General features: G+C 38.4%; 3 protein-coding genes and 2 long non-coding RNA genes across 19 annotated transcripts; 1 reads left to right on the top strand and 4 right to left on the bottom strand.

The window, feature by feature from the left end:
* The first annotated feature begins 22,620 nt into the window (after window positions 1–22,620).
* LOC101798654 (interleukin-6 receptor subunit beta) lies at window positions 22,621–59,115 on the top strand. 2 transcript variants are annotated; one of them, XM_038171196.2, is made up of 16 exons: window positions 22,621–22,962; window positions 25,453–25,500; window positions 25,780–25,830; window positions 32,996–33,107; window positions 38,171–38,337; window positions 39,467–39,606; window positions 40,427–40,568; window positions 40,724–40,806; window positions 43,628–43,838; window positions 45,899–46,057; window positions 47,107–47,229; window positions 47,924–48,076; window positions 49,117–49,260; window positions 51,708–51,804; window positions 54,017–54,080; window positions 57,995–59,115. In XM_038171196.2, exons 1-16 carry the CDS (start codon window positions 22,833–22,835, stop codon window positions 58,478–58,480), a joined length of 2,310 nt encoding a protein of 769 aa, XP_038027124.1. In that variant the 5' UTR covers window positions 22,621–22,832; the 3' UTR covers window positions 58,481–59,115. The 2 variants fall into 2 exon arrangements, with proteins under 2 accessions (XP_038027124.1, XP_071887546.1); XM_072031445.1 differs by lacking the exon at window positions 22,621–22,962 and adding an exon at window positions 24,422–25,059.
* A 13,359-nt stretch (window positions 59,116–72,474) lies between these two features.
* SREK1 (splicing regulatory glutamic acid and lysine rich protein 1) lies at window positions 72,475–111,608 on the bottom strand. Of its 3 annotated transcripts, none has more exons than XM_027447137.3 (12): window positions 111,342–111,608; window positions 102,026–102,159; window positions 94,378–94,493; window positions 91,542–91,706; window positions 90,254–90,432; window positions 89,512–89,642; window positions 87,929–88,043; window positions 85,423–85,542; window positions 81,833–82,354; window positions 79,530–79,625; window positions 78,634–78,766; window positions 72,475–76,780 (listed from the first exon to the last, which is right to left on the bottom strand). In XM_027447137.3, exons 1-12 carry the CDS (start codon window positions 111,500–111,502, stop codon window positions 76,628–76,630), a joined length of 2,025 nt encoding a protein of 674 aa, XP_027302938.2. In that variant the 5' UTR covers window positions 111,503–111,608; the 3' UTR covers window positions 72,475–76,627. The 3 variants fall into 3 exon arrangements, with proteins under 3 accessions (XP_027302938.2, XP_071887768.1, XP_038025744.1); XM_072031667.1 differs by lacking the exon at window positions 111,342–111,608 and adding an exon at window positions 94,783–94,906 and having other exon boundaries at window positions 102,026–102,162; XM_038169816.2 differs by lacking the exon at window positions 111,342–111,608 and adding an exon at window positions 94,783–99,349.
* A 3,370-nt stretch (window positions 111,609–114,978) lies between these two features.
* Window positions 114,979–118,906, bottom strand: LOC140000825 (uncharacterized). The gene is made up of 3 exons (XR_011806049.1): window positions 118,597–118,906; window positions 118,294–118,360; window positions 114,979–115,428 (listed from the first exon to the last, which is right to left on the bottom strand). It is a non-coding gene; the product is annotated as an uncharacterized lncRNA (long non-coding RNA).
* Window positions 118,907–132,963: 14,057 nt separating this feature from the next.
* ERBIN (erbb2 interacting protein) lies at window positions 132,964–253,927 on the bottom strand. 12 transcript variants are annotated; one of them, XM_038169987.2, is made up of 29 exons: window positions 253,702–253,756; window positions 253,156–253,238; window positions 231,074–231,190; window positions 211,779–211,835; window positions 201,439–201,636; window positions 198,089–198,206; window positions 184,142–184,220; window positions 183,292–183,381; window positions 174,484–174,540; window positions 167,457–167,520; window positions 165,496–165,570; window positions 164,072–164,216; window positions 163,573–163,645; window positions 162,479–162,608; window positions 162,002–162,117; window positions 160,767–160,836; window positions 160,186–160,285; window positions 158,047–158,168; window positions 156,905–157,075; window positions 155,980–156,162; window positions 153,162–153,276; window positions 151,250–151,433; window positions 148,903–150,427; window positions 142,403–142,546; window positions 141,496–141,627; window positions 139,606–139,815; window positions 138,513–138,605; window positions 137,786–137,860; window positions 132,964–135,608 (listed from the first exon to the last, which is right to left on the bottom strand). In XM_038169987.2, exons 5-29 carry the CDS (start codon window positions 201,625–201,627, stop codon window positions 135,501–135,503), a joined length of 4,368 nt encoding a protein of 1,455 aa, XP_038025915.1. In that variant the 5' UTR covers window positions 201,628–201,636; window positions 211,779–211,835; window positions 231,074–231,190; window positions 253,156–253,238; window positions 253,702–253,756; the 3' UTR covers window positions 132,964–135,500. The 12 variants fall into 12 exon arrangements, with proteins under 12 accessions (XP_038025915.1, XP_071887872.1, XP_038025916.1 ...); XM_072031771.1 differs by having other exon boundaries at window positions 156,911–157,075; XM_038169988.2 differs by lacking the exon at window positions 253,702–253,756 and adding an exon at window positions 253,637–253,699.
* Window positions 253,928–258,846: 4,919 nt separating this feature from the next.
* Window positions 258,847–270,613, bottom strand: LOC110352868 (uncharacterized). Its single transcript, XR_002402555.4, has 3 exons — window positions 270,458–270,613; window positions 262,216–262,464; window positions 258,847–260,404 (listed from the first exon to the last, which is right to left on the bottom strand). It is a non-coding gene; the product is annotated as an uncharacterized lncRNA (long non-coding RNA).
* Between the last annotated feature and the right edge of the window lie 17,745 nt (window positions 270,614–288,358).

The following is a 288,358-nucleotide window of genomic DNA, read 5'->3' as shown; positions in this document are numbered from 1 at the left end:
AATAAAAGGCAATCAGGTCTCCATACCTCGACACAAAGATACACATTGTGCATTTCCCGTTCAGCTTCAGAAAGCTAGGAGACCAATAGACATGATACCCTAACACACAGCTTTGAGAGTGCACTCAGCCTTCCCTGAAGTTGAGATTTAAAGAGATAAATGGCTCAAATCAGGCTACAGAGACATTTCAAAAATCTTGGCTCTTTTAAGGCAAGATTCTGTACTTGCCTCTGTAACAATTGCTACAGAATTCTATTAGTTTTGCAGTTCTCCTTATGCTGATTTATAAGTATCCTATGAAAGGAGTCAGAGCAAAGACTTTTGACTCTGGCATGTACTTGTATAGCAAAGCAATGCACTTAGACCTGCTTGTGTAGCCGGGGTTTCCTTCCCTCATGTGCTGCATGGGGAACCTGAGGGGTAACACTGTCTATCTCCCTGCTTCACAGCCATAACTGTGTTTCCTTGGCAGAAGCTGCTGAATCTAACCCTAGTCCGGTCTGGACAGGGTCACTGACCTGCATAACATGGTTGTGTAAAATACAGGCACATTAGATTCCAAATCCACTGGCCACCCCATGCTAAAAATAAATACAACTCCAGCTTTAAACATACAGCCTTTGGTACAGGAAGCCTGTGACAGGGATGACCCAAGGAGAAATGTAAGCTTTAAAAGGAACTAGGAACAGCGTTGCAAAAGGTGGGATGGGAAAGCATGGTGGTGCAGCAAGCTCATAATGGCACAATTAGCCCAGGAGCTGATCTCTCAGCTGGAAGCTGTTTAGCTGTTACCCGAGCACTCGTGGTCACTTCATGTTCCCTTGCAGCTGGATCCGGGGAACTCTCACAGCAGCAACCATTGCTGTGGCTCCATAAAGGTTTTTAGAAAAGTTGCTTCTGTCTCCCTGCAACCCTGCTGCTGCTCACTGCTGGTTATCGTGCTCCTGCGAGGGTACCCTGACCTGCCAGTCCCTACTGGCTGCACGCTGGCCTGTGTGGTCAGGCTGCTGGGTGTCTGTTCTGAACAAGAGTAAAGCTGTACAAATGTCATTATTAACCATTAGCTGGTGTAACTGAGAGATACAAAGTATGCCTCAATTCAGGATAGCTGAAGTGTTGCTCTTAGAGCTGGTAAATGAATTGATGATTCCTCACTGTGTAAACTTGGACTGAGGGGAAGAATGATTTCACAGTTTTAAAAGGCTCTTTAAGTAGCAGTGTTCTGAACAAGCCTGCACCACAGTACAACTCAGAGTGCAGTCTTATCTAAATCAGTTTTATAACAGATAATTCAGGTTCTCGTAGCAGAGAGCTCAGTGAAGGATATAAACCTACCTATGAAATCAGAGCAGCACTTGGATGATTATTAATATTGCTAGCACTTCTCGAACTCATTAGTTTAAAGCTGTCTTGGGTACATCTGTGCTGTAATGCAGTCACAGAAGCAATTACAGACCTTGCATCAGCTGTGTGCAACCTGTCTGGTCTTGTGATGAGTGGATATGTGGTGTCTAAATCCTAAATCTCTGCCTTGCTAGATTACAGGCAGATCAGGATTTTAGATTCCCTAAACAGTTGTGTAACTTTACACATGTTCATGCCTCTACTAAGGACTACAGTACTCTGTAGACAAGCTTTTGGTGCTTAGTATTGAGCACCAAGTTTAAAGTTACTGTGACAAAACAGGGCTTCCAAAATTCATGAGCTGTCTCTGCATTGCTCAGCACTTGCAAACAAGATACCAATTTAATGAGATTTCCCCCATGTCCTGGTGCTTGACGACATCAGTCCTCAGATTGCTTCTAGCTCAGCAGGAAATGCAGTCCCAAAGACTTTTCATAACTCAATACCAAATGGAGGACATGGCAACATCTTCCTCTGTCCATGGTCTTCTGCCTTAGGAGTATGAAGGTCACTCACCCAATGTCACTATGACAATCCACTCTTCCTCCTTTCCTTACTTTCTGAAATTTAGTTTCTTCCTGTGCATGTTTCTCTGGGTTGAGTTGCAAAATGTGATTGTGACTAGTAGGGTCCTTTGCTCCTCCTAAGGACTTTTCTGAGGTTGCAGTCCTACCATATGTTGTATTCCTAGTTTACACGGACTCTCTGGGGATTGCAACATTTTCAAGGCTGTCACAGTATTTTATACATCAAATGTGATAAACTGTATTCACTGTACATTTGTTTATTAATCTTGCAATTCCTTGGTCACCTCCACCTATTGCTACAGAGCGTCCATGACATTAATAATACAGAAGACAGGTTTAGTAGTAGACGTACTAAGTCCTCCCCAGCCAGCTTGTGTCAGCATTAGCAGTTCTTGCTGCCCTGTAATGCATATGCTTAAACTCCTTTGTTCACATCGTGCTGCTGTGCTGCAGTTTCCTCCCCATTGGGCTGTCCTTCCCTATTCTCTGAAGGCTACACTTTCATCTTTCTTTAATGCAAAGCAGGTCATTACCTTGAAAAGGCTTGTAGGTCACTTGAATACATTGTGCAACTGACCATATGTGGGTAAAGGACACCAGCAAATTATAGTCCTAGGGTTAAAAAAAATAGTGCGTTGAGACTATGCTACACTGCCTAAAACAATATGGTTTAGTTTAAGGTATATGGATATGGTTTAGCAGTATGGCATCATGCACAACTAAGAGTTATTTTTGTCCAAAGATAATGTCCCTTCTTCTTCCATTCTGGAGATAGTCCACACCATGTGTTCTGCTGGGAGGGCGTATCTTCCAAAATTGTAAGATAATGAGAATTTGAATACTTCAACACTGTTCTGCAAAAATCACCATTCACAGAAGTTCTGATGCACAAACCCATCACAGTTCATGGGCACTTTGTGCAGGTATTTGCCTTCTATGCTAATTCAAACAGAAAACAGGGTTTTGAACAGGAAGGTTGGAGCTACTGACTGTTTTCCTCTTAGCCAAAGAAGGTCAGATAGTCAACTGCCTGGTGAGTTACCTCTTTTAAAGGGCATTTACAGCTATCAGTAAATTGAGAATGCCATTGCAAACATCTCATGATACTTGCCTGGTAATGCAAAACACAGCAGCAGCAAATCTTGTCAAGAACATGGAAATCAGCAGCTTGGAAAAGAAGTGTAGAACTGCAGTCGGTGCATTTGACAAAGCAACACAGGCCTAAAAGCTCCTGCACCAATGCAGCAAATGTTACTTCAGTTTCACATTGGAAATTACCAGTATGGGTGAAGCACGGAGGAGCCCACACCAAAGACTAGACTCTACCATGAAGAGAGTTGAACAAATCGTAATTGAGAGCAGAAACAATCACTATCTTATGACCACTTTTGTAAAAAGTAAATATTGTAAGGGGATAAAAACAAGGGTATGTTGATTCACAGGCGCACAGGGATAACATTTGCAATGAAAGGCCATTTTTTAAACAGACCTAGGAGAGACTTGTCTACTCTTTTGTTAAAAACAGATCAAAACTATCTTTTTATAAAATGTATCCTTGAAAATATATATATATGTGCTTGGTACAATAGGTTAGTCTTTTTTTTTTTTTTTTTTTCAGCACTGAGTCACATACAAGCTATTCTACCTCCTTGATATGAGATTTCCTACTTCAACCCATTTTCAAAATTAACTAACATAACAAGTTCCAGGATAACTGCCAGATCACAAGATATTTTTACTTTTTTTTTTTTTTTGCAGCTGAAGACTAACACATAATAATACACGCAGAGTCACACCAACTCACATTGAAGAGCCCTGGAAAATAGGCTCTTCCAGACAGAAATGTTAGCATATTGCAGCTCTCAGTATCTCATAACTTGCATTGTGATTCTAAGTGGGAAATCCCCCATGGCTCTCTGAAAGTACATATAATGAATTCAACACATTATTTATGTAAAACTCTATCCTGTTGAATATTCTGCTCTTAGAAGACACAGCTTTCAAAATTAGATTTGCCAATAAAACTCCTTTCCTTCATTGATAATCAGCAGAGTATCCCAGTCATTCCCTTCAATTTATTCATGACAATGGTGGAGAAGGAGAAGTCTACTAAGGAGTAATCTCTGCTCCACAGGATCACTCAGGGAAATCCATTCAAGGGAAAGAAAGAAAAAAACATGCCAAGTGTACATAAATTAGAGATAGAACTAATACTACTTACACTTGAGAATGTGCTAAACAGAACAATCATCATTTGAGAGTTAAAGTATGGCTGGTAGCAAAGAACGGTGAGGCCTGGGAAATCTCTGAGTGTCACAAAAATTATTGGCAGTGCTAAAGCACAGTTTTCATTTCATCTTGCTGACCTAGAGTCTGAAACAGAACAAACCCCCTGTGATGAGACCAAATACTATACCATCATGCTGGCAGGGACTCATATAGTGACCTCTCTTCCTTCTCCAGGATGGCAGATATTATTCTAGTTTCATAAAGCAAATATTGTGGAGTTTTCCAACTTTTTTATCTTTCAGGGGACATGCATGTAGAAGTTTTCTAGATTAATTCAGCAGAAGTAGCCAGGAATTGTTCAATACAGTTGTATACACTGCTACAGAGCTTTTCTGTTGCCTTGCCAAACTGTTCCTGTGCAGTCAAAGCTGCGACTGCATCCACTTCAGGTACTAAAATCAACTGAGCAGTGGTTGCACAGACCTCAGCTTTGGACTATTGATAAAATCCCTATGCATGTATTATTGTCAAGGATACCTCAGCTTGCACTTAACGTAAACAGTCTGCTTACAGAGGCCCCTTTTAATGATTCAGTAATGGACTTTAATTGCAGAATTAATTCCATACCTATTCTACAAAGCATTTTAACAGGCACTGAAATTCTACTGACTTCAGAAGGACCCAAGCATCTGCTCACATGTCTCTGAACTGTGACCAGCCCTCCCATTTCTGCTCATGCCACATCCACAGACCTTGGCTTGGAGCGGTCAGCGGTGTGAAACCTCCAAAGGCAGAGCGTGGCGTGGCAATGGGAGCAAGCCCCACCACTAGCACTGTCTACCTGGAAAATCTAACTGGTGAGCTACCACCAGGTCAGAGTTTCAGGAGCATGTCTCCCTGGAAGGGCTCAGAAGGGCTGTTTTTTTTTGCCAAGGTGTTGGGTGCAGTATCATACTTCCAGCAACTTCAGCACTCACGCTTCCTGACATAAGCAGTGCAGAAGACAGCATCAGCAGTTCTGGAGCACTCATTTGCTTGTATAATTATTTAATTAGAATTTGCATGTGGTTAGATTTCAGGTTTATTAACTTTAACAAAAACTGGAAATCTTCTACCGGGTGGCAATTAAGATTTAGTGATTGATGCCTACCTGCTACATACTTGGTGATATTTTTCTATGTGTCACTGTACTAATATTTTAGTGGTTTCTTGTTATAAATTGCTTTGTTGCCAAGTATCCCATGAAAGATATAAGCCACAGCAGACCAAAGATATATTTTTGGATTTCCAAAATGGTCTGTGAGTAATGTGTAATATCATTCATTTATTTAGATGGCACTGCAGGGTTTGTCAAAGTTACGAGTTTCAAAGAGAAAAGTGGCCTTCCAGCATTGTTTGTACTGCAAGGAATAATCATGGAATTTACAGAATACAGAGCAGTTAGACAGCAAGTTCTTCATCTGATTAATCTGACTCAAATTAATATATTGGATTTTTAACCATAGTTCTCTGACTGGATGAGAGTCAGAAAAAAAAAAATATGACCCCAAAGGATTAAGATGAAGACACTTTTTTGTCTTCAGCAAAAGAAAGCAAAATGTTCTGTACCATGAGATATGCATTAGTCTCAGCATCACTCAGGTAACCAGCACCCGGTGCACACAAGGGACTTACTCATTCCCTGTCTCAGCTATTATTTCTGAGCAAGCTGTTGATTTAATACTACACGAAGAAGGCAAGACTAATATTCAGTAACTGTGATGCAAATTAGCTGGCAGTCTATCTCTTGCTTTATTCCAGTAGTTGTCAATATCCTGGTTGCATTTCGAAGCTGGGTTTTCAGTCCATTTGCTTGTGTTAACTGTATCAGCTGGCAGGAACAAACAAAGCTGATCCATTCAAATCATTCTGGCAGGGTACTGTCTTGACAGGGTTTTTTACAACGTGCATTTTGTACGATAATGTTATATACTAAACACAACTGCCAATAGCAGCCATCTCTGTAGGCTCATTTACTTGTTTGTAGCACTTTTTTTTTTTTTTTTTTTTAATCTATTCTTGCTAAGGTCTGGGTGCTCACTGACTTGCAAACGTGTAATATGATACTGAAGTCGCTGCATTCACAGAAATAACCCACAAGGAACAAGATAATGAAAACAGAGACATCTCTAGCACAAGTTCCAAAATCTGTTTGTAAAGGAGAGAGAGTCCCTGAGTGCAGGAACACAGGTGCTTCCTCAAGATCACATCACTTTGAGCTCTGTAATGCCCTGTGTCTCACAGCCCTGTCACCTGCTGCCCCTCTGCAGCAAACCAGATGATGCAGAGCTGTGTGCCTTGGTTAGCAAAGCCTCTGGAACATACAGGTCCCCAACCCCAGGTAGTTCACTGTTTTTCAACAGAGACTGCTGGTAAGCATGGTGAAGAATGGATTCCTGAGTTCTGTCAGAATCTGATCAAAATTTGTGCAATTAAACACGTGAAGTGATTGTGGTTTTGTTGCTACTGTTCTTTCACTTGCCTTTCCTTTACAGTTACACATACATGTATATTTCTCATCTATCAAATGAAGCACGAGATAGTCTATGAGTGCTGCTGGGTTTCCACAGAAATTTCTGCTGCCTTCGTTCTGCTTCAGAGCAAGGCAGGTGCAGAGAGTCAGCTCTTTCACAGGTGCACAGAAGTCACCCTGCCCCTCCTGCACTCTGTTTGCAATGCAAAACGTTGCTTAGGTGTACGTGGATTTCCTCTCTTAGAATAAATGAGGATCCTGCTCATCTCTTATCCAGCCTTGGAATTTGTAGGGTGTAGGCATGTGGCAGTCTGACAGAGCAGGCTTCTCAGGTGGATGTGTCGCTTGTCAGGAATGGAGTGCTGAGGCAGAGGTGTCTGCTGTGGAACAGAAAAATAATATGTGAGCTACTAAAGGAATCGATGTTGATAGGGAATATAAACGGGGAATAGTTCACACACACACAGAGAAAGAAGCGTCAGTCTGAGGCAGCTCATCTGGTCACTGGGATGTGCTTTCTGCTCTAACATCAAAGGCAAGGGTTTATCATATGGTCTGCTCATGAAGGGCAGTCGCCTGTATGAATGATACAGCAGTGGGAGGTGGCATTGGGCTCTGAGGGCAACTTCAAAAGGAGCAAAGATGTTTTGTGGGTTCGTTGTTGTTGTTTTCAGTAAAAGAGACTGCTTAAAACAGAAAAAAGGCTGAGCTTCCTGCCAGAGAAAGAACACTCTAACAACCCAGTGATATTTAGAGGAACAAAGACTCCTGTTGGTAAATATGTGCTTCTTCAGTTTTGGCATGAAGCGTGTTGAGGCCTGGGACCAGGAGTGGGTGCACAGCCTGGCCTGGCCCAGCAGAGTAGGGTGGGCAGTGGCAGAGCCAGCAGGGAGAGTGGTCCTGGAGGAAACACACCACCTGCCTGCCCACAGCACAGCACCAGCCTCCTGCAGCTGATTTACTTCTGTGCGTGGAAGCTTTCACTGAATGCCACCTGACAGGCATATGCATCATTTCAAACAAACAAACAAAAATCCATCTTAAAGATCCCACAGCCAAGCTGCAGTCTGAAAACCAGCAGTGCCCTACAAAGTATCACACAATTTATCATTTTCTTTTATGAAAAAAACAGAAACAAAACCAAAAACAAATTAACACTATGTACACATTTTCCCATGCAGCAGGCATGTGATGGAGCCTACTGGCAGGCATAGTAAATGGTGAGATCTCTCCTGCAATTAAGGTATTTGCTGTGGTTCAGCTCACCACTGAATATTCAAAAGTAGCCTCCCTATTTTCCACTGAAACATAAAATTGCAGGACAAAGGTCCTTTCAAAATTAATCATCCATCGAGAAAAAAAAATAAAATCATGTTGAAATCAAGTAAAAGTGCACTTAACAGTGTCTATAGGAAAGGTTAAGTTACAGGGAATTGTACAAAATAAAATGATCTTGTTGGCTCAGTACTTTTGCATGCGAAACAGCATGGTACCAACACTGTGGAGAAGGAATAATGCAGATTGGTTCCATAAATTTCAGTTCCACATGGGTCCTTATATTCTGGTCAGCTTCATAGTGTCCAAGAAGCCTCAGAGTTGTTCCATTAGGCAACATCAACTCTCTGCTCTTGTTCTCCCACTCTGCCTCCAGAGTCACATGGTCTTTGTTGCAAATGACAGGGGAATATACAGATTCTTATTAAAAATAAATACAAATAAGTAACCAAATAGCAAAGATGGTAAACACACCATATTGCTTGGTTACTACTTCTTGTAGTTTTTATTTTGCCAGTATAAAGCTAGCATTACCATAAGCAACATTATTAATTAAAAAATTCTCTTTCTTTTCTTTTTCTCAGATTCTGGAGAATACATAAACTTGTGATTCTGTTTTTTTTTTTTTTTTTTTTGGAATGGTATTATTTAGGTGAAGACAGAAATCTGCAATATAAACATATTTTCCAATGTCATGTCAGTAGGTAAAGTGTTTCACATTAAAGATTTATCTCTCATCTGACAGCCATACTTTCAGTCATGCTGATCTCTTTATCTTCTTTTCTCTTTTTCTTTTCGTTTCTTTTTTTTTTTTTCTTTTTCTTTTTTCCTTTTTCTTTTTTCTTTTTTTGGTGAAATTCCATTTCTTAAAATAACAGCCGTCTTTGTGAGATGACTAGGTTATCATTACCTCAGTAATCTCACTTTGAGATTTCAGACTATTCATTTTACCACCAATTCTAATCTGTCCTTTGATATTCTTCTTTTCTTCTGTTCAAACAGGCTTCTGATTGCCCTGGCTCATCACTGAGGGGGCTAACACTGAAGACAAAATGAGCTGACATCCCACAATGTCATTCAGCAAACCTCGTGCTCCTCTTTAGGTACTGTCGAGGAGGTTAGGACACGGTCATAACATCTCCCTGTTAAATTCTTTTAGCCATTATCCTTATATTAGTTTTAATCTTTGCATCAAAACATAGCAGTTTTGACATAAAAAGGGAAGTTGTCTTTTTATATCTCTGACCTTTGTGCACCTCTATTGTTTGGAAACAGAAGAGAATGCCTTTTTGCTTCCCTATTTGTTGCTGCTGGTTGACACCTTTATAGTGTAAAATGTTCTTCTCAGCTCATGGTTTACTCTTTCTATTTTAACAGCTGATTATATGTTTCATAGCTGTGCCTTTGATTTCATTGTTTCTTTGTAATTTGGCTTAATAAGAAGTATTGTAGTTTCACAAACACTTAATGAACCTATAGGAGTGCTACTCAAAAATGTGTTTTCTATTTTTTCCAGTCTGTTTTCAAAAACCTTGTTGATAGCAACATATGTGCAGGAGCTTCTTTCTAGCTTTAAAGAAAACTTCACATTATAGAAGTGTTGCTTACTGGGAACATGGTATGCTTGCTCTTCACTCCTTAAACCATGCAAGAGAGAGAGAGAAAGTAATCCAGTGCATATTTAAGCAATATCAGCTTCTTTGTGAAAAGCTTTTGTCCCAGTCAGGACTCAGCCTCAGCAGGGGCTTATGTTCAAAGAGATGATGCATGTTGCACACAAAAAATATTCCATACTAGTATTGCTATCTTATGGTGAACACTCTTTTCTGTCTTGCTGTAACTCCCTTTGCCTTTGTAACTTCTTCAGAGACTTTCAACAGCGTATGAAAGGTCAGACACAACAAAAACAAGCACTGACTTTATCTCCGCTGCCACATTTATTGATCTTTTTAATAGGCCAAAATAACAAATCTGCTTGGCAACACCACATTTTCAGTTGCAGAATTCAGAGTCTCTTGCCATGTAACTGAGAGCCGTCCCAATGCCAGACAGCAGCGGCACGACCCAGGTGCAGCTGCTCACTGCAGCAGCGAGTTCTCCTGTTCTGTGCTTGAGGGTGTCATGAACACACAGTAGCCACTGGTGGATGTACTTGTCTGCTTCTCTAGCTCATCCTACAAGCACTTTGCAAACATTCATTTGTTACACCTAGGCTTACTTGTTTGGGTTATCCTTGCCTAAGGCAACCGGTTAAAATAAAGGGAGAACCATGACACATCAGCACAAAGGAAAGAACATATTGCACAGCATATAGGTAATAAACTTGGTTGCAGTGTAGGCTGTTTCTGGGCTTGGAATTAATTTGTCTGTTTTATTTTATGTAAGATGTTTGAAACCCTTTTCTTCCCCTCTTACGATACTGTGCTTTCATTTACATTTTATTATTATTATTATTATTATTATTATTTATTTATTTATTTATTTATTTTTAATGCATAGTACTTATTTTTTGTATTGCAGGATTCAGTTTTACCAGCCTTTCCTATCAGATGAATCCATTCTAGGTGCAGAGAATCTCACTTCTCTCTGTGCTCTCGTGTCACGCTGGCCTACACAGCTAACTAGCACACCATTGTTAGCGTCTCTGTTGGTGAGGCACTTCCACATCACTCCTAACATGGACCTTTGTTTTGTAGCATACTTCAGCTCAAACCACCAAAGGAACATAAAGAAAAAAAAAAAAAAAAAAGCCACAGCAAAAAAAAGCTGTTATTTATTATTATTACTATAATAAAACAGAACAAAGTGTATCTGAAAAAACAGAGTATGAATACATCCTTTGCAGGTGGAATCAAAGAAATGGTTTTTCACTTTTTTTTTTTTTTTTTTTAATTTTTCAGTTATAGGCTTTAAACTCAGAACCTATTTTCATGAATTCAGTAATCATAGTTTCTATGGAAAATCCATAATGCCTCTTCAGAGTAGGCAGCAGGTAAAAGTGAGTGTCACAACTCAAGTCATTTGACTGGAAGCTCAGTGGGACAGAACTTTCCTCCTTGCCTAACTGAAGAGTATTGGCAATGCTTATGGGCACTGTGCAAATATTAACAAATCAGCTGAGAATTTCTGAGCTGGCTGGAAAATGAAGAACAATGCAAATAAGCAGCAGGGGAGGTGAAAAATGCATGCAAATCAACCTATACTTTCTGTTCCATAGGTCCCAAGCCTCATTACCTTTGAAACTTTTGCTTGTGCTTAAACAGCACTCCAGTTTCTTTCTCAAACATGGAAGCGGGGTCTGCTACCCACAATTTAATGAGCCTCAAGGAGATCAAAAGAACCAAGCGAGACAGATTCCAATTGTCATCTTAAAATAAATTATTTCTGTATTTGTTTATTTATAATTCTTTATCTTCTTTACCTTATAATTATTTTTACTCCATTTTTTTACATGTATTTTGGGGGATGTCTAGGAGAGGACAGCATTTTTCTAGCTTGAGAGATGAGAAAAAGCACTAATGTGTCCTTTATGATCAAAGTAGTATTATATTTATCACATATTGCTTTTCATCTTCAGTATGCTCTGCAAACATGCATGTATTAAACCTTAAAACATTCTTGTGAAGTATATAAGATAAGGTCATCTTCATTTTCTATGTGGAAAAAAGCTGTCAGAGAGAATTTTACTGCTCTGTGCATGAGAAGAATACACCATAGATCAGAATCAATGACAGTTTGTCTGGGTATGGAAGAGAAGTCCAAGTAATGGTATATAATCAGAGCAATTAGAGGCTTTTTTCTTCTCTCATTCCCTGTCAGTGAAAATTTTAATTCTAAAATTTGGGGTGGTAGGGAGATTTTTTTTTCCTTAGGGGAAAAGAGGTTAAATTAATATAAAATAAATTCATATTGGGGGACAAAAAGTAATAATACTAAAAGGAGATTACACATGGCAAAGGAAAAATTCAAATGATATTCCTATCATGTGACAAGAACGAAACTTGAGCAGGTAGTCTCAGCTCAGTTTCCTTGCATGCATTATGAAACAGTCATTACTAATAGGCACGAGTGCTACTTTTTGTTCTGCAGAGCCTCTATTCTTTCAGTGGAATGAAAGGTTATTCAGTATTCAGTTTGTCTTTTCCTTATCCAACAGACATTTCCAACCCTTCTTTGGTGCGAAACATTCAAGTACAGAAATACAAATATCTTCGAGGGTTTCCCCAGCAACACTGTCCTCAACACTGCCAGAGGCATCAGGGTCCTCAGCCAGAGCCCAGCATGAATAGGTGCTGCAAATACTTCTGTCACTTGAGTCTCTTGGCAGATGTTAAAGGCAGAGGTAGCCACATACTCTGTGGCTATCTCCCTACTATGGTGCAGAAGAGCTTGGTGGCACAACCCTCTGTCTTAACCTCCAGGTATGTACCATTGCATCCTTCTTTTCTCAGGAAAGAAGAAGTGACTGGGGAGGGGAGGAATCAGAGATCTTTTAAGATGTTGTCAGAAGACTTCTGATACACTTCTCCAAAACAGATCAGCCACCGTACCCCAAACCTTCCTCTCAGTGACCTCCCACACCCCCCAAAAGAGAAGATGACTCAGCCTGAGACAGAAACCTCATTTAGAAAGAAACGGTCCATATGGTGTTTGTTCTACAAATTATAGAGGTTATACAAAGCTTACCTTGAGGCCAGATTACCAGCCTCAGTCCTAGCACTTGTATATGGGCTGAATATGTATGTACAAAAATATTCTTACTACAAGTACAGTCGGGGCAGTTTCTGCTTGGGTCTGTGTGAGATGACAGGGAGAGTTACACACAGTGCAGCTTCACAGAGCAAACACAGCAGGAAAGCCACATGTGAAACGCCAGCTCCTCTCAAGTGCAAATGTGTGATTTAATGGCTTCTACAGACCATGGTTATTCCAACCATGTAAATAAAATAAGCCTTTTCCATTAAAATTAGAGTGAAAGGTTTGTGTGTGCTACTTGAAAGCCAGAGATATTTCCTAAAACAAGCTCAAATGTTGGTCATTGAGAAAAGCCATAGCTATGAACCGGTTCTGTGTATGGAGTATTCACGGTGCTAGCACTTTCATATACATCCCGAGACCAGAATTGACAATCCCTGGCATTTAGTGACACCCAGTGGTGTTTTCTTGAGAAGACAAGCCACATTCGGTCTTTCTGAAATGCTGGACAGTTTTGTTAAACGAGTGGCTGCTCTGAACGCTCTAGGGAAGATTTCCTCTCTGCTTCCCTGCTGCTTTCTGAATCGGACGGGAAGGTAGGAGAGTCCGTAAGGATTGCCAAAAACACCACACACACCCTATAAATGAGAGAACAGTTTCATAAAATACAGGAATGGGAGAAAAACCCTCTCTCTTCATATCAGACCCATATGTCTGGGAATGAATTTCAGCATGCTCAGAAATCACAACAGAGAGAAATGTGATGCGTTGCTCTATGGGCTGGAATAAGACCTACATCATGCAGGACCGCAGTCAAATATTTCATGTCTGTAGGAATACACAACAGGAACTTTATGGGGTTGTGGTTGTTATAACTTTTATAATGCTCTTTTGGTATTTCTGACTTACACATTCTGGTTGTGTGTTTTTTGTTTGGTTGGTTGGTTGGTTTGGTTTTGACTTAACTTTTCTAAGTCCTTTACCAAACTTGACAAGATCCTGGCATCCAGTTTGTGTGTAATTCATACTAAAAATACCTGTCTAAGGCATTACCTGTCTAACCATGAGACCTTTTCCTGCAGATGTCAGGTAATGAGTACAAAATCCCCCCCTGCCCTGTCACGCCAGGAGCTGGGTGGGAAGCAGGACTCCCGTGGGCCTGGCCACCAGTGGGCTCTGTGCCAGTGCTCCCCAAACAGACAGCAACCACAGACTGATTCCTAACCCTAAAACTGCCAAGAGGCTTCCAAGAAAGTCTCAGAGGAGGAAGTCACAGGTTTCTTCTAGGGTTTGGCAAAGAAGGATTGTAGACTTTGCTTCATCTGGGTCATGCCATCATCCCTGGGCAGCATGCCTCTGCCTGTGGTGCCCATGGGTTGGACTGCTCCAAAGCATCTGCTTCTGAGTTTGAAATATCTGAAGTCCTATGCAGGTTGAATTCCTGCAGGCATACGTAGCAGATCCTGAATTTTCAAGCTTAGTCTCCATAAAGCCCTTTATTTGACATCTGGAGAATGGGACAAAGTTTTAGAAGTCTTAAAACTGTGATTGTACAGCTGCCTACCTAAGAACTATCTTTAAGAAGCCAGACTTGAAAATGTCACCATAACTTTTATGTTTGATTGTGGTCAAAGTAAAAAACTCTGTTGTCTGCAGAACTCCAGTTCAGGCTTGTTAGGTTTTTAATCTTCACAGTGGTTTTGATTTTTTTCTGTTATTTAAATTTGATATCTACATGTCTGGGAAATTAGCTAATTCACTTGTAATAGCTTTTACGAGCAGTTCATTTATGTAATTTATTTCATTACTGTTACACAAAATACACCACAAGTAGATTTAGACAAAGAAATGGATGAGGAAGTTTTCTGAAAGTATGTTTTCTCTGAAAAATATTGATGAACAATAACATTTTGTGGAACCACACCAACTTTGACTAATCTTGCTTTGGAAGGTAGTAAAGAACGACAGAAGCACAGAAATCAAGAGCATCCAAAAGCTGATGAGGAGGGCATTCTGCTGGGTTCCAAATGACCCGCTTGTCTCTGTTTCTTGACTGTTGTCTTTTAGAGTGCCAGGACAATAAAAATCCACTGTGCTGGAGCATTCTTTCATTGTAAGTTTTTCATAAGAATTTTCAAATGCTATTCACCTTGTCTTGATTACAAATAATTATAAAAAGAGAGAGAGAGAGGGAATGTTTCTGTGAACATAAAATAAATCCTGTTCACCTCTACCTAAAGAGCAAATGTTCTTTTGTTTCAGGAAGTATGCATTAGAAAAGAATTTTGTTTTATTCTATTTCAATACATGATTTTCTAATAGTTGCTACAGAAAGAGAAGCTTAATTTTGCCTTTTCCTATCAAAAGAATGACTATTCTCAAGAAGCTTAACCTACTTTGCTTGCCCATAACTGATAGCATTATGCGGTTATAAGGGTTACACAAACAAGACTTTCACAGATAATTTTCGGTCAGCAGATTGTGTTAAATGTAACTTGATAATTCTAAACAATGCTGATTCCCACTGCAGTGGAAATCAAGTGTCTTTATTTACTAACAGCAGTTGAAATCATGTACCTTTATTGTGCAGTACTCTGAAAAGGCATTCTTAAACAATTTTCTGTTTTGTCAGTAATTTAGAAATGGCCCAGTAGATTTTGCCCTGTTACCATAAGTTAATAAAAAATAAGAAATTTCTTGGAATGATTTGGAAATTTGAAGCTACTCTGAACTTCAGCCCTAGTACCCTGCAAAAATACTTTTTCAAAGACAACACTGAGTTCATAGATCCCCTGAAGAGGTATCACAAGCATCAAATTGTACTTCAGTTTTAAGTTTTGCTATTTAAAGCATTCAAGGTGACGTGAGAGAACATATTTCTGAGTCTGACTTTTGATCTCTGAAGATAAACTTCCTTGAGGTGAGCAGATTAACTAGTACAGGATGCACATTAATTGCTTCTGTCCTGCACTGTAATTTTCACTTTTTGAATTACTTTTAATGAAAAAAAGAAAAACCCTTTCATTTAAATAAGTTGTAAGAATGTAACGTAAAGAAGTGTGACCTTTCTTGGATTTTTCCCTCCATTAATTGCTTCTTTTCTTGTGCAAAACTTATTCAGTACCATGAGTGAGAACTTGATCATACATAGATGTACAAAGCCTACACAACACTACTTAGAAACTTATCAAAGTTTCAGATCTGTGATGTGTGTCTTATTTTTTTTCTTACTCTTCATGGTTCAGAAACTCAGTTTAGCAAAAAAGCATTACTGGATTTGTGTCACAGTGCAACACTGCCAAGTTTAAACTGTCTTCACGTAACTCACAGTTGGGTTTTATATGGAAAACTGTTGAAGGGAGACAACAGGATGAGGACTTCTTCCCACTCAAGGAGAGACCACTGCAAAAGGGCTTACAGCCACATGTTTATTTCATCTTTGGCCTGTGAGCAACAGCCCCAGCTCTACAACTGTCCTCTGTGTGGTGCTTGGAGCAAAGCTTTTTAGACCAGCTGACAATGCTCCATTCCATTCATCATGCCTTACACAGGACCGTGCTTGAATCATATTCAGTTTGAATGTTAGTAATTGCCTACTCAGAGGAAAATTCTACTTTGATTCCTGCTAAAGAAGGGTAGGAGGGACAGTAGAAAACAGTGAAGCCATCAAGAGCTGGTATGAAATGTTAGATATAAGTTAGATTCTTCCTTTCACTACCTACCCATGCTAATGATTAAGAGATACTGTTAAAGACTATTCCATCTAGTAAAATTATTGAATTGTGAATGCATCTTGTGCTATGCTTTTGTGATGCCACTTCTGGTATTGTGTAACAAAATTAAAGAAATCCAGACCCTCTTCATTGAGCAATAGAATGTTTACATTAAAGGATGCTTCATATCCCTTTTATTTTATAAAGAGTCTGTTGTATATTGCACCCCCCTGAACTATCATGAAACATGGTGTGAAGAGCTATTGCCAAAGTCACTCAAAAGACATAAACAATGCAGTGTCTCCTAAGAGTGTATTCCCCTCTAATCAATATTGGAAAGGAAGAAAGAAAAGTGATTTGTAACATTCCTTTATAATCCTGCCTCCAAATTATTCCAAAATGGAAAACAAACTAGAAACTCAGAAGTTGTTTTTTTGTTTTTGTTTTTGTTTTTGTTTTTTTTTTTCCCAGTGATCTCTCAGAGACACACAGTTCAGGAATAGCTTTCTGTAAAGAGTAATGGGAATATGAAACAATCAATTTTAAGTTGGAGCCTTACCAATTTACAAACAGGCTGAAAATGAACACCTTCAACAGGAGTGAAGCTGATGACTCAGAAGTTCCCTTACTTCATTTAAAAACCTGAGGCAGAAGGGATAAAAAAGGAAAAAAAAAAATGTTCTCAGTTTGTTGTAGTGCTGTTTCTTTCTGTAAGGGAGAACTTCACTTGGTTTCACTTCTAGAAAGCTGAATTTATGGCTGAGCATGGACTTAGTTCTCCAACCTCTTTTAAAGCTGAAGTGATGTTCACAGAAAATTGGGTTGAACAAGCCAGGCTATAGCTTTTGTCTTTTAATAGTAAAGAAACATAGCTTTGAAAAAACATCTCCAGCTTTCCTCCCTTCAGAGTTGATCTGTCTCACTCCCATGGCAGGAAAAGCTCCCTCACTGGGTGAGGCAGGACACTGCAAGGCTGTTCACAGGACCCAGCACTAACTGTTGGTCAGAGACCACTTTACCTGGCTATCAGGCAAGCTCCCCTGTTTGTCCAGCTCCTGCTTTTGTGAAAACTGGGCGGTATGTATAGATATCAGATTACATTCACATCCTCTTATAACCACATAGCCAAAAGGAAACCTCTAAAACAAATATATCTTCAGTGTGATTGTTTCTTGCCCTTGAACCACTGCAAAGTATTTTATCCCAAAGTGGTAGCGCTTGCTTTGTCTGTATACACAGCCACACATGATTGTGAACTAGATCCTTTATTTCCTGCATTATTTTACAGGGAATAAATAAAAATAAATTATTTTCTGTGCTTAAACCTCATGTTTTATATCCATCTTCCTCTGAGCATTCAGAAAGAACTGAAAGACCTATTAAGCTGGACAAGCAGTCCAGCTTTCCTCTTAGCTCTTGCCTCACCAGTAGTCCTGTTCTTTGGCTAAAAAAAAGTATGATGAAGCATTTTCTCTTGACTGCAGTTCCACCTTATCTTGCAGTGACTCTTTCTGTAACCTTGAAGGCCTGTCTTTCACATATCTTGCATCTAGCTGAGCAATGGAGTCTACATATTGACTAGAGATATTATTTTGTTGCCAAGAACCTATATTTGAGGAGGAAACTGAGCACTAAATCATTCGTTATGTAAATGAGAAAAAGCCACAAAGATTAGATCCAAACTTCCCCGATTTCAGGGTTGCTTATATCCTCTGCAGTTCAGGTTTACTCTTTGGCATGTCATTTCACTCTTATTATGATTCCTTTTTTCCTGTCCTGCTCTCTCCACATCCTTCCCCTCTGTTTATGAAAAAAGGAGCTTGCAATTATGACAATTACACAGAGTTTCACTGCTTCATGCAGACACTTTCACCTCATGTCCCCTGTTACATTGTTTTAAGGCTATTGCTCAGAACTTAATAAGTTAACCCAACAACATTTGACAGATCTAAATCCATGTTGTTTTGTTGTTGTTGTTGTTTTTCTTCAGAAAGCAGAAGACATTAAATTTAGATTTTTCAGTATAAACTTTTTTAATGGGAGGGAGCTAAGGAGGTTCTGTTTTCTTCAAAATGGGATGTCTGCATGGAACAGATGGAACAGTTTGGCATTGCTTTATTGTAAAGAAAAAGAAGTACTTTGGTAACTTTGCTTGAAATATTTCTTCTTTTTTTTTTTTTTTTTTCAAAGATATCACCAGGTGTTTTGTTTTGTTTTGTTTTAACCAAAATGAACTTTATATGCATTGGTTACATAGCAGGGCCATGCCTGCACCAGTTTGTTAACATGCCCTCTGTGAATGTGCCATGGAAGTGCATCGTGCATCCACCAGCATCCAAATCAGCCTCCTTACTGTGCTGGGATGTCATCAAACTGAGAAAACATGCCCGTTCAAACCCAGATTGCCACATGCCATGACTGACCACTGAACCACACTTAACCAACGCAGAAATGAAAGCATGTTCCTCTGTGGTCATCATGAAGAAACTTCACCATGACAACTCCCCAAGCCAAAGGGACATAGAGACAAAAACAGCCCAAGCAAGCATTATTCTTCAGTACTATTTAATTAGTAGCAAAATCGCAGAGAATCAGACTGCACAGGGACAGGATAATGAGATAATTGGGGAAATAAAATATTTGTCATGTAATAGAAGACTAGGAAAATAAGAGTTGTATGACCTAGGAAAACTCAGGCTGATAATCAGTGTGAGGGAGGAAAGAAAATATTTAGAGTGAAGTTGGCAGAAAAACTTACAAATATAACCCAGGCAGAAAGAAATATGATGCTGGAAGCTAGAAGGAAGTCTCACCAAGGATTTCTAAATGCAGGAACAGCTTCCAGTATGAATGGTGAGGACCAAAAACCCCACTATTTTTAAGATGGAGCTATTTCAGTTCATGACACAGACTGCAAGAGTTGGTTACCTGTGATAGCAGGGCTCTAAACTCAGACAGCCACAAAACCCCTGGTACTCCTGTATTAAAGGCAGCCAAACTAAACTGGGAGCTAAGATGGATTGTTAACATTCATGCTCTGTCTAAGAAAGCCAAGAAATACTGTTTACAGCTGTGTGAGAAATAGAAGTTTACAGCATTTATGGGCAGACAGACTTTAATCCTGAAGGGGCCATAATCAGGGCTGTGTGAGTAATCCACTGGAGGTCAAATCAAAACAAAAGTTGCAAAAATATTTGGTTCAGATCTATATCCTTACCCTGGCATGCAATAAGTTTGGATTTCTCAGTTGTCAGAAGAGTACCCTAACCACTAGGCTGGCTGGATATTTTGGGTAGGGGCATGATGGTCTCTCTTGCTCTAAAATGGTGCTCCAAGTTTATGGTTTAAGATACTAGAACGGGATATGACTCACCATACACCATCCTTGCTTAAAGGATTTTTCTGAATTAACAATGACATAAAGCAGAATGATCTCGATGGGGAGATTCAATACAGGCCATGCCAGGATGTCATAAAGCATGGTAGTTAGTCTCATATGCAAAGCCCTTGTGCAGTAAGTTCTACCAATTGTATCTTCTGAGCAATTGTTCCAGTTGATAAGCTCTGGAAGATGTGCAGGATAATTAAAATCATGACACTGTTACTCCAGTTTGACAAATCTAGCCCCTCCCCGGCTTTCTGTTCTATACAAAGGTGGCAAAGACCAACAAGTGAATTATTTTAAGGTAACCAAAGTAACATTTAATAAAGCTAATTAAATGATCTCTCAAAAATATTTCCCCTGGGGAAATTGAATAATAATGGGAAGGGAAAATAAAATGGTCAAAAACAATAAAGCCACAAGTGAGTATGTAAACAGTTCTTGATGACTCGATTAATTGTAATTACTATGTTTAAATCACTTTGTTCCAAAACAGAAAAGACACTTGAAAAGATTCGGACTAAGAAAAGGTAATGACTTTTCAGCTCAAAGGCTATTCTAATGCTGGATAGTATTCTAAAAGAAATATTACTACAGATAAAAGTTTGTGAAAATGTTTGTTTCACAAACCTTAAAAGGGATTGTGAAAATGTTACACTAGCAGCACAAACACACGCACTGTTATTGAAGTGGGAAAGGCAGGAGAATATACAAGGAGTGCAGAATAGCATGTAATAAGTTCAGCCACTGCCCTCTACTGAGTTACTTCCTAGTCCTTGCTTAGGATTTCCCCAAACTTATGCTTTCTGCAGTAGTTGTGTTTCACAGAGAAAATGTTTCTCTGCCCAGGAGCAAGACTGGGGTGGGGTGGGGGGGGAGAGGATTACAAACATGAATCAGATTGTTATATCTCCTCCCACTTATCCCAAGGATGAAAAAAACAAAGACTTTTAAAAATAAAAGTCATTTTAAAAAATCTTTGCTGAATTTTACTCCCACAAGTGTGCATTGGGAGACTGTAGACAAACTTCTGTCAAAGCCTTTTTGTTGCCACACCACATATCCCAAAATAGTTCCCTCTAGCAGATGCAGGCCTATTGGATCTGCCGAGCAGGATGGCAAAGAAGGCTTGCCATTTTCATTGGGTAGAAAAGGTACTAAGTTTCCTTCAGTAAAGACTTACATGTGATGGAGAAAGCTAAGAATGATCCTTAATTCTTCTTGCTACACAAGAAATCATAATGAATGCAAATCTCAGAAGACTTCTAGACATGCAAAAGAACTTCTTCACGGTGAGGGTGACGGAGCACTGGGACAGGCTGCCCAGGGAGGTTGTGGAGTCTCCTTCTCTGGAGATATTCAAGGCCTGTCTGGACGCCTACCTGGGCAGCCTGCTCTGAGGAACCTGCTTTGGCAGGGGGGTTGGACCCGATGATCTTTCAAGGTCACTTCCAACCCCTACAGTTCTGTGATTCTGTGATTCTGTGATATTGTCCGAACAGTCAGAGGCTACAACATAGTTGTACAACTCGTGTTGTGGTTGTACAACTCGTGTTGTGGCTGAGTGCCACACAGCCACTTGCTCACTCCTCTGTCCTGACCCCCAAGGGATGGGGAAGGGAATTAGAAAGGCAAAATTTAGAAAACTTGTGGGTTGAGGTAAAGATAGTGGAAAGGCAGTGGAAAAGTATGGGAAAGTGAGGAGAGGTGAGGAGCAGAGAGGAAAGACGAAGTGAATGATGCACAATGCAATTGCTCAGCACCATGCCCAGGCAGTCCCAAAGCAGCAGCAATACCCCACAGGCAACACCCCCAATTTTTATTGTTGAGCATGATGCTGTATGACATGGGACATCCCTTTGGCTAGCCTGAGCCAGCTGTCCTGGCTGTGTCCTCTCCCAGCTCCTGGTGCAGCCCCAGCCTCCTCACTGGCAGGTGGAGAAGCAGCAGGTTCATCCCTGAAGTTATGTTAGCATTGCTCAGCAACAATCCAACCATCGGTGCATTATCAACAATATTTTCATGACATATCCAAAACACAGCACCGTATGATCTCCTGTGAAGATAATTAACTCTGTCCCAACCAAACCAGGACAGTAAGAGATGCTTAAAAGTTATCTAGACAGACAAAGATCTTGTTTCCGATTCAAAAGGCAATCCTTAAGACTCTGCTTATATACACAGCTCAGATGATTTCTGTCTGTTGAATGCAGTGTTCATAGCACAGGTCTGAAATGTGCCAGGGAAGACATCCTCCAGTTATCCCAGAAACAAACCAGTAGCACTAACTGCGATGATGTTGCAAAAAGAAGTCGCCTGTCTCATCAGGTCATACTGCCTCAATTCTTATAAACATTTTATCTAACATAACAGGACGAACTCTGCATTCAGACTTAGGGAGATCTAACATCACAGCACTAAGAGTGGTGAGACCCCGGACCTGCTCTTGCACAAGCAGAATTTGGTCCACGCTTGTTTTAACAAAATCAATTTAGTTTCCTCCTTTATCTTCTCTTCCAAATAAACTTCACCCAAATATACAAATTGCTGGTTCTTGTGCACTCTGCATTGACTGCCTAGTTTATTTAGCAATATCAGTGTTTCATCTGTATTTACATTTTTTATACCTCCAAGGAAGACCTCTTTTGAAGGTATATCAGCTAATGTGTTGGGGTGAATATTGTTATTTTCATTAAGAGAAGGCAGAACTGTTTGAAAAATTAGCTGTTTCACAGTGCAACTTGAACTCACACAGCATGAAACAGTGTGTTGTGGGAACCTTTCCTATCACAGCAAATTTCACCCAGGGGGTGTGGCTGAAGACTGGGTGGGATTTTTTTCAAAGACCATATCAAAACTGCTTTTTGAATTCAGATACTGATGTATTTCTCTGGCAAAAAGCACTGCAACAACCAGTCAAATATTTTGCAGACTTGCAGGTTTGCTTATCGGATACAGAGTTATTCAAGAAGTTACTTGTGAAAAATAGTGTAGCTCTATTTTAGATCCAGAGGAAAGATATGGGACTTCAGCATGCAGAAATAGGCCAAAAATGAACTTGTATTTGTTACAATATTGAATTTGTTGCAGTATGCATGAAACAGAGCAACTGTAGTCAACCGAAACTAAACTTTTTATTGGAGAACAGAAAGCTAATTTACAGCAAAAATACACATACTCAACCAGATGAAAATGAAGACCTCAACAGCTTGTACTTCAGAGAAGGTAAGACTCAATACAAATGAAATATTCCTTTGCTGGTGCAATATTTCTGCAGCCTACATTCTGCTTCAGCTGCCTGCTGGATTCTGAGTGTGCTTGAATGGGGTCGCCCATCCCATATAACCTAAGCTGGTTTAGGATGTATTTAGAACTCCGAACAAGCAAGATTTCAGACCCCTTCTTTTTCATTAGGATCCATAGGCACTGGTTGCAAAAATGTACTCACAGGCTCACAGCCTGCCCCATTCTCCCTTTGATGTGCAAGGGTAGAAGAGAGTTTCACAGGTATAAAGCAGGATGAGGAGGCCAGCAGCGTGTTCCTGACTGTGCTTCCGTGTCTTGGGAAATTCTTTTTCCTTTGAAGTGTAACAGTTAACAGCTGAAGTTGGACAGAGTGCAGGGAAGGATTCTGTGGGGTTTTCTATTAATTCACATGATGTAATCCAGGCTAAATGGGAGAAGTTAAGATTGCTTTCAGGGGAGACCAAGAGCCTGCGTTGTCTTTTACAGCAGAACTTAAATAAGCAAATGACAAGTGAGGAAAAGCACTGAGAGAAATCCAGTACCACATCTAGGGTAAGGTATAAGTCTAGGTCTGAGAAGCCATTTAAGCCACAAATGGAACAAAGTTGGTGTTCTCTTCTAGTCCTTGCTGCACTTTTGAGCATATCACAGGAGACAGTGTAATTTATCCTGGTCTGAATAACAGGAAAATTTAGGGTATTTACAATTCTTAGACAAGTCCATGGCAGTAAAGGAGCTGAAATATTAAGCACATGAAAAAGTGTTCCTGTGCAAAGTTTACCTTAAAAGTAATAGTTCAGCTTTTGTTTTACATTAAAAGGTCACTATGGCAACTGGATACCTGATCTTTAATCAAAAATAGGTTCTTATTCCTATGACAAATTACAGTTTTTGAGATTCTTTCATCTATTTTGATTGACAATGTATTTTCTATACTTCTTACAGTTGATTTTTTTTTCTTTAAGTGGAAGTAACATCCACACTGAGACCTAGAGATCCAGAAACACTCACATGGACTTGCTTTATTGCATTTCTTTCCCTACAGTATGTTCTTCCCTAATTCTATGCATGCTGAACTAAGTTTCCTGCTGTTTCACTGACTTACATGGTTTTCATCTGGGATAGGTTACTTCAAATGTGATTATCCTGATCACTTCAAATCAAGGTACATAGTTCAAGTCGCATTCTCTATCTCTTGACCTCTAGTTTGCTCTGAGTCTGTAACTCTGCAAAGCCCTATCAAAACCTTCTTCACGTATGACTTGCATTTACATCTTTTTCACTTTTTCCTTACTGTTCATAAATTATTACTATCCTCTCTCTGTTCTTTCTGAGAAGTGTTGTCAAGGCTGATATTTGGATCAGTCAGATAAGAAGGGCTTTGACCCTGCATGCACAAACTGTATCTGCCACCCCTCAACATTTTCAAACTTACTCCCAAGCCCAAGCAACCTAATTACCAGGAAATCCCCTGTAACACCCAGCAGAATTCCATTTCTATTTTATGAATGTGCCCTTCAAAAATCTGATAAGATATAGCTTATATCTGATAAGATATAAGATATGCATTAGTCACATGCTCCCACTGTAGACTAGACTCATGCCTATAATTCTCTCTTTAAGATGATTCATTTTAAAAAATTTTAAATTTTTTGTTGCTATTTAATACTCAACCTGAAATATGCCATAGTGGCCAAGATAAGTTAATAATTTGCCTATCACCAGGTAGGTTTGAATCCAGACTCTGCTTGCAGCTATCTGAGTACAGAAGGGAAATTTCCCACAGTAGTGAAATTTTCTGAAAATTTCCCTTTACTGATTTAGCAGCAAGAGCTATTGTGCTTCTGGAGTGCCCAGAGTTATATGTTCTCTGATCAGACTTCATGGATGTGGACCTGACTTATAGCTATAGTGACTTTTGTCTACATTAGGGCTCCCCATTTTGCTACCAACAATGCAGATACAGCACCTCTGCAGTGGTGAATTTATTTTAAATGGAAAAAGAAGGCAGAAAGAGAAGACAGGAAGGGTCTGCTGCTGCTATTATTTCTACAGTGTCTAATCATACATTTTAGAGTAAGTCAAATACTTTGCCTTGCTTTTCTGCACATTGACATTTAGCATAGATTTTCAAAGAAGCTTAAGCTTAACCGGGTTTACATTGCTGATATCTTAGACACCTTTAACAATCTCATTGTGATATCTTAGACACCTTTAACAATCTCATTATGACTTGTACACACCAAGAGGGAAAGCTTCTGTTTTTCATATAGGTGAAATTAGAATTTCCTAAATATATTTAATAACTTGGAGCCCAAATGTCCATCACGTTGTCATTTACAAGTGGGTTAGATGTATCCAGCCAGCAAAAGTGTAGGTAGTGGAATGGATAGGAAAACTGAAGAGGCTGTATGAAAAATAGACTAAAGATAGTGTAACATTGGTGATAATCATTATGCTTCTTTTCAGAGAAGATGAAGAACTCTCTGCTTGCAGCTATCTTTTTACTTGCAACAGGTGAGTTTTCGTTTGATGCATGACATGACGTTTGATGCTACTCTTTATTAATACTAAAAATTCTTAACACTATTCAAAGGCAAGGATATATGACCAAAGTCATGACTGAATTAAGTTTGGGTAGGAGAAACTGCACTCAGCAACAGTTTATTTATTTTATTATGTATTTTATTTTATTTTATTTTATTTTATTTTATTTTATTTTATTTTATTTTATTTTATTTTATTTTATTTTATTTTATTTTACTTCAGTTAAATGCATTCTTTTTTATTCCCTAGATTCCTGTAACTGCTTAAACTTGGATTTTCCATTGTGCAAGCAGCTTCCAGGTGGGTAAATATAATTCACATAATATCTAGTTAATTGTAAAAATGAACAGTCAGATTTCCTGGCAACATTTTAGATTTCAGCTAGAAATCTGCCAGCTGAAGTGATTTGGATTTTAAATATTGACATAGAGTTGTTTGGCTGAAATCCAGCATGTAGAAACTGTGAATTTCTAACCCTTTCCTAAGGCCCAGATACTTATTACAGGGCTGCAGGCGCAGGGTCTGTCTCTATTTCTTGTTTCTAGGGGCCTCCTAGTGGCCTAATCAAATGACAATAGAATATGTGATGTTTATATTGACAAAAGTTTATGGTTTAGATTTAACTAATACATTGCAGTTAATGGTAAAAAAAGAGAAGCCAAACACTTACCAATAGATATCAATTTCACAGCAGCTGGTGGTCATGCTGGATTTATTGTAGGCAGAAAAAATCCTACATGCTAGGATTTTTGTGGCTTGGAGCCACAGCAGGGAAGACAGTCTTTTAGTACATAGTGGCACTGGATGAGACAACACCAATATGACTGCATTTTTCTGAAATTAGCCATGCACAATTACCTAGATCTTGCTATTACTCTATTGGACTAAAGCATTACTGAGAATACCAGAAAAAATGTGAAGAAAAACAATGCATACAGAAGTGCAAAAATTGAGCCTTGTTTGTTTTAAAGAGGAAACTGGATTGTGACTTTTTGGTACAGGGGAAATTTTTCCTTTGTTTGCACATCTCAGAGTGCAGTCTTGGCACAGGGCTAATATTCTAAGGTGCAGAAGAACTAATAATACATACGTTCTTTTAAAGGAAGCAGTACAGTAAAACCAAAATGGAATGGGATAAAAACAGTATGCACATGTGTACCTACAAATATAGGAAAAGTGGACAAGTGAAAAAAACATGGGTAACATAACATGTTCAGCTGAAGAACGTGATATAGGACTTTACAGGACTTTATGGGACTTTATAGGACTTTTTTAGTATATCAGCCAGGGCAGTGAGGGTGGAGTATGTTAATACACTGTTTCCACACATAGAAGCTACTATTTTTGCCTTGTGTGTTTTTAAACTGTCTCATAGAGAAAGACAATTTATAAAGAAAGACTGTTTTTTTTGTTGTTGTTGTTTTTTTGGTAAGACCAAGAGCATGAAGAACAATACAAGTCCCTATGCTTCTGTAAGGAGAAACAGGTCTGCAGCACTGTGGTCACCACGTGGGTCTCAGTTAACAGAAATGGTTTGGGGAAGAAGTTAATAGGAATTCATCAGAAGGGGGAAATAATTCCATTTGATTTCACCTCTCCAGAACTGTTATTTCACAGTTTCGGGAGCAGTATGTTACAAACATACTGATGTGAAGTGTTACAGCAGTTCCAAAAAGGTGTTTTTTTTGTTTGTTTTTTTGTTTGTTTGTTTGTTTGTTTTGTTTTGTTTTGTTTTGTTTTTTTTGTTTTGTTTTTTTTTTTCTAGTTCTTAATTTAAAAGAAAAGAAGAATTACCAAGTCAATGAAAGGCTCAATGTAGAGTAAAAGAGAAGAATAATGTGAGAGCAGTTGCTACTTTCTCCAGTTCTTAGAGCACCATATCAAGAGTGCAGGTGGCCAAAGTTTGGTTTGGTGATTGAACTAGGAAAGCAAAGAACTAAGTAATTATTCACATTTGCTGTAGAAACAAGGAAGATCTGATCTCTACCTTCCCAAAAGGAAGCTGCACACACCTAGACTGATGCAGCAGACTTTCATTAGAAATGCATATTTGTTTTGGTAGGACAAAGAAGGTGTCATGGGTTGGAGGTTATAAGTCTGAGCCATAGTGACACGCTTTTGGTCCAAACCAACTGTTAATTTAACTATACAGCTGCCATCCAAGTGGTGATAGACATACCAAGGACACTGTAATTCAGGTTATAGGAAGAAATCAGTCTGAATGAGGAAAAGAGGAGGACTGCTCTTTTACTGCATAATTTCACAAGGGTGTTCTGGGGAAACAAGCAGGAGGAGCTGGAAATGGTGCAATTAGAAAAATATGACCTGACTGCTATAACTGAAACGTGGTGGGATAGATCACATAACTGGAACACTGGAATAGAGGGGGCTCTCTTCTTCTCAGAAGAGGTAGGCAGGGAAGGAGGGGTTGGGGTGTTGCCCTTTATGTTAGGTAAGGGATTGATTGTGAAGAGATGCCTCTGAGAAACAGCCATGGATAGGTTGAGAGTTTGTGGGCAAAAGTTAAGGACCACACCAAAAGAAAGTACAGCTTGTGGATGGTGTCTACTACAGACTGTCTGGTTAAGGAGAACCTGTGGATGAGGTTCTAGTAGCTTCAGCTACTAGATGCATCATGTTTACACTCACCCTGATGGGAGACTTCAACCACTTGGATGTCTGCTGGGGAAGCAGCACAGCAGGCTGTGAGCAATCCTGAACCCTCACAGAGTGCACTGAAAACAAATTCCTCATCCAGGTACTAGATGAACCAACCAGAGAAGCATTACTGAACCTGCTGCTCACCAATGCAGACAAACTATTTAAAGAAGTTAAGATTGGAGGCAGGCAGGGATGTAGTGACCATGCCCTGGTCAGGTTTGTGATCTCGAGAAATATGGGCCTAGCAAAGAGCAAAGTCAGGACCCTGAATTTCCAAGTGAACTTCCAGCTTTTTACAGGCCTAGTGGATGAGATCCCCTGGAACACCATCTGTAGGGACAAAGGAGCTGAACAGAGCTGGCATCTCTTTAAGGATGTTTTTCTTAGAGTATAAGATCTCTCCCTGTCTAAGAAAGCAAGCAGGAAGGGCAGAAAACTGGGATCCCATTTTTAAAAAGGGTAGAAAGGAAGACCTGGGGAACTACAGAGTCTCTACTCTGTGCCTGGGAAAATCATGGAACAGATCCTCCTAGAAGCAATGTCAGGGCATATGCAGGACAAGGAGGTGATCTGAGAAAGCCAGCATGGCTCACCAAAGGTAAATTGTGCCTGACCAATCTTGTGGCCTTCTGTGGTAGAGTGACTATATCAGTTGACAAGGGAAGACCGACCGATGTCAGGTACCTGGACTTCTGCAAGCCCTTTGACCTGGTCCTATGTGACAACCTGATCTCTATATTGGAGAGAGGTGGATTTGAAGGGTAGACCATTCAGTGGAAAGGAATTGTCTTGAAAGTCACACTCAGAGTGTGGTGGTCAATGGCTCTATGTCCAAGTGGAGCATGGTGAAGAGTGGAGTCCCTCAGGAGTCTGTCCTGAGACTGGTACTGTTTAAGATCTTTATCAACAACATGGACAGTGGGATTGAGTGCACCCTCAGCAAGTTTGCAGATGACACCAAGTTGTATGGTGCAGCTGACAACATCAGAAGGAAGGGATGCCATCCAAAAGGACCTGGACAAGCTGGAGAAATGTGCCCATGTAAACCACATGAGGTTCAACAAGTGCAAATTCAAGGTGCTGCACCTGGTTTGGGGCAATCCCAGACATGAGCACAGATTGGGAGAACTCATTGAAAGCAGCCCTGCAGAGAAGGATCTGGGGATTTTGGTGGACAAAAAGCTCAACATGAGCCAGTAGTGCACATCTGCAGCCCAGAAGGCCAACTGCATCCTGCATTTTCAGAGGATTGTGCTTAGTGGTGCAGAGTCTAGTTGGAGGCCTGTAGCTAGCGGTGTCCCTCTGGGGTCAGTACTGGCTCCAGTGTTGTTCACTTTATTCATCAACAACCTGGATGGTGGAACAGAGTGCACCCTCACAAGTTTGATGACACAAAGCTGGGAGGAGTGGCTGATACCCCAGAGGGCTGTGCTGCCATTCAGAGGGACCTCGACAGTCTGGAGGGTAGAACCAAGAGGAACCTTATGTAATTCAACATGGGCAAGTGCAGGGTCCTGCACCTAGGGAGGAATAACCCTAAGCACCAGCACAGGCTGGGGGCTGACCTGCTGGAGAGCAGCTCTGCAGAGAGGGACCTGGGAGTCCTGGTGGACAGCAGGCTGACCATGAGCCAGCATTGTGCCCTTGGGGCTAAGAAGGCCAATGGTATCCTGGGCTGCATTCAAAACAGTGTTGCCAGCAGGTCAAGGGAGGTGATCCTCCCCCTTTCCTCAGCCCTGGTGAGACCACACCTGGAGTGCTGTGTCCAGCTCTGGGCTGCCCAGCACAAGAAGGACATGGAGCTACTGGAGTGAGTCCACAGGAGGGCTACGAAGATGATGAGAGGACTGGAGCAGCTGTTGTATGAGGACAGGCTGAGAGAGCTGGGTCTGTTTAGCCTGGAAAAGAGAAGACTGAGGGGAGACCTCATTAATGTGTATAAATATCTGAGGGGAGGGTGCCAAGAGGATGGAAGCAGTCTCTTTTCAGTTGTGCCCAGCGACAGGACGAGAGGCAACAGGTACAAACTGAAGGACAGGAGGTTCCAGCTGAATATGAGAGGGCATTTCTGTACTGTGAGAGTGACAGAGCACTGGCACAGGTTGCCCAGAGAGGTTGTAGAGTCTCCTTCTCTGGAGATACTCAAAACCTGCCTGGATGCCATCCTGCACAATGTGCTCTAGGTGATTCTGCTTGGCAGAGGCACTGGATTAGATGATCTTCAGAGGTCCCTTCCAACCTTGGTCATTCTGTGATTCTGTGGTCTTGGGCTACATCAACAGATGAGTGGCCAGCAGGTTGAGGGAGGTGATTCTGCACTTCTGCTCTTGTGAGGTCCCACTTGGAGTGCTGTATCCAGGTCTGGGGCCCCCAGCACAAGAAAGATGTGGATCTGTTAGAGTGGGTCCAGAGGAGGGCCACAAGGATGATTTCTCTCCTATGAGAAAGGCTGAGAGAGTTGGGACTCTGTCAGCCTGAAGAAGAGAAGGTCTGGAGTGACTTCATAGCAGTTTTAAAATACTTAAAGGGGGCTTATAAAAAAGGTGGAAAGCAAATTTTGTTTGCGCAGACAATGACAGGATAAAGGGGAACAGTTTTAAACTACAAGAGGAGAGAGTTAGATTAGATGTTAGGAGGAAATTCTTCACTCTGAGGGTGGTGAGGCCCTGGCACAGGCTGCCCAGAGAAGCTGTGGATGCCCCATCCCTGGAAGTGCTCAAGGCCAGGCTGGATGGGGCTTTGGGCAACCTGGTCTGGTGGGAAGTGTCCCTGCCCATGGTAGGGGCTTGTAACCAGATGGTCTTTAAGATCCCTTCCAACCCAACTAATTTTATGATTCTATGAACCTGGGTAAATCTCTGAACCACAACCATCCTGTATTACCAACTCCAAAGAGACACATATTTACTTATCAAATAGCGAACCTTTATTGTTGAAGTAATAGGTCTACTGGTATCTTATTAAATCTCTTAGATATAAGGAAAACGTAGTTCTACTTATTAGGAAAAAAAAAAAAATCATTATAATGTTAAATATCCTGTACATTTTGAGATCCTTATCTACTTTTCTGAAGAGAAGAAAAAACAACACATTTTATTTCTGTATCTTTTTAAAAAAGTGTGGGTGGTAATTTGAGACACAAGGGCTGATTCTTCTGAACTAGTAGTTCAGATGGTAAGAGACAAAGCAAAAGGAGAAGAGTCAGATTTTATGATTAAAGTTTCTGACAAGAGATTTCTGAAATACTGAAATTAGCTTTACCACCAGAAACTAAAAGATGAGATCCTTTAAGAACATCATCAGCTGTTAATTTCTCTTTGGGTCAAAAAAAAAAAAAAAAAAGTCCAAAAATTAAACCCAAGTTGCTTTGTATATAAATGCATGCTTCTGCTTTGTAATGTGATCTTTCTGAATCTGGTAGTATACGATACTCTGTTCTCCAGCAATTATTCTGAACTCTGGATCTCCAGATAGAGATGACTGATAGTTTTAGAGTAATTCTGGAGTCTAGTCAATCTGTGCTGTTGTTGATAATTACTCCTGTGCTATGGTGATATAATGCTTTGCAAGAAACTCCCCAGTAATTCTTTCAGTTTGGAAACTGTGGAAATATCACATTTGCCCTCAGTAATAATCACCAAAAGGAAGCCACTCTCGCCCCCTGACTCCTTAAAATTAATTATGCAAGATGTTTCACAGGGATGTGTGAGACCTACAAGATCCTCTGTTCTGGCCTATGCTTTCCAAAATGTCTGCAAAATCCTGTTCAGCTGTCAATAATCTGCTCCAAGCAAAATTGTTGCCAGCTCCACTTTGTAATTCTGCTGAAGAACTGTGCCTCCCCTCCATGCAAGTCCAATGCTCTGTGTTCTGCAAGATTTCCAAGCCATAGTGACTCCTCTGGGGGATGTGTTTTGCACCATGGGTCTGGAGTGAACCACCAGAAGCCACTGCCTTGCACATATTCCAGCAAACACTTGAGCGGTGGCACACAGCTGCTACTCTGAGCATTTGCAGAGACAGTGAGAACACAAAAGGCACTAACTGCCAGATCAGGAAGGTGTGAAACCAGAGCAGAGCAGAGATGGGAGATAAAAATCTAAGGTCTGTTAGCAGAAAGGTGCTAACAGTTTTGTCATCTGCTATAGGGAAATTAACTTGCAATAACTTTCCTCAAAGTTAGTAAAACAAATTGTCTGCAGCTGGAAGTGCTTCCTTGTACATGTATGCATGGAATTAGTTCTGCCAGAGAGTGCTTCCAGTAGTGTAAAGTATATATTCCAGTCAGAATTGAAAACAACAACAACAACCACAACAAACAGTTTAACCAGTTTAAGCTTTAAATAAGTGCAGAGGCAAACTGCAAGCAAGATGTCAGTGTTGTAGGAGAGAAACACAGTTCAAAGGTGTAAAAACACCGAAGCCACAAGAAAAACCATGGCAAGCATTTCAGTACTACATTATTTGGTATGTAACAGCTGGTAAAGGGAATGCAAAACATTGGTACAATTCTCTATTTTTATTGTCATGTGGGAAAACTAGTTTTTCCTTGGAAACAGTGCAACTCATAATGTTTAATCTCTCTAAACGCTTCTGTCCCTTGTTCTGAACATTAGTGAGCTGCTTGCCTTGAGAATAAACATGACATAAAGGATCACACTGCTGGTACTTATTTCATTTCACAAAGAATATAACGGGTTTTATTATTTTTTTTTCTTTTGATTCTCCTAGCCATCTTGTACTTTTTGATGGTAAATAGTTGCTTGGATGAGTGTTTTCCAATCCGCATGTTTTCATTTTGCAGACTGGGACAATGAATTGATGTGCTACAAAGAAATAAGTGAGGATCTAACCTGTACCTGGTTGCCACCACCCAGTGCTCCAAATACTGTTAATTACACCTTATTCTTAAAATGGTAAGTCTAAAAGTCAGAAAATGAAAAGCTCTTATCACTGTTTGGCATTACTCTTACCTGCCTGAGATTTGTTCTGATGCATTTCACAGAATCACAGAATCATCTAGGTTGCAAGAGACCTCCTAGATCACCGAGTCCAACCTCTAACCAGTCCTCCACTAAACCATGTCACTAAGCTCTACATCTAAATGTCTTTTAAAGACTTCCAGGGATGGTGACCCCACCACTTCCCTGGGCAGCCCATTCCAATGCCTCACAACCCTTTCAGTAAAGAAGTTCTTCCTAACATCTAACCTAAAACTCCCCTGGCACAACTTTAGCCCATTCCCCCTCGTCCTGTCACCAGGCACGTGGGAAAACAGACCAATCCCCACCTCGCTACAGCCTCCTTTAAGCTACCTGTAGAGAGCAATAAGGTTGCCCCTGAGTCTCCTTTTCTCCAGGCTGAACAATCCCAGCTCCCTCAGCTGCTCCTCATAGGACTTGCTCTCCACACCCCTCACCAGCTTGGTCGCCCTTCTCTGGACTCTCTAGAGTACCTCCATGTCCTTCTTGTAGCAAGGGGCCCAAAACTGAACAGAGTACTCGAGGTGCAGCCTCACCAGAGCCGAGTACAGGGGGACGATCGCCTCCCTAGCCCTGCTGGCCACACTGCTTCTTATGCAAGCCAGGATGCTGTTGGCCTTCTTGGCCACCTGAGCACACTGCTGGCTCATATTCAGCTGACTGTCCACCATCACTCCCAGGTCCTTCTCTGCCTGGCAGCTCTCCAACCACTCATCTCCCAGCCTGTAGTTCTGCTTGGGGTTATTGTGCCCCAGGTGCAGGACCCGGCACTTGGCCTTGTTGAACTTCATGCAGTTGACCTCAGCCCATCGGTGCAGCCTATCCAGATCCTCCTGCAGAGCCTTCCTACCCTCAAGCAAATCGACACACGCACCTAACTTGATGTCATCTGCAAACTTACTGAGGGTGCACTCGATCCCCTCATCCAGATCATTGAAAAAGATATTAAAGAGAACTGACCCCAGTACCAAGCCCTAGGAGACGCCACTAGTGACTGGCCTCCAACTGGATTTGACTCCATTCCATTTTAAGTTGTTATATAATACTGGTCAAAATCTTTCCTCACACCTCATATTGATTTGGTAAGAGCTGCACTTTCCAAACTGTGAGGAGGTTGACATTGGCAAGCAGACACGGTGCCAAGTAGAAGCTTAGATTAGTTTAATTGTCAATGCAGAAAGAGCTAGAACCTCGGCTTGAACGGAAAATATATACAGAAAAATCTGAAATAGGTGCATAGATTCAGCAATTGCTCTGTCCGATCTGAGGAAGAGTGATTTACCACTTCCTAATTTCATGAAAGGTGACTGGCAAAGCTACTCCGAATCAGACTGGGAGGACCTCTGTAGCAACTGTGCTTACCTGTCTCTTTCACCGATTCACTGAATTTTGGTCAAGACTAGACCCTTATCTTCCCTCCCTGTATTAAAGAAAAGATAACAGGGCAACTTTGTAAGTCAGTAGCTCTGTTGCAGAGAAATGAAACAAGCTCTGAATACTAGTAATTTTCTTCACTGTCCACTGAAAACAGGTCTTGCAAGAACCCTCTTCCCACCCAGTAAATCATATTTATCTGAGAAGCAATTATTTCTTCTTTCTATAGTTTGCTTGTCATTAGACATCTTTTCATGCTTCCAACATGTCTGCTTGGAAAACTATTTCCACAGATCACATTAATTGTTTCTATTTTTGTCTATTGATTTGCACTGAATACACTAAAACACACATTGTACGTTATATATTATGTTAAGCCACATATCGAATGAGATATTGATGATTTTGAAGTATTTTACTGCAATTTTGAATTATCAAGTTTAATAGCTGGAATTAACTTGTAGGTGTTAATCTCATAATATGGGTATCTTCAGTTTTCATGCTCTGTTTTTTGAGGAAGTTAAAACAAAAAACTCATGTTAAATGTAGACAGGCAGATTAAATCAACATCTGCGCTGTGCTTTTTTAAAAAGAACAAAGCAGGTTGCTGTCTCAGTACCTTCACGACAAAAGGGATTTTCCTCATTTTATATTTACATATTTGGGATCTCCCACGAGATTAAGGGCATGTTTAGAAAGAGAACTGAGATCAGAAGGCACAATCTGTGCCATGAGGCCATGTTGTGGGGTGCACAGGTTACAATACTGTATGCTGTTGGCAAATTCTGATACTTATAGCTGATTATGTTACCACATAACACACTGCTCTTTGCTCTTTGCATTTAAAAAAAAAAAAAAAAAAAAAAAAAAAAAAAAAAGAGGGCTGTGGTTCTGAGCATCTCATCAAGCTAAGAATATGTCACTAAGCTGGCATATTCCCCAGGGTGATCTGCATACTGCAGACTAGCAAGGCAGCCACCTCAGTGCATGATTACTCTCCCTGGCTCCATCAATACTTTCCCACTGGAGGCAGCAGCAGGTGCCAACTTGCAATAAGCACCAAACCTCACTGAATTTGCTGCCTCATCTCCTGTGTCTTCCAGGAGCACTGATTCCTTGGAAGAGGAGAAGCACCTGTGAAACAGCTCTCCTTCTATGGAGATGCTATCAGCCAAAGCGTTTGTAATGTCATTGCTCTTAAGTCTCCAGCCAAACTCAAACTGTGCTGTTCCTAAGCTGCAGAGTTGATGTTATGAGTGAAGAACTGGCAGTAAAATAGTGAAAGAGAAGGTGGACAAGAAGAGAAACAACTGCCTCACAGAGTCAGAGATTTTCCCAAGCCAGAGCCAGGACTTGAACCTCATTCACCTAGGCTACTAGGCTCCAGCCTAGTAATCTTAAAGAAAAGCTTCCTTTCTCCCTGTTCTTTGGGCTAGAAGGAAAACAAAAAGCAATTGAAAGGATTTTTTGCTTGCCTGGAAGAGGACATCACCCCACTCCACAAATAGCATTAGTCTGACACTGATTTTTTTCTTTATCCTTGCTCGTTATGATTTAATTGTCAGGAAAAAAGGATCAAAGAAAAACTCCCACACAGATGTTCAAACCAAGCACTCAGGATCATAGTTTGATATATTAATGCCTGATTCACAACCAGGCTGGAGCAGAAGATGGAGGAACCTTCAAGGTTTTTTTTGTTTTGTTTTGTTTTGTTTCTTTTTTCTTCTTTTTTATCCAGTTATTTAATATTCTATTATGATCAGCACACTTAACACTTGAAATATGTAGCTAGGTAATTAATATACCTACCCATTTCTTTTTAAGAACATTGAATTGGAACAGCGTCAGCCTGGAAAAATCTGTTTTGTGTGTGTCAGAGAGTAAATTATAGAGGGGGCCTGTGTGGGAAAGCCTGGACAGAACAGAAACAGCCTGCCATTTAAGTCCTTTTCATGAAGGAAACATGACTGAGTGGTGAGGAAACACCAAAGTAAAGTTAAATCTTTCTCCTTGAAGTGTTTATTCATTACCCCTATCCCTGCTGTTCTTTACATATTCTTTACATTCATATACTAGCTCCAAACCCTCCACTAGCCAAGAGAACTTTTTTGTTGTAATTGGTAACATGTAGGGCATTGGCAGAACCTCAGTTTTCACTACAGTTCACCGGAAAAGTCCAAAATCTCAGCTGGTTTCAGCCAGTCCAGATAGCAAGAGGTTTCCTCTCTAAAGAAATTACAAGGACAGTGTATATTGACATAGGACTGGCTCTAACACATGCTCTTCTCCCTGCTGTTCACTGCCCTAGATGATCCTCCTTTGAGCAGTAATGTTGGACAAGATGATATCCAGAGGCCCAATACGACCTCAGCTGTTTTGTGAGTCTGTGAACTGTGGACTCCTATCTGCATTAAATGGTTTTGGCCTAAATAGTGTAAAGTGCATAAATGGCTCCAAATAGTTCTAGACAGTCAACATACCTTATGGCCACTGAATTTGTTTAAATTTATAACAGAGAATTGGCCAGCTATTGGATTTGCGTGAGAATCAAGGTGGCATAAAGTATCTCTCTGTTAAATAGTCTGAAGCACATAGTAATTATGGAAGTCATTTATATAAAAAAAAGCTTTACTGCACAGTCACCATGAGTTGGAGGCACTTTGTATCTTGCAAATATATTCTGTGCCTGGTAGACTTACCCTGTTAACTTACTTTTATTGTTGCATCTTCAGCCATTGCACAAGGCTGTGGAGGGGAAAGACTTGAAGACTTATTTGAAAAAAATGGAGGTATTTTCTGCTGCTAACTAATGCAGTATAATAAGGAATTTGTAAACAAAGTCAAAGGACAAGGGAGATAGAAACTTTGCTTTAGTATTGTTCTTGAAAGAGCATTCTTGAAGGCAAGTAACTGAGGATGAGAGGAGTGCCTGTTTAGGCACCTCCCATGTAGATACGGCAGTACCTACAGGAGTACAGAATACTAATGTAAAATCTGAGGAATAGGGTGTTTGTCTAGGAGGCCCAACTTTTAGTAACCTTCAAGCAGAGAAATCCCCTTCCTGGATGATGTTGGAACTACAAACACACAGAAGCACCAGCAACCAGCAACCACTAACTGTGGGTGAAAACAATGAAATTTCTCAGACTTCCTGGGCCATTTTCATACTTAGGTATACTTAGGAGAAATCTACAGGTATGAGGACTGAGGTGGCATAGATTTAATTTCTTTGTCTTGTTCCTGCAAAGCATCAGACTTCAGTCAGAAGACAGGCATGACACCATAATACACCACATTTTTCATACCTTTGTAGTAATTTAGATTCATTCAAGGAATTTATGTATGTCCATTGTAGGTGGCAAGTAGATTTTATGAAGTAATCTCTAACCTAAAGTTATACCTACTAAATGCTATTTACATTCAATTTGAAGTACAAGAAGGCCATACCGATTTTGTCTTGTATCACTCTGCATTATGAATGTAAAGAATTTAACATTTTTCCACCACACAACACAGATTTACAAGTTTAATTTAGCTAGAATTACTGGGGTACTGGAATTACATTTGCTGTTTCAAGCTGTTCAGAAGAGTTTGGTCTTCATTCTGATTCCTTTTTTGTGAAGGGAAAGAATCCAGAAACTTTTCAAAAGAAATACGTCATCACCTTCCATCACAATAGAACGAAAAAATCTCTTCATGCAACGCTCTGCATCTATTTGGATAGCGGTGAATTATGCCCATGACAGCTGTGTGAAAGGGAAGAACATCTCATTAACACCAAGCAAAGCAGGTACAACATCTTCATGATTTATGTTACTTCAACATCCAGCTGAAACAGTGGTAGTATTTTCTTCAAAATTACTCTCAGGATCGTAACTCCTGATATACACATGTTCTTTTCACTAATTGAGTGTTGCAGTTTGGCTTCTTTGGATGAAATCTTCATTGAAGTCAATTGCAGAAGTCTTTTTTTTTTTTTTTTTAGTGGGAGCAGGACTTTAAAACATTTGCTAGACTATAAAATACTTATATCCCCAAAAATATATACTGCGAATATCTTTGTGTACCATACTTTACCAGCTTCCTCTGCTCTCTGGTGGTTTTCCTAATTTCTTTATGGGCATGAAAAGGGCAGGCTGACTCAGTAGCAGGCATTTAAGGAATTCTTGCTATAGAGCATTAAAGTTTTAAGAAATGTTTTCAAGTTTCCACTATTTTCTCATGCTAGTTGCCTATTACACAGTGCTTGATGCATGTATGGAAATACATACGTAGGATGTATGGAAAAAGAAATCCTGTGAACTATGCAGTTTAGATATTTGTTCACAGGTTCTCTAGAGTATCAAATCACTGAGATAACTTCAAGATCTTCCCAAAGCCCCACCTTCTCAGAGTAATTATATTCCAAGTAAAACAATACTTCTCACCACTGACAGGCACTACCAGTACAACTAAATTATCACTATGACCTCCTTGGGAGACTTCTGGACACCTTGCTTCTATTGGAGGAGAAACAAAATGTATTTACATTTAAAATTATATAGCTAAACACAGTTGCTGAAATTGGAAGCCATTAAGTTCTGTAAACTTTTCTACAGAACATAGTTTTAGGAACTATTGACATTTTGATTTTGCCATTCAGACTCACTCAGAAGAGCACCTGTTTAGAAACAGGGTCTTCCTGGTATCAGGAGAAGCATTCACAAAAGAATTGCAAGAAGAACAATCCTGTTTTGTTGACACCATAAAGATTTAGTAATAATTTATTTCCAGTCTTTTTAAAGCCTTGCACTGTTCAGTATTCTGAGCCAAGTCTTATATTTTATTTTCAGTGAAACACACCAACACACCTGACACATAATTACCAAAGCCTTCCTGCTTCTCTTGTATTGATAACATCTGCATATTTCCTATTTTAGGGAAGTGCTTGACACCATCTAACATAAATGCTCATCAGATCACAAACCAACTGAAAATAAAATGGGACATGCCTGCAACTCCTACACAGTATGAACTGAGATACAGAGAGGCACTCACAGAAACCACTCAGTGGACGCTGGTAAGTATTTCCAGATGCCAATTACTTGAGAACATGAGGTGCCTTACCATCAGCTCAGCAGTACATAGCACATATGGCAGGATGTAAACAGGATGTTACTGAAGAGCATTGAAATATAGATAGCGAGAAAGCATTACATTCAGTTTGAAGGCAAATCTCACAAAGATCTCTTAGTTTTGTTCTGACAGATCCAGAGCTGTATGAGAGAGACAAATTAATAGTTTTATAGAGAAAATAAATAAATAAATAAAATAAAAGGAAGAAAAAGAAAGAACACTGTGTTAGCTGGTAAATTAACCAGACAATAAGACACAACCATCAACAGTGTCTTCAACAGCTGAGGATCTACAGAAGATATTAGAAATGAGATAAAATCCCAAGTCCTGGTTACACATCAAGTGATGGGCCATATTACTTTCTACGCTGGTATCATTAAATTTTCAGAATTATTAGAGACCAGACAACTGTGATATTGTTCTTCAGAATGCCAGCAAGTATCAAAGTTAAGTAACTGATAATTTTTCAGCACATATGCCTAACCCATTAAAAAAAAAAATATTTAGACCTACACTACTGCTTACATGTCCTGGCTGAACAGAGTTAGATCATGAAGAAGAAAACATAATCTTGAAAGAATGAACAGAAATTGGCTAAGATATATAGTAATTCTTCTTTTATGATGGGGACTGCTACTTCTGCAATCAGAATAATGGTCCTTGACTGAGTAAACAGTTACTATAAGACTATGCTTTATTATGTTTATAAGACTATGTCTTATGTTTTATCGCTGCCACATACATTAAACATCATTTATTTTTAGGTGCCCATAGAAAGCAATACTGTCAACATCACTGTTTCGAATTTAAATGCTACAGCTTCATACATTGTTCAGCTCAGATGCATAGCCAAGGATGGTCTTCACTGTGTTTGCATTTGGAGTAGAGAGATTTTGGTCCCTCACAGTAAGTGAAAGATGGTTTCATGTAAATAAGCATGAGTGTAAAAGCCCTTTCCAATTTTATATCATAGGAAATAGCTTTGTCAGATACTATTGAAAATATGAAGATCAAACTGATTTATATGAGTGCATGTCTCCCTATTTTCCTATGTTTACCAGAGCTCATGAGCAAGCCAAGAATATCATATAATGCAACTACAGAAATCTCTCCAGGCAGAAGAAGTGTTCGTCTTAAGTGGGAGGTAATGTTCTCTTGAGTATGGGTCCCTTCTGTTATATCCATGCTATTCATTCATTACTTTATAGGAAGAAAATTGTCTTTCTTATTTTATTGAGGCTACAGTGTATGAAGAAAAAGCATTGAATATTGAATTTGTGCTTCAAGATTCACTGAATTTGTGTGGTTCTGTGCCAGGTGCTAGAAACTAGCAAGCAAAAACTACACCAATTTATAAACTATTTATTTTTTACTTAAAATTATTAAAACAGCAATTTCTAGGCTCAAGTAATTGACAAGAATTAATGTCCTTTCCAGCTAACATTGAGAATTGGTGTGCCTCAGGCTTGTTTTAGAATTAAGCTTTTCTTGAATGATCCTTGTACGACTTAACATGTTCAAGCGATGTACATTGTGTTTGACATGTTCCTAAGGAACAGTCATATTCTCAATAGACACCAAAACTTTTCAGAAAAGCACTTAGTAAGTCTACTAATTTGCTAATTCAGAAGTGCAAATACATTATAATAAGGAGAGAAAAGTTGTTCTGGCTTACAAGAACATCTTTCATGTTTCCCCTAATGATATGTAAAATTGACTTTGCAAGTGAGAGGCTTCCCTCCTTCTGTAGCAGGTGTCATTACCAGCAGACTGACTACAGTCAATTGAACCAGCTGAAATTGTCTTGGTAAGAAATGGATAATTGACAGTCTTGAATTCACATTTAAGGGGGACATAGGCAATTTTGTTGAGCAAGGTGTACCTGCAGGTTTTCACATGGAAACTAAGGCTATGTAGATGCTGAGAGAAGGAACTTCTACAAACTCCCAGAAACTTGCCATAGGGAATGTCTAAAGCAGAAAAGACAGAGACTGGCAGAGTTTTGATATATCAAGAAAATCCGGAAAGTTTTGTAATTACCCCATGTGGTTTTTGTAAGGGAAAGAAAAAAAAAATAGCAGAGGAAGTAGACACCTACGCTTCTGATTGGGATGAGATATCCCTTCTTTTCCTTTATCTCCTGAGAAGAAGGTAAAACTGCAAAGTAGATGATTCATTTTGAGATAAAGAAGTGGATTGTACGTGCCAATTTAAATGTTAAGACAAGAAAGCATTCTCCACTAAAGAGCTTTGAGTAAAAAATGTGTACATTAAATACAAAATCAAGGCTAGCACCTTCTTTCAGGAAATCTCTCCCACTAATCTAGTATACTAAATAAGATTAAAGTCCACATGGCTTCAGCAAACATTGAAGAAGCACAGAAAAGGAGTATACTCAAAAATTACAATGGTAAATGGAGAAGAAAAAAAAAATCTTCTGCCTTACTTGTTTAAGCCATTTTGAAATAAAAAAAAAAAAGAGACAAAACAGCTTTAAAATTGTAGAGGCTAGCTCCTCTGTTCTTGTTAAAGTTCCATGTGTAAGCTCTACAAAGTTTAGACCAAAAGACACAAGATAGATGGCTTCAGCTCTGAACATCCAAGCAGGCATTACATATTGCTTTCTTCAATGGAAATAGTATGAGATCTCCTGCTGCACCTCACAGTGCTTGCCTTTTCCAGTCTCATGTTGTTAATTTCAGAAAGTTAAGTTCTGCTTGATTCTTCTTGTGTAATAGACCTCATATGCAACATATTCTAGGAATCATTTCTCCTACACACAAATATTTTCCACTTTCAAAGTCTGGTGACAGAACCATAATGCTATTCCCCTAGCAGCTTCGCCAGAACTTCAGATAAGGATAGTGGTTCGTCCCTCCAAATGCTGGGATAAACTTCTTTCATTTCCATTTTAAGAACTTCCACCTTTAGCAGAAATCCCTCTCAGCATGTATGTCTTTGCATTTTATATTTGTTGACCATCTATGTTAGTTCAAATTTATCCAATTATTTCACTAATATAACTTGACCTCCTAGTTTAGTGTTCTCTTTACACTATTAATTCACTGCCAAGGTGACTAAGAAATAATAGACACACTGGATATCAGATGCAATTTTTGCACAGTTCCCAGACTTCCTTGTATTTCATTCAGTTTCTATCTAGACTGCAGTGGTTTGAATTTCTGTCCACTCTTTTTCTGGTCTGTCATGAAGATTAATACAATAAAATAATAAGTGAACCATTACCACCTAAAAATTTGTATCAATAGCTATATAACGTATTCCAAGGTTGTAGTGTAATTATCAGCATTTATCCTCAAAGCAACTGGATATCTAACAAAGTCTAGTAGATGAACATTCCCAGAGGCATAAACTTCAATTCAACACCTCTCATTAACTTTCAAATTCCTAATTATGAGGGGTATGTGTTCCAGTGAAATGTAGAGAATATTACGGCTGCTTCACTGCTGCTATGACTAGTTGGATGCACGTAACTAAGATCCCAGTTAAGCAAAACACTTAAAACTGTGCTTAAATCCTCTCAAGTTAAGAATACTCTTAATATTAAGAAAATACTTTGCTTAATTGATTACTGAGAACCTAATTGAAATATTATCATTTTATCCCCATTATTACATCTGATGTTTTGTTTATACAATTCCATTGCTCTTGATTTTCCATACAGGACATAACTTCTATAAGATCATAGAATCATAGAATATTGGAGTTGGAAAGGACCCACAAGGATCATCGAGTCCAACTCCTGGGTACCCAAAGGACCACCCATAAATAAATAAATAAATAAATAAATAAATCAGACCATGTATCTGAAAGTGTTGTCCAAACCCTTCTTGAACTCCAGCATGCTTGGTGCCATGACCACATCCCTGGGGAGGCTGTTCCAGTGCCCAACCACCCTCTCAGCAGAAGACGTTACCCTGAAATAATCTTTTTCCTCTTTCTAGGTAATGCAAAGTGAGAACATCCTTGGATACTACATTGATGTTGAAAGAATACCCAACAATTGTAAGGACTCACGAAATCACACCATTTTAAAGGGCAGAGATGTTCTTCTAAATCTCTCTATGGCTTATTATAGGGTTAATATTTCTGCCTATAACAATGAAGGAGAATCTCCACAGACCATCTACATTGTCCCAGATTCCTCTGCAACAGGTACTAACTTTAACATTTACTCAAAAAATTGGTGGAGAAGTTATATGATTTTGATATAAATTAACTAACAGACCAAGCAATTTAACATTCCTGTTAACATCACCAAGCAATCTATTATTCCTTGTATTTAACATAACTTGAAGGTATACTAAGTAAGTTGGTGGTCGACACTAAATTAGGAGGAGCTGTTGACTCCATCAAGGGCAGAGAGGCCTTGCAGAGATATCTTGGCAAATTAAAGGCCTAGGCAATCATCAACCACATGAAGTTTAACGAGAGCAAGCGCTGCACCTGGGACAAAGCAAACCTTGCTATACATACAGACTGGGGGACTGGAGGATGGAGAAAGGGATCTGGGGGTTCTGGTTGACAGCTAGTTGAATATCAGCCAGCAGCGTGCCCTGGCAGCCAAAAGGGCCTGACATACCCTAGAGTGCATCAGGCACAGCACTGCTAGCTGGTCGGGGGAAGAGATTGTCCTGCTCTGCTCTGCACTGGTGTGGCCTCACCTCAAACACTGTGTGCAGCTTTGGGCACCACAATATAAGAAGTGTCCAAAGGAGAGTGACCAGGATGGTGAAGGGTCTAGAGGGGAAGAGGTCGCTTGGTTTGCTCAGCCCCGAGCAGAGCAGGCTGAGGGGAGGCCTCATGGCGGCCTGCAGCTCCCTCACAAGGGGAGCGGAGGGGCAGGCGCTGAGCTCTGCTCTCTGGGGACAGCGACAGGACCCGAGGGAACGGCATGGAGCTGGGACAGGGGAGGGTCAGGCTGGAGGTTAGGGAAAGGGTCTGCACCCAGAGGGTGGTCGGGCACTGGGACAAGCTCCCCAGGGCAGTGGGCACAGCACTGAGCCTCATTGAGTTCAAGGAGTATTTGGACAACGCTCTCAGACACATGGTCTGATTCTGGGGTGGTCTTGTGTGGAGTCCCCCTGATCCTTGTGGGTCCTTGTGGTGATCCCTTGTGATCCTTGTGGGTCCCCCTTCCAACTCGGGGTATTCTATGATTCTATGACTCCTTATTTTTATTTTATTTTTTTTTTTAAAAGCTACAGAATGCATTGGTGAACAAGGGTGCAAGCACCAGATATCTGCCAACAATTAGTTTTTTAGATTTTCTAACACAAATTCCTCATTACATTCTCCTTTGCCCTGCAAATGCATAACAATTCATTTTGGTCCTTACATTTGACAGCATCTCTTTCTTCTGATGTAACACATACTCTCACCTCAAGCCATCTTTCATCTGACAGCTACCTGTTTACTAAATTGCTGCCTGTTCTTCATGGCTCTCTCCTAGTATCTGTTCTAGATTTTATTTTACTTACAGGCAGGTTCTCTATACCTATGATGAATTACTGGGAAGATACTTGCATGAACTCTGCTCTCAGGATAAATTCCTTCTCTGCGTGCACAATTTTTTCTCGGCTAGTAAAGATATTTTCTTTAATTCTGCTCATTGGTTTTCAGATAGGAGATAAAATGGAAAATTTTGTCTGTCTGCCATAACATTCACCTCTTACACTACCTGACAAGTTGTTTCTTTTCCCCATTAGTTTCACTCAGAAGGTGTTCCCTGGTTTTATAATCTGTCTTAGAAAACTGCAGAACTTTTAAAGCATTTTGAATTTTCTGGAAGAATATGAAATATAAAATTACATAGTTACAATATATAATTTGCCCCTTCTCCTCTGCCAGGTATAAGTAGCCTCGCATTTGCTCTATATGTAGTTGTTAATAGCAGTCCTCAGGAGGCTGTTTAGCAACGTCAGGCTGCTTCTTCTTGAGCCGTGGAACAACCATTTCCACACATACAATTGTATGAAATTAAAGGTCACGAACATCAATTAACACTGGTGTTCCCAGAGACCACTGCAAAGTATTAGCTGCTAAATTTTCTTTATTGACATAAAAGTGTAGACTATTATATGCCGGTCATCCTCACAATAGCTACTTAATGAAGAGTCTTGAAATGACTCAGAGCAAAAGACAGAAAGAGTGAAAGGGGGGAGGGACAGACTGCTTTTCTATTCATTCAACTCTAATGGTACATTTGTTCACAGACTTGCCTGGCCAAATCAATGTTAAACCTCAGGGAACTGATGCAGTTGTCACCTGGACTCCAGAATACAGTCCAAAATGTTTTGTGGTTGACTGGGGTACTTGTAAAGAGGATATGCGCATGAAAATAGTAACTACACCTGCTGGAAATTTCACACTAGGTAATGGCACCAACCACATCTCCTAATGGAGGCACCATTTCATTTACTGGTTATTTCTGGCTGGGGAGGGAAGAATTTTCATCCTGTTTTTAAGAACAAACGGAGGATCCAGGTAAGCATGCCTTGTGTCTTTGTCCAGCACTGAGGCAACTTCTATTTTTACAAAACAACAAAGTGGAGGAAATCCTGAAGAAATGTAGCTAAGCTGCTGTTGTTGGTAAGAGGTCTCTCCTTCCCCAAATTTCAGGCAGACCTGTACACTACCTGCTGGATAACACTGTGGTATGAGAACAAAAAAAGCTTCCCTAGCCCCTTGGTAAACTTAGCTTCAAATACAAATTGCTCTGTTACAGACTTTCCCCTCTATTGTTTTTCTTCCCCATAACTGTACTTGTCAGAGCACAAATTCTCAACTCCAGTACTCTGGTTACCGAATCGGGCATGAAGATCTGCAGGCAGAGGTCAGTTTAAAGGATAGTCATTCAAAATCTTTATTAAAATCACGTAGTTGACTAATGCAAAGACCATTCAGAACTGTCTTTTATGTACAGCAGAGAACATTTAACTACAATTTCATGTTAATAAATGTAATGTTTTCCTTGGTCCTCCTGCAACATTTGCACCATGTTACATATAGTTGTTTTGCCTGCTTTTAAATATGCTAGTTTTTTTTGGGGGGGCGGGGGAGGAGGAGGAATATCTGCCCTTGAACTAAGGATTCTACAGCCATTTCAGTTTCATACCTTTCATTCAGCAGCTTAAGCCTTCCAGAGCTGGATTATAGGTAAGTATGTCATCTTTTAAAAGCAAAACAGTGTTACATCTTGTTCTGCTTTTGAAATAGTTTTAATAAAGGGTTTAGAGGAAATGAGAAATGATGCATATACTTTGTGCTTGGTGTAATGCACTGTAAATTTAAACTATGCTTTGAGGCTCAGAAAGTAAGAGCTGTATAGAAAAGCTACAAACTTGTTGACCTTCTTCCCTCCTTTTTTTTTTTCATTTATAACTTTTCAGTAAAACCTGATATATGTTTATTTGTTTTCCAGATAATTTGAAGCCACATAAGTTGTACAAAATAATGGTACATGCATCTGATGTTTGTCAGTGTGAAAATTTCACAAGACATGAAAAGACTTTTGGAGTGACCCACTTTTACTCAGTTGAAGGAGGTATTCCTCCCTTTTATATAACCTCATCCCTTGTATTTCTTTTTATTTTCTATCTGCAGAAAAAAAAGAAAAAAAAAAAAGTCCTACACAATGTTTCTTTTCCAGGTGACTTAACAGCATTCTCCAGTTAGCACTGCCTTTGGTCCTAAGCGGCGATTCAATTGCAGTGAATGACCTGCATGCTGTTTCTTACTGACAGGTCCATAGAAATGATATTATTACACATGACATTACCAGAATAACTGAAAGAGGGTCCCTGAGTTACTGCTCCTTGTAACTCAAGTTTAACAGTGGCAAAAGTCAGATTTTCCAATTCAAATTCAATGATGTCTTCTATTGCAACGTGAAATGAATACAGCTGTGACTGCTGGAGTAAAAGTGTTTGTAATGAGTCAGGCATATTTTCTACCTACATGGGTATTGCTTAACCACAGAATAACAGATTGGCTTGGGTTGGAAGGAACCTTAAAGATCATTTAGTTCCAACCCCCCTGCCATGGGCAGGGATGCCACAAGAGGTTGAGATGAGGTAGTTTTACTCTATGGGATTTCTCTTTTCTCCTCCAACCTTGATGTAATATTTATGACAATTAGAATCAGCCAAGCATCTCTCCAGGCAGCAGCTAGGTTTCAGTCTTGTATGTCTACTGCATAACTAGTAATGCAGAACTTAAATTATTTTCTGAATTTTAAGTTCCTAGGGCAGGCCCCACTAATGTGACAATACTTAATATCACAAAGCATTCTGCACTTGTGAAGTGGACTGAAATAGCTGCTGAAGACTGTTTGGGTTTTCTCCAGGGATACAGAATCAGCTACACAGATTCATCAGGGAAAAAGTGGCTGGGTAAGTGTCCATTGCTCAGAACAAGGGAGTAAATCGGAGTCATGCACGACAAAAAAAAGTTTCATACAGAGACATTACATTCATACAGTATTGCACTGTGATTCTGCCATGTTGAAGGTATTCTACTGCACTGGTTGGTTAAATAATTCTAACTAGATGAAAACACACTGCACCATCTGGAAAGAAAGGCTGAGGCCTAAAAAGCAGATAAAGCAGAATACATGGCCATTTTTCTAAACTAAAGTAATAGCATCACAGAATCACAGAATCACAGAATCTCTAGGTTGGAAGAGACCTCAAGATCATCGAGTCCAACCTCTAACCTAACACTAACAGTCCCCACTAAACCATATCCCTAAGTTCTACATCTAAACGTCTTTTGAAGACTTCCAGGGATGGTGACTCCACCACCTCCCTGGGCAGCCCGTTCCAGTGCCTAACAACCCTTTCAATAAAGAAATTCTTCCTAACATCTAACCTAAAACTCCCCTGGCGTAACTTTAGCCCATTCCCCCTCGTCCTGTCATCGATATTGACCAAGGTGAATAACTACTGATTACAGTAGTGAGAGTAAAGCAAAGGTCTAGTCTTGCAAATCTTGTTCAGTCATTGTTTACAGGCAGTTCAGATGCTTTTCTCTTTCCATGGTCAAAGACAGGAATTAACACACACATTATTCCCTTACTGCTATGAAAACCTGTCCTTATTTCAACTGTTACAGCCAGGAGTATTCATGAAAACCACTGTTCAGCAAATCAGGCCTATTGCCTATTATACACAGTCTACTGCACATATCACCAAGACATCCTGGTGTGTTAGAAAATCAAGCTTTTTATACCTGGAATCAAAATGCATGCAAGTATGTTGGAGAATAATAACCTCTTATAATAATCCAAAGAAAACCTGCATAGAGTGGCCTCCTCCTGATATGGATCAGGGCATAAAAATTTTGCCTTTTCCCCTGTCAGCTGCATTGTTACAGACTCAGCAAACAGAGATCACCTAACTGCCTCACACCCTAACTCCTACTGTGTTTTCAGCTGCTAGTGTCAACTCTTCTACCACAAGTTACCGTCTGACTGGACTTAAGGAAAAGACCATCTACCGTGTGCAGATTTCGGGATTCACTAATGCTGGAGAAGGACTGCCAACTCTTTCACAACCTTTCAGTACTCTAAAATACGGTACTGTAGAAGCCCTATGCTACTGTGTTGCCCATCATCAATCTTGGCTTTATACACCATTACATAAATAACTATTTGCTTCGCCTTCTCTTTTCCCTGCTTTTCAAGGAGTAACAAAAGTGCTCATGCACAGGATCTCTTACCCAATCCTTACTTTACTGATAGCAAATGCAAAATTGTTCCTCTCTTACAGTTATCTATATATTATTTAACTCTTATATTTCTTTACCTAACACACAAAGAAGACTTAGCTACAGTTTCTCATCTCTGAAACATTTTCTGCCCTTTTTTATGTTAGCTATTCACAGAACTTCATTTACTGCTTACTCCAATCACAGACTTCACCAGTTTAAATAGTCTGTCTGTGACTAGTTAAGTTCAGTAGTCTTTGTTCTCGGCAAAATCCTGAGCAATTGCATAGAGCTGATTTCCAGTTAGCCCTCTGAGCCATTAACAATAAAAAAGTCCCTCTTTCAATTGTTCCTACTATGGGTGACACTTGATAAGATCTTTTTTTTTTTTTTTTTTTCTTCTAATAACTAAAGTACTTCTTTACTTTTACCAGGCCTGGTAACAACAGGCCTGTGAGTCTAACATCAGTCCCTGGTAAAATTATGGAGAAGATTATTCTGGGAGTTATTGAAACACACCTGGGGGACAATGCAGTCATAGGTCACAGCCAACATGGGTTCACAAGGGGTAGGTCCTGCTTAACAAATTTAATTGCCTTTTATGATAAGATCAACCATCTATTTATCAAGGGAAACAAGATGATGTGATCTTTTTAGATGTCAGTAAAGCTTTCGATACAGTTTCTCATAGGATACTACTGGACAAGATGTCCAGCATACAGCTAGATAAAAACATCATACAGTCGGTGAACAACTGGCTTAGAGGGTTGTGGTAAATGGGGTTACATGAGGCTGTCAGCTAGTCACCAGGTGGGGTCCCCCAAGACTATCATTTAGGACTTGTTCTTTTCAGTGTTTTCATAAATAATTTGGATTGTAGGACTAGAAGGTGTTTTGAGTAACTTTGGTGTTAGCTAAAACATAGACTCTCAAATATTTTTAACACATTAACAATTAGACAATATAACACTGATGTAGACTCTTTTTAATTTTGACCATAGCTTCACTCAAGTGAAGCTTTCTACAAGAAAAACCCAAAACAATAATAAAAGTGCAGGCTAAAATAATACCTGTCACAGGAAGAGTACTTTGAGGTATTCACAGATTCTTATGGTTTCTTACCATTACAGCAATTTTGTATTTATATCCCCTTCATTTAATACAAACAACTGAAGAGTCAAAAGTGCAATGAAGAAAGAAACAGGGAAGAAATTAAAAACCTGCTTTGAAATCAGCATTTTTTTCTCCACATAAATCCTTTCTCCTGACAACACAATAAATCAAAGTGTTTCCCTTGGAGCGTATCTGCAGTATTTCTGTTCCATCCATGCTATTGAACATGTGTTAAGATAAGACTTTCAGAGTTAATGTAATATTTTTAAAATGTAAGTAATTACAATGAATTTAAATATTACACTCACTATTTCCACTTCTCCCCAGTATTTCACAGGTTACTTAATCTCAGGTTTCTTGGTCATAAAAGTCTTTTTCATCAACAAAGCAATTTGTAACTTTTCAAATACCTTTTTAAGCAAACTTAAGTAGCTGTTCAATTTTAAAAGAGAACTTTTTTACTGGAGAGTATATGGGAAAAGAAATAGCAAGCAGTCACTTTGCAAACATGGTTTATCAGCAACACAGCCATGCACTGGCCACGCTTTCCTGATGTTATTTTGAAACTTTTGTCTTGGGGTGGCTGGTGGAGAGATCTATAACATGAGCAGATCTGTTAACATGAGCAATAGTGGATGCAGGTACATAGTGAAGCCTGAAAAATGGCTGACTGAGGATAAAATTACTTTAATATTCCAAATGGGTGAAGCATGTCATCTACTAAATAAATATATGTTACTATTAGCATGACCAGGTGGAGTTTGACCACCAGAAAAAAAAATATATATAATAAAAAAAAAAATCCTGACACGTTAAATGTAAATTTCAATTAAATCATTTCCTACCAAGTCAGACCTGCAGCGGAGGCCTGACCTGTTAAACAAGCCAGAGTTCACTTACATGGGAAGTAGGTATGCTTCTTTTACTATACAGTGTTTATTTTTGAATTGTGTATTTAAGAGCTTGGCATGTATCAAGATCTCTTAAAAATAAAAAAAAAATAAAATAAAAAAAAATTGGAAGCCTCGGTACGAGAAATCCCATATTTTGTTTAAACTAAATTTCAGTTACAGAAATACCAGAACATGAGTTAAATTTCACATATGTTTGGCCTATTTCTCTAGTGAAGGCAATAAAGCATCTTCATACTTGATACCATAAGTTTGATTCCATCTTTCTTTTCTTTCTTTTCTTTCCCATCAGATAAAGGAGAATTTGAAGGTTTTATGATTGGCATTTTCTTCAGCATGGTGTTTGTTTTAGTTTTTGCACATGTGATTTGTTCTCTGGTGTTTAAAAGGTAAGAATTGAATATTGAATAATGCTATTAGCAGTACCTCACTTTTACTTAACTCTAAGTTTCATAACACTGGCCTTTCTTTGTCAGTGCAAGCCACTCAATTAAAAAGCCCCAGACAAAAAGGCCACTCTACTCATTTACACAATGAGAGTATTTACAAACCAGTAACAAGCTGATTAAAATACTTTGTCAAAAACCTATGATCTTTTACTTTTGATAGAGTTACCTGACTACTTCCTGTCTCAAACATTCTTGAAAAGAGCATGGATCATTTCTCCCAGTAGAAAATAGGCTATGTATAAGGAAATAAAAAGAGTACATTTAATTATTCTACTCTTTCATTCCTAAATGATGATCGTGCATTTTCTATTGAAATACAAAGGTGAATTCCACCAGCATACTGAAACCAATGTTGCCATCTGAACATTTCCCTGCAAGCCCATTCAGATGTTAGCTGTACAAATTATACATATAACCCATAATGGGAAGGAGAAATCAATGGATGAGTAGGAAGAGGAGAGAGCAACAAGGGCACCTACAGGATATGGACAAGGGAAGATGTCCTCTTACCTCAAATTAGTATGAGGTGCTGGTGCAATATTACATGTATGCACTAACACTGAAAGAAAAATGTCTTACATAGTAATTGGTTTTAATGCTCATTTACTCATAAGCTTATTTGCATACAACCATTCATATTACTATTATGATATCCTAGAATGCCACTTGCCTTTTTTCTCCCTTTAAAAAGCACCAGCCTCAGATGCTGAATTTGAAGCTGTTAAGAAGGGACTAACCAGCTACACAAAAACTCTCTTCATAGGATCAGAGAAGAAATCAGATAAATCTGATCAGATAAATCTACTGCATCAGACTTCACAGCAAGCTTCACCTCAACAAAGACGTAGTACCTGACCTCTAATAAAGTCTAGATTTGACTCTAAGACTAGACAACACTGAAGTCAGCACAGAGGCAGGGTGATGGCCTAGATAACCTTGTGCAGTTTCTCACAGATGTGTTGATTTTTTTTTTATTTTTTTTTTTTTTTTTTTTTTTTTTGTATGGATATGAGTCATTTCCCACAGGTCCCTTGGTGCAGCTCTGACAGCAGCTGCTGGCAGGGAGAAGCTCAGCTGGAAAATGCTGAGTAATGCTCTCCAGCAACCCAGGGTGGCAGGAGTGATGGGCACACATGGGCAGGAGTGATGTGCCCATCAGGACACACATTGTGGCCTGTCCTCTCCGAAAGGGACAGGGAGGACAAAGCCCCTCACCTCAGCCTGATCAGTGCTGAAAGAGCCAGCTGGGCCTTGCCCCAGCCCCTGCCATGGCTGCCCAGCATCACTGCTTTCCAGACATTCACAAGCAGCCCTTGCTTCATGCCTTTGGTGTGGAAGATGAAAGGCAGCTTCTTCTCACCCAAGCTCTCAGCAGCAGCCCCAGGGCCTCCTCTGCATGTACCCCAATGGTGGTGACAGCCATAGGATGCTGAAGAGCCTCGTGGCATGCTGCAAGTTTTGCTCTTTCTGACCCCCTGAGTTCAAGGAAGGAGCTGGAAAGTCCAACCCTCTGACCAGAGGGCTGCAGACAAGCAGCCAGATGAAACCAATATGAATGGCTCCACTCTGAACCCTGCTATGCTTTACAACCCCCAACCTGGGAGGATGAAGCTCTGAAACAAACGTGTATTTTGATTTTACAGCAGGTTGTTGAGGATTATCCCTTCATCTACAGCTGTGGCAGAAACAGTTTGGTAGAGTTATGTTTATGCTTGCATCAGATGAAATGGTGAGACTGTAATCTGTCCCAGAAAGAGCTCAACTCAGACCATGAAGGAAGAGCAGGAGCCACATTGCTGTCCCCATCCCAGCATGCAGGTCCCAGGGACAGCCTCCTCCAAAACAGCATGAAAGCTAGAAATCTGTATTTTTGTTTGTTTTGTTTTTGCTTTGTTGTGTTGTGTTTTTTTTTTTTGTTGTTGTTGTTTGTTTGTTGGGTGGTGTTTACTTCACTAATTCAGCAGTTCAATACAGACTAACAAGCTTGGCCTTCGTTTCTTAATTGGCAGTGTGGTTAATAATCATTGTAGAACATCTTTTTTGATGGTCATGAAAATACCAATAAAATGTAGGTAGGAATGACAGTTAATTTAAATGTATAGGAAATATAAATCAATTAACCTGACAGTAAACTTAAAATATTTATTTGCAGGTTGAAAATATCATGCTGGCCCAGTGTACCGAATCCAAGAAATAGCAGTGCAATACAAGACATGGCAAGTACTATTCCGATGATGTGAAAAAATGCACAAGGGAGATCTTTCTGACTTATTAATCACCAACACTAGTGTTTTGTTTTGTTTTGTTTTGTTTTCACACTACAGCCTAATAAATGTCTAATTGCAACAATTGGGAAACAAGGGTAACATTAGAAATACAGGACACTGGGGAGTTGTTCAGACAGAGACTTTTAGTAGAGCATACTTAAAGGCATAGTTGTTAAAAGAATAAGAAAAAGTTGAATTGGGGGAGTGGTAATGTAAAGGGAATTGTTCAGTTCTCATATTCAGTCACTTTTCAACAATTGGAACTGATAATTGAACACATTACTCAAAGTAGAGAATAAGTAATACATTGTGGCCTAATGTATAAGGTATTTTCTGGAATCCAGTCTTCACCCTTCAGTCTCTACGTGCTTCTGGAGCAATCCAGGGCTTTGGCTTGTCAGCTGGTAGCTGTCTGAGGAGGCATCTGTTAGTCAAGAGGCACCATAGTTCAGTAGCATGTTCAAACCTTACCCTACCCAATGATTTCCCATGTGTTTCAGTAAAGCTACCTGAATTTACTGAAAGGGTTGTTAGGCACTGGAACGGGCTGCCCAGGGAGGTGGTGGAGTCACCATCCCTGGAAGTCTTCAAAAGACGTTTAGATGTAGAACTTAGGGATATGGTTTAGTGGGGACTGTTAGTGTTAGGTTAGAGGTTGGACTCGATGATCTTGAGGTCTCTTCCAACCTAGAAATTCTGTGATTCTGTGATTCTGTGAATTTCAGGACTAACAAAGAGCCTGGAAGTTAGCTAGAAACCATGTTAATCATTTTTGCCTATTAGTGACCTTCCTTCCACCTTCCTCTGTTTGCCTCCTTCTTTTGAATAAGAAGTGCTTCTGCTCCAGTTTTAGGACATCTCAGTTTATCTTCCAAGTGTCAGGCTGCCAACCATCGTGTCTTTAGAACAGGAACCTGTGCTGCTTTCCTTTTAATATATTTTTGACTTTCCTGGCAGACCTGAACTTAGTTTCACACTTCTAGATCTAGTTTCTCAAGAAAACAATGTGAGCTTTAGCAAAGCAGAGGTCTATCTATTTAGGACAAAAGTGTAGCAGAAAAAAGCTAGCCTCCATAAATGACCAAGTGAAATACACATTTCTCCGTGGATCCTGACAAGTTGAGGTAGAAATGCATCAATTCCTTGTTCTCAAGCATTAAACTGATAACAGGAAACATATGCCATTGTCAAGCTGAGCTGAAGTCAGGATCCGGAGAGTTCAATGTTACATATTCAGATAGGAAAAGGCAAGAGCACAATTTAAGACCAGACCAGAAGCTGGAAGGTATCTACAGCCAGACACAGTCCAAATATAGGACACCAGAATGGAACCATTAGCTAGGAAATTTAAGAAGGTGCTGACAGGCAGCTGGTAATCAAAAGGTTAGTTGCAGATCAGCATTGCTTTTTTCCTTTGTATAACAAACAAACAAAAAATCTGAAATCTGTCCTTTCTTGTTTTTCACATTTAATTACGTAGGAACAGTCTGTTTTCTAGTAGGAGCTGCAAACACTCTTGTACACATTAGTGAGACTGCAGGCATGGTGAGGGCATAGTGCTGTGTTGTAACGGGTAAAGAGAAGTAGATGAAAGGGGCCTCAGTTGTAATTTGAGGACATGAGCCCAAGGCAGCAGGAGTCAAGAAGATTTCTGTAAGCATGCAAAGGTTGGCACAGAATATGCTTTGGTATTGTAACTACTCAGGATATCAGAGGTGGGAACAGAACCTTGTCCTGCTTTGTCAGCCCGTGTTGGTCCTGGGAGATGGAAAGTCTATCAGTGATGCTTTTTCTTCTTACCCATGATTATAAAAGACAAAAGCTCACACAGAGCTTACTTTAGATTTGTTAGGTATAGCATTAGGGATGCTGTTCATAATGAACATGATAGTGCAGGTACATATCACACGGGTCTTTATTCAAAACAAGACAAATGCTGACTGTGCAGAGGGGGTCTGCTCATCCCATTACAAGTGCCATTTAGAAAAAAATACTGATATTTTATTCAGGATTGCTGAGACTTCAAAGAACAGCGCACTCATTTTCCAGGTCAGAACAGAAATTATAGGAAAAAAGTAAATAAAAAATACATCCCTATTTATATCTTGCAAAAGAACTGTAAGAGTTTAAACAAGTTTAGGGCAACTGAGGAGTTAAAAGCAGAGGCTAGTATGTATGTCACAGAACATACCATCCTGGCCATAATTTTTAAAATATTACAGCAAAGGTGGGGAAGCCCAGAAAAACAATCGAAGTGGAAAATAAAGATGCTTGGCATTGCAAATGGTTCTCCATTTAACGATCCAGAATTTGCAAAAGCTTGTAACCCAGGGTATACTTAGATCGCAGCATGGCATTAAGATAAGTAACAAACTGTATGCTGAGGTTTACATCAAAAGTTGTTTTGGCTGCTGTTCAAGCTGCTGCCTTTTTGTAGTAGCACATTGGTAAAACTTTTTGAAAGCTGTGTCTCAGAACAGTACATCCTGAAACCTACATTTTATCAGCGCTGCATTTTCTCCCTAGTATACAGAAAAGCAAGAAAAACTTTGCATAATTATTAATAATAGAATTACAGAATGTCTTGGGTTGGAAGGGACCCCAGCGATCATCTAGCTCCACCTCCCCTGCCATAGACAGGGACACAACCCACTAGGTTGCTCAGGGTCTCCTCTAACCTTGTCTTAAACACCTCCGGGGATGGGGCATCCACAACCTCTCTGGGCAACCTGTTTCAGTGCCTCACCACTCTCTGAGTAAAAAATTTCTTCCTAACCTCTAATCTAAATCTCCCTTCTTTTAGTTTAAAACCATTCCTCCTTGTCTTGTCATTATCTACCCAAGGAAAGAGATCTTCTCCATCCTTTATATAATAGCCCTTTAAGTATTGAAAGGCTGCAGTGAGGTCATCCCAGAGCCTTCTCTTCTGTAGTCTGGAGCCTCAGCTCTCTCAGCCTTTTTTCATAGGAGAGGTGCTCCAGTCTTCTGACCAACTTCATGTCCCTCTTCTGGACTTGCTCTAACAGCCCCATGTCCTTCTTGTGCTGGGGGCCCCAGCCCTGGATGCAGCACTGCAGGTGGGGCCTCACAAGGGCAGAGCAGAGGGGGACAATCCCCTACCTCCACCTGCTGGCCACTCCTCTGTTGGTGCAGCCCAGGATGCAGTTGGCTTCTGGGCTACAAGCTCATACTCTCGACTCATGCCAAGCTTTTCATTCACCAGAACCCCCAAGTCCTTCTCTGCAGGGCTGCTCTCAATGAGCTCTTCTCCTAGTCTGTATTCACATCAGGGGTTACCCTGGTCCAGGTGCAGCACCCTGCGTTTAGACTTGTTGAACCTCATTAGGTTCATGTGAGCTCACTTCTCAAGCCCGTCCAGGTCCTTTTGGATGGCATCCCTTCCTTCTGGTGTGTTAACTGCACCACTCAGCTTGGTGTCATCTGCAAACTTGCTGAGGGTGCACTCTATCCCACTGTCCATGTTGTTGATGAAGATATTAAACAGTACTGGTCCAAGGACAGACCCCTGAGGTACCCCTGAGGTATACCACTTGCCACCGGTCTCCATTTGGACATAGATCCATTGATCACCACTCTCTGGGTGTGACCTTCAGGCCAATTCCTTGTCCACCCATTGAATATATATCTCTCCAATTTAGAGACCAGGTTTAGGGAAATAAATATTCTCACTCATGTTTATAAAACCAATGTAGATGAGTTAAAACGTATCAGTTAGCCATATTATATAGGCAAGACCAGGCTATCTCTTAGCTTTATTCTTCTGATATTTATTTCAGTGAATAGCCAATTGCACTTTGCTATGGTAATTTATTAAAATTATACTTTCTCCTTTTGCCTTGCAGACGAATTGGAAACCCATTTCAAAGTCACTGCTTCAGGCCATGACAGACAATGATACTACCAGCCTTTATGTCATAGAGCATGAGGCAAAAGTTCCCTTGAAGTTAGAGCACTTTACGGATGGTGTAGAAGTCAGGAAGTGTGACACCTGTCAGTCAAAAGAGTCTACCAATAACATAGACATAAATATAAGACACAAAGAAATCCCTGAAAAAACGGTAACAAGTGAAAAAGAAGGAATCATTTCCATTACGGTACCACTCTTGAGTGACTACACCAGCATGGAGTTCAGCCAGAAAGCCCTGATGAGTCTAACAGTGAAGCTGCCTGCAAGAGTTGCTCATCCTAACCTGGAAATGGAACTAAGGAGTAAGCCAGCACGAACTGAGCATCAGGTTTTGTTTGCTCCCCAGGACTACCTCAAACAAAGCCAGGTAGTATTTTTGCCATCTGTACCAACTTTGATGGGACAAGTCAACTTGAACTGACTTGTCAATTTGCATACTTTTCCTTATCAAAAATTAAATTTCCAAGACCTCTGATCGTTGAATGGAGGCATTAGGACAGTGAGCTTGTGACAATGGTTATGTTCTACTTAATGAGCTCCTTGGTGAAATAGATGGACTATATAATTAGATTAGCTGTTTCACCATGGTCATTCTGGGCAACTCCTACTGTCTTAACACAGGCAAAATTTTCAGGGAACTGTATGAAGAACCTTCTAGTAAGGTGCATTTCCTTGCTAACTCCTTCAGTGCACTGAAGAAGCCATTTCAAGTCTTGTGGCCTAAAAACAGTGTTGTTCCAGTCTTCAGAAGAGTTCACTAATTAGTGTGACCAGTACAAGGTCTGATTTTAAAGGCTGCTTAGCTCTTTAGTAAAAATTCTACCAAAAGTGCCCACCATGACAAAGAGGCTCTCCAGCTGGTCAAAGCTGGCTGAACAAAATTGTGAGAAGCATTGAATTTAGGAATGGGAAGCGATGCTTTTCCACCTATTTAAAGCACTTGATCTTAGATGAATAGTGCTGTGTAAGTGAAGATGATAACAAGCTTAATCATTATTACTGGAGTTCTACTTGCATTAAATTAAGGATATTTCTTCCTATAAAGACAGAAATACATTTCTGTTCTCTTGTGAGATGTAGCTGCAGATAAAATTTCACCTTGTATGCAGTAATGAAATCTGTAGAATAGACTTTGAGAGCTGTATATGTAGTTCAGTTAGTCTTCCACGACAGTTTGCATAGAGAAGGTGTCATTGAAATATAGGGACTATAAGGGTCTCCTCTTTCTGATCTATATCTGACTGCATCACATATCTGTGCAACAGAATGGGTCTGAACTGGTTTTCCAGCTTTTCCATTTCATGGTTCTCAGCCATTAATGGTTTGCAGTTATTGTAGAAGACCCAGTTTATTACTGTCTACTCTAGTTTATGAAACGTAATTGAGATTTAATGGAAAAAAAAAAATGAGTTTATTTTATGGAGAAAACAGTTGATCAGCTCTACACTAACCATCGGATGTTCCTGAGACATGTATCTTTTAAAATTCTCTCATTATAAAAGTGAAGGATGGTTCTCATTCACTCAAATGTTTCAAGACATATTAGGCATTATTAATTCTAGATTAATCATGTTTGCCAAAAGATCAGAGAAATTACAAATCCCCCACTTGACTAGTTCAATGAGGCCCACGGGATTTTTTTTTAATTCACAGTTTTTACCAACCTGTACTTGACTGTGAGTTTTGCATCACTCTTTCTTAGCACATAAAATGCATTGTTATGTCATAAAGCAATGTACCTGTTACCACCCACCCTTATTACTTCTTCTTATTCAAAGAATGGATAACAGCAACACTCCCCAGACCATCACAAAAGTTTAAATAATCATCTTTTAAATGTCTTTCATCATTTTTTTAATGTTGATCAGATGTCTTTGCCTCATTTGAATTTAGGAGAATTCATTTGATCCTGCTTTTAGCAAGGTAGTTGGTACTTGTGATTTCTAGTAGAGGGGCTGAAATGAATAACTATTATGGACAATAAATTCCCCCAGTCATGCACGATTATTATCATGTAGCCACCTGAATGCAGTCTAAATTGCCTGTTTCCCAAACCTAAGAAATTTCCATGTCCCTTACCAATAATGTTTCTTTCATTTCTGGTCAGAACTACTTATTTTCCTGGTGCAGTTAATACCATCAATAATTCACTCGCCCCTGTAAATGTTGAATTCATTCCTTCTTACTTTGTACCTACTAAAACAGCACATATTATTATATAATGTAGAAAGTATAAGGTAAGCAAATAGAATCAAACTAATGACTTGTGAACACTTTCAGTGAATAAAGTGGCATTTATATATGAAACTCAAAAGACAGTCTGGGCTTTTGACCCACTGAGTATTGTCTTAATGATATTAACTATTGACTGACATCTTGCTAAAGAAAATGCATTTATCAGGGTAGGAGAATTTCATTAGAAGTACACATGGACCTATTTGCTTGTAATATAAGTGAAGGGTATATTTTAATCTCAGTTATAAAGCTCACAGTATATGTAATTCTTTATTGATCTCAGAGCAACACCACATCCGATACTTATATTATGGATGCAAATCATATATTTGGAAGAATGGAAGATACATGAAAAATCCTGGTATGGAGATTAGTTATAAACAAATAACTTCATCATGAAATATCCTTTGAGAACAAAGAATTAATCTTGTATGTGGAGAGAAATCAAAGACTATACTTGCTATTCTCATCCAGTCAAAAGGGACACAGACTTGGAGACACAGAGTGTTAAGGTCTTAAAACTAGGGGCAGCTAGTTTAAAAATGTGTGTGTGTGTATTGACTGCAGAAGGCTGCCTCTACTAGTAGTTGTGCAAGATTTTTCATTTTATTGGGTGTACTACTGTCAAGTGTTTTCAGTCATGTTTTCAGCTTCGGTATCGTCAACTGCATTAAGAGGGAAATTAAAACTAGAGAGGATCATAAATCCCAAGGCATTTGAATATTTCCTTTTTTTAGGCAGCATATAGTAATAACTCCAGATGACCACTGTTAGCATTAGTGACAATTTAGACTTTATGAAAGTTTAGACACTTGACTGTAGGCCTGGAGATACATTAAGCGTAGTGATTCATAGCATAGGGTAATATACTGCAGGGTTACAGTGTTTTAGCATTTCATATTCACAGAGAAATTAATGTAATATTCAGTCTCTAATATAGCCTGTATATTAACCTTCCTCTACTGAGCAGTAGAGGAGGGTTAAAAAAAAAATCCAGCATCATAGTATAGGACAATAAAAAAGAATGAGGTAAAATAGTTGAGCGCTGAAGGTATGTGATCTCACTATATTCATATAACAAAGGGTAACATCTGACTGTGTGTCACCATTTGAATAGGCAGGATATGCACCAAGTCTAGATAAGGTCTATAGCTAAATAATCACCTTAATTGCCAGCAGAATAGCGCATGATGCCAGAGAAAGAACAAGGCAAAGGTGCAAAACCTGTTCCGTGGCAGAATAGCTTCCATACCTACATTCCTGAAAATAGAAAGTGTATCTAGTAAGATGCAGTCAAAAATTAGGTAGGTAACCCAGAAAAAGAGATTGTGGATGCACATTGCTGAGCCAGCTGTGACATCAAAAAAGTACAGTCATGGTAGTGATTAAAGTAGCACCAGCAAAGAGCAAAGAGCAAAAGTTAGTAAATATATGCTTTTTGTTTAATTGTTTGTTTGTTTTTCTGGTAACAAGATTAGATCTTTTTTTTTTTTTTTTTTTTTTTTTTTTTTTTCTGGCATACTCTTATATAGTATGGACAAAGCAATGTATTTTTCCACACTTTTTTATGCTTAAGGTGAGACTACAGTACAGTAATTAGACAGCACTGAAAATTATTACAGTGCTTCAGATAGATGTATAGCTACTTGGCTTGGAACAGTAGGTTACAGAGCCTTTTTCCTTCTGTATTAACTATCAAATAGAATAAAAGAACACAAGAATATCTATAAATTCCCTGAAAACCTAAGCTCTTATGAGTACTTTGACAACCTTAAAAGCCACCTTATAGCACAATGGCATCTGCACTTGAACATAGTCCTTCTGAAAGCAGAGAGTACAGGAGAAGCCTAACAATCCAAGTCAACCCCAGATTGTAACAAAATTGTTACAAAAACTGTAAAATAATGAACCATTTAATTAAAGCCCTTTACTTACAAGATAACTTGTCTCAGAGTTTCCTGATTTGTGTTGCAGGCTCTTGATCTGCTTTTTTTTCCCTCTCTCTCCATCTTTGTTTTCTTGAAGAGCTGTGTTTCTGCTGCCTGGATTATGTTAACTGTGTTTTAGTTAAGGTGTTGATCAGCGCTGTATGAAAGGGGGTTATAAAACTCTGGACTGTTTGCATCCGTCACTTTGGAACATGGCTTACAGAAGATTGCTACAGAGACAAATTACTCAGTGCTTATTGGGAGAATAGTTTCATCCTTGTATGTATTTTATTCCTACAACAGAAGCATCAGTTTGACTGAAAGAACAGAAAACAACATGCTGTGCTAGAAACTGTAATTCATATCACCTTTCATATTTCACATTTCATATCACCTCACAGAAGGAAACTAACCAAAGAAGTTATCTGGATTTGTTGAAGTAGTAGAGATGGGCATGGCAAAAATGTTGACTACCACAGCAGTAGACAGCACAAGCCAGGGAACTTGTAATGACACAGGTTTGGGTCTTTACTGAAGATACTGGAGTCTAGTTAGGCTGGAGGACATTAGACCCACTATTTTACCTGAAGAATTGTAGGCTGCAGCTTGTTTTTGATAGATGGTAGAACGGAAATGGATAGCAGAACACTAAAGCTCTTGTAAGTATTACACGACCTTTCCCAAACACTAACTGCTACTGTTGAACTTCACTCACAATGAACATTTTAGAACTTGAAAAGCTTTGAGGAGAAATCTAAGATTATGAATAACTGAGAAGACACCAAAAATGGGGGATCTGCCACACTTTAGAAATCTCCTGTTTTTCTGGACACGTGTTGACTGCCAACAATTACACTTTTATGGGCAACTGCCAAAGGAAGCAAACCACCAATAGCTCAACCAGCTGTCTTGTGAGACTACAGCTGTGCTAGAAACAGTGCCTGGAAACACTCCATGTCTCTCAAACCTGAGTCTGTTTTTGGTAGAGTGTGGGGCCAAGTTAGCCAATATTCTCCTAAAATATTTCCAGTTGTCCATCTGAAAGCTAGCAGAAGAAAGATTGTTTCCACCAGACAATTTGCATGCAGTCACCCTTCTGGGAGGATAAGAGGATTAAGAAATAAAGACACATGCAGTTCTATGCTGTCTCTGGGGTGTGCAAACACCAGTTCTATTAATTGGAAGATGATGAGCTGAAAGCATCCAGATTTAGTCTAAGAACAGACTCAGTCATCTCAAGTAAACAGTGTAACAAATAGGCCTCAACTGGAAAGAGACATATGAGAACTTGTTTGGTTTGGTTTGTAACAGTTGCTAGCATACTGTATGTAGAAATTCGTAGAATTCGAGATGATACTCAAAAAGTTACTGTGATAGCTCGAAAGGGGGTGTTGTAGCATTGGATTTTATACTGCAGTGAAGCATAGCATAACTTCTTGAAGATGTTCTTCCTATGCTATTATAATTCTATTTTTTGAACTTTCAGTACAGACTGGTTTCAACATATCTGTTTCACCACTGTAATTCCCCCAACAAAACTTAAGGAGCATGAATCTTTCTTGGACATTTCTCTCTCAGGACTTAGAACCAGCATATGTTTGCAGCAACAAATGGTAGCGTTGTCAAAATAAGGTATTGCTACAGCCAAACCCTGACTGCAATTTGCAAAGCCTTGATATGCACAGAATCATATTAAAAGATTAAGGTTCCTGTTTATTAATTCAAAGTATTATGATGGAAAGGGCGTATTCTCAACAGTAGCCCAGTTATCTGAAAGGAATTCCAGAAAGCTCGCAGTGGTCCATTGTGTTCAAAGTTCAAATCACAGTAGTAAAGCCAAGATTTTTTGAAAAAAATCAAATCAGCTTCCTGCCCAGGCAGCCCTGTAATGGTAGGGTCTCATTGCAAACTACTTGTATTCCTCTGTCTCACATCGCAGCTAATCTACTTCCATGAATGCAGTCCTCGTCAACCAGTAAGTATAGCCATTAATCCTCCATGATTTACACATCTGATCTTTTACTCTTATTTCAAACTTGTCTCAATTCACAGTTCCTAATACACAAATCACACTTTGTCCTATTTCCTAGGGAAAAAAAAAAAAAAAAAATGGAGAGAAATTAACCTCCTCGTAATACAAAAAGGAATGAGGAGGCTGAATCATACACAGTTCTCCAAAGGGAAGAAACAACAACAAATAAAAATAAAGCAAACAAAAATCTCTTCCTCCACACAAGCATTAATAAGGCTTCCAATCCACTAAGCAAAAAGCATCAGCAACAGCTTAGGTGGTATATATAATAATAACGTTGCTATAGCCAGAGATGACTGATCACAGAGGGGTCCAGGAAGAAGGCCGGACACTCCTCAAGAAGGAAGTCTGAAATGTGCAGGATCAGGCTGTCCCTGTGTGCCATAAGATGGGCTGGTGGGGAAGAAGAGGCTGAACAGGGAACATTTGCTGAGTGTCTGGGAGAAAAAGAGAGTTTATATCTGGTGGAAGAAGGGACAGGCAACTCAGGGAGAGTACAAGGAAGGTGCCCGCATATGCAGAGAGAAAATCAGAAAGCCAAAGTCCAGCACCATCTCAACCTGGCCACTATGGTTAAGGATAACAAAAACTGTTTTTATAAATATATTAATGACAAGAGGAGGGCCAAGGAGAACCTCCATCCTGTACTGGATGCAGGGTCAAACACAACTACTGAGTTAAGGAAAAGGCTGAGGTTCTTCAATGCCTTCTTTACATCTGCCTGTACTAGCCAGACCACTTATCCTCAGGGTACTCAGCCTCCCAAACTGGAAGTCTGGGACAAGGAGTAGAAGAAACCACCCACAGTTCAGGTGGAAACAGAGACCTGCTGCTCCATCTGGACTGTCACAAGTCCATGGGGCCAGATGGGATCCACCTGTGGGTGCTGAGGGAGTTGGCAGATGTGATTGGGCTATAGTGGGCAGCACTGGGCTAAAGAGGGCTGAACTAGGATAAACTAGGCTAAATGGGGCTGTGCTGGGCTACACTGGGCCAAACTGACCTGCAGTGGACTAAACTGGGCTCTGCTGGACTAAAATGGGCAGCACTGAGCTAAATGGGGCTGCACTGGGCTAAACTAGGCTAAATGGGGCTAAACTAGGCTATTGGGGCTGCATTGGGCTGCACTGGGCAACACTGGGCTAAATGGGGCTGCACTGGGCTCAACTGGATCTGTTATCCTGGGCTGCAGCGGGCTGTACTAGGCTAAGTTGGGCTTACTTGGCTCTGATATAATGGGCTGTACTGGGATAACCTAGACTAATTGGGGCTGCGCTGGGCTGCACGGGACCGAACTGGGCTGCACTGTTCTCAATTGACACCTAATGACAGGACAAGGGACAACAGGTGCAAGCCGGAACACATTAGCTTCTGCTTAAATATGAGACAAAACTTTTTTTCCATGAGGGTAACAGAGCACCAGAACAGGCTGCCCATGGGGGCTGTGGAGTCTCCTTCTCTGGAGCCTTTCAAAACCCACCTGGCCATGTTCCTGTGTGAAGTGATCTAGGTGTTCCTGCTCCGGCAGGGGGATTGGACTAGATGATCTTCAAGGTCCCTTCCAATCCCTCATATTTTGTGATTCTGTGATTGCTGGGATGCTCTCCTTCATCTATCAGCAATTACAGTCATCTGGAGAGGTCCTGGATGACTGGAGACTTGCTAGTGTGATGCCCGTCTATAAGAAGGGTCATAAGGATGAGCTGGAGAACTACAGGCCTGTTGGCCTGACCTCGGTGCCAGGGAAGGTGATGGAACAGGTCATCCTGAATACAGTCATGCAATGTATGCAGGATCACGGGGGGATCAGGCCCAGCCACCATGGGTTCATGAAAGGCAAGTCCTGCCAGACCAGCCTCACCTCCTTGTACGACCAGGTGACCCACCTGGTGTATGAGGGAAAGGCCATTATGTAGTCTGCCTAGACTTCAGCAAGGCCTTCGACATGTCTCCCACAGTTTTCTCCTGGAGAAGCTGGCAGCCCATGGCTTGGACAGGTACACTCTGCTGGGTTAAAAACTGGGCCCAGAGAGTACTGAACAGAGTGAAATCCAGCTGGTGACTGGTCACCAGTGGTGTTCCCCAGAGGTTGGTGTTGGGGCCCATCCTCTTTAATATCTTTATTGATCACTTGGGTGAAGAAATTGAGTGCACTCTCATTAAGTTTGCGATGACACAAAGCTGGGGGTAGTGTCGATCTGTGGGAGGGTAGGAAGGCCCTGCAGAGGGACCTGGACAGGTTGGGTCAATGGGCAGAGGCCAGTGGGATGAGGTTCAACATGGCTAAGTGCCGGGTCCTGCACTTTGGCCACAATAACCCCATGCAGCGCCACAGGCATGGGGCGAATGGCTGGAAAGCTGTGCAGAGGAAAAGGATCTGGGGATGTTGGTCAATTCTCACCTGAACATGATGAGCTGGCAGTGTGCCCAGGTCAATGGCAAAGAAGGCCAATGGCATCCTGGCTTGTATCAGAAATAATGTAGCCAGCAGGAAAAGGGAGGTGATTTTTCAACCCTAATAATTTTCCAATCCTAATGAATCTCCAGTTCTATAATTTCACACCTCAAGCATACCTGTTAGAAGGTTAGAAATAACCGTGGAATCAGCATGTCGCAACATTTACGTCCCACTTTGCACTATTCTAAACTCGTGGGAGGCAGGGTAGAGGAATGCTGTTTGGCTGCTTTTATACAACTCTTGAGAACTATGATATAGAAAGCTGCTATGGCCTCAGAAATAATTCTTGCCTTTATGGTCTTACTAGAAATTTATTCAGCTGTCTTATAAAAAGCATAAAGGCATAAATTCTTACCTTACTGGCCAAGGATGACACAGATGCCAGGAAATAAGATCACTTGAAAAGGGATATATTACAATTGCAGTTATGAGCTACTGTTGGAGTAGAGCTACACATCTGATAGAACAGAAAGTTCTTAAGAAAAAGCATGATTTCTATGTTTTATTATCAACCGTTGAAATACCCCATTCCTTGCAACTATAAATTACCAAGTAAAAATGATCAAAGGGAATGTGATTTATTAGAATGAATTAACATGCAATATGTGGTTCTTTCCATCTAGGTGTGAAAGCACATTAAATGCCTATTTCTAGTACATTCAGTGCAATGCAGTGACCCAGTTCTACCACTTTGTTTTTCCACCAAAGATTCTAAACTGTGCTTTCAACTAATAAATTCAGTATTGCTACACTTTGGTTGAACAAAGCAATTATTGTAAGTCCTGTTATAAAATCAGAAGAGTGAAAAAAATATTTCAGTGACTTAGTGTGTATTCCAGATTATCTGAGAAATAGCACTATAAAGCAGCCTCCTGCTCTCCCAGGCTGACAACATAAATGTATTGCTGCTGTCTTTCCATTCTCCTTGGAGATTAAGCAACAGAGCAAACATACCAAGGTTCTAAGGATCTTTACCTGATCAGGGGATCTCCTTGCTGATACAAACAAAGTTTGGCCAAATCAAATAATACTTTACAATTAGCATAATAAATATCCAATCAACATCTTTTGTGGAGGTTGGTGCCTCTCCTCTGCATTCCAATAAATTCTTTAATAACAAATCTACCCCAGATATCTTCTGACAAGAATGCAAACCAAAATAAAAAAAATAAAAATAAAAAGCCTATTTTGCCCTGTTTGATATATACCATCTCATAATATCTCTCTATTCTATGTTTCATTCAAAAACACAGATCAGTTTGCTTCTGGCCTTCAGGCTCACATATAACATAGATTAATATGACTTGCAGCATGGTATCTATTCCTAGATACATAGTCCAGACTAAACTAGGCAGGATAACTGGGTTGCAAGGAAGTTGAACACTTGTGATGAAAACAACAAACTAGTGGAAAGACAAGATTTGTACAGCTTTAAAGTCTTATTAAATGAGTCTTAGTAAAATAATAAAGAGTATCCTTTTAAAATTGAACAAAGCAGAGAAGCAATTATAGAAAATGCTAGCATAATGAAATTATTATAATCATTACAATAGTGATTATACACTCAGTGTTCACATTGCACGTGAACCAATGCATTTCCTTTGAACTTCTAAATCCAGTAATCTGGATCAACCTTTTAAAATATGACTTTAATTAAAGCTTTTCTTTAGGCTCCATCTTTAAAAAGAAATGAACGATTTTTTCTAGAGAGAAAAACAGAAGAGAAAGAGAAACAGTCTTACCAATGTCTGAAAGTGAAACAGGACATTTAATGAAAGACTAGTACTGACATTCATGTCCTCCTTGTTTCTTAAAACAAGTAGGCAAAAGAAGCCATGCATGCACAGAAGTTTTGCTTTAAAAGACACCCTTTCTTAGTTAATTTTCAGCCACCTCCTCTAAAAATATATTTTTATTTATATTTTCTGCTTCAGTAAGTAAATTAATTAAGGAAATTAAGTATACAAAAAGACAATATATAATTTTGAAGGATTGCTAAAATACCTCAATAATCTTTCTCAGATCTGTTTTTCCCTGCTTTCACATTCAGAGGAGAAACATGAAGTGCAGTTGTCCAGATCACAGATGTATTGACTAAATCATCTGATCAGTAGGAGTTGAACCAGCCACAAGATTCATTATAAACATGACAGTTCCCAAAATCACAAGATCCCTATTGACCAAGTAAATGCTTAATGTGTTGAGAAGCACATCACAAATCTTAGCACCTTAAATATTGTTATGTTTATTTAAATTCTTACAAATTATACAAAGTGAGAGAGAAGTTTAAGTGCTTAAAAGTGAATTTTAATATGAAAATATCCACGACAGTAACTTGATATGTAGTGATGTTAAAAAGAAAAGATTCTGCATGAACCCCTGATACTACTTAAATAAAAGAGATTTTGACATATCCTTATACGGACATATTTATTAGCTTACTGTTCAAAAATGACAAACTCTGCCTGCTGGAACTACGGTAGTTCGGTAGTTTTCTCTGGAGAAGAAAATGCCCTGCACACTCAGGGTGTGGTGGTGAGGGGGTGCAGGAGGTGTTCAAAAAGCCTTTTCTGTAACTGAAGAATGACAACATATTCAAGTACTTAATCCCTCACCACCATTCTTGTAACATCCTTGCCAACTTCAGTCCAACAAAGAATTCAACTTTATTGCGGAAGCGTTTTTTGTTGTTGTTGTTGTTGTTTTTTAATATCAAGCAAAAGACAGAATTGCTTCACAGCCATTTGCTGCTTTTCTTCTGAATTTAGTGGAAGTGAGCTTATTAATCATAGACTGACCAAGGGTGGAAAAGCCCTCCAAGATCATCTGGTCCAACCATCCCCCTACTAGCAGTATAACCCACTAGACCATGTCCCCAGGCACATGGTCCAACCTTTCCTTGAACACCCCCAGGGACGGTGACTCCACCACCTCCCTGGGCAACTCACTCCAGTGCCTGACTGCTCTTTCTGAGAAGAAATGTCTCCTCATTTCCAATCTGAACCTTCCTGGCACAGTTTGAGGCCACTGGCTTCTTGTCCTATCACTAGTTACCTGCGAGAAGAGGCCGACCCCCAGCTCCCCACACCTTCCTCTCAGGTAGCTGTAGAGAGCAATGAGGTCTCCCCTGAGCCTCTTCTTCTTCAGACTAAACACCCCAAGTGCCCTCAGCCACTCCCCACAGGACTTGTGTTCCAGGCCCTTCACCAGCTTTGTAGCCCTTCTCTGGGCACACTCCAGGGCCTCGATGTTCTTCTTGTAGTGAGCGGCCCAAAGCTGAACACAGCACTCGAGGTGCGGCCTCACCAGAGCAGAGTACAGGGGGACGATCACCTCCCGGCTCCTGCTGGCTGCACCATTCCTGTCACAAGCCAGGATGCTGTTGGCCTTCTTGGCCACTTGGGCACACTGACGGCTCATGTTCAGGTGAGCATCAAGCAGAACCCCCAGGTCCTTTCCTCTGCACAGCTTTCTGGTCACTCACCCCAGCCCTGTAGCACTGCAGGGGTTATTGTGGCCAAAGTGCAGGACCCGGCACTTCACCGTGTTCAACCTCATCCCATTGGCCTCTGCCCATCGACCCATCGTGTCCAGGTCCCTCTGCAGGGCCTTCCTACCCTCCGGCAGATCTACACTTCCCCCCAACTTGGTGTCATTGCAAACTCACTGAGGGTGCACTCCATTCCCTCATCCAAGTGATCACTAAAGATATCAGACAGGATGGGCCCCAACACTGACCACTGGGGAACACCACTGATGACTGGTCGACATCTGGATTTCACTTTGTTCACCACCATTCTCGGGGCCTGGCCATCCAGCCAGTCTTTAACAAAAAATAAAGCTTTGGGACAATATTTATTTACCCCAAAAATAAATAAATAAATAACAACATAGTAGTAACATTTGATATTTCTTTACTCGTACCATTTCACAGTTGCTTCATTAATGCAAAAATATATTCTGCCAACATAGAACAAGTTTGGATATATATTTCTTAACCTTAAAAGGCCTTCTTTAATACCAGAAATATCTGATTTAGAGAAGGGACAAAAATATTTTTCTGCTGCTGTAGTGCAGAGGATCCCCAGGTGTATCTGAGCCCAGGTTGTGACAGGTGTTGTGTAAAACAAATTGATCATGGCTCCTGCATCACAGAGAAAAACACCAGGAATGATCTACTGATAAGCTACAGGAACTGTGCACATTGGACTACTCTTGATTTCCAAAGCAGATCATTCATTCCTTTGATCAAATTATTATGAAAATTATGTATTTATGAAGTGCCAATTTCTAAGTGGATCGTGCTCTGTAGCACCGCTTTTAAGCCTGTGCAGTACAGGTTTGAATAGAGCTACTTATTTTTCTAAGAAACCTGCTTATTTCCCACCGAACATCTAACACCTCCCTTCTCCTATCCCCACCCCTAACCCCCACCCTCCATCACTGGCATTTAACAAAGATCACAAGGACAAAAAATAATTTGTGTAATTGTGTTGCAAATAAAAATGGGTATGATAAAACAGATCTCAGTGTTTTATCAATGCATTAACCTCCCCAGTAGTTCAAAACTAAAAGACTAGTCCTTAGATTAAAACACGACCTTATCCTTTTGGAATCATCACAGATTTTTTACCTACTGCACCAACCAGGTGCATCAGCACTGTTAAGAGCTACTTATCCGTTCATGACATCAAGGACTAAGTGAAAGGAAGATGGAATGACTTTTTCTGTAGCTGATAACAATCTTTCAAATCAAAAAAGACAGGTAACCTTCTCAATGTGAGAAGAAAAATGTCAGTAGCGTGGTTAGTATGGAACAGACTTTTTACACCAATTTTAAGTCTTGCATCAAATTTGGCAGCAGATTATCTTTATATTAAAAAAATGCAATGAATCCAAATAAAGTGTAAGCTGAAGCTCTCAGAAGAAAATAAACAGCTAAACCCTCATTTTTGCTGTCAGTGTTCTGCTCAAAAATCATAAAACTGCCATGACAATTTTTTTCTTATGCCCTCTTGGATAACAAAAGTTTGTGGTTTCAGAAAACATCATGAAAAATGGAGTTCAGATAGCTTCTCAACAGTCTTAGATACTCAGAGAGTATGGAATTGAAGCATTAGAGAGGTGTCCTCTAACTATGGGGAAGGTAGCTGCTTCCATATATCAGGCAAGTTTCCTAAGCTGTTTTATACGTAAGAGACTGTAGAGGAAATGCCATACCAATACACTCAGATGCTGCAATGGTGCTTACCTACAAATGAAGCATTCTTGAAGTTCAAATAAAAATAAATACTACATAGAGAGAGATCTCCAAGAAGTTTACAAATAAGCAACTTAGTTTATCTTACATTAGAAGAAAAAAAAATAAAACAAAAAACTTTTAAACAATTATTTTAGTTTTCATCATTATTTTAATTACACTTTTCACCATATAAAAATAAACCTAACATACAGGCTGAAAATTGTTTTTCTGTTTATATATTAGCAAACAAAATTAGGTTTTAGATTCTCTTTAGGCAGTAACACTAACAATATCTACAAAGTTCAACTGTCCACACTCTATTCTTTGGTGAGAAAACTAAATCTCTCTGAACTAAGCACCGACAGATTTGAATTATTTTAGCCATTTACAGATCTCAGCATTTGTGTTACTATGTTTAATTTTCACTTTTAAAACTATGACAACACCGAAGGCAATAATTCAATGATATAAAACTCTAAGTTTCACCAAGTAGCACGTTGGACTCATAATATGCCCCAACTTGCAATACTCCATTGTGCAGAATTTATTTATTTAAAATTTACTATTAGAATTCCACTTCCAGACTAACCGAACTCAAGATGATTTGTCTTATTTTCTTCTTCCAAGTGAACATTTTACAAAATTAAAATGCATGAGCTGTAATCTTGCTTCATTACAAACTAAGGAAAAGACAGCGATGCAGAGATGGTTCAGATTTAAGAGTAAAAGATACACGCAGCACTATGGCATTACCGCTTCTGATGGTTATACATGTTAATGAAAAAAATAACTGAAAACAGTAATAAGGACACGTATGCAGTATATAACAATTTGCATCTTACAATCATAGCAGTCTCTACTTTTTAACTTTTGCTTAGACCGAAAGAAAATCACAGAAATCCCTAAATCTTACTACTATTACAAAATAACAGTACAAAGTAAAGGCAACACAAAGAAGCTACCATGTAGTAAACAGATTTACAGAGTTCAAAATTAATGTCAGACATTGCCTTACACATAACGAGGCTGGATAACACTAGCAAACAAATTGCAAGTAATGCAGAGCATGTTACAGAATTTACCTTCTTAGCAGCAGAGTAAATGAACTCAAATGGTCAACTCATTTCAGAAACCAGGCTGTGTGTTGGTTGCTGCTGTTAGCCAGCTGGCTAATTTAAAGCTAGTTCAGATAGATCTATTGAAAATTGCAGTAAGAAAGTAGCAGGTGACTTAATGGGTAGGCAGAACCCAGGTCTCACAGATTTCAGGCATTCTTTAGATGTTACCACTTTCCAAGTGAAATGACCTCCTCCATTTTAATTCAAAAATCTAAGTAACAAGTTTCTTTACGCATATTATCATTAATGTTTGCAAACAAACTTTCAGCCCTCACACCTGTGTAAATCTATTGACTTAACTGACAGCCACTTCTATTTTGAGGTTGGGATCCTGTTTTTATCTGTGAGCAGTTGTCTTCTGCTATCTTCCCCTTTTAAAAATAAAATAAAAAAAAATCCTATCTGTTTTCCAGGAACAGTTTTGAAATAACTGTGGTCAGAAATGGAAGCTTCTGCATACATGCTTTAAACGTTCTTAGCAATATGGCACCATATTGTCTTTTTCTGAGCAATTACGAGTCGTGTTTTCAAACGAAGGCCAAGTCGAATGAAACCACATTTAAAACAATACAGCTATCATGAACTATGCTGTTCTCACAACCTTCACTTGATTTTAACTCAAAAAGTGCAAAAACAAGTAACCTGACACCGCATCTCAGCATGCAAACTTCTTACGATGAAGGCAATAATTTCCAGTGGACGATGGACACCTTTAATGGGTTATGCACACAAACATGGCAGAGCAAGCGGGAACTTCATTACTGTGCTACACTATTGGTTTAAAAAATGATCTGCTCCCTCTGCAGAGATGGGTGTTTTGCACAACCTTAGTTTTCTAATGGCAGCTTTCGACAAATGTAACAAAACCACTGAACACCTAATACAAATAGATACAGCTATCCTCATAGATCTACACAGTATTTATGAAGCAAAACCAGAAAATACAGTATTTGTAAGAAAATACAGCTTGGGGTGGGGAGGAAATGTGTGTATTTGGTGTCTTTTTTTTTGTTTTTGTTTTGTGTTTTTCTGTTCTTACTTTAAACTTCTCTAAGGGGACCATTAATTCACATACAATATAACACAATATGCTGCATACAGACTTCCACGTTAATAATTAGCTAATAAAACTGCCATTCTTAACTATGAATTTTCACAGCCATATTTCTTAGCTAACAGCGCACAAACCTTTACATATTCTGTAATTGCTATATAATAGAGCTATGCAACTTCAGGATAACAAACTCAGACTAGCAACAACTGAAACATGATATACTAAGAGAATTCTGATTTATCCCAGAGAAGAAGAAACTTAGTTTTTCAAAGATATTGTAAATAATAAACGTATAAGTAACTTGTATCCACATTTCACATCAAAAGAAACTGCCTGAATAAGACCAGATGATCAACTAAAAATATTCCTTTAATAAGTATGTAACAGCAGAAACTTCCCTCTAAAATACTTAACTTTATTAGTGAAATGGTACCAAAGATAACAAGTATACAAACAATCTCTTTGCTCTATGCTACTTACACAACATAAATAAGACAGCTGTTGTTGCAAGACACAATCCTTCACAGTCTTCCTGTAAGCGTACAGATTTGTCATTCTTTTTATCAGAATAAGCTGTTTATCAGCCAACAGCATGTGGCTTAAATATCACAAAAATGACTGTCTATACTTTACATGGTAAAGCATTTTCTATAGTCTTAAATGTACACAGTGGCAAGAACGGTAAATCTTATCAAAAATGAAGAGTGATTAAGCAGCTTCACAATCTAACTGGGTTTCATTACCTTAGGAATTGGACAAATTTTTCATTCCCTGTAATATGCTTTTTTTCATAAAAATGAACTACAGAAAGGAAAAAAAAATAGAAAGCAAATCACTAATATGCTATTTGTTTTAACTGAAAGAAACTCTTTCCATGAGGTAAGGCAATTAAGTCATTTGATTGTAATAAGTTGTATTAAAAATAATCTACCTGATTTTAGGTACAAGTAAGTTTATAAGTATGACTCTTACAAAATCTCACAATGATGAAACTGATTATATTAGTTCAGAGAGCACAAACCAGGTTTTTACTTGACAAAAAATATCTGCTTTGTCATTATCTCCCTATATGCTTTCTCCCCAGAGAATGAAAAAAGGATCTATGCCATATAACTCTTGTGTAAATTAGAACATTTTCTCCCAAATTACTTATCCCCCCAGCTTTGCATACAATTCCTTTTACATCACCTAACGTATAACAGAGAAAACGATGGAGAGGTAACAATTAAGGCCATCCAAATGTAATTAAATATCTAAAGGGCTGCCTTTGATGCAGGTGATCAGAAAATGCTTTTTATTCAGCTATTATATTTGAACAGTGGTGGTCCCCAAAATGTATCTTTGCTTTCACCTATATATTTACTAAAAATAAAAAATAAATGTAAAAATGGATTTAAAGAAGTGAATTGAACATCCATTCTGACAAATCACTTGCATTCTTGTCTACAGTATGGTGGTGGCAAAACAGCAATAGAAATGATGTAAAATTTAGCTGAAAATGAGTAATAGCACATATACATTTCTAAAAAATACCACATTTTAAGAAGGCACTAAAGCTTCTGCTTGTGCTCCCATATTTTTTAAACAAATAAGAAAAAATTTGTTTTCATAATGGCACCTGTACTATTTGCAGCTGAACAGACACACTGCAGTACATCTCAAAACAAAGCTGTAATTTCTGATAATATCATACAGATCTGCTCACTTCTGGAACGACAAAAGAAAACAACAAAACGATCCCCAAAATAACCCAATAAGCTAACCTATTATCATTATACATGGCAATGTTCCTTTTAGGAACAGAAAAGTAGCATGCATTGTTCAAATACTTTAAAGGAAATATTGAGCTTAGGGATATTAGTAAGAAATTATTTTAAATAATAAAACCCAAGAATCTCAAGCAGTGAGCAAATGAGAAACATACTAGTCAGTGAGCGTTTTAACATAAGAACCAAAAAAAAACCTTTTCTATAGTTGCATTTTACAACAAAAGAGTGTATATTTATGCACCATTTCCAAGCACATCAAACAGTACACATTGAAGTTTTTGTGGATTTTTTAACCCACAAGGTAAAACACAAAAGTCATCAACAAGCAATATTTTAAACAACCTTCAATGCATATCTTCAGCTTTTTTTTTTTTTTTTTTTTTTTTTTTAAGATAGTAGAGGTTTACATCTTTCAGTTTCTACTTGTTTGTAACAGCCTATGGGAAAACTTAACATAAATCATTTTACCAATAAGTACAGCCATCATGGAAATGCGTGGATTTTCAGAGATGAATAGTTCTGACGGCATCTGCCTTTTCATGGTATAACTACTTATTATCCATGCCTTCTTGCTTTACAGCATGAAGACAACAAAGCTATCACGAGAATTGGAAGAGCTACTATTACTATCAACATGTTCAGGTTGATTGCTTTGACATTTTCTTCCTCATTCTGGGAAATAAAAAGCTTTGGATTTCATTCCTTAGTTGAGTTAGAGGTTCATTATTTGCTTTAAACCTCTTCCATTTTAATTGAGAGGTTATCTTCATTTGGTTGACAGTTCCCATTCTGTTGTAGTTTGACTTCATCTGTCCTTTGTGTATCTCTGTTGTCAATATCCTTGTCAGTTTCTGAATTCTGATCCTCCTTAGTGTAATCTTTGTCCTACAAAAGAGAAAATTATTTTACAAAAAAATCTCACTCTCAGCATTACAGGACATGACACCCAACTAACTCTTGGTATTTTGATTGCCTCTATTTTTACACGCCTATCTTGTGTCAGCAATTTCTAGAATAGATGCAGTGGCTTTTTTTTTTTTTGTTTTAGACAGCTTTCTTTTCAAGTAGCTAAAGTGAAGCCATCATGTGTCAGCCAAGAAATCATCGTTGTAAAGTGATCTGTCTTTATCATCAATATTCAGACAAAACAGAACAAACAGTATCACGGAACCTATGAGAAACAGCTCTAGAAGTTAAGACTTCACCATATTTTCTAAACAAAACAGGATTTTTGTTTCATTTATTTTGTCACATTACTAATGCACTTTACATAAGAGAGTTACTGAAGCAAATAGTACACTAAGTTACACAAATCTCTTGTTTATAAAAGCAGTTGGCACCAACAATACAAAGCTTAACAAGAACAAGCACTGGATTCTGCACCTTGGACATGGCAAGCCCTGGCTACAGATAAAGACTGGGGGACAAGAGGCTAGAGAGCAGTCCCACGGAAGGCGATCTAGGGCTTCTGAGTCAGCAGCGTGCCCTGGCAGCCAAAAGGGCCCGACATACCCTGGGGTGCATCAGGCACAGCACTGCTAGCTGGTCAGGGGAAGAGATTGTCCTGCTCTGCTCTATGATGGTATGGCTTCACCTCAAACACTGTGTGCAGCTTTGGCCACCACAATGTAAGAAGTGTCCAAAGGAGAGCGACCAGGATGGTGAAGGGTCTAGAGGGGAAGAGGTCCCTTGGTTTGCTCAGTCCCGAGCAGAGCAGGCTGAGGGGAGGCCTCATGGCAGCCTGCAGCTCCCTCACGAGGGGAGCGGAGGGGCAGGCGCTGAGCTCTGCTCTCTGGGGACTGCGACAGGACCCGAGGGAACGGCATGGAGCTGGGACAGGGGAGGGTCAGGCTGGGGGTTAGGGAAAGGGTCTGCACCCAGAGGGTGGTCGGGCACTGGGACAGGCTCCCCAGGGCAGTGGGCACAGCACCAAGCCTGATGGAGTTCAAGGAGCATTTGGACAATGCTCTCAGACACATGGTCTGATGTTTAGATCGTTCTGTGTAAAGCCAGGAGTTGGACTTGAGGATCCTTGTGGGTCCCTTCCAACTTGGAATATTCTATGATTCTGTGAGCTGAAACATTCTGAATACACCTACTCTATAAATGCATATGGTTTTTCAAATTACAAGATTTGAATTGAAAGATATTTCATTATTCTTTTCTTAATCATATCACCTTCTATTTTGCAAGGTAAAACCCCACACTGTCCTTCCCCAAATATTCAATGTTCCTTCCTGCACAGTTCAACACGCAGCCCAGGACAAAACCAAGTGAGAGAGGCTGCACCATTACAGAGTGAAAATGTATTTAAAAAAAAACAAAACAACACAATGTATTTTGAGTTTGATAGCCAAGCTGTTTCTGAAGCCTGCTTCACAATAAGCTTCCTGCATCTTTGTACAGATGCAGTCAGCTAACTCCTAACATACGGCAGAGAACAGAAAAGAGAGAAACCAAAACAGAGGGCTTCTGTAGTCCATACATACACACTCCCACCAGTTGGTTAAGTTCAAACACAAAGACTGATCAAACTGAGCTACTAACATCAAGCAGACAATGACTTTCATGTCTCCTTTTGACAAAAGATAAACCCATGCGTTTCAAGCTGCACTAATTTGGTAAGGAAAAAAGAGAGGAAAATACGAGAGGAGAAAAAGAAAATAGGGGGGGAAATTCCAATAATCTTGGAGCACTTGGAAACACTCAGCTATTTATCACTTGGTCACAAAGCTTACCTTCAAAGCAGTGGTGCTTTTGTCAGATTTCTCCTTTCCCTCTTTTTCTTTACTTTTTTTCTTGGAGGTGGAGCGTTCTCTTTCTCTTCTTTCATTGTTTGTATCCCTTTCTCTTTTTTTTTCTTTCTTGTTTCTGTTTATGAAAAGTATTACTCAAGTCAGAATTTGGTCCAAAAGCAACAAACGTACTACCAACGCTTGCATCAAGTACATTGTATAGTAATAGGCACAGCACAGTAACTAAGAATGGTGGTATACTTGTTTTGTTTTGGAAATGGTCAGCCATCTTCAAACCATTTAACTGCAAACTACACTCTTATCTGGGGGATTTCCAAAAAAAAATCTCAAAACGTAACAAAAAGCCCATCATAAAGACAAGTAGATTTTTTTGACTGACGAAGAATGCATGTGTTCAGAATGAATGCTATTTACAAAGAGAAAAGCAAAATAAATTGTCTCTGAGGAAGGGTTTTCATTATTTGAAACAAATTTATATCACTGACAGATGATAGTTCAAAGCATTACAAAGCTTGAGCCCATGAAGCTGTGTTATGCTTTTTTGTTTTGTTTTGTTTTGTTTGTTTGTTTTTAAAACTGAATCATATTGACCAACAGAGATCATTTGAAATGATGCAGAGGTACATCAATGAAAATACTTTCCTACTTGTTTTCTATAAAAGCCCCTGTATCCATTTTTGAATGTTTATTGAAAAACACCGATCTTTTCCTTACAACAGAGAATGATTATTAAAGATCCCCTTGCATTAGAAAACAAACAGCAGAAACACAAATCGACTTGGTTCCTTTCATGATGATCTCTATGCCACATTTCAATTTGGCAAAATGTACTATTTTCCTCCTTTACTGCTCGTTAACTATATTTACACCAAACTGACCTTCTTGGAGAAGGAGTTCGTGAAGACTTTCTTTTTGTTGTTTTGGATGTCTTAGGAGACTTGGAGGGACTTCTACTCTTCCTTTTACGCCTTTCTCTGCAGAACCAAACAATTCAAGATCAGCAAAGAATACAAATAATAAGCTCAGGAATGACAAAACCTCTTATTATTTGAGGCAACAACTACATAAATATCCCCAAGTTATCTTCCTACCAGCCCATGCTCAACAAACGTATTTAAAAAGGGAACAAAGGAAGATCTGGGGAACTCCAGGCCAGTCAGTCTCACCTCTGTGCCCAGCAGGATTGTGAAGCAAATCCTTCCAGAAACTACGCTAAGTGCACCGAAAGAGGACTCTGCATATGCAACAAAGAATCACAGACTCACAGAGTCATTAAGGTTGGAAAAGCCCTCCAAGATCATCTGGTCCAACCATCCCCCTACTAGCAGTATAACCCATTAAACCATGTCCCTAAGCACCAGGTCCAACCTTTCCTTAAACAACCCCAGGGACGGTGACTCCACCACCTCCCTGGGCAATTCACTCCAATGCCTGACTGCTCTTCTGGGAAGAAATGTCGCCTCATTTCCAATCTCAACCTTCCCGGCACAGTTTGAGGTCACTGCCCTCTTGTCCTATCACTAGTTACTTCCAAGAAGAGGCTGACCCCCAGCTCCCCACAACTTCTTTTCAGGAAGAAGTTAGAGTAGTTTGCCCATACACCTCCAAAACAACATGGGCATTTCACAAAAACAAGCAGAAAGTACAGAAACCTTTACAGACTTCTCTGCATTATACAAATCCTGAACTCTTGAATTTTGAGGGGCAAGGGAATTCTGCTTTTTTCCAGTGAAGTGCTAACACCACTGAAAGTGAAACAAGTTGCCGGTATGTAAGAAACTCAGGTAGCTATTGTTTGACATTAGTAGAGTAAATGTAGTGATGCCTTAGGCCACAGAATGAGCTCTGTGTAAGGGAACTTGGTACGTAGTGGTGACTGAGCAGCAGTGAGTGGCGTTGTGTTTGGGTGGCACAGACCGGGAAAGGGAGGGATGTGCTGACCAAGGACAGCACTGGATGAGAGCCTGCTCCGCTAGGTAACAGAAAACATCCTTGCAATGAAGAGCTGACAATATGAAGGGACATCACATGTATGCGTCAAGAATTGATTGCATTATAGCTGACAAAATTAAGATTGTATGGGTATAAGAACCCAAGAAAATCCTTGAGTATGGTCCTTTCCTTTGAGGTATCCAGATAGAGCTGATATATGGGTACCATTACATTCTCTTTGCTTTAATTAAGAGTTGACTCTTTATTAAGAGTCTTAAGGGGTGACCAATGCTGCTAGGGGAAACAACAGGATCCCCTAACAACATGTAGAACTCTTCCCAACTCATCCAGTATTACATTCTCTCAAGGTAGCAGATGGAATTTCATATTTAAATTTTACATGAGATATTAGTGAACTACGTAATTGTTGAGGTATTCAGAAAGGATTTTTTCCTGACCTTAATTCAGAAGCAATACCTTTTGCTACAGTCGGTCCACTTAGAGAGCTTATCATTAAGTCTCACAGCCTCTTTTTCCTGTACTGAATTTATCTAGACATCCACCCACTTTACCCTCTCTCAGAGGCAAAAACAACAAGTAGATTAATTCTTGACTGTCTTCCTGTTTGCTGTCAGCATGGTTAAGGAGTGTTACTTTTTCATTTTACCAGACCATCTAACCAGCTTAGAAACATACCTTTATCTTTCAACTGAGATATATTCACTTTCTGAAAGGCTAACCAGTCAAAATGCCATGCTAACTTCTTGCAGTCAGCCATCCAGACCAGAAATTTCATTGCTTGTCATTCCTAAGACAGCCAATTCACAAATACTACCACCACCCAAGTGCTTGTAAACCCAACAAACTGCTCTACAGACAAACACCATACAGTATTTCAGAAACCAAGGAATTATGTTAAGAATGACTCAAACTGTCATCGGGATTGAAACTTCTGGATGGCTCCAACACAGAAATGGCACAAGAGCCATCTACTTACTGTTCTCAAAGACTGTATATGCTATAAAGTTAAGTGAAAGGCAAGCACCAGCAGCCCAACAAGAGACTGTGTGTTCTATCAGGTATGATACAGAGCTCTTTGTAATTTGTTTACCTTTGTAAGAAAATCTATAAAACAGAGAGAATACAAAATGGAATTACCAAGACCATGATACTGATCAATATAAATTCGGATGTATTTCATTTTGCTGAGAAGTCCAAAACAAGCATGAAAAAATTCTGAACAACAAACCTGCTGGAGCTACGAGATCTTCTTGAAGAGCTATAGCTTCTTGGGGGTGTTCTGGATCTCTTCTCTTTCTTCTTTTTATCATCCCTCTCTTTTTCTCTTTCTCGCTCTTTTTCCTTATCCCCATCTTTTTCCTTTTCTTTTTCTCTGTCCCCTCCTTTGTCTTTATCTCCCTCCTTGTCCTTCATCTTCTCTCTGTCCTTCTCCCCATCTTTCTCAACATCTTCTTTTTCCTTGTTCTGATCTACCTCTTCCCTGTCTTTTTCCTTATCTTTTTCCTTTTCCCTTTCTTTGTCCCTGTCCTTATCCTTGTCCCTGTCTCTATCCCTATCCTTGTCTTTGACTCTCTCTCGATCTTTGTTACGCTCTTTATCCCTGTCCTTATCCCTGTTTCTCTCTTTATCTCGCTCTCTTTCTTTGTCTCTGTCCCGGTCTCTTTCCTTTTCCTTGTCTCGGTCTCTCTCTTTCTCCTTTTCTTTGGTCTTTTCTTTTTCCTTGACCTTTTCTTTGTCTCTTTTCTTGTCCCTGTGAAAATTCAAACAAAAATCCATTAATTCTTCTTTGATCTTTCTAATAAAAATTACAGCTAAGTCTTAGCATACACTGAATGCTCAAGAGAAAGTATGCCTCTCTGTTGAAAAATTATTATTTTACTTGGGTCCATATAAAACGGACTGCAAATTAACTAGCCCTGTATGAACAATGACAGATGACTGGACAGAAGTCTTTATTCTGCAGTGTTCTCTTGTACTGATAACCTGTATGTGCTTGGAAATCCAACACCAGTGACTACAGAAAAACAAAAAATGGGTAAAATTTCGCCAAACAATTCTCTTAAAAGGCAAATGTAAGGTCAAAACTCAATCAAGACAATTCAGTCTTCTGTGATGTAATTACGATTTTGAAAATAATCAAACTGTAAGAAAACTGGTAAGACAGTCAAAACAAAAGCAAGGTAAACAGAACTTCTATAGGACAGGCAGAGTGATACCTGTTTGTAAGAAGAAAAACAGTGAGAAACACTCCAGTGATATTATAGTAAAACCAAATAAAAACTGATTAGATCACAGCATTAGCTGGAAAATCACATTTCAGCATAGGATTATTTGGAAGTGGGAGACCCCTGACCACCTTTCCTAGTGGACATGCACATGAGTTGCCTCTAAAACATATGAAAATAAACAATTATTCGGATAAATGGGAGAAAGCATGATACAAAGAGTTGATTAACAGGCCTTTTCAGGTCCACAAGAATCAGACTGATAGAAGGTTGTGTCTTTTGGTATTCGTACTTATTCAAACATTTTTAAAGATTCTCAGAAGGACTCATTCAGACCTGAAAGGCTCCAGGCATAGCCTTCTTTCTTCACTGGAAGAAGGGTTTGGCACCGGGACCGGGCACAGAGTGGCATTTTGCACAGGAGGGTGCTTTTTCAAAAGACTTCCTTCTGGCCATGTGGGAGACCCAGAGCACGCATAAACAACCAGCCAGGACTGTTCTGCAACCACCTGCACTGGTCAAGAGCACGCATCCTACCAGACCCTCAAGGCAGAATGGTGGGCACTCTGAGAGCAAACACTGCAGCTCCAGCTCGGGGGGACTGCACCATCTCCCTCAGTCCTGTCCGATGCCTCCAGCCAGGTGGAGCTGCTGAAGGGACAGGCTGCAGTGCAGAACTGACTGCAGGAAGCACCCAGGCCTTGCTCCTGGGGCAGGGACAGGTGACAGACCTGCCTACAGAAGGTGTATCCAGGTGGAGGATGTCCTGCAGCAGGTGGCTGAGCTGCAGGAGGCAGCGAGAAGGCTGTGTAACATCAGGGAGGCCGAGAAGGAGCTAGATAGCTGCTTCCAAGTGCAGTGTTTGTTGGACCCACAGCAGAACAGCCAAAAAATCCCCCACCAGCACACACAGAAAGGAGGGATGCCAACAGTGTGGAAGAATGGAAGCCTGCAATGGCAAGGATCAGTAGGAGGAAAAGAGTACCCCTGAAGCCTGAGGTACCCTTACAGAATTGCTTCACTGCTCTGCAGACTGAAGAGGAAGGACCTGTTGTCATATTGCAACCACAAAAAGGTGACTGGGGATAGTTGTAGGTGAGACACCTCTTTTCTGAGAGGTGTGGAGGGAACTGGAATACATACAGCCAGGAGCAGGCTGAGACATATCAAAGGACTCCAGAATGACACAGGACACCTGGTTACCTGGGATATGGAGAAGGCTGAGGTACTCAGTGACTTTTTTGCCTCATTCTTCACCAGCAAGTGCTCTAGCCACATAGAAGGCAAAGGCAGGAACCAGGAGGATGAAGAACCACCTGCTGTAGAAGATCGCTTTCAAGATCATCTAAGGAACCTGAATGTACACAAGTCCACAGCACTTGAGATACACCCAAGAGTCCTGAGGGAACTGCCAGATGAAGTTGCTAAGGCTCTACCCATCCTGTTTGAAAAGTCATGGTAGTCCAGTGAATTTTCTAGCGATCGGAAAAGGGGAAACTTAACATCCATTTTTTAAAAAGGAAAAAAGGAAGACCCAGGGTACTACAGGCCGGTCAGTCTCACCTCTGTGCCCAGTAAGATTGTGGAGCATATCCTCCTGGAAACTATGATAAGGCACATAGAAATCAGAGGTGACTGGCAACATCCAACATGTCTTCACTAAGGGCAGTACATGCCTTACAAATTTGGTGGCCTTCTGCAACAGGGTTACAATGAGCCAGCAATGTGCACTTGCAGCCAGAAAGCTAATGATATTCTGGGCTGCATAAAAAGTAGTGTGGACACAAGACGATTCTCCTCCAGTACTCTGCTCTCATAAGACCCCACCTAGAGTACTGCCTTTATACTGAGGCCCCCAGCATAAGACAGACCTGTTTGAATGGGTGCACAAGAGGGCCACAAAAATGATCAGAGGGATGAAGCACCTCTCCTACAAAGACAGGCTGAGGGAGTTGGGGCTGTTCAACCTGGAGAAGAGAAGGCTCTGGGAAAACCTTACTGAGATCTTCTGGTACCTAAAGGGGGCCTACAGGAAAACTGGGAAGGGACCCTGTCAGGCAGTGGAGTGATAGGACAAGTGGGAGTGGCTTTAAACTACAAGAGGAGAGAGTTAGATTACATGATAGGAAAAAATTCTTTGCTGTGTGAGTGTCAAAGCACTGGCACAGGTTGCCCAGAGAAGTTCTGGATGCCCCATCCCTGGAAGTGTCAAAGGCCAAGCTGAATGGACCTTTGGGCAACCTGGTCTAGTGGAAGGTGTCACTGTCACAGTGGTTGGAATCAGATGATCTTTAAAGGTAATTTCTAACCCAAGTGATTGTATGATTCTACGTACATATAAACATAGAACTAATTTCTGTACTGAAGTTTAGATACCTCAGTATAAAAAATTTACTTTCTATACTTTTGCTTCATAGACAAACCCTACAAACAAGACAAAGCATTTAGACTTCATCCTTTACCATCACGTAAAACATTTGTTACATTTTAAAAACAAAACAAAACAAAAACACAAACACTTTGTACTGTATGCTAAGAAAAAGTGTACTTCTTTTTACAGTTTATATTACATTTCCTATGATTGTAAACTCACCGAGAACGAGATCGACTTCTTGACTTCCGCCTTTCTCTAGATCTAGACCGTTTTTTTAGGGGACTTCTGGATCTGCGTCTGTCCTTGTGTCTTGAGAGTGATCTGTTGCCAGACCTACTTCTATATGAATGATACCACAAGAAAAATACTTTAATATTGAAACTTCAAAAAAACAGGTCAACCAAAACAGGAAATAAATAAATAAATAAATAAAACAGAAATCTTGCCTAACTACAGGAAGTTATATAGCTACATCTCAGCAATACAGTACCTACCATCATTTTAGCAAACATGCTTTCCTTTGACACAATGCACCATTTAAGTAATATTCAAGTAACATTCATATTTTATTACAACCTCTATGAATATTCCAGAAAATGTAAATTCTTATCATATTAGGATAGCTTTTCTTAAAAAATCTCAGTGCATAAAATCTAAAATCAACTTGTAAAAGCCATTAGTTGCACTTTTCCTCTTCTCTAGGCACTTATTGCAGTCTTGGTCATCTGATTGGATCTCCAAATAAAAAAAATGAAACTCTCACTATCTGTGTTTCAGCATTTACTGAAGGTACCTTTTCAGCTGAAAGGACTTGTAAGTATGGATTTGAATCTCAAGAATTATCAAGAAAATGAATGAGCATTTGCTACGTGATATATAAGGAATACAAATAACGTGCAGACAGCCCAATAGAAATTCAATTCCAGTCTTCTGATAAAAATACATAGCGTAGTCTCAGATTTGATGACAAAAACAAGACATTTAAAAATCAATATACTTTTTTTTCCAAAACATTTATGATTTTTGGATGATTGTATTGTCTAGGAAGCTTAAAATAAAAGGCTGAATTGGAATGTTATGTTTCAAAAAACAATCACTGGATACTTTGCCTGAGAGGTTCATGTACCATGATGTTAAAGTTACCAAAGACAGAAACACTATATATATACTACTCAATAAATTCTGAAAAATATGAAGACAAAAAATACCAGCTCCACCTGTCTTCTTCAGCTCAAGACACACAGAATAAGATATACCAAGAGAAGAGAAGAGGCAGCTTCATACCATGTATCAGTGTAGAAATACAACTAATTACAGGATAAATTGATTGCAATTTAGATAAAATAAGCCCTTTATTAAAATTTGCATGATAAAGAAGAAAGGGATTTAGGTGGTTTATTAAACACAAAAACAGGAAAGTGGTACAGATAGATAATTCTTAGGAATAAATTTGCTTCGATGGATGATACTGACTTTTTTTTAGCATATACTCAAAACTTTAACAGTGGTAAGATTTTTAAAAAGAAAATTAACTATCAACTTGTTAACATGTTTAAAGCCTAGGTTTTCTGCAAGTGAAAAATGCAAATTTATCTTCTAGAACTCAGTTTGTTTTATGTAAATACAAAACAGCACAGAAATGGCTCAAATGGTACACAAAACGAAGACTCAATTACATCCTGACTGAGAGAAACAGCAGAGAAGCATGCAATAATGAAGTGACCAAATCATTGTTCTTGCATTAAAAAGTTACCCAATGGTTTGATGTCAGAGAATATGTGCTGCGGTGTCTTGCTTTTACAAAGCTGAAGCCTGCACTTAGATCATACTGCATTGTTAATATAAATGATGTGCTGTGCCCCTCTATCCAGCCCCTCTATCCTGTGTGTAAAAGATGTACACAAAAAATGTAAGAAAGGATGCAACACAAGTGTTTCTGCAACAGTGACAACACTCACCTTTCTAAAGTGTAAGCTATAAAACACACTTGAATGCTTTGGTTTTTGATACTTAATGTAACCAAATACCTTCAGACTGATTACATAAATACAAGAAATTGAAAAAATATGAACGATTTTAGAAAGCATATGCAAGTGTCACATAAAAATACTGTCTCATTCTTGGAAAAAATGTTAATGTACAAACTTTAACAGCGATCTAGAGATTTCATTTCCTCCTATATTTCAAAGCCTGTTTCAGAAATTAACAAATTTAGCAAAAGCAAACAAACTGAAGAATGAAAAACTACCCCTACCTTTTTCTTCTGGCTTGTCAAAGATTTAACTTTACAGTACAATAAATAGGAAAACTATTTTTATTAACTATGTGTTTAGAAGTTCGGGACAGCAATAACTTTCTACTAGCAAAACCAGCCACCTTGTCTGTTCAGGGTGTTAAAACTAAAACTAAATATTCCAGCCACAAAGCACAGGTAACTAATTGTTCATTTGTTTTTAAATACAGAAGACACAAAATGAAATAAGGTCATGCTACACTGCACAGAAAGTACCTTCCATTGTGTTTTAATTGAAAGTAATCTTGAAAACATTAGCATTTAAAGGGAAAGAGTATCTGTTCAGATAAAGATCCCAGTTACCCTTATCTGGTTAGTATAAACTACTAATCCCCTCTACACTGACATTTGTCTCATAATTAAGAAATCTCAGTAACCACCATCATTCAAGAAAAAACATATCACCTTAGTCCAAAACAAAAACATACCTACCTATGTTTTGAATGTGATCTTTTCCTTCTAGATCGGGATTTTGAGCTAGACCTGGATTCTGAACGAGAATGGGAACGAGATCGACCGCCTTTTCTTTCACTGCTCTTTCCAGACTCTGAGAGGAAAAAACCACTTTGCAGTGTAAGCTCAGAACATTTAAAGATCCCAGTTAACAATCTGGCACAAGTGGAATGTACCACATATAGTGCAAGGGGCCTACTCTTTGCACATCTTCCTTCTTTGCAAATATCCTTCAGAAACATCCAAGAAAGTCATTGCATATACTCGTTGAGTGCAGCCATCCTGCAGCAGTACACATAAACCAGATAATTATAAACAGCTAGCTCTATTAGGAAAGGGACTTATGTTGCTGCCACAATGCACAAGATTACAACATGTTCTCCTGTTGGTATATTATTAATAAAACTACTATTTTTTGTTTGTTTGTTTTTAATAACCTGAGAAGAATAGAGTAAATTAGAATAGAGGGTAAAAATTGGAAAAAAAAAAACATAAAATGATAAAGAATAAATAATAAAAAATAAAGTAGTTAATACTTTCAATACTTTTAGACATTTCAGCAACTGCACAAACATTGAAGTTTCATTCCTCATGCATTATTTTGGGGAGGAAGAGATGAAGAAAAGGGGCTGAGAAGTTTGATTCAAAAGCCACGAAGTCAGTGGTTAAGCCTATCAGCAATCTCAGCAAACTTTGGTTCAGCCTCTAAAAGAAACCACTTTACATAAAGGAAATATTACAGCTGTTTTAATTCCAACCCGAAAGAGAAACAGAAAAAAAACTCATCTCCCCCCAAAATCTCAATACTACCAGCTATAAGCCAAAATCTGAGATTGTTAATAAAATGTCTAAATCTCACAAATCAAAATGAAAAGGAGGAACTTACTCGGTAGTTGAACAATGAATTTTTTATGCTGTGCTTTGAATCATCAGCACTGAAATGTGCATCTAACCTCTCAGCCCATTAACATCTTCCCCCTTGACCTGACATTTCATTGTTAACAGGGATCAGTGAAATGATTTGGATGAAAAAAAGTTCATTACAATATACTAAGTTTCATCCCAGATTCATTCTCTGATCCCATTTGGTTTGAGAATGTACAGTCTTCAGCCAGCATGAAAAAAGAGCACAGGGAAAAAATTAATCTGCTAACAGTAAATAAATCATAATATTGGTGCTTTCACCAGAATGCTAGCTCCTCTGATCATGAAATCACAACACTAATGTGTGCTAGAAGAACAAAAAATATATAGTAACTTTATGTAAAAGTTCGTACGTACTTCAAATTTTAAAAGCACCAACTATTAATACTATTCACTTTAGCACTGTTTTCCTACCTTTGAAAACATGCAGTGAACATGTATGCAAAGATAAAAAATGATGGAAATAAAAAACAGTCAACTGCTCTGTTGCACGAAGACAATTTTGATTATTTTAATTTTCTTCCACAGATACTGCACAGCTCTGAGTAACCTTTTCCTGTGTCTCAAAGTGCTCTTAAAATCACGTACGGAGGTGCACGTAGAACATGTCTGTTACACAGTGAATATAATATGCCTACCTGGCTCAATAGCAGCAGATATAAAAGACTGGGCCTCCCTTACTCTCTTCATCACTTCTTCCAGTTCCTTGGCAGCAGCTTGTGGTGTCATTTCAGGAGGCTTCACTATTGCATTATTGGAGTGATTTATTCTAAATTAAGGAAAAATAAAACCTTTAACACACAAACAGTTGAAAACAGAAAATGAAACATAAGAAAGGAAAACATTTATACTTTAACATATGATTAAAAATTTCAAAGTTCAGTAAAACTGCAGATTTTTCATAGCATTTATCTATTGCCTAAATATCTGAGATGTGTATTTTATTCCCTTCTAATGTTACCACGTTTAAATAAATGAGACACAATGTTTCTGTTTTACTCTAAACAAACAGAGGTTCAAGTCTAGATATCTGTTCCTCTGGTTTAGATCAAACCTCAAAGTTAAAGCCTATTTTACACAGACTTCATATATAAAACTTTGGACAAAGGACTTTGCGGATTCTCTCCCTGTTATGGCTTCCATTGCCTCAATATTAAATGTAAATGTACTTTACTCTAGGCCGTTCACATTCATCTTAGAGGAAGTTACACCCAATCTTGAAAGTGGAGTTTACAAAAGTGTTCCAGTTACTGTTAACAACAGATCATTATATTGAAAAAAATATTCATCACAGTATATTCCTACAGATCAGAATCATGAATGCATGAGGATGCTATGAAATCTCTCATTCAATATTCGTACGGATAATTCATTTCTTACTTCAGTGGCCTGTCTCCAAACATAACTCCATTAAAGGCAAGAGCTCGAGGTACAGAATTCTGGTCTGCAAATTCCACAAAAGCAAACCGTGTTGGTTGAGTCTCATCACCCGCCATTCGCACAAATTTGACTTCTCCAACTTGCTTAAAGAATTCGAGCAACTGATCCGCTGTGGTAGTCTAGAAAAAGTCAAAGAGCTCGGCTGAAGTAAAATACATAATGAAAAAATTATGCAACATATCAGGTAACATAAAAACTACAGATTTTGCTAAGAAATTTCACCATTACTACACAGGTGACACAGGTTTGATACATTACACTATAGGATAGATATGCATTATTTTTTCTTCCACTAATCTGAAGAATAAAATACAGTTTAAAATAGTGCAACCACAAGTCCTGAAGTCTTACATTTAAGCTATAAATAAACTTGCACAGGATTTTGCACATTTCAGGCAACCCATTTGAAGTAACTGTTGAGGAATTTCCTTTTACACCTATGTCAAAGCTATTTCCGCTATTATGATTTTTGATCAGTTAAAAACAGCAGCAACAAAAAACAGAACATTACAAGGCTTTGGTTTTATTTTTTCTACTAGCTTCCCGCTTGTTTTATTTTATCACAATCAACGGTACTTTTATAATCTAGTAGCTACTTTGGCAATCAAATAACCCCCCAAAACAAATACTCATATTGCCATCAGTCAAAAACAAATCATATTTCAAATAAATAAATCAGTAACTGATGAAAAAAACAGATTTCTGACAGACCTAGCTTTTCTGTCATTGAAACTCAGAAATACTCAGGCTAATTTTGCAACTTTTACTAGGACAAATCATTAACCTTCTGCTATAGTTAATTTATTGTAATTCAGAAGGTGAATTCCTTGCTTAAGCACTGCACAGTACTATAAGCAGCTGCACAGTATTATAGAGGAACAGCTATCATGATCTCCTGGCTTCTAAGGAAATCACTCAATTAATACAACCCAGTTGGATCAACATGTATGATCTTATTTCTGTTGCTTGAATTCAGTCACACTGTTATTCCTCTGGCATCCTGCTAATCTGAATTACACAGTCTGGTGCAGGATCTGATCTGATTAGTGCAAGAGCATTCAAAATTTAAAATAATACTAGTAACCAAAAATGGCAAGATTTTTTTTTTCTTAAATTCCTACTGTCATCAGCTACAAAAAGCTCTTAAGACTACAATCCGTAAATTACAAATTTATATCTTATATTAGAGTTTCTCATTCAAAACAAACAAACAAACAAAAAAAGCTACCTGGGAATTCAAGTTTCCAACATATACTGTTCTCCTGATTTCATCAATTTTGGATGGGTCCACATTCCCCATTATTGGTGGCTGTGGTATTTCCCCAAGTGCTGTTATGTTAGGGTCCAGTGCTGCCGCTGGTATTGCTCCCAAAGTGCCAAGTGAAACACCAAGCTGAAAAACACAAAAACTTCAAGATCCCTATTCTTTTTTTTTTTTTTTTTTTTTTAAAGAATAAAAATCTACTCACAAGTAGTCTTGTACAGTTAAGATTTTCTGTGTGCTACTAGTTACCATCTTATTAAAGGCACCTGACCAGAGATCAATCAGAAAATACGGAGGCGTGAATTTCTAATGCTAGTAGTCAATCACATTGATAAGGATGTCTTTAAGCATTGCTATTACTACTGTTTTTTTTGCCACAGCAAGTATTACAGATGAGGAATCGCTGAGGACTGATCTAAGTTTGGTCATAAAGAATTTCACTTTGAAACTGCTGAGAACCAAGAAAGAAGAAGCATCAAGACAAAACATGCATTCAGAATGCCATGGCCACTGAAAATAGCCCATCAAACATGCACAAAGTTAATCGACTAACACCACAAACATCTTTGCTTCGCAGAAATCAACAAAATCTTAATCTTCCCCTGACTTATGAAGAAAATACACTACAATGTTTTGCAAGTAGTACTGCACCAAAAATGCCCTGTAGTTAATATCCAGACTTCAGAAGAAATTTTTTAGTGGTGTAATTTCCTGCACATTTTCATTCTTCAAGTACTTAAGACCAAGGAAGAGACAATCATGACTACTGAGCATTCAGGAAGTGTCATTTTGTTATTAAGTATGCTCATCTAATGAAGTATGAAACAAAACTTTTAATTTTTAAGTCCTACCTTACTAATAGAATGTGTGAGAAATCCTATCTGTATACACAATGCTATTATGCACGTACAAGAGCATCTCATGCTTGACTATTTTCTAGTTCATCCTGTGGATTCTGCTTGGTCACTTACAATTCCAACATCTAAAGAAAAGCCATTGATCATCACTATTAACAAATACAGAAAGTAAAAAAAAAAAAAAAAAAAAAGTTTTTAGGCATAACCTGTTCACCAAACAGCAACTTACTCCATTCACAAAAACAGCAAACTTACTGCTTCTGCTAAAATCTAAGGAAAAGAGAATAGTGGCATAATGACATGGTTAATTAATACTGTACGGGAGAAAAAGGGAAATTCCACGGATAACACCTCTGCATTCCATCTCCTTGAGTTGTCTACATTTATCCGGTGGAGCCCATCGGTCCAAGAAACCAACAGTTAGCAACCACTGATGCAGCAGTAGACCAAGCCCCAGAAATGCCACTTTGTAACTAACAATGAATTCTGGATTCATGGAATAAAATACTGAGTTTTTTTTAAATTTTTATTCACAGAACAAGATAAATTATTTGTATGATACTGAACATATGCATTACATTAACTCCTGGAGGATAAGGGGGGGCGTTTGCTATTTGCTGTCATCCTAACATCTGAACAGACTGGCAGAAATTTGTTAATAACAGATAATTTATTAAAGATGGTATAAAAACAGAGTCACTTCAGAAAGTTATTTTAGAAACAAATGTCTCTAAATCCTGCTATTAATTATGCTTAATTAGCAGCAATTAAGCAGTTGAACCACGAGTAAGCACACTTTTAATTTATGAAATGCCTAAACTATTACTTCATTTATCAGTGAGCATGGTATCACCTATCTTAATAGAAAAAAAAAAAGCAACATTCTTGTGAACTAAAAATGGATTTTCAAAGCCAAGCATTGCCTTTTATACAACAGTTGTAACTGGTGACCTTGCTCCCACTGTTTCTGAATAGAAGTTGTGCACTCTAAAACAGCTGCTGGACTAGAAGCTTTGAAAAGGGTGGAAACTTTTGTGTAGATTTATGAAATACTGCAGCAGAAAACAACACTGCATTTTCAAGCAAGGTTTTTATGGAAGGGATGAAAGAAGAAAGAAATTAGTTGATATTCACTTCTTCTAGGATGCTTGTAATTACCAGCTAAGGATATAAAAGTGGGAATAATGCTTCAGGTAATGGAGACAAATGAGAAATCATTATAAAAACAAGTAAGTCAGAATCTGCATGACACCCTTAACACACAAACGAAAAATCCAGGACAGTATCAGGAGATATCAGTAAGCACGCAGCTGCAACATGTTTGGAAGACTGTGGAATTTCATCTTCAAGTAACATAGGGGCGGTGACACTAAGCCCATTTTTTTCCGAAGTAGGCTTTGCTATTTCCAGAATTGTGTCTGAACAAGGCACAGCTGCCTGCTGATTTCAAGAAAAGCTTACAGGGGCAGATGGGAACTGTGCAGAAGTAGCAGCAGCTAGCTCCTGTGTTATTTCTAGTGAAAATATTGCTAGGCAAACAGTCAAAAGTCCTACCACTGAGCATCCCAATGCAACATTTCAGCATTATAAAGGTCTGTGCCAATTTAAATATTATGTTTTATATCATTTTTAGGAGGTGGATAGCATTGCCACTGGATCAAATTAATGGGTCTAAAAAGGGACAATTAACATGGACACAACCAAAACCAGTATTCACCCACTATTTTGAAAATTAAAAATCCAAAAGAAAAAAAAACAGGAAAGGTAGTGCACATGCATCTCGTGATCCACCCTCAAACAAAGGATCATAGCTAGATTCTCACTGATCTGACACAGAAGAGTATTAACATCCATGGATCAGATCATTCTTGTTCTCTGAATGCAGAAAAGGCTATTAGATATAGATGAAACCAGGAATCAAACAGCAACTGAATTTTACTTACTGTAGTCAAAGGTGTTGGTGTAGGTATAGGAAGTAACCCTGCACCAGGCATCAGGCTTGTCATGGTAGGAGCAGGTGCCAATAAAGAAAGGGCTTTGGCTTCATCTGGGATTTTACCTGAAGAAGCAAATGAAAGCATTATACAGAGTTCACACACTACACAGATGTTATTCTTTCTATGATTTTAAAATTACCCTTGCATTTAAAAAGGTAATAAATAAGAATGAATCTATCTACCAGATCCTTACAAAGAAACAAATAAGAACTTAAGTTTTTCCTTTTACCCTGCCCTACTAGGAAAAACAAAAGTGAGAAAAACTTCAAAGACTAGCAATCTCATTAATGGATTATTATTTTAAAAACTGAATATGTACACAATTATTTAACACTTTGAGCTATGGGTCACCTGTACTGGAAACTTAATGTTCATGAACCAAACGATATCAAGCATGGACGCTTTCCCAGGGCGGTGTTTTCGCGGTGATCGAAAGTTGTTTTACACATGACAACCGTTCGTGTTGGCTGCATCACTAATAGCACACAGAACATCAGATACAGAAAAGAAGAACATTTTTTAAAGTTTAATCCCCAGAAATGGCAAATAACCAAATCAGTAAAAGAAAAAAAAAAAGAAAAAACATGTATGTGCTAACTGAAATCTGTGCTTTTTTTCTCTCTGAAGCTACCTACTCTTGATGTAAAAATAAATAAAATAAAAACTACTGTGACTCGACACAATACACACTACAAGTAAAGCTGGGGGAAGGAAATGGGAGTGCAGAAAAATTTAGATTTGTACTGTCTTATATTCTAGGTCATCTCAGTTTATCTGAAACTTTGATAGATTAGCCATAAATTTACTGAGATTGAAGAAAATCATAAAAAAAAATCAACTAAGAAAGCCATATATTCCTAAAATACGCATTTTATATTATTTCAACCAGATTATCGTCTCCCTGTCATTATAACCATTTAAATATATCTAATCAAAGGTTAGATACCAAACATAGGTTTCATTTAAAGTTAGATACAATTAGACTGCTAAATCAACCCCAAAAATCTTCAAAAATTAAAAGATGCAATAGTTGAACAATTAAATGTGCCTATTAAATTTGAAATGCAAAGGGATTTTAACTGGTACAGACACTAAACAATCAAAAGAAAAACTACAGAATGCAGTTCTAATTATACTACACATCCAAGATTTATTCAAAATTGCTGGCATAACCATATATATGCTAAGCCACTGAGCCTTTTGGTACTACCATATGCGGTTTAATAAACCAAATGTTTTTATTTAAACTTTTTTAATAGCCAAGATAGCTACAAAAACTGTACTTTAATTAAAACTGTGTGTTTTTTAGCTATAAACCTCTAACTACAAGATTTGATAATGAAAATATTCTTATCAAAAATATTAGGTAAGTTTTTAAAACACTGTGCAGTTTTAGCTACATGAATTCCAATACACGCCGCAAGAATTATACTATTTAAAAAAAGACAAAAAAGGTACTGCAAAACAGTAATACAGATCTGCAACATGGACTGGGATACAACTGGATGTGACCAAAGGACAAAACAAATCTAATGAAAAATAATTTATATGCAGCACGTGTGGAATAGAAAAGATAAAGTAACAGTACCCATCTTTTTCTCATGCCTCTTATTTACATTTATTTTAAGTTTTGAGGCACCTTGCTCTTTAACATGTAACAAACCACTTGATTTTGCTATCTATAGGAAAAAAATAGGAAAATTATTAGCACTCAAGAATTAACTCTGCAGTCATGTCTTCCAAGGCTTTTTAGAAAACATGCATGAATCTGAGTAATCACCACAATGTTCAGCAGTCGTTTTGAAGTCAGGCATGCAAGGAGAGGTGTACCTGATCTGCTGTACCTGATCTGCCTGACTGCTCACAAGAATCATGTACTTTGGTGCATATCCTGCCTACGAGGTAGCTAACTAAACAGTCTTTTCAATATACAGTTCCAGCAACTGTGCATGCAAATTAGGCATACAATTATATACTAGTTTTTCTGAAAAATCAAAATACTTAAGTGTTTTCAGATGACTAATGAACCAGACCATTAACTATCAGACCTAATCCTGAACAGACAGCTTCTTACAATTAACTGGATACTCATGCAGGTTTCCACGTGATCAACACACATGGCTCAAGTAAACTTAGTAACAGAAAAGGCTCCTAAAATTGTGTGTCTGCATGCTACTTTTGATCCTTGGTCTGTAAGGTACATAAGCATATGCCTAATTTAAGTATGCACTTACATACAGCCAATTCAATATAGACAGGAACCGAGTTAGGCACACAATTAAACATACAGTGAGTTAAGTTCAGAAAGTTACTTAAATACAAGCCTAAACTTTAAGCATATGGGGCACCTTACTGAAATAATAGGAATTATTCATTTGCTCAAATCTTGCTTAAGGAATCAGCTGAGCGCTTTTCGGTTAAGTCAACTATTATAGCAGTTAAAAGAATGCAGAATATGCATATATTAATTGCAAATTAGCAGCATTAAGTCCAGACTACTTAGGGCTCTAAATAGTGTCATGTTTTGTTTCAGTAGAAAATCCAGTCGGCCAGTTCCATGCCACAAAGAAAGATCTGCTTGTTCATTTTATTATAGAAGGGTCTAACTCTAAAAACAGAACCCTGAAAATTTGCCTGTATTTTCAGAGACACTCTATTTTCACAGGTTCACCCTCCAGTTTTTAAGATCAGGTCAATTTTTTAAGTAATTCCATAGAAAATAGACTGGGACAGCAAAAGGAAAACCTTTCACATTTACTTTCCTGAACAAATGAGTATGTGAGACCAATTAAACTCGAGAATTAAAAACAGACTAAGTTTTTAGAGCTTTATCTCCCTAGGTTTATCAAATAATATAAGCCCACACAGATATACAACAAAACATGTGAGCTATGATACAGTAAATTAGGATACTTTAATAATTATTTAAGAATAACAGATTTGTTTTTTAAACTTGGGCTTAATGGAAACGAGGTAAAGATATTAATTTTCTAATAAGGGAAACAGACAAAATAAATGTCACGTATACCACATATTAATAATATTTCTTAGAAGCTTTTGATTGTTTAGCAAACTACAGATTCTGTGATCATTTACTTAATTATTCTTTGCTTTGTGATGGAATCTGGAAGCACATGTAGATTAGTTCTGCACTGACTAAAAATACCTTACGCTCCTTAGCAGATGTACTGTTGTCCTAAATATATGATTGGTTTTTTTGTATCAAAGTGCTTAAGAGTCCTAGCCAACTGAGTCCATACCAGAATCTACTTTGTTAAATGATGAACATAAGTATTTGTGTTAAGCAGGTAGTAATCATAGTATTTATATCTCCTTCCAAATGCTCAGAAGAAATTAACTTCCTGTTTTTCATACTTAAACTACATTCTTAATCCTCCCCTCAAAACTGCTTCAGCAATAAGTGAGTTTGTTTTAAAATATTTTCACATCTACTTTAAACGTAATTAGAGGTATTGTTATTTTCCTGCTATTTTAAGTCGGTGGCAAATGCACTCTTTAAAGTAAAGTAATTTCTGTGTGATCCAATCCATGATTGTTATTGGATTTAACAGCAGTGATTAAACAGATTAGAACTACTGGCAACAACCTCAACTGCCTCAGATAAATGAAACAAAGATTATGAGGCAAAGCTCTTCCCAGCTGCAACTCACAGCCTAGTGCATTACCGAAGTGAAACCAGCTGATCTCAATGCACTTAGCTGGGAAGAGAAATGCCTGAGGATGAAACATACCACCTGGCCCATCATTTCTGCTGCATGGGTTCCATTCCACAAGAAAGAAGAACATATCTAGAGATTATAAACTTCTCAGTCACTCCAGCATCAACTACCAGGGCTTGAGATAACCAAGATGACTTTTTTTTTTTTTTTTTAAAACTTCTTCACATAACCACCACTGGAGCATGTAAAAGTGCAATACATACACATACATACACACACACACGCATACAGAACTGATTCAGTCTTCACACAAATAACAATGTTAAAGACAATGTGCCTCATATAACACATTCCAATCTAAACCTCGGGCTGCATTTGTACTTATGAGTGGTATACAGTCTTTCTAATAATTGTAAAAACAAAAGGATGAAATTTTACTGCCACTGACCTCACTGGAGCAAGATTTCATCAGAAGCAAGTATTTCATGACATTCAATATCCATGAAATCGCAATTTCAGAAATAATTATATATTAAACTCTTTATACTAGACATAAATAGAAAGCCTTCTTTTAAACAGACCATGCAACCTAAAATGAAAACTACTCTGCTGAGAAGTGGGGCAAATAGCAGAGAAAGATCATGACTGTATTTTGCAAAGTTAATGTGTCCAGGAAGTTTTAAGTGTTCTTTTCCAAGGTGAACTCATAAAATATAACGTATGAAAGAATGTATCTTAAAACTATGTTTCACTATTCCAGCCTTCTGACACAAAATGCTCATCTGTTGAATTTAGATGCTTACATGTATTCAAAACCAAATTTATCCGTAATTCACAGCATAAAAATCAGTTAGTCATACTCTGTGTATACCATCCACCATTCATAAGCAGCTTCAGGTCAACTTCAAAATGAAGCACTGCGAACCCTTTACAAAACACCGTTTTTACAGAACTGAAGTACCAGTTCACAAGTACAAGGGAAAGAGATTTAACAAAACAAAACAAAAAGGGACAAAATAAAATAAAAATAAATTAAAAAAATAATAAAGAAAAAGAAAAAAAACAAAGGAAAGAAAGCAAAATAAAATAAAAACAGAGACAGGGCGTCCATCTTCAGCAGGCCAGACTTCGATCTCATTTCCCCCATGAAGGTTTCACTTGACGGCAGGTTTAGTGGCATGGCAAACAATGCCTAACTCAGGCAAGTGTAACAGGTCTGCCTTGGCCAGTCTAGTCATCTAATAATGCACAAATATCACACAGAGAAAACATACAAAACCAAATTAATAGTCAAAATCCATCTACCAGATAATGTGGACATAAAATTTAGAATGATTAGGGTGGCATCTTTGTTATCTTTCAACCTTTGTGTTTTCAAAGGATAACATTTAAAGAAAAACCTACCCATACACACAGAAGAAAATGACATTTTAACAGCTTGATAATGTTACTTCATTCACAATTACATTTTCAGTTAAATTGTTTATTAAATGACACAAAATTAACATTGTTTTCATTGTATAGTGATCCCCACCTCATATTTCCTTGATTTACCACTGTTTAAATGCACTCTAAATTTCAGATTTTATCATGGTTTTTAAAACCAAGTTTTCAAAGTTGCATTTTTACCTCTCCTCTATGTTCAATTCGACGCATGAAACATTTCATTACTGGCACCACTGGCCACCAATATAAGTTAATCTTCCAGTAAAGTATAGCCATTGCTACTTTTAAAGTTTGTGATACACTCAACTGACTCCATTAACAATGCGTTATATGATACACAGGTGATTCAAAAACGTTGTACTGTGATCTCCAAAGCCATGCTTATTCCACGCAATATACTCTTTAGGAAGTTAAACTTATATGAATTCACATCTTTACAAACTAAAATGTGTGACTCTGTTAGAAAATTACATGGAAACAGTATTCTGACATTAAAAAAAAAAAATGTCCTCACAACCCAATCACTTGTTCAGCTAATTATGCATGAAACTGGGTGGTTCAGAATGACCTAGAACAGTGACAATTTATCTGTAATGCATTTTCTTAGAGATGTCTAATAAGTCAGCTGCAAATTGGGTGGGGACAAGGTTTCTCAGAACTTCGATTTTATTCTCCTTCCACTCACTGTCTACTGTCAAAGAGACACAGGAAAATGTAGCTTTACCTGCCTGTTGCCATACCACGTCAGGCAGTGATCTCATCATAAGAAAAACACCAGGAAGTGTTGTTCATTCATTAGGCGGCAATCTTCCCTCTCTGGCAGTACTGAACCAGTGTTAAGGTCGTTTGGATGAAACATAAAGCTAAGATCCTGCATAATTTATAGTCAATTATTTAGGGGCAGTTTTTCAGTTGTCAGGGCTCTCATCAGATATATTTTGCCTACCCAAATCTTCAAGTTGATACAACAATATCCTCTTCATGGTTTAAGAATAAGTTCAAAGAATAAATTAAAAAAAAAAAAAAGCTCTTTTGTTTTAAGAGTTACTAAAAATCTAGGCTTCACAAAGACAAAAATATAACAAGGCTATGAGAACAGGCAGTATATTGTAGGTCAATATAACCTTCAGTTGAAGTAGTTTTAGAGTCCATGAAATTTTGGAGACTTGCCAGAGTTTGCTAGAATATCCCAGACCATTATTACAACAGTACTAACCTCATACTATGCAGATCACAATGTGGCAAGCAAGCCAAAAAAAATGGTACTCTGGGATCATTGTTAACAAACTCCAAGAAGTCAGCAGCATTTTTTAAACCAAAACATGACTCTTGCAGTATGTCACGTTAACAGCAGGTGTTTCTGGACTCACTCCATCATTCAATATACTGTTTTTCAAGGCAAAACAGCTACCATGCTCAAAGTGAAGTTAGCTTCAATCCACCAGCTGGAATGTTTCCACTCCAGGGAGGCAAAAACTCCAGATTCAAATGGGCAGGTACTCAATTCCACAACGATCCCAGTGAAGTCAATGGGGCTCTGCCTAAATCCCGTTATCTGCCTATGTACAATTCAGTAACAGTAGGGCCATGTTTCATAAAACTGTATTCAGATTTAGAATATTAAAAGTAAGAATTCCTTTGTATTCAACACATCCGTAAATTATGGGCTCAGAGCTACTTAATGGAAACATCTTGTCTTTACTAAGTTATAAAAACACTTTACTCTGAAAGTATTCTGTGCAGTTAAATGCATTTTTCAAGAGATACCTAAAATCAAAGAGGAGTACCAGTATGTAAGAAAGCATTTTTAATGCAAACAAAGTAATACTTTCAACAGTAAGAAGGGAAAACTGAAACCTTGTTATTGCACTAGGAGGTAAACTATAGTTTATATTCAAATGGTAGTTATCACCATACATACAAAATATTTTAAATTAGATAAATCTATAATGGCTGAATGCATACATTGCATGTTGACAAGACAAATGGAGATTCAATACAAAAAAAAAAAGTAACGAGCATCATCAAAAGAAAAAAAAAATCCCCCCACCAAGAGAAGTCACACATTACGATCCAAACTGCAGTGTTAACTGTGCAAGGCAATTACCTAAGATTTTCAGTGCTCCATTGACTTCAGTGAGAGCTTTGTGTACAAATAAGCTTGCAAAGCCAAAGATCATATTGAAGGGGAAAAATTTACCTTATTTTTTCCCCAAAGCATCTAACAATGGAAAAACTGAATTAACCTAATTTAAATTGAATTATTTTTTCTAGTGATGAATTTAAATTAAATCTCTATGGCTAGGTTTCTTAATTCTATTCTAAATGTTGTTTCAAGTCTTTTTTTTTTTTTCATAAAGCAATAAAATAAAATAACAACAGAGCACCATCTCCTTACATGAAAAGCTTAAAACAATTAGCAGACAGGACAAAGACCAACATTACAGAGAAATGTTTAAAATACCAACCTTCTGCACAGGGCACAACTATCAAAGCTCTGTCAATAAAAACCGTGTTAGTTAGATGCTGGGCCACACCAACACTTGATGCTTCACGGAACTTAATATAACATACTTTGGAAGAAAAAGCAAGAGGTGCGTTGCTGCAAGATAAAAAGGAAAAAAAAAAACAATCAGTTATACTGAATAAAGGTATGCGTAAAGGTATTTTTAACCATTATTTAATAATAAAAAGAAAAAAGAAAAACCAGACTTCCTGGAAAAGTTACCCAAAAGACAAAACTATAGAAATTTACTAATTTCTGTCCTATGTCACTAAAAAAAAGCATATCACCTTTTTAATAAAAACTTACACAAGCTAAAACCTCAAATACACAAGTCTCATTTTCTTTACGAATCTTGCTATACAACTTTCTGAAACTAGAACAAATTTACTATGGTAACTACTACAAATCAAACATCTAGTAAATGATTAACAATAATCTTTTCTTTCCTCTGTATAGTCCTTTTTTAGGAAATCAAAACAGTAAGCCCGGTTATTTTGCAGTTTGTCCTTCAAATATTAGCCCATAATAACTGATAAACTTCCTTAGATCTTCACCAAGGAAATTTTGTTAATTCTTATTAATAAAAAAAAATCTTGGGAATTCTTTCAAATATTTGGTCTGGGTTCACTAATGTAACAAAAATCCTTTTTATCCCTCACCTTAGTTTGGCATATAATACTAGAGGAGGTAGGAGGAATTCACGCACTATATTAAGTCAGAATAACACAGAAAAGTACAAGTACACATGTTGGGTAATGTGTTTATCCATTAAACAATATATCAACAGACATGTCAGAAAGCACCATTTGTAAGGATTGTAATCATGATCAAAACCAAAAACATTTGTTTTTCAAAACGTATTTTTTAGGTAGTGGAAGAGAAATAAAATACGTATGAAAGTCAGGATTTTACAATTTAGAAAAACGCTGCAAGATGACTACATTTCTTTACCCCATTCATTTTGTCTGTGGTGGGGAATGTTTTCACAGTTTTAAGTTTTCATATTTAGGAAGGAAATAAATCTACAGAAAGACCTCTGAACCACCTGTAAGGTCTTGATTCAGAACATTTTCCAACATCAGAGCTGTCAGGGAGCTTTGACTTTCTCAGGTAGACATTACTCACTGTGAAGATGTTTGTTGTAGTTTGGTTTCTTTGTGTGTTTTTCTTGGGGTGAGGGGTGTGATCTTTTCTGTGTGGCTCTGGGGTTTTATTTGGGGGTGGGGTTGGTTTTGTTTGTTGTTTGGTTTGGTTTATTTATATATTTAATACACATTCTACTGTTCCAGCTCAAATGGCTGAAGTCTCCAGTGAAGATTCTGTGGTTCACACTGTTCAAAACTTATCTTGTCTTTTTCATCTTTTTTTTTGTTTTTTTAATATCATTGCTAACTGAGGAATGTAATTCTGTGAACAAGGCAATTCCCGCCCCTGCATAAGTACTTAAAAATTTAAATGTCTACGGAGCCAGCTAAATTGTATTTTTTTTTTTTTATAATATCTTTTCCCCTGTATTTTCTGGATTTCAGTCTCAAAAGCTATTTGGAAAGTATGTTAAAATACTAACATCAGAACACTGCTTTAAAAAGGCTCTAAATTAAGTCTTGGTAGAAACTCTTTTCTGAGGGTTAAGGAAAAATTCTCTTGTAAGGAGACCACCTCTGCACAAAATGTATCAACGCAGTATCTATGTCCAGAGAAACAATGGAGACCTAAAACTCTGTAAGTTTCTAATTTTACAGAGTAACTGAATCCTCTCCTTTTATACAAAGTGGACCTCCTAAACCTCCCCAGTAGACTTCTTAAGAACAGAGCTGGGAAAAGTCTTATTCTGTTTTAATTCCTTTTGTTCTGCCAATATTTTTGGAGGCAGAACTGAGGAAGAGGCATAGTATTCTTTACAGCCTTACAAAGCAATGACGTAAAAAGCATGTCCTACACCTTTTATTTAGGGTTACTATATATAGGACAATTGCTCTGAAAATGCAAGAAAACTCAAAAATGAACTAAAGATCTGAACGACATTCAAACATTTCTGCCAATAAAATTTTCCTTTCTAGTGAGACAGCAACATCCATTTCCCAACAGATTAACAAGCAAACAAAACCATTATATATCAATGACCCTTTCAGAAAACTACAGTAAAAAAAGAATCAAATAAAAGGCTTCAGAACATCTATCTAAGGTTCCAGATTTTCTCAGGGTGGTGGTGGAGGAGAAAATGACATAAATAAGTAACGTATTGAAATAAGATGTTCTGAGTAATTGTGCACAGATCATATCCAAATAAAGCTCTGCATGTTTCATCTCAAAGGTCTTATCTACACTGCAGGACACGGTGAAGTCTAAGAAATAGACACTCCAGGTCACCCAGAAGCAAGCAATATTATAGCAGGGCTTTCAATGCCTCATGCAGACAGTTGCGTCTGTCCTCCTGATCTCAAACAACTCAGGCTGCGAAAATCCAGTTGTTTATCAATACAGACTTTCAATACTTAACTGCTTGAAAATCATCTTACAGCCACATTTGAAGGCTTAGCACTACAAATGGAATTTTGAAGGCTTCTGAAACAGACTTCAACTGGATGATGAGTGTAACATAAAAGCATGACTGGAACTAAGAACCTCAGACATAACTGATCTCCTAGGATCTCCTTTGGATTGTATTTCCTAGGATATCTCCTAGGAAATACAATCCAAAGCTGTAGGAGCAGTCTGTATACTAGAGTAAAGAGCCAAGGCAAAAAAAAAACAACTGTCACACCCTGCAAAATAGCATCAGATTTCAACTGTACCTGTACTGCAAACTGAAACTGTCTTGTTTAGAGCTATGAAAGATAAGCCATGCTTCCTGTTCTCAATGAAGTCTATCTAAACAGCCAAAAGAAAGATACCAAATTAATACTTCACTGAACAGCACATTTTGTAAATTTAAACATAAATAACTTTAGGATGACTAAAAACCATACAAAAAGAACAAAAACCACCACCAAACAGACAAAGTTTCAGGCAATACTCTACAAAGTAGGGAACACAGCATTCCGTCTCACTCTCCGGTATATTTAAACATTGGCATCACTTAACACGAGTGTGGTTTCCTAGGGACTTTTCACACACACACACTTGCAGGATGCCTCCCTCCTATGTCCTCCACAGCCTCTGTGTGTTCCTGCTTGAGAAAACTCAGTATCAGAAGTTTTGCAAATGGTAAATTGCCGTGTAGTTGTTAGAACAATGATAGCAGTTCTCTGTTCTCAACGTGGGAATTCAGATCTGTAGCCAAATCAGAACCATGCACAGGTTAATTCAAAACCTCAGTAGCCTCTCCTCAGACTTCCGTGACAAAGTACCACTGAAGCTGATGGAGGACTTCTACTGATGACATTCTCCTTCTACACAGAGGTGGCAAATCCACAGATGTCCTGAGGCAGTAACCAACAACTCTTAATACATGAAATAATTCTCTTACATGGGCTGTCATTACACCATTTTCCACTCTTTCTGTCTTCTGTACCTTCTAATTTTCCACACCATTTTCAAATACACTGCAACTTTTCCTTACAAGGATGAAGTCTTTAGCTTCAGGAAGAAACCTGGATCTCATTTGGTAAAAATCATTAACCTGCAATTCACCCATCCTATTTTCCTCAAGATACAAGCAGAAGAGAAAATAATATCCACGCCAGTAGATTAAAAGGAAAAAAAGGTGTGTTTCCAGAAAGGATTTTATAATCATGCCTTCTTTTCACTTCTGTGCATTTTTTATAAAAAGCTGGTTAAAAAAATAAATAAAAATCTCAAGGAGTCTCTGAATGTCCTTCTTCTCAAGGCTATAGCTTTTTTTATGAGAAAGAGGAGGGACAAAGAGATTACCAAAAGGCTTGGGAATGAAGTGGAATAAAAGGGCGTTTTAGGCACTGAAAGCTACCTGCACCAGTCTTTAAGAGACAAGTCTTACAAGGAAATTGTTAAAAATCTCATTAAGTCAACGTTTCTTGGCACCAGTGACTAAGAACATTAAACGAGTAAAGCAGACAAACTCTGCTAGTCTAAGATCTGATAAAAACAAATGAAGAGTGAAATAAGTGGATTAAAAAAATACGTCTTTTCCCACTTCCATGTAGCTTATAATCGTTTACTGATGTTATTCAAGATCCACCATTTGTTTTAGACTGAAGTTTCAGTGGAAAGCCTTCCAGAGACCAGAACAGCATGCAGTTCTGTGATCATGTAAAATTTGAAACTTACTTGTAATAAAATAGGTAAACATAAATAAGGACTATCAGTAACAACCCACTGAAAGATGACTCATGTTAATGGCTTTTCAGTAAAAAAGAAGTATTGCTTTTAGTGCCAAGGAAGCTTCATTGACCAGTAGCTAAAATTAGGGTGATGACCATATGGAAACACCTTGTTCAGTGCCAGGAGTCTCAAGTGCCCTCAACACTGAATGCGAAGGTAGACTACTCATAGCTCACATATGCCTTTTCGGAAAATAACAGTGATAATCAAGTAGCACCTACTGCTACTTGAATAAAGCGTGAAACCCTCTGAAATACAGGATAGAAACTTCCCCACTGAGTACCAGCCTTTCAGATACATGACAAATATGAAACCCTTCCTTCTTAAAGGGATGTCTGATCAGGAGTGACTGGAGAACTTGAGGGCTTTTATCAATGAAAACGAAACACAAAGTGACAAATGAAACACAAAGTGACAAAGTACCAAAGAGCCTAGTATGATTTAACTCTACAATCCTAGGGAAAGTCCTCTCCATCTATTTGGGATACAAAATAACAGACCCCAACAGAACCCATTATTTTAAAAAAACAGTCTTAAGACACTGATTGGAAAAAGCCACCGGATTAGGAAGCTCACTGCGAATACTGAAGAGTCATCTTGAAGGACTTCAATATTATTCGGTGCTTTAAAAAATAAAGTGGTTTCTCCTTCTTCCCCTCCACAAGCTGTATAGTTACAAAAACGTTGAGTCAACTACTCTAATGCTAAGATGCTATTTATTGTAATCTGTAAATGACTGTATTCAGCGATGGAGACTTCCTCTCAGTTTCTTAAATAAATTCTCTGTTGCACCCTAGAAAAGCAAGGGACGCTGATTTTAAGTGACAGGAAAAATGTAGAGAAATAGTAAAAAGGAATACTTCTAATAATAACAGGTCAAAAAAAAAACATAGTAAAGCCTTACACTTTGCTCTACGATCATTGAAATGCAAAATGCACGGGTACCAGATATACCATCCTTGCTCCCTACTAAATTATGCACCTTCTCCTTTTTCATTCAACTCAGCAGTAGGGTGGTACGCAGTGAATTACACTGGAACAGGGCTACATAAGGAATTTCCTGTAGAGTGAAAGTGATCACCTAGTCAAATTCACCACTTCTACACTTTTTGAATTACTCTGACAGCAAAATACCAGAGGATCAGGGAAAAAAAAAAAAAAAAAGTAACATGTAATGCTGCACTTCAAAGAAGGGGAAAATATCTAAAAAAATTGTCAAGAGCCATGCTCCAATATGCTAAACGTCCTTGATCAAATTTATATAAAAATACCAGAATGAAACTACCATATTTTTGTTATAAAAAGCAGCTTTGTTAATGAAAAATGTGAATATTTTATAAAATCAGATTTTCTGTATTAGATTTCAGCAGATAAAGGGAAAAATATAAAGCTGAGAAACATGACTGACATCGAAGAGGTGAAGAATAACTTATATTTTAACTCAAAAAGACATGATTAGAAAAAAGGGTATATGCTTCATGAAGTGTGTGCATGTGTATGGCACGTATATGACATACATGTGGACACTTTATAAAGCAAATACATTCCCTTTTGTATTTTCTTAACTGTTACAATCATATGTAGTTCATAACCATTATAAGTAAATACACCCAGCAAAGGCTATGTGATTAAAAAAATTACACTGAATCTCTTAACTCAAATGCCTTTTTTTTCTTAACCAGGAGATGGCTCAAGATCTTCTAAGAAATCTGAAAGTGGATGGTGGCACTGAAAGAGTTGCAGTCAGTGACTCAATGTCCAAGTTGAGATCAGTGACAACCTCAAGGGTCAGTATTGAGATGGGCGCTGTTTAACATCTTTGTGGGTGAAATGGACAGTGGGATCGAGTGCATCCTCGGCAAGTTTGCCGATGACACCAAGCTGTGTGGTGTGATCAGCACACTGGAGGGAAGGGATGCCACTGACACCAAGCTGTGTGGTGTGATCAGCACACTGGAGGGAAGGGATGCCACCCAGAAGGACCTGGACAGGCCTGAGAGGTGGAGAGGACATGGAGCTGTTGTCGTGGGTCCAGAGGAGGGCCACAAGAACGACCAGAGGGCTGGAGCACTTCTCCTGTGAAAAACAGGCTGAGGGAGTTGGGGTTGTTCAGCCTGGAGAAGAGAAGGCTAAGGAGAGACCTTACAGCGGCCTTCCTGTACCTAAAGGGGGCCTGCAGGAAAGCTGGTTACGGAGTACAGCAATAGGGCAAGGGGCAATGGCTTTAAACTACAAGAGGGGAAAGTTAGATCAGATATAAGGAAGAAATTCTTCACCCAGAGGGTGGTGAGGCACAGGCTGCCCAGAGAAGCTGAGGATGCCCCATCCCTGTAAGTGCTTGAGGCCAGGCTGGATGGGGCTTTGAGCAACCTGGTCTGGTGGGGAGGTGTCCCTGCCCACGGCAGGGGTTGGAATGGGGTGATCTTCCAACCCAAATCATGGATGGTTACAGAAACGTTCAGTGTGAAGAGAAATGTTCATCTCGGTTCTGCAAACTCATGCTCGATAGACAAGAAAAAATGTTTTGTATGTACACTGAGTATCTGCAATACAGAACTAGAAAAAAAAAAAACAGGTTACAATTCCATGCAATGTAACATGTAACTTTCTTTCACTGATGCTTTGTCTATAGAAAAATATTACTCTTTTACTATCGTATATTATTATCTTTAAACAAGAACTGTTTTATAACTACCTGTTTCCGTGCAAGGGCTGGTAAATGAAGTCCCAATCTCAGTGAGAGCTTTTGTTTAACTATTTATAATCAAAGCTTTTACTGCTGTTTAGTCTCTATTTATGCTATTTACATAACCTATATATTCTGGAATTACTGAAAGCTATATTTTTACTCCTCACTGTAAAATAAATAAAAAATTGCATATTAATATTTGTCATTGAGTAGCCAATATCCATGAGACCTGTAGTTCACTAAATTCAACTTACTAATCCATATTTTTCAGATGAAAACCTGACTGATAAGTTAGCTTCCCACTGTTTCATTAAGGTCATAAAACTCATGCTCCAAAATGCATCAAAAATTTAAAATATTTCTGTAAGAAACCCAAAGTTATGATGGCTATGGCATGAATTTTTGTCTGATGCTAACTATAATGTAAAAGGCAAACCTCCCTTAATGAATAGAAAAATATGATTTTTAAAAATCCAGGCCATAAAGGAAAAAGCAGTAACAAAACATAATATATTTCTGCAGTTTGTTAAAATTACGGCATGTTTTTGCTTGAGAATCCTTTGCTTTCCGTACATTTGATAATGAAACACTTTTCTAATTTATCATAATGTTATTAAAAGGTATTTTTAGATAGTCAATAAGCAGCACATCTTTTCCATTTCACATGAAGAAACAGAAACCATTATTTGTTTTCCAGTAGTGTGATATTAAAGTCAGGTCAAATGTTCTGAAGTATTTGACAAAGAAATGCATATTTCTAAAAGTTATGCTTAAAAGCTGTAAACAAAATCTACAGTAAAGTAAGTAATTAACAGGCCTATAACCTATCTTGGGAAAATAGAGTTAATTATTTAGAACTGGTGTTTAAAGCATCATAACCCTGATCTTTTCAAGTCAAACCCTACTGCAGTACTGTCATTTTAATATTTCATTTATATATGTATATTTCACGTGTGTATATATATATGTATATAAAAATCATATATAAAATGTTGCTCATGTACATGTATATATGTATGTACACAAGCAAAATGTTATACGCAGACACAAAGATTAATTGCAAACAACAATATGTATTTGCCTTAAGATCTACTATATCTGTTGGTAAAAAATAAAAGCAACAGATATAACAAAAAATATATAGTTAGTCAAGAGGAAGCGTATTAAGAAGCAACTGTAGAAAAAGCCCAAACTAAGAAGCTAGAAATTCTATGAAAATCACCAGAAAACTAGAGTGTTTAGAATTGTTTAAAGCTCATCTTTGCAGGAATGGATGTGATTACATGTATTCTATATAAATGTAATATGTAATACTTCATATGTAATGAAAAGTCATATGTAATATTTCTGAATGAAAAAGACATATGTAATGTTTCTTATAATATGTAATTTCTTGTAATATGTAATGAGAAGTCATACGTAATATTTCTGAATGGTCCTCTTTCAAACCTAGGCAAGTATCTAGTAACAGATAAAAATGGGCAAACACCTTTTTTTTTTTGTTATTAAGTTTTAAAATACCTTTTATCTCTCTGAACCTCTTAGTATAAAGATCAAAATATCTGGATGCGAAATGACTCCCCCCCCCCCCCAGCCCTTTCTGTTACCTCTGTTTTGTTTTTGTGAGGGGAAAAGAAAGGATATATTGTACAAAAGGGCACGTCCGTCATTCACACACTGGTACCGCAGACGCGCTAATAGAAATTATCAGATGTGTTAGTAGGATTATTGCTTTTCCTCCCCTGCTCTGCTTGTGTGAAACGCTGGGGTCAGCACAATAGCACCGAGATATCGGAGGGAGCTGCCAAAAGGCGGGCAGCCGCGATCCTGAGGCAGGTTCCGTGCCCGCCGCTAACTTTCACCGGCCGCGGGCGCCCTGCGGAGGGAGGGCCTCTGGAGAACAAGGCAGCTGCCGCCCCTCAGACAACAAGGCGCCGCCAGCCGGGCCTGGCGAGCGAGGCGGGCACAGGACCGGGGATTTTCAACCACGGGGGGCGAAAAGAGGGGCGCTGGGGCCGGGCCCCCCCCCCCATCCCCTGAGGCGCGGGGCGGCGGGAGGCGGCCACGAAGCGCCGCCGCTGCCCCGCCGGGGGGCCGGGGCCGCCATCTTAAGTGCGGGCAAAGCTCGCCTCCGCCGCCATACAAAGGGCCGGCACCACGTGACCCCGCGCCCGCTGCGGCACTCTCCGGTGCCCGCACTCAAGATGGCGCGGGGGGCCTCCCCCCCCCCCAACACACACACACATAGACACACACACACAGAGCCCCCCGGGCCCCCGGCGCTTACTCCGGGGGGTAGAGGCGCAGCTCCTCGATATCTCCCAGGAAGCCGAAGAGCGTCCGCATCTGCTCGCTGGTTACCGCCGAGGAGAGGTTGGTGACCTGGATGACGGACGTGGGGCCCAGGGGGAAGCCGAGCGGCACCCCGATGCCGCCGCTGTTCATCATGGCGCTGCCCGCTCCCCTCCGAGCCGCTCCGCTCCGCGCTGCTCCGCTCCGCCACACGCCGGGGCCGGGGCCGGGGGCGGGCCTGCCCAACGCGCACAGCAGCGGGCGGAGCGTGGCGGCGGGCGGGCGGGCTCGAGCTGGGGCTCCACAGCTCCACAGCTCCACGGCTCCGCGGGGGCGGGGCCGCCCGCAGCCCCCGGGCAATGGCGGCCGGGGCCGGCCGTTAGCCCGTAACGGCAGCGCCGCCCCGGCGGGGGACGGAAAATGAGGGGAAAATGGGGAATAATTCCCGCACAAGTGCGCTGGCGGTGGCCGAGAGGTCGGCTGCTGCTGGGGTTTTTCAGGGAGAGGCGGTGAAATTGCCGTGGGGGACAGAGAGACCCGTGAAAACGCGCGGTCCCGCAGCCCTCAGGCAGGAAGGGTTGTGACGGGACCGGGTGGTGATGGTTTTGTTAGCAGCAAGACCGGGAATCGGTCCCAGCGACATCGATTTTGCTTGTAATTACGTGTTAATTCCCCTTTAAACATTAAACTGCCTGGAGAAAAATGGGTCTGGGTGCGCAGTGCCCAGATCTAACTGCAGTCCTTCCCAGGTGATAATTGCGGCTCTTGGCACTACAAAGCTAAGGCTCCAGACGGGAATATTTTAACTTCCTCGGGCCTTCCATACCCCAAACCTAAGCCGAGAATGGGCTGAAGCACTCAGGAAGCCATCTCTGCCGAAAAAAAAAGACTGCAGATTTGTGATACTTCCGTGAGCATGTAGGTCAGCAGGAATCTCCGCATCTGTAAGTTGGGTAGCATTTCATGTATTTGCTAGTAGAATTCTACTGAAGGTAAACCGGTACTTTAGGAAAAATATGGTACAGAATTTTAAATAAAGTAAGTCTTGGATGATTGCTTGGAATTCCTTAACAATGCATGTAGTTCAGGTAGCATTTAGTTGAAAATAATACTCACTGCAGTCATGCTTCTTTTCTAAGTGGAATCCCAGTTCTAAAATTACAAGATTCAAGTAAAATCCGTATTTTCAGACATTCTTATAGCTTAGAGAAGTCTAGCTGGCGAATTCAAGGTCCTTTGTTATGTTTTAGGCAAAAATTATGTTTCTTAGGATTATTTTATCTATAGAAATGTTACATAAAATTTTCCTGTGTTTTGACCAATAGCCATTCAGTGGGTGAGCAGACATGTGGAAACTCTTACTGCTCTGAACATTCACGCCTTTGTCCTGCATGTCTCTGTGGAAGGTACAAAAAACCAAAAAACAAAAAACAAAAAACAATCTCTAAAACTCACTGAGAGAAGAATTCTGTAGTGTCAAAACTGACTGGGATATTGTCCCTCAGGTAAATCCTTTAATAATAAATATGAAATTATGATTTACTCTTCTCTGTCCCAAAAAAAATAAAAAATAGAAAAAATAAAAAAGAACAGAAGCAAAATACCATTTACATATTGTGTTTGTCAATCCCTACCACAAGACAAAATTAGCTTGAAAAAAAAGTAAGAAAAATAATAATTTAGATTTCAGAAGAATAGCAAGAAAAAAACAGCCAGAAACTGTGGTTCACACAGGCTGCCATCAAAATGCCAGAAGCAAACAATGACTCTGTTTTAGCCAAACTTTTCAAAGTTTAAAAATATGTACTAGTCTCTCCTATTAATAAAGAAACAAAGCTATAGTGTAAAGAAGTTAAATAACATAGATAGCAATGCAGAAGGAGAATCAGTGTACAAACATTTCATGTTACTGACTGGATGAGGCCTGGAAATGAGTTTTGTTTTGTGTTCTCCCAGGTATGTATCTAATCCACAGCTGGCCAATTTGTTGAGGTTTAACCCTGGTAGGCAGGTAGTCACCACACAGCTGCTTGGTCATTCCTTCCCCAGTGGGATGAGGAAGAAAGTCAGGCAGAAGTGAGAATTTGTGGGTTGTGGTAACGACAGGGTAGAACCGTCGAGGTTGAAAAAGACCCTTAAATTCATCTAGTCTGACCATCACCTAACACAACCAAGTACACGGCTAAACCATCTTCCCCACACCTATACTGCTGAATGGGTCATTATGCCCCAAGCACCTGGTGTTTTAATTGTTGAATGCCATGCAGCTGGATGCACCTCCTTGCCTGTCCAGGTCCCTCTGCAGGGCCTCCCTAACCTCAAGGGGATCAACACTCCTGCCCAACTTGGTGTCCTCTGCAGACTTACTGAGGGTGCACGCAATCCCCTCATCAAGATCATAGATAAAAATGTTAAGGACCGGCCCCAAAACTGAGCCCTGGGGAATGCCACCTGTGACTATCCGCCAGCTGGATTTAACTCCATTCACAGCCACCCTTTGGGCCTGTCCACCCAGCCAGCTTTACCCAGCAAACAGCACGTGTCTGTCCAGCCTACGGGCAGCCAGTTTCTGCAGGAGATGACTGTGGGAAACAGAATCAAATGGTTTCATAAAGTCCAAGCAAACAACACCCACAGCATTTCCCTCATCCACTAAGTGGATTACTTATCACAGAAGGAGATCAGGTCAGTCAACCAGGACCTGACTTCCATAAACCCGCGCTGACTGGGTTTGATCACCTGGTTGTCCCGTATGTGCCATGTGATGGCACTCAAGAGGATCTGCTCCCTGACCTTCCCTGGCACCAAGGTCAGACTGACCGGTCTGTCATTCCCTGGATCCTCCTTCCTGTAGATGGGCATCACATTTGGTAACCTCCAGTCAGCTGGGACCTCCCCAGTTAGCCAGGGCTGCTGGTAAATTACTGAAATAATGTCTTGATGAGCACTTCTGCCAGCTCCTGCAGTACCCACAGGTGTATCCCATCTGAGCCCCTAGATCTGTGTGTGTTCAAGCGGTGTACTAACCATTTCCCCTTGGATTATAACAGCTTCATCATGCCTCCTGTCTTCCAGCTCACTGGACTGGGTGCCCGAAGAACAAGTAGTCTTACTAATAAATGCTGCGGCAAAGCATTGCAATGACAGGGGGGTTCTGCTATAGGACTTCCAGTAATGTGCCACTCAAATCTGGGGTTACAACACTTCAAAGGCATACCCATTACGATCTCTACCCCTTGTCCTCACAGACCAGGACGCAGGGTTTAATGTTCTAACTCCGTCCCTCACCCCTGCTTCAGCCTGGGCTGGTCCATCATCCCCAGCCCCTTACAAGGTCTGCCTACCTGTGGCCTCATCCACAGCCACAGAGGCTTCGATGTAGTCTGGTGTGATTTCATCCAGACATGGATGCTGCGAGGTGTACCTGCTGCAGCATGGGCTGATCCATGCACACACGTGCTTTGAGGTGTACCTGCTCTGAAGTGGACTTACCTGCGGCCACAGATGTTTTGGTAAGTAAAGGAACCTGCCATTTAGCAGCTGAACAGCTATAGCATCTATAAACTCGGTCTGGCACACTCCAATGAACTTTGTCATCATCTCAAATCCTTCGAGCCCCACACTGGGCACCAAAAAGAATTTTGAGGTTTAATCCTGGTAGGCAGCTAAGCACCACACAGCCATTAACAGACTCCCACCAGTGGGATGGAGGTTGGCATCAAGAGGGAAAAGTGAAAGAACTCATGGGTTGAGATAAAGACAGTTCACTAGGTAAAGCAAAAGCCACGCCTGCAAGCACAATGAAACAAGGAATCCGTTTGCTGCTCCCCATCAGCAGGCAGGTGTCCAGCCGTTCCAGGCTCATCACATGTAATGGTTTCTTGGGAAGATAAATGCCCTCACTCTGATTGTTCCCCTTCCTCCTTCTTTACCCCAGCTTTTATTGCTGAGCACGATGCTATACCGTGTGGGATATCCTTTTGGCCAGTTTGGGCCAGCTGTGCTGGTTCTGGCCCATCCCAGCTCCTGGTGCACCCCAGCCTGCTGGCTGGCAAAGTCCTTGGCTCTGTGTAGTCACTGCTCTGCAACAAAGGAAACATTTGAGCATTAACAACACTGTTTCATCACAAATCCAAAACGCAGCATCATATGAGCCTCTATGAAGACAACTAACTCTATCCCAGCCAAAGGCAGGACAGAATTGCACATCATCCTTGCACGTTGTTTTCCTGTAAAATAGATGTTTTTGTGCTTACTGTAAAATTGAAGCTACAGTGTGTAGTTTACCAGGGGGTGTTGTTACTCAGCTCCAAGGCTGATATGAGGGAATTGAATGCAGGTTCTCGTATAACAGAACAAATTCTCTAACCTTTAAACTGAATTGCTAATGCTCTGACAAGGGGCTGGAAACAGGAGCCCTAGACCCAAGAATATTTCTGACTATCAGTAGAGCTTAGGTGAAAACCTTGGCACCAAGCCACTCTGCAAATCTTCCTATGAAAAGCAGTTTGCTGTGGAAAAGAGAAGTGTCCATTGGTGGTAGCTGGAACAGGATGTGGTTTTATGAGAGGCCAGAATCTGAGCTGTGCCTTTCCCAGAAGGAGCAGTCACGTTACACGACCTGTTTTTTCACCTTCTCGTTCATATTGGGCACTTGTTTCATCTGCTGATGAGCTAGCACAGCTCATTAGATGGACAGAAAACTGTTTAAGTGTTTGTGGGTTGGTTTTGTTCTTGTTTGTTACTTTATCTTTTTCAAAAAAATTTTGAAAGTTTTTTTTTTTTTTTTTTAGCCACCTGAATCAGTTTATAAACTTACAAGAGTACTATCAGAACCAACATAAGGAAGTGGGAACAAATGGTCAGGAGCAAAGAAGATTGACAAGAATGTCTGCCCCCTTTAGATGTAAGGAACTATGAAGTCAGCCCAGTTTCTTCATGAAAACACATGCTTAGGCTGCTGATCTGGCATGTGAACTATTTGCCAGATTGTATATTTTTGTTTACACAATAACCATGTTATATTTTAGACTTAGAAGAGATTCATCTTAGAAAAAAAAATCCATAGCATGTCATAGATATCATGTTGATTCTGACTTTAAATCTAGATGTCTAAAATGAATTTGTTTATCATCGAAAGAAAATAATAGCACAAGAACATTTATACAGAACCTAAGCTCTTCGGCACAGCCAAGGCTGACACATCGACCTTGAGAAGTTTTCAGGGAACAGTGGGCAAAATCTTTCTGGTGTCTTCACTTTGAACTAATGACTCTCTTCACATTCCTCTTCTTTGCATCTCTCTACCCCTGTTTCTGGCAAAGTGCTTCTTTCAAGAAAGACCTGAAAATTTCTGATTTGTTTCCCCAAGCATTCAAAGAGACTGGATGCTTGGGAGTAAGAGCTACACAGTCCCTAGTGTATCTTTCCAGCTTCCAGCAGTGTGATGCTGAAGGACTTCCAATGACAAAGGTTGTTTCAGTATTTAAAGAGCCCTAAATAGCTTGCTTTGTTGTTGTTGTTATTGTTTCATCACTTATTTGTGTAATCACATTTTATACCTGCATAAACATTTGAAAACCACAAGATGTCTGGAATATAATTACATATTTCATTAAAAAAAAAAAAAAAAAAAAAAAAAGCATTGTTTCTGCTCCTGTTAATACTTGCTGTAGTGTAATTTCATTCCCCGTCCTTCAGAGAGAAATAGTGAATAAGCTTGTTTACCTTCTCTTGCCACTTTTCCCTCACTCATATATAGGAAGAGACTAATGACACTGTTGACTTTGATTTTGCAGCTTTTCATTATGCCTCATTGTTGTTACTAGTCTCTTCTCTGTGTATTTTTAGTTTTATTATGGTATTATTTGAGCTTGTAGGAAAGGTAGTTTAAACTATACACACTATGTTCAATACACAGGAGCAATACACTTACATGTTAGCATGTTGCTTTCTGTTTGTTTGTTTTCTCCATCTCTTTCATAAGCTTCAGTTTGTTTTTCATTTACCACCACTGAGCACTAAGATGATATTTTTCAGAAGTCTGTCAGCAGCAGCTCTAAGCTCTCTCTTCCTTATGAGTGCTAGTAGCTTATTTTAGTTTATCATCTCTACGTGCAGTGAAGTTTGCTGTTTTCTCCCATACAACTTTGCATTTTTCAGCACTGAGTTTTATCTGCTAGTTTATAATTATGCAATACCAGGAGACCATTTTGCAACTTTTTGTAGTTGCTTTTTGTTTTGCTTGAACACTTTAGTGTTGTCAATGAATGTCATGTCTCCCCACTCAACAATACCTTGAAAATGGTCAGAGTAGGTCAGACTTTTTGAAGAGACTGCTGTGAGATCCAAGTGATAGCATTGTGAAAATTGATCACTAACTCCTGTCTGCTTTCCTGTCTTCAGCCAAATATTAATCCATGAAAGAATCTGTTTATCCCATGACTGTCTGAATTCTTTAAAGCCATTGGTGTCAAAGGTTCAAATCTGTTGTATCCGCCCTGCTCTATGCACACAATGAAGAACACTCTACACTGAGGCTCTTTATGAACTGAATAGATTTTTTTCTTTAAGTCATAAAAATGATGCTTAGGTTATCTGTCATCATGTTCATCAACCGAACTACAAAGAGCCAGCCAACCCCAAACTACTATTAGTCCCAAAGCAGTTACCATTGCCTGATCTCAAATGAAAGTTGGTAATAGTTTACGTAGTGTTATTAGTTATACAATTGCATAAAGTAAATTATTTCACAAGACAATACTACAAAGCATGCAAAAAGAAAATCACTGGAGTTTACATGTATAATTTGAATATAATATAGAATTCAAAGAAGATTCTGACTAACAGTAATTAAATTATTAAAGTTGCTGGAGCAGTAGCTTTCTGACCTTTTTTTTTTTTTTTACACTATTGGAATAGATAATAAGGGAGGGAAAGATTCGTACCTGAGGTTCACAACATTGTGAGGATAGAGTACAAAATGAAGAGGGGCTTCCCAGTCTGAATATTCTTCTAGGAAAATAAATGAAGGACAAAATTATTTGCCTAAGACCTGGCTCAACAGTCAGAAGAAAAACAGCCCAAATACCTTCTACAGCAGGATGTTGAAGGACAAAAGAAAATTTCAACTGTGATCTAAGTGCTGGATTAATACATGTAGAAGCTTCTTTTCATTTTTTCTCACCTGTTTTTGCACTTCTTAGTAACTGGATTTTTTGTGTTTAGATTCAATAAATAAATTATTTTACCTTACATGCATGAGCAATGAAGTCAGGTGAGCACTCAAAGACCAAGTCATTCCATTCCCACAGTGCAGCAGTCCTTAAACTTCTCCCAGCTGCGGATCTCAACATCAATCACCTGACAATGTGATTGCCAAAACCAAACAATGGCTTTTTACTGAGCTCCAGTCCTGGCACTCTAACTGTGGTTTCAGAAAACCCTTTGTAATTGCAGAGTTACCCAGAGTTGATCCGGTGCTCTGGAGAACAGCTTTACGCTCATTATTCTAATTCACAAAAATATGCATATATATCTTTCATGGGAGAGGGAAATTATTACTCCATAATTCCTATTAATACATAAAAACAGATGCAAACTGTGCTTCAAAGGGAGCTGGTTTATCAGCAATTGAGCAGTCAAAACACGCACATTCCCTTTCTTCACCTCTCCTTCAAAGTTGCTCTGGCAATTAGACTGGGTGGGACTTTGCAATTCTGAAGTTCTGGTATGAACAGTTTTCAGACAAAGTGTAGGCAAACAATAGATAATAAACCATCTTGTGTTCACAAGGACAAACGAGCAATCCTTTCTTCAAACAGAAGCGTGAGGGTTTTTTAGGGTTACGAAACAGATCTCTGAATATGGATTACTTGCTTACCTCTGCTACAACTTACAGCATGTGTCTCAACAATCAACTTAGTTTTCCTGAATATAGAGAACAATCTTCCTCTAAAAGTGCATCCTGCCCTACCCTCGTTCTTTTAGCTTCTGAAGTGATCTGGAGATGATTGTCAGCAGCAGGATTAACATGCAGTGTGCTCTGGCAGCCAGGAGTGCAAACCACATTTTTGGGTGCATTGAACACAGCACAGCACAGACAGCTGGTCCAAGGAGGCGATTCTCCTGCTCTGTGTAGTGTTGGTGCAGCCTCACCTTGAGCACTGCGTGCAGTATGGCTTCCAATACAAAAGGATGTTAAGTTGCTTCAAAGCATCTAGAGAAGGGCAACAGAGCTGGTAGCAGGGCGGGAAGGCCTGTCTTGTGAGGAGAGGCTGAGGACACCAGGGTTGTCCTGCCTGGAGACGAGGAGGCCGAGAGGCGGCCTCACTGCTCTCTGCAGCTTCCTGAGGAGGGGACGTGCAGAGGGAGGTGCTGGCCTCACCATTGACAGGACACAAGAGAACCGCACAAAGCTGCACCAGGGGAGGTTCAGATTAGGCATTTTTCATCACGTCCTTCTGTGAAATGTGTTCATTTGATTCATGTCAATATGGAACAACGCTAGGGCCGCATGGTATGATGAATGTGTCCTTCTGTCGTACATACCCTTGAATAACCACAAGTCTAAGAAAAACAGAGTGGTTAATGTATATAGTTCTTGTATCTTGCAAAGGAATGTTTTAACAATTACTGTCAATAGAGAGCTTGAAGGGAAATGTATTTGTAGGTTTTTCCTTGAAATCTCTGATATCTGGGGGGTTTCAGAATAACTGCTAACTATTATGACTATTGCATGGGACACTACGCAAGTCTCTGATATCTGGCCAGGAGATTAAGGAGACAGGGAAAGCTGAAGAACGACTAAAAGACAAAGCTTACAGAGGACATTGCACAAGTCTCTGACATACAGCCAAGTTGGACAAAGGAGAAAGACAAGAGGGAGGACAACTATGAGCCTTCAGCACAAGAGACCCCCAGAGGGACCACCAGAGACTGATATGCATGCTCCAGTAGGAGGGTTTGGATTCTGGAAACTAATTATAATAACCCTGTTTTTTTTAGAAGTAGTAATGAGTATGTATTAGCCTAGGAGCATAAAAATCAGCTGCTTGATGTAACTGGTATGTGTCTTGGTGGAGCAGAGACTCCCAGCGCACCCAGCACTGTTTGCTTACCTCTATTCCTTTAATAAATTGTAAACTTTGATTATAGTCCTATTTAGAAGAGTGAGCCATTTATAACACTATGAAGGTGGTCAAACACTGAGGCAGGCTTCCTAGAGAGGTGGCTGACACCCTGTGCCTGTCCATGCCCAGAGACATCTGGATAACGCCCTCAGTAACGTGCTGTAACTTGCGGTTAGCCCTGAAGGCGTCAGGCAGTTCGTGATCTCTGAAGGTCCCTTCCAACTGAACTATTCTAAACAGCGATAACCGCATGTAAAATGATAAAGTCTTTAAACAAAAGTGATTATTTTACTTTTGTCTAAGATTGTACTTCTCAATCTTTCCACAAGGTTTAAAAAACAATTACCAGGGAACATTTATTGCCAGTAGAAGCAAATGAGAAAATCTCTCACTAAAATGAGACAGTTCTAAGTCTTGGGCAATTTACATAAGGTAAAATTTAGCTTCAGATTCAACTATTCCTGGGGCACTTAAGGCTGTGCAGCCTAAATATAGGCTTATTTTGTAATTAGCTTGTGATAATTGCCTGCCACAGAACAACTACAACCATCTTTGAAAGCATGGTGGGCAGCTGTCCATAGTGCTCTGTTAAGGAGAGCAGACATAACAGGCAGTGCATGTTCCCTCTGGGGCATTTGTAGTCTGTGCAGTCCTATTATAATGCGTAACTAGGGACTTTCTTCCACAACACCAGGCTTTGGAAGTGTGGCTGGAACTACGCTGTTTTGCCTTTATACCAGAAACTCGTAAGTGATCCTAATGGAGCATGTACAGATGCCAAGAGGACAGTGTTATGGTGAAAGCTCTCATTATCTTCCCTGGGAAATCAGCAAAACTGGATGTCGGTCTGAAGTACCTGGACACTAATGCACAAAGCACAGTGAACAAACAAATTAGCTATCCACGTGAAGTTGCTGGGATGATTTGTTACAGGGATCACATGAATTTGGTGGAACAGCTCACAGACCTGAAGGTCTGCAAGGATGCAGGCTCTTTGTGATGGACAAGCTGGGAAGATGGGGAGGGAAGGTTGCCCTTTATGTCGAAAAGCATGTGGAATATGTGGAGTTGTGTTGGAGAGATGAGCCAGTTGAGCATTTCTGGGTTAGGGTCAGTGGGCAGAGCAACACTCTCAAATCTGTGGGTGTCTCCTACAGACCACCCAGTTAAGAGAAAGAAGTAGATGAAGCCTTCTTCAGACAGCTGGAAGAAGCTTCGTATTAGCAGGCCCTGGTCCTCATAGGAAATTTTAATGACCCCAAAATGTGCTGTAAGGACAGCATAGCAGGTTACAAACAATCCAGAAGCTTTCTGCAGTGTTATAACTTCCTAACATAGGTTATTATGAAGCTGATAAGAGGGGGATGCTTTACTGGATCTCATACCAATAACAAAGAACTGGGCAGGGACAGGAAGATCAAGGACAGAGTTGGCTGCAGTCAAGTTCACTAGATTGTGGAGTCTGGGATCCTAAGAGGAGGGATAAAAGCAAGTATCAGGATCACAACCCTGGACTTTTTGAGAGCAGACCTTTACTTGCTTTTGTTCTGAGTTGGAAGAATTCCATGGAAAATGGTCTGAAAAGAAGGGCCCAGAAGAGCTGTCCTTTTTTTTTTTTTTTTTTTTTTGATTCACCACTTCCAAGATCAGGAACGTTACTTCCTGAAGGACATCAAGCCAAACACGAAAAAGAAACATACACAAGGTAGAATCTGGTAAGAGAATATTGGACAAATTGGACATGCACAAGTCCATGAGACCTGATGGGATGTTCCCATGAGCCACAAGTCAATATTATAAGGCTGCTATTGTTCATCTTTGATAGATTGTGGTGACTGGGGGAGCTAGAAGAGGACTGGGGAGAAAAGCGAATATCATCTCTAAATTCTCTGGGGGCAGTAAGGAGTATCTGGAAACCTACAGGTCAGTCAGCCTCACCTCAATCTCTGGGAAAGAAACAGAGCAAATCCACCTGGATGCCATTTTCAAACACAGTAAGGGCAAGAAAAAGATTGGGAGTAGTCAGCCTGGATTTGTGAAAGGGAAATCATGCCTGACCAGCCTGATTGCCTTGTACAGTAAATGGCTGGCTCTGTGAACAAAGGGAGAGCAGCTGATAGCATTTATCTCAACTTCAGTACGGCTTTTATCACTGCATGCCATAACATCCTCATAAAAAAAAAAAAAAAAAAAAAAAAAAAAAAAAAAAAAAAACAATGAAGTACAGACCAGATAAAAGGGCATTTGGGTGGATTGAAAACCAAACTGCCATGCTCAAAGGGTTGTTTGTGATCAGTGTCACAAAATCCAGCTGGAGATGAGTCTATAGTAGTGTACCCCGGGGGTCAGTACTGGGTCCAGTATTGCTGAATATCTTCATTAATGACCTGGACACCGGGACAAAGTGTACCCTCAGCAGGTTTGTAGGAGATGTAGAACTGGGAGTAGAAGCTGATACACTAGAATATGTGCTGCCATTCAGAGGGACCTCAGCAAACTGAAGAAATGGACTGACACACATCTCTTGTTGTCAAGAAAAGAGAAATACAAAGTCCTGCACCAGGGCAGGAGTAAACTCATGCACCAGGACATGCTGGGGGCTAGCTGGCAGAAAGAACCTGTGGATCCTGTTGAACAAGTCTTACTTGAGCAAGTGGTGCACCCTTGTTGCAAAGAAGGCCCTGGGTTTCATTAGGAAGAGCATCACCAACAGGTTGAATAAGGTGATTTTCCTTCTCTATTTTGCACTGGTACGGCCAGATCTGGAGTTCTGGAATCCATTCTTGCTTGGTAAGAAATTTGGAAGAATGCTTTTCACTTCACTTTCTATAATAGCAGAAATGTTCTTTAATAATTCAGGAAATCTTTGAATATCCACTATCCATATAGTCAATGCAGATCTGCTAATTACAGCTGGTTGAATGGTTCATTCTTTCATTCTTCTTCTTATTTTACATAAATTTTTCCTTACAATATCTTTGAACAATTTCATTAATGTTTTCTGTAATCATCTGTCTTCTTCATGGAGACAGATCCTAACAGACTCTATAATTCTTACTGTCATTGTCAAAACTGTTGAGTAGAGTCAGCAATGCTTTGCTCAAATACAGCTGCATTGTACAGGATTTGAAACAATATGATCAAAAAGCAAGAGAGGTGTTACTAGCTCAAATAGCAGAACAAATGTGAACCATGTATTCATTTTTTTCTTTTCTTCTGTAACAGAAAGGAATGACGCCTGACCTCCACAAAGATGTGATTAATTACAAACAGCATTTCTGCATGGAAGGTCTTGTTCCCAGTTGCCTAGTTAATGTTGTAGCAAACAATGTTTGGAATTGCTCAGTCAACCATATGAAGTAATACTTTACGTTGGGCAGGGAGCACACAGAATATCAAGCCTATTACTGTCATCTCAAGTACAACTGCAAGACAGTCTACATAGAGCTTTGTCTGAAAAACTTTCCATGGGTACTGGAAAACCTCAATGAATTTGCATCACTGCCAGCAAAAACAGCTGATCTCAGATGTTTATATCTGTCAAAGTATTTGTCCTTATGTCAAAACAGCTATTACTACTCATCATATTTTTCTGAATTACCAGTTCTTTGAATGGCATTGTAACACCTGTTACTCACCTGACTTACTGTAATGCTCAATTTAACAAAGAAAAATGACTGACAGGTACATTGTTTGGGGAAGAGCCACACACAGAGTTGTAGGGTGGCCGTATGACTGATATTCCTTTCAGCGGGCATTTCTCAAATGAGTTTAGTTGTAAAATAACTGGGTGTTTCAGTGTAGGCTATTTATACATCAGCTCACATTAATACTTTTGCAGGATGCTAACAATACATTCTTTGTTCTGTTATTCAGTCAGGCTTTCATAATTCTGCAGTTATGAGCTGAACTCAGAGAAAAAAAAAAAAGCTAACAGTCCTCAGGGGAAAAATGTCCAAAGATTAGAACAACCATTGTGTAACACAGTTTGAATTTAAAGAACTTCTGACCTGTGGTTGGGACTTCAGGAAATGTTCAAGTGAATGGTAAAAATGTTTAAAATACTGCCATCATCTAACCAAGGTTAGTCCCTTTGGTTCTCATTAAAGCATACAAGTTGTGTATTCTTTACTATTATTACTTTTGTTAAGATTTTGTATTTGTGTTCAATTTTTATCTTTCAGCACGTAAGAGTGATTGAAATAGGTATGTATTGATTTGTTGTAGAGATCCAAATAAAGCTTTCTTTTTCCTGCCTGTTCTTTCATGAGCAACACGAGGAGCCAGTGTATTTGTATTGCTTTGGCTGCTTAAGTCGGTTTCCATAAACAATAAATTTACACTATTTGTATTACTATATGACCAAAATGTCAAGGTTTTACATAGATGGGGGATACAGAACACGGGAGACAAATGTATCTTTTACAATACAGATATTATCTTCTCTTGCAAGTTAAGAAACAGGTATAAACTTCAAATGCCAGTCTCCACCTACTATTCATAGTAGGCTTCCTATTGAAGCTATCAGCAGATAATACTCTTTATTGTCTGGTGTTTTTCTGTTTTGTTTTTCCTTAGACACATGCTCCAGGTCAGGATATTTTTCTGCCTCCTATAATCAGTCAGGAATTTTACTCAATGTATGAATTAATGCAGAGATGCTTGCCAAGATCTGCATGTGGCCAAAACCTCAGTTCTGACAGCATGAGCTGCTTCTTGTCAAAGTGTATGGTTAACAAGAAATCAGAAAACAGCAATATATATTGTGCCTATATCTACAGTTCTTTCAGGGTATTTTACTTTGGAATAAATGCACTAGAGGTAGAACTTCTGACTTGTTAGTCTGAATTGCATAGTTACGTCAATTCAACTGCAGCTAAGTTTCAAATACGGAAAAACTAGAAAGTGATAACTTTGTAGCATTTCACAGACCACAGACTTAGTTCTAAGCCCATACAAATCCATAGCTCTTCCCAAATGCTAGAAATTGCTTTCATACCCCTTTCCATTCTCATACCTTTCAGATTTATCAGGTAGCTGTTCTCAATTCTGTGTATGCCATAATATGTAGATAGATAGATGTGTAGACATTAAATACTTATTTTACTACATATACATTTTTTTATATAGTGGGTATATACCCATTTTACAAAACAAAAACCCTTGATTCTAAGAAAAAAAAAAAAAAACATAACCCACCAGTTCTGCAATCTCAAAAATAAAATAAAAACACATTTAACAATACTTATTTTTCAACAAATCATGAAAACAATTTTATATCCCTTCCCAGCAAAATTATAGGAAGATTTTTTTTATCTTAATATTTCTCTAGTAGTGGCTTCTCCCCTCCATCCCCCAAGAATGAAACCTGAACTAGAATTCTTAAAAATCCTGCCCACATTCAGATTAATGGACAACCTCAGCATACTCACTACCAGAAGGTGAAACCTTATCAAACACCCCACCTCTGCCTGGCAGTCATCTAAATAAACAAGAGTTGGTAAACTGAAACAGCTGTGAGATTTCTGCACCTGCTTTGTCTCTCTGTTGCTGCAAGCACATAAAAAAGAGGATTGTTTTATTTAGCACAGTAGTAACAGTTGTAAGAGCCACATCAGCAGCTAATTGAGTGTGTTCTATAATAAAGTCCCTTTTCTCCTTATAAAATTGCTTACATAATCAAAGATGGAATAGGTTTTTTTTTGTTTGTTAGTTTGTTTGTTTTGTTTTTTAGCTTTTAGGTTTTTTAAAGCTTACTCCAAAATTAGCTGATGACTAATAGCATTTAGATAGTGCTTTTATCTCTGGATTTCCAAGTGCATATCAACAAATCATCTCCACCATTTACAGACTGCAAAAATGAGACAAACGAGGTAAAAGGTAGATTTGAGAACAAACTGCATAAAGATAGAAATGAGAATAAACTCTGCATGCGTTTATAATTTCAGGGGAGTATTTCTTCAGTCATTTATGAAATCTTGTATTTTCCATACAGCAATGGTTACAGAAGCACATGCACTTCAAAAGGGGTTTTTAGATGACCCTTTATTAGCATGTATAAGTTCTCCCACATCAATTATGCGTGTATCAAACTAAATTTTTCATGAATATACTTTAAAATGAATCACTGTCATCATAGATATTGGTTTGATAAACCTGAGTTCATAGAGCATCACCTTTGGGCAATCGCCAGCTGCATGAAGTTTAAAAAGAGCAAGTGTCAGATTTTGCACCTGGGAAGGGGCAAGCCTTGCCATAGGTACAGACTGGGGGATGAGAGGCTGAAGAAAGGGAACTGGGGATTCTGGTTGATGACAAGTTGAATACGAGCCAGCAGTGTGCCCTGTCAGCCAAAAGGGTCAAGTCTGTACCCTGTGGTGCATCAGGCACAGTATTGCTAGCTTGTTGGGCCTCTCTTTTTTTACAGAATTGTAGGGGTTGGAAGGGACCTCGAAAGATCATCAGGTCCAACCCCCCCGCCAAAGCAGGTTCCTCAGGACAGGCTGCCCAGGTAGGTGTCCAGACAGGCCTTGAGTATCTCCAGAGAAGGAGACCCCACAACCTCCCTGGGCAGCCTGTCCCAGTGCTCCGTCACCCTCACTGTGAAGAAATTCTTTCACATGTTGGTGCAGAACTTCCTGGGCTCTATCTTGTGGCCATTGCCCCTTGTCCTGTTCCCACAAACAGGATAAAAATGATAAATTTCTTTTACCCTAGTGTGCAAGAGTCCAGACAACCTCCACACACTCCTCCTGAGGGAACTGGGTCACCACTTTCTTTTCAAAGAAAGATGTCTATCTCCCTTTCATATACCATGCCTGCCTAGAGCACTCACCCAGGAAATGGCAACAAGAAGCGAAAAACAGAGGTCAATTTGCTTCCCAAAAAAAGGGCTGAGGGGGAAGGGTTGACATTCCTACTTATGTGTCCAAGAGTCTTTCTCTCAACCAGAGAGCAATAACTGTTTAAAGGAGAAAGGCACCTCCACCTGTCCCTGTACAGAGCATAGCTCAGAATCTGCTTGGTGCCTTGCATGTCACAGGCAAAGGACTTTGTACTACGTTTTATACCTCCCACACAAATTCTTAAAATACCTTATTATTATTGCTATTTAATCATACCACCCCACCTGCTGTCAAAAGCATGTAGAAGAAAGTAAATGTTATCTTAAGAAAAGGTATGGACACCTTCCTTCATGAAAATTTCAGGCTCATGCATTCTAAATAACTTTAAAATGAAGGGAGTAAATATGTTGGTAGTTTGGGCAATTTATTTGGATGTATTTAGTTATTGTTTATTAATAAGTGTTGAGTTGCAACTACAAAAATCTGTGGACACCCTCCAACTTTGAGTCTGTGATCATTCATAATGGCTTCTAGCTAGCTTTGTCTTCATACCAATTTTTATGCAATGTCCTTATTTCAACATGAATATTTGGGCAACTAAAACAGTTTTGAACAAATAATAGGTAAAATTAAATATTTATTTTGGTCATTACAATCTTCCTAAGAATTAATTAGGTTGGTGGTAAACAAGTTAACTTGAAAAAAAATCCTGAAACCCGTAAGATTTTTTAAAACTCTCATGATCACAGTGAAGAAGTTGACTATACTGAAATTATTTTTACAAAGCATCAAAAATGGCTACCCTTATATTAAAAAATATGCAGGATACAATTTTGTATTCTAAATTTAATTGTGAATGTTATTTTATTTGTATATTATCACTACTGGCCTCATAACAATTTTGAAAATAAATACTACCATTTAATTTATAATTCTTACTTGAAAGTTGTGAATAATTTACATTATTGAAAAACAGCTGAAGTTCAGTACTGATGCTGAAAAGTCCTTCATCGTTTTAATATATTAAGATGCCTTAAAAATCAGCGTATCAATATTAATGCTATAATCAAATAATTAAAACTTACAATTTTAAAAACAAACAAACACTGCAAGTCACCTATTACAGAGTCTGTCCCATTATTCAAATTACCAAGTTTATTTTCATAGCTTTTTGAATTAAAATGCAATAGAAAAAAAAAAAAGTGTTTAGAGGTTTCATCTGTCTGGAGGCCTAACAGAATATTTTCTAGCCCCTGCATATATCAACACCAACTCCATCAGTCATTTCCCAGTATAATTAGCAAATAAAAAAAATTTACATGATTAATTCATTTTTCCCAGGACATAATAGCACGTTGGCTAACCAGCTGTTATAATTTGTTTCAATATTTATTAGAAAACCTCACAGTACAGGAGCAATGGCTTTCAATTGATGTACTTCTGGCAGAAATATTCTCAGCAAAAATACTTTCTCCATATTCAAAACCAGTAGTTGATTATTCTATTGTGAGAGAAAGCTGTTGCAGACAAAAATCAATCAAATATGCTAAAATGTTATGATATTAGGAGCCTTGGCATAATACTTTCAAATCATGTATTTTGCCAGTGCATATTTATAATTCATTAGAATGCTTTTTTCTACTTTTTTTTTTTCCTCCGAAGTTTCAATCATCAGCATTAGCAATTGAATGAGGTTTTCTCTGAAGAGCATCTGGTTCATCTGCTATGAGTTTCTCTATTAAGAGACATTCCTTAGGAAGTTTATCCTAATTATTATTTCTACATGTCTGGCAAACAAGATTGACTATTCTGTCACAGTTTCTTTATTAATATGGAAAATACTGAAACATAAATAGCTCAGCAATTTGTATCCATGCCTCATGAAATGCATTAAGTGCAGAGCCATACTCCCTTTTGTGTTATGCATCTGCAAAAAAAAGAAAAAAAAAAAAAAGGATGTTACAAATTCCTGTTATTAGAAATTTAATGCTCCAAAGTTTAAGCTGTGCAGAAAAGCTATGTCATTTCAGCAATAGAAACTTCAATACACTCTTGCCCATCTCATTGCCAGCAGAGTCACATACTTGTTCTGTTTCTTTTTATTATGTCTCTAAAACTTTTGATCAGGTATTCATATAAATTGTTTTCCAAAAATGTCCTGACTTAGCCATTGAGAGACAGCAGCTACAAGTTAACTGAGTATTTCACAGCTCAGTAATGTTTATCCATAACTACTTAACACATTTTCTCTTGAATGAGATAACTGCAACCTACTTTTCCAATGCACAAAATCTTGCAGAGTATTTATGGTGTACGTTATAATTCTAAAATATGTAGGTTGTAATGTTTACTTCTCATTTTCTCCTCTTTCAGCCAAAAATTCAGCTCTTTTATACTTAACACTTATCCTTAATACAAAGCAATATCTCAAATTGCAATACAGAAGTATGGTCGTGGTTGTGATCATATAGACAGTGTCAGAAAAAGCAGACACAAGAACACAGGGAGCCAGAAAGCAGGAGATGCCATACTTTAAATGAGGCTCTTAGAAAATGGCAAAAGAGGAGGGAGGATTCCTGGGAGCCCCCTGAGAGACTTGAGGGTAGCTGCTGCCACAGGGTTATGGGCTCGTGTAAGCTCTGACAAATGAGGACAGCTTCCCTTGACCCGGGGTGCCTGGATGGCACCTCTTGCAGCTGCCCCTTCTTTGAGAGGGTCAGGCACCCACCTTGAAGCTGGCACTACGAGACCTATATGAGAGCAGGGCCAGGAGCACGGCCAGCAGATGCAGCAGCTCATGCAGCAGGTGTGAAACAGAGTTCCTCATCTGAGTTCCCACCAGCCTAAATATTCTCAGGTGTGATGGTGATGCACCACAAGGCACATTGCCCAGCAGGGGCACGGGATCCATGTGTTATCCTCCTCAAGGACCCCCATGAGGGGAGAGGAGGAGGACTCCTTACTGCACTACAACAAATTGTTGCAGAACTGTTGGCATCAGGGGTTTTGTTTCCATGACTGTGGAATCATTTGAGGATCATTGTCTGCTTGGAGAGATGGGACAGGTGGTGGTGGATGTAGTAACACTCAAGATACAGAGTCAAGTAGTTGCATCATCTTGAGCCATCACTTTTAAATATGTGTCAAGTCTAAAAATCAAAAATCTTTTCACTGCTTGAACATAAATAAGTCTGTGCAGAGACTGGGGGTGTACATCCCTGCTGTAACCTGAAAGCCCCAGTTACTGAGTAACGCAGTAGCTGTAGAAAGCTCAGTTTCAAAAACAAACTACAGGGATATGATGTGAAATGTGCTATGAAATTCATTTTTGTCAATTTCCAGTGTTTTTTTTTTTTTTTTCTTAGCTCATTATAAAAACTTCCTCTCCTTTCCAACAGTCATCATTAGTTTTCTGTAGTCACAAGTCTTCTGAATTGTAAGAAGAATCAGATGGATTAATGTCACAGAAAATTAAATCACATATTTTTTGTTTACTTGTTAAGGATGAATAGGAATGTGAATTAAAAACAGTGGGCTCCCATGCCTACAAGCAGCTGCCTTGTCAATATAAAGTGCTTTTATCAGTTTGATGAAGTAGCACTTTTGTACACTGGAGACCACTCTGCTTAGTGAAACACCAACATTAACTATTTCAGGAAACTGTCTTAAAATAAGGAACTTTTAAATTATATGGACAAAGAAAGAACTTCCTAAATGAATTCTGCTGTGATGTACATGCATGTTCATGGAACGGCATGTTTGGTTCCTTCATTCCTGGCAAGTATGAACGTACTCTTAAATTTTCTCAACAGGAGTGAAAACATACAAAAGATGTCACAGCAACACAGAGCAGTTGAAGTTGGCAGGGACCTCTGGAGGCTGCCTGGACCAGTTCCCCTGCTCAAGCAGGGACACCCAGAGCAGGTTGCCCAGAACCACGTCCAGGCAGCTTTTGAAGGTCTCCAGGGATAAGACTCCACAACTTCTTTTGTCAACTTCCCTTGAGGTATTTATATACAGTGATAAGATGGATCCAGCATTCTCGTGAATGATCCAGCATTCACACAGCTGATGAAAAAGTAAAGTGTTCCATTGTGAAGTCAAATAGGAGACCAAAGGCAGAGTTGCACAGGAACTAGGCATACTAACAAGTAATACCTGCACAATGGAAAAGAATAAATTTGAAGTCTGATGCATAAAAGGCAGAAAAGACAACAAAATTCTCCAGAGGAGTGCCCACAAGGACAAAATTAAGGTGGAAAAAACTCCAAGCAGGCAACAAATGCAGAAAAGTTTAAATACAGAGGGGCCCTACACTGTTGTGACCAACATCAGGGCTGTAACCTGCTACAGCTAGAGTCTGTTTTCTCTGTAGAGAAAGTAGGAAAAGTCAAGACGTGAGATTGGTAGGCCAGTTCCACACATAGGGAAAAAAAAAAAAAAAAGTGTTATTTAATTGTTAGGTAGTTTCCAAGAAAGCAGGTTGTCTGGTTGTAACCCGCATTTGCCTCTCCTGTGAAGTTTTGTGATCAACTTTTCCCTTTCTTCACTCAATAGCCCTCGTACATCTTATTAGAGCACTGAAGTGATTCATTTTACCCCTGCTTCCTGAATTAGTCTTTTTTTGTTGTTGTTTTGAAATTCTGAAATTTAACAATTTGAATTTGATAATAAATATTAAAACAAAAAATTGAAATTGAACAATGAAATTGAACTATTGAAACTAACTCATTTACATCAGACGTACATGTTAAAAGACTACTCCTCTCTCTAGAAGAGGAGCCACTTGCTCCTCTTGAAATCAATAGGTGATTTCACTGCAAGACTACTTTATTCAGATAGAGGTTATTTTTGTTCATTTTTTGTTTGTGAATAATCTGGTCTTGCAATTAAATAAATCTGAGCAGACTCCTGTCACACTGAGATGCATGGAGCATTAATGGATATCGATAGAGGATTAGGGTCTACAGAAACTACAGATGAATAGACTTGTGTCATGGAGAATTTCCTAGAAGTTAAATAAGTCAATTACGCACAGCTTTAAAGAGCATTAGTTTATTATCTATTCTCCATGTGTTACCTCAGAAACAGTCTAATTATATACAAAAATTTGGAATGTTGAATAAATGCTGATCAATAAAAACATTTCATAGCTGTTGACAAGGGAAAATTTCTAAACAAACAAACAAAAATCCCCAAATGATAAAGGTTTGATTCTGTGTGTTGCTTATTGCTATGTTTGTGTTCATAGAATGCTTTCAAGTATATACACATTTTTTAAACTCCAGTCCAAAAATGTAACTCAAAAATATTTACATAATAAATATGTGGGAGACTTCATCTTTTCATTACATCAGTTGAACTGATTCTTTAATGAACTATTCAGAACAGAAAGAATTAACAGGTTGTATCAACTCACTGCCATGCTGAGTGACTACTGCTATTGATGGATTTTTTTTTCCCCCTATTTAAAATGTAGCTTAAGATGCATTCAAAATGAAAAGTGCTGATACTGTCTCTTGTCCTGCTGAATCCTGGCTGGACTAGTTCAGGAGACATCTTTCTCCCACTCTGCAGAGTCATCTAGTTTGACATGTATTTACCTTTACACACAGACACAGAAGGAACAAACACATATCAATCCATTAAAAACTCCAAAGTTTACTGAGTAAAATCAGTATAATTCATGTTTTATTTCACGGTTAATTTGCTAATTTAACAAAGACAAGCTTTGGCCAACTGTTTCCACAAGAAGTACTAAACTTCTTGCTATAAATCCCCATTACTACAGTTCTACCATAGCGAAACACTTCCTGGTAGAATTGTCATGTGATACGTAAATCTGAAAATTAAGTGACATAATATAGTTTAAAACTCTGTTAACATTAAAGCAAAATACAACACGGTACAATTCTTCAGTGATATACTCAAATGTACTGTAAAACGTATACAAAGTCACAATGTACACAAGATCAGTAAAGAATCAGTTCTGCTTTTTGTACTTTCCCTTCCTAAAGATACAGGTTATGTAGAAGACCAAGTTAATTTAGAAGTTGTCTGTATGCATTCCCTTTAAAAGGCAGTGTGTGATAAAAATAACATGATTAAAAGTAATGAACATGTGATGTGAACATTTTCCTTTTTCAATAAAAAAATAAACAACAACAAAACACATCTCAGAAAGGGAACGCTGAAGCCTGCCATTATATAGCTATGTTTCTCATTCTTTTCTTTAAAGATTAACAGCACACAGAAAATAAGTGAATTTTTATCAAAATACAGCACATTTCTGCTAATATATCAAAAAAATTATTTCCTATGTAAATATTACTGAAAATCAACTAAAAAGAATTAAAATATACAAAGAGTTGTTAAAGGGTTTCAATTAAAATTATTAGAACTATACACAGTACAATAAGCAATAGTTAACATCTTTGAAAGAAGTGCAATAATATTTGAGTTCACTTATTTAAGAAGTACTGCCTATTTCTGCTAGCTAAGTATTTCCTCTCTTTCAGCTCTTTTCCCCAAAACTAAAGGAGGCTGGTGTTTTTGCTAGCTTTATTAAAAGAATTTACTTTTGTACACATGGGTGGAAAAAAGTAACTTATCTGTTTCAAACTACCAACTTATATGCAAATAAAAATGAACTGCAATAACTGAATATTGCTCCAATGACAGGCTAATCATTAGCCCTGATTAAAAACAGTTACTGGTCTTCTATGGCACTTTTCCCTGGTCCATAACAACCGTGTATTAATTATGACTGCAGATTATGCAGTCTTTATTCAATTACAAAGGAGAAAGAAAAATAAAGTTAATGTTTCTGGTAAACAAAATTAATACAAGCATAATTGAATATTTTATACAGTAATAAGGAACAAAGGCAGCCTGTGGTAAATCACTATTACATTAATATAGTTAGAAACCCTTTAATGACTCTGAAGTGTCTAGTTCACATTTAATGTTACCTGTAGGAACAGCCCTTTAAGAAACGTCATTACGAACTGGTGGGTTGTAAGTACACCCTCCCTTTGCTCTCCATCTCACCACAGCAATTCTCCGTCTCTGTTCAAAGTTTCACAAACTTGCTTTGGTTACCTAGCGCCATGTGTATGGTTTCCTTTTTGATTAACAAGGCAATGCAAAGGCCAAACTAAATCAAGATGACTTTCATAACCCTTCCTGCATCATTTACTTTGTGTGTGTTCAAATGTGTATTACAGGCAACAACCTTAAAAACTGGCCATTTCGGTTTCATTTTAAAAATATGTAAGTTTAAAATGGAGTACTTTTTATAAAGATAAAAGTATCACCATTTGCACAAAACTGGGGATTTCCACAGCACAGAAAAACCTCTGGGCACATTTCCACAGCACAGTTGAAAAAAATTGTGTATTCAAGAAAACCCAACTAAACATGAATCACACGTGGCAAATGAATATTCAATGACTACATAAGGAACAAATCCTGTAGAATATCACAAATTTGTAATTACAGTCTTCCTAAAAAACACCATAATCTTATATTGCATTTTCTATTGGTAGACGTACATTCCAGAACTAAACACTTTTACTTCTTTCTTGATTTCAGATTTAGATAGCAGATAGTAGTTTTACCTGACCTTTATTCTGTCCAAACAGCACCACCTTCCATCTACCCATTCATCTATACAATGTGCACATATCGAAGCCAACATTTCATATCCCCTGTTCATATCTACAGAAGTGGTTTCAGCAAAACACATTAATATCTGGTGAATAAAAATAAAGGCAATAAACAGCTACAGGACAGACAGCCCTGCCATCTGTCCATTGGCTACAACCTAGGCTTCTCAAAGCCTCGCACAAAGTTTAGTAATGTGTATGAATTATCCAAAAATAAACCTACCATCTGTACAAAACAACAACACAGGTTTGTTCTTGGAGGAGTGATCCTTAGATTGCTATAATGCTTAAAAACAAGTTTTTTCAGCATATGCATTTCCAAAATGATTTCCTGTATGTTCTATACAGTGGTTTATTCCCCTTTGACCACAAGTTCAGTATTTCATTTCCTGTACAAATTTTGATCATAATTCTTTTCAAGTTCCTTTCACATATAAAAATAGGCAAAATATTCAGTTTCCGTAAGTCCTTCAATGAATCCTGCTGGCTTTTTCCCCACTATCCACAGTATTTATGAAGAAACTTCTCGCACAATGATGAGTTCCACCGCATTCTGAAAAGTCTTTAGCAAAGATACTGCTTGTCCATGATCAATATTTATGAAGCTGTATCCATTAGCCTAAAAAGAAATATTCAGAATTAAGAATGGCAGTCTCATATTTCATGTTAGTTTACTTAAGCTTAAACTAAGTTTTAAATAAATAAAAATCTTATATAAATGCATACAATAAAACACTGCTGATTCTCAGATTACATTGCTGATGCCAGTAGAACACTTAGGTGTATGCTACAAGGAATTAAACAGTTGTGTTAGCCTTGGAAGAATTTTACTCCAAAGATACTGAATATATTTGCACATAACCAAAATAAAAAATAATAAATAAAAAAAGAGCTTTAAACCATTAGCAGCAAGCACCTAACTCTTCAATCTGAATATATCCATGCTAAAAAAAGAAAATGAAGAATAGATGGTACATCTCAGTTTAAACACTAGAAATGGCATTTGCGATAGATAAAGAACTACTGAAGCCTTTAACAAAAAACATTCATGGCATTTTAGGCTCTTTTAGGATTTTATTCCCCTTGCTTGCAGTTCAGACTGGACGCAGCGAACTTTTTTATCTGTTCTGAGCAGAGTCCAGCAGTCAGTCAGGTTGTTCTGTGAAGTTATACAGTCTCTACCCACGGCTGTTTTTCAGGACCTGACTGGATAAATCCCCACGTAACACATTCCAAGCTCTGAGCTGACTGTTTTCAACAGGATGTTGTGCTTCAGACCTCCTGAGATCACCCCCAGCTGCAATTTTCCTATGACTAAGTACCTTTGTCATTCCTAAGACAGGCTTGGCTTGGCAAACACAGGCAGGCCTAAGCAGCCCACAGAAAAGAGGGAAAACATGGCTATGGTTCAACTTCTCAGGGCGTATTGCTGCTAATTCATATTCAGTCTGTGCAGTAAAATCTTGCCAAATGACAATTTGTCCAGTTTGAACTACTGCTGCTGCCAGCTGTGCATCCCACCTTTCTCCCAGAGGTGCTGCCCCTTACACGGTGACAGAAAGGCCAGCCATGGTGTCACCAGAGAGATGACAGAGGTGCCTGCTGAGGCCAGTCATGAGCCTTAGCTACTCATTTTGGAGCTCTGCAAGCTCATCCCATTATCTAACACCTGCTGTTGCTACCAGCTGGACTCTTTGTTATAAAGGCAGTAATTTTTAAATCTGTCTAGGGCTGCAAAGAAAGTTTAGTGTATAGACTGTTCAGGGAGCAGTAAGAGCAGTAACCACTCCAAACCATCATCCATACAGAATGTGCTAACCTAATATGCAACCGTATCTTAAGATTTGCACACAATTACCTAGACACTGTACCTAGACACTGGTCATTTAGGATCTCTCTATAAGCACTCTCAAACTTGTAACGCGTGTAGTATTAAAAATATGTTTTTATCAGAAGGCTAGATCTGCAACTTAAAGTGTGGCTACAGCACAGTTGAAGTGTCCTGTTAACCTGTTCTCTACAACAGTAAGGCTTAGATGATCCCATTGTATACCTCCTTGACTCTTCCACGAATAACCTGCAAGTTCATTAGACAATTTCAAACAAATCTGACACAGGAGTGGTACTTTATTCCTATAGAAAAAGCCACACAGCTGCAGCCCAAAAGCCATGGCTCTTGAAATAAACTATCTGGGGCTCTCCTGTGGCAGATGGGGTAGCCAGGAGGTATGTGCTGTGAGCAGTCAGGTATCAGTCATCAAGGAAGCGGCTTCTGCCAGTGCTTGTATTTGTCCAACCCCTGTCAGCTGGGGGAGAGGAAGCAAAGGCTGGCAGGAACTGCAGATTGGGGGCGGGAGGGGCAGGATGCAACAGATGTATGCAGCTGGGTAAAGGAGGGCATGAGGAGCTACTGCTAGTGTTCAGACAACTTGTTATTCAGAATACTGCATATGAATGCCTACAAATTAAATACCTGAATGATGCTAAAGCCACATGAACTCACTCATATTCCATACTGAATGACATAAGGACTATTATTATAATCCATGAGGACAATTATCAAAACTATGAAAAATGTTCAGAATTTGAAAAACGATCTAACTGATTAATGCTTCAGCCTGTATCACTTATCCTAATGTTAGATGGAAGAAAAAAGGATCATTACAGAATACTGATATGCTTCTGGAAAGATACTGGCAATCCACACAAAAATTAACCATTCTACTCTCAGAAAAGAAGCAAATTAAAAATCAACTGGTATATTATACATGATAGTTAATTATATGACTACAGTACCTGAATTATTTTATCACCAGGCTGCAGCAACATAGATGCTGGTCCTTCGGGCTGTACTCTGGTTACAAAGATACCCTTGAAAAACAGAGGCGTAAAACATTTTTGAAAACTTATTTCATAAAGTATGGTGTACAGATGTAATTCAAAACATCATTTCAATTTTCCATCTTAAATAGAAGAGAATGCAATACTATTTTATAGGCTTTAGTGGCTGCCATCCTTTTCTGATGTTAAATCCAGGGAAACTGCCTTTAAAGGAGTACTGAAGGGCAAATTCTGATCTGCCTGATGTGTAACTCAAGCCTTTGTTTAATTTGGCAGATGTATATGTCAAGACAAATTATCAACCACCAGAAATAATGCTGTAGGCTAAATCATACTCTCTTTTTGGAGACTTCCTAAGTGTAAACTCCACAATTCATTATCTCAAATCTGTGGACTGATATCTAGAACATTTTAAGAACATTCAGTCAGAACAATCCTTTGTGTCGCCATGTGGCTACACAGTGGTCACCCTCTACCTTCATTTTTCATAAATAACTTTTCCTCACTTTTCTCCCATCAAGTCCTGGAGTGATTTGTATTTGGAGGATGGATATATATATATATATATGTATATACACACACACACACATTTATATTTATATATTTATATATGTCAGTTCCCTTTGGTAAACACTGGAAACATTTGCTAATCAGAATGATTTTAAGATATTAAAATACTCACATCATCTTCAGGTCTGAATGGATTCCCTCTACCACCAACTCCTCCTGATATACTAAATCCAAGTTCAGGATCCTTGTCAATCCTCACTCGAATCTAAGTAGTTACAAGCAAAGTTAGAAGAAGTGGAATTTAGATCAACAAAAGCTTTTAAAAAGAAAAAAATTCAAAAGCATTTATCACAATTTGAGACAGTATTGTATCTCATAATCTTAATTCAAACCAAGATTTCAATACAATGGCATATCATTGTACGTAAGTCCTACCCTAATATCACTGCTATTATAACCACAGTAATCTATGTAGATTTTAAATTCAGAGATATTGAGTTATTATGTAAATGAATTTAATGACCCGAGCAAATGCACATGGTCATATGGAATAATTTGCTCTTCCTATTTCTTTGCTACTTCTGGCTGAATTTTAAATTAAACCTAGCTCCTACTTTCATTCTCCGTTCTACATAACTAACAATGTCTATCTTTTCTCTTGCCAGAAGAGTTGATTAGAAAACAATTTTACACAAAAAGTGGACATACTCATTCTAGCAAAGAAAGACAGAAAGAAAAGCTCTCAGTATTTTCTCAAATAACAAAACAATACAAAGGAAACATCTTATGTTCAAGAGCAGAAAGAAGGTTACCCACACTGCAAGAAACATTGGTTCAAACAAATAACTGGTTATGAGATTATAACAAATGGTTATGAGAATTTCTTACCCATTCTTACCCTTTCTTATATCTAACATAAATAAAGCAAATTATTATTATCAAGCACGCATCCGATGCTCATACTTTTTTTTTTTTTTTTAAATCCTGACTTTTCTTTACAGCTGCATACTTCTACAGTTGCAGATTTTTGAACCATTACAGAGAGCAATGAATAGCTGCAAAGTACTAGAAGTTGTACTGGTACTTTGAGATTTTCAGTTACTCATAAATATTGAGCTGGTGATCAATAAATGTAGTCAAGAAGTAAATTTCTATTTCAGTTAAAAGATGCAAGAGTAAGTTGCCGGTCCATTCTGTTAAAAATCTACCACATTTTTCTTTATAACAGACAGATGTCATGCATCCAAATTAGATTTCACTCTTACCTCTTGCTTTACCAATTCATGGCTTTGTCTGGGAGAGCACTGGGACTGGGCATAGGGAGGTTGGTGGGCAACTTTCAACATCAAGTAATCAATTAACTGTTCTCTAGATGGATGTCTTGCAACTGATGACTGAGGAGGGAGATGATGGACTTGGCTGTAGTTTGCCTGAGGTCTTTGAGGCTGGCACATTTGTCCATTTGTCAAAGGTATCTGAATAAAACATGAATATTCTTAATGTCATACATTCCATAAGTAACAATCCTCAATTCTTCCTTAATTATTTCAATATTTCTAAAGTCTGCTTTTAGTTTAAGTGACATTACTAAAACTACTGTTATGAATCATGTACAACTGCACTCAGTTTTCATGAGAGTCATCAGCTCTGACACCATGAGAATAAGGTTTAAAAACAAAAACTTATTGTGAGTGGTAATCTACCAGAGCAGACTAGATAAACACTTTTTTTCACTGAGTTACCAAGACTATTATTTTCTGACAATATAATTAACAGTATTGGCACTTGGTTGATCTTCTTGTAGATTGCACTTTTATTGCATGAAATTTCCACAACAATTCCCAGTAGAGCATACACAAAATAAAAAACCCACGCAACTACCATGCTCTCTGAGCATCTTTTGGTGATCACTTCACTCAAAAACCTTCCAAACAGATTCACATATAAGCTCAAGATTTTAATATCAAAACTGTAATGATGGTATTTCCAATAAGCATTATTCTTTTCTTAAACCATCTGTTACTAATTTGATAGGTATAATCACGGCAGTAAGGTCTCATCTTTACTCAACTGTAAAGACATGAGGTTCATTCAAATCATTTCACTAAGGATGATGTTGGTCACAGCATTTTACTGAAGCCGCAGAGCTACAGGGTGCTCTGCAGCTCCATGCTGAGATGGGAAGCCTTTTCTTTCTTCCCACTCTTACGAAGCCTAAATAGTCAGTCATCCCTCCATAGGATTCCCACACTCCAGAAATGCCACAGTCTCGAGTTTGCATATTTTTCTGCCTACTACTGTTATCCCACTAGTTAGAGGATACAAGGATACTAAGACACTCTGTTTCTCAAAACTATAACCGAAGCATGTAAATTTCAACCTTTAACCATACTAGGTGAATAGACAGAGAAACTAGTCTGTTAAGAAGAGTTTCTTTGTCAAAGTGACTCTGAGAAATGGGTATGCATATGTGTGCATATTTTAGATTATCTACGGGTCAGACATACTCAATTTACAAGATTTTCTACTGTCTTTCCTGAAAATCTAAAGCATTATGGGAAAACTATTTTTGTTGCATTATCATAGGTAGAGAGTTTACAGATGCAACATATATCAATAATGATCCTAATTCCCAATATTAATGTCTATACAAATGTAATGAGAGCACAGATCATAAAAGGGAAGTCTATTGCTGCATCATAAATTACACATACCCACTTAGTTTCACTGCAGTAAGTTCTGCCCATATAGATGGTCCTTTGACATGAATACAGAATGCCTTCTATGAATTATAGTTTACCATTGCAATTTCATCACAACAGATTTCAAGCTTGTTCTTTAAATGGTTTAATCAGCTTCAATCTGCTTCCCTGAAATCAATTGCCGTATTCCAATTTCCACTTCCAATTACTTTTTTTTTATGCACATTTTTTCTTTCTAAGCCCTCAACGAAGGAAAATAAAAACTAACCCCCTTCATATAGGTAAAAACTTTGTTTTCCAAAACCAGGATGCTATTTTTCTTATACTACTAAATACCTAGGTGTAATCCTGTTTTATGTTTTAAAGAAGCCCCAGTTACAACTGCTATCTCAGCATATGTTTATACAAACAATAACAAATATATTCTATCCATTATATCATGTAGATAATTACCTGCACAGCTACTTTCTTCAGGCTGTCTGGAGGAACATCTTTGAGACTAAGTGTGGCAGATGAATAATTCTGCTTTCCTGAAATGAACACCTCATCTTGACATTGGTCTCCTGGAGTTGAAGCCTGGGGATACTTTAAACAGAATGCAACAGTATGAATGTCTTCGTATTATTCAAACAACAAAAAATTCTCATAAGATGCCCAAAACAAAACATTTTAAGGGTTTTATTATTCTCTATCTTTAAAAAACAAAAGAAACAAGCTAAAAAAAATAAAAGAAAAACTAGCTTTTTTTTTGTGTTTATGTAGAAAACGTAAATCTTACTAGGTAAGATGCCATACCCAGAAGATATTGCATGATATTTACAAATATCAGCAACTGCAGTTAAAAGTTTTCTGGTGAGTTTATCTTGCTCATTATGGGTACCATAGCATCATTCAAGATGCTCAGAGTTAAAGAGTTGTTTCCTCTCATTTTCTTACAAACCAAAGAAGTCATTTTCTTGAACGTCTAAAGTATCTTGCAATACAGTTTATATCATTTGTTTGGTAAAAAAAAAAAAAAAAAAGTGTAACAACATTTTGTTCAATTTTCAACACAGGTCAAATTCAGAATGGTAATCTCTGGTTCACAACATATACAGCAAAACCAGATGTTTTTATATTCAATTATATAGAAAAAATAATTAGAAAACTCAATCTGAAAAACCTTACAACCTTACAATAAGTTAAGGCATATGAAGTAAAAGCAAAGTATTTTAACACCTATTAAAAATCAGGCATAAATAGTATTTTTCATTGAAAGTACTGTTCATCTCTAGAAGGATAACTATCAATTTAAAGGGCATCTCTCACATTTTATTCTTTCCCCCTCTATAAATTGCAATAGCCTCCTGTAGGTACTCACTCGAACAACGTGCACACCAGAACCTCTTCCGTCTGCAACACTCAAGGCAACACTACCCTGGCTGCCATGCAGATCCCTAGAGCTGCCATAGTGAAAGCTGCTAACTGCAGCATAATTGGAATTAAAGGACCTAGACAGCATGCTCTGAATAAAGAGGGGACAGATTTAACACAGAGATTAGTGCAGCATGCATAAACCACAAGACATGTTATACGTAGACTAATACAGACATATTCCATTGTCATGCAAGATAAAAACCATGCAAGAACAGGACCACTGCGATGTATGAAACACAACTCAGTGAGTCCTACTTAACCTTTATTTACTGTAAATCAGCATGCAATCAACAGTTTACATGCAGAGTTACATGTAAATAAAGTCATTCAAATGTTCATGTGTCTGGAAAAAAAACATTGGTGCACAGCTTGTCAAAATTTCTAAGGTTTCAATCAATTTGCAACATTACAAAGTACATTGCAGGAAGAATAGCTGACAGTCAAAGTACAAAGTACCTGTGGAAAACCATTTAATTACCAGTTGTTACTATTTTGTCTCATATTTTCCCCCTTACTGGTACAGTACAAATAATAACTTACATACACGCAGAGATCTAACAGTTTGGCTAAGCATTTTTGCTCTTGCAGTGACGTCAATGTCTACAACACATTCTGATAACACTTCATTCAACAATATGAATGAGATATTTGAAGATATTCGAATTCTCATTTAAAGAGACAAAGAGGCCTGCAAGAAACCTTGTGAGCATATCCCTGTGCCACTGTAGGCGACAAGCATGCCACAGGTTCCAAGACAGTGGCTTGGTCTTGAGCTCCATCACCTTGCAAACCTGACCTCCACAGTATTGGCAAGGGTAACAGAGAGAAAGCAGTGGGCATTACTGTCTTGCCACCATGGACTTTTGTAGTTGCAAGAACGTAACAAAATAAAAAGATGGCACAGAAGAAAAGGAAAATCACCCATGTCAAATGAAGTAATATTAAAACAGTGACATGAACTCACAAAAGAAATAACAATAATACAACATAAAAAAAATAAATAACAAAGCAAATTCAAAGTTGTTTTTATAAAGTTTCTAATTTTTCAATTAAAAAAAAGAAAAAAGTATCAATAAAAATATATATATATATAACTAGAAGACTGCAATAATTCTTACAAGTATAAATAGATTAAGGGGTTTGTCTGCTGACTATGCATATAAGCCTGATTTTGAGAAGCCTGTAGCCTTGAGGCAGACATTTGCTTTCATACTACTTTATCTTGTGAAACTAGAACAAGCTAATAATCAAAGTCTCATGCCTCTGCATATTCATTCTCCTCAGATGTTCTGGTAGCAGTCATTGGAATCCCCCTTGGAGAACAGTATTTATGGGCAATACATGATATTTCTCGGTCAAGGCTCTTGAATAACCTCTCACACAATGATGTAGTCAGCATTCTTTATTCGCCCCTTCTATACTTCCACCGTTCTATAACCAATGGATGTTTCAAGCTTCCAGACAAAACTCCAGAATTTCTCCCTTCTTAGGAGGACAAAACCGTGTTTGGCCTTAAAGTCTCTTTTTACTAAACATCAAATATGAACGTACTGCTCCTCTGAATTTCAGTCCAAACACCCAGTAATGTGGATGCCAGTTTTCTTCAGCTCCCTAGTGCTTCAAAGTATCTCCCTACACACACTCCACAGTTTTACATCTGACACCTTATTTGTAAATTCCTTATGGCTTGTTTGCACAACATATACCACTGCAACTGTTCCAAGCTCTACAATACTATATACTACAAAAAGTATATCCTCAGTCTCCAGTGTGTCCCAAAAGTCACTGATACCAGTTTGATGTAGCTGTAGCTTGTATTAATCCATACATTTTTGGTATAGAACAGGAACTAATAATACTCAAATATTTTCAGGAAACAAGACTCTTCACTCTGCTTATCTTGGAATAGCCTTAACTGGTGACTTAGCATATAAGTTTTGGTACTAGACTTTTTTTTTCACTTTCCTCTTTCTTTTTTTTTTAAACAAAACAAAACAAACAAACAAAAAAACAAAAACAAAAACAAACAAACAAACAAAAAAAAAAAAAACAGAACTTAGAATCAGTTGCCAGTTGAAGGTTGAAAACACTTCACTTGTCATTCTCACCTCAGCTATATAAATTCCTGTAGTTAAATGTAATTGGACAAGGTTTGCTCAAAGTATTCAGGAACACTTGAAATTAATGCTTGAAGCCTTGCTAAATAAAAGCATGTGAGGAAAACAGTGTTGTTTGAAATCTTACAGAATTCTAGTAAGATACCAGCTTATGCTAAAAAGGGGAATCTAAACATTACAAAACTATTCTCCTTCAGCCATGAGAGAGGGGGAAAAAGGGCACAAATGTAGGTTTCTGAACATCCAAAAAAACGTATTATTAACAATGTACCTATAGAAGAGTTACATATGGGGTATTACATGCAGTTTAAATGGTACTGGTCAAACATTTGCAGGGTCAAGACTTGTTTATTTTCAAAATGGTCAATAATTTTCTTATTTTAAAGTGTTATTTATTGATTAGTAAGCTCCATAAAGCATCATTCTAATCCACTGATGATTCAGTAGTCTGTTCAAAACAGAGAAATGGAAAAAAATCTGAAATCAAAATTTATAACTAATAGGTTCTGAACGCTACTGAGTGGGTAGCATTCCTTTAATGTATCAATGTCCAAATATTGTTAAAGCTGTGTTCTTAAAAACATTTAAGAACTTAGTTTTATTTGTGCATGGGCCTACTGAAGGTACTTTCCTTGACATATAAAAGGTATTTGCACGTAACTCCTAAAGATATCTATTACTGAAGTTAAAGGATAAGAAATTCCTCTACCAGACAGTAAAACGTGGGATTCTAGAGTTTTAAACAGACAATATCATTATTTAAATTCCTAAATGAAAACTTTCAACAAGTCTAGAAAATTATTAATTTACCATACATATTTATATATATTTACAGCTTATTATGATAGGCGTGGAGCACCTGCCCCATGAAGAAAGACAGAGAGCTGGGGATGTTCAGCCTGGAGAAGAAAAGGCTCCGAGAAGACCTTGTTGTGGCCTTTCAATAGTTAAAGGGGGCTTATAAAAAAGGTGGAGAGGGACTTTTTACTCAGGCAGATAATGATAGGATGAAGGAGAATAGTTTTAAACTAAAGGTGGGAAGATACTAGAAGGCACCACACTCAAGAGTGTGGTAAGGCCCTGGCACAGGCTGCCCAGAGAAGCTGTGGATGCCCCATCCCTGGAGGTGCTCAAGGCCAGGCTGGATGGGGCTTTGGGCAACCTGGGCTGGTGGGAGGTGTCCTTGCCCATGGCAAGGGGGTAGAAATGGGTGGTCTTTAAGGCCCCTTCCAACCCAAACCATTCTGTGGTGCTATGATTATCATCACATACTATGTAGATAAATTGGCAATTCATGCTTGAAAAGAAGATATGATGAAAAGTATTACTGTGAAAACTCACATGTACACTAAATTTAAGAGGTTTGGGGGTGGGGGAAGTTGGGGTGGTGCAGGGGCAGAATTTGTAGCATACTTTCCAACAGCTTACATATCCAACCACTAGAGAGCAGCTTGACATTTAAATAAACCCTTTTCTCTACCTCAGAATAAAATATGCATAACATAAAATAAGCCAATTGTTTCTCCAGAATATATGCAGAATATCAACTTATAAATGGTCTTATGACCTATATTCCCTTCCATGCAACCAGATGGATAATTTTAGCTCCTTGGAATATGGGCCCTTACATCCTGTCAAAGGAATGACAGACGCTGGTAAACTTGGCTGGAATCCACTGTTAATCATTTTTACTGGACTTAAAACAATCCTCTCTCTCTCCTCATGCAAACTCTTGAATATTTTTTTTTTTCACCTGCATCAGGTGAAAAGGTCTACAAAATAAAAAGAATCAGTTTCTCTAATTTTGACCAACAAGACAGTGTTTGTTTCAGCAGGTTGACCCTCTGCTACCTCCCTCCAGTTACTAAATTTTATAGAAACCAAACAAAATGTTATTTCAGGAGCCTCACTCACACCCCAATAACAGTAATAAAAGAATACCATCACTACAACAAAAAAAAAAACAACTCATGAAGTCAAAACCACCACACATACTGTTTCCTAAAAACTACAGGATGGAAATTAAAAGTGATTAATTCAGTAATAGACTTGGAAGAGTCATAGCAAAGGCAAGACTATTAATCTATAACCCATACTGTTGTGTATAACAACAGGCAAGAACATATGAAGTAAATAGTCATCATAAGGCTTCATTTTGTGTACCTGTTTTTGTCAGTGCTATGTCTAATACTTAAAAAAAGAAATGCCATTATAAATCCATGAAAGTTCTGTCAAAGCAGTTTCCAATAAATGCTTGTTCTTTAAACAAGTTCTGTTAAGTAAATACTGATTTTTTAATTTTTTTTTACTTCAAAACACTTCAGCAGTCTGGTTTATAGACTATGCACCCCCATTAAAAAGTTACTTTTTAAGAACTAACAAATATCTGAAACCATTATTTTAGAAGAAAGAAGCATATCGTGAATTCTTAAAATTTCCACATTATCATATTTGCCAGCTGCCATATATTATCATATCTGCATTTTTCATAATTTAAGCATTAATCATATCCCAGAGAATATGAAGTAGGGAATTACATACAGGTTCACTTTTGAATTCATAAAAAAATCTTAGACTGCTAAGTAAGAGCTACTTTAAAGTGCTTCAAGGCCAGAACAAAAGAAACATGCACACAAAAAACAGACTGCTAAGATATGTTAGACAAGATGCATAGCCAAGAACCCAATAGCAGCTATTCCATATCCCTCTAGCAGGAAACAAAAATTAAGGTTTACATAAAAAGCATGAAAGAAAGTACAGAAAGATACAAAGGGAAAGTCAGTGAATCAATTTCCTTTCAGTCTAGGTGACTACATTACTATAGTACCTGAAAGGATTTCAACCATGCATTAAACATCATTCCTAAATTGTCAAATATAGACAATACAAGAAAGCTAAAAACAAATTGTGTCAGTGGTGCACTGAAGTTCTGTTTCTTGCACTCAAACATTGCTCATTTTTTTTCCCTTTCCATTGTTTCATGTAAGTTTTGATATATACATCCAGGAGAATGGAAGATGAGAGAGTACACCTTTAATTACGACTGGAACATGGTGATGTTTGTGACAGTCTTGTTGGACATAGCATCCACCATGTTTCAGCACAATACTATGAAAGCCTTAAAATATTTTACGTTCTATATGACTCAACCTAGAGTTTTAAGAAGAGTTTTTAGAGTTATAAGAACAGGTGTGGCAGTTGTGTAGATCTCTTTGAAAACAAGAACAAAAGACCCTTTCAATCACTAGGATTTCTGCAACTTAAACATAACCATACCCAATCATCCAGATACTTTGATATCCAGAGAAAAAAAAAAACATGGTTAAAATTAATTTTTTCATCCATCCCTAAATAAATTTCTTTACCTATCAGCAATATTGAAGTGCTTGGCATAATAATCACAAACGTATGAACTAAGTTCTTTCAAAAGAAATTAAAAAAAAAAATCCATCTAGCTGCCTAATCAGAATGCATTTTGGCTGCTTTACTCACTTCCCCTCCAAGGAAACACGATCAGGCTAATGATATCCGGCCCAATGTTTAGTGATTTTATAGTTGGTTTAGCTGGACAGCATAGCAGAATACACTCTTACAGTGTCTACCTGAATTCTTTGAAGATATGTAATTGTTTAGCTCTACATATCAGCTCAAATTTTTGATAGTATTTAAAGTACATGAAGAATCCTGTTCATCATGTCTAGTTATATCAAAACCTCCTGTGATTTCCTGAAATGAACAAGATTTTTAAGTGTTCTCATCTCACAGCAATAAATATTCATTCAACAATCTGTCAAATATCCAACTTCAAAAGACAACTGGCTTGGAGGCAAATGTATGTTAATTACGGATTTTGAATTCCTCAGCAACTGAAGCTGCAGGCCTGTACTTTTAAATAGATTTTACTGATTTTATTCTCCTTGTTCTTGAAGTGAAGAAATAGGGGGTAAAGGCAGAAGAGAAAGATCAAGAAGGGTAAGGGAATATTTTAGTATAATATGAATATAATGCTAATAACAGCAATAAAAATTACCTGGCCTAAAAGAGCTGGCCTTGTACTTCAGATGGTCAAGAGGACATCTAATGTATTCTAAAGTAACTGGACTAAGCTGGCAAGTATGATGTAAAATCAAGAGGAACTTCTTTCTTCAGGGGAAAGTTCATTTATGGACTACCATTTGTTTCTCAGATATTCAACACAAACATCCTTTTTTAGTAGAAGTACAGAAGTGTATTTACACTGGCAATTAAAAGCAGTTCAAAACATATTGTTTAACTTATTCCATACCCAGATGACAGAAAGGTAGAAAATTTAAAAAAATTATTTTACCTTTTCTAGCTTTTTAGCCTCAATATGTCGCAGCACCTGTTCCCTCCAGTCATGAGGGACTTTACTTTTTCCTGTAGGGTCTAATAAAGAGTGTTCCGAGTTAACCCTTGAATTTGATCTCTTTGAAGGGCTAGTCCGTGAGTAATTAAAGTCACTAACTGACATAGTTCTTTCTGGTATTTCATTCACTGATGGCCGAGCGCTCTGTGGTCGGGGTACATTTGGACCATCAATGCTGTATGTCCTGGCAGAAAGAGGTCTCTGTTGCCCTGACATTATTGGTGGAGCTCTTCCCATTGAATGCAAATCTCTGTATGTTAAATAATCCCCTTCAGGAATCTGGGCCCGCCTTGAAGGTCCAGTATCACCAACATTTATAGAAGCTGTGGAAGAAACACTACTCTGTCTTTGAAGAGTGTGTCTGGTTGCTCCAGGGAGCAGTCTATCATTTGGTGGAACAGCCCACATATCTACATGTCTCCCAGACATCCGTTGATGAGTGTTATATGCAGCACTGGCTCGGACGTTGTTATGATTAGAGAAATTCATATTGGCAGAATGCTTTACATAGCTGGGGGTTTCTGTGCTGTCAGACCTCAGCAGACGTGAAGGAGGTAAGCTGCCTTGTTCGACTTGGGTGTTTTGTTTCTGGGACCACAAAGTGTCTTTTGCTGTTGCACTGCTGCTGTACTGAATATTATACTGAGGAGTGCAAAACATCTGTGCACCACCTGTCGCTGATCCTCTCACTACATTAGCACCTTCAGGATTGTGATTTGAGTCAAACTTGAATGCAGCTTTTGTAGAAGATACTAAATCAGATGATGATGACGACCCAGGAAAAACTTGCAAAGGCTGATCATACAGAAGAGTAGCAGATTTACTTCGGACTATGTTTTTCCCATCTGTACTACCAGATGCAGATTTTACCACTGAGTTTGCCTGGGAAGATCCATTGTCATTGACAATATCATAGATTTTAAGACCACCAGGGTCCATACTGGTGATGCTGTGAGACTTCATCACAGGGCCACTTCTCTGTGGTGACAAGTCCTCAGTGCTCCGTGAAATAGACAGCTCAGCAGAAGAATCACCATCAGCTCTAGTGCTTCTCATTACTTCTTCTTTATTGGGAGACTGTACTGCTTCCTCAGGATGTCCATTTACTTTATTTATAGGATATTTATTTCCATTTTCCAACTGCTCACCTTCTTCTCTTACGATATTGTTCAAAAAGCCCTTTACTGGCGCTGTTTCCTGTGGTTTTAACCTTTCTACAGGAACTGGCACTGCCTCTTCACTAACTAGTTTATTGATATTCATGTTTATTTGGTCTAACTTGTGAGACTCTTCTGTAGGAGTGCTTAGATCAACACTTTTTCCTATCAGGCCTATTCTTTCTTCAAGGCTTAGTTCATATTCAGACAGATTTGTAACCTTCTCTTGCACATTTATTTTTTCTTCTACTGTAATGCTCAATTCACCTCCATTTTGCAAAAGATTATTCAAATTTTCATCTTCTCGCCTGTAAGAAAAGACAGCTCTTAGAAGAAATACCAGAAGGATCAATATATTCCTTTAATAAATTTTAGAAAAATTAATCATAACGTGCACCACAGTCATGCTGTGTACACAATAGAGGACAAAGACCAACATATAAACAAATTTATTATTTGCTACCTTACCATCATGAAAATACATTACACAGAGGGCTTAACTTCAGCAGCTTGGCTTTCTGTCATCTATTACATGACCGTGTTATGGTTACTTAAAATGAACAGGAATGATTATAGATAGCTTAAAATGTCAAAAAGTATGAAGTGAAAATAATTTAATTTAAAAAAAATATTTCCAAGTTCCATCACAATTCTGGACAGAAGTCTTGTTTTCATTGGCACTTTCTTTTTTAAAGGCACGTTTTAATTAAACCCACAAAAAGTAGTAAGTTTCAACTCCTTTCATTAAAATTTTCTAAAAGCTACTTAATAATTATGTTAGTAATCACATGGATCTTCAACATTACAAACTAAAACCAGAGTTTTTAAAATGATATACTGTAAGTATATCCATTTGCAGGGATAACACAAATTAAGAATGAAATTATTATACCTTATTATAAGAAGAAATGAAACCACATCTTGTATACTACAATTGGTCTTTGAATTTGTACTAAGTTTTGTGTGTTTTTTTTTAAAGAACCATTTCATTAGTCAACATTATTTTAAAACATTACAATTTAGATTATTTAATGAATGATTAATGAATTAAATGAATGGAAATTGCATATGAAAGATTAAGTAACATTTTGCTATTACACTTGCTTAGTTGTATACAGTATTCTACAAACCTGATCTTAGATAAAACAGCAGCATGTGTTTCTTTGTCTGGAGAGCAGAGAGAAATATCTTGGCTACTATCGGTATTTAAGGAAACAGAATCTGACATTCGAGAAGGAGAGGAACAGTTGCTGTTATTTTGATTGCTATTATGTGTAGCTTCATCTGATAAGGAATCAGCATCTTTTGAATCATCTGAAACAACAACAACAAAAAGCCAGTTATAGATACATGCATTTGTTTCATAGCAAGAGTGTTCATGTTAAGGTGTTTAAAAATCATCTTTTTCTTAGTGACACATTACTGGAAACTAAACTATGAGCTATCACCTTCACAAACTTGTTTTTTTGTTGTTTATTTGTTTGTTTGTTTTTAATAAATTCACAGAGAACTGCTTGCAATAGTTCCTATTTTTCCAAGGTATTTGGTTCAATGCAAATAGCCCTCACCTGTTAATGAAATTTAAATTGTTGCTTTATTCCAAGTTTCCTTGGCATAATCTAGTGTTACATTACATAAAATTTCCCAAACTTATCCACCAAATGATGTTTCTATTTTTGCAGTGACTCCAAAGTTTTCAGTTGTGTGAGTCTATTAGACACTATGAAACCAAAGTACACTGCTTGACGTGCAGAACTTTGAAAGCACACAGTTTTTGTTTTTGAACACTGTATCATTGTTAAATAGCTATTTATTACAACAAACAGTCTGGGAAGAACTGGATCACTAGAAATGCATATAGTTTTATGGATGTAAAACATATGAAAGAAGAATATTCTTCTGAGCAATTGGAACTCAATGCATTCCCATGCTTCACAGATCACCTAGGAGTGATCAGTTATTTATACCTTTCCACATTTATTCTTGCATAATGTATGCAAACTTACACACCAGATCCATATAAAAATCATTGATCTGCAGGACTTCAAGCCAGCCATGATTTTGACATGAATAAACAAGTGCACAAATCAATACATTTACATTTTTGCTTCATGAGACAGTTACAGGTACCAAAAACATAAATTTTGTGAATCTAATTTCTAGTTTCAGAGATAAGAAATGTTTTGACTTACTAACTTTAGCCAGGCATAGAAGTCCAGCAACAACACCGATAAACATTTTTTTTTTTTGCCTCTTTTTTTTTTTCCACCTCTTCTGAGGTAATCCTCAGAAGACTCTTCCAGCTACCTCAGTGCTCTTTTCATTCACCCTCAAAATCTTTCCCTCTTACATATAGTAGCCAGAAGAGCCTTTTTTTCCTGGTCTAGGACATCACATGAAGCAAAATACAATTTGCTCTTTGACTTAATTTCATTTTCTCTGGATCTTAGGTCATTCCTTACTCTCAAGAAAATGGTTATCCAGACTGAAATTATCTTCCAGAGAAGCAATATAAAACTTAGCTAACAAAAACAATTATTATTCTTATTTCCTCTCTCCCCAGATCAAAGAGTAAAGTGAGTGGAGAAAGAGTTGACACAAGAGAAGTTTATTCTTAAACCTTAGGAAGAGTGCATGACTTCTTTGAGAAATTTAAACAAGCTCACAAAACCTGAGAGAGGGAGGAAATATGGAATGTTTCCAAGGTAAATACCATTTTCTGCAATCCTCTTTCAACAGATTGAGAGTGTGTTCAAGCTAACAGTCCCCCAAGCCAGAAAATAGTCCTTTTTCCCTCTGCTTTTAAACTGATGACAAAACAAAACAAACAAACAAACAACAAAAAAAATCAAGAGGTCAGTACAGCTTTCTCTACTATACACCTAAGCATAAGATTCTACAGAATTCTTTTCTGTTTTCATTGCTTAAATAGGGAATTGATCATCTTTCTTTTAACACACTAATTCTCCTAATTTAACTAGAAAAACTAGGAATTTTGAGTCAAGGAACTATGAGAACTATTTGCTTTTTAGAGAATCTCACCTTTTTTGCTGTTGCTAAGAGCTACCACTTTTGGTTGATTTATGGAGGTTTCAATCAGTGGTGGTCGCATTTCTGCCATTTTCATCTCTTCATCAGAGGACAGTTCTTCTGACTCCTGTTAAAGGAAAAACAGCTTTATGTTGTGCATTTAACATAAGAGGTTAAAGGTTAAGTAAATGCTATCTAAACTGTCACACACTGAACAATAAAGAGGAAGATGAGCAACATCACATAGGTATAACATAGCAACTGTTTAGTGCATTTTGTAGTGCATGTCAACTGATTTTAATAACTTTTTTTCCACTGAGTTTTCCACTAAAGCAGCAGTATATACAGACTTGCTTTGTCAATGATGAACTCTGTGGAAATGCTAATCAAACCAGAAGGTAACTTCAGTTGCAAGACCCTGCTCAGAGCAAGCAGATGAAACAATTTCCCCCCCCTCTGGAAGAACCTCTGATTGAGTTTTAGTCAGAAAAGAAACAGTCATGATATCATCATTCAATGACATGGTAATAGACACTACCATGAAGTGGCACACACAAACTTTAAGTTTCCAGCAACAGATAAGGAAGTATCTGTGCTATTGTGTTACAACTTTTTTTTTTTTTTTTTTGTTCCCCACTGCTGGTGGAAATAGTAACAAATTATTCCTTTTCTCTCTGCAGTTGCTTTCAAGGTGTTGTAATACTGCTAATGCCTAACCCCTCCCTTGCTTTCTGCCCCAGGAACTTCACATTTTTTAGACTAAAGGACATCAATACTTTCCAATTCACTTAGAAATTCTCTAGATCTTTAGTATCTAATGCTTTTTTATTGCTCTCTTTGGACTCTGTAACTGCTTGACACCTTCATTGAATTTCAGTACTTAAAACTGCACACACTGCTCTAGCTGAGGTCTTAAATGTACTACAGAATTTACCTGTTCGCTCCTGATAAGACACATCAATGATGTTTGCTTCTACTCTTTTTTCAGCTGCCTACAATGTTGACTGCCTTTAAGTTACCGCTGAACCAGCAAACGCCCCAGACTGATGATCTGGGTATCAGTTCAGCAGAAAACTGCTCAAACTACATGATTTAGGAACAGAGAGTTATGCTGTGAGAAAAGATTGATTTTAGTTTGCATAGACTAATTTAGGGAAAGAGAGGGAAAAGGAAGTGTAGTTTGTTTTTTTACACCGTGTGTGAACTACAAATGGAAGAGAAGTTATTTAACTTCAAGAACAATTGACACTGAATAGATTTAGGCTAGAAATCACTAGTTCCTAACCATAAGATGGAGCTCAGTGCACTATATGAAATAGATCAACTAACACAGCTGCCTGCAACAGGAGCCAGGCAACAGATTCAGTATCCTACTGCCAGGTTTTCAGAAATATTTTGAAGGGAAAAAAAACCTTCCCTAACATGAACATTTCTCTCTAGTAAGCATGCTTCCTCTTACAAATGCTACAAAACATGTCACAGATTGCAAAACAAGTCTGTTAATGTTAATTTTTTCTTAAAAGTTTCAGAACATTTAATGTGTAGAACCTTCTAGAGTACTACCACCCCCATGATACCAACAACCTGGTGAGTTCTTTGGACTGCAGTAAAGGAGAGTAAACCTGAGTGAGAAGTAGCAATCACAGTGTGACAGCCTTCATTAAACAAGTAAGTAAATAAAACTCAAATCTGCTCCTCTGCAATCAGAACAGACATTCTCATCACTGCCTCCATCACATTGCCCGTCAGCTTTGGGTGTGACATATTACAAGTGCAAATTAATGTTGAAATGAAAAACTTGTATGCATGTAAGGTTTAGATATCTGGATTGAGCTGTAACAAAACTACTAGCAGGTTTGTCCTTGCACTAAGAATTCAGTATCCCTGACTACATACTGCTACTGCATTTCCTTAACTGGCACACAGCCAACTTCAAAGACATGCTTCCACCATTAGACAACTAATACGATTTTCAGAAATTATGTTTTTAAAATAAAAAATAAAATACAATGTTTTCAGAAAGCAGGTAACAGCAGAAACACGTTAAGGGGGAAAAGACACAGCAACAGGCACAACTGCTTGCCACAAAGCCTCTTCAATGTATGATATATGCATGCTCCACTGCTTGCAAAACACAGACAAAAATAATCTGCTTGTGAAACTATGAAAAGAAGCATTTCATGGGTTGTGACTGGCAACTAACTGGCAAGTTCCAAATTTTATCGTCTGAAACATATTCTAAATTAAAAAAAAAAAATAGATGGTTGTTTGTCTACAAAGAATTCAGAAGTAAAAGTGTCTGACCTTTACAAGAAGTAAATACAAACCAAGTCATTCACGACAGCTTACTACTAAATATAGATGAATACATATTCTTAAACACATCTTCCACTTGGTATTTGAAATGAACAGGTAGTCACTTGGATATATAAGTTTTTGATTGTTCACACTGCTAAGACATTTTGGCACTTCAGTGACAATTACTATTATTTACTTAAGTACTGAAAGTCAAGCAAAAAAAAAGAAAAAAGGAAAAATCCTATTTGAGTCTTTCCACAGCTTGATACTTACAGTTTTAATCCAGTTTTCTTTATTTTTCTTCAAATGCATACATCTTTCAATACCAACTTTTTATTAGCTATTTCAACTTGTACTTCATATAGTGTGAAGTAAAAACAATATTACATTACCAACCCATTTGTACATACAACACTTATGGATGGCAATTTTCTGCTTTTGTCAACATGAATTTGTGTCTTTCATAGTAGCTAGTTCAATGCAACACCAGCACAATTCTTTGACTATTACGATGTTCATCACAATGCCATACCTCAAGCGTGTCCTCATGGTTGACAATTGTTTTCGTGTTCTGCAAGGTTTTAACAAGTGCAGCCATCTGTGAATTTACAGTGCAGTGCTCAGCTTCTGGTTCAGTAGGCTTCTGCACAGAGCTTCCGGCTGAATATTGCTTTCTCTCATCAGCTTTGTTCTTTATTGGAACAATTTCTGAAGTCTACAGGATTAAGAACATTTGTAGAAAAAACATCCTGAAAGGTTTTTCAGTATCTCATGATAGTAAGACTTAGTATTGAATATTTTAGGAAACTATAAAATGGAAAATCTGACCTTTGAAATTATCAAGTACAAAATACACAAGGTAGAGAGAAATCTCTGTAGATTACTAAATTATAGGCTCCACCGATTGGTTTTACTCCCCTCACTGCTGGGGTCAATTCATACCATTATACTTCCAGTTAAACAAACTAAAAAAAGGCCAAGAATATGTACAATATCAAATCAGCAGCAAACAGATGCCAAACAGTTCTACCACTTAGCACACAACGTCAGCCTGTTAGCCACTTGTGTGCCAGCTTGCTGCCTTCCCAACTTATTGTATTAAACCTTCAGTCAGCAGTAAGATTTTTAGAGATAATCCTGATTTTCCTTTTGAAGTTTCATGGGTAAAGGAAAATCAGGTAACAACAAGGATGCCATCCTCCAGAAACTGGATTCAACAGCTTGGTAGCATATCTGTATTTTGTATTTCCTGAGAATCAAGCCATCTTCCTTGTTCTTAAAGGAAAATTACTGCTGCAAAACACACGTTTATTACAAACTTCTTAAGATGATGAAAAGGTAAATTCTGTTCTTTAATTAACGCTAAAGCACTAATGCAGAGAAGAATGAAAAGGAATCAATGATACTCTAGATATTTGGACGTTCTAGTGAAGTCAAAAGAGAATGCTTTATCTAACCTTTACCCCCACATCTTTTACAGAAACTGCTTGGCTTTCTCGTTTTGATTCCTTGGCAACATCTTCAGTAGACTCTTCATCCTTTAGTCTATGTACAATTGTCTGGACAGTTTTGACCATATTCTTCAGTTCATCAGGATATGGAGTTGGATATCTCTTCAGATTGCCTTCCTGTGTAACAAAAAAAAGCAGGAATGTTCTAAATTTAATTAAATGCCATAATTAAAGTATTAGCTTTCAAACAGGCAATGAATTAGGACAAAACTTTCAGCAGAGAAATGCAGGATCTCCATTTAGTTGTTTGAGTCTACTTGGATTAAGACAATTTTATAAAACCTAGCAAGATTACAAATCTTTTTTATTTTATTTTTTTTAATTTGTCCATTGAATGCAAGCAGGAAGAACTATAACAGATGTACAGTACTTAAAGGAACATCAGGATTAATCATTTTTTCCCTACTATCCCTCTTCCACAGCAGAACCAGTTCAGCAGTCTCCTAATTATGCCCTAAACCAGCTAAGACTTTTTCCCTGGTGCTCCTTTTTAAGTGATCTGAGGGGGAAAAGAATTTTTCCAGTTAGATACCCTTAAACTAATAAATGAAGTCCTTCATTGGAGCACCTCTCCTGTTAAGAAAGTCTGAGAGAGCTGGGGCTGTTCAGCCAACAGAAGAGAAGGCTCCAGGGAGACCTCATTGTGACCTTTCCATACTTAGAGGGGTCTTATAAAAAGGATTAAGAAGGACTCTTTACTTGGGTAGATAATGAGAGGACAAGGGCGTATAGTCTTAAACTAAAAGAGGATAGATTTATAGGAGACTTTAGGAGAAAATTCTTCACTATAAGGGTAGTGAGGCACTGGCACAGGTTGTCCAGAGAAGCTGTGGATGCCCCATCCCTCGAGGTGTTCAAGGTCATGCTGGATGGGGCCTTGGCCAATTGGATCTAGTGGGTGGCATCCCTGCCTATGGCAGGTAGGTTGGAATTAAAGTCCCTTCCAACCCAAGCCATTCTGTGATTCTGTGATTTCTTCAGAAGACCTAAATCCACACCCCAATGAAGAAAAAGGATTGGGCTTGGGAGTGTGGATGGGAGTGATAGGGAGGGAAGCATCAACTGTTTAAAAAAAAATTAATACTAACCCGAGGTGGTGCCTCTCTCTCATCTTTGTCTTCATCACACTCAAATGCCACCTGAGCACGCTGTTTCCTCTGTTCCTCCCACAAAGATGGATTGAAACTTTCATTGTCAGATATGAACATAACTGAATAAAAAAAGACTTATATAAGAATAGGATACATTATACGAAATAAAAATCCTGTTTTTCCTTCTTTTTCTTGTATAGCATTTGTGAATTTTTACATGTATACTGGAAAAGGTAAGATGGTGATTAATAAGCTGAAAACTAACTGAGCTCTCACAGCTTTAGGAACTTGGCTGTAATTTTGTTAATAATCCCTACCTCTAAAGTTAAACACTTCATGGATGCAGCCATACACTAGCCTGAACCCTCACAATTGCAAATGTTCAGCATAACTCTGCAAAATACTTATATAAGGTATTAAAATATGTACTTTTACAAAACAAAGGAAATGATAGTTAGATTAATATAAACTGACTTCAGTGATACGGTCTCACTATGCTCATCTAAGAGAATTCACCTGATTTCACTTAATGATAAGGGAAACAGAAAAGTGACTTTCTGACAAGAACTTTCATTACCAATCCTGAAATAAACAAAAAGCTTCTGAAACTCAACATAAGATATAACTTCAGGTATACAAATGAGGAGCTTTACAGAGTATTTCTTGCCTAATTTTACAAGAGAAAAAAAAAACACTTTTGTTTACCCACTGTCTTATTCTAGCATGCTTCTGTGCCTTAACACCACTATATACTAAACTATATACTTCTCTAGAAATGCCAATATTGTTCATATTAACTGTTTCCAGATATATCTATACCTGAAATTGAAAAATGCTTATAGGCATTTATAATATAAAAATATATACAATAGCAAATACATATGTATAATTATAATTATTTTTTACTCTGTGTTTATTGGATACATTTTCTATTTTAAAGTATCTGTAAATATTCTCATAGACTTTTTATGCCTGAAACAATTCCTGACACACCCCAAAATTTATATTTTAATTGAAATTTGTAAAAGGATATCTATTGAACTTATTCAACCTAAGCCAAACAATTGTCCTTTTCTTTGTCTACAGAAAGGGACCCAGCACCTGGGTAAAATAAAATTCAAACAGACATAATGCTTTCAGGGACTACCTTCAACTTCACTGACAACCTCCAAATGATTTTTTTTTTTTTTTTTTTTTTAACTCTCACATTCTGTCACAGGGATTGCAGATTCATTATCTGCATTAGAGGGCACTAAAAGTGATGCATAATTTACTGTTTTTGTAGATGTTTTTGATTACTCCTCTCAATGTACTACACTTTTGTGCCATGGAACATAAAATGTTGCCAATTGAGAGTTTTGCAATTATACCCATTGATTAACCCTCCCATACACACACACACACACCCAGCCACCCACCCAGTCCAACTACATGCATACTATACTTCATATATCTCAAAAATAGTCTGACTTCTGTGAAAGAGGTACAAGCTTTTTCCTTTTGCCTGCGGGGGAAGGAAAGTGGAGAAACATACAGACTTTAACTCCCAGTGGAATGTTACTCATTTTCCTAACTATTTCACAAGAGTGCAGAAAGAACTTTTTGGCAAGGTCTTCATATTCTGTGCCTAACCTTTTATAAAAGAGTTTGAATAAATGTAAGCAAAAAGCATTTTTCCTTTTTTTTTTTTTTTTTTTTTTTTTTTTTTACATTTACAGTAAGCTACAGAATGCTATAAAACTTTCCAGAATTATGTATTCAGTAACAGAGTCTGACATATTGCCAGTCAGTCTAAAGCAGACACCTGGCAAGGAGAATTTCAACTCAAACCATTAAACTCTGCCCGAATGAAAAAGGATGTCACATTAGGAAGTGGCATCCATCACAGAACACAATCTTACCAGTCTATTCCTCACCTCACTCTTCCTCACATGCACACTTCTGACTGAAACATATTTTCACCTAGAATTTACTAATATGTGGATCATGTGTTTAAACTACATTTCTCATTCAAAAGACTTTTCATCACTTTGAATTTTACTTAAAACTTTGATCTAAGTATTATTCAGTGAAAATCATGTTAGTTGGATTGTTTTCAAAAAGGGAATATTCTGACAGTATTTCAGAAATTCTTACCATCCTCAGTCCTTGGTTGCTGGGGGAACATGTAATTAGTAAGAACTGTTTTCTGAGTGTCAGGGTCAGCTTCTTTTTGAAGTGGAATAAGTGGTTTAGACTAAGAAACAATCAAAGGAGGAACCATTAAGACAATATACAGAGGTAAAAAGTAAATATGATATACGTAACATATCTTATTACTTTGAAAACTGCTCTGCCTTCTATTACATCACTTATCACTTATTTTATTAAGTTTCCCCAATGGTATATCTATGGAAGAAACAACATGCTACATATTCAAGTACTAGCTATATATCAAGCACTATTGTTCCTGTAAGCCTAAAGTAACAACAAAAAATAATGTAAATTGTGTTACATTAGATTTCTTAAGAATTCAGAACTTTGCCAGAACTATGCAAAGCTCTGAAGTAGTGTAGGCTCAATGCTGTTTATTTTAGGAGAACAGACAAAGTCAAGGAATTACTGATGCAGATACACAGTATCACTTCTCATTATATTATGGTTTGCTCTGTACTTGTCAACTCCATTAAAAATAAAGTAAACATCTCTCTATATACATTTTTCCCCAAAACATTCACCTGATTATCTGATAGCCACATAGCAGTGAGCTGTTGCAGTTTTGTGAAGGTAAATGGCAAATTCTTCAGTCTGCAAATTAGAAGAATAAAAGTTTATTTAAGTACACTTATCAATACTAAGACTACTAAGAAACAGTGCTGCATTAGCCTGCAAAAAATGCTTACAATAGACATTTACAGATATTGTTAAATTAATAACTATTCACTGTTGAAAGGTAATAGCACTTAATTTAGATTAGAAGTTGTACCTAGAATCTTCTTTTGTATGTGAACTTCTAACCAGTTTAGCAAGCAGCCTAAAAAGTGAGACTGTTAATTTGAATTTAATTCAATTCAGTGATATGAATACCATTTTAAAGACAATCATTATCATGGCATGTAAATCAACTATCTGACTTAAAATCAGGACTATTTATTTTTATACTCTATTTTGGATTCTCAGCAATTTTCAGTACAAATGTGCTCCAATTAAGAAAAATAAAAAATAAAAAGTAAGAAGAAAAAGGAAAGAAAAAATTCACACCTGAAATAACGCTTTTTATTTTTCCTAAGAAAGAAAATGTATGTGAATGGGGCTGCCCTGAATAATAAGAGCTCTGGCATTAATGGAGGTATCAGGCTATGGGTAGAGTACAGAGAAGCTGGATTTGGATAACAGGAGGGAGAGCTCAGACTTCTCTCTCCCAACATATTTAATTTCTGTGAATTGGCAGTTCCTCAATGAGAAGGGTTTTGCCAGTTTTTAACGACCAGCTCTAATGAAACAACTCCTTCTTCCCCGCTGTCCAGCACACTCAAGTGTTCTACAATATACTGTGATACTGTTTTATGTCCTCCATATGCAATACAGGAAGCTATTAATTTTTAGCTAGGAATCAAATAGAAATGTTAAGAAAAGAACAAATTAATTCCCTAGAAAAATACATGCTAACAACCATGGGTGTATCTAAAGCTGTGTGTCAATGCAGATGCTTAAGTCATCAGGAATGTGCCTAATTCGAAGAAATACATCGTCATACAATGGACCAATAATAAATAAAATACAACGTAGCAACAATAAAATACATACGTTCCAGTCAGCTTATAACCTGTGGGTGAGATATGATGAAAAAGAACATGGTATATTCACAAAAGTAACTCTACTTACATTTAGAGGATAGACATAAGTTACAATAAAACTTTTGCAATGCTACGGCTCTTTACAATACTTTTACTTAAATTGTGTGTTCACAAACCTATTGTCACTCAGATTGATGACCTTTAATTTCTGCATATCACCCATCTCTTCAGGGAGAAATTCAAGCTTATTAGAATGCAGAAACAACACTGTTACATACTTCCAATTTCCTATCTGGAAAAAAAAAGAAAAAAAGAATTAATTCACTTTCATAGCTCTAAATATATGGGTTATTATTTTAAAACAACTAGACTGCAGCTATTTTTCCTTGTGAAGTATAATTAGGATTATTTTATATATTCCTGTTAGTTCAATAGCAACTGAATTTTAATTCTTGCTTCAAAAATTTTTCAGATTTAATTTCATTATTTGAAAACTTGTGTATTCATATATGCCTTCCTTTACACACACACACACCACACACAAAACCTAGGCAAGAATTCTCAACTTGCTAACCAAATAAAATTTGTACAGAAAAGGCAGTTTAATATCCATGAAAATATTTCAGTTTACAGTTTTGTAAGTACAAACATACCTCTGGTGGCAGTTGTGTTAAGAAGTTGTGATCTGCAGCAAATGTCCTTATATTAGAGAGTTGCCCAACAGATGAAGGCAAAGTTTCAATCTCATTGAAACTACAGTCCAGCTCTTCTACTGACACTAACCTGAAAAAAATATTACGCCGCTGTACAGGTTAATTCACCCAACATTAGTCGGGCACTAAGTTTGAATTACATTAATACCAATAACAATTACAAATGAAATTCAAAATGAAACTCTGACACCCAAATGAAATTGAAACCCAAGAAAGTCCTTCACTAATTGCCTAAATTATCATATTTTCTTAATCTCCTTTACATTGCCCTCAGAAGAGAGCTTTCAGTGAAAACAGGGGGGGGTCAAGGTACTGAAGACTTTCAGAATGAGACAAATCATAGCCAAGCAGTTGCTGAGTGCAAGTATTTACAGTTGGAGACAGTGAACAAACGACATGTTAGCAGTGAAAAAGTATTTTGTGAATTCTGACAATAAAATGTAATGTACATCAATCATAATAGGAGAAAATAAATTGGAACAAATATCCCTCATCTGTATAGCACTTAATTCTAAACCAATTATTTTTGCTATTATTTCTGAGTATTAAACTACTGAATATCAACTTGGTAAAAAAAAAATCTTGCTGATTAAGAAGTGAAAACTCTCCCTAAAATATACAAAGCCTATGATTGTGCACGGTCAGATAAACTTTTTACAAGCTTTCTCATACTGGTTCAATGACCTGCAATACTTAACACTGTCACTGCTATGATACTGCCAAAAACACTTTGCAGCAGCTGCATGTCTTTGTCAACATATATTTCCTTTCTCATTAAATTTTTCATTTATAGACTGGTGGCTACATTAGTGATTGAGTAACATAGGTCTTCATATCAAATAAAATGTAAAGATCGCACATGCTGAAAAAGGGAAGAAAGATATGAAGCAATTGCTATCAGTTTTATTAAGACATAAATATGCAGAAGAAATTAAATCAGTTAGAGAAGTGTAAAAATATTCAATACAGAAACCATTGTTACAGATAAACTTGCAGAAAGGCAATGCAATGTTTTATTCCAGTGAAATACATACCCTCCTATGGAGTCTGGCAAATAAATTAACTGGTTTTCATCAATTTTAAGTGTTGTTACCTTCTTCAAAGAACCTGTAGAAAAACAAATAACTGAGTCAAAAACACATTGGAGATTATTAAATCAAGTTTTGATCTTTAATTAGGGGGAAATCATCTATATTCCTTGGCATTCCCATAGTGCTACACGCCTACTAAAAGTGAGCAGGTGGGAACTCATTTATCAGTTTACCACAAGGCAGTCAGAGGAAATAAGTATCTTTTTTAAAAATAAACAAACAAAAAACTCTGTTACAGTCAACAATTATTCATCCATTTACAAATTACAGTATAAAATTAAAAATGCTCCAGAACAAATATGAATGTTTTATTCAGCTTTATCCAAAGTGGAGCTTTAAATCAATTGAAACTTAGATCTAAAACACCATTTGTGTTCATTTGTGTATTTTCAAGTGTTCTGTGTCTAACTTTTTAGAGCTTGAATTAAATGAAAATACAAACCAATAGACTCTGGCAGTTGCTGAAGCGAATTACTGGATAACAATAGGTCTTGTAGGCTTTCACAACCTGAAATACCTTCTTCAACCACTTCAATGTTGTTTTTAGAAACGTCCAAGTAGGTCAGTTGTTTCAAAGTGCCTATGAACTACAAGAAAAAGAAAATGTATTCTAGGAAGTGCAAGTTCAACAACAAAAAAAAGCCAGCATTTTTGACAACAAACTGTCTCTGAAATACAATGCTACAGGAAAAAGTGAAAACCTATTTACAATGCTGAAATACAACTTTACGTGGAATACCCAAACCTTATAATGTAATATTTTGTGCTGACACATATAGTTAACATGATGCTCGAGACACAGACTGTAAATTCAAGTGCTTGATCAATTACCGTGGACCAAGTGATAGAAGCCTTAGAACAGAAGAACAGAGGTGCACAATATAATGTAAGGACATAATCAGACTCATCTGAAGTCTTTTAATGCTTATTTTTTTTGCATTTGGTGTTAAATTGCATTCTACTTAACCTCAAAAACAACATGAGTGAACCACTGACCTGTACTGAAGACCAAAACAAGTTAAAGTATAGCATGTATTACATTTTCATATGAACTAAGAATAAACTTGAAGATTTATAAACACTTTATACACGCTAGTCTTTAATATCTTCAAAGGTGAGAAGCAATTGCTTCCAAACAGTTTTATAACAAAGTAGAAAATTTTAACATCCACTCAACTCTTCTCATGGAACTCTTAGCTGAAGTGAAGAAAGACAGTACAGAAGACTATTAATCAGGCAAGACAGCCTCACATCAGATGTTCACTAATGATTTTAACTCTGAAAACACACCAGGTGCTTCCCAGATTTTAAATACTAGTTTACTAGAACATAAACACAGGTTCACACGTACTGTAATAATAGGTCATCCTTGACCCCATGTAATTCCAAGAGATGTCAGAAACCTTCATGAAATCAGGAGAATGCTGTCTCAGGAATTTGCTATTGTACACTCCGCACGAAGTCTTCAACACCCATTGCTTGTTTTACTGCCTTTACCAGTGAAGTCACATAACTTTTACCCTGTATACTCCTGCTTGCTCTCTAACACAAAGTAATTCCTTTTTGGAAGGACTGGGCAGCTCTAAATTTGACACAGGATTTGATCTAGGATTTTTACCCCTTTCTTTATTTGGAACATTATTTTTAGATGACAGAACTTTCAATGAAAGGAAAGCTCTGCTCCCAACTCTGAAGGTCAGTGACAATTTCTAAGTAGGCCAGTAAATGCTTAAGCAGCACTTAGATTTTTGTCTTTGAGTAACATTAAAATTATACATCAACTTTAATATGTTTAATACACTAGCTGACAAAGCAAATTCCACTGTAAATTAAAATACTAAATATTTGATACAGTAAAGGACTTACCCCTGGAATAAGTGTTAGTCTATTACCATCCATCCAAAATTCCTTTAATCCGCTCAATTGTTCAAGTACTTCAGGCTGAAAAGGGAAACAGATTTTTAAAAATTTCGTACAGAAAGTATTGAAATTCAAAAATAAATTTAGTGATCCATATACGGCAAATTTAAGTAATGTCTTATTATAGTTGTTATATTCACTTCTTTCATCGTGTTATCAAAAAAACAGATTAAATTACTTTTTGAAAGGTATGTATATACTAGATGTAAAAAATGTGGTAAGAACTTGATCACAATACTGTATCTTTACAGTAAATATTATTTTTACAGGAACTATTATTTTTCAACAGGAGCACAAAATGGATAAATCTTGTGTATAGTTCTTTCTCTTGGAAGAGGTCTAAAAAACCTTAAATTCCATCAACTCAGAAGAGCTGTTTTTTCAAAAAGTATGAAGTTGACAAGATATTAACCGAGAAAACTAGGAAACAAATTTTAGTTTTCTGGTAGAAAACAAAGGGTGCACCTGAAAAATATAGGCAAACAATTCCATAAAATGAAGCACAAGATATTCTCTCTCATTACAGCTTATATCTGCAAAAGACTACTTTTTAGGAAAGCATTTGCAGCAAGGATGAATGGATTTTTACCATTTAAAGTTCCTCCTGAGAAAGAAACATAAAACGTGCTACTGTACCACAACAACTACAACCAAGTTTGGTTAAATACAGAACTTAATTTCCTTATGTTGTAAATAGAAAACACTGATGTACAAATTCCTGCAGTCCTGGCTCTAATAATTAATTTCCAAGAGAAAACACTTTTTCTATTTTAATAAACAAAGACAAAATTTTAGACAGATCTAGACACATCCCCCCTCCCAAAGAAGTTCTAACCATTTTTGTACTTTTACAAATAGATTTTAATCAAGTTCTCAGTAGTTGACTTTTCCAGATAAAAGGTTTGGAGAGATGAAGAGATCAGGCAAAAATACATCCAAATAGGTAGTTTCAGAACCTATACTTACTTCGCAGCTCTTATGGCATAACATGGGCCCAAGCATGTTAATTTAAGGCTCCCACAGTTGTATCTACATTGTAATGAGCGTATGGCATGAACATTTATTTAAATGCACTTCTATATCGAACAAACCACATAGTTAGGTGAGTGTTTGGCCCTTCATGATCTGTGGGTCATGAAGTATCTATTGGTAGCACAGAGAGGCTTGACTTTATCATATGGTAGGCCAAGAGGTTCCACTATACTTCTAACTACTTCAATTCCCTTATACAGGAAAGTACTCATAGAAGCAGATGGACATTAAATGATTTATAGGTTTATTTGATACAGGATTATTAAATTATTAAATGATTTACAGATTTACGGAGAAGCTGTGGATGCCCCATCCCTGGAAATCTTCAAGGCTAGGCTGGATGGAGCTTTGGGCAACCTGGTCTGAAGGGAGGTGTCCCTGCCTATGGCAGGGGGTTGGAAGAGGGTGATCTTTAAGTTCCCTTCCAACACAAACTGTTCTGTGATTCTGTGCTTCTAAATAGATATATGTCTGTGACATCAAGAACAAGAAGCACACTGAGCACAACAAAGGAAAAACCTGAACACTTCAATTGTGTTTCGTTGTTTTTTTTTTGAATGATATTTGAACTTACAACTGAATTAATGTAATTTCCCTTGCATCTAAATAGGTTGTGCTCACTAATAAAAGCAAGTCATACACAGCTTACACAAAACTACTACATTAAATACATGCTAAACAATAAGAGTTAGAATTTACTATAAGCCAAATCACTATGTTTATAATTCGTATACATATTACCATTAAAGTTTAACTGGCACATTAACCTCACTATACTAGGGAAGAATATATAAGCAGAAGAAAACGCACAATTTTGAAAACAAGCTCCACAAAGTAGTATAAGGCATAAGCTTTGTTATCTAAGTAAAACTCACCACTTCTGTGAATTCATTACTTCCTAAATCCAGTCTCTCCAGCTGAGTCAGTCTGGACATGGTTCTGCAGAGGAAGGGGATTAATAAGAATTAGATTTAAGAAAATAATGATATCCAACCTATCTGTATTCACACTAATATATTATTTTAATTAGTATTGACTAGTGAACTGTAACTGGACTGATATCTAAATAAAGTTGAATTTTCATACTGTTACTAGCCATACATCAATGATCATACTGTGACTGTCACACAAAGAGCAATTTATCTGTAGATTAGTTCACAAAAAAGTTTACAAAAATTAAGGACCACTAGAGTTGTCAAGTTGTCTAAATGATAAAAAGCAACTCAGTGAAATCACTCTTCAACTGCCTCAGCTTTTCACCTACTGTCATAATCACCGCAATGTGTTTTCTTCCTAAAACATGTTTTCCTCCTAAAGACAGACCACTTCCTAACGATTAACAAAAACAGACAAAATGACTGCTGCATCATAGTAACAACCAACACTTCCTCCCTTCCAGGCTGCTGACAAAGTTGCTTCAATATGTTATGGTCTGGAATCCCAGTTATTCCTTTAGTCCCAAAATGGTTCAGATTAAAATTGGATTTCATGACACATCAATACTCTTTAAAGCCAACTTATAGCAAAGACTAAATCAATGGCTGACATTGGGTAAGATACCTTCTTTCAAGCTGTGTTTTGGCAAAATTTTCTCTTTATGTTTACTGTAGAGACTCCACAGAGAATATCTGCTCAAAATTACTGTACAAATAATTAATTCATACATTATTTCCTTACAAGACAGTGAGTTGCTGTTTTTCTATTCCTCTTTAACACATAAGATTGATCACTACACTCTTGTGTGAAAATTTTAGCAACTATCATGAAATTAAAATTTTCCACACTTGCAATCTACTGGCAATTATTTTTATTTCAAGCTTATAAAATGGTCTGAGGAAACAACACAACTGAATATGGTAGTTCCAGGGTTCCCAAACAACGGACTAGAGCACCATCAGCAAGCAAGTCACTGCTATGTGGTTTGCAAGTCAGATAGCATCTGCCACTGCATGTGGTGACCTACACAATCAGAATTCTAGTCAACAGCAGTACTACCTAACACCATTTTCAAAGGGTCTGAGAGTTTGTCGTATGACGACATTATGTTTTGTATTTATTTGATAATAGCTTTCACTGGGACAATTCACATGTAAAACTTTCAAATGTAAATGTGTTACTTCCTATAAAATTCTGGAAAAGTTAAACATAAGAGTGCCCAAATGGAAAGTTTTTTTGTATTACCAGAATATTAAAGTATTAAACACCAAAATATTCAAAGAACACTCTGGGTGAGCACAAGATACTCTCTATATAGATGTTTAGTTTCAGTTGTTCTTCAAGAATCTTACATTAAGTATTACAGTTGTTCCGAGAACACCTTTCAAAAACTAAATTCTATTTAAAATGTCTTTACTTGTTGAAAGCAGCAGCCATTTTAACTTCGTTGCTCAAGTAGTCACATACTCATCCTTTAGGAGACAGCCTTAAACTCACACTACCACTTCCTCAATGAACTAAAGAAAAAAAATAAATGAAAAGGCTACCTCCAGAAGAACCTAAGAAATATTCTTCCTCATTTCTCCAAGCTGGTATACACTATGATTATCAGAAAACCAGCTGCAAAAATTCATTTTCCAAATTGTAACAAGTCTTCTAAGACCCTCTGAAAGACTGTGTAAGCTGAATTTCTCAAAGCTTTGAGACTGAACTGACTTTAGCACCACAGGTTGCAAAGAAATTTATCCCAATGTCTTCCTAAAGGACTGATGAAGGCTCACTTCTAGCAGATGATTCTGCATTATTCAAAACTTTATGGGAATCACCATACTCTTCTTTTCCTGATGGATTCAGTTTACAAAGCTTTTAGGTATCCATTGTTTTCAAGCTGTTCGCTACTATGTGGGCTACTAGTGAGAACAGTCCAAAATTTCACTGAAAACCTAAATTTCAGCCTCAAAAAGCAAATTAAAGGAAATCATAGCTATGTGGGATAGAATTTGCCAAATCAGTTTTAATAAAGATTATTTGGAAAACGGCTTTTTTTTTTTTTTTTTTTAACATTTTTATAGTCCGTTCATTTCAACAGTTTTAAGACAGTGTCTTGATTTTTATTTCAACTAAATTTTCATCTGTATTGGGTTTATATGTCAAGATTTCAGTAGTGGGCTTGCAGCAGGGCTGGCATCTGTGAGCAGAGCACAGCAGCTGCCCCATGTCCGATCAAAACCAGCTCCAGCTGTCTCCAAAGAGACCTGCTGCTGGCCAGAGCCAAGCCACAGAGCAACACTGTTTGGGCCTCTGGGAGATCAGTTTAAAGAAAAAATAAAAGAAAAAACTTCTGGGGAACAGCAGCTGGGAGAGAGAGAAGAGTGAGCAGCAGCCCTGCAGCCCTCCAGGTGAGTGCAGCAGGAGGGCAGGAGGTGCTGCAGGCAGGCAGCAGCACTTCCCCTGCGGGCTGTGCAGGGAGAGGCCCCTGGTGGAGCAGGCTGTCCCCCTGCAGCCCATGGGTCCCACATGGAGCAGATCTCCACGCTGCAGCCCCCCCATGGGTGGAGGAGCCCCCGGTGGAGCAGGTGGATGTGGCCTGGAGGAGGCTGCGGCCCATGGAGAGCCCCCGCAGGAGCAGGCCCCGGGCCGGAGCTGCAGCCCGTGGAGAGGAGCCCACGCAGGAGCAGGGGGTCTGGGGGGAGCTGCCGCCCACCCGTGGGGGACCCGTGCTGGAGCAGTTTGCTCCTGGGGGATGGATGGACCCCATGTGGGAGCAGGTCTTGAAGATCTGCAGCCCCCGCAGGCTCAGTTTGTGAAGGACCCCATGTGGAGCAGGGGCAGAGAGGGACCATGAAGGAGCAGTGGAGATGAAGCATCAGTGACTGACCCTGTTCCCCTGCACTGCTCTAGGGGAGAAGGTGGAAGAGGGTGGATGAGGGAAAGTTGTCTTTCATTTGCTTTTAGTCCTTGCTGCTCTAATCTCTTAGTAACAGGCAATAAATTACATTAATCTTCCAAACTGAGTCTGTTCTTCCCATGACAATAATTGTTGAGTGATCTCCCTGTCCTTATCTCAACCCATGAGCCTTTTCTATTGTATTTTCTCCTCCTCTGTGAGGAGGGTGAGTGAGAGAACAGTTGGGGTGAAGTTTAGCTGCCCACATTAAAAACAACGGAAAATACAGGCAGCACTGACAAAAGGAAAAGAATTTGATCTGGTTTAAGTGAATTTAAACAAAGCTGGCTATGGTATCTTCCTGCAATTAAAGAAGAGTTAAACATGAACTCTTTTCCTTTTTAATGGTTTGGTAAAGAAACAGAAAAAAAATAAATCCAAAACTAATAAACTCCAAGATGTGTGTGATTTTTTTTTTTTCTTTCTGCTGTACACCATTTGACTTTGATGCCAAACTGTCTACACACCTGACATCACCAGATTCAGAGCCTCTACACAATAATGCTTTACCTTCACTGTTATGTTTAAGAAAAAAAATCTCTCACCAAGTGTCCCAGTCTTACCATTTGGAAACAGAACAGTCTCTCTCAAATATTTTACATAGTGTTGGCAGTATAATAAAGTAACTTTATTGATTCTGTGGGTTTGGTTTGTTTTAGTTTTTTCTTTTTTTTTTTTTTCCCAAAACATCTCTAATTTAGCAAACATACCCGCTCAACTGTAAAACATACAAATGCGTTTGCAAGACCAGCGTGTCAATTATTTTCCTCCCTTTTCCTATTGCTTTCCTAATTTATAACACTTTCACTAGTTTAATGAAATATTGTCATAAAATAGCTATTTGCTTTTCTATATTGTTCACAGAGTAACTATACTGTGAAACAAAATGCACGCAAAACTTCTGATACTCTGAGAAGGTTAAAATAACAGAAAGTTTTAATTCTAAAGGAAAAGATGAATTCAGAATTGCAAACGAAAAATTAGATCACTGAGTCACATTTAATTTTACCTCTGTGAATGGGATTGCATATTGCTATGACAAACTGAAAAATCTAATTCGTAATTCATATTACTGAGTTTGCTGTCAAATCAGTTCAACACTAATGGAGCAGATAGTCTGAATTATGCCTCAGATTCTAGTGCTGTAAATAGTCAATTTCACTAAGATTAACAAACCCACATATTCAGGTACCATACAAATCAAGAGGTTGGAGTGACAGCAAGGTTGGGCCCTGAATCATCATATTAACCCTATCAAAACCTGTGCTTCTAGAAAAATTGCTCTTTTTATTCATAGTTACACAACAGACGGAAGCTTAAAAATTTCCAGAAAAAAAAAAATAACACTTTCCAATTTAATGTTTTAGTATTTGCATTAAGTCACTTTCTCAAAACTTTTAGCTACCTATCAGATAAATGCATCTAAAATATTCTTAATATATTTTTGCTTTCCTTTCAGCAGAAATATTTTTTATTAAGCTGGTTTGCATTATAATACTGCCAGTTTTGCAGTCTCTGGATGTGGATAAGCTCCAAGCAACATGATGCATTTGGCACAAAGCAAGGTTGATTTAGTGTGTTGGCATTAGTTAGCTATTTTGATTAACACTCTTTAGAGTGCTTTATGCTTTAGTGTTAAAAATTATGTGCATGTTAATTCACCAAGAGGGCTAACTGATTTAGTAGAAGTTTATCCTAATATATCTTTCATTACAAATCCAGAAGTATGAAAATATTAAAAAAGAAGAGAGTGACAGGGATCAGGAAAAAAAATGAATTATATGAAAAAAATATTAGCATATACTGCTACATCTTATTATTAAAAAAAATAAAAAGTGAATTGTACACACTGTTTAAAGCTCTAAAGTATGTTCCTTTCGGAACACATACTCAGGTTTGGAAAACTATGCAAGTTGTAATTTCATATCACTTTCTGTTCTGACATAATAGTTCAGCCAAGACAACAATTTGTTGGTTAGGTCAACTGCTACACAGTTGTACTACCCTAAAGTCTGATTCACCTCTTGCATACTGTGGGCACCACAATAAATTTTTTCTCTGCAGTGTACATCACACAAACAATATATTTTTCTAGTTCCTCACCACAGCAAAATAAGTAATTATGTGTTTAAATTAAAGCAGTCTCCAAAGCTTTAATCTCCCTTAATTGAACCACAAGAGTACCAGAAGAGAATAATAAAGGTGACAGCTCAGCAGGTACTGTAGATCATTAAGAAGGTGCTGCATAGGACATCCTCATGACAGCTGCTGTTCAGTTTTCCAGCAAGGGTGAAACCCTAAAAACACTGAAGTCAACAAAAAGCTCCCAGCAGCTTCAGCAAAAGTGGCATTTAGCCTAAATACATTATAACATTTAAATAAATGGCTCTTATCACTACAAAAACAAAACAAAACAAAAAAAAAACAACAACAACAACAAAAAAACACCTCTGTAAACGACTCTTTTCAAAACATTGCATGTAATTCATGCTATTAGTGTTAATTATGGCAATTAAGGTCAGAGTAATTTTGTAAACAAAATCTGTATTAGCTATGTTTTTTAATTATAGCTACTGTTCCTCAGTCGGGAGTAACTTAATTTACATAGCTACTATCCCAAATTACATCCCTGGTTTTTTTCTACTGAAAATTAGTGATATCAGAAAGAAGGAAAGAGCATTTATATCACATGAATGAGTAGAACACTTCACACTTTAAAATTATATTCACACTTTCTGATGCTATATATTTCATTCCAGATTTGAGTTTTGGCATTTATATACAGCAGACACCACAGTATGGTATCTAGACAGACAAAAAGGGAATTCCAGTAGAACATACCCCTTGCTCATATCTTAAGCATATACTTTAGTCACTAGGAAAACTGGCTGTGTACTTGAAGGGTTGGCAATTCACATCTCAGCCTACAGCATGCAAATTTCTACTAGTATATAAGCCGAACAGAATGAGAGTATTCAATTGTTAGCACCTTCTCAACCAAAACATCTGAAACAGTTGTACCATTTGAAACAAGTACCCTTTACCAGTTTCCGCTGCCAGAGGACCTTCTAATTGCATACCTCAACCTGCTCAGGACTCCACAACTGGCTCTTCAAAGCCCATCTCTGGAATCTGTTTCTCACTTTACTGACCTTTTGTACTTCCACTAACCTACTTAGACCTGCTGGGTCCAAGTCAGAAAAAGACAGAGCATTTGCTCACTGAAACAACAGGAACTGCAACACTGCCAGCATGGGCGGGTCTGACAAAATGAGAGTTTGCAAGGAGAAAGATGCTAGATTTTAAATGACAGGTACAATTCATGTAAATATTAGAACAAGTGCCATAGCAATATCCAGAACTATTTTACAATTAAAGAAAATATGGCAGAGATATATGCTTCCATTATATTAAACAAGCCAAATGCATTGTAGAACCTGAAGAGCAGACTATGCAATACGGTAACAAGTTATGTTCTTCAGCAATGAAGTGCTTTAAATGAAAAAAAAAAGTTCACATCATCTGAATCACACTTCCTCTGTCATTCAGAAAAAGCATCTCAAACTCATCACTTGATTTAGAGATAATGATATTAACTACCAATGTCTAGTTTCAGGTGCTCAGCCATCTGAGATCTACCCAGTCAGGCATGTGTGCACTGGTTGACTGATGTGTGCAAAAAACCTTCAGACACCTTAGAACAATCTTCCTCAATTGCCCACATCCTGACTTAAAGATACAGAGGTGGGTCAGAAATCCACAGAGCTGGACAGGGACAGAAAACTTCAGTACAGAAAGGGGTACCAAGAAAAATTAATGAAAACCTCTATAGGAAAACCAATCATTCTGCAAGGATATCTAATTTCGGCAGCATGAAGAGAAATTTTCTTGAGAAGTTACTTTGGTTACTTAGCTACAAATTATAAGTTGCAATCTACTTTTCAATATGCATTACTCCATTAGTATAACTATAGAAAAAAACCTCCAAACCACTTTACATAAGATTCATACATACTTACTTTGGCAATATTTTTAACTGGTTTTCTCTAAGTTCCAATATCTGTAGTTTAGTTAATCTGTAACAGAAAGGCATAACAAATTATCACAATATACTGTATTTTATGACAAAAGCAATCTCAGAACTTATTTATATTGCTAAATTTACATTTCAAAAGAGATCTACAAGTTTGAAATGTTTTCTTGTAAGAATGCAAATGTTTCATGCAGAAATCTGCTTGTCAAATTAATTTACTCATTAAGGTTTGGTTTTTGAAAAGCAGCAAAGAAACGGGATCTTTCCTTCTTTCCTGCACCTGCTGGAACACAGTCGTTTTCCCTCAACTTACAGATTTTAAAGCATTTAATTGGATTCATTAGGAGTTATTGCCATCCTCACACACAGAGGTACACATGAAGTAAGAAAGGCAGTATCAGTCTGTACAAGTTATGATGATGAATTTCTAATACAGGAAATTTATCAGAATATTTCATATGAAAGGACTCTTTAGTGGAATACCTGTGGTTTTCCACATGGTAAAAACAACCTTTACATTCATACGTGATTTCATTCCATATTCTCTTTTTAGTCAAATTCTTCATCTGTTTTGATATTTCTATTAGAGGGTACTTTTTTTTTTTTTTTTTTTTTTTTTGACCTTTCTCTGAGTAAATCCTTAGCGCAAAATAAATAACTTCTAAATTCCAAACTCAACTGCTTGGCCCAGGTTAAGTTCAAAGCAGTCTTGACATTCAAGCAATGGAGTATCCCCAGCAGATTTTTTTTTTTTTTTGCATTAGTTCAGAAGTGACAAGACTCTTTATTAAGTGAAACGCAGAAATTGAATTTGGTTTAAATATATACAGGGTTGTAAAGACAAGAATTCTACACGTGACCCATCAACAGGCCTCATACTACACAAAATAGCGCAGTAAGCTCCATGACTGAAAAAGGAGCTCAGTGAACAGACAGACCAGTCTTTCCTGAAGGTGCTGTGCTGAACTGAGTACGTTGTAAGGACACAAATGAAAATCTTAATTCTTATTAAGCAGTGATAACTATATATGAAGTAAAAATAGAATGCCTGAAAACAATATTTGTTTTTCCTCAAAACAGTCTCTCTTTTTTGGATGCATCTGAAAGCAGCAATCTGCCATGCCTACGAATAATCTAAGAATATAACAGTCACCTTGAAATAGAGCACAGCTCAGCCTACTAGCACAGCATCACAAGCAATAGCTGCCAGCTGTTAGCTACTGCTGGAGGGGAACCTCCTCCCCCACAGCTTCCCAGAGAAACAACAACCTTGTAAGGATGCTGAAAGAATACCTTACAGTGGGTAACACACACAAAAGAAATAAATCCCCAAGATTCATTGCTAACTTTGAATGCTGTCCCCACCTGTGTTAATACTACTGTGGCTGCACAACAAAACCTATACCAAAATGGCATTCAAATCCAGTTCAAACAGGTCTATAGGGAACTGTGCAGGCATTCAGACTTAGAAAGCATGGGAGACATGATCTTGGCATACTATTTAAAAAAAAAAAAAAAGAGGTGTTTTCCGTATTCTAAAATAGTACAACAAAATAGGTTGTTCTCAAATGAGTATTCTGGAAAGAGCTGTCTTTCATCGTAACATGAGGTAAAACAAAAAATATGAAAACAAAACTACTAAAGAAACAAAGCAAGTAGAGGATGTTTCTTAAACTTGCTCAAAAGCTTCTTGAAGCCACTCAGCTCTTTGCTTTGCCTGACCTGAAGGACTTGAAATCCAGTTCATAGTAACATTGCTGCTGTCCATCTAGAACATAATTGGAAAAGATTCCTTCACCTAAGAATCATCTTGGTTGGAAAAGACTTTCAAGATCGTCAAAGAGCAGCTAACAGCTGGACCCACCATGTCTCTTAGAGACAGACCGCATAAATGCTCTAGGGATGGGGATGGGGACTCCACCACTTCCTTGGGCAGTGATGCCTTCCAATGCCTGGCCACCAATTCTATGAAGAAATTCTTCCTGATATCCAACCTAAACCTCCCTGACACAACTTGAGACCATTTCCTTGAGTCCTATCACTTGTCCCCTGGGAAAAGAGACCTGAAGACTGACACCGCAACATCCTTCCAGGTAGTTGTGGAAAGCAATAAGGTCTGCCCTCACCTTTCTGTTCTCCAGAGTATGTAACTCCAGTTCCCTAAGTTGCTCCTTTCCACTCCTGTTTTCTAGCCCTGTCACCAGCTTCATCGCTGGTGAAACCCTCATATTTGAACGGTCATTTTGAGTTTGGATTTCTGAACCCAAGAACAAGACAGCAAGTCACACACTTCAAGCGATTAATAGCCTTCCCTAGAAGATACTTCTGTGGCATCTTGTGGCTTGCATAGCACCTAAATTTTGCTCAGGGGTACACTGGACATACAGGAAGCATTTTCCCATAATCATTTGCCATTTTATTCTGCTGCAGCTTTCTCAATTCCTTGCATTTTGTGCAACCAGGTAAGAGTCTTACCTAGCAGCTGCTCTATTTTATTATTAAGGTAATTCTTTTTTCATACTGAGAAGATACCACACTTGTCCTTTGCGTCAATACATGCTCAGGAACTGGGAGCCTTTCCTCATAGCAAAATATTGCAAAGCTCAAACCAAGTTCTACAGATTTTAATTCCCCGCATTTTAATCACATTGTCTTATAACTTCTGTTTCCCAAAGCTTTAAATGTTTGTTACCCACTGTAAAACTCCTCCTTCCACAAATCTTTGCAGACTTGGACAGATGCAACAGCATGAGGTCTGTTATATCTTGAGTACTGATAATTCTCCAAGTATGACAAAGAGAATGAACAATCTTCTTTAGAAAGGAGAAATAATAATCCTTTCTCTTTGGAGACTGCAGGTGTTGCTCTTTATAGTCCTAAGGACAAAGTTATCACATCAACAGCACAAATGTTGCTCTGGGCCTGCTTCGGTATTAGATCATGCCCATTATCAGCACTGATTAGGGCCAGCCCCTGAAAAGGCAAACACTTCAAGAATATAGGAGAACAAGGACAATCCACCCAATAAGACAACAATTCTTCACTCACTAGTAAGAAATCATTTCCCACTACCACCTTTCTGATGCATCCCACAACTCAAGTATCTGTGTTCAGGTTCTTACTGATTCGCAACAAGTCTATTTCTAAACACTGAACTAAAAATAAAGTAGCACAATCAACTCCAAAACACTTTATTTTGGGAAGGTTTCCACAATCAAACATTGCATTAGGCTCCAGTTGGTGTTTTGGTTTGATGACAGGGAAAACAGCTAGTCAGGTTTTAGCTTTTCTTCAGAACACATGTATGCAGTCAAATTTCGCAGTTGAAAGCAGTAGAAGCATTCATATGCTAAGCTATATATATATATATGTACACCCACATTTTGTTGACTTTAGCCAGAACCCGCTGTATTAGTTTTCATATGCCAATTCTATGAAATTAAAAGACTGTCGTCAGTGACAGAAAGGTCCACAGGTTGTAACCCTGTTTCATGTTCTACTCTCTCTTCTGCTAACCCTAAGATCCAAAATACCTTATTTCTTATGTGTAGAGCAAGTGCTACTGGACAAACATTTTCAGCCTCTCCTGGCTGGGAGATACAGGCTGTGTCTAAACTAGTAATTTTCTTGCAGTAATTAGTGAGAAATATTGGCCTGAAGCAGTTGCCATCTCTTCCATTATGACTGGGAGGGTTAATTCAAGTTTAATGTAATCATACACATCAAATACTTAGCCTAGCTGCTCTTTAAATTGCTGGTGTACACACCCATGCTAAGCATTTGAATTCCTGCAATGGAACTGAAAAAAATGGAGCTTTAATTTGGAAAAGAAATACAGACTAGTTCATCTATATTAAAAGAAAAATAAGTCACAATGGCAGAATATACATTTCCTCTGCCATTCTATCACTAAGATTTGTTGTACTCGTAAGAAAATATTTAATCTCTCGACTATAAAATTCCATACCCATTAAATACTTATACAGCACCTAAACACAAAGGTATAGGGGAGTATTATTCAAGTATACCTGGAGTAATGGTCTCAACAAAATTATTGCTGCAATATTTCTATGGAAACAACTTCAGCTACATTACAAAAATAGTTTATCTTGAGAAAACTTCTATGTGAATACCCTGCCCATGGTAAGACATTCTTCCTAAATCTGATTTAACTATACAATCTGTAAAAATGTAAAATAAATATACAGCAGATACACTTAGTAATTTGCTGTTCAACAGCAGTCATTCCCTGGACAGACAGTATAATGTTTGTACATTTCATAGAGAAGATCCTGATTTTTAACCTCCTTCACAGTTTCACTAATGCAGAAATACTCTTTATGAATCTTAACTAAAACAGAAAGACAAGAGGACTGAAATATATGCATCCCATAATGGGTTGCATTTTACTTAAGTTTGCAAACTTGCTTAGGTGTAACTGTATCAAGTCCCCAGTTTGATCATTGTACATTAATTCCCCAGTTTGATCATTATACATTAATGTAAAGCGCTAGCCTACAGTAGAAACTTCTCAAAGCATCTACTGCTGCAGGTTCTTTAGAAACACGAGCAGAAGTAATTTCACAAGAAAATCACAGTAAAAAGTCTCTGGAAGCAATACCCCACCACAGACAACATTATCAGTGTTTTTAAAACAATGCTGAAGATACACCACATGGCTTATCTTAAACACCCAACAATAAATAATGTCTCTCTTTTAAAGATGTTCAAACATTATTATACAATGAGCTTCAAGTTCAGAATATTTGTATGTCTGGATGTGAATATATATGGTGTATTTCGATACAACACGCATAATTTTCTTCAGTACACATAAGCAGTTTTCAGACTTCTGCATGTTGGTATAAAGGCTAACTCTGGGACCAAGGCCAATATTCATGTATTCAAATTACAGTTTGGGAGTGGAGGAAAAAACACTATCACCTCAAAATTCCAGAGGAACTAGCACACTTGATCACAAGTCTGGTGATTTTTAATAAGCCTAACAGGCTAGACAACTGCAACATCACCGAAGGACAGCAAGTATCTAGTGCTCATAAAGGGGAGAAAAAGACTGGATAACCTTGACCTCAATAATATGCAAAGTTTGAGCACAAATTTCGAAGCAGAGAATGAAATGGAGGTAAATGCAATAAAAGATTCATGAATATACCAGAAGTAATTTGCATTACAGTTTTCTTTCCTGACCATCGGGCTGAAAATTTCTGAGAGGTATTCAAAGATCAATTTTGAGACTATCCTGTTCAATGTTTTCTAACAGAAAAAGACAGGAAAATTTTGATTAGGCTAAACTGTCATGGTACAATGCAGTAGTAGAACACTGAAGAGAAAAGAACAGTATACAACGCTAAGGGCAGAAAGAATGGAAGGGGGACAGGATGCCACAGTAGCAAATCATGTACTTATTATTTCCTTGTCGAGTCATCAGTCATTTTTAACTGAGCTGTCCAATGCATCAGTTGATCATGTGGGAAGCAACACTCAGCAGCTGCAAAAAGGGCTAGTGGAACACTACAGTGTAACCACTGACATTTCAAAGAGAAACAAGAAGATAATCATGACATTGTATAAGCCATGAAGAGAACTCAATTTGGATCCTAAATATAGCTACAGATGCTGTCATCCTCCACCATTAAAAAAAAATAGAAATTCAAACTGAAACTAGTTCCAAGATCTATTAATAAAGGCACAAAGAAAAACCTGTCATACCAGAGAGCAAATGGATTTTGTTTAGTCTATCAGATTGAAAGAGGGATATGGGAACACCACAAAAAAATGCAGGTGAGAGAATGGGGGAAAAAAACACTCCTGAGAGCTGATAGCAATTAAACTGTAGAACAAAAGAGCATGAGCAGTCAGAGAGAAACTGATGTGGGAAACCACATTTTAAAACTAAGCTGGTAGAACGGAGACCCTGGCACATGAACAGAAAAATCTAACTAGAGTTACTATTTTTAAAAGGTATTATTGCCTGTAGTTACCAGAAAGAGCAGGAAACAAAACTCAATTACTATGCTTTATGCTTTCATGTGTTCTTATGTAGTGAAAAGTAGAAGCTTTAAGAACATATACAAAACAATTGAGGCACAGAATTGGAAGAAGGTGAAGGCTTGTTCTGGATGTAAATAACTGACAACACTCAGCAAGTGTTAAAATAATGTTTAGTTTGTCTCAGCAAGCATTAAAACACTATTTCCCTTCCATATGAACAAAAAAACCAACTAAGAAACAGTGATATGAACAGTTATTGCATACTCACAAACATCTGAATTCTATTTTTACTCTACATTTTCAGACTATGTAATTTTTTCAGAATTTTATTTTTTTAATTTTACTCTACTTTTCAGAAACAATGAAGTTTACAGTTCTTTTATTACAGAGAGAAGAAACATTTTACATAGTATGTGGTACAGCTGTACAACTATACAACACATGCCTTTAACACTGATGATGTTAGAAACAGAGGCCTATGAAATTAGTTTCTGCTTAATGAGCCGAAAATATATAGAAATAGATGTTACATAGAGAAACAGGGCTATTAAAACTTAGCACCCTCTAATTTTTTATTTTGATAAGTTCAGACATAACAAGGTACAAACACTCTCATTGTATGGGCCACACAGTTTCAGTCCATCATCTCCTATTTTTCAGGAGATGCAGTACATCACAGAGCACTGTGAAATTCTTAAGATCACCTGACCTTCACAGAAACAGCAAGAGCTCTATTGGATAGACAGATTTATTCCTTCAGGAAGCACTACAATGGGAGAAAATCCCTCTGCATACAAATGATCTACATAATACAGTGTGGAGGAGGAAACAGAAAGACTTGTCTTAGTTTGAGTCCAAGTTTTATAGAACATGGCTTAGATTAAGAAGACTACCTCAAGGAGAAGTAGATGGTGGAAAAAAAAAAAAAAAAAAAAAAAGAAAAAATCAGAAAGCTTTTAAAAGAAAAAAAAAGCCATCAGGACACGGAACAGAAATGCCCCAACTGAAAGAAAATTTTTGTGCTAGGTCAGCAAGACAGCAATCCTCTTTCTTCAAGCTCTTGTAGTTCTGAGCAGAAATCTAATACATACTTATTTTGTCACAATGTTGGGATTGTCAGAAAAAGCTTTGTTAAATTTACAGAACTTTAATTAAAAACAAAAAACTCTCTTCCGCAAAACCTCAATTCTCTTTTACAAAATAATCAGTTAGAACAGAAAATTTCTTTTGAAAGAAATCTTGGGGTTTTATTTTATCTCTAATGTGTTCTAGAGTTCTTTTTTCAAATATCCAACAGTTAACATTTTAACAGATTCATTATTTTCTAATTTATATAATCTAAAAATTACTTTCCTATAGAATAATATTTATTCTGTGCAATACAGAATAAATGTACTAGGCAAGAAAACTTATATAAAGTATTTTGAATGACTTCATCACTTGCCTAACAATTAAGCAAGTTATAGCACACTAAGCATTACAGAAGAGGAAGTGACAGTGATGAAGTAAAATGATAGTGAATGCAGTTTTTAAGAGATATTTAAGATTAGCTTCAAAAAACAACTATGTCAACCTGAAGTCTTCAATTTTATCTGTACTGCCTGTTTTTTGTTTTGTTTGTTTGTTTGTTTGTTTTAACTAAGAAAACCTTGCCATTTGGTTAAACAATTAAAAAAAGAAGAAAAATGTATAGGCAATCATTAAAATGCCAACAAAAAGACAAAGCATCTTCCAGAAATTCCTTCTTTAACCTTAATGAAGGCTTTTGAAATGTACACTTAGTTTACTAGAAACTAGCATGATAATTAATATTCCTGCATCATAAACAGCTTTTCTGTTAGCAGAGAGTGTAATGTATCTGGTGCTTTTAATCATTCATCAGGCAATGACATATAACCGGACAGAGAAGAATAGGCCACTAACTCGTCACAGATGACTAAAACACTAATGGTCATTAAAGGGCTGCACCTGTGCTCATCTTTCACTGCTCATCTCCTGATCTGCCAAACTTCTGCAGCACTCTATTTGGAGGCTTTTGTAATCTTTTGCAGCTTGTGCTGACCTGAACTAGAACTACATAGTCTAAGTCAAATACACAGCAATATGCCTTGTTAACTAATAGCCATATTTCCTGAAAGAGAGGTTTGCTGGATGTGAGATAGGGCAGCAGAGTGACAAAGACAGCATAAGATAACATAAAAAGTGAAGAGTAGAGAAAAAGCAGAAATTGCTGATCAGCATGGTAAGGATGACTGAACAGACAATTCTCATCTAGGAGTCTTCCTTCTAGCAATATCACCCTTTCACTTCTGTTCCCAAGACTTATATCAAACCCCTATCACTTCAAAATGGAGTGTGTCTCACATTTAAGCTATTATATGGAACAATTTTGCTTAGTCAGTGTACCTGAATAAACTATAAATATTGATAAGATGACACTCAAAAATTGTATGCATGAAGAAATCTGTGCAACCAAGAGCAGACATGTAGAATTACAAATTCCATTAATTGCTTAACCTGTAATTATCGGATTTATGTTGTACAAGAAGCAACTGCACAAACATGTTTGTTTCTTTGCTTATCATAAGCATTATTTGTCCTGCCTAAACCCCAAATAAAGCACGAGTGATAAAGGTATTTTTTTTCTTTAAATAAAATGGTATAAATGAATAGGTAATGTACACTTCCTCCTCTCCTCCAGATCACACTTTGAGTAGAAGCAGAAACTTCTCTGCATACATTTAAAATTAAATGTAGATACGAAGTTTCAAATTCAACCTACCTGCCAAAATTGGCTGGCAAAAACTCAAGAAAAGCATCATTCAGGTACAGCTGTGTTAGGTTTAACAGTTGGGAAAATCCATCTGGAAGCCTACAAAGAAATAAAATACCACAGTGCCTTCAATTATATTCAGGGCATTAAGTTATACTTTCTTAAACAACAGTATAGTAGTGAAATCCTACATACCAACAGCATTAATAGGTGGCAAAGGAATTTCTACAAGACTGCGCTAGATACTTGTTCAATACAATGTTCGTTTCAAAATTATTTTTAAGTATTGAGGACAATATCTATAGGCAGTAAAAACTACAAACAGCTCCTGACAGCTACTGTGGAAGAAGCATTCATTAGAGGTGATAAGATAAATTAAAACCCATGCAATGCCTTTTTTCCTCCGCAGCAGACTTACCTTACATGAGGTTTTTATCTGTGGCAGTGCTACTTTGTCAAGTTAATTTTGTTACTATAGAAGGTGACAAGTAAATCAATTCACACAGGTTGTTTGAAAAACCATGGTAGCGGATTTGGAGTAAAATTAATTAGTTATTAAGAAACAAAACTCTTAACACATTTCTCTACCTTCACAGAGAAGTAATGGACCGAAAAAAAGCTAACAAAGCCACATGAAATAATGCAGGGTACCTCACACAGCCTATTAACTTGGGCAAAATACGTGACTAACACAGCAATACTCTATCTCAACACAATGAGCTTAATGAAAATACCTCAGGTACCCTCTGTTCCTTGCCTCCAATTACAAGGGTTGGTTTGCAAAAATTTGAATGGAGCATGTTTGAGAGTCAGCACTGTTTGCATAAAATCTTAAGTATCATAAAAGTTACAAACTTACTTTGAAATTGGATTTACACTCGCTTCAACAACAGTCAAGACTTTGCAGTTTTTTATATTTTCTGGAAACTCCTGTATGCCTGCAAAATACAGTGAGAGGGAGGGGAAATTATTAGACTCCAATACAGACATAAAAATGATGAACATAAAACTGCTACACGTAAAAACTTAATCCATTTAGAAACCAGTGGACTGATTCTCTGGTGTTTCAGATGAGGTCTTTACAAAAGAAATACACTTCTGCAATATTAATCGCATTACTGTTCTATTCCTAGAGTATTTCATACAGCAACTTAACAGCCAGTTCACGAAACAACATGAGAGAAAGTCCACTAACAATTCTCACTGATCATTACCAAATATTACAGAAATTATACTTTGTAATGTACCTGAGATCAGGCCGCCAGTCACAAATTTATTTCTTCATTTACTAAGGCATTCATAAACATGGTTGAACAAAGTTTCCATCAGAATTTGCTGGTTAAATGCATGGCTTGTACATACAGCTTAAGTGGCAAGGCTTAAAACATTAAAATACAGCATTCATGGTTCAAAACATCTCCCAGAATAGCTTCAAATTATTTGCACAGAAGGAAAAAATGCTGCAGATATATTTATATGAAAATTAAGATAAGGATTATCTCCTATGCCAGAGAATGAAATTGTGATCAATATATCTGCCAAAATTTTTATTTGTCAGAAGCTGACGAAACAGGTCATTAAAACAGAAAATACTCATACACCATGTCAGTATGAAATCAGTACTGAATGATTCTGCCACCCAAGCCTTTTACCTCTATCATCACTATACCATAAAAAAACAAACAAACAAAATCTACTATTGTATCACAACTGCATTTGCTTTCATAATGTTTCCCTAACAAAAGAGCTGTACAAGTACAGGTCTTTTTATTTTAAAGAAACTTCGCTATTTTAAGTTTGGCTGAAAAATTTTAATATAAATAATTTTAAATAAACATTAAATTTTTAAATAAACTCATATGCAAAATAAACATTAATACTGCAATTTTCCAACTTGGATTAAGAATACAGTATTTTTTTCAAGAAAAATCCATATGCTACTAGAATAAAATTAGCATCGATAACTTGCTATTTCAGGTAACACATATTAGCTATTTGTCCTTTAAATGTTTGTAATTGTGTGTGCTTCTAAAATGCTTCATCATGTGCCTGGAGAGGCCAGTGAATCTGAAGAATGAGACCACTAAAAGGGAACTGTACTCTGTGGCTGCTCTCTATGCCACTATGCCTCCTTTTCCATAACTTCAATTTAAGCAGAAAGTCTAGTGCTGTCGAAGCAGATTTTTAGGTCTTTCTTGACAGGAACCTGCTTGTCATACCAGTGGCTTAAATTTACTTTTGACTTATACCAGGTGTTGTACTCTGATATTGAGTGGGGGAAGGCAAGAAAAAGCACACGAAACCACACATTTAATGCAGGTGTTTAAAAACTTATTTCAGTATCACAGACCCTTCTGAGAAATAGGTTATTCAGCTCAATGTTAAAAAACAGAAGTTTTTTTTTTGTTTTTGTTTTTTTTTTTTTTAACAAAAAACTTCTTAATGTTCTTTTAAAACCTTAAAAACTTCTTAAAGTCCTTCCTCTGGAGGTGACCAGGAGGAATTGAACCATAAACTGAAATAAATAGCAAGATTTCTGACACTTCTGGTTTACTACTCTGTGTGCATACATGTGTATATATGTACACTTGAAAACAAATACATAGCTTTAGCTATGCAAGTTTTGGTGTAGCTGAAAGTGGGGTCAACACAGAAGACAGTGGCTACTGACTGAATTCACTTATCACTCTTCAAAAACCAAAACTTGTAATGTAATGAAGCTCCATTTCTGGAACACAGTGATATTTTCAGGACCAAAGGTAGTTTTAAAGAAAGATTAGAAAAGAACCATGGAATGACCAGAGATGTATTTTACTTATAGGTGTCCTATAATCTTTGTATTATAAGAAACACTTTTTCAAGGTATTTAAGTAGAATCATAGAATATCATGAGTTGGAAGGGACCCTTAAGGATCATCAAGTCCAACTCTTGACACCGCACAGGTCTACCCAAAAGTTCAGACCATGTGACTAAGTGCACAGTCCAATCTCTTCTTAAATTCAGACAGGCTCGGTGCAGTGACCACTTCCCTGGGGAGCCTGTTCCAGTGTGCAACCACCCTCTCTGTGAAGAACCCCCTCCTGATGTCACTTACGTTCTTAAGTACTTATGATCTTAATTCTTGTTGCATCAAGAAGCCTTTTTGACCAAACATCTAACCTGATACACAATCCTAAACCATTGCAGATGCACAAAAATCTAGCAAAAGGCCTGTCTAGAAAAAGTTAAGGATTATTTATATACATGTAAAGTGGTCTTCTATCATCTAAAAGGCACATGAAAACCATTTGTTTGCTAATGATGCAACATTGTCTTTTTAAAATGAATCCTGTCTACAGTAATCAACACTGCATTTCAGACCACTCCATGCCATTAGTTTTCTTGTTTGAATCACAGAGATTCTCTAAATTCAGGTATTCTGAAAGTTGAGCACACAAGGCTTTGCCTTGTTCCTTAGATGAAAGATCGCTCTCATCCAACACGTTAAAATTCACGTTTTTAATATTAATGTTTCCACTGCCTATGTCAAGAACTTACTGAAGCACAGAAGTCTCAGATCTCTGATAACTGCCTAGAAAACAAAACACGGCACGTCTTCTAGAGAGGAGAAAGTCATTGTAAACTTACTGTCAAAAGAACAGCCAAATAAAATATTAGCTATCCAAATACAGACATGTCATATCAGTATGCTTTTGTACATGAGAGGACTCTACAGTAGTCTTGATTGACTATGCCTTAGGCAAGAGGCCACAACAGTATTAATAACAAAGTAACAACAAAAACTAAACCAATAAGAGAAAGCTAACAATGAGGCAGCCCACGAATTTAATTTTGCTTATTTTTAGAGGCTGGATTGGTATGATCTTTACCAAAGTCACTCAGCACTTCAGTATGGATAAATGGCAGCAGCCATTATTCACAGTATGAAATATATACGAAGTATAAAAATATATATAAAGTATGAAAATATATATAAAGTTTTCAGTACAAATACAGAAGATAGGAAAAAAAATGACACTGCTCTTCTCTATCAAGTGACAGAAAGTAGCATTTATTAACTGCCTATACAATGAGCTTCAGACACTCATTTTTCCTCAGCTACATCCCTCCTGCACACTTAAAACATGCACTTACTGTTGGATTAATAATAATCAATTTGCTAGCTACTCCCACCCTCCGTGAGGATCTGATCAATGAGCATGACAAATTAAGATCCACATTCTGTTCTAAATCTCACTTTCCTTTAGGGCTTTTCTATGGCTTCCTCTACATATGGATTCTGAAGGTTACAGAAAAGGAAGATAGAACAGATTACTTGGGAGTTATCTAGCTTCTTGCAGCCTTATCCCACTTTCCTTCAGAAGCATCATGTGGCTGCTATTTCCTATTTTACGTGATAACAACCATCACCCCCATCCCACTTTTGTGCCATAGTTGACTTACAGATCATGCTTACTGTTTTACCAAAAACAAACAAAAAAAAAAACAAAAACAAAAACAAAAAAAAACTATCACACTTGTGAACTTTTGACCATTTGCAGAGCACAGCAAGAGAAAAGACAATTAGCTGGTAATCTTTAATTCTAACCACTAGATCCAAAAACTCAATTGAGAGCAAAGTTCTTTTTGCAACATAGTTTCTCACAGAAGTAATATTTATGTAATAGAAGTCAGTATTTGTCTGTTTCTTCTACCCCATTTTCCTAAATTTCAGGCATTTTTAAATTCACTGGTCAATTTCTACCACAAACATAACTTTTTTTTTTTTTTTTTTTAAAGGGGCAGGAAGGTGGAGGCCTGGAAGATTGACAAGGAAAATTTGGCAGTTGAGTAAGGAAGAGAATCTAAAATTATTGTCTGGTCTGAGCCAAAAGCAGAAAGTATTCATCATTCAGAACTCTGTGGCAAAAATTCACCAGCTAGCCAGCACAACCTACAGAGTGGTGGTTAATCAGAATCACCAAAACAGCTGTAGGACATGCCCAAATGGCATACCAGAAAGGTCACACAGGGATTGCAGGTCAACAGGCAGAAGTATGTAGGTAATCAACCTCAGTTCTGGATCACATAGCACGGCTGAAATAAGGAATTTCGCCTGATCTCTACCTCCCCAGAGAGCAATGATTATTTTGGCACAGCTCAATACAGCAAATGCGCACAAATCTCCCTCTCTTTGTTTAGGCTGGATTAAGGCAATTGTAAGTATAATTGGGGTCTCGCTCACCACCTGGAGTTATACCGATCTCCTCCCCAACATAGCACAATCCTTTCTTATCACCAGGGCCAGCATCACTTATGGAGCAGGAGGGAAAACTGGAACCATCCTTTGTCTCCACTGGAAAAGATTTCACTCAGAAATATTGGCATTTCTAGCTTTACAGAAAATTGTGCAAGTCACATCCACTGCTGGCAAAAGCCTTCACTGCAATGGGGTCCAGAGCTGACATCCTAGTATGCTGCTGTTTCAGCCCTGCTGCAGATGGGGGTTTGCTCTGGTGTTCATACTCTAGACATGTGGTCATGTTTTTCTTTGCAACTACTAAAACCACTATTCCCAAGCTTCTGATACTCAAACTATTACTGCTAGAGACAGCAGTGGCACTGCCTCTAAATCAAGTTCTGCCTCTTCTCATGTAGGAGGATTTTTAGCATAGACTTGCAAAAAATAAAAATAAAAAAATGTTTCAGTTCCTTAAAAGCACAGAAAAAGAAAATCACTAACAAACATAAGACCTGTACAAGCCATATAGGTGATGCCCCCAAAGGAAAAAGTTTACAGCTGAATGTCTCAGCTTGTGTGAAACATGAGACTTATTTATTTATTTATTTTTTAATCTCCAGAGAGCACCACACCAAAAGGACCTTTTGCTGCACAGCTCTCTGTGCATCCTTCCCATCCTGCATCCTTACAAGCATAGAGGGCACAGAGGCAAACATACAGGCTGAGTTTGCATGAATATGAAAGCAATTTCAACTATGTACATTGCTCCCTGAGATAATCTATTCATTCTGGTCTCAAGTTTTGGAAAAGCAGCAATTAGGACCTGCCTGAAAGCAGCTCCACCATAAAAAGAACAACTTTCATTTGCTCTTCCACTAGGTCCTCTGCTTCAGCTGTTCTACCAGCTGAACATGGAAACAAACATGGAAATCAAAATATTTTCGGAGCTCAGGAATACATGCCACAACTGCGCCAAAGAGTACAGAAAAATGTTTGTAAATGCTGAGTTTAAATGGAAAACTTAAAATAGTTTCAGTCACAAGCTGTATTCATATATTTATAAAATATGCCTAAATTCAGGATTTTGTCATGCCTTTGATATTGAAAACAGATTTTTCATTATTCACAATGTAAGCAGTCTTTAAGACGAATCAATTTGCTGCACAGTGCTGACTCAGCCATTGTTGCTTTCATCTTTCCAAAACTCTTACAGAATCCCCTGACCCAGCGGGTTTCAGATCACCCAGGAGCTCGGGTTTCCATGAGATGCCTGATAAGGCAAGTGAGCAGCTGAAACACCTTCCTGCTCAGAGCTGGAGTCACAACTCTGCACAACTGTTGGCCTCTGTGCAGAAGGTGGTACTCAGTACACCAGTATTCTCCAAGCAGCTTAGGAACCTCCAGCTTATTTAGTGGAAGCCTATCCTAAATCAATCATTTCAAGACTAAGGAGCAACTATTGCAAATATATTTTCATCTAGTTTTCATCTCAAAGCTTCTGAAACCTGCTACATGTTAATTTTCAGTTGCTTTCCTTGGCCTCTCATAAGGAAGACTTTGACAACTGCTGTAGCACTAAACCTCCTAAAATTCCTTGCAAGGTGTTTCTCCTCATACATAAGCATTACAGAATTCATGGCTTTCTGCCTACCTCTTGCTAAAGGCAAAAATATGTAATCTTTGAGATCTCTGGAAGAGCTACTTTTCTCAAGAAGTACAACTCAAAATATAAAACTGTCAAAAATGTAACATCATTACTAGAATTTCTGTAGATTTAATAAAACTCATATTTTAATACATTTGCATAGACTTTCTTTACTCTCTCCATTTTGTTTAAATAGAAAAGCTCCCTTACTAGAGAAACATCAGTTCTTATTAAGGAAATATCTTATCTAAAAATCTTACATTTATTTTTATTTATTTATTTATTTTTATTATTATTTTATTTATTTAGTAAAAAATTCTGAAAATGTTCTCCACTGGATTCCTTTATTTTTGGTTGAAGCAACTTGCTAGACAAGTTATCTACTTGCTACTTAGCAGGCAGGTTCACATCTCCATCTTCACTTTATGAAGTGCTTTCCTGCAATTCTACACTCTCAAATTTTTGAAGTTTCCTTTAGTTATGGTCATTTGCAGGTTTCATAGAATCATAGAATAGAATCATAGAATATCCTGAGTTGGAAGGGACCCTTAAGGATCATCAAGTCCAACTCTTGACACCGCACAGGTCTACCCAAGTTCAGACCATGTGACTAAGTGCACAGTCCAAACACTTCTTAAATTCAGACAGGCTCGGTGCAGTGACCACTTCCCTGGGGAGCCTGTTCCAGTGTGCAACCACCCTCTCTGTGAAGAACCCCCTCCTGATGTCAAGCCTAAACTTCCCCTGCCTCAGCTTAACCCCGTTCCCGCGGGTCCTGTCGCTGGTGTTAATGGAGAAAAGGTCTCCTGCCTCTCGAGTTTGTAAGCTCCAAGTACACTGGTCTGCTTTCTTACATTTAAAAATGGAAAACGGAAGCTGAATCTTCAGTTGAGGGCTGTTTGGAGGATTTTTGGAAGGGAAACAAAATATTTGTACAGTTCATGTAACGATTAGTGCAAAAATGTTGGTCGAACTAAAAATTTGAAGATCTGACAGAAGGAAGTTAAAAGCTTTTCTAATGATTTTTAAAGAAAAATGTACTCACTAGTTGTGATAATGCTTACAGCATAATTAGATTCAGAATAAAATACAGTATCAGCAATATATTCAGTGCTTCTTTTTTAATGAAGTGGGTACTTAACTACATACATTTTTGTAGCAATAAAATACGTTTACTCACAATTAAGATAAATGGTTCTTTTACAGAGCAAGTGTCCACATGTGTAAAAAGCAGCAGCATTGAAATGTAAACTTTTTATAATATTTACCATCTTAAAAAATAAACTAACATCTGCGCTTATGTGCATGCTATACTTAGAGTTGTCTCTCTTTCTGTTTCATCTGCATGCTGCTTTGATCCAATTAGAAGGTTAAGGCAGGTTTAGCATTTCTAAAATTCATTTCTTGAAAGCACTTTCAAAATTGAAAATTTTATATATATTTTTTTTTATCTGAAAGCTGAAAATCAGATTCTTAAAAGTTCAGATAAGAATGAATGCTATTTAATGCCTCTTGATACTTTTAAGTGAAAGATGTCTCACCACTTTCTTCAACAACTGTAACTTGCCTGATAAATTGTTAAATCTGATGCACAGCGGAGAATGTAAGATAACAGTCTTAGTGGTTTAATTTTTATTTTTTTAATTCCTTGTACACAGATGTGCTGGCACAGCTAGGAAAGTTAACCAAGTCACCAGGAGTCCTCTAAGCAGCCATCCTCCGACCATTGGGAAGAGGTTAAATTTTTAGGGTAAAATACCTCCAGGTCTGCTATGTCCCTTACTCAATGTAAAAGAGTTTTAGGAGTAAGACAGATTGCTAAATGTTTTTTCTCTGGAGGGTGGGGGGGAAACTAAGAGTGCTGCTTCCTGAAGACAGGACTGACACTAATTTCCATAAACCTACATGTGCCAAGGCAGGGTAAAATTGCCAGATGTGGAATACTACAAAGGCTGTAAACAGCAGGTTTTTTCATAATGCTGTCTCGGAAGGTTACCAAAGCTCACATGGTTCTGAACTATCTCCATAGCAGGAGTCCCCAGAATATCCTGAAACTAAAAAGGTAGCACACAAATATGCTTTGCTTTTTCCCTGTTTCCCATACCACCCTGGGCTGCAAACTTAATGCTGTCTGTCCTTTTGGCTGATATACTATGACTACCAAAGTGCATCACTTCACAAAAATAAGCCTTTACATGCAATACACATTTAGGGGGGGAAAAATTACTAATAGATTGTTTTTTTCTATGTTATGAAAATGTCTTTGAACCAGGAAGAAATTAGTATAAAACTCATTTCAGAATTTCAACTACACACGCTCAAGTTTTTCATTCAAGACCTTACACGCGCTTTAACTGCACTGAAATTCTGTTGTTCACTTCCTCTCCTATACACAGAGATAACTTTATTCTGCAAAGATGGATCCTATTTAATATCTTCCATATGATAAACAATACATTTGAGAAAAAACACTAAACACTTGTCTAAAGAACTTTAGATAGAATAGCTACATTTAGGATAAATTTAATATATGTAATGATGTATTATAATAAAGCTACAGACCCACTTAATCAGAAGCAGATCAATTATATTTTTATTTCACTACCATGGATGATACAAAACTAAGTCCTCTTTTTATCCCCCTCCTTCATATATGGAGAAAAATAGCAAATTTATAGCAAATTATTTTTGTACTCCGGATCTTCCCCCTCTTACTTCTCCCTGTGGAAAGTAAAACTTGGATCAGTCTCCCCATTAACTATGAATAATTCTCAATTCATTGACAAGCCATACCCCTAAATCCACCACAGATGGGCAACATAAGAACGAGACATTCTCCTAAATTCTCGTTTTCCAACTCCCTGACTTCTGGCACACAGTATACCGAAGCTAGTTTGCCAAATCAGCAGATGTTTTTTAAAACACTGAAGAAAACATATTTGATCTAGATTTGCATCTGTTAACAAAAACCTTTAAAATGACTTAAAATAGTACTATTGGCAGTTAGGTTTGTGTTGTGTTTTTTTTCCAGATTGTGTATTTTTCCATGAAAATCCCCTGCAACACAGACTGACATGGTAACATGTTTAAATTTGCCTCAACATTGCAGTGAAAAAGAACCACTCCATAATCTACAAGAGACTACTGAAGAGATCTGAATTTCCAAACCACCATGTTACTTTTGGCCTTATTAGGTATTTTTTTGATCTTGTTATTTAATCCTCTAAAGGGTCTAATAATATACAAACTAAAAATTCAATGTTTTCCTCTCACCACCTGTGCATAGGAAAAAAACAGACTGTCTCAAGACTTCCCACTCAACTAGCTCCACAGGCACAAATGGTTTCAAAGCACATTTTCAGGTTTCCAGGGAAGACTAATTTCCCTGGCAGTCATCTCATCATGTGCCTCAGTATTTCATATCATTTGCTTCTAGTAACCTGTAAATTTAACTCTTCCACGAATGCTATGAATGCTTTCCCCTTCTTTAAAGGGGAGAAATGTTTTCATAAGATTTCTTCATATTGTCCAAGAGGACTTGTCTGCATTCCAGGGCCACAAGAAAATGATTGTTCTCTTAAAGAAAAATAAAATTCAAGAGGTTAAAAAGCCCTGAAAGGGACAGATTTAGAGTTTAATTTTTACTGCGTTTTATTCTGGTTATTTTTATTTTTATTTTCCTGTACAACTGCTGATACATGAACAACAGCCACAGATTATGAAACTAAGGACAAATTCATTTTTTTAATCAAGAAAACACTCTTTTCTACTTTTGCCTTAAACTCTGTATGTTGCAATTTCTGCAACATACAAACCTGCTAGGATTGAGTAAAAGACTCTCTTCATGCTTTATCCAATCCAGGATGCGACTTTTCTGATATAGGAACACAGTTTGTTTATTTAAATACCATTTATTCAAGTATCATTTTATCTTCATGAGTAGGAGGCCATCAAGCTTCCTTGTAAAAGCTCAAGTATACCTGGAAAGAAGTAATGGGTTCTTCAATATTGAGGGCTTATAATAGCCTTGGGAATCAGATTAAATTGCCATAAAAAGACAACGGAAGTCCTCACTACTTAAAAAATAATTTTTAAAAAAATATTGCCTCTTATTTTTTTTTTCTAAAGGTGGAGTTAAAAATTAACTCTTACTGCACACATAGCAGCAGATTGATGTTTTAGATTACATCTATACCATGGACTCTTCAGCAGCCATGAACATATTGCAAACCAAATAGTTGTACGAAGACTTGTGTGCTCAAGGACACACAGTTGCTACCAGCTTGCTCTCTGTAACTAAGCATACACCTCAAAACACACATCAAAGACTCGATGTATTGATAGAGAAGTAGTTAAATGAAGACTACTGGATAAAAATTACACCCTGTCTGGCTCAGTAACACAAGGTGCTGGATGCTGGGAGCATACAGGGGAAATGTGCATGTCTCCTGGCTTTCTGCACTTTACTAAACCTTCTCTAGGCTTCTATGTTTGGCCACCGTGGTAGACAGGACACTAGATGAAGTCAACCTTGTTCTGATTAAATGTAGTCGTGTTTAAATACCTTCATCTACACATCTGCCATGTTTCTGTTTTATAGTTTTATATAGTGAATACAATAAATTGGAGGTTTAAATATGAAAGCTAGGAAGAAATTTTTATGAGCTATTAAAACATCATCAAGACTACATTCTTAGACTATTTTGTATAGCATTTATCTTGAAAGATTTCTGCTATTTTGATTTTCATCTATATGTCAAAACAAATATGCACACACACTCACACATATATATATATATATATGTATGTTGTTCTGCTTAGAAACCTGGGTAAGTCTCCTGTGCTACAGCCCTCCTTCTGCCCTAAATAAGCTGGCTGAAGAGCCAGACACTGCAATTTATGAAGCAGCCTGACTGCATTTCAAAATTGGAGCTTTTAAAAGCACCTTTATTTGCCACAACCACAGCAACCTCACAAGAAAGGAAAAAAAAAATTATTCTAGAGCTTGGTGTCTCTCAGCACCCTTCACAAAAACTGGTGATTCATTCCCAGTAGTTTTTCTCAATTTATCAAAAAAAATTATCTCCTGTGTTTCCCACAAAACCCACTATTTCCACAGTGTTCTTTCAGTATCAAAGAAGTCCTGGGAAAGTCCTAGCTGATTCATGAGAGGGCCAAGCTGCCATCCAGAGGGACTCTGACAGAGTGTAGAGGTGGGCTGACAAGAATCTCATGAAAATCAACAAGAAGTGCAGAGTCCTGCACCTAGAGAGGAACAACCCCAGGCACCAGGGCAGGCTGGGGGCCGCCCAGCTGGGAAGCTGCTCTGCAGGAAGGGACCTGGGGGTCCTGTTGGGCACTAAGCTGAAGGTGAGCCCGCAAGGTGCCCTTGCAGCAGGAAGGTTCACAGCATCGTGGGCTGCGTTAGGCAAAGCATCACCAGCGGGTCAGGAGAGGTGATCCTGCTCCACTACTCAGTGACACCTGGAGCGCTGTGTCTGGTTCTGGGCTCCCAGTACAAGACAGACCTGGACGTACTGGAAAGAGTCCAGCAGAGGGCTACAAAACTGTCCAAAGGTCTGGAACATCCCTTCTGTGGGGAGAGGCTGAGAGCCGCGACTGTTCAGCCATGGGCAGGGGAGGCTGAAGGGGATCTTGTCAACGTGTACGAACACCAGAAGGGAGGGTGCAAAGAGGACTGAGCCGGGCTCTTTCCAGTGGTGCCCAGCGCCAGGACAGACGGCACCGGGAACCAGCTGGAACACAGGAGGTCCCAACCAAACACCAGGCAGCACTTCCATGCTGTGCAGGTGATGGAGCACTGGCACGGGTTGCCCAGAGAGGCCGTGCAGCCTCCAATTTTGGAGGTCTTCGAAAGCCACCTGGATGTAGTCTTGGGCCGTGTTGCTCTGGGTGCCCCTGCTGAGCAGGGGTTGGACCAGAGGGCCTCCAGAGGGCCTCTCCAATTTCGACCATTTGGGGATTCTGAAATCTAGCAAAAACATTTTTTTCTACTGTGGATGAACATCAGAGCCATCATGGACTGTGGGAAATTGAACCGTAAAGTCTTACCAAATGAAATAAAACAAAATAGGTTTGCAGCTGTTGAGAGAAACATTTAATGCTTGCAACAGTGAACCAGGAAAGAGAAGAAAAAGGCACTTAAGCCAACAAACTGAGACATCAAATAATACCATATTTATTAGAAACAATAATAAACAACCTGTTAGTACTTCAGCCAACAGGGATCCTGATTTGTTTTCTTGGAGTTTTAAAGAGCTTTCAGGAATGGTGTTAGATGACACATCCCAAGTGAAGAAGCATGTGACCTGAGGACTATTTCTGATGTGCAACACTGAGCAGAGAAGCTATCTGAACTGATAAGACTAAGAACAGGCTCATGATTATTGTTTAAATTAGCGTGCTATTGTTTCTCTGAAAGATATTAAAAACAATAGCAAAAAAAAAAAACTAAACAACTAATACACAGAGCTTCACAGTTTATAGGGATGGCATATCTTTCAGTCGTTGTCTCTTTAAATTCTTTATATGCCTCAGAGTAACTAGTGTTCTTTTCAGCAGCTCTTTGAATGCTTAGCTAAAGGTTACACCGTTTTGGATGGACGGATAACTCTCTAGATGGTTAAGTGACCAGCTGCCTATTTATGTACATAAACTAAGGAATTTGCCAACCCTAGAGCTCAAAAACCCTTTTGCTGCTTTCAAATCTTATTCATCGAGAACTTGTATTGGAAACAGTTAATCCTTTTAACACCCAGAAAAGGACAAAAGGATGATTCTTTCTTAGTTGTTTGTCATTACGAAAGTTTAAGGACAGTGTTCTTTAAGCAAGGCTATTAATCCACTTGTACCAGGAACAGAGCAGTAACAATCAGGTCAATTTATTACACTAAATGCTGCGTTCATTATGCAGAAATAATGAAGTAACAGTTTAAGTAGAGACTGGGTTACAATGGATAATAAAGGAGAATGCCAACACCTCAGCAATGGGAATACTTTCACAATAAAGCAGAACTTACTTAATTTTATAGTTGTAATTTGCTAGCTGTCCAAATAAAACAATGAATTTGTTATGATAAAATCTCATGTAATTCATGTAAAATTTATGTCATTCTTATTTTCAAATATGATGTCAAGGAAAGGTCTTCTAATTTCAGTTTGAATTAACCAAGTCAAGATTATCACATTCTCACTAATTAGCATGATTGAGCTTTTTTTTTTTTTTTTTAAATAAACCACACAAGCCTGATAACACAATATAAATTATTTCAGCTTCCTCACATTTGAACAGATTTGCCAACTTCCCAATGCAGCACCATCAAAAACCAAAACCATATACCCATATATACGTGGCTGACATTTCATAATTTACAAAAGGCTCTGACTCACACAGAATGAAAGTCAGTCACATAAGCTAGTCATTGTCCATATTCACTTTTTATCCCCAAGCAACAGAGGTTACCATCCCCAGATTAGGATAGAAAAGCATCTGAGTCTTACCACAATTTTCAGACAGATCATTAAAGTTAACTAAAAGCAATTACAAAAAAAAAAAAAAAAGAATCCAGCAAAATTTTAAAAATTGTTACCTCTCTTCAGTATAGTGAAGAATGAGAAAAGCCACTAAAAGTAATAACTTTGAAGAATGGCATTTTTGAGAGAATACAGAAACATTTTACACTATCATTTTTCAGTAATGAATCTTAAAATTATAAACCAATCTATTCGACAGATATAATTAAAAACAAACAACACAGACCATTAAAGAGTATCTTTTATGTTAAGCAGTGATTTAAGGTCATAATTTAAGATTTATTAGATGTACAGCTTCTGAAAATTATAGTTTTATTGGTATCTTTGTACAGTCAGTGGCGATTTGCCTTTTAGCTACCCCAATATAATAAGTGAAGTAACTTACCATTCTTGCTGACATCCAGTTCCCTGAGATTAATGAGATTTGCAATGGATGCTGGCAATGCGGTTAGATCATTGTCTGGCAAACTCAACTTGTGCAGCGACTGACAGTTAAAAAGTTGCTATTGAAACAAAGAAAAAAGTGAAGAGCAACTTTCTCTTAGTTTCTTCTATATAGCTTTTGTTTTTAATCCTTTTCAACTTCTGACCTCACAGCTTGAAGGCCAGACAATTCAGAGTCCTTGACTACAGGCACTTTAACTATTTTTTCCCCAAACTTGACCAAGTTTACAATGCTTAGGAAAGCAGAAAAAGTACAGCAAGCTGATAGCTGTGCTTAGTACTTCCTACAAATTCCTTCCAGTGTCTCAAATTGTGACTTTATACATAGTCCTTAAAACTTCGCAAAATGTTTTCCATGATAAGCGTGCCATGTGGTACCCCAGAGTTTCTTCAAAACAAGTAAAAAATGAACAAATCCATTTTTAAAAGTCTGAGACACAGCATTTGTGTAGACATTAATCTTCTCTAAAATAACTTCACATTTTAATCCATTTTACCTTATAATAAGTTTTTTTTTCCCTTCCATAATTCCTAGCTCAAGTACTCCAAAAGCCAACAAAACAATGAGAACTAATGAAAGTTTGATCTAAGGAAAATCTGTGTAATAACTTCTGCATCTAGTAATTATAATTAACATCTAATATTAGCTCAGAGCCAGAGCCCTTCCTATATGAAAGGTACCTTCACATTCTTATCCAGAAGCTTTGCAATTTGACAATATGACAGTAGTAGTGGCACAGAAGATAAAACCTTAAAACTCATCCCTAAAAACAGTAATCTGGACTCCTGCAATCATAAATTTTCCTAATTAGTCAGGTGAAAAGGAACTGCAAGATCCCTAAGGGAAGAAAAGAAGAGTGGGAGAATTCTGCAGGATAACTTTGTAGCTGTTCCTTCTGGTTTTGTATGTTAATGTTTGCAGATTCAGTAATTAAGTAGATCACCATTACTGGTAGTAAGCACAAGAAATCATATTATTAGAGTCTGTTTTACTACAGAACTCCAGCTTCTTCCAGCAAAGTGGGTGCTACAGTTTGAGCTTTTCAGCTCAAATGCACACTGTGTTACTTGGAATAGACAGTGCATCTTTTCAGACATGACTTGGCCACACACAACGAAAGCATTTGAAATACCCAGTTACTTTTGGAACTGATACTAAATACCAGTATTTCAGGTAAAGCAAAATCCTTCTCTACCACCTTTCTCCTCCTTTCTCAGTGTACTTTTCTCATACTGTACCCTCAGCTCAATTAGGTCAACTTAATTGAGAAGCCCCACTGCAAGAACCAATTTTTGAAGTACACTGGAAGTACTTGAAGTACACTGGATTGAGGATGATTTAAAAAGAAAAAAAAAATCAACAAAACAAAAACGATTGACAGATCACTTTGGGTATCAGGTTGACAACAGAGACCAAAAAACAGTTCTGCCATAACATACAAAGGGCAGCAAACTGCAAAACTGGAAAAAAACACAGCGCCAAGGACAAACAGACAGAAAGGGAAGAGTGGGAATTTCTTAACCAGGCTTCAGAAAGCTAGACAGCCTAACATGTACTGCACCCTTTTTCCGAGAGGATGTCTTAATTAGAAGCCTGTTTCAGAATTGAAACACTAAAACTTAGGTTAGGGAAAAGGTATACAAAGCTTGAAACTCTGGCTCCAGATCTACTAGGATTATTTCAAATTTTAGTGGTCTTCCCTTACCAACCTTCTACAGATAGTTTTAAGATTAAAATCTCTATAAAACAATTAAATTAAATTTTAATATGTCTTTATTACTCCCTCATCTCTTGGCTTGTTTCTTTTACAGTATTTGAATTTACATTTTCTTTTGAAAATTTGAAAGGTAGCAAAAAAAAAAAAAAAAAAAAGCAACCAGAATGACATAAAAGCTGAAAAGAATGCTTAATTTATCAAAGTTAAGACCACAAAAATAGCCAAAATTACGACTCTTCTGGTCTAGAACTCCAACATGAACTCCTTTTGTCCCTACAGTACAGTCCCTCTTCTTCTTTTAAGACTACAAAAAGAATATTTATTTATTATAGAGAATTATCCGTTTGGGAAGATGTTTCCTTAATTGAAATCTGAAGATTTCAAAAATAAATCAGAAATTTAATGCACAAAGATCTCAGAAAACTTTTTTTTCCATTAAGGAAGGTATTTTATTCTATTTTTTAAGCATTTAATTTTACTCTTTTAATATAGAAAACTAAAAGACAAGATTGAAGTTCTAAAATCAATTGAACGAGTCTAAAGGCTGATAAAAGGCCCTCAAAAGCAAATTTAAAATCTACCATGCCTAAGTCTACAATAAAGGAACACTTTTATTGGAATAAAACAGTAGAAGCTCTAAACTAAGTTCGCTTCACTGGAATCCAGGGCTTTTGATGAACAGCAAACTTACTATCCTGAAACTGCTTTATATCCTTATTATTTTCATCTATTTTCCACAAAATCCAGATCAGCAAAGCCTCATGTGGTTCTGACAAGCATTCAAAAAATGAACAGAGCATTCCACAATCATCCTGCGCGACAGTGAAGATTTACACACAGTTGGGACAAAATGATTTTAAATATTTAGTACTTAATCTGACTTCACCAAGATAGGATATAATAATGGAAATAAATCTGTTGCAATGACCACTTTGTACTTATTGAAAGTCTCACTGGAACTAAATCTCACTCCTTCCTCTAGTGTTCTGTTCATTCAGCACACATTTTGTCTTCTGATTTCAGAACTGACAATGAATATTAATTTCTATAAAAAAATGTGATCAAAGTGGCATTTCAGCTCTCCAGTGTTTGCGCTTAAGTAATCTGAGATACTTCACAAAGTTTCTCCAGTGAAAGAAAAAAGCAAGGACTTCAAGTGAATACTTCGGACTGTAGCTGTCTTTTGTGGGCACTGAGAGATCTGAATAAAACATTAATCTTGCTTCTTCTAATCTTCATGTATTATCAGAGATTCAAAATAATGCAGCAATTTGTTGAACAGTGTTAGTCAGTTTAAACAGACACCGCCACAGAAATAAATTAGCCTGCCTCTTCTGCTTTGCACCAGCTAGCTTCTCCTCTTGGGCTGGATCAGTTGTTTAAGCAGTTTCACCCCAAGGCAGCACAGGGAACTGGTCCAGCTGAAGTACATAAATATTCTTTCTACCAAGACTGCCTGTTCCAGGACCAAACTTTGTTTAAAAGCATTTGGCAAAGTGCAGCTAAACACTACCAGCAACTATGAAGCAACAGAATTAATAGATGTAACAAAAAGGAAAACTGTGCAACATACCTTTGGAAGCTCTTCAATCTGATTAGCATCTAAGTAGAGTTCTTCCAAGGTCTTTTCAAAAGTAAAAATCTCCTTAGGCACCTGTTCCAGGCTGCAGTGAGAATAATCAAGTGTGGTAACTGTTTCCTCCTCTCCGCGCAGGCAGCGGCATGGCACCAGCCGCACAAACAGATTCCGCTTCGTTGTCATTTTCAGGCACTGCAAGACAGAAATCGGTACACTGAGGAAAAACAACCAGACAACTACAGGAACTTAAATGGACAGCTTCTCAAACTTCTCCTGGCTGCTAAATAGTTCAAGAAAGAAGTAGAAGTGTATACGTACGTGTGCCTATAGGTACAGGAGGGTAGGGAGAACGTCTCTGTTTTCTTCTAAACTGAACAGAACGCAACGGCATTAAATATGGTTGAAACGCCTACAGACACCAGTGGATGAAGCCAAAATTTAGCCTGGAACTTGTCAACTGCCAACATAGCCCAACATCACACAGAAGCAGAGAATTTTGAAGCAGCACTTCTTAAATGTCAATCATGTTTTTATAACCTTGGTTAATATAATTAAATCAACCCTTTATTGAGAATTAAAATTTAGCTATAGAAAAGCTACACTTTTTTTTTGTGTACCTTAATTTCAAATCCTTCATTTAAAGGCAGAATTTTACTCAAGTAGCCAGCATGGTTTCCACCAAATGTTCTGCCTATTTATTTAAAAGAAAAGGTTTCTAAGTACCCAGATAAAGCACTTCCTTCAATTTTTTGCAATTTCAGTCAGTATGGAAAACTTCAACTCATCTTGCTGTGCATGCTGGAACTAACGAAACTCATTTTGCTATGGAAACCTATCGTTTTCCCTCTAACTTACCTCATTGCTATAACAGTCTCTCTATTCTCCATGGCTTCTACATATTCCTACTCAGCAGGAGATGGCAAATCTAAATTGTACAAATTGGCTAGCTGATTAGTGACTGTGTACACTCGCCAAGTTCTGCCTCTTTTCTCCTCAGCAGGAGCATAAGTTTAGGTTTCTTTCCTCTAATTAGCAAACAATTTTCACAAAATTCAGAAGAAATCTTCAAAATGTCACCTCACTTTCAGGTTTGGCTGAAATCAAATGACAGACTCGGTTTTTCAGGAAGGACCAACATGTACAGACTGACAGACATGATGGTGTAAGCTTCATTTCCTCAGGAAATTGGTTTAAAAATATATAATTTTCCAAAACAGAGATGAAAACTTGTTTTCTCAAACTGCCAACACCCCAAATTAAAATATGGCTTTTTTTTTTTTTTAAGCTCCATTTTTTGGAACTGCAGAAATTACTTTTCATGTTCTAGGTTAGTGACAGAAAGCTTTCTTCTCCAAGTGCAAAAGAAGTCTTTCAGACACATCTAGCAGACTGCACTTTAACATACAGTTTGGTTAGCCAACAGTAATACAGGAATACAGTAAAATATCCTGGCCACTGTGCAGGATGAAGTCAGAGACTGCAGAACCCCTGGTCTTGCTAAAACAAGAAAAAGGTAATGCAGTTAGGTTTTCCTATGAGCAGCCAGCTTGCCAAATACTTCAGCTTAATTTATATGACAACAGAGTGGGGGGGCTGCTGCATTTTGGTATTTTCTCTAAACATAAGTGCAGCTCACCACTCATGCTGGATACAGACAGACGATGGTACCATCCATTAGAAGGATAGAAGAAAACTCTTGATCAGATGGTGGGAAGTCAAGACTTCCCCTTCTTTTAACAATACTTCAAGGTTGCTAGGATTGTGTTACACTGTTGATCGTGCAGCGAAAGACTTAACACCCCATAAAACCCCATCCCTGCTGTTTAAAGAAAAAGGTTTAAAAATAAAAATATGTAGCGGCATTCCAGTGCAAATAGCTCAGAGGCTGCAGATTCACTGCTGGGGATTCCCACAGAAGGCGAGTCAGCAAGGGGAACAGCGTAACCTCCTCCTGCTTCTCCCACAGGAACGGGCTCCAGCACGGCACAGCCCCATGCCAAAGGCACTGCCAGGGCGGATGTGCTCAGCAGGACAGAGCTACCCCTGCGCCTTCCCTCTCCAGGGCTCTGAGGCTGCAAATGCGGACATGAGAGGAAACCCAACGCCAACATTCACAAACAGAAAAGCCTTTAACTGAAAAAGAAATACCACCTCACTTTGTTCTGTATTATTTCAGAGATACACTGAGCTGTGGAAAAACTTCAGCAAGAAGCAGCCTCTTCAAAGAGGAGCACCAACAGAAGAGCACATGCCTTGCAAACAGCAAGACCTGGAGCAGAGACTGTACCAGCAAGCTGGGTACCAGAAGTCTGGCAAGGAAAAGCACGCCCACATCAAACTAGCTAGAGCCATCAGTAACTTTGCTTCATACAGTCACTTCAACTGCTGAAAATTTGGTGTACAGAGTAAGAGTCAACTACATGGTTCATATAAACATAGATACTTAGATAAACTTAGATACATAGATAAGATAGTTTTTTGTTTTTTTTTTTCAGTTAAACTTCAATGTTAGCAGCCAACAGAGGGAAAAATTAGGGTCTTGGTACAGTTATTTTACTTCATGAGTGAGTAGGAGGAAAAAGACACCACTCTATAATCAGAATAGATAGGAAACAAGTTCCACAATAACTACACAAACCGGGACAAAGAAAAATGTTATCTGTTTACCCGCCTATATCCTGATGGTAATGATGACTGTGCAGACAGGTTTTCCTCTAGGGTTTCAGTGGTGGCAAAGGCTAATTATTCCATCAAGTCTTAAATTTGTGAGACAAACCAAGCATTTTATGATACATGAGAAAAAGAAATGGAAGTGCCTAACCAGTATGGTCAGAACCAGAGGGAGTAAGAGAACAAAGATGTTTTGCTGTGATGTGTAATGACACAACTTATTTACTATCACCCATGCTAAAGCTTCATCTCATTTTTTCTACTTTGTATCTGTTTATCTAGATAGATATCAGTTCATATACTCTATCCAGTTTGAGACTGTGGCCACTTTCAAGGTGCAGGAGAAAGAAGCAAGGCTAAACAGATAAATCAAAGGGTGATTGGTGTCATTTAAAAATACATATTTTTTTTTTTTTTTTTAAAAAATCAACTCTCTAACCTTAAAATTGAAGGTTCTCTGCATTCAGAAACAAACATGTTGTCCCTCCCCCAACTGCTCAAACAACACAAGAAGCATCCATTACTGGCCTCTGATTTATTTACATCTATCAACCCTCCACTGCAACAAAAAAAAATCTACTAGAAGACAAAGTTAACATTGTACTGATATAAATGAAACACAACATAAAGACAACACATGAAACTATGTCTGTGCACACATAAAGACAGTCTATATTTAAAAGCTTTGCATAGATAAAAGCTTTTACAAGGAGGAAAGGAAAAAAAAATCATACTTCCAACAATTACCCTAACATATATGATTATATTGCCTAATATCTCTTTTTCTACAGAACATGCTGTACAAGGAACCATTCTGCAAAATTTTACAATGAAGTTCTTTGTTTCATTGCAATTTGTAGTTTGCCTATTAAATCTATATGCAAATTCCTAGTTTTCATCTAAGTACTACATCAAAGTTTTCATCTCAGTACTTTCTCTGGGGGTTGGTGGAGGTGGGGAGGATGAGATCTTTTTTATTTCCCCCAACAGTATATTCTTGGAGATATATCTTTCAAAGAGATGTGTTTTCAAAATACAATATATGCTGTATTTATTCTTACAGGATCATCACAAAAACTCTAGATATGCCAGTAAACTTGCAAGATAGCCAAGAAAGGAAAAATGTAGGAAGGAAAAAATTAGTTAAAAATTTGCAGTAAGTTGTTCAATGACATTTGGGGGAAAAAAAACGACAAACAACAGTAGGATAGGTTACCAATAACAGCAATTCAAAAGATGCGCAGGATTTCTTTAGAAAAAAACTCAGCTTCTCAAGCAAACAGTGTGAAGAAAAGAAGTATCATATACTGTAATTCAGTTTAAAAAAATAAATTGAATGGCCTGGTAGCCACACAGACATAGAACAATCAACACTTGATCAATTTTGCAATCTTTTTCCCCAAAAAAGTGTAACAAAGTTTGCAACATAGGTCCTTTTAGGAGGCTGCTAAAATAACCAAAAACCGAAAGACAGTATTTATATCCACATCTGAATAAGCTTTGCCTGAAAATACGAAAAAGAAAAAAATGCCACTTTTCAGTTTTGAAGCCATGCCCATGCTGCATACAGAGAACAATTCAATTTATTTAAATAAATAAAATTGTAAGTTGCTGTTGCTCATCTTATTTGCCATTGAATTTTACTCATTTGTGCTCCTACTATTTTTGCATGTACTTATTGCATTAAAAAATAAAAGGAAGAAAGTTTTTCTTTTTCTAGTAGTTTACCATACTATGAAATTAATACAACTAATGTATCAAGACTTCCAATTTAAAGAGCAAAGCTGTAACTCCCCCACAGTAACGTACTTCCAGAAATTAGCTCACCTTGTTACACTTAAAGCATGCCATCACAAAAACAGAACCAAAGCAGCAAAGTCTAACAAAGACAGTAACTAGTTTCAGCTGGTTTGCCATTTTCAGAAAAGTTTGTTTTCCTTATTTTGCCTTCCCATTGTATTTGAATCAATAAAATTGTAAGAGGTGCTATCAAAACAGCGTTTAATTTTGTGGTGCAAAAATAAAAGCAACCAAAATAAAGTCAAATCGCATCTTAATAGCATCCATCACTTAAAACCTTCTATACACTTGCAGTACATCTAAGACTTTGAAGGCTGCTTGAATTAGTTTAAGTCTTATCAACCTTGTTAACTAGAGACTGAATTTCAGCAGTGACACTTGCTAATAAACAGTGAAGGAACAACTGGAGAATACTGTGTAATTAATACAACATCCAGACAAGATTACTGGAGAATCTAGGGCAAAGCAAACGCTGTAATTCTGGCAAATCTACACTGAAACAGCAGTGGGCTGAATGCATAAATGGTGAGACATCTTCATTGAACAGAATAAGACTACTGGAAGCAGAAAAGCAACACATTGGTTTGAAATTGAAAGACCATGATCAATGAAAGAAAACAAGACCAACAGCAGGCTTGGATACACACTACAAACTAATAACTCAGGCACTCGGGGAGCGTGTCAGCCAGTGGAACATCTTGCTTTCCTGGAGCTCCTCAGCAATTCCCCGCACACTCCCGTCACCCGAGTGCCCGGCAGCCCAACAGCACCAGCACACCACAGGACATGTTTGTTTAAACACATGTCTGGCTGTGTTTTGATAAACATTTTAAAACACACACACACTTATCATGTTGCTTTGAGAATTCTGAGCTCATGCTGTTTACAAGTAGAATCTAAATTCACAGTAATTTTGTTCCTAATCCCTGTTAATTGGCATTAAAAGCAATAGTTTTATTGTGCCATTAGTTGCTGAAATTTCCTGTCTGATGCTAACAGGATGTGACCGCTCATGCTGTAAGCTGGTGAAAGGAGCCTCCCCCCCCAGCCTCTCTGAAGGGTGTTTACCAGTTACATCAGCAGCAGAGCTGAAAATGAAACCAGCCATCAGATGTTTATAGGGAAAGGCAAGAACAACCCGGCACAAAAATATCTGGTCAGGCTCCTTCTAGCCCACTCCATTACCTACAGATGAGCACAGAACCACAGAGCAGAGGATGTGTAAACACAGGAAAGAAAAAAAATGGGGGGGGGGAGGGCAGGCAGTGGCACGCACAGCAGCCTGATAGACTCGGGATGGCTTATCTGGCCAACTGACAGATGCCCCAACAAATTATTACTGAAACAGAATTATGAAAAAAATAATGTTGTTGTTTGTATGGTTTTTCATGAATCCTGTTTACTCCACTAAACAAACAACAAAAAAAAAATCACTTCTACACCAGCAAATTGGTACAAAATGAAGTTTCTGGCATTGGCAAGAAAAACACGAATTGATTTGTCTTCAGAAATGTTACAGGCTTTTCTCTTCCAAAGGCAGCAACATGCACCAGAACACATGCCCAGATATAGGCCGTTTGCTTGATGTTAAAAGAGGCTCTATTGTGTCAACTCCCAGCACAACTTAAACCAAGCTCTTCCAGCCAACAAGAGCTCTAGCCCTCAAGAATTCGGGTAAACTGTAAACATCTTCATACTGTAAGGAACTGGGAACATCCTCAGCTCTTACAGGAAAGCAAAGAGCCAGGGTCTGGGGAGGGGGCGGTTTGGCTTGGGCATCCCCCAAAAGCATCTCTCCTCTCACAGCGGGGAGGGGACAGCGAGATTCCTGTGCAACCCACAAACCCTGACCCACATGCCTGCTCCACAGCAACCCTTCTTGCTCTCTTCGTGAGAGGAAAGCATGGCTCTGGAGCCTGATGGACTCTGACAAGAAACTGAAACATCAAAAGAAAGGCTGTACTGTGAGGAGACTGCCTCTTGTTAAATGCCACTGGCATGCTCTGGTTGTGGTTTCAAAACCTCATTTGGTGACAACACCAAGTTAAGGTATTTTCACTTCCTCTTGCCTCCCACCCGTGCTATTTCTTTCCACCTCTTCTAGAAAACAAAACAAAACAAAAAATGTAGAGATTTTTTTTTTCAAAGTCAGACTGTTTTTTGTCATTTGCTTCATTGAATGAAACCAGAAAACACTCAGACAAACAACAAAACAATGAAACAAAGTGCTGCAGTAGGGGGAGAGAACAAGCAATAGCGAACAGATTTATGAAAAGGTTTTTTGGAACCATTTCACCATTTTAATGTGAAGCTATAGCCTGAGTCTCCCTGCTCCTGATATGAATACAATGTTCAACTGCATTCACGGCTGCATGTCCTCACAAAGGCAGGGAACACCAAAAAACACATTGTACTTGCTTGCATACAGCATTCAGAGCAAATGAAATAAAAGGCATTACTCATGAAACAACAATGGTGAATGGTAACAACAGGAGGAGGAACATGATAGTAAATACAATATAACAACAACCACTTGTTAAATATAAAAATGAGGGATGCTTATCACTTTTTTTTGTTGTTGTTGTTAAAGAAAATAAGGGAACAGACAGGGCAGAAGTCAGTTTTGTGGTTACTGTTTCAACAGCTACAAGGATACAAACAAAATCAGTGATACTGTGCCTAATTTGCTGAAATACAAAAACTAGTAACAAAACTCAAAGCTTCTCTTGGAGTTCACTACTTTCAAAGTTCTCAGTGACTATAATGACTATAACCAAACCAACAACATAAATAAAAACCACACAGCATAACACAAAATGTACACCCAACTCCAAGGGGCAGCACAGCAAGAATTTCAGGTAACTCCCAGGAAACCAATGCCAAGTGTGAATTCTGCAGACATTTGCCGAAATCTTCCATTTCTATTATTTTACGAAGTAAATTCTAACTAGACTTCAATTCACTGTTTTTACTCTTTGGAACATTTATTTGCTGGATTATGTAAATGTAAAAAAAAAAAAGAAAAAGGTATTAATATAACAAAGTAGTCAGCACTTGACCTTTTTATGTCAAAAGCCTAACAATGACAAAAACAGATCCAACTTCATAAAAATAAAACAACCTAACTATTTTTAAACAGAAAAGAAGCAAGAAAACTCTTGACAAATACTTGCATAATAAGAATATATTCTGCTTTAAGCACAGCCTTTAACTGAGTCAGTACTCTGCTATATTCCTAGACCAATGTATCTGTAAGGCACAGGTATAAAAGAATACAGACCTATAATTTAAGGCAAGATGCATTACAGAAACAACCTTAAAAAACAGAACAAGAAAAATTATAGGTTAAGCCTAGAGTAAAAAAAAAAAAAAAAAATACCCAAACAATTGTAATTTTAACTTTTTGTATTAACACTAACTCATTAAGCAGACAAGTACATAGAGTGTTTATTGCACTTGTGCCATCGAATTGCTGTCACCTGAAAAGGTATTATATCCTACACCCCAGGTAGTTTTAAGTTCTCACATATTTCATTTTGTGTTTTTGCCATGCCACCCCTAGAAACTAACTTCCATCTGAACAGTCAAACTATCCAAGCGAGTCGTTCATCTGAAGAATGGTCTCTAATTGTATACCACTAACAATGTTGCTGAAATTAGCAATAGATCCAAGCTACATTTCTGACGTTTGACTTGATTGCGTATTCTTTGGGTATTTGTAGTGTTACTAAGAACATTAAGAGGAATAAATTGATTTTAAAAACCACTTTGAGTTTCATCCGTTTCTCCTCAAATCAAAAAAGCTATACAAATTCAAGGGTATCTACTGTCATAACCTGAACGATGAAGAGAACTTTAGCCCCTCACAGGCTTGTGAAACATTCAGTGTTTCACAAGAAACCCAAGATTTTTTAAAGCCATGATATCAATGTTTCAATACTGAGGTTTGCAAATGGCTAACGAATTCCTTCACAACATGGAACAGATACGTTTAGTTCTTGAAAGCATATTCTTGTTTTTGAATGCATATTCTTGAGTTTAGAACGTATATATGTAGAAATATGAAATAGATTAATTTATCCCACTAGTATATTAAAAAGAACTCCATCCTCCATTTGCCACTTTCTCCCATTTTGTTTAAACACACAATGCAAATAAATGCAGCTGCTGTACAGCTATTGCAGTGCTGTACAGCTAATAATCACAGATACTTGGTAGAGCTAGCTGTACCAAGATATCTCAGAAGCACTTTGGTTTCAAAATCCACTAATTACTACATGAAATAACTCAATTTTCTTTCATTATTGATGTGGAGAAGATCCACAGAAACAAACAGAACAAATTCCTGACTTTCTATACAAAGAAAACAATGAAAATTAAATACACAGAACAAACAGACTAAGAGATTGTAAGCCTGCTGGAAGAGGTATAAAACCATATTAAACCGCTTATGCTTCTGGTTTAGTCCTTTGAGAGATTATGTCTGGATCTACTGTACGAGTAAATGCTGTGTATCGCATACTGTCAACATCTATTCAAGCAAAGAGGAAGAGATGCTGTCTTAATTCCTCCGTTTATAACAACAGTCGAAAGAGATGAAACAGCATATGGGAAGGAAAAGGGAAAAGGCACTGCAAGTCACTTGCCCATGGGAAGCAGCGATCCTTATGGAGTAGTAAGCACAGCTGAGGCAGCACAGCAACAGCAATTTCTTAGCTCAGCAGAGAATGCCAAAGCACAGGAAGCTTACAGCACTGTAGACTACACAAAAAGCAGGAAAAAATGAGATAGAAGCATGTGCACAGTCTCCTTAAGTTATGCATTGTCTGTAGCAATGCCAGATAAAATTCAGATTTCGTATGTTTAAAATTGATGTTTCGTAGTAAGTTCCATAATTACAGGCACTGGAGTGTCAATATTTATTCCCATTTCCACGATCCGAGCAGCACTATTAATAAAATCAAAGCAGATGGAAGCTGCTGTCATACATTGGTGGAGGGAGGGGGCGGGGGAAGGGGGAAGGTTGTTTTTTGTTTGGTTGGTTTGGGGGAGGGGAAGGGCAGCACTCTGCAGACATTCATACAGAAGTTCTGAAGACAAAATATTCTGTTGGGTATTCTTTTTATTCATGAGAAATAGTTGCATCTAGCCACCCTTAAAATATTAGGCAAAAATCAACTTAGTGCCATTCACACTGGCATCATTTAAAGAAGAAACTGATTCTGAACACATTTCCTTTCCAGAGCTTTGAACAAAAAAAAAAAATGAACTGTATTTGACTTAATTTTAATGTATAATATCTAATAATATCTCAAGTATAATATCTATGTAAAGAATGTTAATATACGAAGAAGAGAGAAATTATGTGATACAATATTCTCCCATGCAAACCAGAAAAATGGATGGTAAGACTCCCAACAAGTAAATGAAGCATTTTTTTTCAAGCATTGTTTATCCAAAATTTTTTGGAAAATGTGCTCATCTTTTCTAAGAACTAAATAAATTTATTTTAAAAAGCAGTATGAAATGCTAATCCTTCACAAACCAAAACATTTAATAATGGACTTTAACCTTCAAAACAGAATTACTCTCCTGCAGCTTAGCTCCCTTTATATTCTCTTTTCTATATATACACTCACACACACATACATACGCATAAGCACACAATACCATGTAAATAAGCATAATTCACTTGGCTCTTAAACCAATACTTGTAACAAACAAAAAATTTCATTCAGAACAAGAGCTCACGCAGAGTAAAATACAAGCGCTTAGGAGGTGATTATTATGGTGTACGAATAAAGAACAGGATCTATGTTTTAATGTTTTGTGTAGTGTAAAAGAAAGAAAAATATGGTACTTACCACTGTGTTACTTTCTTCTCCCTGCTGCTTCTTCCCTGAGCTTTCAAAGCCAACATTCTGTTTAAAACAAAGGGATAAACATTTTAGTCACACCTATCCATACCAGATAAGCACAAACTGATATCTCATTGTATTGTGTATTTATTTTGCTTTCAGATTTATTTATTTTTTTTAAAGTTGAATGTTTGTGAATTGTAGTTCAGAGACTACTATAGTACTATCACAGCTCTTCAGAATCTACTATAGTGCTACTAATAGTTCAGAGAACTTGAAATACTATTTCAAAACAGTAAAAATACAAACTTCTTGGGGGAAAAACTATTTTGTACAATAGATAGAGAATATCACTGCTTTTTCTATTTTAATTTTGACTTTATAGTGTTTTACTTACAAAGTTCTTTTATTTCATCTCTACATTTAATTGCTGCATTTATTAAATTGCTTACATCGGATATCTCTTAGGCACAATTCTGAAGAAAGTTAACAAAAAACATGAGAAATCAACGGAACATGAGGAATCCACACTTGTCCCACACCATTAATTTTAGATTATTTCTTCAGAAAGTTGCAACACATTTAGTAAGGCACAGCAGATAACTAATGCTATCTTTACTGAATTAGAATTACAAACAAAAACACATTCAGCACATTCAACTAAACATATTCAAAATTACTGGGTAGACCTCTGCAAAGAGTAAACTTGGCCTAAAAATACAGATGGAAGTAGAACATCTCTTAGAGGGATTAAATATCAGCATAGACAAACAGATCATCTAACTGAACATGTAGTCATGTACAGCTAAGGAGCTGAGTCTGGTAAAGTTTAATCTGTCAAATTTGTAGAACCTAGGAAAAATAAAATAAAATTGCAGGGAGCACAGGTGGTAGCCTCATTTAAGGGATTCACCCATAAATGGATCTACAACTTACTTATTTCCAATAACAAGCTGAATCAGACCATTATAAAAAGCATCATAAATATGTCCTCCCCAAAAAAACAAAACTCTAAAACAGATTTAAAATCAAAACTGTTCCAGGAGAAATGAAAGTTACTTTGTCTAGAGTAAGAAGCAAGCAGCAGCACAATCACAGAACAATTAACTCAGAGGAAACAGGATCAACACAACAAGATTTTGCTGTAACCAGCTTTCACATGTTACTTGTCCTGTTCCTCACTCAACAGTCACTGGTGCCATTTAGTGCATTTGTGCCACATGGATTCCAATGCACTATACTGGATAAATATTCTCAATATTTATTCTCATTTATTCTCAATAGAAGGATTACCAGGATATGTAAATAGCAAGGGAAAAAAACAATATAGGTGAAAGTAATATTTAAGCCTCAAGACTACTGAGTTTTCTGATCAAAAAGCGTCTATTGTTTTAGCCAGCATCAGAAATATGTAATAGCTGCACTCAAGACAATTAAAAAAAAAATCAAGAAAGACAGCAGGGACCAAAACAGATTGTGAAACCTGGCATCCTAGAGGAGAGCCTATGTCAAACGGTCACAACTGCACGCTTCTCTCCTTTTCATAATGCTTTGCTCATACTGAAAAACTAATCTTTGCAAAATCTATTTAGAGGCACTGTACACAAAGCGCTCAAATGGAAGAAATGCAGGTTTGCAGTGGCTCTACTAAAATAAACAGAATTAATCCTGAGAAAACTGCAGCGCAGGCCTGGATCTGACAGTAAGACCATCAGGTGATTGTGCCTCTGAAAAGAAAAAGGCAAAATGTCCAGACTTCACAGGCAGAGCATTCAGACTAGAAAAATGATCAAAGAAATAACTTGCTCCATAATCATCACAAAAACAATAAATGAAGAGATTACTCTTGCATCATTTCCTGACACCTGTTAGGCTGTCTCTCTCGAAATGCCCAAGAGAATAAATTCCAGTGGTAGGGAGCCATTACCAAACCATGAAATGTTTGCAGACTTCAAAACCAAGCACAAGGAACTCATCCAATTCCAACTGTCCCAAGAAGATGTTACAGAAACTGGGGTGCATGCACATGGGAGGAGGAATACACACCAAGTCGTTCTGCTTTAAAGATGAAGAAACTACATAGTGAACAACACAGCAGTTACAGAAGCAGATGAGAACAATGAACTCACTGCAAACAATGTTATCCTAACGTCACTTGAATCAAACTAAATCAGATAAACTTGTGCCTGAATCAGAAGAGAATGGCCAAGAGAGTGCTGTAACTACATCTGTAAGTGCTGTTGAGTCTCCAAAAGCAGGAACTCTCTAGGCTTTTACAGTCCAGGTCCATTTTACAGAAAAGTGCAATAAATTCCCAATGAAAACAGACATGGATATTCTGAGGAGCCCAGGGTAACCACACACCAGGATCTCAACTAGTTCTCTTTCTTAGTCACTTTGCTACTTATTTTGCAGATAATGGTAAGAGTGGCTTTAGATGACTAGTGATAAATTGCCTTATCATAAAAACACCTTATGAAGTTTTATTTAACTCTCATCTGGCATGTTTTACCAACCACAGCAGATTGATCCGTCAGGTTTCTTTAACAAAGTCACTGCATAAAGAGTGCTAGCACTATGCTTAATAGGCTTACTGGCAGAACTATCATGTTCTTCCTCTTTCTATCCTTCCTTGTGTGTAATAATTCAACCAGTACTAGAAAATGCTTGCCAGATGGGACTGCTGTTCTGCTTCAGTGCAGCTCTTCTTGCCACCACACTGTGTCCTGCATGCTGCTCTCATCACTGGTTTTAGTAAAGTGAGCCCAGCAGTCGTGTTTACGTGTTTCTTTCTTACTACAACTTTCACATAAACACATTTCACCTTAAATCCTCACTATTCCTTGAATTGCTTCAATTGCTTATTGGAAGACTTTGAATGGATACTGATATACCCAGAACACCATGGGCAAACTTAAAACGGATCAGGACATAGGGTAATACTTCACAGTCAGCTGAACGGCAATGAATAACTCATAAGCAATTTTTACTTTCTCCCACTTGCTGGGAGGAAAGAAGAGAGGGGGAGGAGGGAGGTAATCACAATGTTACACTTTTCATCTAAGGCAGGGTTGAAAAGAAATACCTTAATTGATTGCTTCAGACACATTTCAGGCAACCTTTCAGCCCATGATAATCACCCTCCATTTAAAATAGTCAAAACAGTAAAAAAGGTGAATTATTTCTTTAAATAATTCCAGAAGAGTGTCACAAAAGCAGAATTATCTATATTGTCCTTAAACACCCATTCATGTTCAGTGACAAAGACAGTATGTTCAGCTAAAAAGAATTCAGATTTATCAAGATTATCCACAGCACAGACATAAATTGAGCAGGTAAATCCACACTGACACTAAAATCCACCTTTTAAAAATAGGAACACTTTTAGGGCAATGACAGTAGTTACACTGTTTTACTTTGAAAAGGGAAACTTTGAACAGATACCAGGAAGATGAGGGGTTCCAAATGAGACCACGGTAGCACAACTCTGTGCACAATCAGTATCACTGTCCTCAGTGATGCAGGTTTGGCCCAAATAAAGGTAACGATAACCAAATAATAAGAGAAAAAAAATGACCGGTAACTTCCATGCTCTACCACACTAAATTACCCTATAACAGTAACAATAATCTCAGAAATAAAGAAAAAAATCTAGATCATTTCTACGACTTGACTGCATTATGATCAAAATCACACCAGAGAATAGTAAATTTTGATGATTATGGACTGCCTTGTGTCAGATTAAAACCAGCAGAATATTTTTAGTAAACATCAGGAGAGTATGTAGCAATGCAGACAACTATTTCACATACACCAATAATAAAGAAGTTTTATTGCCAGTGGTTACTGGCAAGATTCTTACTCAGTCTCAACTTGCTAGATTGGTGTGAAATCTGTGCCTTACAGTGAGTTAGATTTCAAAAAAGAGTAACATATGCTTTGATTGAGAAAATATAAGATAAACATAGCTGTCAAAATATTTATCTCTACACAGCATACCTTTTGACATCAAACAGACAGACATTTCACACTTGTAGCAGGAAGGTCTGCAGGCCACTTCTTTAGTTGATCTCAGACTGCTGTACTGAAGAAGAGGGAGGGGCGAGGGAAGGGAGGACGAGGGAGACACAAAGGTCTCAGAGACCATTCTCAAGAAAAGTCTATCTTGTTTTTCCTGGAAGCAGACATTGTCACTCTGTCTCGCTGTTTATCATTACTTGGGCGTTTGAACCGTAGCCAGGCGTTCAGAGCGAAGTAAAGAAGCAACCTCGCTGAGCGGATTGTCTCTGTGTCAAAAACCTAAAAAGCTGCAGGAGCTGTGCTATCTGGCTTGGGTGGCGGAGTCTGTGATGTTAATTATGATACGCTGCCTTAAGCGGCAAGAGACTGACCTGCTTAGGAATTGTAACCTCCTTGTACCAATGGTGTCACTGCTGTTGACAGCCAGAATCCTTCAACACAGGAAAGAGGACAGCTGATGGCACGTTCTCAGTGGGTACACGAAGACTCGCATTTGCTTCCAGCGTGCCCCAGAATAACCTGCATTTGGCAACACTGCTGGTGTTCTGCAGAGGACATATATTTGAGAAGTGTTCTGCCAAGGGATGTGGGGTATGCCCATCAGCAGCAATGGGATAGAAGAGGAACGGTTATAGGTCCATGACTGGCTGAATTGCTATGATTTACATTTTAATATTAGAGTTGGTTCTGCCAGGGCAACTACAGTTCTGTAAGAGGTATTTTTAATTATATTAAAACTGGATTAAATGCCTAGCACCTAGCATAATGAAAATGTGTCCGTTACAGTACCGTAACAGCACTTCTAGAAAAGATGGTTAAGAAAATACATTCATACCCACAAGTATGTGGACAAATGAGACCTGCTAAATTTTGTTGTTGATAGCTTTCTCTTAAGGAAGCTAGTCAAAGGGTTTCCAAACTGAATTCCAAAGCAAAAAAAAAATAAAATAAAATCTGACCTCAACTTAAAGAAACATACAAGCAACCCCACTATTTTCAAGTTACTTCTCAAACCACTGTGGATATAGATGCAAAACCCCTCCTAAATTTTAAGTATACAGTGTGGTTCTGCAACAAAATATACCAAAATTGCCACGAGTTCAAAGTCCCCCTTTACATAGTGCAATTAGTGATGAAATAACAAGTATTGCTGAGTTTAATCTCGGCAGCGAAGAGATTAATATAGCAGCGAAGAACTGCTATAATGCACATGTATGAAATGGGAAGAGTTTTTCAGTTCTTACAACTGCAAGGAACCTTTCTTACATCAAAGATGCCTGTTTCTCAAAGCATAAGTCTCACAGGTATGCTCTGAAAAATTCCTCTATAATAAGGACTACATACAACATCACTATTCGATATAAACAATTGCATCTATGACACCAACAAAAGGCCTAGCTGTTACAGGTAGGTAGCCATATTGTGACTTCACTACATTCAAACTCAGTATTTCCCAAAACCCAAAAGAAGCAAGATACAGCACAATTTTTCAGAATTACAGAATAATGGAGGCTGGTCAGGCCACTTCAAGGTCATGCAGTCCAACCCACTAACACTATCACAACAGTGCTAATTTCAGCATTAGAGCCAACATCAAAGTCAAAAGTGACTTTGAGTTAAGGTCCATGTCAATATGTAAATAGTAAGATCAGCTGGCTTATTTGAAATCATTTCCAGTGGAGAAAGCTAAGATACAATACTTTTTGTAAACAGCCTTGCCTCCATTCTAGCAAAATTATCTAGTTGATGTTATTGCTATCCAAAATACCATTTTTCAAGTCTTACGAAAGCAGCTGAATTATCATGGATTGATTCAATCATTTATGAATTCGTGATATACAGTGCTTCATCTCTCTGCAATTCCAGTATCCTTTCCTTCAATGAAAAGGATAATATCAGGAACATCCCTTCACAGAACCAAGATGTTTTATATCACTGGACAGAAAATAAATTAGAGAAATCACTACTTAATTGGAAATTATTACTACTTTACTGGAACAGACAAATACATTCACCAAGAGACAGTATTCACAGACTTGTGAATTATTACTTTCTGTAAACCAAGGTTGCTCTTCACTAAATCTGAGGAGGATTAAATTATTCCGATATACTGTCAGCAATTCTGCTTAGGCTTTACCGACGTTTACTCGTTTTGTTACTGTTATACTATCACATTAGCTCAAATAACCAGAGACAAGGCCAGGAATTAAGAATTCAAAAACAGAGACACAATGCTGTGATTTTACATTCAGAACTTCATACTAATGATTTTTAGCAAGGTTTTAAAACAAAGTATCTAGAATATTAATATGCCTAACATCCTTTAACACTGTATTAATTTAATATAGGCCTTTTTACACAAAATAAACAGGTTTACCACATCAATTTATTACTTGTCTTTGTAATAAACAATATAGTAGTATCTGAACTTTAAAAAAAAAAAAAAAAAAGAAAGAAAGAAAGAAAGAAAGAAAGAAAAAGAAAACCGAGAAACAAACCGAGCACAACAGAAAACCATGGGAGGCCATCAATCAAGATGACAAAGCTTTTGGGACCTTGGTCTCACAGGCCCTGCCTAGTGACCACCAAACCAGCAGGTCTCAAAATAGCTACAGTTGCATCCCACGCACCATAAGAATTCTTTACCAAGTCACTTTTGTAAGGGACTAGCTCCCTGACTGGATGTGAATAACTGCATGCTACACCACCTAGCCTAGTTAAACCTTGGGAACTCATACTGCTAATGATAACACAAAGAATCTAACTCAACTCAGTCCAGGTACTAAAAAACAAAACAAAACAAACAACAACAAAAAAAAACACGTTCCCTGTAAGTTATTACTCCAACACAAGCATCAACCATTTCAAATATTTCCACTGCAGCTACACAAATGCCAACAACTTCAGAGGACTGGATGTACCTACTTCACATCAGGAGGCCAATTAGCAGCACAAAATTTGGCAAGAGCACTCTGGATAACAAGAGGGGTCACAAATCCATCAGAGAACTGTTTAGACCTGGTGCCCTTACCCTTCACACCTATGCCACCCCCATCCTTTTCACCTTTCTCCCCCTCTCATTCTCATGTTTCCCATCCACACACGCAGTCTAGACAGTGACAGATACAGATGGTCAAATTGATGATGAAAGAAGGAAGTAAAAAAATTAGGAAACAAATGACTAAGAGAATAGGAATACTTAAGAGATGGAATATACCTATTTTATAAATATTAATTAATATAAATATTAATTAAATCTTTAGCAAGATTTGTTATTAAAAATGTGAAGCAGTCACCAAGCCACAGTAAACTTCACAAGAACACGTAGCACTCTAAACCATTTCATCTACATTTATTTGCCAATTTGTATGACGTTATTACCATGACCATGGCTCTTTTTCACCCACTGCCCTTTATCACACAACTTCTCTTCCCTCTTCTACTTCCCACTGCCCACATACTGTTTACATTTTTTACATTCAGCATTATTAAATACCGAAATACTTTGGGGTGGGACATATCTAAGTTTATTTGCACAGTACTTAAGAAACAGGGCGCCGTGTTTTATAGGGAGCATGGGCGTGTGTGAAGTCCTGGTGGCACCCAACACCCACACCTCTGTGAGCAAGGAGTAACCGTCGGGGTATTGCATCAAGCAGATGCTGACTCACTAATATCGATAACCTGCTGGCTGCTTTGCATGAGTAAGATGGAAGTAATCTAGATACAGAAGCAAATATGACTACCAAGCATGAAAGAAGGAAGAACTGGGGAATTAGAACCTTTGGAAAAGACTTTGTGCTCTTCATTTAACTGTACACTGAGCTTTCCAACAGTAACTAGTGAAGCAATCGAACAAGCCCTTGGATGAGTCATCCATCTGAATGACCAAAAGACTATCACAGAGTGAGCACTACTACCCTAGAAGTTGGATCACCTAGATTGAAGTGCTCTTAAGTGCGAGTTTCCAGCACCCCGGATGAATAACCTACTGCTTATATCCCATTAATCAGAGCTATAAAGGTGGTGCAGATCCCTCCGTTTTAGACCTATAACCGGAGTGCATGTCTGAGTACCTCCTGCATCAGGTGGGTACCTTGCCTTTTATGCCACAGCTTAGACAGAAAGTTGGATCCTAGAGCTCTTCCAGCTTATTAAAATACAGAAGACTGTGGACAGGTGCAGCAGCAGCAGAAACAGACACAGAATTCAGACTGCAAATTTTACGGACTGTGAATGATAGTGACACATTAAACACATGGATTTGTCTTGTGCCTGTGGCCTTTTATTGCTACTGCTAGCCAGGAAATGGTGCAACAGTTTGAGCTGCTGTTAACTGAACACTCTGGGGCTTTATATTTAAAATAGTTTGAGGTACTATTACTTGAACACTCCAAGGCTTTTTAAACTTATCAAATTGTGCATAAAATACACTGGACTAAATTGTTAGAAGCAAAAGTCACCTAGTAGTTGTCTGAAATGAGGTTAGAAAATAGGTATTAGGAACTTGAATCATTTACTCCCCTATATGTAGCATTTCCCTTATTTCAGAAGCACAATTTTATATCATAACAGAGATTTCAAATTAAAATTCTTTAAATAATAGAAAGTATCAGCAAGCAGTTGCTATAATTGTATCCTTAATAATAGCTCTCACTCTACCAGCCAAGCCATTGTTAGGGTATGTAAATTCCTGAGTTCCCTTTCCTTCCAGGGCAGAGGTGAGTGGTGCTAGCTGAGTAACACTGAAATCTATTTTTAGATGTCATTTCCCCCCACCACACACACACGTAAAGGCATAACTTTCCAATTAACAATTGCTATTATGAATCTTTTACTTCCTTCTACATTTCTTTTGTTCCTCACTATTTTGCAAAGTTCATTTAGGAGACATCATTGACTGGTTTGATTATAAATAGCAAACTAAAATATTGCTTGCAAAATTGCTTAGCATGATAAGATGGAAATTAACTTCAACTGTGCCTCAAATACACAAAATGATACAAAAATATTAGGCTGTTATTGTTTGTTTGGGTGAGTTAAAGAAAAGAACTGTCAAGATACTCCCTACAGCTTCAACCATCAATTACTGGGCACATCAATTCACTGATGTAATAATGCATCAACAACTCATCCCATACCCACATTATGAAGATACACTATTGAACGTCAGTGTTATCCATAAACAATAACAAAGGAAAAAAACAGGAAGAATAAAATACTTCTGTATTCAAAACAGAAATTAGATAGTAGAGCAGGAACAAAGCAGAATCACAGAGAGATTAATTTTTTTAAAAAATGCACTTAAGTGGGGAATTAAAACTTTTTAAGTTGTGAACAATTGAACAGGTGTCTTCCTGGAAGCTGAAGTTTCCTGTTTGAACTGGCATTAAATTCTTAACTAACCACAACAGCTTCTGATCATGAATAACCATACACAACATCATACCAAAACGTATTTTTACTCTCTTACACTTCACACAGGCATGTGCCATCTGCCACTGAGGTATGATCTGTTTTTCTGTGACATTATCACATTACCCTTGAAGAGACTAATGCTGCCGCTTAATCTCATGGTTTGAGCCAATTTATACACACTAAGCTTTGGCTTGTTGTCCGATCTCCTCAATACCTGCCTGAGAATCAATGATGAAGAGCCCAGATTGTCACTTTTTACCATATAATGTGAAGGCACCCTCATTACAAAGAGGGTTACAATTCACAGTCGGATAAAAACTATTCTAGAAGAGATTGGTTCTATGCATGGAGTGGAACCATAAAATCCTCTCCTAACACACAGAAACAAACCAGGACCACAAGCCACCTGAACTAAAAGACAAACAGTTCATTAAGCTAATAAAGATGTTTATCATTTGAAATGACGTGGCTACTGTAATTAATCCCCAGCTCTCAAGAAAGTTTAAGGAAATGAATATGCTGAATTCAAGTGACTACAAAATCCTCCTAGTGTTTTTTTTTTTTTTTTCCTGTATTAAAAAAATACTGTCCAGACTGAAATTGAAGTAGCCAATAAAGAGATAGCTTTTGATTCTGAAAAAGCAAGAATAATTGTTATTTAAAAGCCAGGTAGGAGATGACAGTGTCTGGAAAAGAACAGGATATGAGTTTGCTGTGTTCTCTCTAATAATGAGGTTACAGTGAGGGTTGTTTTGCCTCAGTTCCTAATGGCTTTTTATTAAACTTGATCTAAACCAACACAGCATAAGTGTAACATGCAGAAACTGCTGCTTGTAAACAGGCTGAAAATCACCAGTAGGTTTCACCTCCATCTTAATCTTTCTCATTGTTTGGATTGTCTTCTTGGAGAAATATACTGTCTGGAGGAATGTGGTCTTCACATGTTGATAGAAGTGGTACCAGCCAGCAAGCCCTGAAATCCCAAACATTTTTTTATTGCTGTTGCCTATTTCAGTTCACAGTGACACCCAGTAACATACAAAATGAGGTATTGGATCTGATAGCCAAACATTTTTTTAATTTTTATTTTAAAATACCCACAGCTCAGTTCTCACTTCTAAGTGAAGAAGGAAACAGGATGTGAGTTCTAAAAACAACCTGACACTTGTTTAACCTATCTCATAGCAATTCTCTTGAATCTTCTCCAACAAGACAGTATAAGTTTTGGCCAAAAAAAAAAATTAAGTCTGGATGGCTATAAAACAAATCACTTGTTTAACTGCAGATTACTGCACTCTAACTTTTTAAAGAGAAAAACAGACATTCACTAAACTGCATTACTATGCAATATTCCATCTAGCAATAAGACACTGCATCTAAACTTCAACTGTTCCAACAGGTTCGTTTTTAACATATCAGTCATCAGTTAGCAGCTGAAAAAGCACTACATTTCTTTCTAGCAGGGAAAAATCTCAGTATTAAAGCTCAGTGGTGAGATTAATGGACTAATTCCATTCTAGATACCAGCTTTCATTTTAATGCCATTAAGGGATCAGAACTGAGACAGACTGATAATGTCATGGAAAAAAAAATTCAATGCATTTATAATGCATATGCTCTAAGACCAAACGCATAGTCCAGTTTTCCCATAAAACTATACAGATATAGAAAATAATGCATTTGAAGTTAGCAATAGTGTGGTGCTTATACCAATGAGAGATTGAGCCAAGTATAAAATGCTAACAGCATGATCTGTAAAAACAGAGACCAGAATAAGCACTAGCTAGCAGTTAGATAGCTGCGGTGCTATTATCACTACAGATACAAAGGAAACATCTGAACAGCTTCAATGAGACCTGGCAGACCAGTGTCTAAAAAATATCAAACCCAAAGACAAATCTTAACTAATTTATCTAACACTAACTAAGCCTAATGAACCTTAATTTTGCTAGATGTAAAAATGCCTGGGTACTCACTCCCCACATAAGCCACATCTTTATCTCCACTCGATCAGTTACTGTTTGAAATATGTATCTAAGGAAAGCTACAGCTAAGATGCTTCAAACAGTGCAATTTAAGAGGAACCTTCACTCTCAGAGGTATTGGAATAAAAATGAAAATAAGAAAAGATATAAAAGTGGGAAAACAAACAAACAAAAAAATGGTTGGTTTGCTAATATGTCTCCTATCAGTCCAAGGTTTCTCAGAGATCTTGTAGTGCTCTGCAGATGACTGTTCCTATCAATGAAAAAAGTTCTAAATATAAGTGAGAGCCCCAAAAGCATCATCCCACTTCCTCATCCAACCCACTGTGATTTCATGCACTGTTGGTTTACCCATTTCCCTCCACTCTTCTGCTTGTTCCTCTTTTTCAGTACATCCTTTCCAACTCTGAGTTGCTATCCCATGCCAGGGATATGACAGTATCCCCGATGCTCTTCCATTTCACAGGAAAACTCCAGATGAGTACCTCTGGGGATTGCTTACTTAAATTCAGCGTGAATAAACCAAGGCTTGATCTCAACCACCATCACCAGCTACTGTTCTTATCACAACCTTCAATTACTTTTGTGGAAATAAGCACTATTCAGCCCACTACTCTGACCCACAACTCCTTCAGTTCCTGTAGTCACATTTCTCTTTAAGTCACACAAACTAAAAGGAGGAAGATTTGGATTAGAGGCAAGGAGGAAATTCATCACTCAGGGGGTGGTGAGGCCCTAGCACAGACTGCCCAGAGAAGCTGTGGATGCCCCATCCCTGGAGGTGCTCACGGCCAGGCTGGATGGGGCTTTGGGCAACCTGGTCTAGAGCGAGGTGTCCCTGCCCATGGCAGGGGGCTGGAACTGGGTGGTCTTTAAGATCCCTTCCAACCGAGGTCACTCTATGATTCTGTGACTCTCGCCCACCCCATACATCCAAAACAAAACCTTTCATACATGAACTTGTACCACTTAACTACAAAAATCATTTCTAGGGCATTCCCTGACTGTGTTGCTGTTCTAAATATCCCTCTTCTCATTTTCCTCATCACTTATAGAGAGGTAAGCAGCTTGCTCTCACTTTTTTCCCCCTCTAAACTACCATCTCATTTACAGTCAGGAGAAAAACTTCTGATCAGTCAATGAAGTTAGCTTCCCTCACCATCAATTTTCCTGAACATCCATAAAATTCGTTCATATGAATTACAATAAAGCAAATTCCTTCTTCTTCCTTGTCTCTCACCATCACAAAAACACATAAAGTTCTGACAATCACCGGGCTACTGATGTGCAAATATCATTGCTCATCAAGCTAACTAATCCTTCCCCTCCACCCCATCATGTGCTCCTCTAACCATCTAGGTCACCTTAACCTGTCCTGGAAGACATACAACCTGTTTTCCACCCAACACTCATGTTGAATCATGATAGGTGATTCCAGTTTGTTTACTGAAACTCCTTTGGGTTACATCATCACAAAGGGCAATCTCACTGTTTGGAAAAAAAATATTTTAGCCCTCCAAAACATTAAAATGCATTACACGCATTACATTTGTGAAAACATATGCATAATAAAACCAGCAGACTTAAGACAGGTACAATCTTTAAAGCTTTCTAGCTAGAAAATATAAAATGGAGACTTATTCCGGGTCTGTTTCTATACTCTCTCAAGAAGTAGCAAGCGAAATAAAGTTTGGTAAGAATAAAATCCAAGAGAATAAATACACCATGTCGTGACTGCTGTCCTATGCAACATGGAAATGAACAAACTATGGGAATCACCCCACAATTTTGCCTTGGTATGTGTTTAGAACAATGATGGAAAACAGTAGTGCAGCAATTTCCCTGACATCTGAAATAAAGTTTTTTTCTTCATGCTCTGATTATCTAAATTACAGCTGCAGAAGTTACCTCCACACTTTCAGAGTTTTGTCTCTGGATTAGAGAGGAGGAATTTCATCTCTTGAATAAATGTGAACATATTCATAACTGGGAATAGAGATATAAAATGAGAATGAAATAATTCTTACTTGAAACTTGTATTTCAGCCCAAAAGGTAGGGAATGAGTGAAGGATAACCAGCAGCCATGGAAGCATCCAACTTGAAATAATAATCTGAGTTCTAAATAGCCTGACCATAGCAAAAAGCTGCCAGAGGCTTCTTCATCTAGCCATGGATGAGAGTCAGATGAAGCAGTTTTGTGTCCTCAAATGGCAACAGTGACATACAGAAGATGAACAGTGCCTCATTCTCACATATGCAAATAGTTCAAAGGAAGAGAGGAAGGAGCACTAGAAGAAAGTATTATTTTACATGACACACTAGGGAAATCATGAATCCTCCAGCCTAAAAATAGGTTGAAACAATTAATTATAGGATTGTATTGAGTGATTAAGAAATTTAAAAAGTAAGCCACCTGTCTGTTGAACAAGCTCACAAAGTAGTCAGATTTAAGTTTGATCATCACATTCTGGATTTTCTCAGTTATGAAACAGTTTCCTGTTTTGCCAAGTAACAAGTATATTTGTTAAGGATATTAGAAACAAAGGGTTGGTATCTTATCTCATTCTCAAGCACCTTGGTGGCCCTAACACAAGCATCCAAGACTTCCTGCATCCTTCACTTTCTGCAGTCTTCAGCTTTTAACCCGAAACTCATTGCTGTATTTTTTTTCTTCATTTAATTAACAGATGGACACTTTACACTACTACATTACTCTGTTTTACTACATACTTAGAAAACAACAAATTTAAAACATCCGTAACTGATTTCCCTTTAAAACTGGAGTAGAAAAGGAATTTCTATACAGATGATTTGGCTGAATGGCTTCCAAGTGGTCTCTTTGAAAAGGAACAAATAAATGCTGCTGATTAAACTTCGCATTTATTACATACAATCAAAATCAATTCATAGTCATTTATACTTCATCAAGCACAAAAAGGTTTTAAATTACACAACTGGTTACTTGGCTCCTTTCAGTATCAGGTGCTCCTCTGAATCCCTCTACACTGACTTCCAAGAATACTCCATCCACCATCTTTTAAAATGTACATTTTACTATTAGCAACCACCTGCACATAAAAATCAAGTTTCCTCTACTTACGGAGTTCATCATCCTGTACAGAGCTGCAGTTTGGTGACCTGTGGCAAGCAGCAGCTAGCTAGTTATCCTCTGGCTTACCAAAGAGAATACTGATTAACAAGTATGATTTTTTTCCACCTCTCAAAAGTACGAAATAGAGTTATTTTAAATCAAAGTAGCACTGTCTATCCTTTCCCCTCACTTCATTCAAATAGCTGCCAATAATTTAATAAGCACAACCTAACGCATCACTGTCCAAACCAAGGGCCAGAGATATTAAAAAGAGCATAAGCTTCCCCCCCCTCCCCCCCCACTTTTTTTTTGAACTGAGTGTCTAGCCCTTTTTTCTATAAAGATCCTTAGAATAGGACTCATCAGTCCTTGATGACCTGTATTCTCAGTATCTTTTTTTTGTATTAAAGCTTTTTTTGTATGCATTTTACTAACTCTATTTGCCTTTTCTCTGTAATGAATGTTCATTTCAAATTTATTCTCTTCTGAGAAAAATCCATCATCTCTTTTTGGCCTAAAACCAAGCTAATATTTCATAATAAGAAAACCCATCACTTTTAGCTAAGACATTTAGCACACTTTTATCATCTCCTTTGTCCTCATTGCCTCACTACTAGAAGAAATATATCAAGATCACCTGCACCTCCAGAAACATGGGACACCTCCCTTTTGTCCATTTATACACCACGGCCTTCCAATTGTCCGGGTGTAAAATCCTCCAGAGGACATTCAGCCTGTCTTGGGACAGCTGAAAGTCTATGAACACATTCAACAAGCAGGCAGCCAGTCAGGACTGGCCTGACAGTTTGGACTTCAAGACATCGTCCATTTAATGATACTGAAATATGCAGGCTGACAACTTGGTGGTGACTGGGTATTCCTAAATACACAGCACTCTTCCTATACTACTAGCCCTCTAGAAATCAAAGGCAATTCCTTCTTCCTGCTTGCTCTGTACAAACCATCTTTGGCCTGAACTAGTTACAAACTATCTATCAAACTAGCCAACTTCATTTTCCACTCCTCTTCAGTGATAGCCAGTATTTCTCATATTGACATAGAGTTTTTTTAACACATCTGTCTGTGCACCATGGCTGTATGACCCTGTAGACATCAGGGTACTGGAAGAAATCTGTACTTCATATAAATTTGTATGAATATATTTGTGAAATTTTATAATTTATACTTCACATAAAAAAATATTTTGGCAGAAAAACTAAAGCACATCCAGTACAACCCAACACAGTTGTTTATGGAAGTAAAGCATTTTATTAGACGTTTCTGTTCCACTATCATCTCTTCCCATTAGCAGGAAAATATACTTTCATTTCCTAACTGATACAATTACATCATTAAGAAAAAAATCCATGGGGGGGAAAAAAAAAAAAAAGAGTAAACAGCTTGCGAGTGACAGTGAAGCTGCATCTTAACTGAGGAAATGCACACTAAGACATTCTTCAACCAGCAAACTGTGTAGTCCAAGAACTTCAAGGACAGCTGTCAAAATGAAGTTTGCTTGCATAAGTTAGTTAGCACTTTAATTCTATCTCCACCAAACAAGCTGGAAAAGGAGAGGAAAGAGGAAGAGGAAGCTAGAATGCGCGACGTTATTCAAATAAGTTATAAGTATTCTCTATATAGTTTTCCTCTGAAACCATCATATGTAGTTAAGGCACTACATAATAAGGGTTTTTTTTATTTGCTAGTTGCTAAACTGACAGATCCTACAACTCTTTATGTAATCCAAGGGGGGTGTTTCCTAATACTTAGCATTTGCATAAAATCAAACATTTACCTACAATCAGGATGAACGTGGTTCCCTTAGAATATCCTTTTCTGGCAACATGGCCATCAGAACGCTTATCACACACGCCAACCCTCTGACAACCTAATCTTGTTTTAGGCAGACTCTGCTAGCAGCGCCCGCGTTTTAGGAGACAAACTAACTGCCGTCCTTCATCAATCCTCAACATTTGGCAAGACAGTCTGAAACGTTTTAGTACTGATCACTCACGAACCAGAGAATCGTGTCACCTATCAGGACAGTTCGTCCCTACCTCTTCTGCTCTACAGGGAACAGCAGGCTGACAGAATGATGGGCTCCCAACACGCTTCGCCAAGACAAAACATGCCTTGGGCTGACTGGATTAACCTTCGTAGCTGAACTACCTGAGATATGTTTGAAGAGGTACTTCAAGACAAAACCTGTCCGTAGAACCAAGAAGGGGAAGATTTCAGCCCGTGCTTATTGCTACAAGCAGAAGTGAATCAGCAAGTCAAGAGGGCTCACAGTACGTACGCAAACCAGAGCTTATATAAGAAGTCTGGAACATGTCCAAAAACGATTGAAATACAGGAACCACAGGAATACTGAAGGGATAGGATACAGTGGCTCCACTTTAGCCAGTGCTGTTTGCTTTATTCAGATGGAAGTAATGATGTCAAGACAATGAAATGCAATTTTCCTTAGGTGACTAATTACACACAGCTTATGAAACTACATACTTAACTATAGTCAAAGGACCAAATACGAAATATTACTCCCCTGCAATTGAAGTTGAAGTACTCTATACAAGAAAAGACTTCAGTGACTTGTCAAATTTCTGTATTAGGTAGAGTAAGATTGCAAAAAGCAAAAAAGAGCTGACAAATTTTAGCATTTAATATTTGTTCTTAAATTTTGTTTAATCTGTCTCAGCTATACACAAGTAAGACCTTATTTATGCTCACCATGTATTTCAGTACCTGTAAATACATACTAATAAGGTAGTTTTATGACAGACCTAAGCATTTAACAGTGTACTAATTGCGGATTTAGCTGCATGGCAAATTATGGCATCTTTTCCAGAAACACTACAAAACTGAGAAGAAGCTGAAGAACACACGCTCAACTGGAAGCACAAAGCCTCTGTCTGAAACAGGGAGGCTTACTAGGTTTCTTATGATACCTTCAGTAAATGCTTCATCATGATATGTTTTAGAAATCAACTATTTAAAATCTGCTTGCAGCCACAAGTCTATCGTAAAGCCAGTATTTGCCTCCCAGCCCTGCTCTTTTTAGCTAGCCCAGATTTCCTACAACCGATGAAGGCTCACTAGTCAAGTGTGCCGGTGAACCAAGTGCTCAGAGTAAACAGAGGGCAACACATAAGAGTTGCCCATAAAAGTAAAGCAACAAAAAATAAACTGTAGATTAACCATCGCATTTGAATTACTTAAAATTTAAACATTCCAATGCCAGAACAAGCAGATCTGCATAGAAACTACAATTATGAAGAAAGAACCTAATTCAACACAAAAATATTCTTAACACTAAAACATCTGTATCGCTCTGTTCTTTTATGCATATTAGGACAAGTAATTGAACAAAATGAATAGCATAACGAAGGAAAGGACCATACTTGAATCAAAGCTGTGAAATACTGCCTGAACTTCCCACTCTGTTAATGTTAGCTTGAAGTAAACAAGAGAGTAATAATAGCTTATGGAAGTCTCACTAGCCAGAGAACTGCAAAAGAAATCTCAGAAGCATAACCGAGAAATATGGCACTTGCAATTATCAGTAACCAAAGATGTATAGAAACAACAATCCTGACGTGTTCACGTAAAATATCAGGTATTTTAGGTATTTAAGCTTTTGCTTCCCAAAAGATAACATCTGCTCTAAATAAAAATTCTTTCCTCTTTCTAACCTTTATTAAAAAAGCACTCTTTCCCCACAAACCATTTTCCAAAATGAAGTTCCAACAACCATACTTTTTTTCCCATGACAGTTCCTAATTTAAATCTCACATGGGACCTGAACACCCAATTACATCATTTTTGCAATACTACCAGTACTTAAAGCAGTATTTTTGCTATAAAAATATTTCCTCTCCAGTAAGCCAAGCATTTTCTGTAGATAGTTGCAAATATTTGAGTGTATTCTTCCTACATACTTGAGTCAGAGCAAAAGACTGAGAGAACACGGTGAAAAGTGCGTTTTGCTCAATAGCCTTGATTATGGCTAAAACGATTCCTACTACGATATACTAAGATCAAAATATACTGTGATCTATTAAAGATTTCTACAACACTTCAGCCAGACATACATTTACGAAAAATCTCCTCATCATTTTATTTATGTTGTCTCTTCAATTCTTTATGACTAGCTAATTATATCTGTTGTTGAATTATGTGATTAGAAAGAATTCTAAACAAACAAAAAAACACTTCAGTTTCAGCCCCCAAAATACATGTCACTAGCAACTTTATGTAAACAAGCCTACAAAACTAAAAATGTACATGCCTGTAACTGCAAAGGAAAAAAAAATCATATTGATCTTTCTATGGCTAGGATGCCATTACAGGGCAGAAGTGTTTTTTGGTGGTGGTGGTGGTGTGTTTTTTCTCCTCAGCCATCTGAATACACCACCATAAGATGTGTAATTACTTTGTAGTTTAGACACAGTTTAGGCAACATTTTAAATAAACAAGTAATGCAGAAAATTAAAGGAGACGCAATGGAAGCCAGATTGCCTACACGCAGAGCCAACAGGAACATGTTAAACTCAGATACGTAAAACACGTTCTGTGATTTGACAGAGCCATTACACTGCAGAAAATATCCGTTGTGCTTCTTGCCAGAAAGCAACCACAGTTGTCAGTTCTCACGCATCATCCCTACAAGCTACTGTACAAATTCAGCCATTAAAACAAAGTACATCGTAGAGTAACTAGAACAGTAAGTGCAGTCAAAGCATGTCCTTCCCTTTATCTCCTTCAACATATCTGGACAGTCACCTACCCGAATCAGTCCACCACTGCCAATTCACACCATAGGAGTCTGAATCAGTTTCTGAACTCGGACCACAGTATCACCAGGATGCAGCACGGAGTTTTCTAAACCATCCAATTCATGAAACTGTGAAAAACAATTAAGAAACGTTTTCAAGATGACAGGTATAAATGATTTTATACAAAAAATAAAGCAGCTTCAAATCCACACATTAACTTTGTGTTTAATTCTGATGTTAAAGCAAAGACACCGAAGTGCTAATACGTAATCTACCACAAGAACCATTCTACAATTATTTATTTTTGTATTACTTTGAGATTTGGCAGAGGACAAACAGATAAAGCAGTGTGCCAAAACACAAAAAAGGTAGAACTGATTATCATTTCCTCCTTTCATACCGGCCAAAACCAAAACATATGCATTGCTAGCAAGCTTAAGTTCAAAACAACTTCCTTTGTTATTTGTAGAGATGGATTTTTAATGCAATTATCAGATTAACAAAATGCAACCAAAACCAGTAAGTTACGTGCAGAACCTAAACTAGATGACTCCTCTTAAAATGCTAGCGTTCTGGCAAAGCTGAAGCACACTCAGAGAGAATCTATACCACCCACACTGTCACAAATACTCCCACAGCCCTCATGGGGAAATACAACTCCTAGCAACAGATGAGGCTTTAAAAAAGCTGCAATTATTTTAATTGGACCTGCCAGCTGCCTTTCATTTAGCTTAACATGAGATTTTATTCAAAGTCTGCAGCCACAGCTATTGGCAAGGTAGTTGCTTACAAGTAGTTGGACCTATTTCTGAAAAGCTTATCCTGCCTGGAGAGCTTTTGTGGCGTATTGCCATATACTCTATATGTTGAGGACACAAAGTTTTATTATGTGGTCCTGGCCAGTAACATGGAATAATGTACTAAGTCCAAGATGTATATGGAACACACCCATTGCCTCATCTTGATGACATTTGTTGGGGCCAGTTCAAATAAGGTGACAAAACACAGAAGGACGACACATTACAGGATGATGATTTTGTCATCTGCTTTCAAAACAGCAGATACATCCCACACCAAAAAAAAACATCTAACACATTTAGGTAGGTTGGTTAGTGGAGTCTTTCTCAAAAGAAAAAGATTTTTCAGGAGGCCAGATCCTTACTAACATATTATTTTCATAAAGCATTCAATATACAGACACAAAACTGAATTTCATGATTCCTAAAATTTTAAGACAAGCCATTATTAAAATAACTGCTTCTGCCACTTTCAGAACACTTAAGGTGATTTAGCAAACTCTAAAACCTCTGTACTGATGTAACGATTTAACAGATAATTGGTGTTTCAGCCACCTTCTCCAAGACACTGATGTTATCAGTTGCCCATGATCTTACAGCCAGCACAGCTAGAAGCCCTGGGGCATCCAGGGGTTCCAGTTCCATAACCATATTGTTAATTCGCTGGCTTGGTTGGAAAAAATATATATATAGTGTGTGAGCATGTGTGCATGTATTATGGTGGGTCTGGAACTTTCCTTCTTGTTTTTTCCTACTTTCTACCTACAGCCAGGATTTTTGTATGACTAAAAATACTAACATGAGTATTGTATCAAAACTCAAGTTCATATCTAAACAATATCTGGATCTATAAAGATGGAAACAGCTTTTCTTGGCTCTTAACTAAAAAGATCAGAGTAATGCCCTCTCCCTTGTCTTGCTGTCTTCCACAGAAGGTTAAAATTTCAGTTCAACTGGAGATTTAAGTAGCATCCTTCAAGATGGGACAGCGGACTACTGAACACACAGACTCCACTACATGCCCAAGTTTGTGACTGCCTCTGCCAAGTCTTGAATTCTGTGCTATCCCCATCAGTGCTTCAGTCAGCAGCTCTTTCGCTATACCCCAAGTGGCAAGCACACAGTTACCATAGGGCCACGTAAACTATGACCAATTGCACAGATCAATACATGAAAGATTATTATCTAAGCATTATCTAAGGGCTGAATAGAAGGACTGAAACACTCCTTCCATCCACCCTTCTCTCCCCCCCAGCTAACAAATAAGACACTGTAACACAAGTCCATAAGAAAGACATCAGTTTAACCCCACTGTCAATAACAATGTATTCCCTGTGACCTTTAACCACCTTCCTGCTACTGAGATTAAGACTCAGTATTTCTCTCCCCCCCCCCCCCCCCCCCCACTAAAAAATTGAGTAGTGTGGCACACATGCTACAAATGCTCAGTGTTGAGCTAGTCCCCAAAAGTTAGGGGAAAATAAGTGTTTTACCAAACTTTACAAGAAATATCTTGCTCAGGCACTTCCCCTAATTTAAGTTTTTTCCCCACTCTGTAACTTAGAAATTAAATATCTACAGCTAATCCTAGCTTTTTCATTATCACATACTTCTCTCTTTAATTAAAGCACATGCTGTCCAATTAACACCAAGAACTGATTCCAACTCAAAGCCCTGATGGGCAGGTCACTTTATGAAAAAGTGCCCATTTTACATTTGAGCTAAACTCATTTCAGAAGAGTTATGAGCAACCAGAACTCTTCAGAACTTGACAAATTTGCTCTGTTGAGTGCACAAAACCATCCCTTGCAGACAACATCTGAGAAAGAATGAGTATTTTCGTAGGTGCAAAGCCAAAGTATGAGAACAGTTGACTTGGATTTTCCTCTACCACCACATGTGAAAATTACTTTGCATTTCAAAAAAAGTTGTGAATTAAAAAGAAAATGTTTGTGTTGTACTTCGCTTCTGGTCCTCTGCTACTGTTGTTGCTTTTCTCAACAGCTCTATGACATCAAGGATGAGGGTCTGACTAGCTATATGAAGTTTTGTACAGGTATTTCCAAAAAGAAGGTGGGGTCAGTACTGTTACCAGGCACTTAAGACTTTGGAAGAATATATCCTGGAGCCCAGGCTTAAATCAGTAGTAATGGAAGTTCATAAACCAAGTCCTTCTACCACTTGGAATAAACTTACTGGAAAAAGATGACAGATCCAACATCACAGTAGACACTACTTATTTCGTTACACAAAGCCAAGAAGCATCAGCACACCACTCAAAGCAATACAGGCACAATTAGTGAGAGCAGGAAGCAATCAGAATGATCACTTAAAGTAGCAAAATTCCTTAGAAATACTCCATTAATCAAGTTTTAATAGGCTCAGAAAGACTCAAAAATATTTGATAGTCAGTTCTACTGTATCGGTAGATCTATGTATAAAAAGTAGCATTTTGCTTTCACCAGGAACAGAAAAAAATCAATTTCTATTACATGACTTTCCCCTTTCTATTTACTTCATCTACCATAACAAAGGAAAAAAACATATTTAGATTATTTTAAGCATACTTCAGTTGAACCCATTGTTTAAAATAAGGGAAAAATAAAAGAAAAATATGAATTTATGAATTAATGTGTTAATATAATTACTAGAAGTGCATGTACAAAATCAATAATTTAGCAGCTACACTAATGCAATTGGATATGAACAGAATAAACAAAATAAATCTTCTCTACAAGTGCTTTCTGAAAGTAACTAAATACTTTCTGTATCAGATTCTTTTTGTCAAATGGGGATAATGGAGGATGCATATAATTACAGATAACACACAACACCCAAATTAGTTATTCTGTATCACAAGGATTTGTTTTGACATATTCATTCCATGTTCAATCAAAAAATCACTAAGAAGAGTTAAAACATCTTTGACTACTACCCTTCAAAATGTTAATAGATAATTTGGTTATACAGAAATCCACTTTGCTGGAAGGTAAGCAATTGACAGGAAAAGACATCAAAGGTTCTGTGTGAGCATAGGTACTTGCTATTGAATAGCTGAACGAGCTGTTTTTCACACAGCCTGAACAAGAGAAATTTGACATTGGATCCTAGTTTCTTCTCTGGACGAAGACAGCGAGAGGAAGGAAACCCTGCTCAACAGTGCACGTTATCTCACTCAGCTCAGCTTCACCACCGGCTATAATTTCAGCACACAACTCAATTCCTATCCATGTATCAAGACTGATACCAGAAAATTAATTATCTTAACAGAGTCATTTCCATTTTGGATATTAAAGTAAGGGATCTTAAAGTATCCCTTTTTTCCCCTTATTTTGAGATAGATAAGGATATATAAATACATATATATGTGTATGTATGTATAATATAGGCATATATATAACAAAAAACATTGTCCAACTTGTACTCTAGCCATACAGCAGAACAGATGTAAAAATACAAATGTAATCATCTCTTAGAAACCTTTTCTGCCCAGCATTAAGACAAGAAAGATACACTGAAACTAGAGTCTAGTCTTTCAAAAATGGAGTCATGCTATTCTAAATCTTCCCAAAAGACACACAACAATCTCTAGGGAGTGAGAGTGACAGAAAAAATTACTACTTCATGTTTTGAAGTGGGGAAAAAAAGCAAAGACGTAACTTAAAAAGCAGAAAAAATGAACACACTTCATAACGTTTGCACCAAATATTCACTCAGAGGACGTGTGTGGAGAACATGAACGTGAAGTTATGCCAATATGAGATATACATGCCCTCAGGTTGACAGTCATTTCCAATTTACCATGCTCTAGATTCTTACCACAGATAGACTATCACAAATGAAGTATACACATGACAAAAATATTGGAAACAGCACAATTGTTTCATGCTTATTTGTAAGATCAAATGATGCTTCATATTTTTAATTCCTAACTAGACAGTGATTGCATTTTTTTAAATTGAATTGCAGTAAGTTTTGACTTGGGGGGGGGGGAGGGGAAGACCACACCTTTATTGATCTTTACTTCACAAGATGAAGTTTCAGTCCCAGAGAACTTAGTGTCATCACAACAGTTCCTCTTAAGTATGCAAAATACCACCATTAGGAAACCATTATACCATAAGGGAAAAATTCACGTACTCCAGATTGTGCTTTAGTTAATTCTTGTACTGCATAATTTGAAAAGAAAAAAAAAAAAAAACCTGCTCAAATATAACATTCCAAATAGCCTGGAACTTCATACATTCGGAGGAGCTTCATTTCAAGCTCCTGTGCTGAGGAGCACAGAGGTAAGACTGACCGGCCTGACTCCCCGAGTCTTCCTCTTTCCCCTTCTTACAAATGGGAGTTGTGTGTCCCCTTTTTAGTAACTGTAAGTTCACGAGACTACCATGACTTCCCAAATATGACAGACCGTAGCTTAGCCAGGAATCTGCCAGTCCCCTCGGATGCACCTTACTAGGTCCATGGACTTGTGCACCTTCAGGTCCCTTAGATGTTCTCAAAGCTCATCTTCTCCTACAGTTGTCAGTTCTTCATTCTCCTGGTCCCTGCCTTTGGATTCTGTGACTTGGGCAGCATGGCTAGCACGTTTCCCAGCGAAGACAGAAGCAAAAGAGTTATTGAGTACCTCAGTCTTCCTCAAGTTCCAGGTAACTAGGTCTCCTGTTTCACTCACTGAGGGACATGGGCATGTATACAGGTTCTTTCTTCTTCCTTCATTGTCCTGCGTACTTGAAAAATCTCTTATTTTTTACATCTCCAGCCAAGTTCAGCTCCAGCTGTACCTTGGCTTTCCCAGTTCTGTACCTGCTCTCCTAAATCCCTATAATCTTCCCAAGAGGTATATGCTTGCCTCCACTGCCTATACATTTAGGTTTTGTGCTTTAGTTTGGCAAAGAGGTCTTGACTTAGCTAAACTTGACTCCTGTGTTCCCTGCTCTTGGGCCCTAAGAAAAATATCTTTAAATATCTCCCACCTCTCATTCATTCTTAATCTCTGAGGGCAGTTTCCCAAGGAATCCTACGCACCAGTGCCCTAAACAACTGAAAGTTTGCCTTTCTGAGGTTTAGGGTCTTGATTCTACTCTTTGCCTGTCCTACATCCCTCAAAACTGGGAATTCTACCAAGGCATGATCACTGACTGCATTGCAAGCTACCTCCAGTCCTGACCTCTCTCCAGTACGTTCTTCAGCACTGGTGAGCAACAGGTCCAGCAGCACATCTCCTCTGGTTGGGCAATTTTGCAGATTAAAGAGCAGAATGCACAGACAACTACCAGCATGAGAAACAGCTTCTTAGCTGCTTATGTTTTCAAAACTATCCATTTGACCCATTACTATTCAAGTAAGCACCATACAACAAAGACTCTAATTCAAAAGTAATTGTTGCTAATACTAGTACAGATCAGAATGGAAAACTACACAAAACTCAACTGAAATGTTTCCCATTCATCTAAAAAAATGCACTGTAAGGGAGAGATATAAACTCAGATCTCAAAGAAAGAATTTTACTTGAGACTGTACGAAAAGGGATACTTTTCCATTAGAAAAGAACACAAACTCACTAGTGCTTTTCCACATTACTCCCACTCCAATCTCCCTACAGAAACAGAGAGAAGGACAGTATTAGAGTCTTAATAAGCTGTTACCAAAGCAAGAAAAATCTTTTTGTCTACCTTGCATGCATCAATGCTACCTCCTCTCAACTGTATGTACTTGGCCCTTCACAGAGAGATGAAAGATCCCAAGTTTTGATACCTACACTTCATGACTGCAGGACAGCCAAGTGAGATTCTATAGCATGCATGCCCCATGCCACAGTCACCAAGCACCTTCACACCAGGACAGCAAATTTCCCCAAAGATTTTAGAATGAAGCTACAATTATGCTGCCCCTTTAATCCCTCCATGAATGAAGATGAATATACTCTAGTAATCTGAGATGAAAAAGTAAAATAATTATCATTGACAAATACTTCTAATAGAATCATTCCACCAGTGATAATACCTAGTGTTTCCACCTGTTTAATTATCATACTGACATACCTGTCAGTTCCGCATTCACACTGACAACTGGGTCTAACTTGAAAGCAGAGCATGCCATGTTCAAACACTGTTCAGCTATGGATTTCAATCAAGAGCTTCCTCCAGCTGATTAAAAAAAATAATAAAAAAAATAAAGCCACCAGAAATCCCTAGAAAGTAAAGAAACTAGCTTAAATGTGTCTTGAGAACAAGTAGTCAGGAAGGTAGCTTTGAGGACATCAGCAATGAGGAACTGAACAGGTCTCCAGTCTTCCTTTGTGTTTTTCAAATTCCACTTCTTACCACAGTTAGCTATTTCCCTAACACCACAGCAATCACAACCTACTTCACAGAGATCATCTGTCCCATAACTTTCTGGATAATAATTCTGGAAATTAACTAAAAGCTATATATTTTCAGGCCTATTCTTAGAAGTTAAAGTATCTTCAGCTCTGTGAAAGGTAAACATCAAATTCCAAGTCTACTACCAAAGCCTAGAAAGTCAACCTTCATGTGCCAAAAAAGCAGGAAAGATAGGAGGTGCTATACTTGAAATCTGCTCCAAAAAAGCTTAGATGTTAAGTATCACAATTTTTAACAGGATTCAGACTTATACAGGAGGATTACTGAGGAACAAATCAGACAAACTCAGAGAGGAAAAAAGCAAAATTTATACTTTTCTGTGATTGAGTAAAAGAATATTCTAAACCAGCAACCAGAACTCAAAAAGCAAGTCAAGTCACACTGAGCTTAATCCAAGCTACAGACTGATAAAGGAAGACCAAGCCTTATTTTTCTTACTCACATCTGCCTTCTGTTAAATCCAGGGTTTGCACAACCAGCACAAGAAGGAGGACCCAGGAAACTACAGGCCAGCCAACCTTACCTCAATCCCTGGGAAGGTGATGGAGCAGCTAGTCTTGGAAATTGTTTCTAGTCACATGAAGAAGAAAATCATTACGAGTAGTCAGCAGGGATTCACCAAGGGGAAGCCAGGTCTGACCAACCTGATAAACTTCTATAATGAAATCACCAGCCTGATGGATGAAGAGGGAACACTGGATGTTGTCTTCCTGAACTTCAGTAAGGCCTTTGATGCTCTACCCCATAAGATCCTCACAGAGAAGATGCTGAATTATGGATTGGGTGAGCAGACTGCGAGGTGGATCAAAAACTGGCTCAGTGGCCAGACCCAGAGGGTACTGGTTAGTGGTGCAAAGTCTATTTGAGGAGATTTGCAGAAAAGGGGAAGAGTTAACCATGCCAAATCTCAGTCCTGCAGATACTCTAAGCTACCAGCAGAAGTTAAGACATTCACTAAGGTCAGCAAACAGTTATGGTCTGGATAACGATATGTCAGCAGTTATTGTTCTACATTTGAAGTTCAGAACCGAAAGAACTGTCTACAGGATGTGGTCTTAACTGAAAGACAACCTTGCAAGTGCTGCACATGCTTTTGCAACAAAAAGTCATTTTTTTAACCTACAAAGCAATACTTTACATTTATTAGAGGCTTGAGTGAATGGAACTACACCACGGGGAACTACACCATCATCCCCAACACAGTAAATTGTTTTTTAGATTGTTTTCACATTTAAGTTCATTCAACTAAAAAAAAAAAAAAGAAATTAAAAAAAAAAAAAACCTCTTAACTCTTAAATTCAAAATGGTATAAGTCAACCTTAACAGTGTGTTGGAGAGCCTAAGCAGAAGGGACACTTTCTGAAAGAAACCACAAGAAAGGATGAAACAAAGTGTAACAACCAAGATGCTTTTAAAAGTCACATCAATATGTCATGGTTAATTAAATCACACAGAGTAGATTTAAGTTGTGAAGTGCCTTTCAAAGAATAAAATATGTATTAAGACAACTGTTCAATGGGCAAAGAAAGAGAGACTGGGTATATTTTAAAAAGTTGTTTCTACAATGCTAGTAATAGCACAAAAATGCTAGTAGAAAATCTGGGATGAACTCCAAAGAAGAAAAAAAGTCAGTGGGTTCCATAGCCTTATTTACCTATTACAACCAAAAATGATAAGGGCTTTGATGAGAACTCAAGTTTTTAAAACACAAAAGGGCAGAAGCAAAACATGGACCTGATGGGAGACTTCTTCATGCCACTTTTTCTGGTATTTTCTGTGATTTAATAGCTACAGGACAGAGCTGTTGCCACTGTTAAGTGGGAGAAGAGCAGACAATGGAATGCATCGTGCTCAAGCAGCTCGGACTTTCCTTTGGCTCAGGTGAGGTGGATCAATACGCAAACACACAACTGAAGAAGTTCTTTTGGACTGTACACCTCATCTTATCTCAGCACATGAACACTTCCTTGGTGACATCATTATCTTAGAACAGCTAAAGACTGCAGGCAGCAGGAAAGAAGAATTTAAACCGTATAAAGAACCACCAGCATTTCCTCTTTCAACGCAGAAAACAGGATTACCAACCTTGCACTCCATCTCAAGTCTCAGCTATTAATCCCCCACACAAACAAAAAAGAACACAGAAATGGTTGCAATTATGGCCTCTGCTACAGCCAGGGTTCAGATGAAGCTACCTCATTATTAAATGTTCGATTTTTTAAAAAAATCATACCTTCCACAGTTAGGAAAAGAAAATACCTGCCCTCATTCTCTCTTCTTTCAGGGTGTTACCACTTCTTACACAAGACAGAAAAACACTGAGAACATTATGCAAGATAATTCACTGGGGTTAATTTTTAACTGTATGTCTAATCATAATGACAGAAGAAGAAAAAAAAGAAAAGACAAACATTCAGAAAGGACAAACAAATTTGCTTTCAAGATATTAATTTAGTTCCTCCAAGTTGGTTTAAGAGAGCTATAAAATGAAGGTTTTCAAATTACTTTAGATTAGAAAAAAAATCTATGCATAAAAATACAGTTAGAAACTGCATCAAAGTGACTACCACCTTCTTTGCAAACACGGAAGTAATATGCAACAAAACACTCTCCACCCGACAGTTGTTTCTCTATTGTAATAAAATCTTCCAATATTTGGAGATAGTCGTTGAAAATGTTTCCAATTCTGCCCTGAGAACTTGCTGGAATTGCAGTTGGGGCAGAAACAAAAATGAAAATGAACTGTGAAGGATGTTAACGACCCTGTCTTTCTACCTGAAATATCAAGCAAATACATACAACTCTCTTAGGGAGGTAAATAAATAAAAACTTAAGTTACCAGCCTAAATAAATAAATATATATTTTTTTTTAAATAAAAAAAAAGGTCCTGCATGTTTGCACACTACTAGATAACCAAGGAGGGAAATACAATACTGTTTTTCCATATACAGCACCCCTGTTGATAGCCTGTTTCAATTTCAGTATATGACATATGCTCATCAAAATAAAAAACAAGCTATAGGGAAACAAACAGTGGTGAAAACGCCAAAAGCCTATGAAAGCAATTAATATTGAATACTATCTTCAATACTTAAAACACAAAGTCCTTTTAACCCCTTGATTTGAGGGCTAGGGGAACAGATTTGAAAAACATAGCTGCCACATTCTGCTTCACACGAGCGTGGTATTTTTATTCATTTGACATATGTTGCTTCCTGAATGGATTTAATATATTTTGGCATTCCAGAACAAAACTGCTCTCATGGTGTTTGGCACTTCATGTACAATGTAACCAGGAAACCACTCCTTAGACTATGCAGCCATCTGCAGCAGATAGCAACAGTTTTTAAACAAGCAAGCTGCACTGTTGTAAATATGCAGTACTTCAATACACAAGAAAAGTTCTCATCTGTGAACTAGACTTTCTATCTAATTGCCTGCAGATAAATTCAGGCAATGCATAATAGTTCAGCACAAACTAAAGAAGAGAAGGAGAGCAAGACAGACTTGGAGAGAAACTAGCAAGATTCCTAGCAAGAATTTCTTTCTGCGTCGCCTGTATATTAAAACTATATATATAGTTTTATCTCTCGTCTGTCTATTAGACTGTGTCGTCTATATATTAAAACGATCCAAAAACTGATGTCCTGCTTTACACGAACAATTTCCCCCCCACCAATGTAACTGCCTGAATTCCTAGCTAAAATTAGGATGATCAAACAACAAAGGTCAGAACATAGTGGGCTCAGAACAACAGGCGACTTTAAAAAAATAAAAAAAAAGAGAAATCAAAGGTTGGGAACATTGGAGGAGGAACCACTGCACTCAGCACCTTGGAGCTAGCAACAAAATCAATAAGCTGACCAGAAAAACTGCTGCACCAAATCCAGACAGGTCACACAACTCGGTCTGTGGTGAGAGTAACACAAGTGGAATCACACTCGCAGAGCAGAGCTGGAAAGACAGGAGTGCATGTGGATGCTCCCATTGCAGACTGCTCTATTTCAAAAAAATAAATCCTACCAAAAATACAGGTATAGGTGCATCCTGACACACAGAATACTATGTAGTACCCTAATGGAAGTCACTGCTTAAAGGAACAGAATATACAACTGGACTTCCATTTTGCTTTAGAATTCTTCCCCCTTAAAGAATATTTGTCTTTGTTTTGCTACCCACCTTGACAAGTGTCTGTTTTTTTTGCTTTTGCATCTGTTTAGTATGAAATGCAGTACTAACAACAGCAAGCTTCCGTTTACAGTGAAGCTTTTTAAAAATAACTTCCCTTAAACACATCTTTTTTGCTGTTACAGTAAGAAGCAGCCACTACCTATTTCTGTAATGAGTAAAAGTCTCAAATATATATATATACGGAATATATATATATATACACACATATATATATGTGGAATATATATATATATTCCAGATTCCAAGCACCTTTTCCCTCTGATTTACACAATGATTATGACATGTATGAGCTCAATATCACTCAGCAGTTTTAGAGGTCATTGTCTGAAACAAATAAAAGAATGTCTTATGGGGGCTTATGTAAAAGATAGAGATCAACTTTTTGCTCAATCAGATAATGACAGGACAAGGGGGAATGGAGCACAGGAAGAGGTTGCCCAGAGAGGTTGTGGAGTCTCCTTCTCCGGAGATATTCAAAACCCGCCTGGATGCAATCCTGTGCAATGTGCTTTGCGTGATCCTGCTTGGCAGGGGGGTTGGACCAGAAGATCTTCAGAGGTCCCTTCCAACCTCAACCTATCTGTGATTCTGTAAACTAAAAGAGCGGAGATTTGGATTAGATAAAAGGAAGCAATTCTTTACTCAGAGGGTGGTGAGGCCCTGGTACAGGCTGCCCAGAGAAGCTGTGGATGCCCCATCCCTGGAGGTGCTCAAGGCCAGGCTGGATGGGGCTTTGGGCAGCCTGGTCTGGTGGGTGGCATATGGCAAGGGGGTTGGAGTTAAATGATCTTTAATGGCTCTGGTTGGAAGAGACCTTCAATGATTCTATGTTTTTCTTTTACATTGATTCATATCCCAATTAGTTGTTCCATCCCAATTAGTTGTTCATAATTGTAATACACAAGAATTGCTCCTCTTTGCCTCAACCTTGGTTTTCTAACTACACGACTTCACATCTCTCATGCAGCTAAGCATCGATATTTTGACCCGTATTTATTCAGCTTTAATCTCACAATATGCATTTGATTTTTGCCAATTTATAGCCTTCTTCCAGTCCTAACACAGTAATAGTGCAAAAGACATTAACTTATTTTTCTTTTCACATAGTGTTGTGTTCCTCTATGCCAGCAGACTATGATTAAAGGGAAAAAAAAGCACAACCGTTACGTTAGTTTTATTTTAATGCATCAGGCATTCTGGAGATCAGATAAGCAACTGTTACAACAAAATTAATGGAAGAATATTCTTAAATGCTTTCTTCTTAATACTTAAAAGTATGTTTGCCTCTTCAGATAGAGGAAAAAAATGATAGATTAAAGCTTATAACCAAAAAAATAATAAAAGAATTACTGGGAATTTAGACAATTATTTTGAAGGACAAGTTCTCTAAAAGCTCTATTATCAACATAGATAATAATTTGCTAAAGTCAAGAAAGTTTCTCACCTGACAGGAGGTTTAAGTAGAATTAAGATTCTTCCTTCCCATCACAGTGCAAATTATAGCTTAAAAACTGAATTCAAAATGGATTTAATAATAACTCCGCTTAAAGCGTTACTTAACCTCCTGAAATCCTGTGCTTTTTAGCAGGAGGAAAAAAAAAAAAGTTGCAGCACTAGATTTCCTATTAATATGTCAGCTACTTCTCCTCAGACCAGGAAAACCAAATAGTACAATGCAGGTATTTCAAGAAATTTCCTAACTGCAATTTCAAACAGTTTGAATTGTCCAACAGGTACTTCCCCAGATTAAAACCAAGTGAATACAACTTTGGGTAAAATTAACAGCATTCCAATTTTAAGGTTATTCCTCAGTAGAGATTTCAAATTCACAAGCTGAAATTTAACACTTATCAATGTTTACCACAAAAGGAATAACTGGTGATCTACGAACCTAAAATGAGCAAATGTATAATAGAATGCAACAGAAATAGGCAAGGACTCTCTCCACCTGGTGAGACAGAAGAGAGTGCACTGCTTTCAGAAGTCTAAGTAGCAATCTAGACAAGCTTTTTTTTTTTTCCCCCCTTCATGCAGAGTTAAGAAAGAAGTAAGAATGGTATCTGGAAGAAAGTAATGATTATAGTTGTATTTCTCTTCCACCCCATAACACTTTCCTTTAACTTGTTCCATTGACAGGGCCGTGGTCTTTCCCTTGGGGGGGGGGGGGGGGGGGGGGGGTCACAGCCTGCTACTGCAGAACACGTTCGGTAACATTAATGTCATGAAAGGCTACAGGACATTGGAAATCCTGACAATACCTCTCCTTCCTTTTTACCAGCACTGAACAGGAAAAGCCCATGAAAACGTTTGCCTGCTCTACCGCCTTTCTCTAGTAACAGAAGAACTGCAAATAAACACGCAACATTGTCATGATCCTTGGCACCTCTGCTTTGCTTCAGTAAAACAAGACAACATACGTGCTCCTTGAAAAGACAAGGACATCACCCAAATAAATACAAATGGAAAAGTATTTTTTCTCTCATTTAAGTCTGCTAGATGCTATTTTATGTCTACTTTACTTTTCTGTTATTTGTATTGTTTACCTTTTTTTTTTTAATGAGACTTCTGGTAAGAGATCTGAAGCACGGCAGTAAGATTAACACACTGGAAAAACAGGATTTTCTAATAGGCACAGAAAAGTCCCTCCCACACAAAACATTGTTCAGGAAAAAAAAAAAGACTCCTAAAAAAAAAAAAAAAGATGCTAACAAGACACACTATAGTTAAACAATAGTATAGTAGAAATTCAAGCTCCAATAGTTTCTCCCTCCTGGTACCAGTACTTCTGATCTTATCTCCCAGATTTAGAGACAGATGGCTTGCCAAATTCAGAGGTTTGATTGATTCCCCCCTACCTGACACATCACCACACAGGACGGGAACCCACAGGTTTAACCATATTTTTCTTTTCTTCTGACTTACAGCTGAGCCCTGAAACTATTTTTAACCTAGTTTTTCATAGTTCTCTAATATCTACATGTGAACCAACGAAAGTGACCCTAAAGTAAAATCTTGTGTTTGTTCCAAATATCAATTAGTGTTCCTCATTCAATTCCCTTTGCTTGCAGTTCTTCCCCAGAAGATCTCCTAAAGAATTCGTGAATATTCTCCGTTACTTAGGATAAATCATCCTATGTAAGTTTAGTAAAGCACTCCTGAAATAAATGGTATGAAGTCTAGATAGCTATGAATCAGAGATATGAACTTTTGAATTTTCTCCCTTGCATTGCCAAGTCAGACCAAAAAAAAAGAGAGAGTACCTCAGAATTTAAATGACCTGCAGCTCCAGGGTTAACATCACATATGATTATGTGACCAGAAGGAGCCCAAAATGAGTATGTTCTCCTAAAAAGAACTCACTACCAAGCTGACATTCAGATCACCACAGAATAATTTGCCTCTACAAACAAATGTACCAGCAGCAGGCTGTGGGTGTATATTAACAGCTGTCTGCACATCCACTGCCTCCCTCAGGTGCACCATGCATTAGGCCGAGTGGGATGTCAGTCAATTCAATACCTGCATGTTATACTATGTATGTGCATGGAAAACCAGTAGGTACACAGCATTTAAGTCACGAAGGACTTCAGATTTCTTTGCTGCCATATTTTTAGTTTACTTTTACTCAAAATACAAGCCCCGATCTTGTAAATACTTATGTAGCCAAGCTTTTTGTTTGCTTTATCCACGAGCACACAGATTATTAAGCATAACATTTCCACAGAGGAAAGAGAGTATGATTTACATTAATACTGTTACTTAAGAGTTCTCTGATACCCCCATGTCAAATATCATCCTCCATCATATCTTCAGGGCTATCTGTAAGCGAAGACAGAAGACCTGCAGTAATTTTACCAAATTACTGACAATTGGCTTCATCTTCTATACTATCACCTCTTCCCTCAAGCAGATTAATTCCAAGATCACTACAGATGCACAGAAAAAGCAGTAGCTCTCAAAAGGTTTCCTAGCAGCCTACCAGAATCCTTGCCGATGAACCTGGGAACACTTTCTACCATCCAAACACTTAAATTTTTTGCTAAACCTGCAACAGACATTCACAGGCTTCTGGCACTGTATTTCAGACATTGCTCAGAGGTACTGATGCACCCTTCCTTCTTAGGCAGCTTTTGAAGTTTTGAAAGATACATGTATGTACTGAAAAGCTCCAAGGACAAGGAGAGCAAGGAAAGCTGAAGAAACATGTTCTGTAACTGTAGTAAACTCAGACCCCAAACTTACAGGACAGAGGACTATGGAAGAACATGAAAGCTTTCTTTCAGAAGTGTCTGGGATGACCAAGTGCCCCCCTATAGCTGCTACAGAAACTACCCATGCCAACTAGATAAAAAAAAATATGATGAGAAAGCTCCAAAGGCTGCAACTCACAGCACAGTACCTCAGATGCCAAGACAGGCACCATTTTTTCAACCAGCCTTCTAACCACACCTTTAACAAACTAACAGAAATTTAGAAATTTTGAATTCAGTGTCGATGGCTGAACTTAAGCCACCAAGCAAAACAAGTCCCCAGCCATTTCCAAGGGAGATTCCAAATTAAATTGTACAAAAAATTTTTCATTCAAGTATTTGTAAATTTTAGAAAGCCTACAAACCCCTTCAGAGCTTCTTCTACCCCTAAAGCTAGCCCCAGAAAGCTGGCGCAAGATGTAGTCTCTGAGCACTACCAGCTCACAGGAAGACGACTATACCCCAAGCTTGCGCTTCAGAGGTAGAATTTTAACTTCAGGAGAACATAATGCTCAACATCTGAAACAAGTATTCCTTTCATACCTGTTCCCAGAATGGAAATTCTACTCATACAGCTGCAATCTCCCCACTGGAAGCGTGTGACAATCCCTAACAGCCTAACCCACAACAGTCAAACAGGCACGGCGCAAGTCGTGAATCTGTCTATTCCATCCCAGCAAGCTTCATGACAGGGCTACAAGACAAGAAGCACAGCACCACACATACTGAGCTACACCAACTTGGAGAACCCAACATTGTAGAATTTTTGTTTGTTTGAAAGGTGAGTCAATGCACCTAGTGAATACTGGATGGATCACTCTGAGGACAGTGATCTACAACTCCTTCCAGTTACTACTCTCATGATTTAAGTAGGAGAATCAGAAAGAGTAAGTTTGTCTGTAGTAGTTGTTTCCCTTAATACATGATGTAGCTTTATGCTTGCACAATTCACTTACACAAAAGCGTTTAACAAAAGTTTGAGAAAAGTTTTATTAACAAAAGAAGCAAGGATTCTTAGTATCAAATATCTGAAAATTGAGAAACCATGCAAAAGTTGTACTTTTTGAATCATTTACCATTTTTCATGTAGCTTTGCTCTTACAAGAATGGAAGTTGTATTTACTACCTTCAGCAATCCTTAAGGTCAAGACTGGGCCTAATCATTGGATCGATAAAGAACTGGGGAAGAAAAAGTGTTCTTCCCCCTTCATTCATCAACAAAGTTTGTACAGAAATAGATCCCTAACATTTTCTTGGCCCTAATGTACAGGAACGGTGACCTAATAGTGTCTAATAGGATAGAAGAGTAAGATCATCCGATTAATTACCTGAAGAAGTGGATAAAGAGGGGAGGAGAGGGTGTACTATCCTAATCTAACAGCTTTCAAATGCAAGCAGATCTAGAGACATCGGTACCTTCTGCAGTACTACAACTTCCAGGACAGCCAGCAGCAGAGATGGTTCATATTGTCCTCAGACTCTGTTTAATCATCACTTGTTGCTCCTATCCATAATGATTGCTTAGTATCAGGTATCTACAAATTAGTTCCAGATACAGAAAGAACTGATCTACTTTTCAATGTAAACTACCCTAGGGAAACTAGTCACAGTGGTGATGTTTTCCAACATAAACACGCCTCCATTTCAGCCTGAATGAAACCAAACAAAGGGGTTTGTTTAGCTTTATTTCTCAATTATGCAAATCATGATGAAGGTAGAAGGTGTGATTTAGTGTTGAAACACCATGCTTCAGTATCAACTTTAAGGAAAGTACACATGAAACTAAAAGAGTAATAAACCAAGTATCCATATTGAAATTTAAGCTACAAGGAAAAAAAAAAAGAAACTTAAAAAGAGCAGCTAACTGATGAGGAAGAATGGCAGACAAAGCAGAATTATCCCAAGATCACTAGATACTAAAAAATACTAACAATCATAGCAATATGCACTGCTCCCATTTTTCCTTATAGAGGCAGAAGATCACAGAATGGTTTGATTTGGAAGGAACCTTAAAGATCACTTAATTCCACCCCCCTGCCATGGGCAGGGACACCTCCCACCAGACCAGGCTGCCCAAAGCCCCATCCAGCCTGGCCTTGAACACTTAGAAGGATGGGGCATCCACAGCTGCTCTGGGCAGCCTGTGCCAGGGCCTCACCACCCTGAATGAAGAATTTCTTCCTTATGTCCTTCTTTAGATTAAAGCCATTCCCCCTTGCCCTATCACTCCACTCCCTGACCCCAGCTCTCCTGTAGGCCCCCTTTAGGCACTGGAAGGCTGCTCTAAGGTCTCCCCGGAGCCTCCTCTTCTCCAGGCTGAACAACCCCAGCTCTCTCATCCTGTCTTCATAGGAGAGCTGTTCCAGCACTCTGATCATCTTTGTGGCCCTCCTCTGGACTTGTTCTAATAAGTCTGTGTTCTTCTTGTGCTGAGGGCCCTGGAGCTGAACACAGCTCTCCAAGTAGTGTCTCACAAGAGCAGAGCAGAGGGGCAGAGTCACCTCTCTCACCCTGCTGGCCACACTGCTTTTGATGTAGCCCAGGGTACAGCTAGCTTTCTGGGCTGTAAGTGCACAAGGCCGGCTCACACTGAGTTTTTCATCAACCAACACACCCAAATCTGTCTCCTCAACTCAGCATTCTCACTCTCAAAACTCAGTATTTAACAGGTTTCACTCACTACATGTGAACAGTGAATTTTTAATCAGAAATGAAGGTTGTATTTCAATAAAGTCTAATTTTCACAACCAAAATTTCCTCAAGAAAAAAAAAAAATAACACCACAGTCAAGTTACTTTCAGTATCACTGCCCTCTTAGACTCAATAGAGCTGCTCAACAATTAATTGTTACTGACATCCACTAGGCATTAATATTTACTGATATTTACCAGGAGGAGACAGCGTGCCAGCTGTGCTGGTGCAGTGAGCTCCATGTGCCCCTCCACAGCTGGGCACTGCAGTGGCACACTGCAGCTGCTCCCCAAGAGAAGAGAAACAGTAAAGATGGGGAAACCCATGTCTGAGGCTTGGACAAGCCTCCGCCTTCTACCCCACCAAAAAAATATTTTTTGTACAAAACTGGACCAGAGTCTGCCACGTGAGTATCCACCGATCTTTTCACACGTTACCCCCAAAACCAGTAAAAAGATATTCCCCGTGCGTTCAAAATATGAGGCAAGAGTCCCCAAATCAGTTAAACTTCTAAAAGTTGTAGAAAGGCAGCCTTTACCTCAAAAGTGTGCATGGACTTCAAAGATGTTCTAAAGACACTGGCAGTTCAATAGTATAGCAATTCACTAATATTGTACTTTGTAGACTTGAAAAATAAATAATTAAGTTATTTATGAACTATTTACTGAATGTGATGAACACATTAGTTCAGTGTTTTCGCTCCAATGTGAAAAGTGTTGCCTGACATACTGTTTCAATTACTCAAAAGCTGACAAAGGTAAAATAGTGACGTCTCTGAATCTCCACATTCCAAATAATTCACGTTTAACTACCTATATTGACTGTCATCATTCTGTGCACACGAAAGGATGCAATTTTCGTATCTGCTAAGAGTAACTTTCCTGTCAACCTGACCAGTCACTCATTCGGAAGAGGTCAGATCTGTAATTCCTCTACACAGAGTAACGTCAGACCCTCCTTTAGCAGATCACGTTATCCCACAGGGAGAACCTACTGAAAAGACAACATATCAAACATTTGATCTTTACGTAACATTCTCCCTAGAAGATTTTCCTTTTTGTTTGGAAGCAGGAAGAACAAGAACAGAACAACAACTGAAAAAAAAAAAAAAAAAAAAAAAAACAGAGCAGATAGGCAATGATTCATTACACCCCTACAGGAAAAATGAGTTGAAGAATCCTGCTCCCATCCCCTTCTATTTCTAGAACATGCTGCTAACATGGGAAGTTTAATGCGTGCTACATACGTGCACGCCTTCCCTTAGTTCAGATCCTCCAAGCATGGCTCTGCACACGTAGGGCCGCAGACTGAACAAACTTCACTGAGGACAAACTGTAACGCTGATGCTACAGCACCACCAGCTTAATACCCCAGGCAACTTTGGTTCAATAGTACTTTCTCTGTGGAGTCCCCTCATCAATTCACATCAGCGTGATGTGCAAATGGATATCCTACGGAACACCACATCTATATCACACATCACATACCAGGCAGCTTGTTAGTGACTAATCTATTGACAAGACTGCTGAAACGAGATACAAGTGGTCCTCACGGCAGTCACATTCCATAGCACGCCTTTTGCTGTAACTTCTACCTCTGTCATGCTAAGCATACCTACTTAAAACTATCAGTGTCTACATGAGCTTAATGTAATTCACAAGCACGGAACAGCCAGGTAGAAAGAACATTTCCCCAAGCCATCGTCACATACCTATGAAAGCTTTGTTCCAAACAACCTCGGCTACCACGTGTGTGCTTGCATCATTTTATTCACAATATGAATACCAATGTCAGCCCGATTTAGTTGAGATGGTTGATCTCAAGGAAGAATACAGTCCTTCATAACTTCTAAACTATGTTAATGACATGAATGGCATTCTATGATATAACCATTAGCTGTATGCAGCACTGAATTACACTTTCATCATTAAAAAGGGCCTTATCCATAGCTACCATGGTGACAAAACACTAGTGTAAAAAGTTGTGGCTCCACTACAAGGATCTATTCTTCTACATGGCATTGAAAAATATCAAGTGCATCATGAGAAACACAAAAGGTCTGAAAAGAAACAAAATTGCATCCATTAGAACATAGTGGTTTACAACTAAATTTGTCATGCATTGCTACAATTTCTCCCTCCCCCCCACGGAATCTCAAGTCATTATTGGGACTGAAACACTGCTTTGGAAAGTGACCGTTCTTTGTAAAAGGATTACTCTATTTAGGCTTCATTGCATTTCTGCCAAGCATCAGCCATATAAGGAAGCTGAAGTTCACTGCCATCTATTTTGCTCGGGCCTTTCAGATGCCTAAGAATAACCTTTCTACTGCCTGGAAAGGTAAGTCCAGAAATTGCAAGCCAAATCATCTACTTGTTATCAGCCACAGAAGCCACTTTAGGTCAGCTACACGGTAATATTTTTCCTCACACCGTATCAAACAGAGTTGGATTGATAACTTTTTTTCCCTCACACACTTGGTGCTGTAGTTATATTTAAAGAACTACACATATCGCAGCTTTAAAAATCTTCCAAAGAACTGACTTTGTCCAATTCTTACAAACACCAACGCATCTCAGAGACTTCAGAGCCTGAACCACGAACATCCTACCTGACAAATACGCTGGTTTTGAGTTCGTCAAACAGGAACAAAAATTTAAATAAGCAAGCAGACAGCCATGGCTTCTAGCTCATTTTAAGCGTTCACAATCACGAAGGAACTAACCAATAATTGCCTCTTTGAGGCATGCGAAATGAGCTTGTGGTGAGCAGCACTGCTTTCGCTCAACGCGCCGAGTCGGCCGGTGTAACAGAACCCAGCCCCGGCAGCACAAAAACCTTACACCAAAACTTTCCGATCAGCTTCCCCTCCCGCAGCTTCGCATGGGGCTCTTGGCAAAAAAAAAAAAGAAAAGAAAAAACCACGATAAAGGGGAAAGCGGTCAGCAGAAAATAAACACGGCTTCGTTAGCCTGCAAGTTCAATGGCACGTAGTTTTTAAGTCAGATCGCTAGCAAGCTTCTCTTCTTTTAAATAGTGTGTGGGGGGGGGTCTCCTCAAGATAAAACCGGGGCAAAGATCAAGACAGAGCGGCACAGACCTTCCCTGCACAAGCTGGAAAATATGCGGCCAAACCCGTCACCGCGGGGACGGGGACGGGGACGGGGCGGAGGGGAGGAGGAGAGGTGGCGGCGGCCGGGGGGGGGGAAGCCGAGGCTTTACCCAGGGCACGTCGTAGAGAAGAAATTTAGGATTTTCAGGAGGACGGGCCGGAGGTTAGCCCCAGAAAAAAATAATAAAAAATAAAATAAAATAAAACAAGGTGAAAGGCAGGCGCAGGGGGGCAATAAGCCGCGATTACCTCCTGCGGGACCGCCTCGTTGCCCCACAACTTCACTGCGCTGGCAGGGCTCGGCTCCGCAGGGCAGGTCTGGGAGCAGCAGCCGCTCAGTGCCTTCCTCCGGCCGAACAAAGAAACTTCTGTGCCCGAGGAGAGCCTGGAAACTTTCCGTGTCCCCCCCCTACACACACACACCCCACCCCCGGACCCCCGCCCCGAGCCCCCCGCGCCGCGACGGACGGGGCACAAAGGGGCTGCGCGGGGCGGAAAAAATAAAAATAAAAATAAATAAAAATAAAAAAATAAAAGGCCAAAAAAAAACAGGATATAAAAACGAAGCGTGAACTCCTTCCTTGCTCCCCACCCCCTCCGGTGGCGGCGGGGGCAGGACCGAGCCGCTGTCCCCCCCCCAAATCTGCCCCCCCCCCACTCACCTCCTCGGCCGGCTCCAGCGGGCAGCGCTGTCCCCCGGCGCCCCGGGGAAACGTCTTAAATCCCACCACCGACTGCCCTGCGCCTTCGGGGAGGGGGGGAGAAGGGGGAGGAGAGGAGGGAGGAGAGAGATGAAAAAAAAAAAAAAAAAAGGGGTGGAGGGGGAAGAAAAAAAAAAAAAAAAAAAAAAAAGATGCAACAGCTTTCGGCGAGGATGGGGGCGCTGAGAGTGAGCGCGGGGGGGGGGGGGCGGCCGGGCCGAGCCGAGCCGAGCCGAGCCCAGCCGGGCAGAGCCGAGCGGGCAGAGCCGAGCCCAGCCGATCTCAGCCGATCGCTTCCGATCTGTGCCGATCTCAGCCGAGCCCAGCCGAGCCGGGCTCCTCCCGGCGGCAGCCCCGGGCCGTGCCCCGCGGTCCCCGCCCCGCACGGAGCGCGCCCCCCGGGCCCCGTCCCGCCGCCTGTCCGCTCCCCGGCGCCCCTCACCCCGCCGCCAAGGGCACGAGGGGCGCGGGCCGCCCTCCCGCTGCCTGCCGCCGTCCCCTCCTCACCTGCCCGCCCGCCGCCGCCGCCGCCGCCCTCTCCCCGCCTCCTCTCGCACACTTCCCCCCCGTGCTCTCCGCCTTCCCCCCCGCCCGCTCGCCCCGGCGACGGTGCCCCGGGGCAGGATGGATGGATGGACGGATGGATGGACGGACAGATGGAGGGATGGGGACACACGGACAACGGCAGCGGGGCGTACGAGGGCGGGAGGCCGCCGCCGCCGCCGCCTCCCAGGCCCAGGCCGGGAGCGGCGGGAGCGCCCCCACTGGCGGCGGCGGCGCAGCGCAGCGCATCCCCTCCCCCCCGCTCCCCTCCCGCCGCCGCCACTGCCGCCGCCGCCGCCGCCGGGCCCCTAGCCGGTGCGGGGCCGAGCGCGGGAGGCGGCGGCTCGGCCAATCGGCGGGCAGAAAGGTTGTGAGGGACGGGGCCCGCAGCCAATGGCGGCCCGCGGGGGGCGGGAGCGCGCTGTGGAGGAATGGGGCGAGGTGGGGGGCGGGGTGGGGGCCGCTCGCCGGGCGGCCGGCGGGGGGCTGCGGAGGGGGCTGCGCGCTGAGAAATGGGGCAGGAGGCTGGGGAGCGGCGTTTACGCGAGCCCCTGGCCAGCAGCGGGGAGCAGAGTGTCAGCTCGGGGCCAGCCTGAAGTGAAAAGCCCCCTAAGCCCCCAAATCCAGCGTCTGGGGCTCTGCGGCTGCCTCCCTCGGCTCCTGACGGGGCGCTTTGGGCGAAAACGCCTCAGCCCCGAGCAGCGACGCGGGGCTGGGCGGGTCCGCGGTACCCACGGCGTTTAACGCGGCTGTAACCTCCGCCAGAGTTACTGCTTTGTATCTGGGGGCACCCCGAGGCAGCCAGAGGCGTGCCTCTCCGTGAGGGCAGCGGCACTCACCGCCTCTCCTCCATCTCCACATACCGCCCTCCTCGGGGACTGCCCCTGTGCCGAGGTCCAAGTAATTAAACTGGATCAAACATAGCCACCGGAGCTGGTAAAAACACACACACACACACGTATATGCATTCCAATAAATACATATTTCCCAAACTTCCTTTTATTTATTTGTTTCCGTCGCTCGGATAAGCTGTTCTCTTCAAATAACTCGGCTCTGGACTCAGGCCAAGCGTGAGAGCTTCCGCCCCCAAAGTTCAAAGCACCGACAACAAATTCAGAGTTCCTCACTGTATGGCGCTACACCGGGGCTCTTAACAAAGTTGCTAATATTTTGTCTCGCAACCTCATGATCATTCCTACCTAACGACCAGTAATCCTTATCGTGATGAATACAAGTGCCATTCTGCCACAGATCCCCTCCATCACGAGCTCTACGAGGCACCTGTGTTACGCATGAGATTATTGTGGCTGTTTTTGGTGTGAAATTGCTCTTTGGCAAAGTTTACTGCAAATTGCCTAATGCATCTATTAATGCAGCTGGGTAACAGATGGGTGTGGGAAATTTATAGCAACTATTGTTCCCATGATGGACCTACCGTAATTGTAACGTTAGTTTCAATGTAAGACGCCATTTCACTTACAGTTTTAGCCATCAAAAATAAATGCCTGGCCAAAGATTACTGAAACTATAGATAGCAAGGCCACTGCTCCTGAAGACATATTACATGGACAAGATACAACTAACTATCTGTGCAAATTCGGAGGATACCACGAGTTATCCCAGGGATTTAAAAGTGCTATAAATATCAAGACAGTATTTAGATTACAGCTTCAGCAGAGTCCCCAGCAACATTAATTCCCAGAGTTGTTATCCCAGTTACCATATAATTACAGATTAAGTGCACAAAGTACAAAATATAGAGTTACTTAATGAGTCTTTCAAGTGAGACTATGCAAGTGATCCCAGTGATAGTTTAAACAAATTCTTTACACACAATTTCACATTAGACACCAAGCCCAAACTTCTCTCATTCAAACTCCTCTTTTTATATTTGAACAGCAACATGAGCAGATATAAAGCTAAACTGAAAGAACAATTAGTGAAACAGCCCCATCTAAATTTGTCTCTTTTGGGAGTTCAAATGGTCTAAACAACACACATAGTGGTTCAGAGTAACCGTTTTGTTGCTGTTTTACCCTATTCTTACTAACACTTCTTACATTCATGCCTTTCAGCTTTTCTGAGTTAGACTGAAAGGCCTCCAAGCTAAATATTTCTCCTCAATAAATGCTTGGGTGCCGACTTGAACAGTGGATTTTAGCTTGATTTGAATTGTGGCTTCTGGACATTATTGCAATATTAAATAACTAAATAATAATTACTGGAAGTGATAATTGCCTGAAAGACATCAGAGAGATTAAGTAATCATGTCTATAAAAAGTGTGTATTGAAGTTTTGTCATTTATTTTGGACACCCCATAATTTAAATTTGCCCGAGATCTATTCAGAGTGCCTTAGTATAACAGATTCTGATTGATCTGGTTCACAACTGGCTTGTACCACATTTATGCTGGTGAAGTCAACAAAAATGGTTCAATTCAGAGGCAGTTAAGGCCCAGAAGTATATCGTTACAACTCTCTAAATGTGCAATACCTATCTCATATATTTGAAGAAAAGCTAAGTGAATGATCTCTGCTCAGTTTAACATTGAAACAATATAAAATTTACATTAATTAAATACTGCATTATGCCATAGAAAGAGGCTTTCTCTATATTCGTTTCCAAGAGTTTTCAAATAGTAAAATCAAGTGTATTGTGTGACTAAGTTTTGGAGTACTATGCAAGTAGCGATAGAAAACCTTTTTAACACCACAACCTATTTTGTATATACTGTGTTCCAGAAATGGTTAGGAATGTTTTAGAGTTATTTTTAAACATTTTATTGTGACTTTTTGTTTGTATTTCTCTTCCTTGGTTACCATGGGTGAGCTTCTGAATTGTGGCTTAGGAACACTTGGCACTGTGTTTCGCGAGGAGGAGAAAAGACAAAAAGGTGATGTTAAGGCACCTTTACTCTTCCTTGATTTGGACTGCTTTGCTCCTGGACAGTCTCCTTAACAGTGACTTTAAGCTATGCTGCAGTCTTAGCCTGTTTTGACAGCTGATGCCTTCACATAAATCTTGCGCTGGTCAAAACAAATGGAAAGGAATGAAAGCTGCAACCATGCCATGTGAGGACATGGACTTTGGTGGATCGTAGCCATCAATCCCTGGCTCACAAACTCCTGCAGCGCTGTTTCTGGACACGCTAATGACAAAGAGTTAAATATGAAGTTGTCAAAAAGAGCAACTTATGAATTTGCTTAAAATGAGCAATTTGCTCAGTGTTGCCAACTGCCCTTGGTAAGGTTCATGGATCAAAAAAGGGTAACAATTAATGCTGCTGAGGATAATTTGTGTCTGAGAAGAAATCCTGATTCTAATTACACCTGAAATAGCTTTTCTATAGGAAATCAACTATGCTAGCTCTGTAGTAGCTCCATATGACAGTTCTATGACAGTTAATACTGCTCTGCATCCTGTAGGAAAACGAACATTCCTCTCTCTGTCGGCAGGAAAGAAGAATTTCTGTGGCAAGTTCCTTTAAAATTTAACTTGGTGTTTTTAAGCTAATGAACACCCATGAGAATGAATTCTAGAGTAACGAGTTGGTGAATAGGTCATGTGTAACAAGACGTTGTAAATTTATCACAGATATCACTACAGAATTATTCTATATTGGCACATTTATGATAATGATACCTATCATGCTAAGCAATTAATAACTCCAGGTTTCTGTAACCATAGGGTGAATGGCATTTATTTTACATTCCGTGGCTTCCTTATTCTAACCTTTAGTTGCTCTTATGTGTGGCTAACATTGACAATCCAAATCTCCTAGTTTTTAGCATATGTGCACAATAAGTAGAGATTTTATTTGGGGAAAAAATAATGACTTTTTCAGAATATGTTAAAACTGTTGTGGATTTTTTCTTTCATCATGTAAGATATTTTTAACTGCAATCAAGAGTCAGTTTGTTTTCCTCACCTTACTGCCTTACAAACTCTTCAAATCACTGTCTTCAGTTATTCTTTCCCTTTCTACCCTCCACCTGAAAAATGCAAATGGCATAGTTCTAAGTGATAAGAAATGTTCTTTTTTCAGTATTTTATTCCTTCTCCTTTGAGCAAACAAAATATAAAACATTGTCTTTGTTTGACTAGCATAAGTGAAAACAACTACAGACTTTTCCTTTTTTGTATGGGAAGAATGGTTTTAGAGCAGTTTTTCTGAATCTAAAATAAACTTTTTTTTTTTTTTTTTTCCAGTTATATCAATCCTAAGTTCTCAGGCATGATATTTGCAAATAATAAAACTAAAGTAATGTTTTAATTGTTTTAATTCAGAGGTTTCATCTCCTAATTTCCTCCATCAGAAAGAAATTTTAATACAAGTCTAATATGCTACATCACTAAGAAGAATACTGACTTTCCAGGCCACAAAGGTGAAAAAGTTGTTTATTAACTCATTTCCATGCCTGCAAACAAGCAAAAGCTCTCAACAGAGAAAACGGCTTTACCAAGTGCTTTGAGAAGAGCACTTTAGCCTAGAGCTGTAATTACTCTTTAATATGATCTCTATAAATAATATCTTTAAAGTATTGTGCTTTGTTGAACTAAGGTTGGGAAGGTGCATAGATTGATTAACCACGCTATTAGCAAAATCGTAGAGATTACATTTAAGCGTCATGACAGCAGCAACTCAACATATTTTCATGAATATTTTTCGTCATGTTGTAATTAGATAGTGTGCATTGAGATTAAACACACAGCTTTCGCGAGAAGATGCCCCCTTGAATTTGCACAGAAAAAAAATTAAATGAGGGAAAAAAAATAGACTTATATGTTATCATTGGTGAGACAAATCCACTTAAATCCTTATGCAGGTAGCACAGAAACCTCTTGATTCATGGAAAAACACTCAGTGTAAACTATAGCTGTTGCAATTAAGCCCTTAGGGCATTACTTTCCAACCTTTTTATAGTTGTTTGTCTTTACCTGAAATTAAACTTTATTGTATTTCCCTCTTGATCCTAAACCCATTCTCACTGCAAAAGTGGGAGAAAAAGTGTTTCAATTAAAAGTTTGTCTAACTTGTACATTTTGAGAGGACAGTTGTGATTCTGTCGCTGTTTTGCTGTGGTACAAGTGAGGCAAATTTCGTAGACGAGGTAATAATCTTTAATTAGAAGAACTGATAGAACTGGAGAAAACAAACAAGCTTGTGAACTTGACTGACATCCATTAATCAGATCTGACAAGTAGCAAAATCCAAACAAAATACAAGTTAGATGTGATTGTTCATAGTATAATAAAACATTTTAATCAATTAAACCATGGGAGAGAGAACAGTTGCTAACATGAATGTACAGGGATGAATCAGCAAGAAAACGGTAAGCTTTAGAGACAATGTCACTACTGAGTCCACAATTTGTTTATCCGTTGTTAAGAATTTAGTTCCCAGGATCACTTTTTGAAAATGATTTGCAGGTCCCCTTTGAGGATTGGACTGTGCAAGGAATGGAATTTTTTTATTTTATTTAAAAAAATATTTTCCTATCATTTGCTGTGTTTTGTCTTTAATCAGTTATCTCTGTGAGTTCATTGTAACAAATAATGGTTGATTACTTTCATACTCATAATTCTCATGAGGGTGTTTGATGTGCTTGATGTAATACAGCACGTTTTAAAAAGTGGATAAACAAGACCGGTGGAAATTCTTTGGGGCACTGGCATCAATTATGTTAAATATGTTGGTATTCATGAGTGTTGCATTTGCTGTGCTGGCAAGATTTGGTTCTGATGGGTGCTTGTTAGTAGAGGGGAAATTTGCTTTGGATTAGGAGTTTAACACTGGAAGCATTGTTTGAAAAGGGAGATGGAAAAGGGCTCCAGGAAGAATTCTTCAAGGACGTATGTTAGTAGGTGCTGTAATTATTTAACAATTTTCTATACACATACCAGCATCAAAACATATGTAATAGGCAAGAACATGCTGTCAGTTAGGGTTTCCTTTTTGCATTGTTATGTTCATAGATGGTATTCTGTTGTCTAATTCAAAAGCATAGCCTGTGCCTCGCAGAGCATTTTTTAAAGACTTTTTTCTACTGTGTTTTGCATGGTGGCTGATTTTGTGAAGAGCGTGTTGATTTGTGGTTTCCTATACAGGGTAATTTGTACTGTCATTTTTTTGTCAGCCATGTTATCTAGAAAGATGACGTTCATATGCTAGCACAGGAAGAGTAGTAAATATTGAATTTGCAGCAGAAATCTGTGGAGAAAGTCAGGTGATAAAAACGTATGTATTTTAGATACAGAGAAAGTTTGGTGGCACAGCTGTCTCAATCACCCTCCCATTAGTAGTTCATGAACAAAATGGCATATTGGTATGAGGGAGACATTTTAAAATATTTTCAACATTTGGTTGCCCCACCCTAATGATTTGCACAATTATTTTTGAGTTGCAACCACATCCATCACTGATTTAGGTGTATCAGCATTCTGTTAAAGGAAAGAAATTATTGTGTGCTTTTTCAGTTCTTTCTTTACTTCTAGCAGAAACCATCTTGAATTAGTCCACTGTAAAAACAAGAGACCTTTGAGGGGATTCCTCTGAGATATGGATATTCATAAACTACTTTTTGAGGTATTCACATGTTGAATTACAGTGTTCTTGTGAGGCTGCTCAGTATTTTAGGCCTGCAGAGACATTTTCTTCTGCTAACTCTGGAAAAAAAAAAAAAAAAAAAAAAAAAACAAACAGGAAATTTCCAGAATATGGTTGTGTTCTTTTCCATGACACATCTATATTTACTATATAGCTAATTTGCCTGCAGTTTGGCTGTGTATTTATGTTTCAATACAATTATTAACAAGTAGATTTCTACATATATATATGTATCATCAATGTGCTATAGCCTAAATCTGAAAAATGCTAGATGAGATATGTGTGTATATAAATCGTATGCCAATATAGCATATATATGCACAAATATTTAAGTGATAAGCATTTGTTCTTCTAATGTAAAACCCCTGTAGTAAAAGGTTAACTATTCTTTAGTTTCAAGGCAAATAATTGTCAATAAAAACATATGGGCATGAAAGGTATATAAACCACAGAATCACAGAATGGCTCAGGTTGGAAGGGACCTTAAAGACCACCCATTTCCACCCCCTTGCCATGGGCAAGGACACCTCCCACCAGACCAGGTTGCCCAAAGCCCCATCCAGCCTGGCCTTGAGCACCTCCAGGGATGGGGCATCCACAGCTGCTCTGGGCAGCCTGTGTCAGGGCCTCACCACCCTCTGAGTGAAGAATTTCTTCCTTATATCTAATCTAAACCTACCCTCCTTTAGTCACACGTAACTTTGCAGAACATTAATAATATCCCAGAAAGTTAGGTAATTTAACAGGCATGATGCTTCCAGGGAGATTTAAAATATAAGGATCTACTTTTTCAAATACAGGAGCATTATTTTTCACATGAATAAGCTTGTTGCCTTCAGTGTGATTGTTAAGTGAAACAGAGGTGTACACCACACTCTAGATCTGTGACCTAAGGGCTTGTTTACACTGAGTCAGAAAAGTACATTAAATCTACATACATTGAAACAACTTCATTTCATGTGATCCAGTTCCTGCACACACAAGCTGTTGAAATAACCTAAAGCCTGTATACTTATTTGAAGCTCATGAAATGGGACACGTAATGTTTTGCTAACCTTCACATGGTGCCTTCCCACCCTTCCCAAGCTGTGAATACCTCATCAGAGTCAGGAAGGTAAGTTGTAATTAAAAGCAGCTTTTCTGTTAACTTTCTGAGGTGGTATTAGGTATTTTTCCTGCGAAGCCAACAGCACTTCAGCAGCATGTAAATTGTTTAGGAAACACAGGGAAATTATGGGAATTTAGTAATGCATAAATAAGTGGCACAAGCCACTGTTAGCTACTGAGACTTTGAATAGCCAAGCTTCACTGGAAGCTTGAAGCTTTTCTTTAGGGAACAAAAATGGAATGTAAAATGCCAGAACTACTGTTTTTCATCTCTCTGGTGCCCAACATGGAAAGCTGTGCCTTCCCAGCTATATGTAACCGCACTTCCAGAGGTTAGTCTGCTTCTGCTCTATCATGTACAAGAAACACCCTCACTGTCACTCACTATTCAATATTGAAAACATTTCCATTTGATGGATTACAGTCATCAGCATGATGCTACAAAAATTGGTAAGGACAGATGGGGTGTTCTAAAGATGGAAGACTGTTGGATATATTAGTTTCAGAAGGCAAACAATCCTCTGAGGCTTCTTACCACCCTTTGTGTCACAATACCTCCCCCCCAACAAATATGCAAACCATTATTTTCCTGTGAATTCTGTTGTCCCATAATGTTTGCATAAAGAAGGAAATCATCTGGAGTGCAGTGGTGCATTGTCTCCTATTTATGGGACTGCAATTAAAAGGGGAGTGTTTAACCACTACTGAATATTGAAGACCTTCCTCTCCTCTTGGAGCTGAATGAAGTAGTTTAGCTACTGACCTTCAGAGAAGGACCAGCCTTTGAAAGATGAAGAATAGAGTGATAAACAGAGGCTCATTGATCTCAGGTGAAGGGTGCTGCCTTGGGAAAAGGAAAGTAAGTCCAGGCGGGCCATGGTGGAATGAGTGGGATAAAAGGCCAGTTCTACCACATCCAAATATCATGCAGATGCCCCAGCAGTTGTTTTACTTTCTTATGTATGACGTAGATAAAAGGAATTCCAGTCATGCTGTCTGTATATGCAGGCTTCTGGAAGGGAAGAAAAAGCAGATGTTAGTTCTCTTGTAAAGGAGGGATCAGCACTCTGAACATTGTGGGAGTGATTCCTTAGGAAAGAAATGCGAGTAAAAAGTCTGTTAAGAAGACTACAAGGTAGGGAGGAGCTGCTGACATTGAGAAGTAATGCTTAGGAAGTCAAACCTGTTAGTGGCTGCAAAGGAAATGGATGTGAACAGTTAGTATGTTTGATGTATGGCTGGGAAGAGATGAAGGAGATAAGTGAAAATAAATATCAAATGGAGCAAAAGGATATCCAGCGGTCTTCTCAAAGTCTTGGGAGAACAAAGGAGCAGTTGAAAAAGGAAATGAAAGGAGGTGAACTAATATCATAGCACAGGGACTGTGGACGTACAGGCACTCTGCAAAACCATTCAGCAGCATAAGTCAGGAAATGCAATTAAGGTGAATGCCACGCTAGGCAGAAAGCTGCCATGTCCACTTTCTGGCTGTAATGGCAGCAGTCATGCAACCCCTTCATCAACCAGTTTGGCTCCCTTTTCAAGGCAGATTAATGCTTTTCTCTTATGACATTATTGAAGAGCAGAAGCGCTGGTCTGATGGAAAAGGAGGTAAAGATGAATAAAGGGGAGGGAGGAGGGAAAAGTCATTAAGTCTGTGTATGAGGAAGACCACAAAGAAGAGGGTGTTTATGAAATGAAGGGACAGAGAGAAGGGAAAAGTAAGGAGAGAACAGAGGAGATGGAGAGGTAATAACTAGCACATCACTCCAAAAAGAAAACCCCAGACCTATGCAAATATCCTACTCCACTTAATGAAATAAATGCATACATAAAATCAAGTCTTTGGACTTCTGGCAGAAGATTGAAATGAGATTTCCGTACTTTCCCATTTTTGGCCTGACATTGCTCTGTCAGAGCCTTGAGGTTGTTTACAGCCACTTGAGGATTAAAGGCTGAAAATGTATTAGAGACTTCTGAATAAAAGGCTGGAACCTAAGTCCAATAAAAGTATTCTGGTGTTTTATTCCATTTGTTCTAGGGGAAGTAAAATTCCTAAATACTTCTTCTGATGTGGGCTGGATTTCTTATTCATAGAAGGGACAGTCACAATTAAAGTCCTGGAAGTCTGCTAATTTATCCCGCTTAATAATTCTCATCACAGCTGGAGGGAGATCCAATGGTCCCGTGCCATAGTGCAGCAAATGCAACCTACCTAAGTTAATGACACTTTACGTGAAGGTAAGCAAGATATACTCATACACTATTGCTTTCATAATCAAGTGCCCAGTTTAAAGAATTAAACTGGAATATATTTCAGTTGTTCTCTCATGCTTAAAATTAATTAGCCAGGTGTTAAGTATAATTTCTGTTTGCTGAAAGTGTAGAGCTGAGGCAACCAGATGAATCATTTGGCACATAATCTTATTTCTGTATGTAACTTGCAGCCTTGTAAGGGACTGAAGTACTAAACTGTAAACATATAGAGATACGTGTATTTTTTTTTATGTTTTGCACACTTTTTGCATTTGGCATTACTTGACTACTGAATAATTAAAAAATGACTCAGTTCATGTGAGCTTTGCTGTGTTTTTTTGTTGTTGTTTGTTTGTTTGTTTGTTTTTAATTAATTGGTTGTGTTTAAAGAACTCAAAAAAAAAAAGAGTGGAAATATTCCTTTCTGTCTGAAATTTTGGCAAACCTGTTTTGTTTTTTATGGAACATTTTCATAAATATTGAAGCTGACAGTGACCTTTTTTAAAGAGAAGAATCTTTTTGAAGGAGGCCGCTAATGCTACGTACCATTGTAAAATCCATTGTCTATGCTCAGTCTGTGCTATACTACTACTGTTTGCTGAACTTTGCTGATCAAAATATTAAAAGTTGACAAGTCACAGTGCAGTTATCATACAACCTGAAACAGTCCATATTTGTTTTATACAAATTTCCATTTCCATTGATAGAAGTTTGCATCATACAAACCTAAATGAAAATGAGTTCCTAGTGCTTTGGGGGGAATAATACACAGAAATCCTTTCCTGTTTCCCTCCCCGACACTGGCATTTTTGCATAGATGTCAGATTTCAGTTACAAAAGCACAAAGTAAACACAGCAGTGAAAAAAATGATCTTGATTTAATCATACAAGTGTAGCCTGTCTGTCCCCTTCAATCTTCCTATAACATACCACCGTTATTTCTCACATGGGACATCCCATGGCAAAAAAACACCAGATCATTGTATCTGTGTATTTTATACAATACAGAAAACTGTCTTGAGCGAAAACATTGAGTTTCGAAGGCTCTGTGGCTGTGTGAATTCAATCTGTTGTTTATTTCCAGCATATATTATTATTTTATAGAAAAAGAAAGAGAAAGTTTTGCATGTGCCATGTGCTTATAGAAAACAGTTACTGCCTTGCAGCAGCTTGATGGTGTAGGGAAAGAGGAGCAAATGCAGAAGTTCAAAAACTGCCAGATCTGGTGAACATACTAGAACAAAGGTCAAAGATGAACTTTTATTATATGTCCAAGTTTCTTTCTCTCAAAAAATAAAAAAATAAAAAAATAAAAAAATTAAAATGGCAGCCAGATCTTGTTAAAAACAACCATCCCTCCAACTCAGATAACTTCATATGGAAAAGGTGATAGACTAGCCTACTCTCTGAACAATGTAAAATCATCAGAAGATTCTCTTATTTCCAAAATTCCAGTTTAAAATGTTATCAGGTACATCACTGTTCATCCAGAAAACCCCAAACCATTATGACTTTACTATTGTTAGCTTAAATTTTCATAACAAATATGAGATTTAAAAAGTTTTATCTTATGTTTCCCAGCATTTAAGATTTTGTTTCAAAAAAGGTATGCTGGATTTTCTCATTTAAACCATGCTCCTGAGATTCTGAGAGCTCCCATTAGTGCTGGGAATTTCCTGCTGACATAGATCTCAAATTAAATTAAAAAATTATAGTAATAAGCATCTATGCAATAAATAATATGAATCTCTAAACCCTATTACTAGTTGGCAAAATGTAGACTCGTTTAGGTCTGGTACTGAAAATGGATATTTAGATTGTAACGAGCTGATTTTCTGTAGGCTAGGATGGAGAAGGGATGTGCTTTTCTAGTGCAATGACGCTAGGGATAATGCAGTGCAAGTATAATTGCATTTGCTTAGAGTTCTTTTGTGTGGTGCATTTTGACTGTGAAATGCTGGGTAGTCAGTCAGAAGTTAGAGTGCTAAATGATATGTTGAAAAGAGGCAGAAGCAACTCATTAATTCCATCCTATTTGTTTGTCTTGTTACCAAGCCCCAGCACTATTTTCTCCAGTAAAATATTTTTTCTAGATGCATATAGCATTTGAACCACATTTTATCACCAATAATCATCAATAAGTCTTTCACGGTGGCTAAAATACAGGCTTATGGCATGTATGTTAATGCAGCTTAGGTAACGTGGTAAGAACAGGAATTCCTCTTCTGATCATCAGAAGAAAGAAAGCAAAATATATAGTTAAATTCATGTGTAGTTGCAAGAAATCTGATTTCACAGGTTATTCATAAAAAAGTGTTTAGGACACAGGAAGGCAGGTTTAACATTACAATAAACAGGCACAGTCCTATTCCAAACCTTAAGTCTACACAGCGGTCATTCCATGTATCACCTGTGACAAACGCTGTAAGGAATGTCATTGTTATGCTGTGGCATTACTGCAGATTTAATTGAGACACTAGAATATTTTTCTCAATCATCCAGCTCCACTCAAATACTAAAAGTTCACTTGCAAATACATTTTAACATTTACTGGCTTGAAAAAAATAATCTATTAATGCTTTACTACTTCATTTAGACTTCAGTTCAGGAGGGATTGGAGCACTAAGGTAGATAGGTCACCATTACGTTTATTGCTCCTTTGTCTTTGTGCAGTGAGAATTTTTTTTTTTGCCTTTTTTTTTTTTCCCTAGTCTGTTTTTCTGCTTTATTAACTGGTGAGTATTACTGTATAGTTTCCACCATTAGCTACATCAATAATGCTACACTTGGCCTTCAGGAACAAACAGCAGGGTTTTGTACAGGTCTTAGAAGCTAAGCAAAAGACAGGGATAAACACTGACCATGTTCTATCCATGCCAGACAAGGATACAGCTTTGTGCAACTAGTCATACTGTAAATCAATCAAAACCTCAGATTACTTTTTAGTATGGTTAAAATTCCCCTTCATCCCAGTCTTGGGAATTCTTTGATCCTTGGAACATTATTAATGCCACTGGTGTATTTTGTTGGTTTTGAGGAGAAAAAGACCTTATGGAAAGTGTGTGTTAGAAGTGAGCATTAAATAAGCAAACAACCAATCATATAAGCAGAACAGTCTGCGTATAAGTAAAATGGGCTGAACTGAAGTAGCTAATGAAACTCCTGAGCACTTTGATGTTTTGTTTTCCTAAAATACTCAGGAGTATGTGAGTTTTCCATAATCAAACAGGTAAATACATATTTTTAGTGCTCTGCCTCCTACCTGTTGCTTGTTAATTTCAGCTATGAAGCATTCTCATTGTGGGAATTTATTGAAATAATCCTTTTCCGCATATCCATGTGCTAGAGAATTTCAGAAATATATTTTAACTTCTTTTAATCCAATAGATATGAATAACAGCATTCCCACTGAACTTTGGTTCTGGCACATGTGTTCTAAAAATCTTCCATTTTTAAATAACTTATATATGTAAAATAACTAAGGCTCTTCTCCCCATTTTTTCATGTGTAATTTTCCAGAGAGAATTTAACAAGTGGACTGAAAACAAACAAACAAAAAAGTCCAGCAGTAAGGCATGTTTAGACCAGAACACAATACAGAATTGTCAGACAAATATGCAGGGTAATTTAAGATTCAGTGCTAATACCATTTATAACAATGGCTTGGAAAAGAAGAAAAGAAATTTTGTGCCAACAGTTTATCCAGTCATGCAGAATCAAAGTCTCCCCATGCAAATAGTTCTGTAACGAGCATAATGAGGCAAGACTTTAAAGGTATATATGCTTTATCAGAAAAGCTGGCATCAGAAATCTTGGCTACAGTAGCAGGATCTGCATACTTTATTCTCTGCCGACTCACACTTTTCAAAGCTAAAACTCCCTGTAAAAAGAAGGGGGAGCTTTTCCAACCTCCAGCACAGGCAGGTTTTATACAAAAGGCATTGCAACAGCCACGGCAGCCCCTCGGTCCTGGATCTAGGGGCAGAAGTCCATGTTGCTGGGGTGTTGCAGCGCCCAAGGCCTCCACCATCAAAGGGCCAGGACCACCAGGCCCATCTTCTGCCTGCTCCCAGCACAGGCCACGAGGTTTCAGCCCAACCCTAACCAAGGCTTGGGAGCAGCACAGCAGACCAGGGACACCTGCTCCAGTCCTTAGCCAGCAGGCAGGGACTGGCATGAAGTAGCCCAAGGGCAGTGCTGGTGCTTGACAGCCCCTCCAACAGAGCCCAGTCCTGTGAGGTACAGAGCCATGTGCTGAGGTAGGATGATCTGCAAATCTGTCAAATCTTTTCTGGGAGAAAGTACATTTCTAAGGCTGTCTAGATGTTGTATATTCCTGATTTTGACCCACGGAGAATTTCATATAGGCAAATTATAAACGTCAGGGAAAAAATAACAGAATAATACACTATAAGTGTAAGATCAAGCAACTAAAAATGAATTTTGAAATCCAAGGGAGAGTGGAAGTTCCTTGCACTGGAAAGACAGTAACACTGGGAGATGGCCACTAATCATCAGTACAGCTCTGCGTTCCCTCATCCTCATTGTCTGCCTGAGTTTTGCTTTAAATGCAAGTCATGCTAATAAGCTAAATGATCCAGCAATGCAGTACTACAGAGCTGAGGTAGGACAGATTATTCTCACTACTTAATTTTACTGGATAGCATGGATGTTCTTCTTTAGTGTGACAAATACTGATGGGAGTGCAGATCCAGTCCAACAAACATGTTGAAGACATTTTTTCCACAGCTCATGTTCTTAACACACATGTTTCAAGCAAACCCATTGCGATTAGGTCATTTTTTTCTCCCCTCTCTCCTCAGGGCTGTGCTATGCAGTCCTGGCAGCTTCTGGATGCAGCCTCCGATGTACTCAAAAATTGGTGCCTAGAGCTGAGACGAGGCACTCTGAGACCACATCAGGCCAACAGGGCCTTTTAAGGAGACACTGGAGGGACACAAGGACAAAGCTTCTGCCATGGCACGTACTGGATTCAAATCTGACACGACCAAACCCTAAATCAAAGTCCCCACCTCATGCTGAGCACACATCCAGACATACTGATAGGAGACAATTACTTTTGGTCCCCCCAAGGGTATGGAAGTAGCCATGGCAGGATGTGTCCCCACCTTCAGGCCAGGCGACCAGGAAAGCACGCTGCCATATGAAGTTACAGGTACCTACACACCATGTTCTGGGGCCGCAAGGGGAACAAGGCGGGGATTTGTTAGCCCTGGCAGCTCTGTCACTGCACTGAGGTGCTGCCTCAGTGTATGGGAAGGAAGGAGCCACCCACTCAAAGACAAACATGCACTGTGACTTGCCACTACACCAGCAAGAGCCTGGCCTTTGAGGGGCCACTCTGTTGCTCCATCCTTAGCAGACCCAAAAAAATATAGAGGATGCAGGTGTGTGGGGGAATATTGTACAGAAGAAAGAATTTGGTCTCTTGGGAAAGGTGGTGACAGGGAGGAGTAGGGGGGACCACCTCTACTGTAGAAGAATCTAGTGAAAGCCTGTGGCTTGTGGAACATATATATATTATTTATTTATTTATTTATTTATTTTTGTGGGAGATCAGCTAAAGACTGTGTTGGCTTCTGGACTTCTTTGCCAAAGATATATTTTAAGCATAGCGCTTGTCTGTGACCTTTTCTTTCCCCAAGACAATTCATTATTTTGGCTCGCCTTCATCAAGTACTGCTTGTGTGTAAAGCAATCCTTCACACAGACAGGTCGTAAACGTCAGGGAAGTTTATAATAGAAATCCTGAGACTAGCATCAGTGCCCAATGCCAGTAACTGCTCTGCAGCACTGTGTGCACCCAGCCCTTTGTAAGAAACCCATCTGGGTAAAACCCTTGCTTACGGAAGATCCACCTGTTCTGGCTCTCAGTGGCATCTAGGACAAAAACAGAGCTGTTGATCAGGACAAACTGCTGTTGCTGATGCCATTAAGCAGAAGAATTCACTAGGGCAGGAGTGTGTGTTTAAGTACCAGGACACCTGCTCCTTCACGGAACGAGTTATTCTAATTACAAAAGTATTCATAATGTCACGGAAGCTATTAAAAATAAAAGACGAGTCAGTAGTGTGACTTTCAGCCTCACGATTGACACATGGCTGTATCTGTACAAACAAGGTGGCATTTCCAGAGGTGTTTTTACATTTTGCCATCAGAGTTGTTTTGTTGTTGTTATTTAAAATAAATGTATGTGCAGTATGAAATCTGAATCTTTTACAGTTTTAGGCAATTCAATGTAATTTAGTTGGAGGGCCTTTAGTTGGAGGCTGATGTTACCAAAATCTCTCTCAGTCTTGTTCTCAGAGTGAAAGGATAATCTTGTTAATTCACTGACCTAGGGTTCAGCAGCTCTGAAATCTGCATCCCTGTCTGCCACAGACTAAGTCCCTCCAGCTTCTGGTCCTACCTCATCTAGGGCAGGGAACCTCCCTTATTCGGTATTTGTGGTGCAGCAGCACTCCCTACGCCATTGTAATACAAATAATAGATACTGTAGTGTAAGAGGAACCTGTCAAAGTCGCTGAACTCTCCTTGGCCTTGCGCCAACTCCTGACGAAACCCTGCAGGAAATGTGGCTGACAGAAGCCGCTTGTTGGCCCAGCGCAGCGTCAGGCTGCAGCAGCAAGCCCAGTCCAAGCATCGCTTCTGCCGGTGGTGCTGCCTGGTGGCCTCTGCGGTGTGACCAGCAGAGCGTGGCTGGCCTCAGGGGACAGAAATAGCAGTACCTTTGGTCCGAGGAACGTGATGAACGAGTCCTCCAGAGCTGCTGGCTGACAGCAACGTTGCTGTGCTGCTCCCCTCCTCCCTTCCGAAGGCCACAGGCAAACCACAAACTGCATACACCTAGCAGGGAAACGAGAAGAGATAAATCAAACAAAAAGGCGGTTCGGCTTGATAAACCGGATATGTTTCCACACTCACAGGCTCGTGACATCTAAACATTATGGTAATAGCTTACTGGCAGAACTGCAAAAATAGGATCACACACTCTTTCTTTGGCCATTCAAAACTATCCAGCCTGGCACAGCCCTTGCATGGACTTTGGCATGCCACCTGCCTTCCAAAAGCCTTTAATGATGCAGTTCATTGCTCAGGGGTAGGTAAGGGCACAACATGACTATGTTTTGCTGTTTTCTTCCCTGTAAAGCAGCTACAGGCCTATGAGAAAGATTTATTTTGCCAGTTCAGCCTGCCAATAAGAACAGGTGGTTGCACAGCTTCCTCTAAAAGGTACAAAATGCTATGCATCCAAGGAGGCAAGAAAGGAAGAAAAAGGATTCTGTGAGAATGAACTCAAGGACAGAAGCAGCTCAGGTTTTGTCAACAGCACACAGCAGCTCAAGGGCCTCATTACTGGAGGTACAAATGAATGCAAATACAAACAGGGGAATCACGTTTCACTGGGGTACCAGCTGTAGTGTGGGCAGAGCAAGATCTCACTCATTTGTGATCGGTCTAGATAGCATTTATTGGTTTGTTTCCATGAAGGGAACTTACACCTGAGTGCCAGTGTAAGGAAATTGTTCTCTGAAGTGCTGAACTCAGCATCACGTGCTGAGAAGAGGTCCTGTCTTCTCCCATCCCCCTGGCCCATAAGCTTTTCCACCTCACTAAAGCACATCTTTGCTTTTCACGCTCTTCTCTCTCCACTTAGTCCTGCATTGTCACCACTTTCCATCAGCCTCCCCTACTTCTAAGTAAGAGTTCTGAAGGAGCTGGCGGACGTCATCGCGGAACCTCTCTCAATTATTTTTCAACGATCCTGGGAGTCTGGAGAGGTCCCGGTAGACTGGAAGCTGGCAAATGTTGTGCCGATTTTCAAGAAGGGTCAGAAAGAAGACCCTAGCAATTACAGGCCTGTCAGTCTCACGTCAGTGCCTGGTAAAATCATGGAAAAGATGGTTCTCGAACGTATTGAGGCGCACCTGGGGGACAAAGCAGTCATTGGTCCCAGCCAGCATGGGTTTGTGAAGGGTAGGTCCTGCCTAACTAACCTGATTTCCTTTTATGATAAGATCACCCGTATGGTAGACCAAGGGAAACCAGCTGATGTGATTTTTTTGGACTTCAGCAAGGCTTTTGACACGGTTTCCCATAGGATCCTACTGGACAAAATGTCCAGCATACAGCTAAATAAAAACATCATACGATGGGTGAGCAATTGGCTAACGGGCAGGGCCCAAAGGGTTATGGTGAATGGCGCTGCGTCAGGCTGGCGGGCGGTCACCAGTGGGGTCCCTCAAGGCTCCATTTTAGGGCCGGTACTTTTCAATATTTTTATAAACGATCTGGATGTAGGAATAGAAGGCATTTTGAGCAAGTTTGCTGATGACACCAAACTTGGAGGAGTTGTGGACTCGAATGAGGGTGGAAAGGCCTTGCAGAGGGATCTGGATAGGTTGGAGAGCTGGGCAATCGCCAACCGCATGAAGTTCAATAAGAGCAAGTGCCGGGTCCTGCACCTGGGACGGGGAAACCCTGGCTGCACGTACAGACTGGGCGATGAGACGCTGGAGAGCAGCCTAGAAGAGAGGGATCTGGGGGTCATGGTAGACAGCAAGTTGAATATGAGCCGGCAGTGTGCCCTGGCAGCCAGGAGGGCCAACCGTGTCCTGGGGTGCATCAAGCACGGCATCGCTAGTAGGTCAAGGGAGGTGATTGTCCCGCTCTACTCTGCGCTGGTGAGGCCTCACCTCGAGTACTGTGTGCAGTTCTGGGCACCACAGTATAAAAAGGACATGAAACTGTTGGAGAGTGTCCAGAGGAGGGCTACGAAGATGGTGAAAGGCCTGGAGGGGAAGACGTACGAGGAACGGCTGAGGGCACTGGGCCTGTTCAGCCTGGAGAAGAGGAGGCTGAGGGGAGACCTCATCGCAGTCTACAACTTCCTCGTAAGGGGGTGTCGAGAGGCAGGAGACCTTTTCTCCATTAACACCAGCGACAGGACCCGCGGGAATGGAGTTAAGCTGAGGCAGGGGAAGTTTAGGCTGGACATCAGGAAGGGGTTCTTCACAGAGAGAGTGGTTGCACACTGGAACAGGCTCCCCAGGGAAGTGGTCACTGCACCGAGCCTGACTGAATTTAAGAAGAGATTGGACTGTGCACTTAGTCACATGGTCTGAACTTGGGTAGACCTGTGCGCTGTCAAGAGTTGGACTTGATGATCCTTAAGGGTCCCTTCCAACTCAGGATATTCTATGATTCTATGATTCTGCTTTTGAACACAGAGACTCAGAGTCAAGTCTGTCAAATTATCAGATACTCTGCACAAAAGTCTCAGGTGTCAGTCAAACCAGACCAGCCATCCATTCCTCCAACCCAGCTGTATGCAAGCTTGTTTTGTTAGACACTGTGTCTCCAGACAGTAATTGTTTTCCTTCTCCATAGAAGACAACTGAAGAATAGCAGAATATGTTATTTATATTTATTATATAGCCTTATATATTATACTCGTATTTATATATTATTATATAGTCAGAAATGCTTTTCTTTCAGATTTCATTTTGAGATCATTTTTGTTTTCTGTATAACCCAATTAAGGTAAACATCCTTAACTCTGCTATTTCTTTATGTAGATATTTTTAAGTATGCTATCCCTGGTTTACCCGAGACACTGGGTCCGAAAGCTCTGCTAAATTTCTCTGTGAGGGAAAATTGGATGACAGCCATCTCTCTGTGAGGACGTAAAATAACATCATGCGCTCTCATTTACCCCGCTTGTTTTCCAACTGCAGAGAGTTTTCTGAGTTTTTGGGAGATGGAGCATCAGGATCTGCAGCTGGTCTGCTCAGACACAGGGTAGACTTGTTGTCTTTGCACTTGTGGAGATTTATAAAGAAACAGTTTTAGTTTTCCCATGTTTTGTTTCCCAGGGAAAAAAAAAAAAAAAAAAAAAAAAAAAAAAAAAGCTCTTTAAAGAAGTTATGACCAAGACAACCAATGGAGAAACCTCCTCTGCTGTAGCTGAACTCCTACAGAGCTGGAGCACTTGTCAGACGGGCATGCCCTGCCCGACAAAGCAGTCTGCAGCTAATGTGCAACCACACAGAAAGCACAGGAGTAGCCTTTAACTCCATGTGTAAGGGCATTAGCAAAATAACAAGAAGCCAAACGAGGACAAGAGGATGGCACAAGATGTTTTAGCCTAATACTGTTGTGTCCATGTACACAGGCCATCAAACTTTGATACTCAATAACATGGTTTGTTTCACTGAGAGGAAGGAGCCAAGGAAAGCAGGCTGGCTCTATAGCATAAACATCCTGCAAACAAGAGTGTCTTTCCCTTTCCCATACAGGGACTAGCTGTGATTAGTAACCATGTAACTTGTCAGTAAAATAGGAAGAGGACTGCATGAAGGCACAATTCTGACTCCTTCTCCTGTCCCCACATTTGCTAGCCAGCCCAAGGCTCCTTTTTTTCTTGTGATCCATCACTTGAGCTTTAATCCTTGCTAGTATGCTAAGGGTTTTACCGGGCAGAGGACATCATAACTCACAGTTTTGAGATACCTCTTAGCATGGAAAAGTCCTCTGAATTTAAATCAATCTTTTTCTTTTTTTCTTTTTTTTTTTTTTCCTGAAATTAGGGAAGATAAAACACACCCATACATTAACTATCATTAATTTTATATATGTTGAGTTACAAAACTGATGCTGTGTCATTAAAATAAAGCCAAGACTAAAAGGAAATAAATATAATGAATGCAAATAATTAAGGTCCTACATTCTGACATAAGTTAAGTCAGATTTTCAAAGCTGATGACCATCCAGTTCCTCCTTAAATTATCATACACCCTTTTTCTCTTTTTTTCTGTTTCTTTTTCCTTTTTTTTTTTTTTTTTTTTTTTTTTTTTAATCTGGGATTAATCTATTGTTCTTATTTACTTCTTTTGAATAAACAGGATAGATATAATCTTACTGTGCATAGCAGACTTGCTTAAGAGTGAAATTTAATATCAATTGCACAACTGAGCAAGCTTAATTTAGATCAAACAAAAAGAAATGTATTAAGTACCAAATAACTTTCTTTTAAAAGTAGCCCAGTGTTAATCACAGGAAAAAAAAATATTTCTAGATGTTAATATTTCTAGAAAAATTGAAAAGGAATCAATATTACAGAATACTTGTGATCCTTATTTCATTATGATATCATATTTTTAACACACCCTATAAAGGTACTTGTCTGCGAAGCCAAAACTTTTTGCTCATATTGTTGGTGTGCTCTTGTTGGAGCTTGTTTTGAGCTCTGAAGCTCACCCAGGCAGAGAGTAGAATACCTTACGATTTTTTCTCTTGCTCACGACTCGACTAAAATCAGATCAGAAGTTCCACTGCAGTGCACAGAAATGCCAGGGAGAGCACTGGTTCTGCCTGGCACATGAATAACAAGTCTCCACAATCTGAAATCATGTCAGTTTCATAAAGAATACATAAACAATTTGTATTTACAATGTGTGGGAGAAAAAAAAAAATTTGCATACTAAAAGCTTAAATACCTAGGAATTTGCTGCAGCTGATGGTTGCTGAAATAATTTTAACACTGACAGCAGGTCAATGACAGAAGAGTCCAGATACAGTCTGTTTACAATTTCAGACACGCTTGAAGCCCTAGTGGGAATTTCTTTTCTGAAATTTGCCTAGCAGACAAGGCCCAAGAGTCAGGAAGTGGCAGAGCTGTTGTTCTCAGCCCAAGAGGCTGCAGAAAAAAAAATAGTTGCTGAGTCAGACAGAATTTTCCCTGAGGACTCTGGCTGGAGCCCAGCCTTTAGAAGACCTGCCAGCTCACCTAAGGGTAAAATCAAAGCTTTAGAAAAGCCTGTACAGCTCACAAAGAGATAATCTCATTATTTTTTTTTAGATTTTTATATATATATATATATATAAAGTTAGTTGCCACATTTCTTCTGTGGCAGAGAAATAGCTTGAGTCTTGTAAAACCCATAAGTGCAGTTTGTATAACGTCTTCCCAACCTCAGCCACCGCTGGCGTAGCCAAGAGCTCCGAGCTGCTGAATGCTGCTGTACCTGCTCCTGTTACCATGGAAATGGACATTGGCAAAAGTGGGATAAGAGCTTTAAAGTAATTACCAATATAATTAGCATTTCACCTCTTAGGAGATTAGCTCTCCCCAAGTCCCCCCCAGCTAGTGAAGCTGTCCAAATTCAGACTCATCAGTGTAGTGATTAGTGTCTGGAGAGAAGTCAGCGGAGATGATCAATGTTGGAATGACACAAGAAAGGGGAGCATTGTTGGAGCTGTGGCACAGCGGATTCTTGTGGCCTTCTTTGCTTATTACTAATAAGAAACTCTTCTCTTTTGCTGTGAGTCACTGTTCCAGTTTCACCCTTAATTAATTCAGAATCGAAAGAAAGGGCACTAACGTGAAGAGAAGCTCCCAGTGATGGCTCAATAAAGTTTGCAGAAGGAACTGAAGAGGGGGAAGGGCAAGGAGTCATCATGGTAACAAGTCTCAGGATATTCAAGAGGAAGAAACCTGAAATGACACGCTGCACAGCCACCACGCTCTTATGTCTTAAGTGCCAGCATTTTCCTTATGATCTGTGATTGTCTCAACGAAATGCATCAGACAACGAGCTGCTCGCCCGAGCAGCACTGCCCAGCCATCACGCTCACCAGGAACCTCTCACCCGAGCAGGAAGTGCACCTGCTCACATGCTGTGATCTGCACCAGCTTCTACAGCTTTTCAACAGCCAACAAAGGTCTCTCACGTTTCCCAGCAACATCTCCTTTACCAACAGAGAAGTTAGAAGGGAATTTTAATTTCTGATACATAATTTCACGCTTTGCTAGAAACACAATAGCCTGCGTGCCTTCAGGTTGGATGCAAAACTCACCTTCGGTGGCCAGTGAAGTGATTGTTTGCATAATTATCCCTGCTTCCAACAGCATTAACATTTGGCCGGATACAGCCTGACAGGTTTTTGCTACGGTTGGTTAGCAGAAAGAAGATGCACTTTTGGAAGAAACTGATGAACTTTCTGAAGAAATCTGGGGGAAGATAACGTCCATAATTTTGTAACAGAGTTCTTGGTTTACTAGTGGACTTTAGCAGTATAAACAAATATGAAAACACAATAAAAATTGTATTATTTTCTTCTGTTCATCTCTTACCATTCTTTCAGGGCCTTGTGAGACTGTGAGCTACAAACCGGCAGGGCTGGGCCACAGAGCTGATCTCCGGGCAGTCCCATACAAAGCACTGCTGTGTAAGTGAAAGGTCCTATGCACCAGAACATCAGTCCCCCTCTGGATCCTCTCCTTCCTTCAGTGCTCTCACACAGCCTGACCACCACACCGCAGAGCAAATGAGGCTCCTTTGTGCCTCCCACCCCCTATCAAAAGGTAGCAAGATTCAACAGCACTCGGTGCTCTCTCACTCTGTTACCTAAATGTTGTTTTTCACTTTAAGCTGTGTGTTGTTGCACAGCTGTTTCTCATGTTTTTTGCATTTTCAGGACCCTTTAAGATGACAAGCAATGTTCTGGGAGAGGTAGAAAGTTGCTTCTCTTGCTTGTTCAGTGCAGGAATTTCTCTTAGAGATGCTGGAATCCAAAGGGTTCATTTTACTCATAGTTTTTGTTATTCTTTGTAGAAACACTGTTGGAAGATTATATCATCCAGATGCATTTGTCATAGTCTGTCTCCCTGTCTACTGCTCTTAAGTGCTTTCAAATGAACGTGAGGGTTAGGCTAAGTTCTCCCATTAAAAGCAAAACATTGCAGTGGGTGGAATACTTCCCTGCTTTCACAACGATGACATAGACGTAACTGGCTGGGCAGCCTCATTCCAGTAGAGAGCCCTTGAGACACATGCATGCTTGAGACACACATTTTTTCCTAGCTCATTTCAGAGAAGGCCAAGGGTTTTTTCCCACAAAGGTAGGTAGGGGCATGCATGGTGGAGACCATCCAAGCAGGGTGCTGAAGGGAATGGTCATGCCACCCGACTTCAGCAGTAGGTAATGTAGCTGGGGACGGTGCTTTTCTCTTGCGCTTGGTTTGGATAATTTCCAAAATGATGCTATCTGCTCCAAATGTGCTGAGAAGCTTCCAAGATTCCTGGGCTCTGTAGCTGCTACCCAGGGCCCTCCTGAATAGTTCTCATTCCCCAGGAAAACAAGATGGCCATAGCTCCCAGCAACAGCTTTACTTTCTTCTAAGCTGTCTGCCAAATTTCTTCACTAGCTGGTTTTAAAAAGTTAAACACATACAAAAAATAAACAAACAAAACAACAGAAAGAAAAAAAAAAAAAAAGGCACTGATGTTTGCATTAACCATGTAACTGTCTGAAGCATAAGAGGGTCAGAGCTGATACAGCCGTTGTGTGTTTTGTAGGCCGGCAGAGCTGCACCAGACCAAGTTCCAAGGCAAGCACTCAAAGACTTAGGAGGTGCTATAATTAAGGTACATAAGGTTAGGAGGTGCATAATTACGTTAAACCATAATTACACCCACTGGTGTATGTCCTTGACGATATACTCTTCAATTACATGACCACCTCCTTTCTTCTTTTCCCTATGGGATCTTCGCTTGTGTCAGGACTGTCCCCCTGGCACAGTGCTGCAGCATTGCCCAAGTGGCCATGAAACATCCTGCTGAGGACACTGGAAAATGCAGTAGCATTTGCATTGTACTCTGTCCAGGACAATAAGCCTCTCTGTGAAGTTAGACTCGAGACAGAGGTGTCTGAGGCATGAGAAGTCGGAGTTCCCCAACTCAAACTATTCTCATGCAGATTTGCAAAAAATTACAGATTTGCATGTCTGGCTTGTGTATTAAAGCCTGTATTTATAAATCTCTGCTGATATGCAGCATCTTTATGAGCTGCTTTCTTAACTATATGATAAGAAGTGACTTACCAGGACTGAACTTTTTCACACAAAAGGCCTTACCCAGCTTCGATTTCTGTGGCAAAATTCTCATTGACTAACATGGGAGCAGGACCATGCCTGTGGTACCCCTTTCTGTGCCCTCCTCCTCCACCTTCCACCCACCCCAGCCCCAACAAAGCAATGTTCAGTTCAGCCAAGCCCACAAGAAATGCTCTTCAAGGGTTGTTTCTCAATTCATATCACAAATACATGCATAAAGCATGACAGAATGAAAGGCTGTTGCTTACGCTAAAGAAGTGAGCTGTTTTTTCAGACCTTCCTGGTAAATCTTCATGTGGATACTGAAGAGCTGAACGAAACGCTTATCTTTTACACTCACATGTCAGCACCGTGAAGAAATATTTACATTGTGAGCAGCAAACAGCAACCCTTACTAATTGTTGCTTATTAACATCTCCATGCTTTTGAAGCATTGTAAAATCATAGTTTCAGTGATACTTCTGAAATAACTAATGCAATAGCAAATTTAGCTATTAATAATCATAGGCTGTCTGAAATGAGCGTAAATAATCTATATGATAATTACACTGGTGGTACTAAAATGCAGTCCCAAATGACAAGCTAACCTAAGTATGATTTTAAAAAAGATACCATTAAAGTACATATCTCTTTATCATGTAAAAGCAGATGACTAAAGCATGAAGTTTGGTCTATAATTTAAGCGTACTTGAAAATTCAAGTTTTAATATCTGAGTGAAGCACATGAGGACCTTGTTTTGGTTTACTTAGCAGTACAACTTTCTAGCTTCTGCAGTCATAAGAAATGAAAAATAAATTCAAAATACTCATGTCTAATAGACAAATGCACCGTGCGCAAAAGTGGTACAGACTTACTAAGGAAGTCCAAAGAATAAGAGACTACAGGTTTCAGGATTCATTTATTTATAACTTGCTGTGAGCAGCCTGTGACCATTCCATCCAATACCTCAGTGAGGGTGCTTGCCTCCCTGCAGCATGCCACTTGGCGTTCTTGTTCAGTGCCACGAGCTCCACCAATAAAATCCTAGCAAGACTTTTGGCAGCAGGAATGGAACTACTTTTGCCTTCCTTGAATCACACTGGACAACCCAGGTCTGTTATGACTCAGTGTCCCTGGAACAACTGGAGAAGGTTATCTGATGTATCACATTACACCAGGATAAATAAAATTAAAATCTTATATATCTGGAAACAAAACAAGCCTTCCAATAAAGTTGCCCCTACCTCCACCCTCCCACAGCCAATAAACATGTTTAACCTCATCCTTTTACATGTCATGCTTATAAACACACACAAACTTAACTTTTCACGCTAATATCTGATTTACTCTAGTTCATAGTCCTGCTGATATCATTTTATGTTTCCACTTTCAAAAGTTAAACATCGTGATATCAGATTTTATTATCAATGAAGGATTAACTCTGAAGTTAAAGATTACAGTCACCTTCCTGTTTACTCCTATAATTACTATACAGTCAAGTGTCATTCTACTTTTAGTTTCAACATGTCTTGCAATGAAGTACACACCGTTGTCATTTGGTAAGCCCATGGCATTAAGTACGATGCTCCTTTCTAAGTCAGACACATCTGTACCTGCATCTGTCAGCCTGACATCCTTCTACCCAGGTCTGCAAGTGTTACGTGTAGAGGAGAAGCCACAAGGATATCTAGCACATTTTTCTTGCAGCAGCAGCAGCCCTGTCAATAGTTGTTCTCACCAACAGTTGCCAGCTCTGCCTTTGTCGTGTTATGTTGTAGGTTTGCTTCTGGGAGACAGTTGTTACCTCAATCAATCTGTAAGCACACAATTGTTCAAAATAATTGCCTTGGCAGCTTCCCTAACGGAGAAAGGTTATCTGTACATCTTTCAGGTTTATGTTTTACAGCACTTTACACAGTGTGAGATTTCAGGTGTAATTGAGAAACCAGAGGTAGTCCTACTATGTATCAATTACATAATGTGATGGACAAAGTAAATGGACAAGTAAATGGCCATTATAGGAATACACTGTATTTCCTCTTTTCAAAGTTAACCACTGAGATACCTTAGAAGACATTTAAATATTTGATGCTCCTCACAGTTCATTTATTCTGCTAACACAAGCTGACTAGACAGCTCACATAACATAGCTCCACTGACTTCTAGCAGAGCTATGTCAGTGAATCTCAGCTGATGATTAATTCTGTACAATAGCCATCTGAAAACACATCTTATGCATATCACAGCAAAATTAATCTCTAAATTTGAATGTTCTATTAAACCTCCACTTTTATGGAATGGGCTATTTCTGTAAGCATTTCAATAATATAATTTATTAAAAAGTAATAATTTTCTCCACTAAGATTTCAGTTAGATGTCGGAGGGAATTTTTCAACAGGTCTTACCACTGACCAAAATCTAAATGATACAAAACAATCTAATGAAACAGATGTTGTAAAAAAAATAATAATAATTCTGTTTAAATCCAGAGCTTTGACATTAAAAAATATTTAAATATTTTAATCAGTACCAACTCTAACCGACAAACCATACTAAGAAACTCATTTTCTACCTACTTTTATAAATTATAATCTTACCCTTAAAAGTTACTCTCTACATGCGGTAAATTATAGGCTGGGTTTGTAGACCTGCCTGCAATTTAGGTTGCCCAGCACTTCCTATTATAATAGCCTGCTTTCAATTGCTTTTAAATTTGTCAAACTCTAACTGTTAGAGCTGAAAGTTTCCATGCTGAATCTACTCCTCGGTCTGCTTTGTTGAGGGAAACTTCAGCTGAATAATTTTGTGTGTTTAAAATATATAATACTTTATCCTTGATTTTGTATGTCAATAATTAAAAACATTTGGCACCCATGCAAAAATTCGAAATTTGGTAGATACTTTTGTTTTCAAATGTCCTTTTTGTTATTCTTATGAAAATACACTTACATTCATCTGGACTATACACCTACAGGAACATGCAGGTCAGTAAAACTTGCTGCAGGTATCTAGCTTAAAATCTCTGAAATCCCTTGAAAGGCTTGAATCGCTCATGGCTGCTACAGTAGTTTTCACTACAAATAAAGTCATTTTGTCCCAAGAAAGGGTGACTCCAGGCCTCAACCACAGGGCTGAAGTTGGGCAGACTATAATAACAGCTGGTAACCAGCTCAGGCTACAGCAAGATAAACCAGAGGACTGTAGAAGTGCAGCTTGTCTCTTGTCTGCCCTCAGCAACCCACTTCCTGGCAAGAGATAAGGCAGTGGGAGGGAGGGGGCTCCCCGACTGTAGCACGGGGGGAACAGACTGTGAGGGGACTGCCTGAGCAATTTTTCTAAACCTTAAATCTAAGACACAAACTGTAGATTGTAAGCTACAGTAAATTGTTGCACATAAATCAGTGTTGTAGAAAAAAAAAATAATCCAGATAGTATCTTGTTATTTCCTTTATGTTCTCAATGGACTGTGCATGTATAATTAAAAACAAAATGTACTTTGTGCCCTGTGTTTCCTAGTGTAACTTAATCATCGTGTCCTTGTGAAATGTATTTGAACCAGATATTATTTCCTTCCATGCCAGGAACAATTTTTTTTTTTCTCCAAAACTGATGTTCTGTTCTTTCACAGGCAACTGCAACAGCACCAGCACCAAAGATCTGTGAAGGTAATAGCATTAGCTTCTGTATTGCTCAGCATAAAGTGCCCCAACTCTTATAACCTAAGCTCATCAGTCTCTTTGTTATAAGAAAATTCAGTGCCAAAAGCAATGAATTACAAGGCTTACAAATCAAGGCTTTTTAATCAGCAAAGCATTTGCACAAGCTCTCTCAAAGTAAAGGTGGACTTGAAAACGTTGGGTGTTGTGTTCAATCAGGCAGAGAGTGTGCAAAAATAATTCTCTTCACAGTAACTCATTTTGGGCCTCTTTGGTCACCAAAACTCAACATCAAAGAATTCACAAATATTGCTGCTTCCCCCATATGAGAACTACTCTAGTATTTTATATGTCTGTATGTTTAATAGATACCAAATACTCAATTTCATAATTTTGCATATTCAATATCTGATGCATTTATATTAGTGACTTGTGCCAAAGTTATAGCTTTACACTTCTTTCAATTAAAAGACATTTTATCAACATGTTAAGGATTTCTCCCTTTCCTTCATATCTCCTGCACCCATACAAAACATCTTCCACTTTTTCTGGCTGAACATTATTCCTCTGTTTTTCCAAATTAAGCTATGTGCAGCATTTGAATAGGGTTTTGCTATAGAAAATGGAAACGTCACTATCCCCAGTAAGTATGGCATAAGGAGGTAGGCATCCTTCCTTACTTTTTCAGATCTGTCAGACTTGTTGTTTGATGCCCACCGCAATACTTACCTTCTCTAGCTCTCATTACTTACATATAAAAAAGGATATTCTTCTTCATTCTAGAAAATGCTTTAAGACGTAAAAAAAAAAAAAAAAAAAAAAAAAAAGTTCAATAAGAGGAGGAAAAAAAAATCTCAGGCAAATTACCACAGCTTGATTTTTCAGCTTTCTAAACAACTTCTCTTGTTGAGCTCAATAGTTCCTCTTTCTCCGAAAATCAACTTTACTTAAATAACTAACCTTGGGCTTTGTATTTTAACATGTGACAACGTAGACATAAAATGCTGCTAATAAATACAGCTTACACATACAGGAATTATACTTCATGCTCAAGGTTAGAAAGTCACAAGGTTATTTAGATTTATTCCCTCCTTTTCTGTCCACGGAATGGACAATGTACTTAAAAACAAAAAAATACATTTCAAGGTAGAAACAGCTCCAACGCAGGTGAAAAAGCTTCACAGAGGTACAACTGTTAAACTACAAGGAACAGCCAGAACTAATGAAAAGGCATCAGGGAAACTTGTAACCTCTGTGCTCAACCTGGACTTGCAATTGAAGACGTTTCAGGTTCTCTAATGACAATAGGATTGAAAGTGAATACAGAAGTGTTACTTTAAACTACTCTCTATTCTGAAGGCTGTTTTACATGTAATAAAGACATATCAAAAGAATCATATATTATTCAAAGGTGTGCTGTTGCTTACACTGAGGTATCAGTTTGCAAGAGATCACAGAAAGTTTTCAAGCACAGAAAGAAACACATTACTGATAAAACTACATACAATAACCAAGTGTAATTATAAGTAATGAACAAAACGAATTTCCATCAGAACTTGCAAACTCAGTGTCATCCCTAGAGAATGAGAGAGATGAAAACCAGCCACTTTAGACTTCATCCATGCTTTACCAAGTACTCTGTTACTGAAAAAGAAAAATGCGGTTTGGTTCTTGAGAGCCATCCTAGACCAGAAGTTCCTCCTTCAGGTTAAGGACTGTCTGATTCCTTCAGTAAAGTAAACATGCACATAGAAAGCAACCTGAAGGAAAAAACGAACACGTGAGACATCAGTGTGCCCAGCTGGCCAAGAAGGCCAATATCGTCCTGGCCTGCATCAGAAACACTGTGGTCAGCAGGGCTAGGGAAGTGATTTGTCCCTCAGTACTCAGCCCTGGTGAGATCACACCTCAAATACTGTGTTAATTTTGGGACCCTCACTACAGGAAGGAGACTGAGTTGCTGTCGTGTTCAGAGAAGAGCCACAAAACTGGTGAAGGACCCAGAAAATAAGACTTACGAGGAATGACTGAGGGAACTAGGCTTGTTTAGTCTGGAGTAAAGGAGGCTGAGGGAAGACCTCATTGCTCTCTACAGTTACCTGAAAGAAAGTTGTGGGGAGCTGGGCATCAGGTTCTTTTCTCAGGTGTCAAAAGACAGGACACAAAGAAATGGCTCTTGTGGCAGTGGAGGTTTAGATTGGATATCAGGAAGAATTTCTTCATGGAAAGCGTGGTATTGCAACAGGCTACCCTCATTTTCACTTACGTTGGAAAATACCTTTAAGAAGCAGTGGAGTCACCACCCCTACTGGTATGTAAGAGATGTGTGTATGTGGCACTGAGAGGCGTGGTTTAGTGGTGGAATTGGTAGTGCTAGGTGATGGTTGGAATTGATGAACCTAATGGTCTTTCCCAACCTAAATGATTCTGTGATTCTAAAGCAGATGATGATTCACCACTGAATCAAGAGAACTTCGTGTATGGCTGTTGCTTATATGCAGATTCACACTTGATAAATCCTTCCTATGCTCACTAAGTTCCATAAGAAACAGTCAAAGAAACTTTTAAGAAACTTTGCCCAGTTTAAAATACTATTTGTAAAAATAACTTTTCAACCTTCTAAAGAGAAAAATACTGCCTTTTTAGAATCATAGAATCGTTTTCATTTAGGTTGGAAAGTACCTTTAACATCATCAAATCCAACCATTAACCTAGCACTGCCAAGTTTACCACTAAATCACATCTAAGCACCACATCTACACATCTTTTGAATACCTCCTGGGGTGGTGAAACCTTGTCTTCAAGAAGAAATTTTAGTATAGTTTTATCCTTTGTCATGTTGAAATGACTTATCCACTCAGTTTTCTTACAAAAGCTGTGAAGTCTCACATTTACTTATTTAAAGGAAACATTTTCCCTCAATTTAAAAGTGCATTGTCCATTTGCCTTTGCTTTCTGTAAATGGCTTAGAAGGCTAGAACTCCTCAGCAGTGAATTACATTGCATATTTTTACAACTCTGCCCTATGAAAACATCCATCCAACAAACTTTTTTTGAGTAGGATAAGATTTATGGAATCGTAGAGTTTTAAGAAAAAGGCCCAGGAGATCAATCTGATTTTTATTTCACCAGCCATTCCATTTCTCCCAGTTACTCTGAATGAAGTCTAATACATTGTGTTTGGTGAAAGCGTATCTCCTAGAGCAGCTTTTATTTGTCTAGATGTGAAGACATCAAAAGCTGATAACTCCACCAATTTTCTGAACAGTTTGTTCTGTTAGTCCCCTTCATTGTTAAAAATGCTGTTATTTTCTCTTTCAAATGACTGGCCTCAGCTTCCATCTGACATTCTTCGACTAGACTAAAGAACCTTTTAACATATAATGACAATACCTACAGACTATAATTAAGTCTTCACAGAATCTTTTGCCTTTTTTTTTTTTTTTCTTCCCTAAGCTGAAAATATAAAGCTTTTAAAAGTTTCTCTTTAAAAAAGTTTTCTCTGTCTGTCAGGTAAGTTTTGTGGTTCTTTTCTGCTCTTTCTTCAGTTTCCACTCTGGACCAAACAGCAGGTTGATCTCATACAGTATCTCATCTCTAGCAGTAGCTAAAAGCAGATGCCATAGAAGAGTACGAATAGGGATGATGTATATGCTATTTCCCTCTATATTTTTCTGATTTTCATCTGTGCTTTGTAGGGACTTCCCAATCAATCTGATCAAGAATTACTCCCTGAGAACAGTTAGACACTTCTTAATCCATTTTACATACTGATACTGTATCATGTTATTCCAGACAAAAATATATAGCACTAAGTCAAATACCCCTTACCTAAATCTCACTACAGTCTCCTTCATCAGGCTTGTAGTGAGAACAAGTTGTTTTTTGTAACATCACTTGCACTCTGTTAATGACACTTGTGGTTTAATTCCTCAGCAACAGAATTTTATTAATTCTCTCCAACTGTTTTGCTGAAAACAGATTTCAGGGTGTGTGGCCAATAGTCACCCATTTGCTTTTTTTTGAACACTGGAAATCATCAGTGCTGTTCTAGAACAATGCCATATGCCTGGTATCCCAAGATTAACAGCCCTGGGAAAAAATCTGCCCCCATCAATTCTCATAGGTTGTAGAGTGCAAGTTACTCAATCCTACTAATCTGAAGATGTTTATTCTGAGTAGGTGTTGCTTAATATCCTTCTCTCTTAATAATGGACTGGAAAGTACCCCATTGTTCTCATATGATATGATTACAACATGTTGCTTCTTTGTAAATGCAGAAGAGAAACAGTAAATAAAAAAAAAAGTCTTTTGTCTTTATTTGGTCATTAGCAGTATCAGCATCTCCGTCTATTAAAGGTCAGACACACAAATGGGATTTATTAGAAATAATATATTCTGCATCTTATTAACTATAATCCATTACAGTTATTTTTCTTGATGGTCTTAGTTTTCTTTAACATTTTTAACACTTTACAATTCCTCATTTTATAGCTGTTTCCTACTCCTGACCCCACTTCTGTTTTGTTTATTTTTAATTGCTGTTTTTGCTGGTGAACAGATTGGTTCTTAAAAAGAGAACAGTTCTGACTAAGTTGTGAAATATTTTGGCTAATTACATTTTAAAGACATACCACTTCTCATTCACAATTTTTCTTCCAAATAATTTTACTCATTAGCCTGCTTAGCAGTGATATATTCAGCCTTTTTAATCCATTAGGAGTACAGTGCAAGCAAGTATTGGCTGATTCTATCCTCTGTTAATCAATACTGAATAAAATTAGGTCATGATTATTGGTTTCTAGGCAACCACTAACTTCCAATTCATTAAATTTAATTTATTTATTTATCATTATCTATGCTAGTTATGCTCAAATAGATTGACTGCTGTTTGGTACCAGGTTTTGTATATCATCTGTATTATTTACAATGGCTCATAATGATTAGCTATACAAGACTTCAAACACAGGCCCTGCAACCTGAACTCTTGCAATAATATCACAGTTCTTCCTTCCTCCATGGGAAACTGTTATTTAAAGTATATTCATGAAGAAAACACCGGTGAAACAAAAAATCATCTCCAGCTGTCAGGAAGAAGCACAAGCACTCAAGCAACAAGATGATGCGTAATTTCATGTTCTTTGGTATGCAAATAAAAATGTAAGACAAATTCAGAGACAAATATGAGCATGTCTTGTTTCTAAACCAAAAAAAAAAAAAAAAAAAAGCAATTGGTAACCTTTCATAAATCAGTGTACATTAAGCTATATGCCCTTTTCATAAAATCTTCCCAACAGTCACCCTAACCCTTTCACAGCTATTGTCAGAATACCCTACTCCAACTTCATCCTTCAACTGACTGCACTCCTTCCTTTTCCTTCAACATGCGGAATCACATCACAGAACCGTTTGGTTTGGAAGGGACCTTAAAAAACACCCAGTTCCGTTCTCTGCCCAGCCTGTATCTGTACTTAGGATTGCCCTGAACCAGGGCCAGGACCTTGCACTTAGTGTTGTTGAACCTCATGAGGTTCACACAGGCCCACCTCTCCGGCCTGTCCATGTCTCTCTGGATGGCATCCCTGCCCTCCTGCGTGTTGATTGTACCACACAGCTTGGTGTCATCAGCAAACTCACTGAGGGTACACTTAATCTCACAGTCCAGATCACCAACAAAGATGTTAAACAGCACTGGTCCCAATACTGCCTCCCTCCTCTCTGCCCTCTGGATCCCAAACTGCATGGTCACTGCAGCCAGGGTTGCCCTTGAGTTTTTCATTCCCCATCAGCCCATCCTTGTTGGTGGGAATGAGGTGCAGCATAGCACCTCTGCCCAGTGCTAACTAAACCCACCCAGTAATTGATTTAATCCTCAACACCCCAACACATTTAACTCCCACTCAGCACATTATCAGCTGCTTTCTGCTCCTTATGCAACCAGGTCTACACTTCTAGAAAATTCCTCCAGAAGTCTCCACACAACCCACGTACCACCCCCACCTTCCCTCACTTCTAAAGGTATTTGGAAATTATTTCATTTTTCAGAGTGAAAGCAAAGATCTTGACTTTGTGATTCATTTCTTGTTGCAGTAATTTT

This window comes from Anas platyrhynchos, chromosome Z (assembly GCF_047663525.1).
Source record: "Anas platyrhynchos isolate ZD024472 breed Pekin duck chromosome Z, IASCAAS_PekinDuck_T2T, whole genome shotgun sequence".
Lineage (NCBI taxonomy): Eukaryota > Metazoa > Chordata > Aves > Anseriformes > Anatidae > Anas > Anas platyrhynchos.
The sequence above is the reverse complement of the archived record's forward strand: the minus strand, read 5'-3'. Positions and strand labels throughout refer to the sequence as shown.

What these genes read in the sequence shown, in the direction of transcription:
- LOC101798654 (XM_038171196.2), top strand. Translation starts at nt 22,833, where the DNA reads ATGAAACAGAGCAACTGTAGTCAACCGAAACTAAACTTTTTATTGGAG. An exon ending in ATTAACACCAAGCAAAGCAG is followed by an intron (nt 38,338 to 39,466) that starts GTACAACATCTT and finishes TTCCTATTTTAG; the next exon opens with GGAAGTGCTTGACACCATCT. An exon ending in TTTCAGTACTCTAAAATACG is followed by an intron (nt 49,261 to 51,707) that starts GTACTGTAGAAG and finishes CTTTCCCATCAG; the next exon opens with ATAAAGGAGAATTTGAAGGT.
- SREK1 (XM_027447137.3), bottom strand. Translation starts at nt 111,502, where the DNA reads ATGATGAACAGCGGCGGCATCGGGGTGCCGCTCGGCTTCCCCCTGGGC. An exon ending in AGTTGTGCCCTGTGCAGAAG is followed by an intron (nt 94,494 to 102,025) that starts GTTGGTATTTTA and finishes TTGCTTCTTCAG; the next exon opens with GTAAAATCCCAGATGAAGCC. An exon ending in AGAAGTCGATCTCGTTCTCG is followed by an intron (nt 82,355 to 85,422) that starts GTGAGTTTACAA and finishes GAATTTTCACAG; the next exon opens with GGACAAGAAAAGAGACAAAG.
- ERBIN (XM_072031772.1), bottom strand. Translation starts at nt 201,627, where the DNA reads ATGACAACGAAGCGGAATCTGTTTGTGCGGCTGGTGCCATGCCGCTGC. An exon ending in TTGCCAGCCAATTTTGGCAG is followed by an intron (nt 174,541 to 183,291) that starts GTAGGTTGAATT and finishes TTTCTGTTACAG; the next exon opens with ATTAACTAAACTACAGATAT. An exon ending in GTAATGAATTCACAGAAGTG is followed by an intron (nt 165,571 to 167,456) that starts GTGAGTTTTACT and finishes TTCCCTTTTCAG; the next exon opens with CCTGAAGTACTTGAACAATT.